The sequence below is a fragment of the Mya arenaria genome, chromosome 15 (genome assembly GCF_026914265.1).
Source record: "Mya arenaria isolate MELC-2E11 chromosome 15, ASM2691426v1".
Lineage (NCBI taxonomy): Eukaryota > Metazoa > Mollusca > Bivalvia > Myida > Myidae > Mya > Mya arenaria.
This window is the reverse complement of record NC_069136.1, coordinates 46,336,392-46,618,020: the sequence shown is the minus strand read 5'-3', so window position 1 is coordinate 46,618,020 and position 281,629 is coordinate 46,336,392. Positions and strand designations below refer to the sequence as shown.

General features: G+C 35.3%; 4 protein-coding genes, 2 long non-coding RNA genes and 1 pseudogene across 18 annotated transcripts; 3 read left to right on the top strand and 4 right to left on the bottom strand.

The window, feature by feature from the left end:
- Positions 1-48,217: 48,217 nt before the first annotated feature.
- Positions 48,218-56,486, top strand: LOC128219615 (protein toll-like). 2 transcript variants are annotated; one of them, XM_052927484.1, is made up of 4 exons: positions 48,218-48,302; positions 48,828-48,877; positions 52,612-52,761; positions 52,999-53,136. In XM_052927484.1, the coding sequence occupies exons 1-4, from the start codon at positions 48,221-48,223 to the stop codon at positions 53,014-53,016; spliced, it is 300 nt and encodes a 99-aa protein (XP_052783444.1). In that variant the 5' UTR covers positions 48,218-48,220; the 3' UTR covers positions 53,017-53,136. The 2 variants fall into 2 exon arrangements, with proteins under 2 accessions (XP_052783444.1, XP_052783443.1); XM_052927483.1 differs by lacking the exons at positions 48,218-48,302; positions 48,828-48,877 and having other exon boundaries at positions 52,625-52,761; positions 52,999-56,486.
- Positions 56,487-83,725: 27,239 nt separating this feature from the next.
- Positions 83,726-85,623, top strand: LOC128220414 (uncharacterized). Its single transcript, XR_008258776.1, has 3 exons — positions 83,726-84,032; positions 84,375-84,780; positions 85,024-85,623. It is a non-coding gene; the product is annotated as an uncharacterized LOC128220414 (long non-coding RNA).
- LOC128220415 (uncharacterized) lies at positions 84,874-86,536 on the bottom strand. Of its 2 annotated transcripts, none has more exons than XR_008258777.1 (3): positions 86,313-86,536; positions 85,749-85,901; positions 84,874-85,120 (listed from the first exon to the last, which is right to left on the bottom strand). It is a non-coding gene; the product is annotated as an uncharacterized LOC128220415 (long non-coding RNA). The 2 variants fall into 2 exon arrangements; XR_008258778.1 differs by lacking the exon at positions 86,313-86,536 and adding an exon at positions 86,101-86,192.
- A 3,410-nt stretch (positions 86,537-89,946) lies between these two features.
- Positions 89,947-100,945, bottom strand: LOC128220293 (thioredoxin reductase-like selenoprotein T; annotated as a pseudogene).
- A 4,158-nt stretch (positions 100,946-105,103) lies between these two features.
- Positions 105,104-107,296, bottom strand: LOC128219086 (uncharacterized). 2 transcript variants are annotated; one of them, XM_052926903.1, is made up of 3 exons: positions 107,092-107,296; positions 105,802-105,902; positions 105,104-105,545 (listed from the first exon to the last, which is right to left on the bottom strand). In XM_052926903.1, the coding sequence occupies exons 2-3, from the start codon at positions 105,834-105,836 to the stop codon at positions 105,131-105,133; spliced, it is 450 nt and encodes a 149-aa protein (XP_052782863.1). In that variant the 5' UTR covers positions 105,837-105,902; positions 107,092-107,296; the 3' UTR covers positions 105,104-105,130. The 2 variants fall into 2 exon arrangements, with proteins under 2 accessions (XP_052782863.1, XP_052782864.1); XM_052926904.1 differs by lacking the exon at positions 107,092-107,296 and adding an exon at positions 106,941-107,071.
- Positions 107,297-111,778: 4,482 nt separating this feature from the next.
- LOC128218988 (transcription initiation factor TFIID subunit 9B-like) lies at positions 111,779-124,633 on the top strand. Its single transcript, XM_052926781.1, has 6 exons — positions 111,779-111,924; positions 112,291-112,427; positions 112,758-112,889; positions 113,208-113,286; positions 122,073-122,156; positions 123,512-124,633. The coding sequence occupies exons 1-6, from the start codon at positions 111,804-111,806 to the stop codon at positions 123,682-123,684; spliced, it is 726 nt and encodes a 241-aa protein (XP_052782741.1). The 5' UTR covers positions 111,779-111,803; the 3' UTR covers positions 123,685-124,633.
- Positions 124,634-126,883: 2,250 nt separating this feature from the next.
- LOC128220448 (disks large homolog 2-like) lies at positions 126,884-271,377 on the bottom strand. 10 transcript variants are annotated; one of them, XM_052928842.1, is made up of 28 exons: positions 271,123-271,377; positions 268,412-268,543; positions 255,368-255,501; positions 253,756-253,926; positions 214,176-214,205; positions 207,231-207,278; positions 204,553-204,677; positions 183,422-183,524; positions 181,443-181,509; positions 177,646-177,782; positions 177,212-177,353; positions 174,556-174,697; positions 174,113-174,142; positions 172,526-172,570; positions 171,053-171,103; positions 147,003-147,159; positions 145,133-145,235; positions 143,912-144,014; positions 143,133-143,309; positions 140,556-140,628; positions 139,466-139,574; positions 135,467-135,490; positions 133,689-133,736; positions 133,224-133,325; positions 132,273-132,445; positions 131,801-131,910; positions 131,308-131,399; positions 126,884-130,712 (listed from the first exon to the last, which is right to left on the bottom strand). In XM_052928842.1, the coding sequence occupies exons 1-28, from the start codon at positions 271,139-271,141 to the stop codon at positions 130,606-130,608; spliced, it is 2,754 nt and encodes a 917-aa protein (XP_052784802.1). In that variant the 5' UTR covers positions 271,142-271,377; the 3' UTR covers positions 126,884-130,605. The 10 variants fall into 10 exon arrangements, with proteins under 10 accessions (XP_052784802.1, XP_052784805.1, XP_052784804.1 ...); XM_052928845.1 differs by lacking the exon at positions 171,053-171,103; XM_052928844.1 differs by lacking the exon at positions 172,526-172,570.
- Between the last annotated feature and the right edge of the window lie 10,252 nt (positions 271,378-281,629).

Below are 281,629 nucleotides of genomic sequence, written 5' to 3'. Positions count from 1 at the left end.
ATGATTTACTGATTAACTCAGTGATAGAAAACAGTGCGTTGTCAGGTTTGGTACTATGTCTGATACGTTATCAATATCTGCCGGAGTTCGCAAAGTTCAATCCTTGGACCCTTACTCTTTCTTGACTATATAAATGATATCGTCCGTGAAATAAATTCACCCATACGTCTTTTTGCAGATGATACTACCATGTTTATCATTGTCGATGACCCCTTGTCTGCTGCTCAGCAATTAAAAGGTGTCATGAAAAAGATTCATATGTGGGCAGAAAGGTGGCTTGTATCATTCAACCCGGCGACACCGAATCATTTCTTATCTCTAGAAAAACAAACAGACAGGCTCATCCACCCATCTTTATGGATAATGTTCAAATAGTGGAAATTACTTTTCTTAAACTTCTGGGAGTCACACTTTCCAATAACTGCTCATGGCATGAACATTTCAATCCGTAAAAACCAAGGCCTGGCAACGTATTTACCTCATGCGATCATTCAAATACGTCCATGATCGCAAATCTCTAGAAGTACAATATAAAACATTTATTCGGCCACTTTTAGAATATGCCGGTGTTGTTTGGGACAATCTGATGCAAGCTGATGAAGAAGACCTAGAGAAGGTTCAGCATGAGGCAGCGCGAAACAACTCCGGAGCAACACGACTCGTTTCCATTTCTAATCTTAATATTGAAACAGGACTTGAACCTCTGAAGGAGAAAAGAACATAAACTCACACTATTTTACAAGATGTTTCATCTTCTTACGCCAGCCTATCTCACTTCATTTATTCCGTACCGAGTTGGTGATAAAACCTCCTACAATCTTCGGAATTATGTTAACCTTCGTAATATTTCTTATAAAACTCAACTGTTACCGATTTCATTTCTACCAACAACAATATCGTCGTGGAATGCACTTCCGGAAACAGTTCGTTCATCTCCATCCTTGCCCTCGTTCAAGTTCAACCTTAACAAGAATAAACAAACAGTTCCTCAATTCTACTATGATGGTGAACGCAAACTGAGTGTCACACACGCACGGCTGCGGATGCACTGTAGTAATCTTAATGAACATTTGATCATTAAAAATTGTCATTACTTCCCTTCGATTAACAGCAAATCAAACGGGAAATAAATGTTCAAAAATGTAATTTGATATTCAAACAGATCTATTTTTGTATTAATTATAAAAAGGAACTAAACAATACTTACCGTTTATAAGGGAAATAGCAATCCTATATTTCAAAAGTTATAAAATCTAATTGCACGAAAACTTTCTCTCGTTTGGGCATTGTACAGTATTATTAGAAACGCAAAAAGAAAAGCTTCAATATGAATTCGGTGAAACATTACACATGTATTATATTTTCTAACTGTCGGACTTTGAAATACCGGCAACAGACACACAAGAAACAATAAATACACAAAAATAACTCATCCATTATCTGAAACACGTCAAATGTTTACAACGAAACGTATATAATTATATTGTAATCTTGTAATATGTATCCGCCTTGTGTGATCCCAGCAGGCAAACGAGTTTCAACTGCACCATGATATTGTTCTGAAAGTGATAAATCCTGAAAATGATTTAATCGAGAAATGTTTTGTTCAGTTGACCTTTTAGCAACCCCACTAATAAATATAGATATTGTCACATGGCTACCACTTGTATCCATGCGCAGTTTAACTATATTGTTTCGAGATTGTCAAAATAATAAGTAAAGACTAACTCTTCAATACTGATAAAAACAATGTCTTAAATGAAACAGCACGCAATGATAAAACCATTAGATTGCTGGAGAACTATTTTAACTTGTGGTTATAAAATGATTTAAATAATTTCTCCAGATGCTCCGGTTGTGAGTTATATATTAATTTGGGCATAAATGAAAAAGATACAAGAAATAGAACATTTGATGATTTCGATGAACGGTCGTTTCTTTTCACTCGTGAACATAGACCAATCCTTTCTACGGGAAATAAAATACTCTCTTACACTGAAATCAACAAATAACGCCTATATACTTTACACTGTTGGTAGTATTACGTTAATTTCGAGGACCAAAAAACAGAGCAAACTGTGTTGATGAATTACTACGCCTAAACGAATAGTCCATGTTTATTCATAATAATGAGAATTTTCACAGTCTACAAGACTACGAAATGAATTAAATAAGACTGAAAGATACACCGTTTATCCTGTTCATGATTTGTGCAATACGACGTCTCTACATAACAGAGTTTCGTCAAATGATATTTATTTTAAAATGGCATGTGTGTATTGCTTTTGTTTATTACTAATTATCTTCTAGGACCAATGGTTTGCTGGAAGCAATCCTACCAAGAAGCCAGTGTCTGTTGAGCAGGTCAGCGCCTTCTTATTGTACAGTTTTAATATATTAATTACAAGCTAATTATAAAAAAATACGAAATTACAAGTTACAAAATCCGGCACAAAACATGACAGCCTTCTGTCGGAGAACGTATATAAAAGTAGGCATTGTAAGAACGTAATCGTCCATCTACGATCATTCCAAATTATTATTATTATAATTAGTAGTAGTAGTAGTAGTAGTAGTAGTAGTAGTAGTAGTAGTAGTAGTAGTAGTAGTAGTAGTAGTAGTAGTAGTAGTAGTAGTAGGTAGTAGTAGTAGTAGTAGTAGTAGTAGTAGTTGTAGTAGTAGTAGTAAAGTATTATTATTATTTTTTTTATTATTATTATTATTATTATTATTATTATTATTATTATTATTATTATTATTATAGGTCGCTGCTCTGGTAGGGTTCTTGTGCAGCGAAGAGGCCGCAAGTATAACGGGATCAGCTCATAGTATTGACGGCGGATACACAGCTAGATAAAAAACGCCGGATACACAACTAGATAGAACACACCCGTTACAACGGATATAATATTGACCATATTCCCGTGTAGTAAAATATATTGATAAATAAACAGTATGTTATTTAAACCATATGTCTGTATTTATTATCATGTTATTGTATGTGGATACGAATGGTACATTAACGGACTGGTGCATGGTATTTTCCGAGGGTGTTTTTCCATCCATTAAAGTATACAACTTGAGGTAAATGAATTGGTTAACAAAGATATAATTTGTTTTCTAGTCCTTTGGGATATTTTAATTTGTCTTTGTAATTATTAAAAAAATGGAAACCGTCATCAAAGCCGGTGCTAGGGGTCTTAAACAGCGTTGAATTTTACAGTACTGTCAATAATCATTTTCTATAAACCGTTCTCATGTTTTCATACATTCTCATCCATTAAAGTCGAATTTCATTCTCGTTTTTTTGCAACATAAGATCAATTGCATGAAAATTACATAACAACAACTTGCAACAACTACGTTTAGTTTTGTCGAACACATGCAACCTTTAAGGACGCCATTATCATAATTTGGATATGCAAACAGGTAGCTTGGAGATGGCTTTGGCGTTGATGAATATCAGTGTATTCTTATACAGACTAACCTACTTGGAACAGCAGTAAGGTCTTCGTTCTGGTAAGGTACCTAGTCAGTGGAAACTGGCTCATGTATGCGCGATTTTTAAGTAGTCAGATCCAAAAGACGTCAGTAATTACCGACTAATATCCCTGTTGAATGCTATAAGTAAGGTTCTAGAAAGAATTTTGCATAAATACATGTTCAATTTCTTACGTCAATATTTATGCGAAAAGCTACAGAAACATGCTCAGTAGCAAAAGGTTTAAACATAAACCCGGTTTAATGGCACTGGATAAACGCCAAAGACATAGAACATAAAATCACAAACAAGAAACACGGAAGAACAGCACAAAACTTCACAAACAGCACAATGAATACATACTACATAAAAAACTAGCGACTTCCTTACACCATTTTAGTCAGGTTTTGTTCCTAAGGACTCCACTGTTAATCAGCTTATATCTATTAATCATTCATTCTGCCTCGCAATAGATGAGGGTAAAGAAGTATTCTGCGTCATCTCAAAAGCCTTTGTTCGAGTTTGGCATTAAGCCCTCATAATGAAACTTAGAGAAAGTGGTAATTCCGGTTCCCTCTTATTATGATTTACTGATTAACTCAGTCTTAGAAAACAGTGCGTTGTCAGGTTTGGTACTATGTCTGATACGTTATCAATATCTGCAAAGTTCAATCCTTGGACCCTTACTCTTTCTTGACTATATAAATGATATCGTCCGTGAAATAAATTCACCCATACGTCTTTTTGCAGATGATACTACCATGTTTATCATTGTCGATGACCCCTTGTCTGCTGCTCAGCAATTAAATGGTGTCATGAAAAAGATTCATATGTGGGCAGAAAGGTGGCTTGTATCATTCAACCCGGCGACACCGAATCATTTCTTATCTCTAGAAAAACAAACAGACAGGCTCATCCACCCATCTTTATGGATAATGTTCAAATAGTGGAAATTACTTTTCATAAACTTCTGGGAGTCACACTTTCCAATAACTGCTCATGGCATGAACATTTCAATCCGTAAAAACCAAGGCCTGGCAACGTATTTACCTCATGCGATCATTCAAATACGTCCATGATCGCAAATCTCTAGAAGTACAATATAAAACATTTATTCGGCCACTTTTAGAATATGCCGGTGTTGTTTGGGACAATCTGATGCAAGCTGATGAAGAAGACCTAGAGAAGGTTCAGCATGAGGCAGCGCGAAACAACTCCGGAGCAACACGACTCGTTTCCATTTCTAATCTTAATATTGAAACAGGACTTGAACCTCTGAAGGAGAAAAGAACATAAACTCACACTCTTTTACAAGATGTTTCATCTTCTTACGCCAGCCTATCTCACTTCATTTATTCCGTACCGAGTTGGTGATACAACCTCCTACAATCTTCGGAATTATGTTAACCTTCGTAATATTTCTTATAAAACTCAATTGTTACCGATTTCATTTCTACCAACAACAATATCGTCGTGGAATGCACTCCCGGAAACAGTTCGTTCATCTCCATCCTTGCCCTCGTTCAAGTTCAACCTTAACAAGAATAAACAAACAGTTCCTCAATTCTACTATGATGGTGAACGCAAACTGAGTGTCACACACGCACGGCTGCGGATGCACTGTAGTAATCTTAATGAACATTTGATCATTAAAAACATTACCAATAGCCAAAATTGCCAATGTGGTGAAATTGAGGACACCTACCATTTCTTTTTCACCTGTCCCTTATATCATGCACAAAGTGATCACCTATTCGACAAATTGCCTGCTGTAAGGCCTATGTCACTTCAAGTTATATTGTGTGGATCCAAAAACGCCACGGACAAGACAAACTCAACGATAACAAATCACGTTTAACACTACATCCGTCAGACTAAACGTTTTTAATTTCCTTAAGATAAATCAGAACAACCTTGACCTTACAACTGACCTGACCTATCCATGCCCCCTCCTCTTCCAGCTCTTTACATTACTCTCTTTCATACCCCGAGCGCTTTTTACCACATTCTACTTTATTTTTTGACGTTCACCTTTCGCATTATCCATCAAATTATAACGATTTCATAAATATACAAATAATTGCATCATTTACACCATGATTACAGGCAGCTCAAAAGAGTGACAGATACGAGGCATAGTATAAGCTACCATAGATTCCTTCTCAGTTCTGTCAAATCATTTTGTTCTGTGCAAATTTCATTTGTCTACCTTTCATGTATTATTACCTCCATCAACCATTTAATATTGAATTTGCTAATATATTGAACTGTGTATATCAATAAAATTTTGTTTAAACCAAAAAGTTGCTTTAAACAGCTTAATTTTGCAGACATAATTCTGCCATAAAGAGATATTTCACATGCAACTAAAGATGATTCAGATGTTACCTCTTCTGCATCCTCACTTACTCAGCACCTGGTGTTCAACAGTGTTAAGCGTCACAGCAAAGACTGGTCTGGAAAACATATCAGACATATCTAATAAATAATTGACCGTGAAACAACCCTGCATGCCTTGGCCTCTTTACACAACTGTTAACTTTTGAAATATCTTAATTGTTGGCCTTTTCCGCCAACGATTGCACTGTTGAAGGTCCTTAGTAGTATGTTTAATATCAGTTAAACGGATAAACGGATTGCTTTCGTCATAATAGTTTAGAAATCCCAGTTTAATTAAAATGTTTCGTGGAACAATTTGCTGTGTTGTTTATAATGACTTCATCGCACCCTAGTTATTTTTAATCCTACTTCGAACATACATATAAATGAACCTAATTAAAAAGGTGTGATGTGAATATTCCGGTGTCCAGTTAAAACGCTTCCTTGAATGAATAAATATAAAATAAGCGCATGACCTATCACCACAACGCCTAAACTTTGACCAAACATAGGACATGTACTAATAACATAAAAACATAACATGTCGGAAGGCAAAAATTTGCTTAAAATGAAGACTTAAATCAAAGGTAACTTTTCATTTACAATTTAAATAAAACAAAGGGCAGTTTATGCCGCTTATAGAGCCCTGCATCTGTATTATTTCCGAAATATGATGAGGTCATTAGTTTCATCAAACACTTCGACAAACCTGTTTCCAAAATAATGTTTTGACAGTGCTCCGTCAGACAGCCGTATTGTGAAAAGGTTTGTCGAAGTGTTTTATAGAAACTAAACTTGCAATCAAATTCTGGTAAAATACCGAAGGTAAGCGGCGTATACTGCGCTATGTTTCTTTTAAAATGGTTAAGAAATAATGAAGTTATCTTTGTTTAAAGTCTTTTTTCAAATCAAAATATTGCCTTCCGACGTAGCATTTATGAAGCAATTCATCACGTGGTAAACACACACTGTAGATACTATATATAGAAAAACGGTATTTTTATTAAGAATTGTTAGGTACCGCCTTGGAACGGTCAGTAAAATGTAAATTTACTGGGGGTTTAAACCAGTTTATGTGCACAAACCTCACTCTTATCGCAACAATCCTTAATAAAGATAAAACGCAAAAGGTAAGTCGTATCAAAGTATGAATTAACTTAGGCGCACTTTCTAGACTTAGATAAAGCGCCCTCCTTATCATCAACTACTGTATCAGTCCCTGGCTATTCTAGCAAAAGCAACACCACCTAACTTAGCAACAATAACGTCTATTTTTATGCATCATCAATCAGCACGCTCTTAATAAGTTAATATGCTCGTTAATTACGATTGTCCGTGTTTCATTCAGCCGATGATACATCATAGGTTATTGCACCAAGTTAAATCGACATCACGTCATTTCAACTAAGTTTGTTACAGTATTACCTATCTCATTTGTGCTTAAAACATTCATATATCATTTTGTCAATGTTTAATTCAAATCTGATTGTGCAAAAATCCACATGATTCGAATATAACATCGAGGATTAAAACGCTGTACTCATAAGCGCAAAGGAAATTGTTCATTGTTTGTAAAATAAATAATTATCAGCATTTTGTTCACAGTGCTGAAAATTCAGATCGGGAAGATGGCCTCTGAAAAACAAATCTCGTATGAGATAGCAAGGGTAAGATTGTCTGACTATTATTATTTATATCACTAAAATGTCTGTATCCAGGATTGACAAAGGCGACTTTGTGATTTTGTTATTAAATGCATGTCTTATAGAGTAGTATCAAGAATATACTGCATGAAAACACGTTAATCAAACAAGCTAAATATGTTATCAAAACAGATAGGGCGCTTTGGCTTATTGTTTACTTTGAAAGATATAGATCTGTGTAATACTATTTCGTTCATGCTTTTGAGTGAAATATCGCATTTTATCATGAAATAAGATAAAAACTTTATGAATTACTGTTACTATCAATTGTTATTACTTCCCTTCGATTAACGGCAAATTGATGTCCAAAAATTTGATATTCAAACATATTGTCTATTTGTGTATTAATGGTAAGAAGGAACTAAACAAAACTTACCGTTTATAAGTGAAATATCAATATTTCAAACGTTATAAAAAAGCTAATTGCACAAAAACATGCTCTCGTTTGGGTATTGTACATTATTATAAGAAACGCAAAAAGGAAAGCTTCAATCTGAATTCAGTGAAGAATTACACATGTATTATGTTTTCTAACTGTCTGACTTTGAAATACCCGGAACAGACGCACAAGAAACAATAAATACACAAAAATACCCCACCCATCATCAGAAATACGTCAACTGTCAACAGCGAAACGTATATAATTATATTACAATCTCGTAACATGTATCCGCCTTATGTGATCCCACCAGGCAAACGAGGACGTTTGAACATGGTTTTGTTCTGACAGTGATAAATCCTGAAAATGATTAAATCGAGAAATCTTTTGTACGGTTGACCTTTCAGCAACCCGACTTATAAAATAAAATATTGTCACATGGCTACCACTTGTATTCATGCGCAGTTTAACTTTATTTTTTCGAGATTGTCAAAATAATAAATAAAGACTTATTCTTCAATACTGATAAAAATAATGTCTTAGATAAAACAGTACGCAATGATAAAACCATGAAATTGCTGGAGAACTAATTTAACTGGTGATTGTAAAATGATTAAAATAATTTATATATTAATTTGAGCATAAATGAAAACAAATGCAAGGAATAGAACATTTGATGATTTCGATGAACGGTCATTTCTTTTCACTCGTGATCATATTCAACAAATACCGCGTATACTTTACAATGATGGTGTTATGACGTCAATTTCGAGGACCGAAAAACAAAGCAAACTGCCTTAAGGTATTAGCCATGTAATACAACTCGGGAAACATCGGGTAACATCGACATATATCGCCACTCGCCGTAACAGATCGCGACGAACATCGGGCGTATTCGGCCTGTACCGGATATTTTTAGAAACAGAAGGTATTTCCCGGCTATTCATAGGTCAATAATGGAATTTCTACATCGTAATATTTGGAAATATGGTGATGTTCTCTCATGATTATACGTTTAAAATAAATAAACACTAAAGATACACGTTGACAGTTGATTACGATACATCTAACAATTTGAGTCATTACAGTAAAACATGGATTATTAGTGAAATATACGCGTAAGAGAAGATTTTCTCTCAGAAAAACGAACTGTCAACAAACAGCATGGAACTGGGACATTCAGATATTCGTATCAAAGGGCTATGAATGTAAGTATCCTTGAGCAGTTTTGTACGTTGATGTGTTCAAAAACGTTTGTTTTTTTAATTTATTATTTATCTTTGGAATTCTTAAATCATTTTTATTAGCTAAATGTTTAGACATAGAGCATGTTCATATTTTACATGTACTTATGTACATGTTACATATTTTACATGTACTTATGTACATGTTACATATTTCTACATGTACTTATGTACATAACTTATGTTTATGATATGATATAAGTATGTAATCTTTAAATTGATTGTTTTATCTTAGAAAAATATTAGACTTAAAATTTTGTTTAAAAATGATGTGTTTTGGTACGTGACCTATTTCTAACATACCATAATACATGTACAAAATGCATATTTTCAAAATCAACCTGTGAAATAAAGTTGTATGTGGTTTGGGGCTTGAAGCCGCATCTGCTTGGACACTATTGACATTCATTGGCTTGGTGTAGGTCTCGTTAAAATCCCAGACTGTCGTGAATCATTATCATCCATATGCACAACAACTACACATTTGTGCCTACCAACCCTTACTCTTGGCTAAGACGGATATTAGTGCAGAATGTATAGTGCATTTGTATTTTACAGTGGTAGTTTCTACTGGTTGATAATCAGAAGTCTAATTTCTTTCAGGCAGGAAAATGACTAAATATTACTTAGTCAACAACTGGGTTATGAAGAATTCCAGCCTGCATTAAATACTATGTTGGATCCTTGAGAGCGGATTTGACAGCCATGTCTATCCACAAGGCAGTTGCATCTGATCGAGATGATGTGAGTATTTCATATAAAACATATTTGACTTGTTTTTGTTTTTATAAACACACTGTATTCAATAATCAAGTGGTGGTGGTGGTGGTGGTGGTGGTGGTCAAGTGTGTGGTGGTGGTGGTGGTGGTGGTGATGATAATGATGATGATGATGATGATGATGATGATGATGATGATGATGATGATGATGATGATGATGATGATGATGATGATGAATTTTATTGATAAATTTAATAATTTTCTTTATATATGCATGTATGTATCAGCTTGTTGTTGTTGTTTTTTTTCAAAATAATGTCGAAAAATATTAAACTTTTTAGTGAATTAGTGAGAAAGGCTTTAAAGTACAACTTTTTTCCTTTACAGCACTAAACATTCTTGATGGGTAAAGTACCTGATGGGGCATGAAAACCAAATCAGCATTGACTCAGCATTGAGCAGTTATCATATGTGCACACACTACAAGTACAAAGCATGGGAACAGACCAAACTTCAAATGTTGAAGAGTGAAGAATTAATTGTGAAAAATACTAAATGTTAGAATACCAATGACAAAATAAAACAGATAGACATCAAATTGTTTACATGTTATAATATTAAAAAACAACAACATTAGTTGAGAACTTTCACCCTGATATATTTGGAGGGGCGTTACAGCCCACTAAGTGTTCTTGTTTTTTATATATTTTAGTTTAAAAGTACACTCATTTGTTTTAAACTTTGTAATCTGAGTTAGTATCATAAGTAAAATTATTTTATTTGAAAGAGTACATTTTATTAATAAGTCCAATTAAGCTTTATCAATTTTTACAAGAAAAATGTTGATCTTTCAGCATTTTATTAGCTATAAAAATGTATGGTAACATGACATTATGTATATTTTCTTCAAAATTGGACGGTAAACTATCATAAATTGTCTTTTAAATTGTTTAATAGACATTATAGATAATATCTAAAATGATTTCAGCAGCTTGCCTTATATTTAACCATGTTTAATAAATTTTATAAAACTGCTATATATTTTCAACGTCGAAAAACTGCTCTTTTCCGAAGAATCACAAGATCAACCAAAATGAATTATTTCCATGTGTAGCAATAATGTGTTCGTTTGAACTTAAGTTTTCTGTTAACTGAAGTTTATTTTACCAGAAACTGTTGTGTTTATTTCATAATCTCTCATAATGGGAAAAAAATTCAAATATAGAAAAAATATTTACTTTTCGCTCTTTGTAGCCCTTGGAGTTTGGGGTTGGGTGTAATGATTTTTTTTAATTCACGGTAAAACATGTTCAAAATTTGGATTAAAGTCCCATAGTGTATCGTGATTATAACTATGTTGTCGGTTAAAGCTTTTATAAAAGTGTGTATTACGCGGCTAATACCTTAATGTATTACTACGCCTTAGCAAATAGTGCATATATATTAATAAGAATGAGAATGTTAAACAGTCTACAAGACTAAGAAATGAATAAAATGAGACTGAAAGACACAATGTTTATCATGTTTATGATCTGTGTTATACGACATCTCTACATAAAATAGTTTTATCAAATGATATTTATTATACAATGGCCTGTGTGCATTGCTTTTGTTTGTTACTAATTCTATTGAAGGACCAATGGTTTGCTAAAAGCCATCCTACCAAGAAGCCAGTATCTGTTCAGCAGGTAAGCGTCTTCTTATTGTACAGTTTTCATTTATTAATTAAAAGCCAATTCAAAATATTTCATGAAATTACAAGTTACAAATGATGATGATTATTATTATTATAATTGTAGGTCGCTGCTCTGGTAGGGTTCTTGTGCAGCGTAGAGGCGGCAAGTATAACGGGGTCAGCACATAGTATTGACGGCGGATACACAGCTAGATAGAAAACACCCGTTACACAGCTAGATAGAACACACCCGTTACACAGCAAGAAAGAACACAACAGATATAATATATACAAGATTACCCTGTAATAGTGTTATATTGAAAAATAAACAGTATGTTATTTAAAAGATATGTCTGTATTTATTATTATGTCATTGCATGTTGATACGAGTTGTGTATCTTGAAATGAACTGGTGCATGGTATCGTTTTCGGTGTTTTCTGTCCAACTCTTAACGTTTATATGTTTAGGTAATTGGTTACGAAGTTTTATAATTTGTATTCAAGCCCTTTTGGACGATTTAATATGTCTTTAAACATTGTTCAAAAACATTTTGTCAAAGTCCGTGGCTAGGGAGCTTGAAAAGTGTAGAGTTTCCAGTACTGTCAATGAACAGTTCAATGAAACCTTCTCCGGTTTTCATACATTCTCACTAATTAAAATCAGAATAACGATCTCGGTTTACTTTTTTCAACATAAGGTAAAATGCATTACAATTACTAAAACAACAGAGAACAACCTTGTTTTTAAAGTTGTGTCGCCAATCTGAAACATTTGAAGACCCCATTATCATATTTTGGATGTCTAAACGGGTAGCTTGGAAATGGCTCCGGCTTTATGGTAACAATATATTTATAATATAGACAAATGGTTACTTGGAACAGCAGTAGGATCTATCGCAGTGTCAATAAGGTTTGGAAGATTCAGTTAGTTGTAATTTGATGCATTGGTTTTTAAACCAGTAAATTACAAGTTTGTTCTTGAGTCAAGATACTGAAATTTTCGATATCCATTGTAGAGTTTCTAGCTTTCCTGGTTGTATTTTACAGCCCATGAAATGTCAACATAAAATAGGGATGTATGTGACATAGTCGGTAAGAGTGATTTGTTTAGCTGTATAGCATTCGACCATTCGCCGATAGGTCCTATTGAAAAAGGGAGATTATATGGGAATCATATATCATTAGGAATATTATTATCATTAGAGATTGTTATACCCATAAATGTTGATCAGATTAAAACATGAGACAGGATAGAGACACCATAAAATGAGAATCGGTGACGGGAGGATGCAGGGCCATCTCAAAACAAAAAATGGAATCCGAGATAAGAACAGAGAAAGTCAATAGGATAAATGTTCCTGTTTCTAGAAAATATGTCGGACAGTTGTTGTGCTCTTTTAGATGGCGGACACAGAGTTTCCGTACCCGAGACCTTCTATGATTATTATTTTATGTAGACTTAACAAGTCTTATTCCACCAATCAAATATAGCCATGTTGACCACTGATGGGTTGAAAGTTCATAACCAGCGGCATGCATGCGGCTAACGCACCGCCCCTAGTGTCATTTATCATATCACTTGCATAGAAATCGCTCCAATAACAAGGTACCGTGAAATTTTTAGTTTATTAGGATAGTTGACCACGTTATGTCTATCTACAGTCAGTCAAGGAAAAGCCCCAATAGTCCGCCAACAGCCGACCTCAACAATCACTCGCCCATGAAGTCCCATCACTCAGCATAATAATGGCTCCGGCAAACAATTAATCGACCAGAAAATCTACATGTGAGGTGAAAACCTTACCCCACCCGCAAATGCTTGAAACTGTGCAGCATTCAACGATAGTTAATTCCATCTCTGTGGTAAATGACAGAGTCTCCCTTACAACATAAATGAAATATGTCTTTGCCGGTGCAATTCTGAACATCCAACACTATCTCCATGAATTAAATCCATTTAACATGTGGCAATTGTTTGTAAACACTCGTGATCTTGAACTATGACTGTTTACTGTACTCTGTGATTTGTTACATCATCAGGTGATGTTTGGTGACTGATCTATATTTGTGCACTTTTAAAAGCTTTTTTATGTTTTGAATTGATATTGACGTATTAAAATGCAAAAACTGTGACTATAAGCATATTGGAAAAAAGGTTGAACAATTTTGAGAACTATTCCGGGGGCGATTCAAACATGACGATGTATACCTAGTATGCCGACGTCACCAGGAACAAACAGTTGTCCTCCTTATTTTTAAAGACACTTAACAATTTTAAGGTTATTTATAGGGTTTAAATTACAATGTAACAGGATAAATAGAATACCAGGTTAGTGCTTTGGATGGAGAAAGTTTATCTGGCTCGGCTGCGGAATTCCTCCGCCTTGCCAGATAAACTTCCTCCATCCACGACATTAACCTAGTATTCTCTACGTAATTGGGTGGGTATCAGTTAGGGGAAAACTTCAACTGTGTGTGTTTGAGCAAGATTTGACAGGTTGAGGTTCTAGAGTGGCATTTGATTACACCTGGCTAGACACTGTGGGAGACATTCTATAGCAAGACAATGATCGTAAACAAACCTCAAAACTTTAGTTTCAACATCAAAACATCTACAGTATTTAGTGGAAAAGGAACAGACCAGGTGTGAAATCAGTGATAATATTTGGGAGGTTAATCAGGAAAAAATCAACCAAATATCTTTGAAACGAAGAGGGAAATTGGTCAAATAATTGGGCACAATCAATCACGATTTGCTAATTTCTTATCCTTACCGCCTTTATGAGTGCATTGATTAGAATAATGGACCGACAACATGGTGATGGAAACATGCATATATTCGTAGCATTTAACTTTATAGTGTGAAATATTTGTATGGTTTGTTAAGTGACAACTCTATACCGATGAAAAGCTGAGAAATAAACAACGTATTGCATAAATATTTTAGCTCATTCTGAGTAAGTTAATTTTTTTTCAAGATAGAAATAAACATATCTGAGAAATTGAGAAATTTGCGAAAGAAACCTCATTATATACAAAATAATGTTATATGACGTATTGTATTGCTAACGAATACCAAAACTTAATGAACGCGTTTGCCTTAAAAAAGAACTATATCGAATCTACGCAACTTCAAATAAACGAATTGCATATGAAAGCAATACATATTGCAAGAACGCTTTCCTATACGTTATAAAAATAAAATATATCAAATAAGATATATTTACGAAAAATAAAGTGTATAATACAGCCTTAATATTCTTACCGTTGGATAGCTGTCCTCTTTTCGAATAGAATAATCTAGCAAATGATACATTTTGATATACGAAATATGTATTTACGTAAATTGAACGTTTAATCATAGTTTTGTTATTGATATGTGATCTACACAAATTACAGCTTTGTAGTATAGTCTCCAGTTTCTTTTATAAAAACGTTTTTATTACCCTTAAACCTGAAAGCAAAAAATGTCGCAAAAAAGATAGCCTTGTTTTATTATATGTTCAAATAATACAACGAAAACAACAGGGACCAGCCCAGTCGCCTTATTACCTTAACCAATATCCTGTTAAAACGCTCAATGACCAAGTTCAAAAAGATACACCTGACCTTTAGTTGTCACAAATCACAAATATCTACATAATTCACCGTTTCTTTGCCTAACCCTTTAGGACATTCCATCCTTACATCCATATTGACCCCTGATCATCTTCAATCTGTTCCTCCACAATAGCAAAATGCACTAGAGACAATATACCATTATTTTCCTTATCTCTAACATAACTGCTCTGGTTTTCCCGTTCGTAGTACCTCTTCAACATGTTCGCGTGGAACGTCTTGGTCTTTACATCGATCTTCACCTTGTAGTCAAGTCAGTTCTCCAAAAAGCATCAATACTGTATGGTCCCTTCCACTGTAAAATAAATTTGTTATGATTCACTGGTAGTAATATCAATACCTTGTCTAATCTCTTAAATGTCCGACGTTCGGTCTTCTTGTTGAAATGTCGTCGTTGATGCCCTTGGCATTCGAAAGATTCACCTAAGCAAGACGGCATGCCTCTTCGAGTCTCTCCTGCAAGTCAATGACATACTGATATGTTACCTTTACTTCTGCATCAGCCGCTTCACCAGACCACAACTCTTTTGAGATGGAAGTAGGTCCTCTAACCATGCGTCCGTACTGCATCAAGTCTGAAGTAAACTGGCCTCCTAAGTATGCTAGCATCTTTTACGGTACTTAAGTCGACTGTACATAATCAACCAATGCCTCAGCTTCACGCTCCGTCTCAATATTCGGCAAAGCAACTGCATCCGGGTATATTGTGGCATAGTCAACCAAGACAAGAATGTACTTGTTCTATGTGTCTGTAACTGGGTGGATGGGTCCAACTGAGTCAACAGCAACCCGCTTGAAAGGTGTATCGATCCGTGGCATTTCTCCTAGTGGCACCTTCGCAACTCGCCCTTTAGAAATGGTACGCTGACGCACATCACAAGACCGACACAATATAGAAGTATCTGCCATAACGCCTGGTCAATAAAACTCAATAATGACACGATCAGATGTTTTCTTAATTCCCAAGTGACCAGCCATTAATGACTCATGCGCTATCTGTAAAACGCCTTCTCTACATTCCTTAGAAACCACTAACTGACATACCTCCTCTCCTGTATGATATGTATACTTCCGGTACAGCAGTCCATTCTTGAAAGCAAACGTCACAGTACCACCATTCTTGCACGACTTCATTTGTCCTTCACGTGCCGTGTTGTGAACAAATAAGCACTGTTCACTATCTCATTTACCAAATCACTGAATAATGTTTTTCCAATATATCACAGATCTTGGATCATAATATAAAGCGAAATTAATACCTGGATGTGTTCATCAGGTTGTAAGCCAACCATTTTAAAACTACTTTACGTACGTAATTTGGTTACAAGTGCAACAATAATTATGCATATTGTATCAACGGTTGTTTGTTATTTTATGTTATATGTCTTTGGTGTTAACCCAGTGCCATTAAACCGAGTTTTTGTTTAAACTTTTTGCGACTGAACTTGTTTCTGTAGCTTTTCGCATAAATATTGATCTCATGAAGGAAGTAAACTCATTAACGAACAAAAAAGCGTCAAAACGGTAACTTCCCCTTGTCCATGTGCCCAGCGATACAATAAAAGGGTAGATTAAACTCGATGCCGACTGAATAAAATTACAAACGTAAAGTGTTGCTGAGCAAATATAAAAATAGCATCGTGTGAACACATATCAAAACAATAGTTATGTTAAGGATTAATTTAATCAGATAACAATTTTCTGTGAAGTGATATATAATTTATATTACAATTGTCACAAAAGTATAAAAATATAACACATTCTTTCATGCTTTTCAATGAAATATGGGGTTTTATCAGTGAAATAACAACAGTGAAAATATTATTTGATATTTTCACTGCAAAATAATGAGTGAACATATCAACTTTCAGAATTACTTTCAAAATCCATTGCAGTTACTTCCTCTTGATCAAAACAGAACACTTCACTTTTGAAACAGAACATGTCTGCAAATAAAATATTTACTGTTTAAAGAAATTTAGCCAGAGGTGTTGATGAGTTGTTGTCCCTCGTCAATCCTGATCGTTACATGGTGTCAACAAATGAATAACAAACTAAGAACAAATGTACATTAAACACATACAACTTCCACAGTAAGTAAAATTGTTTCTCTTTCTTAACGTTACATTGCTTTCTTTAAGTATACTTTCAGGCACGGCATCCCAGTTGGTGTATACGTAAACACCAGACGTACAGACTAACCTTCACCTTGTTACGTTGGGTAAATTTGTTCTTGCCTGGTCAGCGGTACACTTGTCGTATATCCGTAATGATGCACGGATCTGAAGGCAAGCGTTGTCTGTCTTAGAGCGATCTGTGTTTGATTGAACATCTAACTTAACTTAACAGTTTGTTTTCTTTTTATTATAACAATATTCTGTTTGTTTCATGAATTAAGTTTAATTTAAATTTATTTTTTGTAGGTTACATTCAACCCCGCAAAAGTTTGTTTTAAGTTGTTGAATTATTTGATTTATTGGATGCTTGTATAGTTTGATTTTTATTTAGTGCTTGGCGGTACTCCTATAGTTGTGCGGTGGTGCATAACACAAGAAATGCTATTCCTGAGTTGTGTCTTTATTTAAGGTAAGACTTTAAAGTGACTCTACCATAGCTGTATTTCAAGGTAGTTCACAATGTATAAATATAAATAGGTAGTTTGTTGAGACGCTTCATGGCGTAGGTCTGCATTGTTCATTGATTAACGCATTGGATGTTGTCGAAAGTTTTTTTAATGAACGGAGTATATTAATGTGTTTTCATGTTTATTGAAGTTTATACTTTGTGTTTTCAATTATAATTAATGATTTGAGATTACACTAGAAGTGATATACATACAGTGTACTTTGTGCATTTTTTGTATTGTGTTATTACTTTGAAAAGTAGCCATTTCTACATTAAAGGAGTTGACATAAATAGGAAAGGACTTGGGCTTCAACGACAAAGAGCTCCGAAAGTTCGTTACAGAAGAACAGACAATACAGAGGGATCAGCGACAAAAGGAAAGGGGCGAATTGTAAGAACGTCGATGTATGAGGTACAACCAGAAAGGGAACGACGAGAGTATGAGACAAAAATGCGGGAAGTCGAACATAAAAGGGCCATAGAACTTCAGCAAATACGTCAAAACTCCACAGGGAGGACAAAAAACACCAGGTATAACAACTGTAAAGTTAAAAGTTCCGAAGTTACCAAACGTTTATGATAAAATGACCATATGGACAGTTATTTATCACTTTTTGAGAGGTATGCTACATCTCAGGGGATTGATAGATCTCTGTGGTGTTTGCACTTTAGTACTTTATTGAATGGGAAAGCACTTGATGTGTACTCTCGACTTCCAAGTGATGAAGCAACTGATTACGAAGTGTTGAAGACTGCGTTGCTTAAGCGGTTTGAGATGCGGAAGATGGATTTCGCAAGAAGTTTAGAAGCTGTAAACCAGACCGAGGTGAGACGTTTGCACAGTTTATCAGAAGGTCCCTTAACTATTTTGAGAGATGAATGCAACTTGGTCATGTAGATAAAAGGCGTATTTGATTTCCTTGTGCGAGATTACCTATTAAGTGTAAACCAGAAGGAATTGTATTTGTTTTTGAAATCAATGTCTCTTACAGATAGTAGTATGATGTCGGTCCAGGCAGATTTTTGTGCAGAATCACGTGGTGGTAGTCACTGTGTGGTGGCCCGTGATACCCCGAGTGGACAGTAGTAGAGACCTGGTGCTGAGCATGAGAAACCACAAGCTTCGGGTAGTGGAATTCTGGGACATTTAGTATTTAATGTTCGTATTGTAATGGGAATCACCGTACTGGTGATTAAAGAAAGCGGATACCGGTAAGGCGCATTGCTGCAATGTGTGCTGAAACCGACGTCAAACAAAACGACTGGACGGGGCAGCAGTAGCAAAATGACGATGAGGTGAACTACACTAAGGTGATAAAGTCTAACACATTTTTGCAAACCCTTAGAGACGGTAGAGGACGGGGAAACCGTGGAGGTCGTGGTCGAGGTGGTAATAGTAGTATAGGTGTTAACCGAGGAAGAGGTCATGGAGGTGAGCATCACACAGCCGGTCTAGTTTACGACCAAATCGCTAGTCGTAAAAGCCAGGGTTTTATAGACCATTTCCCTACACAAATGAGCAAAGTTAACGGTATAGAAGTAACCGTACTTAGAGATACTGGTGCAAACTGTGTTATAGTTAGTTCGGATCACGTCTTAGAACACGGTATACTGGCAACCGGCGCCTGGTGAAGATTTTTGACGGTACTCAACGGCACTGTAAGGAAGCTGTGATAGATGTTGAGACACCTTACTTTATAGGCAAAGTATAAGCGAATGTGATGACCTATCCTTTATATCTCTTAGTTCTAGGAAACATCGATGGCGTCAAAGGATCAGCGGAAGTGCAGGACACTGTACAAGCAGTACAAACAAGGGCTCAGGCTAGACGGGAAGAGAAACGCTATCGTTAAATGTTCCTGATCCAATATTGAATATTTCACGAAATGAATTCCTAAAGCTTCAGAAAGAAAATAATTCGCTGAGGTCAGTTCACAACATGACACAACATGGCACGTGAAGAACAAATGAAGTCGTGCAAGAATGGTGGTACTGTGACGTTTGCTTTCAAGAATGGACTGCTGTACCGGAAGTATACATATCATACAGGAGAGGAGGTATGTCAGTTAGTGGTTTCTAAGGAATGTAGAGAAGGCGTTTTACAGATAGCGCATGAGTCATTAATGGCTGGTCACTTGGGAATTAAGAAAACATCTGATGGTGTCATTATTGAATTTTATTGACCAGGCGTTATGGCAGATACTTCTAGATTGTGTCGGTCTTGTGATGTGCGTCAGCGTACCATTTCTAAAGGGCGAGTTGCGAAGGTGCCACTAGGAGAAATGCCACGGATCGATACACCTTTCAAGCGGGTTGCTGTTGACTCAGTTGGACCCATCCACCCAGTTACAGACACATAGAACATGTACATTCTTGTCTTGTTTGACTATGCCACAATATACCCGGATGCAGTTGCTTTGCCGAATATTGAGACGGAGCGTGAAGCTGAGGCATTGGTTGATTATGTACAGTCGACTTGGGTACCGTAAAAGATGCTAGCATACTTAGGAGGCCAGTTTACTTCAGACTTGATGCAGTACGGACGCAAGGTTAGAGGACCTACTTCCATCTCAAAAGAGTTGTGGTCTGGTGAAGTGGCTGATGCAGAAGTAAAGGTAACATATCAGTATGTCATTGACTTGCAGGAGAGACTTGCTTAGGTGAATCTTTCGAATGCCAAGGGCATCAACGACGACATTTCAACAAGAAGACCGAACATCGGACATTTAAGAGATTAGACAAGGTATTGATATTACTACCAGTGAATCATAACAAATTTATTTTACAGTGGAAGGGACCATACAGTATTGATGTTTTTTTGGAGAACTGACTTGACTACAAGGTGAAGATCGATGTAAAGACCAAGACGTTCCACGCAAACATGTTGAAGAGGTTCTACGAACGGGAAAACCAGATCAGTTATGTTAGAGATAAGGAAGATAATGGTATATTGTCTCTAGTGCATTTTGCTATTGTGGAGGAACAGATTGAAGATGATCAGGGGTCAATATGGATGTAAGGATGGAATGTCAAAAAGGGTTAGGCAAAGAAACGGTGAATTATGTAGATATTTGTGATTTGTGACAACTAAAGGTCAGGTGTATCTTTTTGAACTTGGTCATTGAGCGTTTTAACAGGATATTGGTTAAGGTAATAAGACGACTGGGCTGGTCCCTGTTGTTTTCGTTGTATTATTTGAACATACAATAAAACAAGGCTATCTTTTTGCGACATTTTTTTCTTTTAGGTTTAAGGGTAATAAAAACGTTTTTATAAAAGAAACTGGAGACTATACTACAAAGCTGTAAATTGTGTTGATCACATATCAATAACAAAACTATGATTAAACGTTCAATTTACGTAAATACATAGTTCGTATATCAAAATGTATCATTTGCTAGATTATTCTATTCGAAAAGAGGACAGCTATCCAACGGTAAGAATATTAAGGCTATATTATACACTTTATTTTTCGTAAATATATCTTATTTGATATATTTTATTTTTATAACGTATAGGAAAGCGTTCTTGCAATATGTATTGCTTTCATATGCAATTCGTTTATTTGAAGTTGCGCAGATTCGATATAGTTCATTTTTTAAGGCAAATGCGTTCATTAAGTTTTGGTATTCGTTAGCAATACAATACGTCATATAACATTTATTTTGTATATAATGAGGTTTCTTTCGCAAATTTCTCAACGGCGGATTTGCAGATGATAACCGAACTTGTTTTGACCTGCGCCGATACCGGAGAGCAGCGCATACAGCGAAATATCATTGTATAACAACATTTAAGAAAGCATCAGTAATCTAGGCTATGAGATTTTTAAAGAGTAGTAATTTGAAGTAAAGAATGTTCTGACAGTTGGCACTCAGCAAAAGGACAATGAATATCGTCCTTGGTGAACTTTGGGTCCAGCGGTAATATAAAGAAACTGCGATAAGTAGAAATTGATATGGTAATAAACATGACGCAAAGAAACAACGTGAAATTATATTTTGCTACGAAAATAAAACTGATGAACATATTCTTGCCTTCGATACATCTCCTTCTGTATATGCAATTTGTTATTTTAAAGGCCTAGTTTAAATAAGTTTTGGCTTGACAATCCCCTGCTTTGCATCTCCTGCTCATTACACTGATGTCTCAGCAGGGGCCAATTTTCTGTTTATTTTTTATTGCCTCAGGCCCATTTAGGGTCCATTTTTATAATAAAACCCCCAAAACTGCACAGCAAGATATTCAGATCGGAGAGTTGATAAGACAAATAGGCAATTAGATTAAGATAAACACACAGAGGTTGTGTAAAATACATGTTTTTGTTTTGTTTTTTGTTGTTGTTTTGTCGTTGTTGTATTGTTGTTGGGTTTTTTCTTGGGCGGGGGTGGGGGCACTAAACTAAACTAGGCCTTTAAAGTGTTATATTACATTCCATGTTTCTCTTTAGCGGAATGACTGTTTACTTTATCCCGTATGTTCAGATATGTTTATTTCTTTCTTGAAAAAAACATAACTTACTCAGAATGAGCTAAAATATTTATGCAATACGTTGTTTATTTCTCAGCTTTTCATCGGTATAGAGTTGTCACTTAACAAACCATACAAATATTTCACACTATAAAGTTAAATGCTACGAATATATGCATGTTTCCATCACCATGTTGTCGGTCCATTATTCTAATCAATGCACTCATATAGGCGGTAAGGATAAGAAATTAGCAAATCGTGATTGATAGTGCCCAATTATTTGACCAATTTCCCTCTTCGTTTCAAAGATATTTGGTTGATTTTTTCCTGATTAACCTCCCAAATATTATCACTGATTTCACACCTGGTCTGTTCCTTTTCCACTTAATATTGTAGATGTTTTGATGTTGAAACTAAAGTTTTGAGGTTTGTTTACGATCATTGTCTTGCTATAGAATGTCTCCCACAGTGTCTAGCCAGGTGTAATCAAATGTCACTCTAGAACCTCAACCTGTCAAATCTTGCTCAAACACACACTGATACCCACCCAATTACGTAGAGAATACTAGGTTAATGTCGTGGATGGAGGAAGTTTATCTGGCAAGACGGAGGAATTCCGCAGCCGAGCCAGATAAACTTTCTCCATCCAAAGCACTAACCTGGTATTCTATTTATCCTGTTACATTGTAATTTAAACCCTATAAATAACCTTAAAATTGTTAAGTGTCTTAAAATAAAAAAAAATTAAATAAGGAGGACAACTTTTTGTTCCTGGTGACGTCGGCATACTAGGTATACATCGTCAAGTTTGAATCGCCCCCGGAATAGTTCTCAAAATTGTTCAACTTTTTTTCAATATGCTTATAGTCACAGTTTTTGCATTTTAATACGTCAATATCAATTCAAAACATAAAAAAGCTTTTAAAAGTGCACAAATATAGATCAGTCACCAAACATCACCTGATGATGTAACAAATCACAGAGTACAGTAAACAGTCATAGTTCAAGATCACGAGTGTTTACAAACAATTGCCACATGTTAAATGGATTTAATTCATGGAGATAGTGTTGGATGTTCAGAATTGCACCGGCAAAGACATATTTCATTTATGTTGTAAGGGAGACTCTGTCATTTACCACAGAGATGGAATTAACTATCGTTGAATGCTGCACAGTTTCAAGCATTTGCGGGTGGGGTAAGGTTTTCACCTCACATGTAGATTTTCTGGTCGATTAATTGTTTGCCGGAGCCATTATTATGCTGAGTGATGGGACTTCATGGGCGAGTGATTGTTGAGGTCGGCTGTTGGCGGACTATTGGGGCTTTTCCTTTGATATTTCAGAATAGAAAAAGTCCCTTTTCGCGGTCACATGATCAACTGACTGTAGATAGACATAACGTGGTCAACTATCCTAATAAACTAAACATTTCACGGTACCTTGTTATTGGACCGATTTCTATGCAAGTGATATGATAAATGACACTAGGGGCGGTGCGTTAGCCGCATGCATGCCGCTGGTTATGAACTTTCAACCCATCAGTGGTCAACATGGCTATATTTGATCGGTGGAATAAGACTTGTTAAGTCTACATAAAATAATAATCATAGAAGGTCTCGGGTACGGATACTCTGTGTCCGCCATCTAAAAGAGCACAACAACTGTCCGACATATTTTCTAGAAACAGGAACATTTATCCTATTGACTTTCTCTGTTCTTATCTCGGATTCCATTTTTTGTTTTGAGATGGCCCTGCATCCTCACGTCACCGATTCTCATTTTATGGTGTCTCTATCCTGTCTCATGTTTTAATCTGATCAACATTTATGGGTATAACAATCTCTAATGATAATAATATTCCTAATGATATATGATTCCCATATAATCTCCCTTTTTCAATAGGACCTATCGGCGAATGGTCGAATGCTATACAGCTAAACAAATCACTCTTACCGACTATGTCACATACCTCCCTGTTTTATGTTGACATTTCATGGCCTGTAAAATACAACCAGGAAAGCTAGAAACTCTACAATGGATATCGAAAATTTCAGTATCTTGACTCAAGAACAAACTTGTAATTTACTGGTTTAAAAACCAATGCATCAAATTACAACTAACTGAATCTTCCAAACCTTATTGACACTGCGATAGATCCTACTGCTGTTCCAAGTAACCATTTGTCTATATTATAAATATATTGTTACCATAAAGCCGGAGCCATTTCCAAGCTACCTGTTTAGACATCCAAAATATGATAATGGGGTCTTCAAATGTTTCAGATTGGCGACACAACTTTAAAAACAAGGTTGTTCTCTGTTGTTTTAGTAATTGTAATGCATTTTACCTTATGTTGAAAAAAGTAAACCGAGATCGTTATTCTGATTTTAATTAGTGAGAATGTATGAAAACCGGAGAAGGTTTCATTGAACTGTTCATTGACAGTACTGGAAACTCTACACTTTTCAAGCTCCCTAGCCACGGAATTTGACAAAATGTTTCATATTTAAACAATGTTTAAAGACATATTAAATCGTCCAAAAGGGCTTGAACACAAATTATAAAACTTCGTAACCAATTACCTAAACATATAAACTTTAAGAGTTGGACAGAAAACACCGAAAACGATACCATGCACCAGTTCATTTCAAGATACACAACTCGTGTCAACATGCAATGACATAATAATAAATACAGATATATCTTTTAAATAACATACTGTTTATTTTTCAATATAACACTACTACAGGGTAATCTTGTATATATTATATCTGTTGTGTTCTTTCTTGCTGTGTAACGGGTGTGTTCTATCTAGCTGTGTAACGAGTGTTTTCTATCTAGCTGTGTATTCGCCGTCAATACTATGTGCTGACCCCGTTATACTTGCCGCCTCTACGCTGCACAAGAACCCTACCAGAGCAGCGACCTACAATTATAATGATAATAATCATCATCATTTGTAACTTGTAATTTCATGAAATATTTTGAATTGGCTTTTAATTAATAAATGAAAACTGTACAATAAGAAGACGCTTACCTGCTGAACAGATACTGGCTTCTTGGTAGGATGGCTTTTAGCAAACCATTGGTCCTACAATAGAATTAGTAACAAACAAAAGCAATGCACACAGGCCATTGTATAATAAATATCATTTGATAAAACTATTTTATGTAGAGATGTCGTATAACACAAATCATAAACATGATAAACATTGTGTCTTTCAGTCTCATTTTATTCATTTCTTAGTCTTGTAGACTGTTTAACATTCTCATTCTTATTAATATATATGTACTATTTGCTAAGGCGTAGTAATACATTAAGGTATTAGCCGCGTAATACACACTTTTATAAAAGCTTTAACCGACAACATAGTTATAATCACGGTACACTATGGGACTTTAATCCAAATTTTGAACATGTTTACCGTGAATTAAAAAAAATCATTACACCCAACCCCAAACTCCAAGGGCTACAAAGAGCGAAAAGTAAATATTTTGTCTATATTTGATTTTTTTTCGCATTATGAGAGATTATGAAATAAACACAACAGTTTCTGGTAAAATAAACTTCAGTTAACAGAAAACTAAAGTTCAAACGAACACATTATTGATACACATGGAAAAAATTCATTTTGATTGATCTTGTGATTCTTCGGAAAAGAGCAGTTTTTCGACGATGAAAATATATAGCAGTTTTATAAAATTTATAAAAAATGGTTAAATATAAGGCAAGCTGCTGAAATCATTTAAGATATTATCTATAATGTCTATTGAACAATTTAAAAGACAATTTATGATAGTTTACCGTCCAATTTTGAAGAAAATATACATAATGTCATGTTACCATACATTTTTATAGCTAATAAAATGCTTTAAGATCAACCTTTTTCTTGTAAAAATTTATAAAGCTTAATTGGACTTATTAATAAAATGTACTCTTTCAAATAAAATAATTTTACTTATGATACTAACTCAGATTACAAAGTTTAAAACAAATGAGTGTACTTTTAAACTAAAATATATAAGAAACAAGAACACTTAGTGGGCTGTAACGCCCCTCCAAAAATATCAGAGTGAAAGTTCTCAACTAATGTTGTTGTTTTTATAATATTATAACATGTAAACAATTTGATGTCTATCTGTTTTATTTTGTCATTGGTATTCTAACATTTAGTGTTTTTCACAATTAATTCTTCACTCTTCAACATTTGAAGTTTGGTCTGTTCCCATGCTTTGTACTTGTAGTGTGTGCACATATGAAAACTGCTCAATGCTGAGTCAATGCTGATTTGGTTTTCATGCCCCATCAGGTACTTTACCCATCAAGAATGTTTAGTGCTGTAAAGGAAAAAAGTTGTACTTTAAAGCCTTTCTCACTAATTCACTAAACAGTTTAATATTTTTCGACATTATTTTGAAAAACAACAACAACAACAAGCTGATACATACATGCATATATAAAGAAAATTATTAAATTAATCAATAAAATTCATCATCATCATCATCATCATCATCATCATCATCATCATCATCATCATCATCATCATCATCATCATCATCATCATCATCACCACCACCACCACCACCACACACTTGACCACCACCACCACCACCACCACCACCACCACCACCACTTGATTATTGAATACAGTGTGTTTATAAAAACAAAAACAAGTCAAATATGTTTTATAGGAAATACTCACATCATCTCAATCAGATGCGACTGCCTTGTGGATACACATGGCTGTCAAATCCGCTCTCAAGGATCCAACATAGTATTTAATGCAGGCTGGAATTCTTCATAACCCAGCTGTTGACTAAGTAATATTTAGTCATTTTCCTGCCTGAAAGAAATAAGACTTCTGATTATTAACCAGCAGAAACTACCACTGTAAAATACAAATGCACTATACATTCTGCACTAATATCCGTCTTACCCAAGAGTAAGGGTTGGTAGGCACAAATGTGTAGTTGTTGTGCATATGGATGATAATGATTCACGACAGTCTGGAATTTTAACGAGACCTACACCAAGCCTTGAATGTCAATAGTGTCCAAGCAGATGCGGCTTCAAGCCCCAAACCACATACAACTTTATTTCACAGGTTAATTTTGAAAATATGCATTTTGTACATGTATTATGGTATGTTAGAAATAGGTCACGTACCAAAACACATCATTTTTAAACAAAATTTTAAGTCTAATATTTTTCTAAGATAAAACAATCAATTTAAAGATTACATACTCATATCATATCATAAACATAAGTTATGTACATAAGTACACATAGAAATATGTAACATGTAGATAAGTACATGTAAAATATGTAACATGTACATAAGTACATGTAAAATAGCGAAAAAAATGAAAATGTCGAAAACTGACATAAACTTGGCATCGATTTGTAAAAAGCATTAAAACTTACTAACTGAAGTACCACATATTTTACAATTTATTTAAGTTTAGCTGTTATTTCGTATTTTTCAATTAAAAATGATTACTGGGTATGTCTATCAGGTAGATATGTAATTATTGGCATATGCGTACACATTACAAACTTTGTGTATTTGGTGCACGTGCAATGAAGGGTACAACAACATTGACGAGAAATGTATTGCTAAAGGTGAGGACATGTACACACTTATCGATACCTTTATTTTAGAATAATGTGCAGATCAACAGCGAGCGTAACGAACATTGGCTAAAACCATTAACTGAACTAGTAAGCTTTGTCTTCATCAATAGTATGTGTCCGCGAATTGTTTTCTACTGCCAACGCTAGCTTTTGCAGATGAACCTACCCATGCAATCTTATTAATGAGCAATATCTTCTTTTTGGTGAATACCAATTATAAGTTGCAGGCAACTGTAGCTTGTTGGTAACTAGTAAGTAGTTTAATAAAGGTTTAACTGTTTAAAGTGACACTCTTATTCAAAATCAATACATACACATGTATAACAAACATCAATTTTGACTGATATACGTTTAACTACATACTAAATAATGCACTTATGGAAAATATTAATTACTGATAACAAGATTGTAACCGTTTATTTAATATCAGAAAGCGCAAAACCATTAAATGATTGGTGAATGCTAATATATTTACTGTTGTCTACTATAGTCTCATAAGGTAGAAATAACGTGTTTTATGCTCATTTCTTTCAAATTAAACTCGTTATCTTTCATAAGAACCATTGTTTTCGACATTTATTCATCCTTTTTGATAAACTAAAATAACTTTATTAATTTTGGTAATCTTATTTGGAAATAAGAGTGCATCTTTAAATAAATTACTTTATTCTACTTTTAACATAAACTGCTAGTTGCTTTATTCAAGACGTATTGTATACATGAGATCATGATTTGATGTTCAATGTAATTTGCAAAAAAATGTCAAATCAAAGGTGACCATCGTAATATGTCCGTGCTGATTACATTTCTTAAAATTGGATTATACAAAATCAATTGAAACGTAACTGCTATTGTGTACCAAATGCTCATTAACGAGATGATGAATGACTTCCATTGTAAAATGCAGAACAAAAATAGTTCTATGACCAGACATTCTTTATTCATAAACAAAAGCCCGAATAGTTGGTTATAAAATTCTTAAGGATAGAAAACGTAAACTTTGAAACTCACATCAACTTTAAGTAATCAATAAACAGGTCAGATTAGGTCTGATAATGGTTGTTAGCAGTACGCACAAACTTAAAATATGTCAATTTTCGGTACGCAAACTCCCAAAGTTCTAGTAGTTTAGTATGCTTTATAACGCAGATTTCAGATAGACATTTGGCAGGAGTACACACATCGCAAGAAGTAAACACCCTCAATGATACCATAAGCGTTTTCAGAATGCATTTATATTTGTTTTTAATTGAAGCTCTGATTGTTTGTCGCACAAAAATATACGTGTAGACTTATCAAGGATTTGTATTCGTTATCGTGAATGTAATGTCCATTGAAACCAATAATAGTGTTGAAAGTTCCAGAACTTACAAAAAGAAACTCATTCATGTATTATATGACATTTCATTGGTTTACTCAATAAGTAGCGTCAATTCAAATACATGTTTCAACTTATAGTGCTTACACTAGAAGGCAAAATTTGAAAATGCACTTATTATTCATCCAGGTACGATTTTGAAGTTGAACGTTCGAATAGCAGTTAAAACTGCCAGCGAGGGTTGATTTAGTTTTCACTAATCGTGCCACCGTAGCTACGCCCCAAATTAAGCAAGTATTGTATTTTGTTATTTTTATTTTGGTGGAATGTGTCTATTAATTTATGTTCATTTTGCCTTTATCATTGTGCCTTTCAACGAAATCGTGGTTAAATTCACAGGGCTTGTCCATTAAATTTCTACTGTTTTTGATTTTTTTTATCCAATTTCCAAAGGAAAAAGTTTATCTTTTTCTATTGAGTGAATGGCCACATCAGAACAATCAGCGAATGTACATGAGACTTTCTGGTTGAATGATTTAGAAACCGGTTAAGCATTCGCCTTCAATAGCTAACACATGAAAGGGTTTCAACAGGTTTAACTGTCGACTTTGACAGAAAATAGAAATGTATGGGTTTTAACCGGTCAAACAGTCATTTTTAAACTCAATATATTATAATAATACATACTTACTAGTTGATGGATACATCACCTGAATGTCTAGCATCACATGTTCATTGGACTCGTTAAATTCATGGAAATACTTACATTTCTTGCGATGATCGGTTAAATTCATTAAACTAGGTTAGGTTTTTTCTAAATATATAAGAAAATACAGGCGTATCCTCTCTGGTTATGACAATATATTTTCTGTATGAACATTTGTATGCCCTCATATCTTTATAACTGTTTCTACTTCCATCAATAATGGTGGGAGCTGAGTGTGAGGATTCCAGTGATTACACGGTGCACAGTGAGTTTAGATCAACAGGAGGCAGTGCTAGCATAGACAAGTACATGCATACTGCTGACAAAAAGACATGTATTGGTTATAGTAAGTAAAAACTATATTCATTAAAATTTTATGTTTAGCTAGTGAATAAAGCACAGCGTGACTTAATAATTTTTATACACTCATAAGTACAGGGGCAAGCTCAGTAGCCAAAGTAAATTATATAGACACTGTAAAGACAAATACAATTTAAGAAGAAAGATCGCCTAATTTCTTTTCATACTCAATGGTAAACTATGTTTGAGGTGCCTACTTACAGACACTATAACAGACGGATGATAAATTATACAATATATATTTCCTTTTCCAAAAAACTGCCACTAAACGTATTACATAGTTCGTGAATTCATATGATGCTTGGCTAAATTTGTTTTGATATAAACGTATCAGGATTGTAAAAGCCGAATCACCATGGATACTTAATGACAAATCAGGTGGTTTGACCTCGTTTTAATATGCTGAGATATACACACTTTACAACACATTGCGGGATTATACGGAAAATGTAGGATAAGTCGCAAGGTACAAGTCGCAATTACCCACCACACGCCTTTTAGGTTAGAGTGAGATTCTAACTTCTGCATAAGACACTACAAAAGAATTGAAACATAAAACTTTGCAAGCTTGCACATTGTTTATCGTTGACAAATAGCATTATACATTTATTAATCCTATTTCAGTTGGAGCTGTGTGTGATGACGTCAGTGAGTGTATTGATAATGCGTATATAGATGTCTTATATGTAAATGTGCCGGCGACTATGATGGGGACAAAATGTGCAAAAAGGAAGGTATAGACTATGTCAAGCATGTTATGTTACACTGTAATAACAAAGGTTTTTTTTCAAAAATAAAAATCATATTTTAAAGCCCTTTATTCAAAAAAATGATCAATTACGCTACAACAATTACAACATCCACCATTATAAAGAAACAACAACCACTACAACAAAACCACCACCACCATCAAAAACAACAACACAAACTTAAACAAGGTATAAAAAAATGTCAATACTTTTAAGTTTCTTAACACAATGCGCGAGTGAGTTTGAACCGGCAAGCCAATATTTCGACTTGTAAGTAAACATGTCTTAGATTAGTATTTTTCCGCCTTTTAAACAAAGTAACTGCTATACAACTCAACAGAACAATTCTATTTACGTTGGTTCATTTTTTATACTTCTTAATGTATTGTATCCTTCAATTCAGACTTGCTGCCTCTACCTCGCTGGGCAATTATTGTGATTGCTGTAGACGGAAGAATAGTTCTGATTTAATTAATAGTTCTGATTATCTGCTGTTGTTGTCGTCGTCGTGCTAATAAATAGGTCATCATAAGTTTGCACTGAAATTAGAACGATGGAAAGAAAATCAATTACACTCAATTGGAGACGGGGTACCAATACCAATATGCTTTTATTTTGATTATTGTAATATACGAATTGATATATCCCTTTACAAAAATATTATTTGTTTATATTATTGTATTCTTTGTGAGTATTGTATTAATCAATATACACAGCCGAAGTTTTAACTTTTAACAAATAACCGATAGATTGTGGGATACATTTCATACTAGGTTTGAGATACTTCATGATTGCAATGGCTTGATCGATAACAATTACGAAGACATGCGGTTTTTTAAAATGTATGGAATACATTTATCTGTGGGGTTGATGTTGTATTGTGATGAAGATCGCTGTCACAATATCAGCTGTTTGTGCCAAACCTGAACAATAAACATAGAGTATTAACACCCAAAATCAAAAGATATAATCAAACGTATATCAGAATGATAATGCAGCAGTATAAAGATTTAAAAAGGCGTTTGTGTTTTTCAATATTTTACTAATTCAAAATAGACCCGTTACCTCAACCACCAGTATTTGCTTACTTATATTTTGCGATAGAAGAAGAAAAATAAGGATACAAAATGAAGGTATATAATTCTTTTATCATTATTTGTAAATATAGGTTCAACTTTTAAGCATGTCAGAATTATAAGGTTGAACGGGTCATATATTCATAAATCATAATAATATATTTTAAGATTTATTTGCAAACGATGTAAAAGGCCATAGCCAATGTGGAAAAAATGATAAACACTACATGTATATCGTTTTCGTATGATTAGTTAATGCATATATATATATATATATATATATATATATATATATATATTGAACAATAAGCAAAACCCCGCTCTGGGTCTAGCTACATAAGGCGTATGTACATATTTTCAATACATTTAAAAAAGAGGCATGGTAGTAATACATGTTTTCAATACATATTATTTTCGTGTTTCAGTTCCTGCAGTGTATTGTATTTCTCTGTATATGGACAGCTGGTGAAGCAGGTAAGAAAAGATTTTAATAATAAATGATATGCCACTTTTTTGAGAATCACAATACTACAATTTAAACAAACACCTTTATTTAGAGATAAAGTGCTAAGGCATAACCGACACCAAACGTCAAAAATCAAACGCTGATCAAATATGTATCAACGTGTTTGCGAGTGTGTTGAGATAACCGCCATGGAACGGTCAGCAAAACGGACAACTTCCATCACAAAATTCACACCGACGAATCTCTGTAGATGTGTACGATGACTTTAAAATCATGTATACAATTTTGCTGGTAAATATATCATGTTATAAATGGTTTTAATTATTGCTGTAGTCGAGTGTCGTAACACACTGTAGTCTTATTATTTTAATGATATTATTTCGGTAAGCGGTTCTGTCCTAACCCTTCCGCTCAAAGATGCTTTTTTACTCCCAATAAAGATTTAACACAATTAATAACAGTGTCTTAGTATTGCAGAAAGGATGAATACAGGTCGAAAACATTGGTTCTTAAGAAGGATACAGAGTTTAATTTGAAATAAATGAGCATAAAACACGGCATTTTAACCGTATGAGACTTTAGTAGTTCACAGTGAATATTTTAGCATTCACCAATCATTTAATAATTTTGCGCTTACTGATATTAAATACATGGTTACAATCTTGTTATCATTATTTAATATTTTCAATAAATGCATAATTTAGTAAGTAGTTAAAGGTTTATCACTCAAAATTTATGTTTGTCATACATGAGTTTGTACTGATTTTGAAAAAGAGTGTCACTTTAAACCTTCACCCCTTAAAACCAACACACTACATTATGTATATGTCACATTTTATTGCTAAAACGTATCGTAAGAGGACGTTTACATCACTGAATATAAATCTGTATTTATCGTCATATGCGTACACTTTGTGGACTATGATGCGACATGTACCACCTCGAACGGTCAGTGTGTGACCCGCTGCACGTGCAATGAAGGATACACGGACATGGACGAGCAATGTTTTGCCAAAGGTGAGCACGCTTATTGATTCCATTTATTTTCGAAGCATGTGTATAACTATGGCGAGCGTAATGAACGTTGGCTTATATCATTTACTGAACTATAAAACTTTGTCTTCATCTTTAATATGTGTCCGTGATTTGTTTTCTACTGTCAAAGCTCGCTTTTGCAGATGAACCCATGAAATCTTAATAATGAGCAATATTGTCTTCGTGGTGAAGACCAATTGAACTTCAAAGCTTATTGATAAGTAGTATGGGTTTTAGTATAGGTGTTAATATTTAAATAAATACACTTGTTCTACCTTAAACATAAACTGATAGTTGTTTTATTTCAATTCACATTTTATACATGAGATCATTCTTTTCATAATGATCACTGTAATTTGCGAAGTATGTACTACCGATGAGGCTCACATAATAAGCTGATTAATACATTCCTTCTAAATGAACCATACACGATCAATAGAAACGTGACAGCTATGGTTTATTACCAAAAGCTAATTAACGAGTAGATGAATGACTCCCATTAAAAATGCAGAATAAAAATAATTCTATGAATTCAATTCAATTCTCAATTCAATAGTTTATTAGCACAAACATTCAAGTTCATCGCCTTTACTTCTGGCGGTTACATTTTATTTATATGCAGGGGAAAAGCATGATAATATGATATCACAGATTATTAACACTATAAAGATATTGATAATTCAAGTATAAAAAGTAATTATTAATGTGAAATTGCTCGAACAGAGGCGTACCTTAATCCTTTACTTAACAATATCTATAGATTGACAACCCTCGCTAGAAAGGTATGCGTTCAGGCATGTTTTGACAAAAGCGGGTATGTTAGTGATGAAAGGTGATCGTTGTAAGGCCACTGTTATTATGTGTTTTAGTTTACTGGTCAGACTTAAGAAGAAAACAACAACAACAAAAAACAATTGTTTCTAAAGCAAGCGATAACAGCAAACAAGAAAAATATAAACATTTATAAACATTTATAAACATTTATTTGTTTATGATACTTTCTCGTCTTGAAGTTGAAAGATGTACATATTTAGCAAGTTCAATTTGTGTACTCTTCTGCTCAACAGACAATAACAATTTAAATTTTTGCATTGTGGGCCAATCACAAACATATCTAGTTAAACATTCAGTCCGTATGTCTCTGTCAAAAGGACATACAAGAACAAAGTGAAACTCATCTTCAACAACATTCATTTGACAAAATATACATTTACATTCAGATTGTTTTATATTTCTTAAACTTAAAGTTTTTGAGCTGAGCATCTTAATCTGGTTAGCGAAATACGATGCTTGTTGTTTTTAATACAATTCTCGTAACCAAACCTATGCTTTACACTAAAATAAGTTTTTAATTTGGAAGACGTGTCTTATAGTGAAAACCAGTATTGGCAATACTGATCATGTAATCTTTGTATGACACTGTTTAATTGAAGCACTGAAATGTCATTACTGTTCCATAAATAACTAAAACCAAAATTATTAAGCAATTGCTTTACCTCTAATGGCCATGACCCACAAATATTATTATTCACTTGATCCCAATACACTTCATGCACCAAAGAACCGTGGTGTTTAGTTACAATTTTGTGCCAATATTTCAGAATTCGCTCTTTGCGTGCAATATCTAAGGAAAACTCCCAAACTCACCATAATCAGAAGCGTTTGTGGTTTGAATTATCACCTTAATATCCTGTTTTAAGGATTTCAAATATATTCTTTCTATATCAGGAGCTTTATAAGAACCCCATACTTCTGCTCCATAATTAAACATAGGCATGATCATGCTGTCAAATAGTTTATTTTTTTCATTTATCCCCAGTGACACAACGGCAAAACTCACGTGAGTTAAGTGAATAAATAGCCTTTACTGCCTGGTCGGCTAAAGCCTTTTGCGACTGATAAAATTTGCCATTTAAAGATAGACTCCTAGACATGTAAATTTTGATACACAAGTAAGCTTTATATTATCGTAAAATGTATCAATGTTTTCAAATCGAGCTCCCAATTTACAAAACATTGCTACAGTTGTCTTGGTATTAACAGTGATATTTCATTTTTTGCAATAATCATAAAGCTTGTTTAAGAGTATTTATAGGCCAGTAGCAGAGAATGAAAACAAAACAGTGTCATCTGCAAGCAATAAAAGGAATATCTGTAATTCGTTAAGTGACGCAGTATCAGCATCATCATAATATATATGGATAGACATATTATTTATAAACATAATGAACAGTAGTGTTGACAAGGTTTCCCCCTGTTTAACACCCATACAATTTTCAAATTAGTCCGAGACATTGCCATTTGAACGAACACATATTTTGACAGACTTATACATCGATTGTAACATTTTAACATTTTTTGAGGACACATTAATGTGCTTATATAGCTTAAACCATATGCCGTTCCAGTAAACTAGATCAAACGCCTTTTTTAAAGTCTACAAATGCGCAATAAAGCTTTCGTCGTTCATGTTGTTTAACTTTGTTAATAATTGATTGTAAAACAAAAATGCAATCAACTGCAATTTTATGTTGCCTAAACCCAAATTGATATCGCGTTAGTATATGGTGAACGGTCATTCTGAATTCATAGAAACGAGCCCTGCTAATACAATGCGTACAGCTTTGGTTATTATTTTATCAAGGATAGACAAAATAAATTTTGAAATTCATCTAAGCTCTGTGTACGCAGTATACAGGTTCATTTTAAGACCAGCTATGGACTGAATATGGTTATAAGCGGTACACAGGAGTTAAAAATTAGTAAATTTTTGGCACGCAGACTCCCAAATTACCAGTAGTCTAATATATATATATTTACACATCAACTGTCTTTCGGCAATTGCGCTTAATAATCGATGAACGCAACATCTTCGGATATGTTCGGTTCGCAATTCATAACAATATACATGGAAACTATTGATCTTGTTATTGTTTGTATAGTGTCAGCAGGTCCCGTAAAATATAAATAAACTTTTTAGAAAATGTTAATTTAACATATTTTAAATGTATTGTTGCCATAAGTGTAACAATTTTACGTTTAAAAGTGATTTCAAGTAGTTCATCTTTTCCCGCGTTATTGTGACGTCATCTAAAAATATGTTACCGGTTACAGTCGGGTCGTTCTATTTACAGAATGGTTAAGAAAGGATTACTGTAAGTTTTCTTAACGGAAATGAATTGTTTTTTTGGTAACAATTTTTTTTCTTGAATGAAATAATGAACTATTGGTGTGAATATAAGTTATGAATTGCGATGTTGATGTCATTATCGGGGATATGAACGCAATTGGGCTAGTCAAAGTACGCGTGGTGTCGGACTTTACACACTTTGACCAACACAATTGCGTTCTTACCTCGATAATGACATCAACCACGCAATCCATTCCTTAAATAATGCAAGGACTCTGGTGGACATTGAATGCGGAGTACACAAAACGCAAGTGGGAAAACAACCTGAATGATACCATGACCGTTAACCGATCTATTTTTAATTAAAACACAAAATATGTTTTTCGACTTATCATGATTTTTTAATGTTATGTTAAATATAATTCACATCTAGCACGTTTTGAACGTTGAAAACTACGTTCAATGTCCATGCATTAAAGCCAATAATGGTGTTGAAAGTTTAGCTCTGGTGGATTTAAAGTATGCTTGATTTTGCAGTTGGAAGAAGTTGTGCTACGAATACCGACTGTGTTCCTGATGCTTCATGCACTGGTTCTACAGGATCCCAAACGTGCCAGTGTCCAATTTCCCTGGTGCCCAGCTTTTATGATACTAAATGCAAATTTAAAGGTTAGACCAAAATGATGTTTGTATATAAATATAAGAACTTACAAAAACAACTAAATCATGTCTAAATATAAATCTGTGAAAATAAATGAAAGTCGTTAGTTGGTGAATAACTAGCGTCGATTCAAATACTTGTTTCAACTTATAGTGCTAAAATAATATAATGCTTAATTCTAATTAGCAATAATTATTCATCAGCTTACGGTCCTTTAAATTATAGTGGACTAAGATTTAACAGCTTTGTTTGTTCGTAACTGGTTTTGATACAAGTAGACACTTCACATGTGAAAATGTGCAGGTCCAATAGCATTTAACTTACAATGATCTTAATCAACTACAAACACAACAAGAGCCAAAATATAAAGTAGAGGCACCCTATCAATACACAAGATACCCAGCGAAGACAACATCTTATTCAAACAAGTTAAAGTTGCCGCTTAAATACCATTTAAAACGGCCGACGAGTTCTTTCTTAATATCATTGCAATTTTGTCTCTTGTTTGTTGTTAGTTTTGTCTTCATCATTGTCCCTTTTATCGGTCGTCGTTAAATTCACCTGTCTGTTTTAGCTTCGTTTTCCATTTGCCAAATAAACGAACTTATAAAAAGAGTTTAGATCTGTTTAACAGTCGCTTTTCACAGCGAACTTTCATGAGACTCTCTGGTGAAACGATTTAAAACTGTTAATTTGTCGCAAATGACAGCGAACAGACATGTGGATCTATTGTTGAAGGTTTCACAACGGTTAAGCAGTCGCTTTTGATAACAAATACTTAAAGGGTTTCAACCGGTGTGAGTGTCGCCTTTGACAGTAAACATTCATACATGGATTTCAGCCGTGGATAAATAGTCGTTTTTGTACTCAATTTATTAGACATAATTACCCGTACAGAGAGATATTACCTGACTCTCTAGCATCACATGTCCAGAGTACTCGTTTAATGCATACCAATACGTACATGTCTTGCAATGATGGTTTTAGTTTATGAGGCTAGATGTTTTCTATTTACAAGCTATATAATAGGAACAGATAGTTTTATCCTGTCCGGTTATAAACATAACACATAGATTTGCTATGCATACATTCATATCTTAATAACTGTTTTTACTCTCATAACAGTGGGAGCTGAGTGTAAAGATTCCAGTGATTGCATGATACACAGTGAATGCAGAACAGGAACCTGTGCCTGCATGGACAAATACGCGCCTTCTTCTGACAACAAGACATGCATTGGTTATAGTAATTGATTTTGTATGATTAGATTTATACAGATATATATATAAACCATTCCTTTTTAAAAATACTATCACTGAGTATTTTTAATTCAAACGATTCTAAATTTATTTTTGCATCAACGAAATCAGCTTGTAAAATATGGATTCTCATGAATATTAAACGGAAAATCAGGCGGTTTAGTGAGTTTAAACAGCTTCTTAACGAGAAACACACACACTTAACAACATAACATTCACTAGCAGCACATATGTAACACTTAATCATTAATAAATGTATACCTTAGGTAAGCCATTCGAGGAGTAACTTCGAAGCCCAAATTTGGTGGTCATGGCACCATAATTTTGTTTCATTTACGATCACGAAAGTTTTTAGACTAAAAATGAATTCACGCTTCGTTGCTGTTTAGTTGTGTCGATATCATTTAAACGATAGCCGCCAAGTGCAACATTTAAACCTGACATTATCGAATACCTTGCCTCTAATGATAAGGGTCGCGGGACTGTATGGAACCTATACCACTAGTCGCAATATACACAATGCGATTACCCAAGAGTCGCCCTTCTCTCACATTTAGGTCTTATAATAGGATAGAGTGAGAGTCTTACTTGAGCATAAGCCACTACAAAATGATTGAAAAAGTACCCTTTTGCTGGCTTGCACGTTGTTTATCGTCACCCATAATTGTCGACACATATCAACTGATGTATACTTTTTAAGTTGGAGCAGAGTGTGATGACATCAGTCAGTGCATTGAACATGCGGAATGTAGCGGTGGGAAATGTAAATGTACCAACGACTATGAAGGGGACAAAAATTGTCAAAAGAAAGGTATGGACTATGTCCAGCATGTTATTCAACACTTTGATATCAATTTTAATTCTTTAAGAGGATTTTATAAAACATAAATAACATTTTAAGCACTTTATTTGAAAGCATAATCAATAACACCACAATAATCACCACCATCACCATAAACAAAAAACACAACAACAACATGACAACCACCCCACCACAAAAACAACAGCAATTATTTAAACAACGAGGAGGAAAATGTCATTTTATGTTAAAGTTTCTTAACACAATGCAACAGAGAGTTTTGAACCGGTAAACCAACATTCTGACTTGCACACAGCATAAGATAACACGTTTTAGAATAGTCTCTTTCCGACATAGCTACTGCTATACAACTAGACAGAACAAATATTTTTAAATGGATTCATCTTTTATACTACTTTATGTTTTGTATCCTATATTTCAGACTCGCTGCCTCTACCTCTCTGGGCAATTATTCTGATTTCTGTTGGCGGAGGACTACTTGTTGGAATATTTGCTACGAGTTGCATCTGTCGTAAATGTTGTGCTTAGAATAAGGTCTTCATTAATTTGTAATGAATTTAGAACAATGCAAAGATTATCAAATTCACTGAATAGAAGATTGTGTCCAAATTGGACAAGTGCCGTAACATTCTTATTTTTAATATTTGTACATAATTCGTTAAACATCATGATACATAGCTCTATATACCTTTTATTTATTTTCAGAAGCAAAATTACAAAATTAAAAATAAGACGCTAATAATTATCACCAAAGCAACGTTATGTAAACGTTAGTGGGTCAACTTAATGTATAAATAATTGCAGAAGAACCTAGTTGTAATATTGAACACAATACAAATGTCAAATTTTCTCAAAATATTCCCCAGAGTTCTTCACACACTGCTCGTGTCTGTGCACACCAGTTAGTTTTAAAGCAGTTGTTGAAATTTTCTATCGATCTTCATGCGATACATTCCCGAACAACCACAGGCAGGTCTCTGACGTCGTCGAAACGTGAGCCTCTCAACTCGTTCTGGATGGTGGGAAAAAGTCAAAAGTCACATTGTGCTAGGTCCGGTGTCATAAAACCTAACCCACGTTTCATAAGCACTGAAAATGGATTCTAGAAATTTGCTACCATGGCTTCTGTATTTATTCAGAAAAGTGTTACTGTCAGCAACTCGTTGTTGCTCCTGCTGGACAGTGAGAACACGTGAACTCAAACAAGCAGAAACCGTTATCATGCCTAGCTGCGTTGTGATTGTATCATTAACAGATGTAGTCCCAAGTCCAACTTTTAATTCGACATCCCGAACAGGTAATCTCTGGTCAGCTCACAATAACGTCGCAATTTCATCTAATTTTCCTGATGCGCTGAGTTGGGACGTTTAACCTTTGGATCATCTACTGCGTCACGCATAGGGCCTACGTATTTTGGATCATAGATAATGTCTCTTGTCTGCTTCAACCTATCAAGACGCAAAATTTGACGGAATTTCGTTGTTTTGGATTCAGTATTCATGATTTCACTAAATGTCTATACGTGTTCTCCTTGCAGACCGGAAATGACGTCGTGGACGTCTAGTAGATTGCCAGAATAATGACAACTCAGTTACTTTAATATGCAGAGCTAATTAGGAACATAATTGTTAAACAAACTCGTAGTTCTAAAGTCAGTTTCGGTGTTGATGTATGAATGACCCGATCACGCTCACCCCGACGTTACAACAAAATAAATCGTCTAAAAGAAAAAAGTATGTGTATGCATAATTTGAATGAATAGAAGAAACGTGTTGGTACAAATACCCAAAAATCCATACGAAAATGTCAAGAAATAAACATATGATTGCATTTGTCCTGAAATTGTGTATCGTTTTATACTTTTAACATTATATTGATGTTTTACTAACAGATGGAAGTTTTTCTGTTTAAGTCTTTATGGCCTAATGGTAAAGGCGTTGGCGGTTGTCTATTTTGTCATGACTTTACCGGCGTGTGTTCGGACCCCACTACAACCAAAATATCTTTTCACACTTGTATTGTATTGGATTGTATTTTTTCCTGCAATTTCGATATCACAGAGTAAAATAATGACAAAATAAGAGTCGGATGCATCACCTGGAAAACTATTAAAAACAAAAAATGAGCGAGTCTCATTAACAAATGTAACAAATGTAATAAATGCTTGAAAATGTTATGAGTTTGATACATATTTGGGACGTAAAGAGTGTTGAGTTTAATCGTTTAATCGACGAAGATTGTAACTGGAAGTTCAAAGAGTAACTTTACATAAACATTAATTAAATATGAGTCGGATAAATACGCATGGTTGATATTGCATAATTGGTTTAAACCTAAATAAATAAGTGAAGCAAATCTTTTTTACATGCATTTCACGATGCAAACGTCGTTTGAAGGAGCAAGACATAAAATGTTTTTTGTTGTTTATACGTGTTGTGGTTTAATCTTAAGTAGGCATAATACATACATCCGTTGCAACATGTGTCATTGTTATGATGAGTTCAGCAAGTTATACGGAGATAGATTCTATCAGACTTTCAGTCATGATGAGTTCAGCAAATTATACGGAGATAGATTCTATCAGATTTTCAGTTATGATGAGTTGGGCAAATTATACGGAGAAAGATTCTATCAGATTTTCAATTATAAGGCGTTTGCATTTTTTTTCGAAAATTTCTAAGTACAAAATGAATATGTTTTTGTGTCAATATAGTCAACACTACCCTATTAACCATGTATTGCGGCTTAGAGGTGATTGCAGTTACTTTAATAAATATATTAGCATTTTATTTTAATTAATCCACTAGTGTTCACTAAGTATTTGAACGTCTTTCTTTTTTCTTTCGTAAAATTCCTTATGACAACAAACCATGTGTATGTTTTTGTCCTGAAAAAGAAGGTTAAAAAACATGATCTTTGAAACTCTTTAATTGTTGGCCTTCTCCACCAACTGCCCTGTGGAAGGTTCTTAAGTAGTACGTTTGCTATCAGTTGAACGGATAAACAGATTGCTTTTGTCAGAAAAGTTTTGAAAGCCGGCTTTTTTAATTGTTTTGTGGAACAATTTCCTGTGTTTTCTAAATTAAAATTATTCCATGGCTTAGCGTATTTTTATGCTATTTTTCAAATATACATGTAATTGAACCTAATTAAATATAACTGTGATGTGAATATTAGGGTATACAGTAAAACGCTTCTATAGATTAATGATATGAAATAAGCGCAAGACCTATCACCGCAACGCCTAAGCTTTGACGAAACATAGAACATGTATGCATTGGATAATTTAATCAAACTTAAATATTTATTTTCTTCTAAAATATTGATAAGTAAACCTCACTAAGTGTATATAGATTCCAATTATGGCTGATTGGCGTATAAAAAAGTAACAGCTGCTCTGTAAAGATATTAAAACACATTAAAACATTAAGTATTGCCATGAGTAAAGAAACTAATTTTATTGGTATTCCAAAAACGACTTCAATATTGTGACCCTTAAACAAATGATAACAAATGAAGATTTTAAGATTTAAGTAAAGTGAAAAACAGGTCAATTCGAGTACATGGTTATCCAAAATTGAGAGAAATCGCCCCTTTTCAGCGCACATTTAAATCCTTTGTTGAAAAAATCAGGTCAAATGTTTCTGTTGTTATTCAGATACCATATGGAGGCGCGTTAAAAGTACGTAATGTCGCGAATTTGTGCATATTTTGACGCGCTAGAAACCGGTGACCAAATAACATCCCAGGCATCTCGATGAGTGCATCTTGTAGGGTATAGCGTCCCCTAAATGGCAAAACTGGTCCCAGCCTGATCATGTACAGGGATGCTGAGATATCTTCGAGATAGCCGACCCCATTTAAGGCATTTTTGCGGCATTTTAGCGTATAAAATAGCCTTGTAGGCGAATGTAAACGGTGACGCAATGACGTCAGAGATGCGCCGACGGTGGTGTAACGTAGTAAATCGAGAGACCTAAATTTCGAGACCAGAACGGAACTCCTATAATTTTTGATTCCGGTGATATCTTCGAGATTAGCTCCCCCTTACGAGCAATATTCAGTATATCCTCAGCTAGTTGGTTAAGTTGTTGGAAGACAATATACACCAGCTCAACTCGTAAATAGAACGGTTAGCTTAGTGACATAATAGCGTTACGTTTAGTAAACATCCACACGTTAGTTCAGAGTGAATTTTAAACATTATTTACAGAGTGGACGGGTGCCATATTGTATGTTTTTATAATAAAATATATGCCATTGAATGACCATAGAACGAAAATTTAAGCCATCAAAGTCCAGAATTATGACTTTTAAAACATTACAAACTACACTTTCTCCGTTTAAATGCACTTGGATTATACAGCATCATTTCGTGCATAAAAGCAGTGAAAACTCGTTATTCTGAAAATACAAACAAGTCTTAAAAAAGTTTCGCAAATATGACTTATTTCATCCTTAAAAATTCTTATTTCCCTAATTATGGGAATTCCAAAGATTTCGATAAACATGATGTCTTTTCGTTAGGAAACGAAATTTATGTGAAGTGGATATAGGATGGAATTTCAAAGCTATAACTTTTATAAAGTTTACTTATAATTACATCGGATTAATTATGCCAATATATTATGCAGTTATGTGCACTGTTTGACTAATTCGCATTTCTGAATGGAACATGAATGATTATTTTCACAGTTCGATAGATTAATCATATTACATAAGTAACATCAGCTAGATGGCTATTTAATGTTTTGTTGTGGACATGGGCCGGTATCTATAAAACATCTTTAGTCATTTCTTAAGATAAAAGAAAAGAATAAGTGGTATTAGAATAATAGTATGTATAATAAAAAAAATGAATAAAAATAAAGTATTTCAGATATGATTAAGCTTTCAAATGACCAGTAAGATACGTTTTGTTAGTGAATACCGTCCCAGGTTTCCCAAGTACTCATTGCTTTTTATATGAACTACGTATTTAGAGTAAAACACAGTACAACTTTTTGGCTGGTACCAGAAGACAATGTTGAATATTGAGTGTCATCAGGATTGACCCCGCATCGGGGTTCATTGTTTATCCATGGTTGTCTTCTATGGTAAAATCTTCAAAGACATATTTCTGATACCAGTTGTGTTGTCTTGACACAATAAGCACCTACATGTCCTATCTCAATGACTTCTGCTTCATCTTTTGCTGCTGATTATAATGAGCTAGGCAAGTAATAGACGTAGATGATTTTTGTGTCATAACAAATGATTGGGCTGTGTTTGTGCAGTTAATATGTTTTTGAATGAACAAATCACTGTCCCAAAAATGATTTACTAGCAACCTAAGAGCCAATTAGTAACGAGTGTTAGTTATTTTAGTTGTTCTAGTTATTTCCCTTTATTACAAACAAACATATAGGTAAATTCCCTTTTGAATTCGCTTTTAAATTAATGAATAGTTGTTAAACTCCGTTAAAGCTCGGTAATCTTAATGTGGCGCTAAATCCAACGAGTAATGTAACACAATGACCCTCGCCAATATTAATTCATCTCTGTTTAGGTCATCATTCCTATCTTTAGCTACTAAGTGGTCAAAATGTCATAGCGATTATTTTCATTTGAGCTTCATTACCGTTACCGGCAGATGTCGATTAGATATTCTGAGAATAGATGGAACAGTCAATCGCTTTAGCATATGTTAAGAATTGCCCTTAAACTTGAATATTGATTATCAAAGGACCTGCCTTTTGTTAAACTCATACTTTTCTTCGTACCGTCGAAGATCAATCGACTTAAACCCTATGTCAACCGCTAATGGCTTATTAAAGTTCTGTCCAGAAAATAGTTTAATTACCTTCTTTTCTAAAGTTCTGTCAAAAGGGTTTGGTCTAGTTAAATTTTACGTCACTAACACAATTGATTGACAAGCTCCTTTTTGTGGCGATAGCCAGTAAAACACTTACTGATATTTGTCACGTCATGAGAAATGTATCACATGATATCGTTATACTATTAAGGGGTAGTTAGGAAACAGTTCTGAATGGTCAACTGTAATTGGGGTCAATTGGAAAATATAAAACACTTCTCCGGAGCTCGATAGGGGAAAACTAATGTTAGTTTAGAGTCAGAGTCTGGGTCTGGGTCTGTTTCTGGTTAGGAGTGTGAGTTATATTCTGCAAAGTAGTAAAAATCTGAGAGAATGTAATTGGGTTTAAATCTTCAGGTCTACGGGCCGAGTTTAGGCAGTCTGTCAGGTAAAGATTTAAGAGTCAGCTTTGCCCTCGTTTAATAAAACAAAATAATTGACAATTAATAAATAAATATTTGCTAACAATAAACTTCATGTTCTGTCATAGAACAACTGGATCAGTTAACTAAACTCATCGCTCCATGTCTTGTCGAATCGAGCCGGTGTGATATAAACTCTAAAATTGTGATGGGAGATCGATTATACATAATTCATTTAAACTGTCAAAACGGTTGACACTTTGGGATAATAGCTACTATTTCAAGGTATATAGTATGTATTACAACATTATATCAATCACTCTGGTTGCCACGATTTAACGCGAGGTTGTGGTTTTATGTTGTGAGCGGAAACGGAGTATCCGGAGATAACCCACTTGTCCGGCTTGGTGACCACAAACTACACTCACATACGCCCAGGCAGGGAATCGAGCCCGGTCGCCTAGGTTTGAAGCGGATGCGCTTACCACTGCGCTCACCGATAACCCAACATGTTTAAAATGATCGAAAAACTTTTCTTTTTGGATGCAAACTGAATTTCAACAAAACTCTGATAAAAGATTTGCTTGTCAAGTTTGCTCAACTTCGTTACATGTAGAAAATGTTGCATGTCTTACTACTGCCAAAGAGTGTACCTAAAATCTAAGTGTTATCTAATGCCTTTAAATTGTGAAGCTAAATCTTCCACTATTGAAGTGAGGTAGATTGTAAAAAAATAAATAACAAAAGAAAGAATCTATCTTAATCCCGTAAACCCGTTTTAAGGAAGTTAAGAAACCGGCCATTATAGTTTAGTGGCACAATTGTACTAAGACTTACGGTTTAGCATGAGTGTGTTACCTCAATCTGACTAAAGTGCATAACTATTGAATTGATTGAAAGGAATTGAATTGATCAATTAATTGTTCATGTTTGCAAAGGTTTTATTCTGTCTAATGGCTTTATTATTTTGATGCCAGTACACCTCGATTTACTGAACTCTTTATGTGTTGTATTACCTAGACATGGAATCCGACGTTTAAGAATATATATGAGCGACGGGAGAAACTGAAACGTAGTGTGTCTTTTAACAGAACAGAACATAATGTTTATTTCGACTGAAATATGTCCCTGTATTTCTATTATATTAATACACATTGGGCATTAACTCATTGGCATATTGTTGTTTAAAGCTAGGTGTTAACGAGGTCGGTCTAGAGGACTGTTTCATGGATCGCTGACCGTGCACCTTACATCCGCCTTTATGCCAACAGAGTGGGCAATAACGCTCATGAAGAAGAAATGTAGGCATAAAATGTATAACAAACTGGTTGCCATTGATCGTGTCAACCACAAAGTTATTGAGGTTTCTTTACGGCATTATTTACTGATGGTGATATTCCTTAAACTTATCCATGGGCAGAACAATTATATTTTGATGAAACAACATAAGGGCATATGTTTTACATGTAACCCCTAGGAATTGTGGCCATATATATGATCATATATAATGCACCAATCGCATCAAGATCTTCTTTTTATACTATATAATCTGCAACGATTTGATAAAGGAAATATCACTTATAATGTAACCAATAGTAAACAATAACTAAATTCTTATTTAAATAGAGCACATTCCATCGAGCTGTTTAGTTGCTACGACATTTATTGCTTTTGAGATTGGGTTCGTAATGTGAACACATCCTCACTGGTGGGCATCATAAGCACCCCTGGTATAGTTCATTACGGCTGTGTCAAACCGGGACTGATTTCCCTAGATAAGGCACACACACACAAACACACACGCGCGCGCGCGCGCAGGCATGCACTACATCTATACTAACACATTGTATTATAGAAAAGGTAGCATTTCCACCTCGAACGGTAAGCGACGGATGTACAATCCAAGCATACAGACAGGAGTGATTAATTTACGTGACAATCATCTTCTCTTTTGATTTTGGAAACATGGATGCATGGAACGTTGCAATCAACTTTTTTTAATCTCAAAAAAGGTACATTATGAAATGGTATGAATGCTGGATATTCAATAATCACTACACGTTTATTAATATCAACATGTATACAGTTTTCAGAAATGTGTAATTACATACGCATTTTCATAAAGGATCATTTATATCAAAATATTCTTTTTAATGGGTTAACGAAATAAATACACATTCGTTATGTTTTACCACAACGACGCAATGAGAAATTCGCTTGAAAGTTAATGATGTGATACTGTTAACACAGTGGATATATATGTACGTTCACATAATGGAATTTTAACAAGGAAAACATAATTAGCTTCAGATACAGTTTAGTCTAATTCATGTTATTGTAGCCGTCAATACAATTAACATTACGCGAATGGGAATTTGTCGGTGGTAGATAGTTCGAGTTGGTCAATGTATTCCATAGGATTATACAACCACGTGCTACTATTTATTGACAACTTATAATACTTTGATTTACATTATAATGGTTACGTGCCAATCCATGTTTAAAAAGGACCTTCCGTTGTACACAGACTGGTTTAAAGGACTAACAAGCCAGATGATTGCAAAGATACAAATAACATGTAAAATAGTTGCTTAGTAATAACCAGAAAACAAAGAAAACTAATTCAAGGGAGATAACCACAATATAAAACCAAAATATGATCTAGTTATAATATTGTCGACTGCAAAAACTGAGTCATCAATTAAAAATGTATCGTCTGTAAAATTTACACAAGTCCTTTTAACACTCATTCATCTTGCAAAGGATGTATGTTTAACTTTTTAAAAATATTTTTCCTCAAATATAAATAAAACAACAATTGAAACGTTTTAATGGCTGGACTTTTTCCACGCACGTATGGTCTCCTTGATTAAACTTGTAATCCTACAAGCTAGGCGAGAACAAAACACTCAATCATATGAACAATTTTATCACATGTGCGAATACATCGCTTTATAGTCAGTCAAGCATTTAACCTCTTCATATTTGAGATAATGACTAAACTACTGTCAATTTGTATCACGGGGAAATCCCCGAAATTATTGTCTGTTTATTTCTGTATCAAGTGAATTCCTTGGTGAAAGACGCTTTACAATTAATTTAGTAATTGCATATTATATTGTTCACGTAAATCATATACCGGACTGTTTAAAGGTAAGTTTTAATTTGAACACTACTATGAATGTTTTAATTAAAGGATAAAGATTTTAGTTTCATTTTATGGGCGTCTTAAATCAAGCATCGAGGTTTCTTAAATGTGCTTAAAGGTGTAGACAATATTGATACAACTGAAAGGCATTAAATTGAGGCTTTTAAATCATCAAAATGTATCCTACAAATTGTACGTACGTGACTTTAACATTTTGAAATATTCAATCTTCTTCAAAGTGTATTTAAAGATTATTTCAGCGGTGAAATATTTTGATTACTAAGACGTTGTGCTTTAGCTTTTCTTGGTTGTGATTATAATTACGCTTCGTATGCCAGTACTTGATACGTAGGTATGTTCGCACTCTAAATTAAGTAATTAGGTAGTGACAATTGTTATTTATATAATAAATTAAAGAAAAACAGTGGGATACTTCTTGTGTTCGTCTTCTATCTACATCTTCTTAATAAACTAGTTTCAATCACAAGTGAAGTACTGTTTTGATAACCTTTAGCATAGTCTAAACTAATTTATTTTACAACGATTGTGAAACAAGCTATAACAACAATATATGAATTATTCACGTTCGAACGGGAAATCGGAGTACCTACATTAAACCCACCCTCCCTGCTTGGTGACCACAAACCAAACTCACGCGCTCAGACCGGGAATCGAGCCCAAGAAGGACTCCCAAAATTTTGAACTAAAAGTAAGCCTCCTAACAAGGATATCGTTAAATGTTTTAACTTGATTTGACCCTGTAGTTCCGAATAAATTATTCATACAACTTCCAATAGAACCCGTGGCCGACCGACAGCACTTCAAAACCTCCTGGAGAAAAGGCTGTCAGTATCTCTATATTTTAAGGAAAAGTCTTAAATCATTTACAAATAAGTCTTTGAATTACGCCTCCCTCTAGCAGCGCGACAACGCTTCGAAGTTTCCTGAAAAGACTAATTTTTTTTAAATTATTAATAATATCATACTTGATAAACATCCATTTAAGAATATTTTACTACTTTAATGGTTATCAAAATACGGATGTAATCACCATATGGGTTGAGACTGGTCTTATATAGAAACCATATGTGTTTTTGTGTCAATAAGAGCACAAATAAAATCATACGCCTAATAAAAGGTATTTAAAGTATTATTTGAAATATGTTTTCGCATATACTAGGTTAGAAGTAACATGATCACCGTATTTGTTCCTGTTTTAAACGAAACGATGATTACACTTGTACAAACATCCGTAAACAAATAGACGGCAATTCAGGTTATCAGGTTATCTAAAGAATAAACAAATACTACGTGTTTGGCAATTACCACAGTCGTCGGTAAGATAATGAAGAGCAAGTTTCATCATTCTATAACCTACAACCATGTCTCTTAAACCTTGCATTTTTAGCTTGAATATTCTAAGAATAAGGAGGATTTACTACTCGCCCCGGCGTCCGGTTAAAGTTTAAGGCCAAGCTGGCATTTTCACTTATAACTTCAATACCCTTCATTAAATTTACTAAATAATTCATACACTTGTTCAGGACCAGCACACAATGAGGTTTCATAATTCCATATGATTATAAATACAAATAACGGCCACTGGTTTTGGACACATTGTGTCACGTTAAAGTCTTGGATTTTTTATAATAATCTCTATACCCTTCATTCAGTTGCCATAATAATTTACATAATTATTGACAACTTTCTAACAATTAGGCAACATAACTCCATATTAACCCCTAATACGAATTATGGCCCTTTTTTAAAACAATATAGCTTTTGACAGGCACATTTTCATATTTCTAACCAGGGTTTCACAAAGTGAAACCTTGTCATTGGAATAACGTGCGTCGTTGTTGGGACGGGCCGGTGGGAGGTCGGTGTCAAACTCACCTATGGTATCGAATAATTTTAGTTAGATTTGACATATAGTGACCAAACTTGGTATATAGGTTGAGTTAATAGAGAACGTACATTGGAGTGCGTTAGAGGCCCCTAAAGCAAGGTCAACGTCACAGTTACTATAAATAGAAAAATGGTTGGCACTGAATATCTTTAGTTAGGATTGACATATTACGACTAAACTTAATAAAAAAGGAGGAGTTTATGAAGACCTTTCATGGAATTGTGTTTGGGGGCCCGAGAGTCATGGTTAAATTAAAGGTAACTGTTGCTAGAGATAGAAAAATGGTTATTGCTGAATAAATTAAGTTAGGGTTGACATATTGTGTCAAACTTGGTATAATAGAAAAGTTAATGCCTTTTTATGGGATTGCATTCGGGGCCCTAAGGTCAAGGTCAGAGTTTTAAAAAACAGATAACCGTTTGATACTAAATAACTTCAGTAAGGGTTCATATATTGTGACCAAACATGGTATGTAGGAAGAGTTTATGAAAGAATGCCATGGGATTGCGTTTGGGGCCCTAGGGTGAAGCTCAAGGTTACTGTTTTTAAAGTAGAAAACAAATTGTTCAAACTGAATCTCACAACAAAGGGTAAAGTTCTTCTGTCAAACATTGAAAACCTGGTTTTGTCGCATTTCGGTGTTTCGTGTGTACTTTCTAATTTGACTCTTTTATTTCTTTTGACAGGCATATATTACATCATTATTTTATTCATTTGCAAGACAAAGCGGCGTAAAGGTTGAGTGCGCTGTTTTACGACAGCTCATGGTGGTGTATATATAACTATAAAAGCAGTTTTTAAATATCCTCTACCTTTTCAAAATATGTAGATTGATAAACATTGATTTAGAAAAAAAGGAGTAAGTTTCCACTTACGTTTACGTTCTTAAAAGGTATATTGGCGGGGGGGGGGGGGGAGGGGGTATTTGTACGCCTAACTTGCATTTAATAACGAGATGTACTGGGTTTTTTTTCATTTATGCTTTTGCAATATTGTAAGATACTATTCTATTATCTCATATTTGCTTCTTATGTATTTAGTTAATGAAATAAAAAAGCAAGAACTGACAACGCCCACACGGAAAACATTATATTATTTAGATAACGTTATGGTTAGCAGGTAAAGGTTAAGGCAATGAAGGTGGTGGGAACAGCACATTTGTTTACTTTCAATAAACGTAATCTTTATCAGATTGATAATGCCTTCGTCATAAACTGCATGTTTAAACCAGAAAGTTTTGCAATACTGCTCAGTATACTGTAGCACACGTATTTAGCCAAGATGTCGATTTAAATATTACATTATTAAAACAGCACACTTGACAAAAAGAGATTATTTCAATATTTATAAATACACTTGTTAATCGAACAAAAAGAGATGTAAGAGCAAAACATTCCGTACGGTGGGTAAAAAATTCATGTTTATAAATAAAGTATTTTACCACCCAGAAATGCTCATAAAAGCATCATACCCTTTGCTTATTTAAATAATTTCAGTTTAATGTGTTAATCATATAAAGATCCAAGATGAGTGTACTCAACAATTCACAACAGAATAATGACAGAAAAAGGAAGAGTTACACTTGGAATATACGCAAACCTAACAGATAATAAAGATATTCCCTATCATTTTCTTTGACTGAAAACAAATAAGAGATGTTTATTTATGGTTTTATCTAAATCTAAATTAGAACATCAAACACCAAACCCTCTCACGCTGACATAAGCATACGCAGGTATATTTCGAAAACACATGTATACTTTGGTTTATTTGTTTTCGAAATATTAGCAATACTGAACACACGTCTTAGTTTTATTTCACGTGTTTCAGATGCCTCCGAAGACGAAGTTTTTTCTCTTTATTTCACTGCTACTTCCGGCATCAATGGTAACGGAACCGCCGGATTGTCAGGTACAGCAGGACAAGGACCAAAATATTCCACCGCTGTTTGCTAGTGGGGGAACGCCACTTGAGATGGATGTGAGGTATTTTCGAAACAAAAATCAAATTTGACATTATAAATACCATTTTAAATTATAATTTTCATACCGTAAATTGAAACGTAATTTAATTCACTCATGTGTTCCTTAAAAAATATTGTTGTATTTTGCATAAAGTGGTATTGTTAGGTCAAACATGATTTGATTGAATTCAAACCTTTAACTAAGCATACATTCTACACATAGTCTATATAGACATCTACTTCTGTATTTTCAGAATCATAGTGGTACATAACACTCTGGAGGATCCATGCGTTGTCAACACTTCACAAATCGTAGCAAATCTTACGAGTGCGAATGAAATTGAAAATACAGCGATTCATCTGAAATGTACATTTCCAACGCCAGTCGTCATCCGACCTGATCCGCATCCAAAACCTTTACCAGAAAGAGAAGTGTATATGCTTCAAATAACAGGATGTGCTTTTGACAAATCCAGCATTTTCGCTCTCTTGTCTTTAGCAGAGTTTAAAACGTTTTCGTTCCTAGGTTCGCTAGTTACAGGAGGGGATTTAATCAGTTTAAAGGATGTTCGATGCGATAGTTTTCAAAGTATTGTTTCTTTTGCGTTTGTGAATTTTGGATCTACAAATGAGAGTATATGGTCATTATTTGATAAAAGGGATTCTTTTGAAAATATGGCGGAAATTTCTATTACCAACACACACTGGCTTGATTTACCAGAGAATCTATCGTCCATATTTCCCAATCTTCAAACGCTAGACTTGCCCAACAATGGTTTACAGGTTCCACATTCAAACTTTCCTTGGACTCAGGATACAGTGTATTTACCAAATAACCTGTCGAGGACCGGATATATGCACCAGCACTATGCTGATTCACAATCACTTAGCATACCCACTGATATATTCCGAAGATCTATGGACATGAAAAAGAATAATATTACCGATCTGAGTATGTTTGAATTTCATGGATTGATACATATGATCTCATTACAAAACAACAGTCTTCGTTCTCTTGGAGAAAACACCTTTTCAAAAATTTTAGGGATTCAAAACTTGGATCTCAGTGTTAACAATTTACATAGTTTACCTAAAGGAGTTTTTCTTGGGCTTTCAGAGCTGCGGTTCCTAGACTTAAGCTCAAACGATTTGTCGGTTATTCACAAGGATGATTTTACACCTTTGACGTCACTTCACCGCCTGAACTTAGCAAAAAACAAGATAGAGTTCATTGAAGATGGCTCATTTAGCAGTCTTCAAGAACTACTGATTTTAGACTTGTCGGCTAATAGTATACGAACATTATGTGAAAATTCATTCCCAATAAAATCTTTGAGTCTTGCAGAGATTTACGTAGATGAAAATCCGATCAAAATTTTACCATCTTTTATATTTTATGTACGTGGTCTCAAAATTGCCAGTTTTGAACGTACCCATATTGCTTTCGAGAATTTTACGGACTATTTACTTAACATGAACATGAACAGGGTTCTGATAAGTGTTGTCAAATCAGCAAGTACTCCTGATCATTCAGATATTTATCAACAATCAAATGACCCATGCTTGGTCAAAATTGGGCATAGCAATATCACAAACTTGGGCTTTCAAATTGACCAGGAAAACATTACTCTGAATACATCTTTGCAGCTCGTATTGCTTCATTTTAAACTAGAATTTACAGCTAATCCAATCAGATGTAATTGTCGCATTAACCCAATTATATCATTTGTGAATTTTCTCATAAAAAACAACAGTATAGGAAACGTACAAGAGTTATTTGGAAGTTGGATTTGTCAGTCACCTAAGGAATTGTATGGAAAAAATATTTTAGAAATAGAAATGGATCAGACATTGTGCGCTTTAAATGTATCAAATTGTCCAACTCCTTGTAAATGTTATGAAAGAACGTCGACTGGCAATATAATTGTGGACTGCATTGGTTTTAATTTGAATAATATTCCAGACAATATGCCAGTTGGAAGTCTAGAGCTGAGACTCAGTCATAACAACATAACACATGTTGCAAATACCGCTTACTTTGGAAGAGTGAAGATATTTGACATAAGTCATAATCACCTAAAGACCATTGATTCTAGTGTATTCCAAAATTTGAATAAGATAGAAACTCTGAACTTAAGATCTAACCATCTCATACGGCTACCACAAACGCTGGTCAGACTTGGCGCCAAGTCAATAATGCTTTCAGGCAACCCCTATGTGTGTGATTGCAATGTTGTCTGGATGAAGAATTGGATTACAAGTAACAAGGATATTGTTACAGATTGGGACATGGTTACGTGTAATACTTTACAAAATGACGGCAATATAATAGTGAAAGTCAGTAAAGCCAAGTTTGTTTGCAAAGAAAGTTCGTTAAATGAATTTGATGAAATCAAACACGCTGTGTTGCCTTCCATTGCAACATTTGTAACAGTGTGTCTAGTAATAATAGCAATTACATTGATTTATTCATTTCGAACTGAAATTAAAGTGTTGATGTTTATACACTGGGGACTACATCCACTTGATAACGACACTGGAAATAATGCTGAGGAAATAGATTGTATGGTTGTTCACAAGAGTTCCGACAGTGATTGGGTTCTCGAAAAAGTCGTTAAACCGTTAGAACATTGCAACAACAACTACACTGTCGTTGATTCGGACAGAGACTTCGTTGTTGGATATTCTTTCCAGCAAAACGTGAGCAACCTTGTTGTGCGCAGTAAAAGAATGATAATAATTGTAACCGGTAATTCGATGCCTGAAAACGTTGCCATGTCTTGGTCAATTGCTCAAGAGAAGATTAAAAGCACAAAATCTAGCTTTGGAATTATTGTAACACATAATATTCAGAAACATAACATAGAAGACAAAGATATGAAAGCGTATTTAAAGCATGGACGTTATGTAGACTCTAAGGAACTTCTTTTTACAAATAAACTTCTTTATTATATGCCTGGTAAATGTATGAATCAGGAATATCTCAACACCATCAATGCAAGTAAAGGTGAATCAGATTCGGGTATATCTTTCGGGGGGTCGATATTTAATTGTACGAGTACTGTATCACGCGCGATAAGTAATTCATCATCTTTGACCATTGAGTATACAGAAAGCGCTGAACTGGTCAGTACTTGTACAACGGATCTATTCATAACATACCACGACACAGATATGGACTTCGCAAGACACAGACTTTTATCGTTGTTTGAATCATATAACTATACTGTGTGCTTTCCAGACAGAGATTTTCTACCTGGGCCATCACGAGAGGAAAACATTCTCAATTCTATTGCATCGTCCGAACACACAGTTTTGGTTTTATCGTCTATGTACATAATAGATGAATGGTGTTTGTTCACCTTCAGAGCGGCATACGAAAAATCTCTTCGCGAAACATCTAACCATTTGATTATAGTGATCAGAAATGATGTTGATATAAGCAACGATATTCCGGACAACGAAATCCAACATTACATTAAAAGTTATGTTTGTCTTGAGGAAAATCATAAATGGTTCGAAAATAAGTTACTGCATTGTGTTGTGTATTCTCATTCTTTACAATCACGTGGTATATTGCCTATACAGAGTTTAGTAACAGAACTATAGGTGTAGGATGTATTTATTATTCATGACATAGTGTTATATAAATATGGTATTCTTGCATGGCAAAATTAATGTGATATATCCTGTCTTTGTTCTTATATTTTTCTTATACATGTTTAGCGGCCAGGGAAGGTTGCATATTTGGAGGAAATTTGCTGATAGTCCAGGTGTATGTACTTCGCAGCAGCTCGGCATATTAACAAACCCCTTAACTGAACTTGTAGTTTGTCCACATTTCGGATAATGACATTGCCAAGTCGATGCATTACCATTTGAAACGTGAGGGACCTTTAAACCCTTAATTAACATTCGCTTCATATACGAAATATATTTTTGTGAAAAGTTTAAAATGGATATACAATTAAATCCATGAAAGCTAATGGCTGCAGAAAACTTTGTAAATCGCACCTGATTTAATATCTCCTGATCAAAGCAACACTACTGTGAGGACAACAATAATCATTTCGTTTAATTGCATTATTTCCCATTTCTCATATACCACACTACAAACAGTAACACTTACTGGCAAAATGTGGATGAAATTGGATCACTCTTAAGCACAGAAAAAGTTACCATGTTTACAACTAAATGCTAAACTTTTAGTTTTGCGTTCCTATTGTTTAATTATTAAAGGTGGAAATATATGCAAGAGGTCATCAATTTGGTTAAATTAAATTGTAATTGTGCAAATGTTATATTCATCAAAGATGAGCTACTAGCAATACATAAACAGCGTATGGTTGATAATGTTTTTTACTGATTATAGGCAGGAGTTATAACTTGTTATGCATAATCAGTTGAAGGCGTTTATACTAATATAATATCAGTTTTGAAAAACATTTTAATATTTTCAAAAATCCATTTGAAATGCCGGGTTTTGGCCAAATTTGGGTGACATATCGAACAACAAGGTACGATATAAAGAGTATATAGAGTTATAGTGTTCGTTACATGTTCTATGTTATGCCCATGAACAAGCACCGTCTGTTCCAGCAAATTATCGGCAAGTGCCTTCATGAATTTACTTGTTTCAAACTACGCCTTTCACAGACCTAGCATGCAATTATCGCAATTATGTAATTATGCAATTCGACAGCTGTACCACACATTGGGAGCACAATAGACGCGAGAGGTGTTGCATCTTTTTCAGAATTCCATTTCAATGCACATAAACTTGAATAGCTAAAATGAAGATGACATTTCGTATTGTATGGTTTGCGTCCCTTTCTGTTGTCAATAACTCATTCAGACCTACCAGCATATCGGATAAAGTCGTGTACATACCGTGCTCATGTTCCAATAATGAGACTTGAACCTAACTAGTCCCAGATCAATATGGAAAAATGTCAAAGGAGCTCATGAACTATCTTGAAGGACTCTTATCTATTACCAAAAAGTATCACTGAGTTATACAAACTCTCAATGAGTACTCGGGATGCGTCCGATCATACTAAATAACACTCTAACTTGTCCTTTTAATTTTAATAGCAACATAATCTAGTACAAAGCCGTAGCACTCAAACCATACCGTACAAATATCTTTTTCGTGCATTGCCGTGGAATGTCAAAGAAGTTTCGACGATATTATATAGCAATGATACTAATGCTTTTACATCGCATGCAAACTTGCAACAGGGTCGTGTCTATGGGAAAAAACCATTAACTTGCCGTGTCAAAATAATTCTTCAATCCAACTCAGCGGTTATTACTAGCGAGTTGAAACTATCGACAAATGTCGTAACCGTGTGGAAGGGGTATCAATTACAAATACAATTAACGTATATTACACATGCTTGTGGAAATTTAAGTTTAATCACATTTGTATCACATATTTCCTTAATCTTAATTTACTTTCGACGTTTGAAGTAATATACTTTTATTGCTTTTCCCATAATAGTGTACATTGCATTCTATTGTTACCATTTCTCTTGACTTATTTTGCGATTTTGTTAAAAGACAGCAGTCATCGTTAAGACGTGTAGCCCTTTTCAATGCATCCACACGTAGAAATGTTCCTGGCAACTAGTGGTGATAAATGTTGGAGTTGCATCTAATAATGTCATAGAGAAAGCGACTGTTTCATAAAAGCATTACAATAACTACCTTATTTTTATTTGGTGATTTGACCTTTGATACTTTGATAAGATACACCTTTTGCGTGTTTTCTTCATTTAAGAATGTTGGGATAAGAGTGAGGTTTGTGCACTTAAACTGGTTTAAACCCCCAGTAAATTTACATTTTGCTGACCGTTCCAAGGCGGTACCTAACAATCCTTGATAAACATATCTAGTTTTTATATATAGTATGTATGCAATGTGCTGTTTGTGGAATTTTGTGCTGTTCTTCCATGTTTCTTGTTTGTGATTTTTTTTTATGTTATATGGCTTTTACTAAGTGCCATTAAACCGGGTTTATGTTTAAACATTTTGCTACTGAGCTTGTTTCTTTTTTTCTTGCATAAATATTTGAGAAAATAATTTCAAATGTATATGAAAAATACAAAGCAATACATAAATGGAGTGAATGTTGTTTATCAACAATGCAACAAAAATAACTATTAGAAACGACACTTGTTATTAAATGTGTGTATTGTTAAAATGTATCAACAGTAGTAGCAGCAACAAATAAAAGGCAAACACAAACAACCATCTAGATTGGAAATTTATTTAGAATTAGCAATTATTGACTGCGATAACAGTAATAGTTTATTAACACTTAACAAACATCAAAGTACCCGTATATCACTAGACCAGTCGAACTCCGTTGCCTCGAGTTCGCTAGGCTCGAATTCCTCGTTGGCTCTAGATGTCAATGATATATTTCTTTAAGCTGAAAGTTAACAATCCGGCTTGGCTTGGATTTTCAGATACTCGAGGAATTTAGGAGTTCGAGCCAACGGGGTTCGACTTTACTTAATAAAAATATGCATACCTTTTATACTTAACACGTGCACTAACATAAACATGTTGTTGTTTTTTGTACTTTTGGTATGTTCTCTTCGCACGGTTACCATACAAGTAAGTTTCATACACGTTAGGCTGCAATTTATACTTACTTTGTTATTTGCCTTACAGGATTTCGATAAGTGCCTACGATAGATTTTATCAGATCGATGCAATCAACAAGATGGCGGCCGTTCACTTCCAAATCCTCTTTTTACCCCGTCCAGAATTTTATTTTCAAAAAATGGAACAATTCCTTTTATATTTGCCACAGTATGCATTTTTTTCACCAATGTGTTGGGCCAATATAAAAGTTTCCGGTTGACGTGTGATACAAGATGACACCTAACAGCTACCTTCCTCCTGATGAGGTACTTTATGCCTCTTAAGTATAAGAAAGGTACACCTTATTATGTAAACTATTAATGTATCTGTGATGCTCAAATTCATATCACTAAAAAGAAATTTTTGCATACATGAAACAAAATTCGAAACATTTGCCATTATGTATTGGGAAGTGAAACATGACATTAAATGGTATTCGAAATATAAATGAAATTTTCTGATTAAGTGTATACATACAAGGTCCTATCATTCAGCATTTGCATCATACAACAGGACAAACTAACGCCTACATTAACAATAATTGAAGCATCAGGGGCAATCCGACCTTTAATCGTGATTAACGGCAGAAGGATCAGCTCCAAAATCTAAACCTCACACTTGGCCAAATTATTATCAACAGACGCGTACGATAAGACACTCATAATACACTTATCATAAATATGCAAGGGATGTGTGAAAAAGCCTTTGATAATATTGATCATGAATTCATGTTTAAAATTCTAGAATATTTTAATTTTGGTAACTCTTTCAATAAATGGATAAAATTATTTTATTACGATATACAGGCTTGTATAACTAACAACGGTCATTTATCAGATTTTTTTTACGATTGAACGCGGTGTAAGGCAAGGTTGTTCCCTATCCCCTTATTTATTTATAATACTATATATAGTATAGAATTGCTTTCCATAGCAATAAGAAACAATTCTAATATAAAGAGAATAATCAAAGATAATGAAGAATTCAAAAACACTTTATTCGCGGATGATGCAACTTTTTTGTTAATAGTACTGAAGCTTCTATTTACGCCCTTCTTAACACAATTAACGATTTTAGCAATAGCTCAGGTTTAAAATTGAATATGAATAAGTCTATAGTATTGAGGGCTGGTTCACAACGCTTCACTGATATGTTGTTGTTTTTTTTTGCAAAATGAAGTAATTTAAGTGGACATCGGATCAAGCGACAACGTTAGGCATTGTATTTACAAATGATAGAAACAAACGCATAGAATTAAACTACAAATGTAAAAACTATATTCAACATTGAATAGATGGAAAAACATGGTTTAACATTCATTGGTAAAATAACGGTTATTAAAACGTTTGCAGTTCCAAAAATTGTGTTTCTTGAAAACCCTCCAGAACAGATTATTAAATCCATTGTAAAACACCTTTACAGCTTTTTTATGGGATGGAAAGCCAGAACAGATAGCAAGAAACATTATAACACAGGATTATAAAAATGGTGGATTAAAAATGATCGATTTTATATCAACAATAAAAACAAGGTGGATTAAAAGAATATTTGACGATTCCATCAATTGTAGTTGTAAAGTACCGTATCTAAAGGAAATAAATAAACTTGGTGGTAAAATTTTACTTGAGGGAAAATTTTCACCGAAATATATCCTACCTGTTAAACAGAATAAATTTCTAAAATATATACTTACAAGTTGGGCAAGATTACATTTTACTGAGAAAATAGAACATATTCCAACGCAAATAATTTGGTATAATGAATATATCAACACACCTATTTTTACAAAGAATGGTATACAGATTTTGTCATATACATACCCCATTTATTTAATAACACGACAAAACAATTTTACACATTTAAAGAACTTAGAATAAAGTATATTATGCCAAACATAGATTTTCTAAAATATCATTCACTTATTTCAAGTAAACCAGATAAATACAAACATACGTTAAAAAGCAACTGTACAAACATGGGTCCAAAAGTCAAATTGATTGACAAAATAATAGGAATAAAAAACAAACAAATATGTATATGAGCATTATATGAAACAAACCATTAAAGGAGTGATGAATAACCTCAAAATAAATGGAATAATGTATTTGTAAACGACTGGAAATCGATATATTTAAATCCCATTTAATGTACTATAGACAAAAATAGGATAGTCCAATATACCCTTTGTAGTATGTGTAACATGAATATCGAAACAATAAAGCACTTGTTCTGGGGGACCCATCAAATTCAAGTTTTTTGGTCAAATATAAAAAACTAATCATTAAAAATAATATCCCAGAACTTATTGATTATGAAACAATATAATTTGGTGTACAGCCCAAAACAGATATTTCAGTAATAACTAATTTCATTATATAAGCAGTAAAATACTATATCTACAAGTGTAAGGTGAACCAATCTCAACTTAAATACGAATATCTTATTAAATTCGTTAAAGAAAGTAAAGAAATGGAAGCAACAATAGCCTTAACTAAAAACAAACATACATAATAGAAAATGGAATCGACTGGTTTTGGAATTACCACATAAAACCTTTTCTTTGCAAAACATACCCTCTGCTTCTATTATTAAAAATATATATACATGAATGTACATAGCAGCTCTACGTACAAAGCTGACAGCGATAGATTTTGTTCAGTATTCACAGATATATATACATGGACATTAGTAAGATGTTACTCGTTTATCAGTATTATGTGTATATAATATTTACTGATGTAAGAATATATACAAAAGTTAATAAAAAAATATGCAAGAGATGTGTATGACAAAATACATTATTCCGTATTCCAACTAGACAAATACGGTCTATATTTAACTTTACTGACATTAAATCCTAAGAAGCATCATTGCACCATTTTAAAATGACGTCATAAAACAAATCAGTGCGTCAATAAAATGCAATGTAGTATGTTATTAAGTGTTTTTACTGATTTAAGCCTGTCATGTATATAAGGCCTACAAAAAAAGACATTTGGTTCGGGTAACCTGACCCTACTTACGGAATAGGCGCCGACCCTACCGTTTTTATAGTCGATTTGAAAAAATAAAATAAAAAAGGCTTTTTTAATATGTAGTCTAAAACCTTAAATGCATATTCAGAAGATACTTTTAACACGTTTTCCAATGATGAAAATTACATTCTAATATAAAGCCTTATATTAAAAAAAACCCTACCTACCCTACCTATTTTTGAAAAGGATGTTACCCTAACCAAACAATTTATTTTTTAGGCCTTATAAACAAGGCGGAACATAACAATTCTTGATAAACATACCTAGTATTTTATATATAGTATGTATACACTGTGCTGTTTGTGGAGTTTTGTGTTGTTCTTCTATGTTTCTTGTTTGTGATTTTATGTTCTATGTCTTTGGCGTTTAGCCTGTTCCATTTAGCCGGGTTTATGTTTAAACGTTTTGCTACTGAGCTTGTTTCTATATGAACTACAGCCACAAACATATCAACATCACAAATAAAAACAACAAAAGCAAACTAACACCACATAAACGGATTTACACACCACAAACAAACCATACCCTCTTCAAAACTGCTTTACCTCATCAGAGCATGCATTAACTTGATTCTAATGAAGAATAACGCCAAAATCAACATATAAACTGATTAATTAATTTCAAGTACTCAACGACTGCTTAGCATCTTCACTTGTTAAAGAAGAAACCATGTTGAAGCAACAGTGCTAGCAATTAAGAGTAACGATGAAATCATTTTAAGACAACTGTCTGACATAGCTCGACATAACAAGATTTAAAGTCATGCCTTCATTTAATCTTATAATGAAAGTATAACTGAACAAACTAGGAGCAAAAACACAATGACAATATAAATAAAAACAATACACATTTAGAAATCTTATGTCTTCGAGACGGAAAAACGAAATGAATTACGAAATACGAACACTATTTCATAAATGAAGCAGATGTGTTAGCCAAAAAAGAGCAAATGGTCTTAAAAATAACTTTCAAACTTCAAGACTACCATTCGCACACTAGATTTCTCACCTCGAGCGTAAGCGGTTTTGAGAAATATTTCAATATCGGAAAAAAAGGTAAATAGAGTTAAGGTTAATTGAAACTAAAGAGGAAGATACTAAAAGCACTGCTTATGGAGACTTTAAGAAAAAATGACATACGCGTTATAAATGTAAGTCAATTAATGCCGTCGCAAGGAGTTGAGATAAACATGAATTATATCTGCTAGAAAATCTTTTTTTAATACTAAAAGCCATGAATAACATAAATTAGTACCAATATACCGTCTTCTTATTGGAGGAAGCATTTTGATTTTACAAAAACTTTTTTACAGTACATGTATTGCAATTGATAATCAGGAATTTAAGACTGCAATTGTATTTAAAGAGTTTGTCGTAATGCTTAATCAAATATTATAAAAAAAGGTTTTCCTCAATTTCCGATATCTAGATCATTGCTTTAACAATTAAGCAGTGATTAATTTATTACAGGAACAAAGTTCATCCACGTCCGAACATACTAGCGAATCTTACTAATTGCGACAATGAATACACCATAAGACGGGGACATTGGAACATCGCCAACTGAAGACTGACAATTTACAATTTTTAAAGTTAAAATCATCCCGCTTGATTTCAAGTTTGATGGTCAATTTCTCATCAATGCACTAAGAACATGTAGACGTGTTTTTGAATTCCTTAGACTTAAAGATGTTGAGCATGCATTCACTCTCATAACAATATAAAAATAAATATGCAAGTAGAGTTGCATAATTAGCACCCAAAGGGTACAAATTGTTTGCCGAATTTAATGAATGAATCATCAAGTAAACAACAAAGCACTTCACAAACGTTTTGATCATGTGTTAATAATATGAATCAAATTGAGCATTATTAAATTATGTTTCCTTTGCATTTACAGATAGTTAATGTAGTATTTTCTCGAACATTTTTTTTTTAAATTAGGTGCGTAAATTTTTGAATAAATAGATGTTGAGAAAAAGACGTATAGAGAGTTGAAAAATCTAAGACAAAATTGGCGTGGTTGCAACAAACCCTTTACTTTCAATACTACTAACACCATGTGAAGAGTCATTGATAGACCAGAACAGGTGTATTTCAGAGTTCTCATATACATTGTTAATACATTTAACATGCGTTTTAATCGCTGTCAAACAAGATGTAAAGCCAATCAGCTGAATGTTAAACAGACACGTAAAACAAAACATAAAACGTAATAAGCATACAAACACATTTCACAAATATCAAACTATTGTTTTGAGTAGATGTTTGGTATGAAGGCTTTGTAAGTCACAGCTCAACAGTAGGTTAGTATGTAAACGGCTTGAACAATATAAGATCATAACGCAACATAGCTTAGTTTACAGAGACATATTTTCAGTTACAAAATCAAATGGTGGTTTAAATAAGCATACCCAAATATAAAAAACTATGCATTGCTGAATTAATAAAGGTCATACAAACTATGAACTTACTTAAGACTAACCACAATAAAACGTTGAATCGGCTAACGTAACAACACTTAGATTTATCACAAAAAGTATTTTCTTTATCAAAAAAGTTACATAATTGCTGTTGCTGGTCCTTATTTGTTTGCTTGCATCAACCAAGTGGATTTGGAACCAAATTCGCTATAAGCCTTAAATAATCAATACTGACCTCCAAAAACCAAACGCTATCAATTAGGGTTTGAGACGTTTGAACACCGACACAAGAATCTTTTTTGCACTTTCCCTAAATGTTTGTCCACTAAGCACATATACGTAGAAATTAAGAGCCTGATTCAGAAACTGAACATAGATACATAGCATTACAACTGTCATCCGCTCCAGTCCGCCCATGTGTTCAAGGGACCCCGCATTCCGTAGCAAGTTTATCGCTCTGAAGGGAATATTTGTTATGATGAAGGTGATGTTGGCTCCAACGAGATTGCGTGTTATCGACACAAGCCTCGTTTGACGTCGCGTTGTATCATTCCCAGGCGCCGATTGTCGTAATCTGATTAGAATGATGATGCTTCCAACACTGAGAACCCAGAACGGAATGACAAAGTTGAAGACAAATTCCGTCCAGTGATAATAATGAACACCGTTTTGGAACTTTTCGAAAATCATAAAGCTCTTGAAATTTTTCCACATATTTCAAGTATATAAAAGTGAAAATGCGAATCGCGTTAAAGCCCGACAGTATCAAGCACACGATGATTTCTAAGGTAACCACGAGTTTAACAGTGCAAATCCCTTTCACTTTCAGCGGAAAGAGGACACTTATTATTCTTTCAATGGTAATAATGACAAGTGTCCACGTTGACATTGTTAGAGCGCACGTAATAAGCCATTCCTGCAATCTTTAATCCTCTTGCAGTGTTGAACAAAGACACATTTAAAAATATTGAAATTGAGAAACGCAATGGTCCGAATGTTATTATAAAAATGTCCATCACAGCTAATATCGAGAAGAGTATGCCGGTTGAGGAGGCTTGAGGACCACGGTTTGGCATTATCTTTATGATCAGTATGTTTCCAAAGTACGCTGAAATGACCATCGGAATGTACGCCGCGGCGGTTGTAGTGTATAGACGTTCAAACGTCCAATACCCGCCTTCAACATTCGAACTATTGTTTATTGATCCGGTTTCATTAGACATTTTATTTTTTACAGACAAAATGTTATTTCGACAACCGTCTTCAATAATCCTTAAAACGCAAAATACACTTGCACGACATATAACGTGCATATAGCTTCAACATCACCTAACCGGCAATCGCTTGATTTTATATACAACTTGATGGCCAATAAAGCGAGTTGATGAAATGCCCTAAACGGTTCTTAATGGAAAAATATGACATGGGGAAGCTAGATTAATGAATTATGCTCCTTAACATTCATCATAGGTGATATGTTTATAAATGGCTAACGTTTCTATTTAATAAATCATACTAAGGGTGACCCCCTTGGGCCTTGGTGATGAATTGAATACGAAAGATTTTGCCCGCAACGGAAACTGTTCTGTTTTGAATAGACTAGGATTTTAATAATATAAAACACCGAATTAATACCATGGGAATATTATATCCAGTTACCAAAATCAGTCAAGGTATGATTTATTCTGCTTTAGGTTTAATCGCCTACAGTCGAATATCGAAATGACTGCCTTTTCACGTTCTAGCTCAATATTAATGGTGATCTGACGTAATTTGGAAATTGAAATTAATTTCGAAAATGAAAAGTGATAATACTATTACTTTATTTCTTTATTTATGCGTTTTAAATTAATAAAAAACACGCAAATGATTATAAATCATTCAACATTATATTGCAGAGCCTTTCTTTGTGACAGCAACCCAATATAAATCATAACGGTTTGTCCGACTTTTGCATCGAACTCGTATAAAAGACTATCCAACCTAATCAGTGTATTTTCCGATACTCGTTTCCAAATAAGCGCGAGTACTTGCGGTAGTGTTGCGTACTGCTAGTACAAACACGCATGTGTGAACGTTATTTTTTATCCAGATCGACGAATTTGGGGACAAGGTAGATATAAACAAGTATACACATGAATAATTAAAACCTGTAAGGCCATCTCAAATATTCCCAATTCATATCGACGACTTCAGTTTCATCTTTTAAAGTGCGCCATATGCCTCATTCCTTTACATTGCATTATTGTCTCAATACATTTATAATCACGGTTAATTTTCTATGCGAATATGACTTTGCAGTGACTTAATTGTGCCTCTGACGGCGTTCGTAGCAACAACTTAAGCATATGATGATAATTTTACACACACAGTCCAAAATGCATGCTATATTGTCACTTTTACATTTTATACAGCCAACTAAATGATATATGACTATGAAAAATATGATATTACTTCCATTTATTAATGCCATGACATTTATATTACCTGGAGCGGTAGTGAAATTATATTTTATAATACAACAATGCAGAAAAATGCATACCGGTTGCGTTCATCCACGTGCATTATATTAGCGTTTAGGCGATCATATTATGACATATTTTACACGCACTGCGACTACCATTTTTGAAGGGAAAGCAGACTAGATTAAAATGAAATCTCACGATTTTAAACGTCTGGTACATATAATCTTCAAGCATATATATATATATATAGGATCAAAACTTATTTTGCAGCAAAAATCGGTTCATAATACAAGGAAAACAGTAAGGGATATTAATTAATTTATTCTCCAACATCAGAATGTTAACAAACCTTTCATGCATACTTCTAAAAAAAGGGAAGGCATATTTAAAAATATACAAAAGCGCTGCTACTTTGATTATTTGTGGTTTACCATTAAGAGAAATATTAAGCTTAGATTTATTGTAGAATGCCTGGTTTGATTATATGCAAAGGTGGTTTTATGTGTGTGTGTGTTTTAAAAACAATAGGAAAAATAGCTTTAGCACGCATAATTAAACAAGACACTTTCTACATTTTAGAATACCTGTTCTTTGTTTGAAGACTGAAGTACATGTTCTGAATACGACTTTACGGGATAAAGGTTTACCTTTGAATTAAACATAAAAAGGAATGAAGACACTAATAATTAAATGCCGACGTATTGTGTCAAACAAACGGAGTGGTTAGGTATTTATCAAAGACCATGTAACACATGAAATAAATGTTGTTCTCGAGTAATGCCCTTAGAAAATATACATGTAACACTAGCAGTTAAAGTAAGAGAATTATCAACAACACTGACAATATAAAACATGGCCGTGACCATATGAAACCTTGCTGTATAGTTTAGTCATACAATGTTAACTGCACAGATTATCCAAGTACCCAACGCTCTACGAAAGCCTTCAAGGCTTAGGCTAAAAAAACTTCCTTCTACGAGAGACACACAATATACAGAATAACACGGACACACCGCACATGCATCACTATACATTTCTTTAAGGGACTGCGTATGGTTTGTAAAATGCACTCTTTTTTATTACGGCGTAAAGTGAGGTAAATCATTAAAAGAGTAAAAAGAGGGTGCTGACAGCTAGAACCATTCAGCAAATGTTGAAATTTGCTCAAATATCGTCTTTGAATACCACAATTGTCAATGATTCAGCAGATCCTGGTTGCGTGATTGGTTGATAGACATTATCATGCGATGTTATTAATGTATTGCTAAAATGTCGAAATATCTATTGATAAAGTTTTTTTTTGGCCTATCGGTTAAGGCGTCGGCGGTTGTTTATTTTGTTTTTTACTTGACTGGCGTGTGTTCGCATCCAACTTAAACCGAAATATTTGTTCGTACTTTAATTTATTTTTTTCTGGAATTTCGATATCATAGAAAAAAATAATGATGCAAAACTGGGAAAACCAATTTTTGGTCAAAAACATGAGCAAGTCTCTTTAACAAATGTAATAAATGCTCGAAAATATTAACATGAGGATAACTTTACATGAACATGCATTTAATATTAGTTTAATTAATATGCATGGTTGATATTTATCTTTAAAGGCCTTCCACAATGCAAACATCGTTTGAAGGACCAAAACACATAATGTTTATTTTGTTTATTTTTTATTTAGTTTTCAGGTTTACTCTTTAGGAGGCATAATACATATATCTGTTGCAACATGTGTCAGTGTAATGAGGAGTTGCATAAACACGGTAAAAATCTTTAATCTGAACATACAAACAAGTCTGGTCATGTTTTCAAAAATATAACATATTTCATCCTTGAAAATATTCCTTTTCTTAATTTTGGGAATTTCAATAATTCGGTACACATATTGTTTTCTCGTTCGCAAACACTCTCTTCGTTTATTTATACTAGCCGTGAGAGTGTACACGGCAATGACCAGGACATTGAAAAGTCGTTTCGATAACTGTTTGTTTATACTCGCTAATGTCCATTAACTTTCTTAAGTTAATAGACATAAATGAATTTTGTTATTTCAATTATTTCTCTTTGTTACAAACAATTATATCAGTAAATTCCCTTATGTTGGAATTAGCTTCTAAATTAATGAATAGCTGTCCAACTCCGCCAAAGCTCGCTTGTATTAATGCGATGAGTCCGGCGCGTAAGCGTAGTACTTGGTCATGTGGCGGAATGGTTGTAAAGTCATAAAACAATCGGCAGTCAATCAAAGAGAGAAGGTTTGGTAATCGGAGTCATCAATAAACTATTTATATAACATGAAAGACGTTAAGCGGAGGTTCCCCGTGGCTTCAGCGCCCATACATATCGACCGCACATTTATTTTAATCCACACGGAACACTTTACGTATACCAATTAACGGCAAGGTAGCCGGACAGATACTTTCGTAAATTCATGTAACGTCATAGAGCCGCTGCATGCCAAAACACTCTCTTTTAACTAAACTCATCACATTATGTCCTGTCGGAGTCGGGCCGGTGTGATATGAAGTCTCAAACTGTGATGGGAACGTGATTATACATAATTTATCTAATCTTGATTCCTAAAAATGTCAGTTATGTGATAACAAAACGATATCACAAGGTTATTAAAAGGGGAAAACAAAATCTTTCAAATTGTTCGTATAAAAGTACGAATCCTCGTTATTTAATAATCAATAAAGAATTTATATAAAATAACATTTTACTTTTTGTTTAATACTTATGTGAAAAACTAAGCTGATGTGCTAATTTTAGTCTCTAGTTTGCTAGATTTCTAATAAGAAGCTTCCATTCGGCCTGTATACCGACGTTTTTGGTGCCATATCCGGAAGTAAGCCGTGTTGTTTTGCATTAATTTAAACTTTTAATATTCTTGATGAAGTAGTTTCTCTACAAGTAAAGTATAAATTTCTTTGCAATGTTTTTTAATTGTGTATATGCTTTCGATTTAAAGTAAAAGTTAGATGACATGAAGTAACATTTTTATGACTACGACTAATGAAAACATTTAAATAAAACAATGGAGATATGGCCTATTCGTGTTTAAAGACATAACGATTAAGGCCGCGTTAGTTAAAAAGCAATATTCTTTACACTGAACTCAGCTGATTTGATATAGCATATATACATGCTTTTGCAAATGAAACTTATATAAAGCCAAAATTGTAATGTTTTGTTTTACAGAAAACCAGACTTTTAGTATTATTGATAAAGCGAAAAATAATAATTAGTTTCTTAAGATGATTGCATAATAAACTTTGACAGAGTATCCAGATATTTTGTTGATTTTTCAAATAGTAAATTGACATGTGTTCCATTGTTTCAATGTGTAATCATGTGGTTTTAAATATTTGGCTCTAAAGTCTGAATGTTATTGGCGTAACACAAAAGGATTTTAATCATACTTTGACTGCAGTTGTAACATAATTACTTAGATCTTGGTATATTTGTGTATCGATCACTTTCAAAATGTGAATCATGTAAGAGTTTGTTTTATTTCAGATGCCGAGTTACCAGTGACATGTTTAAGCATAGTATACGTTTTATATATTATAGTGATTTCGTTTAAAGTGATCAATTAGATCCAGTACATGATCATATAGATTGTTCTGTATTTTGATTTGGGTACTCGACAAAGATCACCAGAAAGAGCTTCACGACAAGGAGAACGTCGCACACCTATTTCAGACATAATTTCGTGTGTATGATTTCTACATGAGGTCTTTTATGGTGATCTCATATATATCCACCAGGATGAATGGTAAGTAGAACAAGCGAGTTAAAAAAATCAATAATATTTCCGATGGCTTGATCTAAATTTTTGTAAACGGCAAAAAGATTATGAAGTGAGAAAGATGCTATGCTACTCTTTGCCAAGTTGCGGCGCCAGTTTCCATCATTTTAGAAGATATACACTGAAACATTTGAATAAATATACTGTGCTAATATTTGAGTTATATTTGTAAACTCCATATCCTGTAAAGCAATCAGACGCCCCGCGAGTATTACAGTATTTTTCAGCAATATTCGTTAACATTCAAAAATGATTGTAAAGTGTTTGTGTCAATTGCAAAATCTACCGCGACTTAGTGAATAAAAGAAAGACTATTTTCAGTTCATCAACGTCTATAATACAATTTTAGCAGTCGTTTTTGTTATCTAAAATGTTGTTTTAGAAAAAAAAGACACGATATGCTGCTAGCAGGGTCTCCCAGTTTGATGCCTATCTATGAGACAATTGGAGAAGACCTGTCATTTCTTTATTTAATGTATGATTTAACAAAATAATACATCGCCTGTAGGCCTTTAACAAATTGTGTGCGATATTGGTTTCGGGTGCCCCGTTTAAATTATTCAAATGATTATACATGGTATTTATTGCTACACCAGTTGTTTCATCATCCCTTTGTTTGGGGTCTGTTTTATATTTGTCCAAAAAACTTTGAATCTTCCTTGAAAGTGAACTCATACAGTCGCCCTCATTGGGCTTAAATTGGATTTTTCCTAATATGCGTTTAATGTTATAACATTTTCTGTTTTGATCAAGACATTTAAGTTTATTTTCATCGTTGTGCAAAAACTTATTTCTGGAGTTGTTAAATGTTTTGTGTGTCTCAAAGCATTCCATTTAACCAAATTTACTTTTTCGTATGTTTTATAAAACGCAAGGTTCCATTACTTCTAAAAGCCATACTTTTAAAAAACAAGACTGTTTACTATTTAGTAATCTACCACATTTGACCCGTTTGTATTTAAACATATAAATAAGCCACTATCAGTATATAATGTAATCTACCATTGCCTCTTAAAATGTTAGTTGATTTGCATTATTGTTTTTTTCGCTTGTCAAAGATATCTAACATATGGTCTTTATTTACTCATATATTATCGTAAACATTTAATTGCAAATGTTGGTCATCATCAAGAAATCTATCAAACACTGAATAATCCTACTGAAGTTCGGTTTTATAGGTCTACAGTTATGTTTTTTTTCCTGGCGATATTCTATGCCTATTTCTATTTCCTCAAAAATATCAATAGCTTTACTTAAACATTTAAAATCATGTAGTGGAATATATGTACATCATACAATAATATTATTATTGAAATGAAAACATGATCTACAATTATTTTTCTTAACAATTTCTTTATAAAACTAATTTTATCAATTGATTCAGATTTTAAGTTAACGGATATTCCAACAGAACAACGACTCTTTTTGGAAGTCGGTGACTTATTATCAAACAAAATTATGATCACAGTTACCATGTATATTTAAATTGAAATTATTATTAGCTGAAAACCACGTTTCAATGAAAAAGCGAATATCGTGTGTTTCAATAAGATCTATTGATATATCTACGGTCCGTTGATATTCTATGAACTAATGTCTGTCTAGAGGGTCTTCCTAACCCCCTTATTTAGGAGTAGTGTAAGCTTTGTGTGTGGTCTCTTTATTTTTGAATTTATGTTTATAACCAGTAAATCTCACTTCATATTCTTTCTGTTTTTTAGCTTGAAGAACTGGATAGAGTTTCTTTCGCGCGTCGTGCCATTCCTTGTGTAGTTAGATCCTGACACAGATGCCTCATTTGTTCAGAAACAGCCGTATGGCGGACATGTTCACGATCATTAAAGTAGTGAACATTTATATGTTATAATAGGGCGGTGTTTCCCAGACCTTTCGATATTGGCCAACCTGTGTGCCTTGTAATGCAACATGCTGGAGGCGTCGAGACCAAGGACGTTTTGGATTACGCATTTAACTGTTTTTCTATTTCGCGACTCTTCATTTTCAAAGGTGGCTGGGACTGGTCCCGGTTCCTGGGTGACCCTGCCCTCTGCTGCTTGTGTTTTTTAACAGTCTTTTTCGGGATGCCTTAGAAGATCAGGCTACAAAACTCAGCATCCAAAATCATGCTGTTTTTGTGTTCTTGGGCCTTTTCAAGTCAAATGTCATGTAATGATTTTCAAGAAGCTTTTAGAAGCTTAGCTTTATCCTTGGCAGAAGTGACAGAGGTAGTTTCTACAACAGCTACTCGTTTGTCGATTTAGTCCACTTGCTGTCCAAGTCATTAAGTTTTATGCTCGTATAAGAAAATATTTTCCGACAGTTTGAAAACGAGAAACATTCACGTTAGTGTTTTAATGTATTCGATGATACTAACACACCTAGGTGGTGTTTGAGCACTAGACAGGATGTTATTTTGACTAGCCGGGTTGAACGGATCAGAAAAGGACGGTGACTGACCACTACACTATACATATACTGACCACTGAGAGCCCGAACATTCATGTTAGTCTTGCTAGAAAGCGTTGGTGTATCAAAAATAGACAATATATATATATAGAAATATTCTAGAACAGGTCGCTGTTGAAAATGACCTTTTGCACGTTTTTTCTTCGAGCCTATGTCCGTGGGCTCTTACTGGCCGAATTATTCAAACCGGTTTTCGACTGTTCAGCATGGTCACTCGCGCGGCGCTGTGTACATGGATGGTGAATTGTCTTTTTTGCTTTTTCTTCGTATTTGAGTTTCTCTTTTGAGATTTTTGTTTCGTTGGCATGAAGTTAGTTGTTTTCAAACATAGACTATCCAAAATATTAATTCAAAACCCATTTGATTTTACATTTAATTCCAAAGAGATTAAAGAGACTCAAATCCATGCTGAGTGGATATAACTAACACAACACAGAACATCAATATATAGTCATTTGTAAATTTCTTGGCACGGTCAGAGGTAATCGATAACGAAATCACTTGGGTTTAGATTCTAAATTATACGATATATTTATTTAGCTTTTTTATTTGCGAGCCTGGTATTGCTTTGCAGGTTGGGGTCGTATTGTGAACACGTCCTCCGAGATGGGTATCGTTAGTGCCCCTGGTAAAGTCCCCTACGGCTGTGTTAAGCCTAGCCTCATTGCCCTAGCTAAAGTACGTACATACGCGCTAATTATTTTACTACATAAAGATATGCTTAGTTTGGGTTGCATTTGAAGTACATAGATATGCCTCATCAGTACTTATGGTTTAGTAATCTAATGTGTTCTTTGTAATAAATATAATAATTTAGTTCCATGGGCTTATCCGTTACACAACGATTATTCTAATGTGTATTCGCACATTTGTTTTATTGACAGATTAGTTTGCCGAAAACTCCAAACATTAGTTGAAATAATGGCCGTCGCTTATTTTATGCTTCATAAAATAATATAATAATAGCTTATATCAATAAACACAGGGCGCAGCGCTAGAAGGAGCGGCATACGGAGTAACGTGTAACGCCATCTGTCCTGGATTCATCGAGACAGATCGTACGTAATTGTTCAGCTATTCTTAGTTTTAAAAGCATGTTTATAGCAACAATGAAATGCTTGCATGGGAAGAATTGCTTTTGCAAATCATGTTGATTACACATATTCGTTAAGGGTATTGAGAACCTGACGTATTTGTAGCCTACGTATTTTTTTCGTTTCCATTACCTAAGTTCTATCAATAGTGGCCACTATTAAACCAAAGCGCACTTCCTAGGCTTCTTGATAAACATACCTAGTTTTTTTATAAATAGTATGTATGCACTGTGCTGTTTGTGGAGTTTTGTGCTGTTCTTCTATTTTTCTTGTTTGTGATTTTATGTTTTATGTCTTTGGCGTTTACCCAGTGCCATTAAACCGGGTTTATGTTTGAACGTTTTGCTACTGAGTTTGTTTCTGCAGCTTTTTGCATAAATATTTCGACACGAAAATGCGCCCTCCTGATCATGAAATACTGTATTAGTCCCTGGCTATTCTAGCCGAAGCAACGACGTTTAACTTAGCAATAAAATGTGTATTTGTATGCATTATGAATCATTACATTACATTACAACGGAAATAATATAGAACAGTTCCCTTTAGTAGAAAATATTGATAAATAAACAGTATGTTATTTAAAATATATGTTTTTATTAATTATCATGACATTGTATGTGGATACGAATGGTAAAAGTGTAAACGAACTGACGCATGGTATTTTCCGAGGGTGTTTGTTCGTCCATTATAGTATTTAACTATAGGTAAATGAATTGGTTAACGAGGTTATATTTTGTAATCTAGCCCTTTGGGATCATTGAATTTATTTTTGTAATTATTCAAAAATGGAAACTGTCATCAAAACCGGTGCTAATGGGCTTAAACAGTGTTAAATATTCCAGTACTATCATTAAACAATTTCTATAAAACCTTGTCATGTTTTGATTCATTCTCATTAATTCAAGTCGAAATTACAATCTCGTTGTGTTTGCAACATAATTTATTTTTTTCGAAAACATGCAACCAGATCGAGAACTGCTAAGCAGCACAAGGCCGTTAAGATAACTTTCGTTATGACTTTGTATTAATATGTTCGTGTATATGCTTATGGGTGTGTGCTTGTGCGCGCGCGTGCGTGCGTGCATGTAAGTGTGTTTGCGTTTATTCATCGGTTCTGTATAGTGTGACTTTTGAATTGCTATTCGTAAATATGGTTGGTATTATTTTACTTTGTACTGTGATGATAAGAAATATTACTGTGTCTCAAGCATTTAATGATTTTTGCCTATCAATTATATAGTTAATATGTTTTCGTGAAAAAGTTTAAAAATTATAATAGGGTTATACAAGAATAAATTAAATCAGTAGGGTACTTATTTAATAAAACAAGAAAGGATCTTTTTTCAAGAAGGACATTTGCAGATACAAAGTCACACGGTGCAAGATTCATCCTCGTATGCGACCGCGCACCCCGGTTTAGTGAGTGTAGGATGATATCCCCCCGGATGATTGCCCCCCAGACATTAGCCCCTAGGACCATATCCACCCGGATGATAGCCCTCCCAGACAATAGCCCCCCCCCCAGACAATAGCCCCCCCCCCCTGCATATATATAACTGACTTTACATATATACACTCTTTTAAATTTGCATATTCATAAAACTCATAAAACAAAACAAAAATGCCATTTAGTGGTCCTTTTCTGGTTCTCTATACAGACTTGTGAATCAAGTGTTCAGCGAAAAAAACCTATAGTTACAGTTCAAACAGTGCATTTGCAAATGTCCCTATTACCATCTAACCGAATTGTAGTGTTGAAGGGTACAATGAAGGGTGACCAATGTTGTGGGAATTAGTGTTACAAGTTCGATTTTGACTTGTAAAAATAGTCCTCACAATTTCGAGTCATTGAGCTTTGAGATTATCATACAAATTTGCTTAAATAAACTGGTTATAATATGCATTTTAATATTGGATGGGGGGGGGATATCGTCCGTTTTTCACTAAGACGGGGGGGGGGGGGGGCTATCTTCCGGGAGGGCTATGGTCCTAGGGCCTAATGTCTGGGGGGCAATCATCCGGGGGGATATTATCCGTACCTCCGGTTGAGTAGTGCAGCTTCACCGAGCCCGAGCCACACTGTCTTAGCGGCACGTGCATTTGACCAGCTTGTGGTATTAGCTGACATAACTGCGAGTCGCTGTTTAAGTGCAGACAAAGTTTTATCGTTCAAATGACTCAAGTCAAATTAAGATGTTAAAAGTTGGTTCTTTATTAATTCCCCTTTTACGTTTAATTGTCACGTCCGGCTATTGATATAATGTACCAATATTATTTAATAGAAGAAATACAAAGATCCTAGTTAATTCTCTAAGTGTTTCCATTACAAAGGGTCTTTTCCTGTATATGTCAAATTTGGGAGTAGTCGGTCCCTGCTAAAATTAAAATGAAATATGGAATCATTGTTGTGACTCGGAGACCAATGCATATCCCTGATTAGAAATAAGAGATGTCTAGTTGGTTTGGTTTTGGTTATTTTAAATGCAAAACAGGCATTGCCTTTTGAATGTGCTAGTTAACTATACATGTCAATATATGAGCATACTTTCTTAACATGCACTAGTTCACAAAGCCAAAAGTAACGCCGAATCAATGATATCCTCATTAACATTGTTATTATTTATGGCCTTTCTCAACCAAATGTTTGCATTGGTGGTCCGCTCATGAAAAAAAAAACCTGCCGTAATCAAAATTTTACCAAATAAGCTAAATCAGTAAAATCTTTTTTTTCTTACTCCTATTTGTATTCCTATAAACAGCTGAAATAAAAAACAATTATATACTATTGTATTATAGTAAATATATATTATTATTTTCATAGTAAAAACGCAGCAGCTAGCTGCCAGCAGCACAGCAGCTAGCTGCTGTTGCTGCTAGCAGCTTGCTGCTATGCTGCTGTGCTGCTAACTTCACTCACATAGTTAGTTAACGTTTGTGAAGTCTATTTAGAGCTGCACTCTCACAAATTGAACGTTTTTTTGTTTTGTTTTTTAAATTGTCTTGAAAAGACCAGATTTTTGCGTGAATATCTGCAAACCAATGATATAAGATTGCTGACAAAATATCAGATCGCAGATTTTCATATTTCTGTTCGGAAATTAATGTTTTATGGCTTAAACCGTTACTAACGGTACTAACGGTTTAAGAAACATGCATAAAACATCAATTTTTGAACTTAAATATAAAAATCTGCGATCTATTTTTTTGTCAGCAGTCTTATATAACTGGTTTCCATGGATTTTCGCAAAAAAAAAAAAAAACTTTCAATCTATGATGTTCAGCTTTAAGTGGTATACACACACTGTTGTAGGTGATATATTCTACTTACAGTTCGAGGGTTTAGCACTTGACTATTATCACGCCTGCTGTTTCTTTATCGAGTAATAAACGTATTGCAATAAGCCCGCTAGTTGTATTTAGAGCCGCTCATACTACTTAATCATGACGTATACTCTTCAATCGTAACAAATCGACCATCTCCGACAAGCTTCGAGATTATCAATAATGTTGGATACTGGCCGAGGTGTTCCGATTGGTATACATTTATCTACGTTCGGAACTCCTCGGCCAATTTTATCGAAAACAACCAAGGATGTATTTGGACGGTTTGCATACTCAAAAAGTGGTACGTTTAAGTTCGCTGCAAGTAGATCGCGGAGTAATTTTATTTAGCAGATAAACTTTATGACTTAACTCTTGGGAATCTTAATTATGTTTGCAATACTTCACTTCACTGGCAATTAGTTTAAACTTGGATCAATAAATACAATTCTAAAACACTACATTTAATTAATGATATAATTAAAAAAAACGACATACTTCAACTGATGTATTGGCATGATCCTAGGTTGTTTTCAATAAAAATGGCCGAGGAGTTCCGGATGCTCTTATTTACTGTTTAAACTTCCGTTTCCTGTTTTGCGCATGAAATTTTATTCAACAGCTAACATATGCTGGCGAATATTGTACGGCCGAAATTGACTCACTCAGCTGCAAGTTATAGTTAATCAGGATGCGTGTTAACATGTAATGAAGATTTAAGATGCTCAAGGTAAAAATGTTCTTCATATTTTTTCTTAAAACTTTATCTCATTTCCTGAACACTTAATCTTTTCATGACAAAAGGGCGGCCTATCCAGGACTCCACGGGAGAAAGTCATTCCGTTCCCTTGTCATTTTGTACCCTCTGTTTTTCAGGCGGTTCTTGTGTACCTTTCGGTCGGTCACTTGCTAATCTACCGTTGATTTCTTTGTATCCTACCAATAGATTAAAGGTTATTTCATATATTACATATGTGCAACTTAAATTAGCAAAAGAAAGAACTATTTGCTTATTGAACTTGCATAGGGCAAGCAATAACCATAATTTGATCGACGGTCGGGTACAAAGTGACTCAGTTTACGCAAACATTTGCAAGGTTTTTTTATATTTTATTTTAAGGTTTGTTTTAAAGTACGTGAAATAAAAAAAATATCTCAGACATGTGTCATGATGTGTTTCAAAATGTGTATGTCATCCATCTTAAGTTTTTACTTTTTCAGACGTGTTTTCAGCTTCTTGACACTCACAGTCTGAAAAACATACCAATGTACCTATTACCGTTAATTGCTACACTAAACATGGTTTTGTTCCAACCTATAGCTATCAAAACAACCACATTCTCGCATTACAACTTTAGACAATTTTTTTATACATATGCTATAAGTACTGATACAGAAATTCGTTGAAAAAATAAACAGCGACACGGTTTGGAATATCTTACCGTCGTTATTGTTATTGGTAGTAACAAATAAGTGAAGATCGATGAATTAAATATTACATGATAAAAATACGTTTAAATACCTAATTATATAAACATTACTTTAACCATTTTTTTTTTCACATTTTGTATTCACTTTTTATTCATTTAAAGGGGCTTTACACCGTGTGATGAAATAGCGAAAAAAATTTGTCGAAAACTGATATAAACTTGGTATCGATGTGTACAATGCATTGAAACTAACTAACTGAAGTACCACATAGTTTACCATTAATTTATTTTTCGCATTTTTTTCGTATTTTTCCATTAAAAAAGATTACTAGGTATGTAAACCAAGTAGAATTCATTCCTTATGCGTGATTGGCTAGTCGATGTTATCTCGTGATATTACCAAGTTTGTTAAATAGCTTAAATGTTCCAAGTGTAAAGGGAAAACCACAATACTGGACTGCAATTTTGGCGACACCGGTTCAAACCCGGTCTCCGACTTGATTTTGTTTACATTTTGGTATTTTTTTAACAACTATGATATCAAAGAGTAAAACATTTCATTAAATAATTGTCCTGAGATTCGATACAGAAAAAAACCTTTTTTTGGTGCCAATCAGGTGTATAGTCCCTTTAATATTGACAAATAAACTTAATTTCATTTGCATATGACTACGTTTTTTTTAAAGTACAGTATACAATTGATCAAACAGAAACTTCCGTTTCATAGACTGAAAGAGTCTGTTTTATTTGAAAAAATATAGCATTATAGACATTATAAGATAAAGGTTACGAAATGACTTTCTGTCAGCTACGAAATTATTGTCTGAAGGGTACGAAGTGACCGAAACCTTGATGGTACAAAATAGCTAGGGTACGAAGTGACCGAAACCTGGATGGTACAAAATAGCTAGGGTACGATGTTACCGAAACCTGGATGGTACAAAATAGCTAGGATACGAAGTGACCGAAACCTTGATGGTACAACATAGCTAGGGTACGAAGTGACCGAAACCTGGATGGTACAACATAGCTAGGGTACGAAGTGACCGAAACCTTGATGGTACAACATAGCTAGGGTACGAAGTGACCGAAACCTTGATGGTACAACATAGCTAGGGTACGAAGTGACCGAAACCTTGATGGTACAACATAGCTAGGGTACGAAGTGACCGAAACCTTGATGGTACAACATAGCTAGGAAACGAAATGACTGGTAACCGACACCAAAGACCCCTTATGAAAATATGGAACGCCAAATGTACATTAACTGAATTATTTGAAGTGCTCTTCAAATAGTTAGAGACATTTAATGTAAAGCCGCCATATTGGAATGAAATAATTTACTTATTTGATATGTATATAAATCTCACAATATCGTGATAGTTTTAGGGTTTAATTAAGGCACATGTGCGAGGTAATATATTTTTATTCTCAAATACTTACGTGTAGCTGGTTCTTGGAATTACATGTGTTATGTAGTTCGGCTTTTAAGGGGCAGGACACCAGCTGATACATTTGTAAGAAAATATTTGTTTTTCAAAAACATACTTAAAATTGACATCGTTGTGTACAACACAATGAATCTTACTAACTTATGTATCACATCGCTTATGACACAGGCGTCTTTTGCTTTTTTTTCACATTTTTCCAATTTGAAATCACATGATGGGTTGTCAACGTAAAGCCTAAAAATAGCGGGAAAATACATGAGGCAGGAACATGAATGTTGCGTTTATTATTTTAATCATGATGTAAAATGATTTCTTTCATGCTTTTCGATGAAATATGGGGTTTTACCAGTGAAATAACAACAGTGAAAATATCAATTTGATATTTTCACTGCAAAATAAGGAGTGAAAATATCAACTTTCAGAACTACTTTAAATTCCTTTGTTGTTACATGTACTTGCCTTGATCAAAACAGAACACTGGACCTCAATAAATTATGTCAAAAAATGTTTAAAAAAATATAAAAGAAATGTTTTATAAATTTAAACAAATAAATATATAATTGGAAATTAACAACTTACCGTTTATTACCGGTTATCCCGTTTATCAAACATTTTACTGATCTTTGAAGCTGAATGTTCGAACATTTGCTTTCATACCAAACAAATTACAGACAAAAACAACTGTTCGAACATAAATAAAATTTTATATCATCGTTCAAATGTATTTTGAACTGTTAACCATTGTAGTACGTAAAATGAGCTTCCTGGAGAATTCACACAACAATTTACAGATAGATCCGATATTTTTTACCCCACCCACACCTCAAAATGTGTCAACAAACTAGTGTGGCATTTACTCTTTTAATATCTGGAAAACAAACATTTTAAAGCGAAACAGACTGGTCTCTGACAGTAAGATGACTAAATATTAACTTACTATAAAAACACGCGTACATGCAGCCTTAAACTAAGAAAAATGGTTAAAATCCAATGAGTATCCACATTTGTTTTGCTAACACATTTGACCTTCCAAATTTTCATTCTTTAAATAGCGGCGTAGTAATTTGGTTATGATTCATCTCCATCTTAAAATAAAAAGTGTTTTCATTATTTTTGGAACATATGTGCACTAATAATACTTCATTGTTTACTGTTCATAAAGCTTTGCAATAAAAAACGAGCGAATATTAAGCTATAAGAATGAATAGCAGAGAACTATTTCTCAGCAAACCGAAAGTAGAAAAGTTGACAGCTATAATTATGCATGAGGGGCGCCCCACGGGTAGCGGCGTAAAGCCCACCCTTTTCAAAAAAGGGGGTAATTCAGAAATAAATAAAAAAAACAAATAAAACTCCGAAAATAAGCATAAAAAAACAGAAAATTTGTTTATTTCAGTGTAAGATCGTATTTGATTTCACTCGTGATCATAAAAAAACTACATTTTCACTCGTGGCTTCGCCACTCGTGAAAATATGTTTTTCTATGACACTCGTGAAATAAAATATGATCTTACACTGAAATAAACAAATATCCTCTATGTATTATCGACCTCCTACTAGCTCGCATTGACAAGTCTAGGCTTTTTAGTAGTAAAAGTGTATTTACCGATTTTGGGACCAATGAGTGTCAAGCCCCTTATAAATGGCATTGAAATTTGGTAAAGGTGCGCAATTTCTTAGTGACAGTGACTCTCTGAGTGAGTCCAAAATTGTTGAGTTTGGTCGAGATTTTACAAAGTGATGGTCTTTTGTACATTGTATGTTGGGTAAATACAGGGAATGCACAAGTGAGTCGGCTCCATTTTAGAATAATAAAGAGAATATACATTGCAAATATAGTTATTATGGTTAAAGCAACTGTGCACCAAATGATCAATTTGCAAGAAAAAAAGAAAATTGTCGAAAACTGTCAAAATCTTGGTATTAATGAGTACAATGCATTGAAACATACTAACTAAAGTACCACATAGTTTATTTAAGTTTAGCAGTTATTTCGAATTTTCCATTAACAAGACTACTGGGTATGTCTACCTAGAAGAATTTATTTATGTGTGATTGGCTAGTCGATGTTATCACGTGATATTACTGAGTTAGGTATATAGCTTAATTATGTCACCCGGTTAGAGTAAGCCGTCGTAGCTCAGTGGATACGACGCTGGACTGTAATTTTGGCGACACGGGTTCGAACCCCGTCCCGACACATTTTTTTTTGGTTCTTTTTTACAATAATGATATCAAAGCGTAACGCATTCTATTATTCCCTTTATGGACTATTTACACCCTCCCCCATGGTTATTTATAACTTTATCGAGACACATTTCTTTGAACAACCTATTTGCCAACCTTTCACCGAAAATGGTCATAAACAGTTTACTATAATTGCGCAAATACACGGAACAGCTTGAGACTAAACTTCCTTTCTGATTTTTATATACTTTCATAATCTTCATTACCATTGAATTATGGCAACTTAAGACAACTTCTTTTCAAAATTGGCTATTTTGTCTGGAAAATTTAGGTGCCAACTCAAAAATCTATGAAAATATCCTATTTTAAACTACACACACGACAACTCTATTTTACCCGAAGTTAATACAACAGGTTCGAAATTTATGTTTTATCGGTTCCTGTCTGTAAGATAAGTTTCATATCTTCATTGAACTTCGTTCCAATGGCATTAAATAGCTGGGAAGCATACTGGCACCGGATTTTCAAACTGAATCATTTTTTTAAAAATAAAAAAAATCTCATAATTCCGAATTCGGTATTATAATTTTTAGTTCGGAATTGACCTTACGACAGCGGCTTCTAAGCCACGCCCCCTGATATCAAGGGAGCGAACTCTGTCTATGTCCGTCAAACAAACGAGGAAGTAATGGCGTCTCGCGTCGTTTCGCTTTCCGATATTCCTGACAAATTATCATAAATGTGACATTACAATGCGAAAAAAATAGAAGTCAAAGGAATTTGTAACTGGCTGCTACATCGGAAGGCTCGATATATCTTTAGAAAATGACGATATCTAACATTGACGGGGTGAAATCTATCCAAGTCAGAGAAAATCGGATAGCCGCCATGTTGTCAACATTGACATCGATACAAAGGAAAAGCGTGTGTGTGACGCATACTGTAAATGCAAACAAGGGTAAGTTTAACTTTTAATAACACCGGTCCTTCTTACAGTATTGTTGAATTAAAGATTAAATCATCGCACAATATGAGGAAATCATAAATGGCCCGAATGGGGAACCCGGAAGTGACATTAAATAACAGTTACATGCCAGCTATACAGTATAACCTTGTATTCTATAGTATGAGCAGAAATGGTTTATTGGTGTTATGCATAAAAAGTTTCAGTTCTAAGCGATTTGAACACTCCCCTTATGAATAATAATGTAATAGTTGACAAGTGACAATCGTGGGTGATACCAATCTGTAACTTTTGCATTGCTCAAACATTCACATGCTTTGATTTTTGTTCTTACAGAAATTGTGGAACATGTTCACACACTCTGGCTGTAAAAGTAGACCTGGGAGGAAAATTGCCCCCGGTGTATGGCTCGAACTCACAACCACCAGAACACTAGCCCGGCGCTCTAACCAACTAAGCTGACCGGGCAGCTGGTTCTAACCCACACACACTACCCTCCCCCCATTTACCGGTTAAGGCTGGTGGAGGGTCTCCTGCTATTTACCGTTGACACCATTAAAGTATTCTGATTGATGGAGATAAGGAAGTCCCCTTATTATTGTCTTCAACAAGCCTACCGCAACAGGGGACCTAGCATAAGACCGGAAACCGCCCCCCCCACGCACACACACATGATATTTGCCAGTCCAGGCAATGTCAACCGCAAGAGAAAACCAGTGATGACAAGTTTTACAAATAATCGGTAGGACCTATTTTAAAGCTTTTTATAACATTTAGTTTTACTTTGCTGTACAAAAGTAATGGACTATTTGTCCAGAGAAAAACAACAACCACAAAACATTAGCTATTATCTTGTCAATATTTCATTATGATATACATGTAGGAAGCAAACATCAAAGGCAGTAGCATTTACAGCTAGTATTAAAATATTTAACAATACATGTAACTGATTTATTTTAATATTGGCATCTTTTATTTATTTCAGGAAAGTGTGGTCTTTTGAAGAGAGTTCTTGAAGTTGTTCAGCATGTTGTTTTGATGGATTCTTGGAAGGATGTACCTCTATGATGTTAGCTCCAGTTCTGGATTATAACACCAGTTGTTGAATATTTAATATCAGATTTATTAAATACATTGTTGTTTTGCAAACATTACTTTAACTTTGATATTTCTTTGATGTTTATGTATGATAATGTAGGTGAATGTCTCTTTATTGCAATGGCAAATATATTTTAAAATATATAGCATTAGCAGAAGTTATTTTCACTGTTAAAGCTGCACTTTCACAGATTGATCACTTTGACAACTTACACAGGATTTGATTGCATTTATCATATTTTGGCTCGGAGAAGTTTGCTTTGTGATTTATATATTAGGTCTTAATTTAAAGAATGCCAAAATAAGCCGATTCTGAGACAAAAAATGTCAAACTAGAATTCTGTGAGAGTGCAACTTTAAGAATACTATTAATCGAGTGTGCATGTGATCCGGACTCTGAACATTGGATGAACTATCATTAAATATTGTAGATTTACGTAAATTGCCCAAAATATAAGAATAACAATGAAAATATGTACATGTTTGACTTGTTCTTTATTCATAATAAGTCTAAGTCTTTACAGCACATGTTTGGCAGAATCAAGTTCTAATGAACATAATAATTGATTTAAATGTACAGTGAAATAAATTGTTTTATACAGAAAATAATACCTTAACGATTCAGACCGATCTGTTCTCGTATTTTTTTGGTGGCTCAAATATTTATCTGAGTTTTGGAGGAGGCCTAGCTGGTGTGAGCTGGTCAAATACAGTAGCTGCTTGAGGGTCAGGGTTTTCTTGATTGGATTTCCCGTCGACAAAGTGCTGATATGAAAATAAGAAATCTATGAAATGTGTCGGAATGACAGCTACAAAAGCCATTGTTTACATAGGATCCATACGAGTAGATGAGATTCGGAAGCATGCGATGGTTCGGACAAAAATTTAGTTGTACGATATTTCCTGATTTACTTTGAAAGCAAAGCAGTTTATAAAAACTACATAACGGTATCAACAAAAATACCTCTATCTTGAATGAAATCAATCGTGTCCATGTTTAACCTGATATTAAATGGCCATTAGGCTTAATGCCGATTTGACAACACAAGCCAAAGCATAAATGTACGATGTTTATAGTTTAAAAATAGTAACACTTATTTAGGTAATGCACGGACAATTTCAGTATTAAATAAATTTTGAGCGGATTGAAATAAGTAGTTTTGTTCAAAAAAATACTTTTGTACAGACGTATAGATGTTTCGCCTTTGAACGATCTTTCAAAAATTCCAAGTTCAGCTGTTGATGAGGTCTTCCACAGAGTCTGATACAGCACTTGTATTTTTCTAAATAACTCGCTGGTTTCGAATACGGAACGAATTGGAAGCCATCTTTAGTCGGCCTGGCTACCTTGTATCCGAATTACAAGTGCCATGACAACACCTTTTTACCATAATACTTAAAAAGGCGAGGAATTGCCAGCGCATATATATGACGGACTCTGGTCAGTTTGACGGACAAAATGGCGGATAGCAACACGGCTTATCAGCCCTGCATTCTGATTGGCTGATAGGACCTGTCAATCAAATCCTGTCGTAAGGTCAATTATAAGATTGTTTTTGATTTTTTTTTAAATGATGGAGTTTGAAAATCCGGTGCCAGTGGAGAAGCCGGACGCGTCTAGCAGGACAGAAGTAATAAAAGGGCATCTTCTGCGTGCGTTTAATAGTTACGACAATGAGGGTGTAATTCCTCCTAATTTGCCCAATATCAAATATTACAACTCTGGTGGAATGAACCCTAAGGCCATTGGACCGTATTCAATAAGCAACTAAGATTGATCTTAAATTTAAGATAAGAAAACTAAGTAAAGTGATTTGATTTGCCTGTATATTTAGCTGACCAATACGCTGAATGGAACCACTGAAGCGTGTCTTAGGATTAAGATAAAAACAATACATTCGGAACTCCTCGGACGTCTCCGTGGCCTAGTGGTTAAGGCTTCCCTGGTTATTAAGAACACGATGGTACACAATTTGCTTTTGAAGATCACGATAGTGGTATGGTTGGAGAAAGAGTTCTTCTGATTCGATTGTCAACCACGTCGCTGAGTAGACTTTGGGTAAAAAAATGAATATTAAATATGCAGTCAGTCTTAATATTTTAATATTCGGAACTCTTCGGCCATTTGCTATGGAAATCAACCTCGGATGCATATGTACGGTTTACAATGTCAGAAATCTTCACAATTTAACTACGCTGCAAGTAGATCGCGTAGTTATTTCCATTTACCAGTTAAACTTAATCACTTTTATCTTGGAAATCTTACTTTTGTTTGCAATAATACACTTCATTGGCAATCAATTTAAACTTAGATATACAAATACATGATAAACCACTACATTTAAGTTTTAATATTTTTCAAAATTTTACTAACTTCATCTACTGATGCGGCATACATCCGAGGTTGTTTTCGATTGAAAGTGACCGAGGAGTTCCGAATGAATATTTTAAACGTTAGCAGAGCACTTGATACAATGAATGTGTCATAGTACCATGATAGTCCATGATAAGATTAACGTTGTCGAGTATATAAAGTTTATAAAGATATTAGACAAATGTGCTTACCATGATATTATTGTCATTGACGAACCAAGAAAAAACTGTGTAATTTGTTAAATTCTGAAAATGCAGTATTGTTAAGGAAACTTGCTAAATTTGTTTATATTGCCACTGAAAAGCGCAAAAGTGCTTTTATTTCATATAATTATTGCCTATTATTATTTGAATAGCTATATTTATATTTGTTCTTGAATTTATGCTCTTCTCATACAACATTAATGTCAATACTGTTTTATATTGCCACCGTGATTGCATATATCTATGCATTTGGCTACGAACATGTTAATGTTTAAATATGCCTAATACAAGAATATGGAACGCCAAATCTGCTAATATTTGAGTTCTTCAAATAATTATGATTATGACCTACTTTAAAGGCTAAAAACCCCTGCTGCTCACAAAACCCTTTCAAAATCCTGCTCATGAAACAATTTTAAATGATTCTCAAACAGTATAGCCCAAACTAAGCACAAATATATATGAATGTTTTTATCGTGTGATTTTGATCATAATTGTCAAAACTTTTAAGAAAAAACGATATATCCTAATAATTTCAAGTTATGGCATATATATATACTAAATCCCCCGCCACGGAGTGGGGAGGGAAATATAGGAATGCACTTCAACCGTCTGTCGGTCTGTCCGTCCGTCCGTCCGTCCGGACGTACACATGTTGTCCTCATTGAGACGATGTACAGTGACCTTGACCCGGGTCTATACCTTAAAGGTCAAGGTCACACGAATAACACATGCTCGTGTCCGCGCTATAACTTACTTATGCATTGATGGATTATAAGTTGGTGCAAATGGATCTCATTCAGTGATCTACTTATTGGAAACTTTTGTTGTGGCATCATAAACATAACTCATTGATCTCATCAATTTCATTATGTATGTTTTTAGAAAAGCAAAATGTTCTAAAAAAACAACGCCGGGGGATTTAGACGTCCTTTTGACTGCCTTGTTATGCTTGTTACATGTCTTACGCCAGAATAAGCTCACAGTTTCATTTCCACCTATGATTTTATTATATATGAACATAACATTAAATACTCCATTATTGTATTTATATTTACTTCAAGTATTTCTTTTCAGAATTCTAGGTGATCAATGGGACAGTGCAACAGAAATAATTGATTAAAAGCCTTACGATGGATTTCAACCGACGGTTACAAGCTATTCTTTCCAATATTATGGAAGATATTGGGGTGATACGGTTAACTATTGAAAAACGACGAAGGACTTGGCATATGAAAGAAGCGATATTATCAGTCAAGGTTTCATTGGAATACTACAATGAAGATGACTTGAAATTTAGATTCAAGAAATTCCACCTTGGAAGCCAAAGTGAGGCAACGACTACTCTAGGTATGGGATCAGACATAGACATGCTCTATTGTACTAAGGGTGTAAAAGTAATCTGCAAAATGAGCGATTGGAAAGATGGCATTCTCAACTTTCTTGTTCTTAAAGATGAAAACACTCCACCACAACACTGTAATCTTTTAGGTATGAAATTAGAATGCCCACAACCTGAAAATCCCTTTTCGGATGCAATATTTGTGGACAAAGGAGGAAAACCTTTCCTGCTCAACATAATCAACACTATACATCTTAAAGAAATGTGCCTTCCTGACGAGCAACTCATAAAACATGGTCCATCAGTTTACTGGGACCCCGATTTTGATTTTGTAAAAGCGTTCCATTGCCCAACACTGCCAGAAGAATGTAAATACACCTTTGCTAGGCCGCGTCCTGGACATTGGCCAAGTGCAAGACTGCTTGACGAAGCAAAGACTGTTGGCGCGTTTGTTGTACCTCAAGACAGTGGTATAGCGAAACCCCAACAAATCCGCCAAATAAGGGACCGATTATGAATGATTACGTTCAGACTGTAAATGAAAGATCATTACTTGAATGGAGATTTTCAACTTCAAAAATTGAGAAAACCTGGTTAAAAATTATAAGTTGTCATAACGGTAAATCTGTGGGAGTGCAGCTTTAACATATCTCCATCAGTAATTGTTGTAGGTAGTGTAATCAATTCTGCACATTAAATACGCTGAATTTATCTCATTTTTAGGATACATGTTTCTGGGTAGTGATTGGTTCATGTTGTATTTCTGAAGAAGCTGATGACTTTGTAATATTGCATTGTATTTGTTTCAATAGTGCAAGATTGTGATAGTTGATAATATTACCAAGAGATGTTACAGGTGTTAAGTTGGTTTAACAACAAAACACATACAAAGACTGGTTAGGCATTTATTCAGAACAAATATATAAGATTGGATCACGCACTCATGCACGCATGCATGCACACACAAACATGTTCAAATGAAGTGGCATATAGTTCTTTAAAAGCTAAGTTCTAATATGTAAATAACACAATGTTTCATAACAAGCCAACACTTTCTTATCTAAAGGCAATGCCAGCATAGTTACTTATTTTTCGGTAAATATTTGAGTACTTAAATGCAACATCGTCCATTTTGATTTAATAAATTGGACCAATTATTCAAAACTTAAAAAAAATGTTCAAGTTAACAAAGTTGTTAACATCATCATTGTTAACTTTCAAATATTTACTGCTCTGGATGTTTAATGGTTACATTTGTAGTTAACTGTATTCCTAATAAGATTTAAATCAACTGTTTAGTTTTGTTCCAATATATGAGGGCATCATCAAAAATTTCACTTTTGAAAGTTAACAATGGTGACTTTATCACTCTAAATGAAAATTCTCAAAAATCATGTCCTGCTACAAACTATCTTTTTTGGAATTCTCCACCAATGTTCTTCAATTAACATTACAATACAACTTGTAAAAAAATACATATACATTTACAACAAACAAAAAATTAAAAACATGATTCCCAGTGGTAGGCAGATATTGTAAACAGGAGAAACAATTAACACATACTACCAACAATAACTTACAAATTAGACACCGTCTCACATACCCACGAAAAATACCTTCAAGTGTAATCAGAATTTGTCCCCCCACCCACTCCCGCTCAGAATGTATTATCCACCTGCATTAATGGCAGAGTCAGTGAAAATATATTAAAGTGACACTCTTATTCAAAATCATTGCATACACATGTATAATAAACATAAATTTTGAGTGATAAACCTTTAACTACTTACTAAATAATGCATTTATGGAGAATACTAATTTATTGATAACAAGATTGTAACCGTGTATTAAATAGCTTAAAACGCAAAATTATAAAATGATTGGTGAGTGCTAAAAGATTTACTGCAATCTACTATTGTCTCACAAGGAAGAAATACCGTGTATTTTTGCACCTTATTTTCAAATTAAATTTGGTGTCCTTTATAAAAAAACATTGTTTTCTACATTTATTCATCCATTTTTGGTATATTAAAACAATGATATTATTTGTGGTAAATCTGATTTGGGAGTAAGAGTGCATCTTTAAGATTTACAGTAAGGAAACAGTATGACATGTATGTCATGTATGAAGCCTAGCCACAATAATGCACATTTAGGAAACTTTGTTTCACATTTGGATATTCATTTTGTTCCTTAAACGCCACAAGTCGACTGATTCATACCAATGTAATATATTTTCTTCAACTGTAACTTCGCAAAACCTAACACTTCATCATAAATAGAAACACAAAAGTTACACATTAATTTTTTTAGCCAATACCTTTCTCTTATTACACTTAAGTGTTTCATGGAACACTAATTCAGATCGACTTCTGTCAGAAAGTATTACCATTTTAGCACTTTCTAGCAGGTGCCCTTTAACTTTCCGCTGAATATATTTAGCGCTGGGATCTGTCATTGTTGGCTGTTTGTGAAAACAACAAGTGGGATATGGACGCACAGAGTCGCCAAAAATCGTCAAAGACTCTGAAGCGGCTGTTTATATGGACTAGTTTGAAGCCTTGTGGTAGCAAGTGTCTCTTGTTTGGCTCAGATCCCTGTGCCTTCTTATTTAATTTTGAATAAATGTTAGGCTACTAGCTTGCCCTGGTTTATTCTTACAATTATACTTACTCTTCAAGTCTTAATAAATTTCTTAACATTTTAACCATTTTTCAGGATTGATATATACATGTATTACATGAACATTGAAATAAGCTGAAAATCGAAGATAAGCAATTGCTGTCATTTATGATAATTTCATCCTCCTAAAAAATACTTATGATTTAGTCTTCCACACTTGGAGCAAATGAAGGAATGTCTCATACACTGATATATCAATTACACACACATGGGCATACAAAAATAACTGGCAATAACAATAACAGAAGCATGATTGCACTTAAATGATATTTTTTGTGTAGCAAAAAACATAAAGTAATAGCTTGCAGACAATTCCATTTTAATTCAAGTACAATAAATTTACATCTATAAGAAGTCTATTCCTTTCAATAAAAAGAAAATAATTTGTTTTTATTGTCTTTTATTACACAGTTTTCTAGCGTTGAAGACATTAAAATTTAACCATTTTCACTTTGCGAAATTATCTTAATGCTAGATTAAATCAAGTACATGTATATACAATTATAATAATAATAATAACACTCAATTAACATTATAAATTTAAACATCGCTCCACAACGTTGTACAATGCCTGATTATACATCCTTTGTAATTCTTCATATACAGATTAAAAATCAACATTTAATTGTACAAAAACTGCACTGCTTGGATATATCTATATCTTTATAATACAATGAACATATATAATATAAACAATGAAAATGTCCGACGACCGTGCAGATGTTCAGCAACAGAGAATTAATGGGCAAGAAAAACAAAGTGGAACACCGACTATTTCTCCAGCACACAAGTGTTGCCATGGCAACTTTAAATGTGCACCTTCATTCTGTCAGTTTCCTCCATGTTTTCCACCCAGGAGAGTATTCAGGGGCTGTAACTCTGGCAAGTCATTGGGCACATAGTTTGAGGTAATGAATGACGATGAGGATGACTTGGGCTGCACCGGATGGGTTCACCTGCAATCAACAACAGTCTCATCATGTGTTATCAAACATCTTGGTATTAATTCCAAAAGCTAGGAATACCCTGAAACCCTTACCAATTAATGTATATTACTGTGTATGTATCGCACGATGTTTTGCAACGCTAAAATAGTAAATTTTTGACATGAACATTAGAATGTTTCAAAGGATAGTTCCTAATACTCAGAACAATAATCTTATCCTCTGGAACACATTATTCGATTCCAAAATCGGTGCAGGTACGATTTAAACAAGAGCTGTCACAGAGACAGCACGCTCAACTATTACGCCACTTTTCAGTGTAAAGATTGAAAAGCTTTGGCGAATCATGGATCACTGAAAAATTAGATTAGATTTCAATGCAATACATGATGTATTTGCCGAGATATTAACATGAATGTGGTTACATGCAAAATTTTAACCAGAATTTCTAAGTCCAATAATAAAGTGCCATTATTTTTTGCAAAATAAAGTTATCTAACTTGGTTATTCAAGTATGTTTGGTGGTTGAGTACCATTGTATATAGTCTCAATGCAATACATGAAGTAGTTGCTGAAATTTTAACCTATGTGTGCTAACATGCAAAACCTTAACCAGAATTTCTAAGTCGTATAATAAAGGGGCAAAAATGATATAATATGCAAGATAGAGTTATCTTTCCTGATTAATTAATAAGGTTGAATGGTTGGGAGCCTGTGTATAAAGTTTCAATGCAAAAAATGATGTATTTAAATTTCTATATCAAATAAAAAAGGGCCATGATTTGAATTTAATGCAAAATAGAGTTATCTTTCTTGGTTATTTAAGTATATTGAATGAATGGTTGAGTGCCAATGTATAAAGTCTCAATGCAAAACATCATGTAGTTGCTGAGCTATTAACCTGTGTGTGCTTGCATGCAAAACCTTAACCAGAATTTCTAAGTTGAATAATAAGGCCCATAATTTGCATTACATTCAAAAAAGTGTTATCCCACTTCATTAATTTAGTAGGTTAGATAGTTGGGAATACATATCTAAAGTTTCAATGCTATACATGATGTTTTTGCTGAGATATTAACTTAAATGTGGTTACATGCAAACCCTTAACCAGAATTTTAAGTCAAATACTACAGGGAAATTATTCTGCATTAAATGCAAACTAGAGTTATCTAACTTGGTTTATTAATTAAGTTGGATGATTGAGTACTATTGTGCAAAGTCTCAATTAATGCAATACATCAAGTAGTTGCTGAGATATTAACCTATGTGTGCTTACTGTACATGGAAAACTTTAACCAAACTTTTAAGTCGAATAATAAAGGGAAATTATTTTGCATTTAATGCAAATTAGAGTAATCTTACTTGGTTAATAAAGTAAGTTGGATGGCTGAGTACAATTGTGTGAAGTCCCAATGTAATACATCAAGTAGTTGCTGAGATATTAACCTATGTGTGCTTACAGGCAAAACTTTAACCAGATTTTCTAAGTCAAATAATAAAGGGTCATTATTTGCATGAAATACAAACTAGAGTTATCTAACTTGGTTAATGAGAAAGGTTGGATGGTTGAGTACCATTGTATAAAGTCTTAATGCAATACACCAAGTAGTTGCTGAGATATTAACCTATGTGTACTAACATGCAAAACCTTAACCAGAATTTCTAAGTCGAATAATAAAGGCCCATTATTTGCATTAAATTCAAATAAGTGTTATCTAACTTCATTAATTTAGTAGGTTAGATAGTCGGGAATACATATCTAAAGTTTCAATGCAATACATGATGTATTTACTGAGATATTGACCTAAAGGTGCTTGCATGCAAAACCTTAACCAAGGTGTGACGCCGACGCCGGCGCCAGGGTGAGTAGTATAGCTGTCCATATTCTTCGAATAGTCGAGCTAAAATTACACATTGCCAGCAAATCTACCAATCAAAATTTTCATTACAATTAAGTGTGTGTGTTAAAAAATGGCGTCATTAAAATTTTATTTCAGAGCAAAACTTGACTGGACAAAACAATATCTTTTTATTTCTTGTCAATGTGAAATTAGCAAAAAAGGCTTTGAAAAAGCAAGTGTTAAACAAAAATTGTCAGACCAGCAAATTTTCTTTTGGACCGTCAAAATATCTGAAGCTATGTGATTGACTGACACCTTATCTGAACTTTTGCGATGTCTGGTGTTAAATCTGTGCACCAAAATTTATAAAAATCTGTGGACTCGTCACAAGTTATCATCCTGACCCCATTTTTATGTTGAAAAGGGGCCATACCTCCGAAAAATTATATCATACATTTATTGTTATAATGTTGCGGTGTCAACATACTATGGACCAAGATACATGTGATTTATTCATGCTCCTATTTTAAACCAATGCCATATTAAGGCCTACACTTTTTGCACATGGATTCCTACTTCAAGGCAACGACACTTGCCAACACCTGTACAGAAGAACAGCTTTCACTTACCATTGTTAAGTAGTTTGGGACTGACCAAATCGCATGTGGTTTTCAATAATCTGAAACATTTCCGCTGCTGAAGGTATACGACCAGTTTCTAATTTTGACCAAACTGGTACATCTGAAATATTAAGCATAATAAATTATAATATCCACAATCAACAGCAAATATTGATCAGATTTAAGTCTACACAAAGTTCCTAATTTGAAAACAAGTTTTATCATTAAGTGCAAGAAACATTGATATTCTATCTACATATAAATTCAAAAGTACCATAGATGGTATATTCAAGCTTTAAATAATAAGATATTTTAATGACATAAAAGAAAAGATAATGTGTCTTTCGTTTTTTGTTTGACATTGTTGGTCGCTTAAAATTAGATAGAACCTTGTGCCTTAAAATAGACTCGAACTTAAAAACTTGACTAGTGGGCTTGTCCCTGTAGTTTTCATTGCATACTTATTGAATTAATTTAACTTGCTCAGAACTACCGCCCTGTACATTCTATAAAATGTCCTCTAACAATATCTGTCTACTACCTTAAAAATTTACAAACAGTTTTAAGCAGAGTAAAAGCTGCACTCTCACAGATTAACTGTTTTGATAACTTTTTTTTCTCTAGGAATGAGCCAATATCTGCGTAAATATCTGAAAACCAGTGATATTTGGTTGTTGACAACAGATCGTATCGCAGTTTTTCATATTTCTGTTTAAGAAGTATAGTTTTATAGCAAAAAGCATTACTAATGCCTTAAGAAAACTGATAAAACTTCAATTTTTTAACAGAAATATGAAAACCTGCGATCTGATTTTTTTGTCAGTGGTTGTCAAAATGTTCAAATTGTAACAGTGCAATTTTAAAACAAAATGTTCACAAACAATAAAATATTTTTTACTTGCTGATAATGTAAGCCTTACATAGATGTTAACTAGTGATTTCATGTCTTACCATTAAATGATATTTCAAAGGCGCCTGTGGAAATAAGCTGTCCTTCTATGGCATTACTTATGAAGAAAATCATCAAACATGCATAAACCTGGAAGAGATATTAAATACTTAAACAGCTGTATACCTTTAAAGTTAAAATCTACAAATTTTAATACTCAAAGTTAAAATCTACAAGCTATGATAATACTTAACTTAAGAATAATATTCAAGAACATAACTACAAACTATCTTGATCTTTATGAACCTGTAAACAAAGTTAAAATGTGCAAATGTGTAAGATTGATTTGTATTGTGTAATTAACAATGACATTATGTAATATACATTTTAAAGGCATCTTATAGTCAACTTCAAGATAGGGATTGACAATAATAGATTATCAAAAATAATCCATAGAGGCCATTTTGATCGATCATCAATTTCATAATTGAAAATGATTCATGTTAAAATGGAAACAAATTGCCAACACCTGTACTTAAGTTATTTAAAGGGACTCCCTTATGAATGCTCACAAGGTTTTTTAAGATTTGACCTTGTGACCTCCCATAGTACTTAACCCATGTGACCCTTTTAAATTAATCCAAGATTTTATCAAGGCAATATTTTATGAAAAATTGAGCAGATATATTTTCTCTGTATGTTCTCAAGATTTGTCTCTCATATTTGATCTAATGGCAGAAATTTCGACCTCATGTGACCCACTTTATAAATCTAACAAGATTACATCACGGAAAATTCTGAACACAGTTTTAACAAAGTCTGACCAATCAATACAAATGTTTGGTTTCAGACATGATTTTTTAAATATTTTACCTGGTTTATGACTTCATGTAACGAAACCCAGTTAATATTGCCTCTAGTTTGATCCAAGGATTTTTTTACTAATGTTTGACCTAGTTTATGCCCCAATGTGATCCACAAATACAAGCGGTCAGAATTTGATCAAGAAAAAAATTCTGACTAAGTTAAAACATAATCTAACCAATCCCTATCAAAATATGATTACAGACAGAAGCGAAGAAGTGCGACGGACAGCCTGCCAAAATTCAAGCTCTTGAAAATACATGAATGCAACACGTACATGAAATTATGATTAACATTTTTACTATCTTCATTTACCACCTGGTCTGAGTTTGTTTATCAAATGTTCAAAGCTGTTTTTTAAAACTCATGATTCCCAAATGTAAAGCATGATTTCTATTTTTTAATATCTTTAATGTAGGTCAACACATCAGAGAGGCTTCGATTAGAAGCTACACCAACAACCTGTGACATCATTACGCTGCGTACTTCATTTTGACTTTTCAGTGGTATTAACAATGAATAGATTTTCTTAGGAAATTACTCGTCGGAACAAGGCATTGCTAAGGCAAATGTTTGTTTTGATCTACTCATCATCTTGATCATTAAATTATTGAACACTACAAAATAATCTACCGGGTAACAAGTTTTTTAACAGGTATTCAGGATTTGTGTACAGATCAAATTTGAGTGCTCAACCAGTATAAGTGTTGCCCACACTTACTTTGTTTTGTACAGCCCAACTGAAAATGGATGGAGTCTCCATGCCGAGATGAGGGAAAGGATCCTGGCCCAGGACCACCATAGCAATCAGGGCCAGTTTTAAAACACTGAGTCCTGAAAAATATTTTGATTTGATAAAGTTTACAAAGCTAACAACACACGCTTTCAACAACAATGTAAGGTAACAAAGGTCAATTTCAGTATCTGACAATCAAACAATAAACAACATATTGAAATTGATACATGATCTGCAATAAGTTGAAATCAAAATACAAGATACCAAATAAATTAAAATATAAAACATCTTTAGAAATTAATAACATTACATGCCAGGATAAATGCTACAAATGAAAATGAGGGCAGGCAATTATATAAACAAACACTGGTGTTAGTATTCCTTTCTAGATTATTAGATAAGTTGATTTGTTCTTAATCTTGCATTTTAGGGCTCATCCTAGGCTGAAATTTTAGGAAGAACCGAACTTCTCGCTGTCTTTGTTGTGTTATGCATGAATTGTGTTTCTGTTGCTAGCCAGTTTGTACTCAGTTGCTTCATCATTGCTAGTTTGCTTGTATTTGCTTCGTTTTAGGTGTTGTTGTAAACACACCAACTTTATTAATATGCTTTGTTCAGTTGCCTGTATTATTTCTTGTAATGAATATGTTAACTGCTATTTAGTGCTGTATGAACTGTTGTTGAAGTTGCCAGCTAGTTTGCTTGTATTTGCTTCGTCTTAGGTGTTGTTGTAAACACACCAACACTATTAATATGCTTTGTTCAGTTGCTTGTATTTATTCGAGTTTGCTTGTCATAATGTTACTCATTCTGTACCACCATGCTGCTATGTTGACTATCATTAGTATTATGTTAGCTCTTTCTTAGTGATTCCTTCTGTGCCTGAATGTTTTACTTGCTACTCTTATTATTTGTTGTAACTAAAATAAACCTACAGTCAAAACTGGTTGAACGGTCACCTGCTTTAAATGGCCACCTGCCTTATCGGGCCACTCCAAATTCCCCCCGTACGTTTTTACTATATAAAGTACGTGCATTAAGTGGCCAACTGTCTAACGCGGCCACGGCCACTAACATTTGACCCCGTGAAGCCATAAAAACACTAATTAGCGGCCACTAATCCCTTGTCACTGACACTTCCGCAAGTAATTTTGCCAATACACAGCTTTATTTGATACTTAAATTGACGGAAAAGAACGACAGCCTCGGATATTTCCGTCGTCCAATGAAAATGCATATAACATCACACGATTACCATGCGTGTTTACTTATCGAGAAATCATGTTTATAACACGTCGGCGAATGTTTCGATCAGAATTGACACACTAAGTAAAGATATTTTAAAAATTGGTGTTAATAATTACGAAGTTAATTGTCAAATACCGACAAAGAACGCCTGTTAAAATAATTATAAATTTACAGTTTGCACTGTTATTTGATGGTGGGAAACGAGTTACGATGTGTATTCACTTCCGTTTTAATTTTCAAAGTGCACGGCTTTATACTTCTACGAACGCATATTTACATTGCATTGTTCGTGATATTCTTTTGAATTTTGATTATGGCTGACAATAAAACAAATCGGAAGTGTTTGACGCTAAAATAACCTGTCGCGTGAATTAAATTATTAGAAAATGGTCGTACTGCAAGAAGAACTGTGGACGGACTCAAATCAATTTCTTGCTTATGCTAACAATTCAAATCCAAACACTACAAGTCAGAGATAAATTGAGGAACTCATTAAACTTGTGTATTCATGGGTTTTGACTCACAGAGTGTCATGCTTGGCATGATTATGTCGGATCAATGTAAATGCACTTTATATTAGAGACAGAAGTGACGCAAACGAAAATGACGGAATACTTTAAACAATGAACATGTACATGTAGTTGTGTGGACTCATTTTAGGTGTTGTTGTTTTTTTGTTTATGCTATGTATTAATTTTTATCTATTGCATTCTATTTGTAAATTTGCAATAATGTTGTGTTTTTTCTACCTTTATATTTAGTATTCAATATTCTTTGATGGTACTGAATGTGGGGTGAGGTGGTGGTTAAGATACATAATCGGCCTCTGTTATAACAAAGCCAATGTGTCAGGAAAGTCCAACCTGGACTAAGTGGCCACCTGTAGTAAGCAGCCATTTTTACCTTTTCCCAAAGGTGGCCACTTAATACAGGTTTGACTGTATTTTCTTTTAATCAGATCATAATTTTATAAATATATTTATTAAATAATATTTTAACTACCTGATTATGTATGTAAATGTTATACTATCTAGTTTAACTACCAATCTCTTTCAGAATTGCAATGTGATAAGATATTGTGATATATATATATAGATAATAATAATGCACTAATAATATAACTATGTGCTAATATTATAACTATGTATGATGAAAAACTGCTCAATATGTAAATCGGTGCTAAAAGCTCTTTAGAGCGTATGTTGTCCTGTTACACAATCCAACTTTGTAATTTTTTTTTACTAGACTTGACTTTTAAAAGTCTTTGTTAAACATTAGTGGCAGAGGTCTCATTGAATTTGACTGCAGTTAATTGACACAGTAACTTGTCAGAACCAGATAGATAATCACTTGTGGCTTTGAGCATTAACTAATTTTGACATGTGTTTTTATATACTTGAATTGATTAAACAAACAATCAGCATATGGCTTTCGGCTCAGAATTGCATATCACTTTAACATCATCGAAAATTTTGGCGAATCAGACTTCATTTTGAAAAAGCGAAATCGCCCCAGTCTAGGCAACCTAGTTGGTTGCTTGAGTTGACTGGTGGGATGAGTCCTGCATTTGTGAAACATTCACAGTTTAAAATATGAAATAATGATAATCAGTATCTTCGTTACCTTGAGCAAGAAGTGACCTCATAGCGGGAGGAGGATAGTTATCTCCCTCAACCGCCACATGCGGAAACTTCTCGTGCAACACGCTTGTGTACTGCTCAAAGACCCGCTTATACCCTCAGGAGTAGCTGGAAATAAAATATGATGTCAATTCTAACTGGAGTCACTTGCCAGTATTATCTATTGAAAGAAATGTTTTTTGAAAGTAAATCAACATTTTATCACTATGTTTGGGTAAATAACTAACATTTATAAAACATGCGTAATTTGTAAACTAACCAGAACAAGAACTTGATCGTTGGTGTGGCAAATTGTGAAAATTTAGGTGCTTTGATATCTTTCCCAACATGAGAGCTTTGTTCTGTCATTGATAGATCTCTCCATGTCATGAAGAAAACAAACAAAAATAAGCCTGCCACCAGGGGCAGTCTTCCGATGTCGGCCATTTTAATTTGTTTGGACAAAATGTGGACGAAATTACTATAATAAAATACACCAGTTTTTATAATGCTAATGATTAAAAACATAAAAGTCCTCAAAAAGTTAGTAAAATAAATTTATCGATATTTTTTTTTCTATGCTCAAACATACGATAACCACTTAAAAATTAATAAATATTTTCGTGCAAGAATTCTAAATAGTGCAGCAGACAACAATATTCGTGTGTGTTATATCTGCCGGGACCCTGTTCTGGAGTTCCTTCCCCTTATACTTATAGCTATCGGAATATTAGTACGCAAGTAGCCTATGGAGGCATATAACTGCCGTAAGATAACCTATAAACGATCGCAAATTGTTCCGTGTTCATTATCTAGCTAACTGGTTAATATTCGCGTTACTTTTTTTTGTAAGATAAAATATGATAAGACTAAAAACAGGTTTGAAAGTGCCCAGAACTGCCACCTATTACCTCTTTTAGCTGAACAACATTAACAGGTTATCTAGTAATGGTTGGCGAATTTCACTTAATAAGTAAGATACTAACTGGTTAACGCAATAAGTTTCGTGTTACCACTTAGTTATAAATGCATTCCAGATTCAGGCGCTAACCGAGGTAAACTAGTTATGGTTTGCCAATTCCACTTAATAAGTAATTAACATACTAACTGGGTAACGTAATAAGATTTATGTTACCACTTACCTATAAATGCACTTTGGCTCAAAGGAGTAACTGGTTATCTAATTATGGCTTGCGAATTCCTCTTAAAAAGTAACATACTAAGTTAACGAAACAATTAACACTGCTGACAAAAGATCAGATCGCAGGTGTTCATATTTCCGTTCGAAAATTAATGTTTTATGGCTAAAAGCGTTATTAATGGTTTAAGAAAAATGCATAAAACATCGATTTTTTTAAACTTAAATATGAAAATCTGCGATCTGATTTTTGTCAGCAGTCTTATATCACTGGTTTCCATGCATTTTCGCATAATTTGGCTCGTTCCAAGACAAAAAAGTTTTCAAAACGTTCAATCTGTGAGAGTGCAGCTTTAACGGACCCAGTATGACATACATGTTTTCAATAACATGGGCTAAACGGACTAGGTTGACATAATTTACCGAATAATTGTGTTAACTCATTTTTTTTAAATGTTAACCAAGATAACATATTTCCATTAAATGTGTAACCCCAAGGAACCCCGGTTTAAATATGTAACCCCAAGGACCCTCGGTTTAAATATGTAACCCCAATGACCCTCGGTTTAAATGTGTAACCCCAAGGACCCTCGGTTTAAATGTGTAACCACAAGGACCCTCGTTTCAAATGTGTAACTCCTAGGACCCTCGATTTAAATGTGTAACCCCAAGGACCCTCGGTTTAAATGTGTAACCCCAAGGAACCCCGGTTTAAATGTGTAACCCCAAGGGCCATCGGTTTAAATGTGTAACCCCAAGGACCCTCGGTTTAAATGTGTAATCCCAAGGAACCCCGGTTTAAATGTGTAACCCCAATGACCCTCGGTTTAAATGTGTAACCCTAAGGACCTTCGGTTTAAATGTGTTACCCCAAATAACCCCGGTTTAAATGTGTAACCCCAAGGACCCTCGGTTTAAATGTGTAACCCCAAGGACCCCGGTTAAAATGTGTAATCAAGGACCCTCGGTTAAATATGTAACCCCAAGGAACCCCGGTTTAAATATGTAACCCCAAGGACCCTCGGTTTAAATGTGTAACCCCAAGGGCCCTCGGTTTAAATGTGTAACCCCAAGAACCATCGGTTTAAATGTGTAACCCCAAGGAACCCCGGTTTAAACAGTCAATGCCGCCCTTTTGGAGCTGTACAAGTCTCCAGGATGTGACAACACTCGGTCAACAATGACAGGAATGAAATGTTCATGAAAACGCGATGAAGAACTATGCGGTGTAAGTATTGATACGTATTTGGGGCAGTTAAGTTTGTATACAGACGTTCAATTATTCCGATGTACAAATTAGTTCCCTTCAGAGAAAAGCATGCTCGACTCTGTTGACTAGTCTTATATACATTATATTCCCCATCCACACGGAGAACTGGTTATGCCAATTTGCATATTACGAAGTACATCAACGTACTATGAACGCCATTCCGCCTACAGCGGAACGTTACCCTTACAAATGAACATTGAAAACTAGGAAAATGGTCTGCCTAAGCAAATCCTCCTGCATGTGATCTGCCTAAGCAAATTCTCCTGCACGTGGCCTGCCTAAGCGAATCATTCTGCATGTGGCCTGCCTAAGCAAATCCTCCTGCATGTGGCCTGCCTAAGCAAATCCTCCTGCATGTGGCCTGCCTAAGCAAATCCTCCCTCCTGCGTATGGCCTACCTAAGCGATTCCTCCTGCGTGTGGCCTGCCTAAGCGAATCCACCTATATGTGGCCTACCTAAGCGAATCCTCCTGTATGTGGCCTACCTAAGCGAATCCTCCTGCATATGGCCTACATAAGCGAATCCTCCTGCATATGACCTACCTAAGCGAATTCCCTGCATGTGGCATACCTAAGCTAATACATGTGTCATGCATAAGCGAATCCACCTGCATGTGACCGGCCTAAGAGAACCCTGTATGTGACCTGCCTAACCTTCTCTAAACGAGTCAACCTGCATGTGGCCGACCTGAGCGTATCCAACTGCCTTTCACCTGTCTTAGAGAATCATGCCATTTTTTCCCTCTCATTTTCCTCCATGATACAACGTTTCATCTTTTAATTCTAAAACACGTTTCCCATTGTTCCATCATGATCAAACTTTCCTTTTTTAAACAAAATACTTGTTTCCTTTCCTTGTCAAATTTATTATATTCAACACGTAAGTTATAGCTCATCTTGGATTAAAGGTTATAAACTTATAATTAAGGTTGGGATTTCACAATAGATATATTACTTTATAATGGGATAAAATAACTGTAACGTTGAATCGTTTTCATCTTTATATACATATATATATACACATGTACTTTTATACAATTATTTCCTGTTCACAAAAATTACGATCACAGAAAAGTAATATCTTTCACACCATATGCCACACATCCCATTTATATACAACATTGACACAATGAATACTTCACAATATTTATATGATTTATTTAAGAAATAATAGAAAACGCAACAAACATTCAACGTTAAATGCCATCCATGCTAGATTTAACATTGGAAGTAAAGATGAACATATTATATCAAGATCTTTATTTGCATACCAGAATCTGATTGATAGTTCAACACAACTTGACAACAATAATGTTGTCCCCTTCATTTCCAACAATAAGGCTGGATGTTCGTTCACTGAACCACACCGAACAAGGTTTACACACGCCATCTGCTCTACTGGCCACTCTGGTCAGCTTGTGTATCCCCTCCTGGTCTACCTGTACCACAGTGTTAGACCCAGACCCACACACAAACACATGGCCACTGGGGCTGACACATAGTCCAGTTGGATCTTGTAGGTCATGATCTTCTACTGTAGATACAACTTGACCAGATGTGTCAAGTGTTATTAATTTAGAAGCAATATAATTTGTTATATATATTTGCTCCCCAACAGAAGAGACAGCACAACTGTGCACTGTCATACCAAGCAAGTTCTCATATATCTTCTTAAGGAGTCCTCCAACCATAGTGTACAGGTACAGGCCATTCATGGAGCCCACATATAGCTGGCCATTGTGATGGGCAATAGAATAACAGTAATGGTCGGTGGAGAACTTTCTCTTTGCTTGTAGCTTCCCTTTGGTTACTGCCAGAAAGTGGACAGCATTTGATCTAATAGAGTAGCCACCTACAGCTACTGCTACTTCATTACCTGTGGTGTGACATGATTGTCGAGGATAAGAAGGCAGATCAAAGTGAGCAATTACGTCAAACTGCCTGTTCACAAGCTTCACTCTCTTGTTGTTATAATCAGCAATAACCACCTCTCCACTGGTCAACTCAGAAATACCTGCAATACGGCAGTTTTCCTTGTCATTTTTTATTCTAGCCGTAGAATGACTTGAAAGCTGAGCTTCATACACACGAGTGGAAAGAAGAACACTTTCAACATTGCCAAGGCTTTTCAGGTTTCCCAGAACTGGTAAAATACTTTAACCAGATTCTTCAGAACTTCATTTCTTCTTTCCTCGAATTCCTTGCACAAGGCTTTTAGCTTCACTCAATTTAGACTGGCATTTTCTGAATCCAATGTAAGAATTGGTCTCACTGTTTTTTTGCCAGTCATCTGCTGGAGCTTCTCGATCATGGTATTGAGTTCGTCATACATATAGGCATTGGTTTTTAAATCATCTTTAATAGACTTCTCTAAAGCTTTCATCATGCTATCCAACTGTTCAACTGCCCTCTTCTCCAGCGTGTCTAAGATCTGGTTTATTTCTTTACGGAAAGCCTTGATTTCAGCAAGGATGCTCTTGTAGGAGTCCTTCAGGCAAACTTGGTATTTCATCCTGTCAATCTTGATCTCATCCAGCCTGCCAATCATCTTGTCCATTGCTGCTGGCAGGTGTTTGAACTCTGCTGTTTTCATGAAGCCTCTAGCTAGGTCAGGCAGGTTACTGATACTGTCACAAAGCCTGGAATGCAATTATTATTATTATTATTATTATATTATTATTATTATTATTATTATAATCTAGATCTTGTTTATTTTTCCTTTACTTTTTTCTATTTATCATAGTCGCAAGGATAATGTAATCTATTTTGTTAACTTCAGAATTGTCTGAAACACCAAAAACACAAACTGTTGAAAACCAGCAATAAGGTGTCCATCTACATGTTTCATTTTAAGATTATAATGATACTGGCAATCACCCGTGGTTAAGCTCTTACCTGTGGTTAAGGGCCACACAGACACTACAGCACATCTCCAGGTGGTCATCACAGTGGACTTCCAACTCTTTGCCATGCTGGGCGCATCTGTCGGTTTATTCCTGAAACACCCACTTTCTAATTTTCATATTCCTGAAACCCCCACTTTTTAATTTTCAAATTCCTGTAACACCCACTTTTAATTTATGTAACCCATGGTTACGGCCTATAGTCTGTTTAATTAAGATTTATTAGGTTTCTTTGATCTTTTTTTAAAAATATATTAGTTATAGTTTAAAACTGATAATTGATACATTGAAAAAGACAAGATTAACAGTTTGCAAGCAGTTTTCTTAATTAAAACTGATAATTGATACACGATGATGATGTTATTAAAGAAATAAGATTAACAGTTTGCAATCAATAGTGTTAATTTATTGGTATTTAAGTTTACTGTTTATCTTTTTGAATACTTTGATGTTTCATATAAATTCAACTGAGCAATATCTAAACAAAGAAATATTTATTTGAGTATATTAAAGGCGATAATTAATGTATTAAAAACAAGATACAAGACCATTAAGTTTGAAGAAAAAAAGATGATATAAATGTATAAAAAAACTTGTCTTGTTTTATTAAATCATCCTAAGAAACAGACTATAGCTATAATTTGACCTAAGGCCATAGGAAGGTGTTAATTGGAAAAAGCAAAATTCCTGAAACACCCACTTTTCTTTTATCAAAATTTGAAAAGTGGGGGTTTCAGGAAGACACCCATCTGTCCATGGAGAAACCAGCCCACTTCTGAATGTCTCCACGTCCATACATAAGGTGCTTCTTGAAATAATCCCCATGCATCTTCACACACTTGTCACACAGATAGTGTTCACATTGCGGACAGAAGTGCTGGGCTTCAGTGTTAAGGTCATTTTCCTCACACTTGGAACAACTGTAATCGTGAATAATGATCAAATCTGATCCTTTGTCAAAAGAGGAACCTCCAGCGGCCATATTTTCTTCTTTTATTGCATGTACTGTTTATTTAAAGTTGAATCTGTGTTACATCAATCACTCCTATTGTAACTATTCCATGGTGAGGACAATTTCAATTATAATCCATCACTTTTAAAAAATAGCTTTAAGTATTAAAATTCACATACTTGTGGACCGCCATTGCTGCGACATGTTTAAAGCTGCACTCTCAAATATGGACAGTTTTAATTTTATTTATCAATTTTTGTGTCAGAATCAGCTGATTTGGGCACGAATGCCTTCAATCGAATCATATAAGATAACTCAAATAGAACTGACCCCAACTGCTTGGAAAGCTGCCAATTTTATTTCTCTTAAAGCGTTAGTAATGTTTTTAGCCACAACACATCAATTTTCGAACGTAAATATGAAAACCTTTTGTCAATAGTCTTATATCACTGTTTTCCAGACATTTAAGCAAAAGTTGGCTCGTCCAAAGACTAAAAACTTGTCAAACGGTCAATCTGTGAGTTTGCATATTGAACCTGCGTAACTGATACGTGGCAAGTTTCCCTTTGTATTTCACGACACCAGGAAGTAGAATTTTATGACATTTCTTATAACAAAAGTTTTGACCTCTTGAAGATGAGAAGCATCCACACAACAGAGATATTTGTTTAATTGTCCAAATATTTAACCCATTCAACTAAAACGTTATATGATACTTAAAATACTGTGACCGGTATTAGTAAAATGCTGCTTTTGTTGTTTTCATCCAAAAATATCAAAACAATCCATTTGATTATGCCCCATGATAAAATGTACGTGTAAAGTGGTGAAACTTCAATTATCACAAACGTGAAAAAATGGACACATGTTATATTTTGCAAACATTGTGTTTCCAACAACTTTCATTTATCAGGATAGTTGTACCAACATAGCGATTAGTTGCATCTGTGGGGCATAAGGTATTTTGAGGATACTTTGCAAACAAGCTAAAACTGTTGAGCTTGAATTGGTCATTTGTTCACAATCTCCATTACACGGAGTTTCAACCATTTACACATACTACCGCTTTAGGTGATTTTGGACTTAATCAAATTGCATGTTTTGTCAATGTTTATGCATTTTTAGTTCTGATTTATGTGTCAGGGTATACACAATATGACTTTAAGTTTTTTCCAAGAGTATCACTAAGGCCCCAAATCGCTCAACAGTGTCCTCAAACCACTGTGCACTGGCCTACTTTCAACAATTGAACCCTAACTTAAAAGGCTCATATTTGGAGTGCCTTTCCCCGCCCTGCCATGTCTAACTTTGTTTTGCCCTTCTCCCGCCCAATTCTACTTTTTTTGTACCAACCCACATGTATCTTAGCTTGCACACTGGTCCAGTTCTATTTGATCCACCCACCTCTTTTCTTGTCCGTAATTTACGGCTTTTTTCTCTCTGCACGTCGCCATGGCAGTCTGGGTTTTAGTAATAACTAAAAAAAAAACCTGCCTTCCATGACTCACCCCGCACACTTCCAAGACAAGTGTATGCACATTTTGCTTCCCTCCACACCTATACATTTAACATTCACACTATACTTTAATCATCTGCGATCCTTACCTCGTGCCTCGTCTTGCACTCTTTGCCTCGGAAATATCAACCCTGTCGATACCCTTTCCTGTCTCACGGTTAGTTTGTCGACATCCATTTACTTTAATATCAACGTCTCTTTATATTGCTATGTTCTGAACAAACCTTACAAATTCAGTCGGATTTTACCAGTTTTCACTGTCCAACCATATTAATTTACGGCCAAGACTGTCATTCTCTTGCCCATCCCAAAATAACCTACGTATGCTTTGTGTTTTTCTGTTTACCACCATATCTATCCCACTAAATTCAATGACTCACATCTTACAATTCTTCTGAGCTTCCATTTTATGCTGCACTCAGCCTATATCACTGTCCACACCACCCCAACACTCCCATGTCCCACGTGTGGCAAGTCGATCAGTCCTACGATTGTCTGACTTGTCGTACCATTTCCAACATTGTCTCCCCCAAACTGTCTATAAATGTCCTACGCATACCCTGCCTTACAATACCGCTGCACTGGTAATTTTCTGCCCCATCCCTCTATCGCCAAACCTGCTCTACGCTCACCATACATGTAACTCGGAAACATCATATGTATCTTTACCTTGCCCCTTTGCACACACAATTTGTTACGCTACCATAACCACGCCATAATCCGCAACGACTGTCCATATCACCCCATTTTCTTAGCTTTAATATTGCTCTTTCTAAACTGCACACGGTGTTTCCAATATTAAAATGTTTCCGTTCTTTCTTATCGACTATCATGCAATCCCTCCCACTCGTTCGCACAAGTATAACTCTACATGCTCATACATAACATATATATACTATACAGTACAACCATAACTGCATGACGTCAATAACCGCGAGAAAATATAACATGATTACATACAATTAAGCCTGGGCCATTAATTATACTCCCCGATAAAGGAAAATTATAATTGCTATTGAAGTACATATCTGACTTAAAATCTCTAATAAACAACAGTGAATGCAAAACACTTACTGAAGCGTTTTTTTGCGAAATTGACAAGCTGTTGAGCCGATTGTTTATAGACGGTTCAAAATATCACAAGAGCGGTATGACTAAAATACGAAAATAACCTATTTTCGCGAAAATAGCCTATTTTCACGAAAATAGCTTTTTTGACTAAAATACGAAAATAAGGTTATTTTTGATGAAAATGAAGTTATTTTCGCGAATATAAGATTTTGAAAAAAATATGAAATTAGAGTTAGTTTTGGCGAAAATAACATTTTTGACCAAACTATAGTAAGTTTTGGTCAAAAATAAAGTTATTTTCGTGAAAATAAGATTCTGATATAAATATGTAAATAGAGTTAGTTTTGGCGAAAATAACATTTTTGATCAAAATATAGTAAGTTTTGGTCAAAAATAAAGTCATTTTCGCGAAAATAAGATTTTGAAAGAAATATGAAAATAGAGTTAGTTTTGGCGAAAATAACATTTTTTACCAAAATATAGTAAGTTTTGGTCAGAAATAAAGTTATTTTCGCGAAAATAAGAATCTGATATAAATATGAAAATAGAGTTAGTTTTGGCGAAAATATATTAAGTTTTGGTAAAAAATAAAGTTATTTTTGCGAAAATAAGATTCTGATATAAATATGAAAATAGAGTTATTTTTGGCGAAAATAACATTTTTGACCAAAATATAATAAGTTTGGGTAAAAAATAAAGTTATTTTTGCGAAAAAAAAAAGATTTTGAAAGAAATCTGAAAATAGAGTTAGTTTTGGCGAAAATAACATTTTTTGACAATAATGTATTTAGTTATTACTAAAATCAAGTTATTTTTGCGAAAATCAGACTTTGATAAAAATCTGAAAGTAGGGTTAGTTTTGGTGAAAATAACATTTTTGACAATAATGTGGTTAGTTTTTGAATAATATAAAGTTCTTTTCGCGAAAATAAGATTTTTTTAAAAAATGGGAAAAATACCTTTTATTGTTGCCGTAAATGACCATTTTTAATCCAAAATATTAAAAAAAACTTTTAATTGGTCTACATAACACATGACATGTATTTTGACATGTTTCTGTTGATCACACCTTCTTCCGAAATGTGCAACATCAAAGCGAAAAAATTATACACACTTGTTTGTCATTGAGCGGATTAAGTTAATGACAATGACCCATAATTATAGACCGTTATTGCTAATGCAGCAGGTACACAATAAAACTAAAGGGAACAATCAAAGATATGTCCTACAACAATAGTAGTCTTAAATCGCTCATTGCTGATAGTATTGCTCATCCCGATTTTTATGGTAAAGTTTTAAAGAAAATTCGTAAAATTAAAATGTTTCCAGCAGGTAGTTGGGCAGATAGACTTAATGAATTACTTGGATTTTTATTAAACCGTGGATATAAAGGCAATTTTTTGAAGAGCACTTTCCTTCTTGTTTTGAAGATGAATACCTGAAACAAAATATTGGGTTGAATATAGCATCCTTTCATAACTAAACTTTCAGTGATTTGATTTTTATGAAGATTTTGCTAATTCATGTTATCTTTAAAACCGTATTTGGCGAACACGTATTGGCTGACTTCATTTTCTTCAAATCTTTTACATTTCGTAATCATTTAGAAGGAGAGTTTAGCAAATACAAGTCGCTTTTATTTTTAATAATGTTTTTCTTTATTTGTTCCCAGTTTTAGTACAATGATGCTTTTTATTCTTAATAAACATACCAATTATGGTATGTATGCACTGTGCTGTTTGTAGAGCTTTGTGCTGTTTCTTGTTTGTGATTTTGTATTCTATGTCTTTGGCGTTTGCCCAGTGCCACTAAACCGGGTTTGTGTTTAAACTTTTGCTACTGAGCTTGTTTCTATAGCTTATTGCATAGATATTAAAGGGGATACCGACATATATGCCTATGACAGGCTGAGCCTAAAATGTAATTTTCGTCAAAACTTTCGAGATTTTTACCAAAATCTTATTTTCGCGAAAATACCTTATTTTAGCCATAAACTAACTAAATATTTGTCAAAGATGTTATTTTCGCCAAAACTAACCCTATTTTCAGATTTATAACAAAACTTATTTTCGCGAAAATGACTTTATTTTATCCAAAAACTAACTACATTTTTTTCCAAAATGTTATTTTAGCCAAAACTTACCCTATTTTCAGAGTTTTACCAAAACTTATCCCCCCCCAAAAAAAAAAAAAATAAAATAAAATTATATATATATATATATTTTATCCAAAAACTAACTACATTTTTGTCAAAAATCTTACTTTCGCGAAAATAACTTCATGAATTTTCATAAAAAATAACCTTATTTTCGTATTTTAGTCAAAAAAGCTATTTTCGTCATACCCCACAAGAGCTTATTAAAAAAATAATTTCATGCGCTAAATAAGGGAGGTCACTGCGTAGGATCTACACAGCTTGCTTTCACTGAGAGTGTTGACCGCTGCCGTAGGCAAAATGGCAGCACCAACTAAAAGTTCGCCTAAAGATGCACAGGTTATGGCTGCGATACTGAAAGATATGGGTGTTACAGAATATGAACCGAGACTGATAAATCAAATGTTGGAATTTACTTACCGTATGCGACCTGTTCTCCTATTATTCTCTTATTGTTAAGTGTATATTTTTCGGATATATGTCAATAGTCGGATATTGTCAATAGTCGAATTGGTATCTTTTTTCAATTACTTTCGTACCGACGTAATGTTTAAAGATTTTCAGATTCTTGTAATTTTCCGTTATCATCAGTATTGAGAGTTCCTTCTAAAATATGTCAGTGCAATTTAACCTTTAAGCTGATGACGACTAAAGTGTGTTTTTTTAATTTTATATATTTATTGTTGTCAAAGCTGTCAAAGTATACAATGCCTGTGAAATATGATATGACATGTACAACACCTGTTTTGTTTATGTTTTTAGTAAATTGTTATTTTTCTCATACCAGGCTATGTGACAGATGTCCTGGATGATGCGAAAGTGTACAGCGGACATGCCAACAAGAAGGCAGTTGACACTGAGGATGTTCAGTTGGCAGTTCAGTGTCGCATGGACCACTCATTCACTACACCTCCTCCAAGAGATGTAAGAAGTTACCAGTTTTAAACAGTGATTCATTTTCAAATTTGTTTGAACTTTCATAATCATCGGTTGGTGGAATTACCGAAAACCTGGGAAAACCCGAAAACCCATAAATTTCATAAGACAATAGAGTATACTAGGTGGTTTGTACGCCCAGATTTCATACTTCATTGTGTTTGTATTTGTATACCTTGGACCCATTTAGGCAAGCTGACTGAACTTTTGACTTGCCCTTTGGCAATTTTACTTGCCCTGGGATTGGGTAAGTGGGTTTATTGTGAAGACTGCAAAACGTATTCACTATTTATCAAATACATAATCCTTGTATTTCAGCTATTGTTGGAGATAGCTCGCCACAAAAACAATCAGTCTCTTCCTCTCATCAAACCCTACTCGGGCCCTCGACTGCCGCCAGACAGATACTGCCTGTCTGCTCCCAATTATAAACTGGTCAGCAGGAAAAAGGTAACATGTTGTCACCATACAACTAAATAAAAATGATACACAGTAAGTTAATTGAGTGAACTGCTATAGGGTCTTGGCTCATATTTAGAATGATCCAGCTATGTATCTTTATATTTTACTTTTACAAATATTTCTCGTAGGTAAACAACTCCTTAGTAGTGAAGCATATTGACAGCTAACTCTTAGCTTTCATTAATAGATTACATTAAGTTATAAGAAAAACAATAAATGATTGTGTATTATCTCTTTACTTTTGCATGCTTTCCATTCTTTTCATTTATCTTGTAACAAGTTTTTAATCCTACTGAATGTTTTCAGCTTCATCGTATACAGATAGGCCTGCCTGTCAACCAGCTTCCTGGTGGGCACCGAATCTCTCTTACACCTGTACAACAGAGTAAGTGGCTTGTAGTCTTTTTGATATAAACACCATTATAGGTTAATTGAATGCATTGACAATGAAATGTTTTGTGTAAAATGCACTGAAGATATACTGATGTACAAACAAGGACTTTAGGATGCGTAACTGAAGTAAATAATTTTCATCTCATGTAGCAGTGTTTTGTTTTGTTCACTAATTTAGGAAAAGTGATAGGTTCTATCTGATTGGGAATAGGTCATTTTGACTAAAATTGGGAAATTCTTATTCAATGTTACTAAGTAATGAACAAGAATGCTTTAAAAAATAGACAGAAAAGAATGTGACCAAGGTCATTTCTTTCAAAATACACAACTCTTCCATATAAGAATAGTTTAGGGTCTAATTTTTTTTTATCAGAACGAAAATAGCATTGAGAATGGGTGACTAAAATTTTCAGCCCCAAATTTGTCAGAAAAGACAACCTGAAGTAGCAAGGTAAAATACAAATGATACACTATCCAAGCTTACAGGTAGCTACCAGTTATTATCCAAGCTTACAGGTAACAACCAGTCACTATCCAAGCTTACTGGTAGTTACCAGTTACTATCCAAGCTTACAGGTAACAACCAGTCACTATCCAAGCTTACAGGTAACAACCAGTTACTATCCAAGCTTACAGGTAGCTACCAGTTATTATCCAAGCTTACAGGTAACAACCAGTCACTATCCAAGCTTACTGGTAGTTACCAGTTACTATCCAAGCTTACAGGTAGTTACCAGTTACTATCCAAGCTTACAGGTAACAGTCACTATCCAAGCTTACAGGTAGTTACCAGTCACTATCCAAGCTTACAGGTAGCTACCAGTTACTATCCAAGCTTACAGGTAACAACCAGTCACTATCCAAGCTTACTGGTAGTTACCAGTCACTATCCAAGCTTACAGGTAGTTACCAGTTACTATCCAAGCTTACAGGTAGTTACCAGTTACTATCCAAGCTTACAGGTAACAACCAGTCACTATCCAAGCTTACAGGTAGTTACCAGTTACTATCCAAGCTTACAGGTAACAACCAGTTACTATCCAAGCTTACAGGTAGTTACCAGTCACTATCCAAGCTTACAGGTAGTTACCAGTTACTATCCAAGCTTACAGGTAGTTACCAGTTACTATCCAAGCTTACAGGTAGTTACCAGTTACTATCCAAGCTTACAGGTAGTTACCAGTTACTATCCAAGCTTACAGGTAGTTACCAGTTACTATCCAAGCTTACAGGTAGTTACCAGTTACTATCCAAGCTTACAGGTAACAACCAGTTACTATCCAAGCTTACAGGTAGTTACCAGTCACTATCCAAGCTTACAGGTAGTTACCAGTTACTATCCAAGCTTACAGGTAGTTACCAGTTACTATCCAAGCTTACAGGTAACAACCAGTTACTATCCAAGCTTACAGGTAGTTACCAGTTACTATCCAAGCTTACTGGTAACAACCAGTCACTATCCAAGCTTACAGGTAACAACCAGTTACTATCCAAGCTTACAGGTAGTTACCAGTCACTATCCAAGCTTACAGGTAGTTACCAGTTACTATCCAAGCTTACAGGTAACAACCAGTTACTATCCAAGCTTACAGGTAGTTACCAGTCACTATCCAAGCTTACAGGTAGTTACCAGTTACTATCCAAGCTTACAGGTAGTTACCAGTTACTATCCAAGCTTACAGGTAGTTACCAGTTACTATCCAAGCTTACTGGTAGTTACCAGTCACTATCCAAGCTTACAGGTAACAACCAGTTACTATCCAAGCTTACAGGTAGTTACCAGTTACTATCCAAGCTTACTGGTATTTACCAGTTACTATCCAAGCTTACAGGTAACAACCAGTTACTATCCAAGCTTACAGGTAGTTACCAGTCACTATCCAAGCTTACAGGTAGTTACCAGTTACTATCCAAGCTTACAGGTAGTTACCAGTCACTATCCAAGCTTACTGGTAGTTACCAGTCACTATCCAAGCTTACAGGTAGTTACCAGTTACTATCCAAGCTTACAGGTAGTTACCAGTTACTATCCAAGCTTACAGGTAGTTACCAGTTACTATCCAAGCTTACAGGTAACAACCAGTTACTATCCAAGCTTACAGGTAGTTACCAGTCACTATCCAAGCTTACAGGTAGTTACCAGTTACTATCCAAGCTTACAGGTAGTTACCAGTTACTATCCAAGCTTACAGGTAGTTACCAGTTACTATCCAAGCTTACAGGTAGTTACCAGTTACTATCCAAGCTTACAGGTAGTTACCAGTTACTATCCAAGCTTACAGGTAGTTACCAGTTACTATCCAAGCTTACAGGTAGTTACCAGTTACTATCCAAGCTTACAGGTAACAACCAGTCACTATCCAAGCTTACTGGTAGTTACCAGTTACTATCCAAGCTTACAGGTAGTTACCAGTTACTATCCAAGCTTACAGGTAGCTACCAGTTATTATCCAAGCTTACAGGTAACAACCAGTCACTATCCAAGCTTACTGGTAGTTACCAGTTACTATTCAAGCTTACAGGTAGTTACCAGTTACTATCCAAGCGTACAGGTAGTTACCAGTCACTATCCAAGCTTACAGGTAGTTACCAGTTACTATCCAAGCTTACAGGTAGTTACCAGTTACTATCCAAGCTTACAGGTAGTTACCAGTTACTATCCAAGCTTACAGGTAACAACCAGTTACTATCCAAGCTTACAGGTAGTTACCAGTTACTATCCAAGCTTACAGGTAGTTACCAGTTACTATCCAAGCTTACAGGTAACAACCAGTTACTATCCAAGCTTACAGGTAACAACCAGTTACTATCCAAGCTTACAGGTAGTTACCAGTTACTATCCAAGCTTACAGGTAGTTACCAGTTACTATCCAAGCTTACAGGTAACAACCAGTCACTATCCAAGCTTACAGGTAGTTATCAGTTACTATCCAAGCTTACAGGTAACAGTCACTATCCAAGCTTACAGGTAGTTACCAGTTACTATCCAAGCTTACAGGTAACAACCAGTTACTATCCAAGCTTACAGGTAACAACCAGTCACTATCCAAGCTTACAGGTAGTTACCAGTCACTATCCAAGCTTACAGGTAACAACCAGTTACTATCCAAGCTTACAGGTAGTTACCAGTTACTATCCAAGCTTACAGGTAGTTACCAGTTACTATCCAAGCTTACTGGTAGTTACCAGTTACTATCCAAGCTTACAGGTAGTTACCAGTTACTATCCAAGCTTACAGGTAGCTACCAGTTATTATCCAAGCTTACAGGTAACAACCAGTCACTATCCAAGCTTACTGGTAGTTACCAGTTACTATTCAAGCTTACAGGTAGTTACCAGTTACTATTCAAGCTTACAGGTAGTTACCAGTTACTATCCAAGCTTACAGGTAGTTACCAGTTACTATCCAAGCTTACAGGTAGTTACCAGTTATTATCCAAGCTTACAGGTAACAACCAGTCACTATCCAAGCTTACTGGTAGTTACCAGTTACTATCCAAGCTTACAGGTAACAACCAGTCACTATCCAAGCTTACAGGTAACAACCAGTTACTATCCAAGCTTACAGGTAGTTACCAGTTACTAACCAAGCTTACAGGTAGCTACCAGTTATTATCCAAGCTTACAGGTAACAACCAGTCACTATCCAAGCTTACTGGTAGTTACCAGTTACTATCCAAGCTTACAGGTAACAACCAGTCACTATCCAAGCTTACAGGTAACAACCAGTTACTATCCAAGCTTACAGGTAGTTACCAGTTACTATCCAAGCTTACAGGTAACAACCAGTCACTATCCAAGCTTACAGGTAGTTACCAGTTACTATCCAAGCTTACAGGTAACAACCAGTTACTATCCAAGCTTACAGGTAACAACCAGTTACTATCCAAGCTTACAGGTAACAACCAGTTACTATCCAAGCTTACAGGTAACAACCAGTTACTATCCAAGCTTACAGGTAACAACCAGTCACTATCCAAGCTTACAGGTAGTTACCAGTTACTATCCAAGCTTACAGGTAAACAACCAGTTACTATCCAAGCTTACAGGTTGCAACCAGTTACTATCCAAGCTTACAGGTAACAACCAGTTTCTATCCAAGCTTACAGGTAACAACCAGTTACTATCCAAGCTTACAGGTAACAACCAGTTACTATCCAAGCTTACAGGTAGTTACCAGTTACTATCCAAGCTTACAGGTAGTTACCAGTTACTATCCAAGCTTACAGGTAACAACCAGTCACTATCCAAGCTTACAGGTAGTAATCAGTTACTATCCAAGTTTACAGGTAACAACCAGTTACTATCCAAGCTTACAGGTAGCAACCAGTTACTATCCAAGCTTACAGGTAGTTACCAGTTACTATCCAAGCTTACAGGTAACAACCAGTTACTATCCAAGCTTACAGGTAGTTACCAGTCACTATCCAAGCTTACAGGTAGTTACCAGTTACTATCCAAGCTTACTGGTAGTTACCAGTTACTATCCAAGCTTACAGGTAGTTACCAGTTACTATCCAAGCTTACAGGTAACAACCAGTTACTATCCAAGCTTACAGGTAACAACCAGTTACTATCCAAGCTTACAGGTAGTTACCAGTCACTATCCAAGCTTACAGGTAGTTACCAGTTACTATCCAAGCTTACAGGTAACAACCAGTTACTATCCAAGCTTACAGGTAACAACCAGTTACTATCCAAGCTAACAGGTAGCAACCAGTTACTATCCAAGCTTACAGGTAGTTACCAGTTACTATCCAAGCTTACAGGTAGCAACCAGTTACTATCCAAGCTTACAGGTAGCAACCAGTTACTATCCAAGCTTACAGGTAACAACCAGTTACTATCCACTTACAGGTAAAACCAGTTACTATCCAAGCTTACAGGTAACAACCAGTTACTATCCAAGCTTACAGGTAACAACCAGTTACTATCCAAGCTTACAGGTAACAACCAGTTACTATCCAAGCTTACAGGTAACAACCAGTTACTATCCAAGCTTACAGGTAACAACCAGTTACTATCCAAGCTTACAGGTAACAACCAGTTACTATCCAAGCTTACAGGTAACAACCAGTTACTATCCAAGCTTACAGGTAACAACCAGTTACTATCCAAGCTTACAGGTAACAACCAGTTACTATCCAAGCTTACAGGTAACAACCAGTTACTATCAAAGCTTACAGGTAGCAACCAGTTACTATCCAAGCTTACAGGTAGCAACCAGTTACTATCCAAGCTTACAGGTAGCAACCAGTTACTATCCAAGCTTACAGGTAGCAACCAGTTACTATCCAAGCTCACAGGTAGCAACCAGTTACTATCCAAGCTCACAGGTAGCAACCAGTTACTATCCAAGCTCACAGGTAGCAACCAGTTACTATTCAAGCTTACAGGTAGCAACCAGTTACTATTCAAGCTTACAGGTAGCAACCAGTTACTATCCAAGCTTACAGGTAGCTACCAGTTACTATCCAAGCTTACAGGTAGCTACCAGTTTCTATCCAAAGTTACAGGTAGTTACCAGTTACTATTCAAGCTTACAGGTAGCTACCAGTTACTATTCAAGCTTACAGGTAGCTTCCAGTTACTATCCAAGCTTACAGGTAGTAATCAGTTACTATCCAAGTTTACAGGTAACAACCAGTTACTATCCAAGCTTACAGGTAGCAACCAGTTACTATCCAAGCTTACAGGTAGTTACCAGTTACTATCCAAGCTTACAGGTAACAACCAGTTACTATCCAAGCTTACAGGTAGTTACCAGTCACTATCCAAGCTTACAGGTAGTTACCAGTTACTATCCAAGCTTACTGGTAGTTACCAGTTACTATCCAAGCTTACAGGTAGTTACCAGTTACTATCCAAGCTTACAGGTAGCTACCAGTTATTATCCAAGCTTACAGGTAACAACCAGTCACTATCCAAGCTTACAGGTAGCAACCAGTCACTATCCAAGCTTACAGGTAGTTACCAGTCACTATTCAAGCTTACATGTAGTTACCAGTTACTATCCAAGCTTACAGGTAGTTACCAGTTACTATCCAAGCTTACAGGTAACAACCAGTTACTATCCAAGCTTACAGGTAACAACCAGTCACTATCCAAGCTTACAGGTAGTTACCAGTTACTATCCAAGCTTACAGGTAGTTACCAGTTACTATCCAAGCTTACAGGTAGTTACCAGTTACTATCCAAGCTTACAGGTAACAGTCACTATCCAAGCTTACAGGTAGTTACCAGTTACTATCCAAGCTTACAGGTAGTTACCAGTACTACCAAGCTACAGTAGGTTACTATCCAAGCTTACAGGTAACAACCAGTTACTATCCAAGCTTACAGGTAGCAACCAGTTACTATCCAAGCTTACAGGTAGCAACCAGTTACTATCCAAGCTTACAGGTAGCAACCAGTTACTATCCAAGCTTACAGGTAGCAACCAGTTACTATCCAAGCTTACAGGTAACAACCAGTTACTATCCAAGCTTACAGGTAACAACCAGTTACTATCCAAGCTTACAGGTAACAACCAGTTACTATCCAAGCTTACAGGTAACAACCAGTTACTATCCAAGCTTACAGGTAACAACCAGTTACTATCCAAGCTTACAGGTAACAACCAGTTACTATCCAAGCTTACAGGTAACAACCAGTTACTATCAAGCTTACAGGTAACAACCAGTTACTATCCAAGCTTACAGGTAGCAACCAGTTACTATCCAAGCTTACAGGTAGCAACCAGTTACTATCCAAGCTTACAGGTAGCAACCAGTTACTATCCAAGCTTACAGGTAGCAACCAGTTACTATCCAAGCTCACAGGTAGCAACCAGTTACTATCCAAGCTCACAGGTAGCAACCAGTTACTATCCAAGCTCACAGGTAGCAACCAGTTACTATTCAAGCTTACAGGTAGCAACCAGTTACTATTCAAGCTTACAGGTAGCAACCAGTTACTATCCAAGCTTACAGGTAGCTACCAGTTACTATCCAAGCTTACAGGTAGCTACCAGTTTCTATCCAAAGTTACAGGTAGTTACCAGTTACTATTCAAGCTTACAGGTAGCTACCAGTTACTATTCAAGCTTACAGGTAGCTTCCAGTTACTATCCAAGCTTACAGGTAATAACCAGTTACTATTCAAGCTTACAGGTAGTTACCAGTTTCTATCCAAAGTTACAGGTAGTTACCAGTTACTATACAAGCTTACAGGTAACAACCAGTCACTATCCAAGCTTACAGGTAGCAACCAGTTACTATTCAAGCTTACAGGTAATTACCAGTTTCTATCCAAAGTTACAGGTAGTTACCAGTTACTATCCAAGCTTACAGGTAGTTACCAGTCACTATCCAAGCTTACAGGTAACAACCAGTTACTATCCAAGCTTACAGGTAGCAACCAGTTACTATCCAAGCTTACAGGTAGCAACCAGTTACTATCCAAGCTTACAGGTAGTTACCAGTTACTATCCAAGCTTACAGGTAGTTACCAGTTACTATCCAAGCTTACAGGTAGTTACCAGTTACTATCCAAGCTTACAGGTAGCTACCAGTTATTATCCAAGCTTACAGGTAACAACCAGTCACTATCCAAGCTTACTGGTAACAACCAGTTACTATCCAAGCTTACAGGTAGTTACCAGTTACTATCCAAGCTTGCAGGTAGTTACCAGTTACTATCCAAGCTTACAGGTAGTTACCAGTTACTATCCAAGCTTACAGGTAGTTACCAGTTACTATCCAAGCTTACAGGTAGTTACCAGTTACTATCCAAGCTTACAGGTAGTTACCAGTCACTATCCAAGCTTACAGGTAGCTACCAGTTATTATCCAAGCTTACAGGTAGTTACCAGTCACTATCCAAGCTTACAGGTAACAACCAGTTACTATCCAAGCTTACAGGTAGTTACCAGTTACTATCCAAGCTTACAGGTAGCTACCAGTTATTATCCAAGCTTACAGGTAGTTACCAGTCACTATCCAAGCTTACAGGTAGTTACCAGTTACTATCCAAGCTTACAGGTAGTTACCAGTCACTATCCAAGCTTACAGGTAGTTACCAGTCACTATCCAAGCTTACAGGTAGTTACCAGTTACTATCCAAGCTTACAGGTAACAACCAGTTACTATCCAAGCTTACAGGTAGCAACCAGTTACTATCCAAGCTTACAGGTAGTTACCAGTTACTATCCAAGCTTACAGGTAGTTACCAGTTACTATCCAAGCTTACAGGTAACAACCAGTTACTATCCAAGCTTACAGGTAGCAACCAGTTACTATCCAAGCTTACAGGTAGTTACCAGTTACTATCCAAGCTTACAGGTAGTTACCAGTTACTATCCAAGCTTACAGGTAGTTACCAGTTACTATCCAAGCTTACAGGTAGTTACCAGTTACTATCCAAGCTTACAGGTAGCAACCAGTTACTATCCAAGCTTACAGGTAGTTACCAGTTACTATCCAAGCTTACAGGTAGTTACCAGTCACTATCCAAGCTTACAGGTAGTTACCAGTTACTATCCAAGCTTACAGGTAACAACCAGTCACTATCCAAGCTTACAGGTAGTTACCAGTCACTATCCAAGCTTACAGGTAGTTACCAGTTACGATCCAAGCTTACAGGTAGTTACCAGTTTTGATACATCACATTATAGCAGTCCGTAGTTTTTGTTTCTTTGAAGCATTGATAGCTAAAAAAAATGCTGATGCTAGTTTACAACTGCTGTGAATGTTATCTTAAAATAGTAATTCAGCATGTTGTATCGTTGGTGAATTACAGAGTTCCAAGTAGGGATGTCTGGCCAGCCGCTGTCCGTCATCAACCGTCCTTCCCACGTCAAACCCATTATCCATATGCAGCAAGGTTGGTTGTCTAAATTCTACTTGTTTTTGTTGTAAAAGTTCAGGATTTGTAATTCTTTAGCTTGTAGCTGAAGAAGGGGCTACTTCCGTCAATCTTGCATTGATGTCACTGCTGCATCATGGTTACAGTAGCTACACTTCACATATCTCACTGCAGTCATCGAAATTAGACTTTCGAATGAACAAGCCAGATTTCATATACTCTTGCATGGCAAATTTTTTAAAAAGCCCTGCTATATAAAATTAAGAATTTGAGCAAGCCTGGATGACATTTTGCCAGTGCAGGGCTTGTGCTAATTTCGACCACTGTCCCTGTCCCCCTTTTTACCTCTTAACACTTAATATATCTCACTGCCACCCTTTTTTACCCCTTAACACTTCATACATCTCACTGTCCCCCCTTTTTACCTCTCAATGCTTCTTATATCTCACTGCCCCCTTTTTACCTCTAAAAATTTCTTATAACTCACTACCCCCTTTTTACCTCTTAAAACTTCATATATCTTCATATATCTCACTGCCTCCCTTTTTACCTCTTAACATTTCATATATCTTAGTGCCCCCTTTTTCACCTCTTTACACTTCATATATCTCACTTCGCCCTTTTTACCACTTAAAACTTTATAAATCTTCATATAACTTACTGTCCCCTTTTTCACCTCTTAACATTTCATATATCTCACTGCCCCCTTTTTACCTCTTTATGCATCATATATCTCACTGCCCCCCTTTTTACCTCTACACACTTCATATATCTCACTGCCCCCCACTCCCCCCAACCCTTTTTACCTCTACACACTTCACATATCTAACTGCCTCCCTCTTTAACCTCTTAACATCTCACTGCCCCCCCCCCCTTTTACCTCTTAACATTTTGTATAACTCACTGCCCCCTTTTCACCCTTTTACACTACACATCTCTGCTGCCATCTTTTTTACTCTTCATCACTACATATATCTCCTTGCCCCCTTTTTACCCTACAACATTTCACATATCTCACTTTCCCCCATTTTACCCTACAAAAATACACATAAATCATTACACATATCTCAGTAATGAGGCATCTGAAGCCAATGGTATAAAACAAGGCTATCCATAGATTATATTACGACTTGTTTGCTTATAGAAGCAACTTAATTGGCCAGCAGTAGTTATTTGATGAATATTGACCAATCAATACATATTTTGGCTGAAAAAGAAAACAAAGAATTGACAAGACTTACAAGGCTCCTGATGGATTAACTGTTCCTTGAATTTTCTTGGAAATGTCAAAAGGTACAGACAGAATACAGAGTAAAACAAGAAGTGAGGTTTTGAAGTGGACTGTACTGTAATATACGTTATTTCTATTTCAGGCAGCAGTCTGGTACCTGGTAGTATATCAGGGGGCAGTCAACAAGTGCCCCTGTCCTCCATCATGCCTGCCGCTTCTGTAATGACCCCCATGACATCCGGAACACCCCTCGTACAGAGTTTCATGAACAACCCCCTTAAGAGGAAACATGAGGAGGATTATGACCTCACTTGAATGGATGGGTGTGTTACAATGAGTTATGATTTATCTAGGAATGTATTAGTGTCATCTGCAGTTGAATGGTTCATGGCTACATGTGATTATGTGACTGACTGTTTAGTACTTTTTCAATAAGATCACTGTAAGATATCTTTGGAAGATGTCCAAAATGTGAAGTGAAATATGGAATAAGAAGTACAGTACTGAATGCTTTAATATTACAGGATTCCATTGTGTTGCAAATTCAATAAATAATTTGTATGGAGATTAATTGTCTGTTTCATTGTAAAATAATTAATGATTAATATTTCATTGGAAAATCGCCCCAAATGGATCATTGTTTTTTCTTCCTAGCACTATGTTCAATTATGTTAACTTTTTGTAGCGAAATGGGCTAAAACAAGTTAAACAATGAATTCATCAGATATATTATCCACCATTATTTTTCAATAAACCACTGAAAAGCATGAAATTAATGAAAAATCTACTGTGTGTGTATGATTATTTTTAAAAGTCATCATGACACCCCGAATATGAAGCCATGTGGAAATGAACAAGGACGTCACAGTATTATAGCAATAAAACCTATATGGTGGTAAGTGATGGTTTAATGTGCTGGTATTAAAAATGAAGGTTTTGAAAGAATCATAGAGCTTGCTCTTCTCGGTGGTCACTGTCTGCAAAGTTAGTCTGAACAATCTGAGGTACTGACTAAGGCATGTTCATAATTACTGTTACTGACTATATGGATAGAAGTATCAGAATTAAACATTACTATCCATTTTTTTAGGACTGTAACGAATTTATTGGATGACACACTCAAGTTATGTGGCGAAATGTCTATGATCTATGTTTTTCTTTAAATTATTAATTTTAATGTTTTCATCATATTGTTTACACAAAGAAGTTATAAGCCCATTGCAATGTCGTGTGCATTTTCATGATCAATAAAGTTTGAATGAAACATGATAAACTTCTTGTTCCCTCTGGGTTTTGCCTCTTTGTTTGAGCAGCCAACTCTTGAATCACCATGGGTTAATGGAAAAAAACATGAGTAAGTAACAAAGAGTTGAGGACATTAAAGGTACATTTATATCCAATGGTTCAAGAGTTAGTGAAGGGACAAGGAGCAGAGGAGAGATGCTTAAGCTGTTCACAATCAAGCACTGTACAAGATATATGCAATGATACATTAGCAGAGATCGCCACCTACCTACCGTACACTTATTTACCATATTTTGATTAAGGTCTTGCTTGGAATGATCAAGGCTTGAACATTTGCTATGTTGTAATCTGTTAACGCAACTCATACCTGTGGTCGTGACCTGATCATTAAATTACCTGGTAATTTTAGTGACTTTGGCTTAAATACTTAAGGTCAACCTGACTTGCATCCTCAATATGGAAGACTGGATTAAGTGCATGTAAATATTTGGTCAAATTAATGATAAATCTACCATATTCTAAAGACTTCTGCAGCCAACCGTATAAAACTGCATAAATTATCATAAGTTAATCTCGGCTATTTTACACATACTAGAGGCCAAAAGGCCACATTTCTAGCCTATTGAAAGAGCTCTTGACACAGATATCATGCTCTTCCTTTAATTGCAACACAGAATAACATGGAGTTAAATAATAATCGGAACCAGACCAGTCCTATCAACAGTACTCATTTTGACATTTAAGCTTTAAGTGTGACCTTAATTTTAAAGGTACAGACCTAGGATTTATGCATGACATGCCACCTCGTCATGGTAAACCTTTATGACAAGTTATTTGTAAATCCTATAATGCATGGTCAAGATACATCATGGACAAGGATCCTTTCAACCTTTGACCTATAAGCATAACCTTGACCTTTGAAGAACAGACCTGGGTCTTGTGCCCAAGATGCCACTTTATCATGGTGAACCTTCATGGCAAGTTCAAGTTTGCATAGTCAAGATATAACCCGGACGAGAATCATTTAAACCTTTGACCTCTAACCTTGACCTTTGAGGTACAGACATGGGTCTTGTGTGCGACATTCATCTTGGTGAGCATTCAAGGCAAGTTTTTTGAAAATCCTATACCGCATGGTCAAGATACAGTCTGGAAATGGATCATTTCAACCTTTGCCCTCTAACCTTGACCTTTGAGGTACAGACATTGGTCTTGTGTGTGAAACTTCACCTAATCCTGGTGAACATTCAAGTCAAGTTTTTTGAAAATCCTATAACACATGGTCAAAATACAGCCCGGAAATGGATAATTTCAACCTTTGACCTCTAACCATGACCTTTGAGGTACAGACATGGTTCTTGTATGCGACACTTCCTCTAATCATGGTGAACATTCATGGCAAGTGTTTTGAAAATCCTGTAATGCATGGTCAAGATTAAGCTCAGACATGGATCATTTATACCTTTGGCCTATAACCTTTTGTGGTACGATATTGGTCTTGAGTGTGACATGCCACCTCATCATGGTGAACATTCATGACAACTTATTTTAAGATTTCTATAATGCATGGTCAAGATACAGCCCGGACAAGGACTATTTCAACCTTTAACCTTTAAGCATGACCTTGACCTTAGAGGTACAGACTTCGGGTTTGTGCCCGACATGCCACTTCATCATGGTGAAGGTTTATGGCAAGTTCTTTGAAAATCATACAATGCATACACCCTGGACAAGGATCATTTCAACCTTTGACCTCTGACCTTGACCTATGAGTAAGTGAACGTGGCAAGTTTTTTTAAAATCCTATAATGTATGGTCAACATAATTATAGCCCGCACATTGATCATTTTAACCTTTGACCTCTAATCATGACCTTTGAGGTACAGACCTGGGTCTTCTGTGTGACACTCCACCTCATCATGGTGAACATTCACGGCATGTTTTTTTTTTTAAATCATAATATGCATAATAAACTGATAGCCCTGATAAGGTTCGGTTCAGAACAGTCCTATCAACAGTACTCATTTTGACATTTAACCTCTAAGCGTGACCTTAAAGCATTCAGCATGACCTAACACTTCAGCATGACATAACACCTAAGCATGACTTTACTTCATACATAACATTTTATCACGACTTCAGGCTTCTGCATGATCTAACACTACAGCATGCTAAACACTCCTTAACACATTAGCAGCTTATCATTATTTCATAAAGCTGGTACAGTGTAACCATGTTCTGGATACAAAAACAAACCATTGCCATTGCAGATTATTAAAAAAGATTTATTCAGTTATCTATGCATGTTCTACAGGATCATAATGATACAAAATGTTAAATTAACAAATCAATAATGAAGAATAATGTGACAGAAACAAGCATTCATCATTTGACACGGTATGACATACACAATATCATGATGACACGGTATGACACGCACAATATCAAGATGACATGGTATGACAGACACGATATCATGATGACACACACAATATCATGATGACACAGTTTGACACCACACACAGTATCATGATGACACGGTATGATACACACATTATCATGATGACACGGTATGACACACACAGTATAATGATGACACAGTATGATACACGCACTATCATGATGACACGGTTTGACACATACAATATCATGATGACACAGTTTGACACCACACACAATATCATGATGACACGGTATGATACACACAGTATCATGATGACAAGGTATGACACACATACACAGTATCATGATGACACGGTATGACACACACAGTATCATGATGACACCACACACAGTATCATGATGACACGGTATGATACACACAGTATCATGATGACACTGTATGACATACACAGTATCATGATGACACGGTATGATACACACAATATCATGATGGCAAGGTATGTCATACACAGTGACACGGTATGACAGACACAGTATCATGATGACACGGTATGACAGACACAATATCATGATGACACGGTATGACAGACACGATATCATGATGACATGGTATGACAGACACAATATCATGATCACACACAATATCATGATGACACGGTATGACACACACAATATCATGATGACACGGTATGGCACACACAATATCAAGACCAAGTGCACTTCCTTCTACATCTCGAAGTGTTTGCACTAAAAACATTGAAGTAATTTTTTAGGAACATCTTTTACATGACAATGATGATCCGATCAGGTGTTCATACAAAACTTGATATATAAGGGTTTTGGATAAAGAAGCCTTGATTTTAAAGTAACTATTTGGCTGAAAAAATATAGCAAGCCCTGCTATATCAAACTTATATCCTAACTTAAACCAACCAGTGCAGGGGCTGCTGGCCTGTGTTAATTTCAACTACTGCATACTGAATAAAAGTAGTTCCACATTTGTGCAATCTTTTAATATCTGATTTCTTCCACAAGCATAACATGTTTAACTTGTCTTTCAAATCAATAGTATCCTGTGAAGTCAATTATGTGTATACATCTGGGCAAATGCAACATGTAAAAACAATCAAAATATTTAAGTGAATTTTCAACATTTGTACTTTTTTTTTTCAATTGTAAACAATTCAAGTTTTATACATTTCTCATCTTACCAGGAGTATAAATAAAATTAGATTTTTGTGATAAGTTCTGTAACAGCCATTAATAAATAAAGTTATACAGCCATAATCAAAATAATATTATGTGATAAATGATGTTGCCTTCATGAACAAATGTCATTATATATTTCTTATATAAAACTAGTGTAATAACTTTTGAAGTGATGTGCACGTGTCATAGTAATGTTTTTGATGTTTTATGTATTTAGCCCTGTAGTGTTAAATGATCATCAAATTAGTATTTATGATATAAATGGAATATCACATTCCTGGTCATTCAGTACGAAATTTATCAAACTTGTTTAATCATTTCCCTACTGAATAACCACTTACAAAGTTTAATCATTTCCCTACTGAATAACCACTTACAAAATACTTTCTATTTATCAAAAGATGACCCACAACTTTGGAGCAAAAGCAGCTGACATTAGATGCAACAAAAAAATCTTAGAATGATATTTGCAAACAAATCGAAACCATACATTATTTGTGTATAACATATCAATTATGGCACTGGAATTAGAAGTGCAGGGCCATGATTCATGCCTGGTAATTGTTTTACTAATTTTCAAATATTTTTGAGGAAAACTTATTTGGCTTTTTAATGAGATTGAACCTCGGGAATGAGAGTGGAAAGTGAATGGAAAAGGACGCAGTTTAAATTCACATTTCGGCAATAACAAAGCGTACAACATATTATAAAACTTGCTTTCTATTTATGATGAAAAAACATGTACAGCTCATGAATTGAACAGTGAATATGTGATGATAAAGCAAAATTAACATTGCACAAGTGTGTTTAAAGAAAATTCATAAAAATTACTAAATAACAATATGATAAAAAGTCATAATATGTACACCACAGTCTTTATATACACATGTATTTGATATGATGTGAACAATATATGAACCGCTTTCATCCTGTACATTTAAAATGTCGGCAAGCCAAAGTACAGCCATCAGAGGGATTAATACATAGCATACAGGAGAAATTGATACGATGCCTATGTCGGATAACAACCATCAATAATTAAATACTTTGTTCAAAAAAAGAAAATATTGAGTCCATGTGCATGTTTTTGTCTCGAGTTATGATCTCACTAATAAATCTCTCTATTGGTTTTACTGGTTTGAATATTTATATAAAGGTAATTTGGCGTCATGTCAATTGAATTTGTGTCATGAAAATTGTAAATGCCTTTAATAATAAGGCAAAACCAAGGAACCTTAGGGGTCCCACAAGAATAAACATAAATGCTTAAATTATTTTTATTTTTATTTGAAAACCTGTTATACCCTTCTGATAGTAAGAGTAAATACAAGTTAAACTCTCAAGGCATCATTTTTTACTGATAAGCCTTACACTTAGCAATTTCCAAAACAAGCTTCTCCCTCTGTCAAGAATTAAGCAGAGAGAACTCTGGAAATATGACAAAAATGGCCTTCATCCTCTACAGCACTTCGTTAACAATAAACACACTCCTACCTAGGCAGCTATAACGTAGGTCTAGAGCATATTGGTCGTACATTCTTTAGTATAGGGTTTTCTTATAAATGGATGCTGTTTATTGATACATATACATATAAATGACAAGGAATCGAAATAAAATGTGTTTTTATTTACATGTGATAAGATTATTCACAACACTTGGGTTTTATCAAATTTTGAAAACATTAAAGTCGTACAAGTATTACGATCCATATGGATCAATTTAAAAACCATAGATCAATTTTATACACAACCAACATATTTTGTTACAATTACACTTGTATAATAATTGTTTTCACTACATTTCTCATTTAAACCTTCCTTCAAATATACTTGCATCAAGGAAGACTTTAAAATTCTTCTTTAACATAAATGCAACCACATACAGATGTACAAAGTAATACGCAACCACTTCACAATTTAACGCCTAATTCCCTCTTTTTTCATACTTACCTCTTTTACTAGTATATTATTCTTTCTGCATAATCTAGACGGTTTGATTACACTACATTTTTCCACATGAGCTTATTTTTCTACATGTTCTCATTTCCATACATGTATTATTATTTCTCTTAAAATGAAAAATGAGCAGAACAACTTGGATAGAACAGACATAGTCTCCTATTGAAGAGGTACATATTTGAACACTTGGACGCATTCTTGGTTGATCAACTGCAGGAACACATCATTTTCATCCTACTGTAGTCTTTTTTCGTACAATCAGTCCCTTTTTATAACTCTGTTACTGACTTGACATGTACTTTCTGCTAAATACAGCATTCTTTCCATTCTGTTTCTAAAATTAGCAATTATGTTGCTACTATTTATAGATCACTAGATCACACTTCCTGTTTACTGGTTCCCATTTCTCAGAGAGAAAGTCTATAACTTGTCCTTAGCTGGGACCCAAATAGTGGGCCCTGATTGGTCCCTTATGACCTCCTTCACCTTTGCATAGATTTCATTCGCTGTATCACCCTGGACAACCGCTGTGAACAGAAAAAACGAACTGTTGACGACTGTTTGTGTTGTACAATGTTAAATGTCACACTTGGCTGATTGTTCAGAACTTGTTTTTCACCTTGTTTACTTTCAAATCGTCACATTTCTTGGAGGTTAAAGAATACACTTAAGATCTGCTGTATTTCTAACAAGATTTCGCACAGCTATTTTGGGTGCACTTGTTTATATTTAAATATGTGAGCACATCCTCAAATATTCCACATTTAGAAAAAACAATGATGTCGCTAATTGATTTATTAACTGTAACTAAGTTCTGAACAATCCGCGCAATATTGTTTACCTCCATTCAGCTTTCAAGTTTGTCAAATGTTTACACAGAACACAACCAGTGGGATACAGCAAAAAGCTATGGAAGCCAAAGCCATTTAGAATCAGGAAATAATTAACACAATTTGTGGGTTAAATGTCGGAATGTTTGAAAACCTTCCTTAGTCTAATGTCGCTTGGTACTTGAGGCATTCACCTCACAAAATTATTCAATGAAAATTATGTAAATAAATCTTGAGTTATTAAAAGAGCTCATTCTTTTCAATAAATATTTTAAGTGAGAAGTGATCGTACCTGTGAAATACTCTCCAAACTCCTGCTCCAGCTTGGCTGTACGATCATATGTGAGTCTCGCCTGCTCTTCAGTTATACGCTTGTTCATCTCCCTACAGGACGGAACACAATTTCATGTTTAATTCAATTGAATAAGTTGCATTTGCAGAAGATTTCACATATTAATAATTAACATGAAGCTGACTTTACTATATACAACGGTAATAAGATTCATACCTAGCATTTAACAGGAGCTGATCGCTTAATTTTTATTTTTTAAAGCATTTTTGTAATTGATTCTTTTGTTAAGGATATAGGCCATTTCAAGTAACTTTGGACAAACTGTGAGGGTGGAAACATCAATAAATATGTTGTTTAATGCACCAAATGATTTATGGCCTAGAGTCAGAAGTGTTCGATATCCGCTCTTGTAATAACTCTTTTCGTCTGAACTTTGAACATAAATCCCTTATTTGCATCTCAAATCGTGTCAGGTCTGATTCACAGTACGTACATGATGGAGTCGATGGTTTTAGGCTTCACCAGGATGGCGATGGGATAGAGGTTGGCCACCTGGAGGCGCTTGATCGCGTTACCACTCACATCTAGGATGCAGTGCTTACCCTGGCAAAAGGAACGTATAAAAATTTAGTAAGAAATGTTTTCCCATGCAACCCTAGCGATGAAAGAGTACGGGAGTAAGTAACATATACATATACCATAACATCCATTATAATTCATGGTTTCGAAATGAGTAAAAAGTTTTTGACATTTAGAAACATTGGTCGAAACATGAGTTTTCTCAAAATTGCAGTCTTTTAATAATTTAATTTTACTACCTCATTATTTTGAGTCCTTTTGAAATGAAATAATCATTTTTAAATAAAAACATGCACACCATTCTATGATTCAGTTTTTTACATCTCTTCTTCCTTTATTCGTGCAATCATTTCTACCGGTACTGTTACAATATCCATAGTCATTACCTTTTCTGCTACCTCTTTTACAGAAGCCACACTTGTACCATACAAATTTTCATTATATTGTCCCGCTTCTATAAATAGATGATTCTGAATGTCACGCTCCATTTGTTCCCGTGACGCCACAAAGTGATAATCCCGTCCATCTACCTCATGGTCTCGGTTTTCCCGGGTTGTATCTACAAATAGATAAATTTTAGGACCATGAATAGTAACATTGTACCACTAAGAAGTAACTAATAACACACTCTTGCGCACAGTGGTCAGAAATTGGCTCATGGTGAGCATTATTTGATAAGCATAAAGAGAGCTGAATTTTCTACCTTCTGTACCCTGTGCGTAGGAGTGAACATAAATTGGGTTGATTGTTCAGATATTGAACGTTGGTAACTTTTAAAGGTGAAATATTAAATAATGTGCTCATATATTTATTTAAAACATTAACATCTCTAACATTAATTCCCAAATCTTGTAAGGAACACTTCAAAGCATATATAAGTGTATCTGTGAAACTTCAATAGCAATACTGATTTGAAAGTTAACAGCCATGACATTACAACGTTGTCATCTTGAAGAAAGTTCTGAATGATCAACTTAACCTGTTAAATTTAAAGGCACACACATTACATCAGTTATATCAATAAATGTGTTTTATTGGGCATTTCATAAAAACAATGATTTGTCCACCAAACACCAACTCAGTGTTCCAAGAGTGGGCATCTACAAAAGAGAGGCCCGGGTGCCCATTACCCCCCGAATGTGCCCCAGTACAAGGGGACTCCTTGTGCCCATTACCCCCTGAATGTGCCCCAGTACAAGGGGAACCCTTGTGCCCATAACCCCCTGAATGTGCCTCGGTACAAGGGGGCCCCGTGTGTCCAGAACCCCTAATGTGCCCCGGTATAAGAGGGCCCAGAGTGCCCATCAACCCCCTAGATGTGCCCGGCATTTACTTACGAGGAACACAGCTGCCAAACTTTTCCGGAAACTCGGATATCAAGTCGTCATTGATGCGGTCCTTCAGGGGACCCAGGATGATCACAGGACGCGTGTACTTCACTGAAACATGAACAAAATATAGCAACATGTATTATTAATCTAAACTTAGGATAAAGGCAGAGAAACCAATACTGCATGTTATCCATTATGAAAGTTCTTAAATATAGGGCCAAATCTGGAGATCATTTAATTGAAGTGTGGACATCTACAATTATTGGTTGCCTCATTTACAGAACATTTCATATCATTTAAGTAAAACATGAACTTTAAAAAAAAAAAAAGAGTTTGAAATCATTAAGAGGATAGATCGATTTATAAGTACAAGGTACATAATCAACTTTGCTTCCATTATAGTGCATTCTGGGTAATTATTAACACTTCGTAACCCGATTGATCTGATTTATTCTGTTATTCTCTACTTACATTCCTGCTGCACGACAGCCTCATATGATAAGATAGGCTCGTCCCCTCCTGAAATGGTCCACACACATTATTGTATAGTTCACATACCAGTACATTACTGTATTGTAAGTTTTTTTGCAATGTTATATATTCCGAGAGCATGGAATTGACGTTCAGTAATTTTTATTGAGTGAGGTTTTTAAGAGTAAATCAATACTTAATGCTTTTATTCTTATTTGAGATTATCATAACATGCTCTCAAATGCAAAAGGTTCAAATATGACATGGATAAGAAGAACCCAATCTTTACATGGTTCAAATATCACATGGATAAGATGGAAACAGAACCGAATCTTTACATAATGCATGTATTTACTCCAGAAAGTTATTGAAGGGACAGAGTAATGACTTGAAAATCACATGCAATGATGGAATATGCAAAACAACAATGAATATAAACATTCAATGCAAGTCATTTGAACATAAACCTCATACTGTTAAATGTAGTGGCAAGAATTTACAATTTATAATAAATAAGCTATAAACAGCCAGAGAGCTTATAGATCAACCTTCTTATTTCATATGTGAAGATCAGACTTCTTATTTCAAATGTGAATATCAATCTTCTTATTTCATATGTGAAGGACTTCTTATTTCAAATGTGAAGATCAACATTATTGTTTTATATGTGCAGATCAGACTTCTTATTTCATATGTAAAGATCAGTCTTCTATTTCAAATGTAAAGATCAATCTTCTTATTTCATATGTGAAGATCAGACTTCTTATTACATATGTAAAGATCAATCTTCTTATTTCAAATGTGCATATCAGACTTCTTATTTCAAATGTGAAGATCAACCTTATTGTTTCATATGTGAAGATCAGACTTTTTATTTCATATGTGAATATCAGACTTCCTATTTCATAATATATGTGAAGTTTAACCCACTTATTTCATATGTGTAGATCAGCCGTCTTATTTCATATGTGAAGATCAGACTTCGTATTTCGTATGTAAAGTTTAACCTTCTTATTTGATATGTGAAGATCAGACTTCTTATTTCATACATGTATGTGAATAGCATACTTCTTATTTCATAAGTAAAGATTAACCTCCTTATTTCATGTGTGAAGATCAGCCTTCTCATTTTATATGTGAAGATCAGACTTCACATTTCATATGTGAAGATCATACTTCTTATTTCATATGTAAAGGTTAACCTTCTTATTTCATGTTTGAAGATCAGCCTTCTTATTTTATATGTGAAGATCAGACTTCTTATTTCATATGTGAAGATCATACTTCTTATTTCATGTGAACATCAGACTTTTTATTTTATATGTGAATATCAACCTTCTTATTTCATATGTGAACATCAACCTTCTTATTTCACATGTAAATATCATACTTCATATTTCATAATTATGTGAAGATCAGACTTCTTATTTCATAATTATGTGAAGATCAGACTTCTTATTTCATGTGAAGATCAGACTTCTCATTTCATGTGAATATAGGCCATTGTGGCAATCAATGTACATTGGTCAGTCTTATCAACAAGAATAAATAATTATAAAGTCAACCCCACTATGAAAGAGAAGGTTCTTGGCCCATATCATATAGACTTTCTCAAACAGACTTATCAAACTAGTCATTTGAAACCATCAGTATTATGTCTTAGAAATACTGTTTTGGAAAAGTGATAGTAAAAAAACATTCATCGATAAAATTGTTCCGTTGTTTAATATCAATTTTAAATAAAGATGGGTTAACATAAAAGGTATGATCACACTTACTGAAGCTATTTTCACTATCTGCACCTAAAACACAAGAAAATAACCCACATTTAAACAGCAGTCCACACAACACAACATGTCAATGTATCAACATAAAATAAAACATTTACCACATCCTACGGAAAATTAGGGCAGGTTCATTGTTTTTGGGAAATAATTGCTTTTTGTAACTTTAAATTAAACATTTTAAATACTTGTAAGATCTCAATTATTTTTTCCGAAATGTTTGGTGGGAAATTTACACAGTACATAAATATTCAAATAATATTGTTTTTGTGCGAGTTAAACATGGTAGAATGTCATTACAAACAGTTTGCTTAAAACTGAAATGAAGGCAATTTGTCTCGTATGCAAATTTTTGCCAGACAAAAACAATTGTTCTTGTCTGTTTGACATCAAATTAAAATCCCTCACTGGAAAGAAATGATTTCCCAAACCAAATATCCTCCATCAAATAGCATGCAAATATTTTTCTTTTAAAGTTAACAATTTCTTTTCTAAATTTTATTAAATTGAAATTGGATTTTACATACAACAGTTCAATCAATATTGTCTGGCAAAAAGTACTACTACATACATAAAACATAAAATATTACAGAAGTTCACTAAATAAATAAAAAATGAACAACATACAGGTGAGCTTAAGCATCGGGCCCCAATTTCTCGAAACTTCTTAATAAGCTTAACAGGCTTAAGTCACTTATTTTAATTTGCCAAAATACATACTGAAAATGGATTTTGATAAATGAAAAATGGTTTATTCTGATAATCATATAGATTATTCCTACATAATTTCTAAAAATTCTTGAAGAAGAAAATATAACACATTTTATAGAACAACAAAAATAGTGAGATTAGCTTAATCCTGTTATAAGGGACTTAAGAAGTTTTGAGAAATTGGGGCCGCTTGTTAAAGTTAATGTTACAGCAATAAGGAACAACATTTGATATATTATTACTATTATTTGTGGTTAATCTAACAAGAACAGGACATTGGCCACATATATTTAGTAAAGGTTGGTGTTGTTAAGCATATATCAAGTTGAACGTGGTTAGACCCAGTGCAGGCCAGTTGCCCACTTTAAGTGATTTTACAAATGCACAAACTTTAACTGCTTAGAGTTCAAAATGATATTTTATCTATCAGTTTGGCATAATAGTTAGAACAAATTATTATTGTGAAGTCTTAATGATTGAGAGCTCTTCTAAGAGATAAAGATCTTACACAATGTGTTATATCTGACTGAGATTAGGACGTGCTTTCAGAAGGCCAGGGGAACCAAATTATGATGTCATGTCTGTTCAGATGCAAAACTGCAATTCTTAACAATGAAGCAAAGTGTATATTATAGGCCGACAGGCGATCTCATTTCGACAGCAGTTATAGATTATAGTCTAACTGTTTCAATCATACCATATACCTTTAATTAAAAAAACACTGTCTGTTGATAAACGATAAAAAATAACTGACTAAAAATACTGCCAATAAAATATCTATCTATTGGATAAAATATAATTTCAAACACTAAAGAAATTTCCATTTGAACTGAAACCACTCCAAGTGAATGAAGCTGCTAATCATTTTATATTTCCCCCTGGCCAACAGATATTAAGCAGGTAGTTATTTTTTTAATATTTTCCGGTCAATAAAGCAACTATTAAATTAATATTTTCCCTCACCAATTAAAGATATCTATTTTTCCCCCTCACCAAATAAAGAATAACTACATATAAAATAATCTGTCTACACTTTTACTGACTACACAGAGACAGAAATTAAAAACCTGAGGTTAAATTAAATGCTGTGCGATTAAAACATAATTGTGTGTGAAAATTAGCTAGTAAATAAAAAAAAGCAATAAAGCGCTTGAATACACAGTAAATAATTACCTTCAACAGCTAGTATGAAATTTACACAATCAAAATTTAAGTAATTATTTCCATTTCAAGTTTTTAAACCACAAAAAGTTTTTAAACCACAAAATGACGAAAACGCCACCGAGGATACGCTATTGCCTGCCTGCTCTTTTCTTTTCAGTCAAACAAGTGGCAAAACTTCACATTATCAAAGCCAGAGTAATGGGTCTTGCTATACAGGCGTGAACTGTCTCAGGGAACATATGTACCAAGTTTCATTTAAGTAAATATTGCTTCATACATGCCATATCCCACAGTGGCGGGAAAAATCCCCCGGAATTCCAACCCATCCCCTGGTCCCCCGCCAGGGGATCTATATCCCCTGGAATTTATTTATTTATTTATTTTTTATTTAAAACTAGCTCAAGGTTGACAGTGGAAAGCATCCATTATACTATTGGTGTGAAATTCCATGAAGGACCGTGATGACTTAGTCCAAAAATTATTGTAATTAGGGTGTGTTTCTGTATTTATTCTTATATCATAAATGTAGATATTGCGCTAAATAGTGCTCCTTAAAAATCCCCTGGTGTAATATCAAAATCCTCTGGAATTTCGGACCAAAATCCCCTGGGAAGCCTCTCAGAAATATGGCATGTATGTTGCTTTCTTTTTCAGTTCTTGACAATGGTTAAAGTGTTTGTACTATGAGATTGGTTCTAACGACAAAAATGCTATCACAGTACCCAGATTTTGTTTTCAATAGACAACGTATATATATTAACTACAGTAACCTTGATGTTATATAAATCAAAAATTATTAAGACACATTATCAAGAAAATGAAATAAGCAGAAAGCGTTTGAATACACAGTAAACATATATTACCTTCCACGGCTATTATGAAATATACACAATCAAAATTAAAGTTGAGGTGAATACAAGAATGCAGTATTAATACTTGTGTGTTTTATTTGCAATTGAAATACTTAAAGAATGAAACTCTTTTAAGAACTTAAATTTATTTGGATCATAAAAAATGTTTAAACAGATAACTCTAAATCAGAAAAAACAAGTTCTACTGATTAACATTAATTCAAGTCTGGTAACAGGGGTGTACAACTTCGGAAATATTTCAAGAAAGAAGTTCAGATTTATTACACTATTACCAGATGATTTTACAGACTTCATCTCATGTTTATTAGTCTAAAAATGATTGTACCAACAATTAAAGATCTAGAATTCAATGCAAATCAGATATTTAGATATTTTTGTGGGTCCATCTTACCAACGTAAGTATCATACGATTGTTTTCCTAATTTATATTTTTCGTAGTTATACTACATATTTAAAAGCTTATGAAATTATTTTCTAGTTTATGCAAAGTTTGTTTGATTTTGCAATAAGAAAGTTAAATCTAAATGTGACATTCAATCAATAATGAACTGAACTTATTTATCTTGCAAGTTGCAATATTTGACTGTACGCACGCTCATAAGATGGCCCTATTGTTAGTTTTCTGGAAAAACATGGCTACTCTCATGCCAGTTAAATGCAAGTCATAGTCAGGGTAGAATAGGAGGAGAAGGAATCTCATCCACAAACAGGGTTATATTTCAATGGCTGGTGATCCCATTAAATGTTGGTATCATTTGCAAAAGGCAACTGCTTGCTGAATACAAACAATCAACAAGACACTATATAAGAAGTTATTACAGTTTTGAAAAGTTTTGAAGACAATACGTTTAACATATCATACATCCTTAGAATAGCTATCGATATCAGTAAACTGTACAAATATTGTTGGATTGAACCGGTTGCTTTGAAAAAAGAACTGTTGTCTGCCACCTCGGGGAACATTGAAAATACAGATAGAAAAAACAGCCTGTCTTCGTTAAAAAAAGTGAATCCTTTTGTACAAAATATGTTTGCTCCTTAAAACAAGTATGAAATTATCTATTTTACAACTTTTGTAAACCAAAACCTTTGTCCATTATATTTTTCCTTTTATATAATATTAAAATTCTTTTCAAGGAAATAGAACCTTTTTAAATGATACCAAATTCACATGGGGTCACCGAACATCCAAACTACCCCTTGTTTGTGAATCAGATTCCTTAGTTAAGGTAGGACGGCCACTTACGTTCATCACAGCTTATATCTTCACTTCCACTTTGGTCCTTACTCTTCATAAAGGGAAATCGACGGGAAAACGAAAAATTCTTCTTCTTCCCTCGGTCATTTAATTGTACCTGTGTTAACATAAAATTCAATACATTTTAGCACGAAGTAATACTATAAAACTGCGTACAGCATCATGTTGGAGCTGCACACTCACAGATTGAACGTTTTGACAACTTTTTTATTTTCTGTCTTGGAATGAGCCAATTTTTGCGAAATGCATGGAAACAGTTTTATAAGACTGCTTACAAAAAAATACCTGGTAGATCACAGATTTTTATATTAAAGTTCAAAAATTGATGTTTCATGCATTTTTCTTAAACGTTAGTAACGGTTCAACAGTTAGTAACAGTTGAAGCCATAAAACATTAATTTTCGAACGGAAATATGAAAATCTGCGATCTGATCTTTTGTCAGCAATCTTTTTTCATTGGTTTGCAGAAATTTACACAAAATTTTTCTCTTTCCAAGACAAAAAAAAAAAGTTGTAAAAACAGTATATCTGTGATATTGTAATATTTTAAATTATGAGAAGATTTTGGCATCATTTCAAATATATTACTCATATTATGAAGCATAAACTACCTTCAATGTATCATAGTCCATTGTATAAGTATCAGATCCCATGGAGGGTGATAGCATAGTAAACCAGAGAAAGTTAATGTCAACCAAGGCATAAGCTATCAATATGAGATTGAAGCAAAATAGGACCTTATTGCATCCAGGCCCTTGGGAAAGCAAGAAGTCTGATTTTGCTTCACACTCATATTGATAGTTAAACTGCAATATTTAAAAAAAATCCAAAATATCCCATATTAATTCTCGCGTTCTTTATGTAATATTTCATGATGTGCCGATATATTTCAAATAAGACAAGCACAGCTCGAACAGTTGACTCAAAGTGTGTGATAATTAATGCCAATCACAAAACTGTCCAAGTAACCCAGAGTGGGAAAGGTTTATAAAGTTAAACATGATGACGTTAACGACATTGTCAGCTTCAACAAAGTTCCAAACTATCTGCACGATGTTCTTTATTTTTCCACACTTACATTATTTTTATCTACATTGCTCTTCCCCGTGAACTTGACAGCTTTCGTTCTCGCCCGCTCCTTCCTTTCCACTCTGAAACAACAATACAGTATGTCATTACATTGGTCTACGTGAACTTGACAGCTGTTGTTTTCCCCATATATTTTTTTCCATTCTAAAACAACACCAGGTATATTATCGCATGATTTATGACATTTTTTGTGTCATGTAGAAATATAAGAGCATTTCTGAGAAATATTAAAGCAATCAAGTGCCATTATATTATTTAAAGCTGCACACAGATATACCATTTTTACAACTTTTTTTGTTTAGTCTTGGAAAGAGCAAATGTTTGGTGAATATCTGCAATCCAATGATATAAGATTGTTGACAAAAAATCAGATTGTAGATTTTCATATTTCCATTTGAAAATTTATTTTTAATGGCTAAAACAGTTACTAATGGTTTAAGTAAAATGCATAAAACATCAATTTTTTAACTTGAATAAAAAAATCCGCAATCTAATTTTTTGTCAGCAGTCTTGTATCACTGGTTTCCATGGATTTTCGCAAAAATTGGCTTGTTTCAAGACAAAAAATAAAGAAGTCATCAAAATGTTCAACCTGTGAGAGTTCAGCTTTAAAATTACATGAAAGCTTCATCAGAGGTCTTGTGTAAATATTATTTTGAGGTATGGCCATTGTTTTTTTTAAAAAAACAGACAATAAATATATTTGTAATACAAGTTATCTATAAAATCTTAATTGCAATTCACAAAATCAATGTCAAATATTAGAAACCCTTTAGGTGAAATACCATTACCTCAATCAGACAAATTAGGAGAATGTTGATCTAATAAATCCATTAACTCAGAGCAGTTTTACAAGAACATTAATCAGAATATTTCCAGTGTAAGTCATGTGATACGCCTGATCACATGACCAGTCAGTTGCTGAAGGGCCATGTGTTATGGTTGGAACTTTCTGACAGATGAATTAAATATGCTATCAGATGCGTAGCTGCCTATATGCGGGTATGAGGCTGATTCCACATGATTCTGACTAAAAAAATCCAAAAAATCAGCCAAAGTTGCAGTATGTGCACTTGACTACATCATCCTAAAACTGTTCGTTTTCCAGTACAAAATAAAGGACCTCGGAACGCCATGGCTTTCAAAATTTTCAGAGGGGGCATGCCCCTGAACCCCCCAAGCACAATTATGAATCCAAGTGAATAGTTGGCTAGCTACGCCCCTGGCTATGTAAATCAATTAATTACATGTGACTTTGACAACAGCCAGAGAGTAATACAGATCGTGCTGCTGTGTTTTCATTTCTACTTTCAATCACCCTCAAGCCATCCATGCTTGCAATAAAATAATCATTTGGATTTAATGTGTACTTTTAAATCTCTGATGGCATGTATCAATCAGTATTTGTAAGACAAATGAAGGATTTCAGTAGTCTTGCACTTTTATATTTCAAGTTATGACCGATTATAACAGCAACAGACCACATACTAAACAATTGGTTCCATTATGGAGTAGAGCATTGATTTTACTTTGATTACAGAGGAAATCATCTGCATCCATTTGTATAAAACTTCGATAAGACCATAAGTTGTCCACAGGTTATCTTAAAGGGACTAGACACCAGATGATACAATTGAAAAAAAAAGGAAATTGACATCATTGTGTAAAACACATTGAATCTTACATACTGATGCAGCACATCACTTACTACACATCTATGTTCGCAGTTTTAGCATATTTTTCCAATTGGAAATCCAACAGAAAAACATCGTTGATGAAATTGACCAATGGATACTTTTGGAAAGAGATTAACACTGCCGAAAATGACAGCAAGTTGTCTAAAACACTTATTCACAAGTTAGTGTAAAAAGATCACATGTCTTGCAAGGTGTTTGGAGAAAACATTCTGTGCTATTTTTTAGCGGGGAAACGCTCCGCAAAATTTTAAAACTAGAAAACCCAGCTGTAACAGCTTGTGTGGCAACACGATTTTTGCGTTTATTCTTTAAAATGATGTATTATCCACCACTTACTAGCTCTTATTGACAATTCTATCTTGTTTTGAGAAAAATACTGTATTTTCCCATTTTGGGACCATGGTGTCTAGTCATGTTAAGGCTAGTTCGCACATTTAAATAATTTGATTGGTTAATATCAATTGTTGGAAAAATATTGACCAATCAATAAATATTCTGGCTAACTTTCACCACACCAAAGACTTAACAAGTTTAATACAATTGGCTGTTGCTAGATATAAGTTTAACCTAAAACAATTCCCATGTTCAACCCTTGTTATGAGCTCCACATCTGCCCCTGTTATTGGCACTGTGGAACAATTCCCATGTTCAACCCTTGTTATGAGCTCCACATCTGCCCCTGTTATTGGCACTGTCGAACAATTCCCATGTTCAACCCTTGTTATTAGCTCCACATCTGCCCCTGTTATTGGCACTATCGAACAATTCCCATGTTTAACTCCTGTTACTACATGTAGTCCCATGTTCTCCCCCTGTTCTTAACCCCCTCCAACGATTTTCATGTTTTCCCCATTTTTAGTCCCACCCACCTTTTCTTGCTAGGAATGATACCAATGCCCTCCTCATCACCAGTGGGGAGAATTCTCTTGGCCTGCCACCACTCATCGTCGCTGGCGTTCACTACGTGGAGAATGTCACCATACAGGAATGCCAGGCCTTTACTGGGCAACCCGCTGTCTTTACTGGGGTCATAGTCAAACAACGCTCTGGAACAAACATACAGATTAATTTGAGGTGAAAGTTACACATTAAACAAAAACATGAGGAAAATATAAGAGAGGCCACACTTTTTCTGGGGGTCATAGTCAAACAAAGCTCTGAAATTATGGGTAAAAAGGTGAATAGCAGGCACAACATCCCCTGGAAGTAATAAAACAATGAAATTCATCTCATCTGCATGAAATGAGCTCCATTTCTATTCCTCAGAAGTTATGAAATGTTTTCTTCATGTTTTAATGAACAATAACATAATAACATTGAAAGAATTAATACCACATATTAAACAGCATATATATTTGAAAGAATTAATACCACATCATAAACAAAATATACGGGAAATCATGGCCTTGAATCTAGCACTCAATGGAGAAAATGAAAAAAATCCTAAGCCTTCTTTTTATTAATGAGTAATTTAATGAACAAAAAGACCCATAAGACACCCTTCAAATACCAGACAAGTATGCACTATTAGATCCCCAGATATACATGGCAGTGTCTATTTGCTTGTGGTTTATAAAAAATAATTGACATACAGGATATGTTTACCTGTGGTCTGGTTAACTGTGTATGTTTGCGCATGATATCCTACCTGACAAAGAGTGTTCGTTTTCTTGTGGTCTGAAGGCTGCCTGTACTTGTGTTCATCATCTGTTCTCGCAAGTCCTGGATCTTGGCCTCGAACCTGTTGTATTCTGAAACACAAGGAAATAATGTACATTACACTGTCAAGGAAGCAATGTACATTACACTGTCAAGTAAGCATTTAACATGATACTGTCAAGTAAGCAATGTAAACTGTTGTGTCAAGTCAAAGAAGAAAGTACTCAAAAACGTACCAGGGCTTATTTTAACCCCAGAGAGTGGACTGAAATAAGGTATCAGTCCTACCAAAATTTCCACCCATGAAGGGGACTTAAAAAGGGTACCAGTACTTGTTTCAACCCAAGCAATAGACTCAAAAAGGGTACCAGTACAGGTTTCCACCCAGGCAATGGACTCAAAAAGGGTACCAGTACTGGTCTCCACCCAGGCAATGGACTCAAAAAGGGTACCAGTACTGGTCTCCACCCAGGCAATGGACTCAAAAAGGGTACCAGTACTGGTCTCCACCCAGGCAATGGACTCAAAAAGGGTACCAGTACTGGTTTCAACCCAAGCAATGGACTCAAAAAGGGTACCAGGACTGGTTTCCACCCAAGCAATGGACTCAAAAAGGGTACCAGTACTGGTTCCCACCCAAGCAATGGACTCAAAAAGGGTACCAGTACTGGTTTCCACCCAAGCAATGGACTCAAAAAGGGAACCAGTACTGGTTTCCACCCAGGCAATGGACTCAAAAGATTATCAATACTGGTTTCCACCCAGGCAATAGACTCAAAAAGGGTACCAGTACTGGTTTCCACCCAAGCAATGGACTCAAAAAGGGAACCAGTACTGGTTTCCACCCAGGCAATGGACTCAAAAAGGTTATCAATACTGGTTTCCACCCAGGCAATGGATGCAAAAAGGGTACCAGTACTGGTTTCCACCCAGGCAATAGACTCAAAAAGTGAACCAGCACTGGTTTAGACCCAGGCAATGGATGCAAAAAGGGTACCAGTACCTAGGAAGTAGATTACAGTATGATACTAACCTATTGGCTCATAGCTGTTATCACAACCACTTAAATTAAATATTATTCACACACAAACACTTAAATTAAATATTATTCACACACAGTATTCCAAACGTTTACATGTACAGTAACAAGCCAGCATCATCACACTAAACATTCATAATTGGAAAGTCACTGGTTACTCCCCACACCCACCTTCAGGCCGGTATTGACAGACGAGTTCCACTGTGTCGCCCGCACCTTTCAGGACTTCTGCTGCCTCCTCATGTGTCGCTCGACGCAGGTCCGAATTGTTCACCTGAAGAAGTACGTGTAAATTATAGGCATAGCCTTAAGTCTCATCCCGATCAAAAAGTCATTGAAGAAGAGAAAACAACAGCACCTCATAGTGAACTAATCCGAAGACCTGTCTGTTCCTCTCAGTCCAAAAAGGGGCATATCTGGACAACTACTAAAGCCAATGTTATGGGTATTGCTCTACATATGCATATTGTCACATGAAACATGTGTATCAAGTTTCATTTAAACTTATTTTTAAATAAATGATTATTTTAGATTTGGCCAAGGTTAAAATGCTCGCATGTCGCCAACACCATGGCTTCACAATGCCTCAATTTCTTTTCTTCTTCAAAACACAGACGAACACATAAATGCTTGTTTAAAAAGGTTTGATAACCCCTTTATTGGTGGATTGAATGATTGATTGAAAACCTGGTCATGTTAATATTGTATTACATTTACTATTAATTAGGACAGAAAAGGTTTCCAAGCAATCATTAATTCCTGCCATCTGTTACTGTTCTAGACCAATGGCTATAAAGACGTATGGGCCTGTTGCTGTTCTAGACCAATGGCTATAAAGACGTATGGGCCTGTTGCTGTTCTAGAACAATGGCTATAAAGACGTATGGGCCTGTTACTGTTCTAGACCAATGGCTATAAAGACGTATGGGCCTGTTACTGTTCTAGACCAATGGCTATAAAGACGGATGGGCCTGTTACTGTTCTAGACCAATGGCTGTCAAGACGGATGGGCCTGAGAACATAAATGCATCTACTTTGAGACATTTGCATTTTTGCCAAGTTTACTGCCCGATCTGCTGACTTCCATACATGTCTTATCACCTAACTTCATGTCAATATAAGAAACTCACTTCAAACACTGCACATTATTCTAAAAACCTTTCTAAGTCACCTTAGCTTATCGCTCTTAAATCTTTATTCTTGGCTTACAAAAACAAGGACTTTCATTTGCTTAAAGAAGACCATTCTTACTGAGATCCGATCCCCACTTGTGATCCATTTCCTGAGATCCTGCAAGCCCCTGTCAAGGATTAACAGCACAAATAACCCCTCCCCATCCTTCCCAACCACATAATGTTAACATTATAATACATAACGAGAGTACCTTTTCTCACGACTGAGATTGGCAAGTTCCTGGCAAGGATGAACAACACGAATATCCCCTCTCCATCCTTCCCAACCACAATGTTAACATTATAATACAGAGCATGAGTTTCTGATCTCCCGACTGAGATCGGCAAGCCCCTGGCAAGGATGAACAACAAAAATATCCCCTCTTTATCCTTCCCTATCACAATGTTAACATTATAATACGGAGCGAGAGTACCTTTTCTCCCGACTGAGTTTGGCTAGCCCCTGGCAAGGATGAACAACACAAATATCCCCTCTCCATTCCTTCTCAACCACAATGTTAACATAATAATACAGAGCTAGAGTTTCTGATCTCCGGACTGATATCCAATCCATCCTTTCCGCTCACAATATTAAACCCCAACCCCGTAGAAACAACAGAACACCATGCATACTTAAGAGTATTCCGGTCGCCAATGTCTAATTTTGCCACTGGATCACCAGCCAGGATAAACAACATGAAAAATTTCACACCATTCTTCTTACCCAGTTTTAAACTCCAGCAATCAAATGCCCTTTCTTATCTCTCCACTGAGATCGGCGAGCCCGCCGACTAGTATGTGAACAACATGAATATCCTTGCCATCCTCCACCCACAATGTTAACCCAACCCCATACAAACAATACATACCGAGAGTATCTGGTCACCCCGTCTAATCTCCCCGCAGAGATCGGCTGGCCCGCCAGCCAGGATGAACGAGACAAATATGCCTTCGCCATCCTCTCCACCCACGATGTTGAACCCGAGCCCTGTGTAGCCCTTCTTCAATATCACCTTACGGGGCTCTCTGAAATGGTAGGAACAGCTGAATGATACATTTGATATATATATAATGCAAATGCCATCAAAAATATTTTAATAATATCAATAATTTCTTTTATGCCTCTGGGAGAAAAATCATGTTATTTTCACTGCAATTATTTTAGCTGCCCATTCAATCCTGAACAAAAACCACTTCTTGGTGATCACTCTGTGAATTAAATTTTAGTTCTTTCAATGAAATTTAACTAATATCACCTAAAAAACATATTTCTATATTGATTTTGCCTAAACACAGGCGAACAGTTAACATTTAATATTTCCTGTTTTCTAATAAACATTTAAAAACACCAGTATCAACTCATTAAAATGAATCTATTATAATCAGGAAGAGAAAGATGTTTGTTAAATAGGAAGAGAAGCAATTATTTGTTTATAATATCAAGTATACTCTAAAGCAAATCAATATTACCAACCTTGTTATTAAACATGACATAGACACATAAAAATCCATTTTTCCTAAAACTCCCATGCTGTTAAGTAAGAGCTTAAAAGTATGTAAGACACTTTCTTTCTTACGAAAGATTAAGAAAGAATATAAGCAGAGATGGATTAAAGACTACTGGAGAACAATAAACAAGTGTGCACAATGTCAATAGTAACCAAACACCATATCATTGTGCGACAATATGAGACATCAACGATGATGATGAAGAGAAATATTTCGAGGTTACGGTTTTTACGATCATTATTGAGCATTTTATTAATATCAGATCCACTATTTGGTATAAATGTGTTCGTTGAAGGTGTAATTAGTGTTAAATGGTACGCTGTGACCTTAAAGAGGTGTATATCAAGCAGGAAAATCAGTATACAAATTATACAAACTTTCAATTTATTTATCATTCAATCAATTCCCTTTTCAGTTGTGAACAGGGGAACTTTTGTTGTAACATCTGTCAAAAGGGTTCATTATGGTGTCACATACTTTCTGTTACATTTTTCGGCAAAAAAACTATGCTAGAAATGCAAGTGAGTCATAAATATACAGACCTCACAACTTTACATCAATGAGCATGAACAAGACATTCCATTTGAACAAGACAAGCTATTTGATTGGTTAATTTGCATAAGATTAGCAGCCATTAATGTCTTGATGTGTGACATCCATAGCCCATCTGTGCAATACCAGTATTACCAAATACAGATACAAAATGCTATAAACGGTTGTAGTAATCAAGTTAATGCAATCTTTAATCTAAGCCTATTAAATATTTAAAGATGAATAGACAAAATTATCCTCTTTAACTGCACTTTTTAATCTTAATTCTAAGCTGTTAGGGTTAAAATGTGGTAAATAATAAATTTTGTTCTAAATCTAGCAGTCAAATCTAGCAGTAATTTTCAAAGGATCATTTTCAGCACTTTTCAAGCAAATACATTTGTATATGACGCCCATCCATTCATAAATGTAAAATATTCATAATTATTGTTTAACCAATTAAATGAAGTAAATCCAATGAACTAATGTAAAAGCCCTAGAAAACCAATGTTCTTAGACTCAAATTGAATCTAATTTGTTACATGAACAAGGGTGGACGACATGATCCCTGGTGATGTAAGCATCGATAAAATTAATTACACTGTTGGAACGATCCTATAACATGGAATCACTAATAAGGCTTAAAAATTATACACCTACACATGACATTCAGCTTGCAATGACCTTCAGAGAATCACAAACTGATCCGAAGGAAACAGGACAATCAGAGGTGTCTGGAAATGTCTTCCGCTGCTATTCCAAGTACTTTTAGTAAACACGACCAAATGAAATAGTTTGCCCTTTTGGAGTGCATGTCTTTGTCATCTTAGTTTTTACTTGCTAATCAGAACAAGGAAACAATATGATATTTGATTGCATTCAGGGATGGTGATTGACCTGGAAGCAGAAAGGGTTAAACCATTCCAGAGACTGGTCTAGGGGCCGCTCGAAGCCTCAGATGGGACAAAGCACCCTGCCCAGAACCTAATTCATTTTTTAGAAGCTCTTTTGAGCGTTCTCCTAGCTTCAAATTTGAAACAAACTGGAGTGCCATTACTAACGAGCAATAAAGGGAGTTTGGATGATCTATTTGGTGATGATAAGGTGTTGTTTTGCCTCATTTCAACTATATAAAGCACTTTGCAGTGGTCTAAATTTCCGAATTAGTCGAACATGATGGCCATGGTAAACAATCTTAAAAGTTACCCCACTTTTACTGGAAATGTTTTAAGGAAGGAGCTGTACATGTATTAATAATAAAATTTGTACTTCCACTATTTCAATACCAGTTTATTCCCTATAAAGTAATCTTCAGGCAGAAATAGAAATTTAATCTGAAATCATTTATTTTTCTGCTATACAAACCAAATTAAAAACCCTCTGACAATCTACATAATATTCCAGATATATTTTCAAGAAGTGTTAAACCTCAGCAGATCTCTATTTCTAGCTGTCCCCAAGGGATGCTGGCAGATGACACAACTTCTGATTGTATCTGCTGCTGGACATCATAAGGAGTGTTGCTTCCTAACACTGTCAACCACCAGAATTCTTATGTTTTTCAGCAGAAAATGGTTGATCAAGGGTTGGTCAGAAAGTAACAGACTAAGTCCCTGTAAGTTCTTTACTGTTCTTTCAGTATTCTAAAACTCGCACAGTATTCTGAAACTCGCTCAGTATTCTGACACTCGCTTAGTATTCTGACAATCACTCAGTATTCTGCCACTTGCTCAGTATTCTCACACTTGCTCAGTATTCTAAAACTCTTTTCGTATTCTGCCACTTGCTCAGTCTTCTGACACTTGCTCAGTATTCTGCTCAGTATTCTGACACTTGCTCAGTATTCTGACAATTGCTTAGTCTTCTGACACTTGCTCATTCTTCTGACACTTGCTCAGTCTTCTGACAATTGCTCAGTATTCTGACACTCGCTCAGTATTCTGACACTTCCTTAGCATTCGAACACTTGCTCAGTATTCTGACACTCGCTCAGTATTCTGACACCCACTCAGTTTCCTGAAACTTGCTCAGTCATGATTCTACTTAATTTCTTGACATTTCCAACAAAAATTGCCAAGATGGCCCATAATTTTTCAATCACCTGACTCTCAGCAGTAATGCGCAAACTTTGAAGAGGCAAGCAATTCATCAAAACTGCAAGATCATTACCATAGATCATTACCGACACCAGGAAGGCGTTGATTGTCACAAATTGTTCCCGACCAATGAGGGGATACTGCCAATACGGGATATAATTGCCTTTCTTTGCCGATTCCATATTAATGACAAGCATACACAGCATGTGTGGGCTGAAAAAAAATGCTGTTTTTCCTGCAATGTATTTTTTATGCTGTAACAAAGCAACAAACACTAATTATTGAATCTGTTTGTGTCTCTCGTTCACACTAAATTCCAATATTACTGCATTAATGACGTTAGTTTGGTATTAATTAAACTATCTGTGTTGGTAAACAGATAGAAACTCAAAATATTTTGCAATAAAACAGCTTAGCATCTTTTTAATTAGGTAAATATGACTGCAATTTCAAGACAATTAGGATGTATTAGGCATGAAAGAAGTATCGTATAACCCAGTTTAATTATCCAATTTTGTCAATAAATGCAATTCTGAATTACCTAAATAAACAAATAAATCTCTATTTTTCACAAATTCAGTAGAACAGTGCAACAATTCTTTGGTCTGTAAATTACAGCATACTGTGAGAGGTGTTACATACCCTGAATAAAAGACACATAATTTCATCCCCCAGGCATTTTACCACTTATGGTAGATCAATATATAGAAAAGGACATCTTGGGTCAGTCTGTTGTCAAGACTTTGTGGTAATCTGTGGTCACTTAAATCAGTCAGTTCTTAGAGGACTGCCTGTCCTCCCCTTAGTAACATGTGTATGGCTCTGAGTGTCCAATCTGTCAAGCTAACAGTAAGACATTTGACTGTCAATCCAGGGGTTCCACGTTCAACCCCCACATTAGCACGTACAGATGTAACCATGGGTCCTGTTGGACAGTGACTTGTGCATGTAAAAATTATTTAATTTCTTTTAAACAAATTGTTGTCTTAGGGGCATGAAAGACATAAAAGTTTAGAAAACATAACATAATAATTACATTTATGTGATTTTATTAATAATTCTTGCCTAAAGGGGTAACTTGGCCACACCAGCGCGGTATATGCTCAAACGGAAATGTTGAAGCCAAAAATACTGTGGAAACTGAAGTGAATATGATCTAGATCATGTTCCACAGCGCTGACATTTTGTAAAGAATGAATGGCTGCCCTATTTGTGATCACCCTGCTGTTCTGTGTTGGTGCTCCATTGGCTGGCGACTACATAATTAACAATACATCCTCCCATAAAGTCTCATGACCAGTCTATGGGCAGAGCACGCGCCATCAGTCACTAATACATTTTCCTTATTTATCCTTCCAGACCTGGTCACAGACAAAGCTATTGACAAGCGATAGTTTTAAGGTTAATATATGTAAATGTGAAAGTAAATGTTTACCTATAGATACAAGAAAAACCAGCAGCTTTGTATCATAAGGAGAAAAAAACATAAGTCAGATACAGTTCAAGTATGTATTAACTTATTTAGTAAATACATCAAAGCATATTTTGTCACATTTGAACCATAATTAAACAACCACTGTGTGTGCCCAAAACTATGACAAAATGTAAGAAAACAAACCTCATATATGCAATGCCAGTATTTACTACTATTATAATAAATGTCCGTGGCATATTGGGTAGCAGCCCGTAACTCTGGCATATTGGGTAGCAGCCCGTAACTCTGCAATATTGGGAAGTAGTCCGTAACTCTGCAATATTGGGAAGTAGTCCGTAACTCTGCTATATTGGGTAGCAGCCTGTAACTCTGGCATATTGGGTAGCAGCCCGTAACTCTGCCATAATGGGTAGCAGCCGTAACTCAGCCATATTGGGTAGCAGGTGTAACTCTGCCATATTTACAGGTAGCAGCCGTAACTCAGCCGTATAGGGTAGCAGCCCCTAACTCTGCCATAATGGGTAGCAGCCGTAACTCAGCCATATTGGGTAGCAGGTGTAACTCTGCCATATTTACAGGTAGCAGCCGTAACTCAGCCGTATAGGGTAGCAGCCCATAACTCTGCCATAATGGGTAGCAGCCGTAACTCAGCCATATTGGGTAGCAGCTGTAACTCTGCCATATTTACAGGTAGCAGCCGTAACTCAGCAGTATAGGGTAGCAGCCCATAACTCTGCCATAATAGGTAGCAGCCGTAACTCAGCCATATTGGGTAGCAGCTGTAACTCTGCCATATTTACAGGTAGCAGCCGTAACTCAGCCGTATAGGGTAGCAGCCCATAACTCTGCCATAATGGGTAGCAGCCGTAACTCAGCCATATTGGGTAGCAGCTGTAACTCTGCCATATTTACAGGTAGCAGCCGTAACTCAGCCGTATAGGGTAGCAGCCTGTAACTCTGTTATATTGGGTAGCAGCCTGTAACTCTGTTATATTGGGTAGCAGCCTGTAACTCTGTTATATTGGGTAGCAGCCTGTAACTCTGTTATATTGGGTAGCAGCCTGTAACTCTGTTATATTGGGTAGCAGCCTGTAACTCTGTTATATTGGGTAGCAGCCTGTAACTCTGTTATATTGGGTAGCAGCCTGTAACTCTGTTATATTGGGTAGCAGCCTGTAACTCTGTTATATTGGGTAGCAGCCCGTAACTCTGTTATATTGGGTAGCAGCCTGTAACTCTGTTATATTGGGTAGCAGCCTGTAACTCTGTTATATTGGGTAGCAGCCTGTAACTCTGTTATATTGGGTAGCAGCCTGTAACTCTGTTATATTGGGTAGCAGCCTGTAACTCTGTTATATTGGGTAGCAGCCTGTAACTCTTGTTATATTGGGAAGCAGCCTGTAACTCTGTTATATTGGGTAGCAGCCTGTAACTCTGTTATATTGGGTAGCAGCCTGTAACTCTGTTATATTGGGTAGCAGCCCGTAACTCTGTTATATTGGGTAGCAGCCCGTAACTCTGTTATATTGGGTAGCAGCCCGTAACTCTTGTTATATTGGGTAGCAGCCCGTAACTCTTGTTATATTGGGTAGCAGCCTGTAACTCTGTTATATTGGGTAGCAGCCCGTAACTCTGTTATATTGGGTAGCAGCCCGTAACTCTTGTTATATTGGGTAGCAGCCTGTAACTCTTGTTATATTGGGTAGCAGCCTGTAACTCTTGTTATATTGGGTAGCAGCCTGTAACTCTGTTATATTGGGTAGCAGCCCGTAACTCTGTTATATTGGGTAGCAGCCTGTAACTCTGTTATATTGGGTAGCAGCCTGTAACTCTTGTTATATTGGGTAGCAGCCCGTAACTCTTGTCATATTGGGTAGCAGCCTGTAACTCTCGTTATATTGGGTAGCAGCCCGTAACTCTTGTTATATTGGGTAGCAGCCCGTAACTCTTGTTATATTGGGTAGCAGCCCGTAACTCTTGTTATATTGGGTAGCAGCCAGTAACTCTTGTTATATTGGGTAGCAGCCTGTAACTCTTGTTATATTGGGTAGCAGCCTGTAACTCTGTTATATTGGGTAGCAGCCCGTAACTCTGTTATATTGGGTAGCAGCCTGTAACTCTGTTATATTGGGTAGCAGCCTGTAACTCTTGTTATATTGGGTAGCAGCCTGTAACTCTTGTTATATTGGGTAGCAGCCAGTAACTCTTGTTATATTGGGTAGCAGCCCGTAACTCTTGTTATATTGGGTAGCAGCCAGTAACTCTTGTTATATTGGGTAGCAGCCTGTAACTCTTGTTATATTGGGTAGCAGCCTGTAACTCTGTTATATTGGGTAGCAGCCCGTAACTCTGTTATATTGGGTAGCAGCCTGTAACTCTGTTATATTGGGTAGCAGCCTGTAACTCTTGTTATATTGGGTAGCAGCCTGTAACTCTTGTTATATTGGGTAGCAGCCTGTAACTCTTGTTATATTGGGTAGCAGCCTGTAACTCTTGTTATATTGGGTAGCAGCCTGTAACTCTGTTATATTGGGTAGCAGCCTGTAACTCTGTTATATTGGGTAGCAGCCAGTAACTCTGTTATATTGGGTAGCAGCCTGTAACTCTGTTATATTGGGTAGCAGCCTGTAACTCTGTTATATTGGGTAGCAGCCTGTAACTCTGTTATATTGGGTAGCAGCCCGTAACTCTGTTATATTGGGTAGCAGCCTGTAACTCTGTTATATTGGGTAGCAGCCCGTAACTCTGTTATATTGGGTAGCAGCCTGTAACTCTGTTATATTGGGTAGCAGCCTGTAACTCTGTTATATTGGGTAGCAGCCTGTAACTCTGTTATATTGGGTAGCAGCCTGTAACTCTGTTATATTGGGTAGCAGCCTGTAACTCTGTTATATTGGGTAGCAGCCCGTAACTCTGTTATATTGGGTAGCAGCCCGTAACTCTGTTATATTGGGTAGCAGCCTGTAACTATGTTATATTGGGTAGCAGCCTGTAACTCTGTTATATTGGGTAGCAGCCTGTAACTCTGGCATGAATAATAGTTTGGCTATATCTCTTTCCACGGAAACAACAGCAGACAAATATTCTGACAATCTCAGTCTCAATAACCTTTACCAACATTTGAAACTAAATCCTTTTCACTTCAGTTCAAATTTCTTTTAATTTCTTAAAATGAAGTTTAATTCCTCAATTCATAATATATTATCATAAATAATTTATGAAAAACCAATACGAAAAATAACATAAAATTGGACAGAATCAGACAGATTTGAATAAATCACCACATAAAGGCTTCCTTAAACTGTGCACTGGAATAAATTAACATGTCATTTGAGTATCGGCTATGTAGAGACAGACGGAAAGATAATAGTAAGATCATGCACTGCACATGATAAAGCCCTAACATTCAGATCAACATACAAAAAAAAAACTGTCTACCAAAATATTTTATGTGAAAATTAAAGGGCAAAATTTTCTCATTGTCGAAGTTAAGCAGGAAACCTGTAAAAAAGATGCAAGCACAAATAAACTATTCTTAGTCAACTAAGAAACGTCACTTGAAAATGATTTTCACCAGAGATATGGGCCTCAATACTGTGTATTGTCACTTGAAACATGAGCACCAAGTTTCATGCAAATACTACAATCTTTTTGGAGTCATGTTCAGAAATAAAGATTTTGCACTAATAAAAGTTTTTTTGGGGGGATAAAAAGAGAATGGTTCAAGCTCAGCATTTGAACATGATAACTGTTATATCACATGAGATTTTAATACGTGGATACTGAGAAAATACTATGAGCTTTAATGGAAAATGAAGCTTTCTTGTATATCAACGAACAGCTTAATGTTTTACCCAGGATAAAATGTCAGTACGATAATCAAATGAGAATTTCCAAGATTCCAAGGAAAATTAAGCAATTTAAATTGTTAAAAGAAAGTAAAAGGTAATACCGTAAGACAATGCATGCAGTAATTCCTCCAATCATTGACTCCAAGCCCCAAGGGAGGGCCGAAGATTGAGGCAGAAGCTGTGAATCTTATTATTAATTCTTCAAAGCATCCTAGTAAGCTTACAATTTCTTGCTTTAAAATCGAGGGGGCAAAAATTTCCTGATACATAAAATGTCAGGTCATACAAACTCATTTCTACACTTGGAAACTTTATTGCACAGTGATCTGGACTAATTAAATGCCTCTCCTCACAAAGCATGCGATAGTGACCTTTTCAGACTATTTTATGGACTGAACATTTCTTGCTTTCGTAACATGAAAAACAATCCATATTTGTCAGCATCATTAATTGTTTGAAAGCTTAATTTGCAAGTGCATGATTGCATGGATGGCCTCCTTTCTGTCCACAGTCTGCAGCAATATGAATTATCCGATATCGATATTTCCTGATGAAAGCGGTTAAATGCAGGTATCGAGGGGACTATTGCCAGATCAATTCCATGCCCAAAGAGATGTTTGAGGCCTGAGACGGCTTCCCTTACTTAGCTTATGTCCATAATTATAAAAACAGACATAGACACAGAAGGAAGAAGCAGCAAGGGAGTCCCTGAGTAAAACGCTACCTTAAGTCTTCTTTTTTTCTTCGTTTGATTTGGTCCAACAAGTGGAATAACTCAACAATTATCGAAACAGTCTTGTTACTGGCCCTACTTCATGTGGATATTGTATTAACAATCGAAACCCATTTGCTCCTTATCCTAGGTGCCGGCCAAAATACTTTGAGCCTCACGAATATCGAGCCAAGCGGACATGCTTGGACAAGGAAAAAAAATAAAATTGGTCCTTTACATCAAGTTCAAGCCAATGAGGAAATCAAGCCAAGTAATATCAAGCCAATGAATTTCGACTACTGGTTTTGAGGTATGGCCAGCGTAAAATAATTTGCATGTAATGTCCAAGCTAATCTCTTGTTACCATAAAAAAACACTCATTTTTATTGAAGTGCCACACTCACATAACAGTTCAAGTACAGCTAGAGCACCAGAAGGGGATACCAACAGCTTATCATGTTTTCTTCGTTGGCCAAGGCACATAACTCCACAATACTTTTTGCCAGAGTGATGGGCCATATGTGCATTACCAGAGTGATTGGCTGTATATTATGTATTACCATGGTAACAAGATTCAGGTGGATACCATTTTTTTTATAGTAACAGAATATTAAGTCTCAAATTTCTCCCTGTTTTGAGCTGGCATGTTTTTCAAGAATAAAGTTTTATGCATTTAAGTTTGCTCAGAACATCACACTTTGTTTTCTCACTTTAATCAGACTGAAAAATGTTCCTGAAGAATGCATTTGGGTCAGGTATTGCATGATCAAATTAAACAGGAATATCAAGGTACGTGACAAACTGATAGTTCTCCATAAAAAACAATTTCAGACTTCTGCTGAAAACTTCTCAAAGCTTAAGTTAGCAGCAAATTATATTGTTTTCCCAAGAGTGTTGTGAGATGTCAAGAATTGACTGAATTGATTTTCGCCATCAAGTTTCAAAAACTTAAATCTTAAGTTTAAAAATATAAAATAGAGCTTAATGGTACAGCTGGTCTATGAGTCTGAAGTGCTCAAAGGATTCCACTGCCCTTAAAGATGCTCACTTCAGATGTTAAAACAATATAATTAAAACAATTAAAACATTGCCAAATAGGTAATGACATGAGACCATATGTATGGACTTCCATATTTATGTACAAAAGATGCAAATTTGTTTTAAGAAACCTAAGCCAGCAAATTGACATTTAAATAAGATACCGTAAATTTTCTAAAAAAGGTTCAAAAGCATGTCTTTTTAAGAAGCATAAAAAAGGGCTTTCCTCCTGAACAGTACCGTATAATGCCACTAAAATGGGTGCTTCATATCGGAACAAATTGCATCTTTTTTGGGTCTAGAGTTAAGGTTAGTGTTTGTTCTTATTGCAGAGACAGAAAATAAATACAATTAGATCCACACACATCTTTTAGGGCATGCACGTTTAATAGGACATTTATGTTATATGCAATCACTCATGCAGAAAGCAGAGAGGTATATTAATTTAGAAAGAAAAGGAAGGGAAATATGGTCTCAAATGTCATAAATACTGGAGTTGACCTAGCTGTGACTTTGCTCCCATATATCTTAAGCTATCTAGACATTTACAGCTAGTATCTTAATAAAAGTTGAAGGTAGTCAGTCATTGACTTTAAGCAACTGAGTACTATTATCTTTCCTACTTGATTTAAAGATAAATCTGTTTAACTTTACAAAATTCATGACAAACATGTTTTAGATTAAAGATTGTATAGAGGTCCTTACCTGTATAAGTGACCTTGAAAAAATGTCCCGCCCAAAACAATATTTAACCTGTCATAACATTACCAGGTTTGTATAAAATACATGATAACTGTTATTATCTTGACAAGTTTATGACAAGGATAGAAGATCTTGAATATTTGTTTGTTTAATATCCATAATTAAGTTACTGTAGCAAAATATGTAAGGTTAAAGCAAATCTTATGGCTTGTTTGCCCATATTTGGGAACTTCTACTTTAAGGTATAAGTAATAAATTAAGTTACCTTGTGACCCTAGGATCATAAAAGTATGGCTCCTTTTTGTCCGTAAATCCTTGTTTATATCCATACATCCTTTCATGTACACTTCAAGACTAAATCCAAACTTACAACATCATAAAACCACCATTAGCATATCACTACCAAATTCCTGAGACTAACTCCTACTTAAGAATATCACAGATATAGCTTCAACGGATTTAAGACAAGCTTTTGACTTTCTTAACCACTACATGTTTCTGAATTTGTCCCTAATTCCAAATTATAAAGGTGGCATGAATGGTTTAAGGCACTGTTTATACCCCTAAACGTTAAGCCTAAAACTTTCAGTTGAAGAGTGAACTAAACAAACATATTGATTAGTGTTAACCTTAGCACAAGGCTGTATAATAGTTCAATGTTTATTCCACATTAACATGTGTACCTGTTGGATGTTAACTTTAACACTGTCTTAATATATAACATTACATCATATGACACAAACACAACCTCCGTCCATTGACAAGCAAGCTTTTAATATCTGCATAAAGCTATCTATACCATAACTGGTTAAGTAAACCGTAGGTTTTTATCTTAAGAGGTAAATTTGAATTCTGATTTCATGCACTGGTAATCATAAACTAAAGCTCTGGTTAAACTCCAACGAACACGACACACATAACTCCCACAAGTATTGGACGAAACAATAGCCACAGATATCTCCTAATCCGATTGTAAATTAGCCAAATATGGTTCACACAGTACCTAATGTGCAGTACACAATTCTTGTTCAAGACTCGTATCGTAAACCTCGTAAACGTGCGAGAGACTGTCAATACATGTCTCGTGTGTAGCGCAGTAGAAAACCTCATTCAACCATTATTGATTCCCGTTTCGCAAGACTTTATCAAACTGCATTTAATACCAGTCTATACTTCGCAAGTCAACAGAAGTTAGCTGTTAAAAATAGCGAGAGGAAATTGCAAAAGTGATTCCTGTCATCTTGTTCATTTATAATAATTGGGTGACAATTGCTAGTTATTGGATAAACAAAAACTGGGATAACTTGTGGTATATTTATAGCTAAATGTGTCATTGCATTGTGATATTGGAGTGAACACACTAATGGCCGATAACGAAATAGAGAATAGCTCATTTATTATTTAAAGATAATGCACATAAATTGTGAAACAGTGCAATATTAATTTTACATTATGTAGTGGAATATTAATACAACAAGTGTCTTTTCCTAAGTTCTTTGTAAAGGAATTTTGAAGCAGATGTGTGCATGCATATCTATTTTAATACTTTTCTTTTCTCCAAATGTAAGAATAAGGCATAATTGTACCACTCTGAGCAGACTTTTGTTTGGTCTATTTCTGCACATGATTGAATGACATTTATTTCATTCATTAGTAAAGCACTGCCATACCAGTGGGCATAAAGCTGAAGTCAGGGATGCTTTGCTTATATATAGTCACTGGCACGTCACAAAAGAACCTTTCATAGTTCCCTGTGGCTTAAAATCTCTGCCTATGAATTATTTTCTGGGGGCAGGGCTTCACCTTAGCTTGGTAACTTTCTAACCTTCTAAAGCTGCAATCTCATAGATGGACTGTTTTGACAATTTTTATTTATTTTTTTTCATAAAAAGAGTCAATTTTTGCGCAAATGTTTGAGAACCAGTGATATAAGACTGCTGACAAAGGATCAGATTGCAGTTTATCATATTTACATTCGCAAACTAATGTTTTATGCCAAAAAACATTTTTTTAAGCATTAAAAACACTTTCAACCACAAAACTTCAATTTTCAAACGTTAATAAAAAAAAACTGTGATCTGATATAAATTAAATTAGTCCTGAGTAAGCAGGCCTTTGACACATTTAAGAGCTGCACCAGGGAAAAGAGTTATAACTGTATTTAACAAAATATTTTTAAACTTGTACCAATAATGGGTACCAGACAGGACAGACTTTCAAACCCCTAATTTAAGGTTGGGATTTATAAATAGAATGTTCCCACCGCATAATACGCTACAAAATTCCAAGTGAATGACAAAATCACGAAATTTGCTTAAAATGGCTCTTAAAAGTCTAGATGATATTTTCATTTCCACAAACAAAATCACGAGTGGACACGTAGGAGTTCTCCTTCTGATTTCTTGACTTGCTAATGAGTCACATTCTTTCCGGAGATTTCGCAGCAGTCTCCATCAATGTCCTCAATAGGTGGCAGCCAACACATTATCATTACCAGATGAAGCACTCAACACATTATAGTTATTAAAAGCATTTTCTTTTCCCACTAGTGCCCCTAAAATAGCCGTCTGAGAGTGCATAAAGTCTTCACAAATGTATAAGCGTGGGCTTGGGAATAATTATTGTGCTCCTGGACAGGAAAATGCGTGACAATTGTCAATTTCGATTTACGCCAATGATGAGTCAAAGATGTACATGCAAGCATCAGTAAACTGGAGTAGTTAAGTAGTCTCATTAAAATAAAAACCCAGGCTCCAATTTCTCGAATTATCATAAGTCCCTAATATCAGGATCAAGCTTAGCATGCTACTTTTGATTTTGATTTGGTATAAATTGTGTATTCTCTTTTTAAAGAGTTTTGAGGAATTAACATTTAAGACAAATAAGATGAACTACTTACTGTTTCATAAAATCATATTCATGTAAATATTGCTAAGAGAAATAAGATAGTTACCTAAGAAACGCTTAAGCATTTTTCATGAAATTGGGGACAGGTTTTCAAAATTTCTTAAAGATGCACTCTTACTCCCAAATAAGATTTACTGGTACCACAATTAATACAATTGTTCTAATATACCAAAAAGGATGAATAAATGTTAAAAACAATGTTTTTTCATGTAGGATACAGAGTTTAATTTGAAAGAAAGGTGCAGAAAACAGGGTATTTCTACCATATGAGACAAAAATAGATTGCAGCAAATCTTTTAGCATTCACCAATCATTTAATATTTTGCTATTAAATACACAGCTACAATCTGGTTATCAGTAATTAATATTTTGCATAAATGCATTATTAAGTTAGTAGTTAAAGGGTTTTCAGTCAAAATTTATGTTTGTTATGCATGTGAATGTACTGATTTTGAATACCATATAATACTATGTATAGGACACACTTTTTTACCCCAGAAAGTTGCCTGCGTCTTATCTTATGTATTAGGTTTTAATTTTTTTATATATTAGTTTGCTATGAAATTCAATATGGCATGGTTTATATTGACCTTTGCCATTTTCACGATCCCATAAAATAAATCGTCAAAACAAATGTGGCAGATACTGGACTTAGCGAATTACGTTAAATACAATACCAAAATACAAAGATAATTACCGAAGTACAAAAAATAGATATCGAAACACGCCTAATGTTCACACAAATTAATTGTTTTTGATTTAATATATGTTATAAATGCCTCACCAAACTAAATTTTTCGGCTCCCATTCTAACATTTTTCCGCTGCGTCCTTTCTTTTGTATGAAGAGTTTTTACCCATTTTCTCACCATTTTTTTTTTTTTTTGCTGCATTCTATCTTTGCAAGCCGCCTATACATAGAATAATACAGTAAGAGTGCTAACTTAAAGTAATTTAACTCAATTACTTTTATCTCAACTCAATTTTTTGTACCACTTTAAGCAGCCCAGCATGGCTCACGATTTAAAATGTTTTTTTCTGTTAGAATCATTATAATTCTCTTATAGATTACATTGATATGGACTCTGGCCAAAATGTTCTAAAAAAGATGTTTTAGAGCAAGAAAGTAACTCAACAAAAGCCGTCTTAAGACAGCGTGCTCGACTACGCCGCTTTGACTTAGAAGTGAATACAATAACAATGTAATATTACCAAGTTTGGTCTCTTTATGTCAAACCTAACTAAATTTATTCAATACATAAGGTGACTTTGATGTTGCCCTCCCACCAGCCCGCCCGAACAATAATGCAAGTCATTCAAATAACTTGATTTCCCATTATGAAAATGTGGTTAAGAATATACAAATATGCCTTTCAAAAAAAAAAAAAATTCAAAAAAAAATTCAAGGGCCATAATTTATATTTAGGGTTAAAATGGAGTTATGTTTCTTGTTGTAAGATGGTCGTAAATTATTTTGAATTTTATTAAGTGCATTGAATGAAAGGTATAGAAGTTTTTTTATTAAAATCCCAACTTGCCCTTAACTTTTACTTGCCTAAAACTTTAACCTAAGTCAATCAGGGGCCATAACTTGTATTAAGGATATGGAGTTATGTAACCTCATTGGGTGATGGTCCTGAACAATTGTGTGAAGTATTTAGTCAATTGAACAAAGGGTATAGAAGTTATTAATAATATCCCAACCTGCCCTAAAACTTTAACCTAAGTTCCATAGTCAATCAGGGGCCATTATCTGTGTAAAGAATAATATGGAGTTATCTAACCTCATCATGTCATGGCCCTGAACTACTGTGTGAAGTATTAAGTCAATTGAATGAAGGGTATTGGACTTATAAGTGAAAATCCCAACTTGCCCTAATACTTTAACCAGACGCTGACGCCGACGCTGGGGCAAGTAGTATAGCCCACCTATTCTTCGAATAGTCAAGCTAAAAAAGTGTCCCCAAGTGTTTTAATATATACGGCCTTATAAAGGAAGTACTGGTTACAATAAAATATTTATATGACTATATCCCAGCAGAGCTATTGAAAAAGTGTCTTCTTACTGTTGTAAGCGGACCGTGCACAAAATTTTGAGTAATCTCACTACCAATATATTGTATTTAGAAAGGCCATGATAATAATTTAATGTATAGCTTTTGGAAAAATATTTCTATTTATTTATTTATAAGTCTGTATTCATTTATTTATGAATGCATTTACTTGCTCACTAATACATGCAATACACTTATTGTCGTATAAGTCAGGTACAGTTACATTTCTTCTATCTAAAAGTGTCCTCTTACAGACGTAAGAAACTCGTACTGTATCTTTTACTTATTTCCTTTCCTTTTACAATATATCCCAGACTTAATGTATTCAGGGGGGCCTGTAAGTCATTTGTATTTGACAACCGTATGAATAATTATCCTATAATTTTTTGGTCAAAGTTTTGGAAAGATCATTATTACACCTTATGAGCATAATTATCATCCTTATAGTATAATGTTTCTAATATGTCCTGGTAAAAGTCTCTGATATTGGTACGGGCCAAGCTACATGTAGTTTTGCCTGATATGTCCTGGTAAAAACCTCTGACATTGGTACTGGCCAAGCTACATGTAGTTTTGCCTGATATGTCCTGGTAAAAACCTCTGACATTGGTACTGGCCAAGCTACATGTAGTTTTGTCAGATATGTCCTGGTAAAAACCTCTGACATTGGTACTGGCCAAGCTACATGTAGTTTTGTCAGATATGTCCTGGTAAAAACCTCTGACATTGGTACTGGCCAAGCTACATGTAGTTTTGTCAGATATGTCCTGGTAAAAACCTCTGACATTGGTACTGGCCAAGCTACATGTAGTTTTGCCTGATATGTCCTGGTAAAAACCTCTGACATTGGTACTGGCCAAGCTACATGTAGTTTTGTCAGATATGTCCTGCTATAAACTCTGACATTGGTACTGGCCAAGCTACATGTAGTTTTGTCCAATACATCTTAGTTAAAACCTCTGACATTGGTACTGGCCATTAGCTACATGTAGTTTTGTCATATATGTCCTGCTATAAACTCTGACATTGGTACTGGCCAAGCTACATGTAGTTTTGTCCAATACATCTTAGTTTAAACCTCTGACATCGGTACTGGCCATTAGCTACATGTAGTTTTGTCAGATATGTCTTGCTATAAACTCTGACATCAGAACTGGCCAAGCTACATGCAGTTTTTTTCAGATATGTCCTGCTATAAACTCTGACATTGGTACTGGCCAAGCTACATGTAGTTTTGTCAGATATGTCCTGCTATAAACTCTGACATTGGTACTGGCCAAGCTACATGTAGTTTTGTCAGATATGTCCTGCTATAAACTCTGACATCGGTACTGGCCAAGCTACATGTAGTTTTGTCAGATATGTCCTGCTATAAACTCTGCCATTGCTACTGGCCAAGCTACATGTAGTTTTGTCCTACATGTAGTTATGTCCGAAATGTCTTGGTAAAAAATTCTGACATTGGTACTGGCCAAGCTACATGTAGTTTTGTCAGATATGTCCTGTAATAAACTCTGACATTGGAACTGGCCAAGCTACATGTAGTTTTGTCAGATATGTCCTGCTATAAACTCTGACATTGGTACTGGCCAAGCTACATGTAGTTTTGTCAGATATGTCCTGCTAGTTTTTTCAGATATGTCCTGCTATAAACTCTGACATCAGTACTGGCCAAGCTACATGTAGTTTTGTCAGATATGTCCTGTTATAAACTCTGATATTGGTACTGGCCAAGCTACATGTAGTTTTGTCAGATATGTCCTGCTATAAACTCTGACATCGGTACTGGCCAAGCTACATGTAGTTTTGTCAGATACGTCCTGCTATAAACTCTGACATTGGTACTGGCCAAGCTACATGTAGTTTTGTCCTAAATGTAGTTATGTCCGAAATGTCTTGGTAAAAACTTCTGACATTGGTAATGGCCAAGCTACATGTAGTTTTGTCAGATATGTCCTGCTATAAACTCTGACATTGGTACTGGCCAAGCTACATGTAGTTTTGTCAGATATGTGCTGCTATAAACTCTGACATTGCTACTGGCCAAGCTACATGTAGTTTTGTCAGATATGTCCAGCTATAAACTCTGATATTGGTACTGGCCAAGCTACATGTAGTTTTGTCAGATATGTCCAGCTATAAACTCTGACATTGGTACTGGCCAAGCTACATGTAGTTTTGTCAGATATGTCCAGCTATAAACTCTGACATCGGTACTGGCCAAGCTACATGTAGTTCTGTCCTACATGTAGTTATGTCCGAAATGTCTTGGTAAAAACCTCTGACATTGGTACTGGCAAAGCTACATGTAGTTTTGTCCGAAATGTCTTGGTAAAAACCTTTGACATCCGTATGGGCCAAGCTACATGAATTTTTGTCTAATATGTCTTGGTAAAAGTCTCAGACATTGGTACGGGTCAAGCTACATGTTAGCACTATTAAGTCAAGGTCTGGTAGGCCATTGAAAACTCTCCTATAAATGCACAAGAACAGAGCATGCATAAGCTATGATGCTCCCCGACCCCTTTACCAAAACTTGCCTACATATTTATTTTTGGTTTAGTTCCAACCATGACATATTAATTCTTCAAAACCATTAGCAATAAAGTAGCAATATTGTCAAGGCCATTAGCAAAGTTACCTCCGTCGAAATTTCCTGATGCTTTATTGAGTCATTGTAATTGCTTCATTTAGCATATCAGGTCCCTGTCATTACAAGCCAATATCTCCTGTGTATAATTTCTGCAGTTGACATACGCTAAATAAATGCACTTTCAGCAAACCAACCTTAAGCCCCACCTATAAATGTTTCTACGTAATAATTACCTTGGTGCAAGAACTCTTGTTCCGAAGCCGTAGTGCTAAAACCCGGTTTCAAGTACCCGCCATCGTCCTGTACCCCAATGTGTACACACCAGTCTCAAAAATAGTCAGTAAGACCGGTGTGTACACAATGCCTGTACCCGGTATTACTTTTCCCTACCGGAATATCTTGTATTATTTCTATATGAAGTTATTGAGTTATTGCACTAAGATAACAGTCTTGAGGGTAGTGTGTGAAGACAGCGTCTTTTCTGCATTTGACATACGCTCAATAAATGCATTACTCGCTGTGGAACCTTTTGAAGCCCTGACTTACAATAGTTCAATGAAAACTACAGGGACAAACCCAGTGTAGTTGAAAATTCACAAGCAAGAAACGCAGCAATGTGACGAAACCGGGGTTTTCAAAGTTTGACAAGAAGAACTTCAGCTTGTGTTGTGAGAAATAATATGTTAGCTGATTTGTTGCATTTTGTTAACTTAAGCACATAAAAGGTTTTCATACCAAGTATGGTGACAAAAAGTCAACTGTAACTGTAGATATTAATTTTCAACTATTTTTCTATTTTAAGCATTTCTGACATTACCCCATGGGGCCCAAAACACAATCCCATTAAAGGTCTCCATAAATTCTTCGTACATACCAAGTTTTTTCATAATATGTCAACCCCAACAAAAGTTATTCAGTACCAACTGTTTTTTCTATTTTGAGTAACAGTGACCTTGACCCTAGGGGCCCCATCCCAATCCAATGAATTAGGCCCACACGATAATGAACAAGAAAGGTATGAACACCATATACATAAATACAAACAGAACACACACCCATCATAATATCTTTACTGATAAATGATTGGATTACCACCTTGAGAATGTTCAGGGAAACACATTTTTAGTTCACTGGAATACCGAGTCTACTGAAACACAAGTTCACTGGAACACAGAGTCTACTGAAACACAAGTTTACTGGAACACAGAGTCTTCTGAAACACAAGTTCACTGGAACACCGAGTCTACTGAAACACAAGCTCACTGGAACACCGAGTCTTCTAAAACACAAGTTCACTGGAACACCGAGTCTTGTAACTGGAACACAAGCTCACTGGAACACCGAGTCTTGTAACTGGAACACAAGCTCACTGGAACACAGAGTCTACTGAAACACAAGCTCACTGGAACACAGAGTCTACTGAAACACAAGTTTACTGGAACACAGAGTCTTCTGAAACACAAGTTCACTGGAACACCGAGTCTACTGAAACACAAGTTCACTGGAACACTGAGTCTACTGAAACACAAGTTCACTGGAACACTGAGTCTACTGAAACACAAGTTTACTGGAACACAGAGTCTTCTGAAACACAAGTTCACTGGAACACCGAGTCTACTGAAACGCAAGCTCACTGGAACACAGAGTCTACTGAAACACAAGTTTACTGGAACACCGAGTCTTCTGAAACACAAGTTCACTGGAACACAGAGTCTACTGAAACACAAGTTCACTGGAACACCGAGTCTACTGAAACACAAGTTCACTGGAACTCCGAGTCTACTGAAACACAAGTTCACTGGAACACCGAGTCTACTGAAACACAAGTTCACTGGAACACCGAGTCTACTGAAACACAAGTTCACTGGAACACCGAGTCTTCTGAAACACAAGCTCACTGGAACACCGAGTCTACTGAAACACAAGCTCACTGGAACACCGAGTCTTCTGAAACACAATCTCACTGGAACACCGAGTCTACTGAAACACAAGCTCACTGGAACACCGAGTCTTGTTACTGGAACACATGTCTACTAGGGCCTTAAAGAATTAAGTATAGCCATAACCTCTCACTTGACCCATTATATATCAATAATTATAAAATTAATAAATTACAAGACTTCCTATAATTGTGTATTTCACTTTTTGTGGTGAATGTTCGTCATGTTCTCGACCTCAAATAGTTTTAGTGTTGTTGTTTTTTCAATAAACATTCCATGGATGTAACTGCTTTATAGATATATATGTCAGTCTGTATCCATGTTTAGTTTGTCTTTTGTTAGAAGGAGGCTTTGAACAGTGCATTTAAAAATATACAAGAGAATGGTAATTGTTAAGCTACAAATTAAATCTGAGTTAAAACATGGTATTCCCTTAATTCAACTTACAACCTAACTTTCTGATTCAATGTCAAAGTGCATTAATTTAGTAAATTTTGTGCATGAAATTGAAAACCACCAAAATTAGCATTTTCCGCGAAAAATAATTATTGAAGTAAACTGGTCCATGAAATTTACCCTGATTAAGATTTAACTGAATACATGAGTGAAACAAACATGGTCAACTTGTTAATACTTAATATTAGGATAATATTCATGAAGTACAGTACTGTGGAATAGGCACAATTATTGGGGTGAATCCAAAAAGGTTCTAAGTGACATTAAATAAAGAAGAACATAGAACCTTTTCGCTTTCACCCTTCAAAATTATTTTTTTATTATTTTTATTATTATTTATAGTAAACTAGAAATTTAAAAACTGAAATGACATGCAGCTACTTCTGTACAGTAATTAGATCTGCATTTATTTTTAAACAAAACTGATTCTATTCTGAGAACATAGCTATTAGTAATAATTCAAAATGTTCTGAAGAAAATAATACAAACTTATCAAAGTGAGGCTGACTTATGATACTTATGCTTGGCAATAGACTACCGTAAATGACTGGGTATAAGACGATAGGGGGTATTAGACGCAGGGAAAAAAATCTGTGAAAAATCCGAGGAAAAAACTTTTAATCTATGTTTTTGGTTAAAAGACGCATAGAAAAAATGTCAAAATCGTCCGGCATTTTCTAGATAGATTTCTAATAACACAAATAGTGCGCGTTGTCCATCCCATAATTCTTCTTTTTGCTGAAAATGTCAAATTTTCAAAGCATATTGGACCAACAATATTTCCATCCCAAGGAGATTTAGAATGTGAAAATAAAACTTCCAAATATGGCTAGAAAACGACACAGACAGATTTCATGTGTACATAGCATATAGCTGTTTATATAAGGTTGAAAGAACTGAATCAACTTACTACATGGTGACAATCATTACAATCACTGTTACTTTATGGAGAGACACATGATATTCTTATCTAACAATGGTATTATTTTGAATGGAACACGGATGCAACATGAAATTGCTCTTTTGATAAGAAGAAAATTGTGACCAAAGTTTCATCAACATCTTTCAATGTAAGTAATATAGAGTGGTCACAAATGTTTAGGGTGTGGCGGGGCAAAACAATGTGCCCCTTCTAAACTTGTCAAAGAGAACTTTCACTGTTACAAAGAATTTTCACACAAAACTGCAATATTTTTTTACTTAAATAAAAGTCACACAATTTCATGTAGGAGGACCTCTACTCCGCCAACATTCCATTTAAAGCAGATATTTATAGTGTCCAGTGGTTAAGGAAGAATTTCAAGTTGTGGCCTAAGTTACACCGATATCGTTGATCTTTCTTTGCTTAAAGTTTCTTTGCTTAAGCAAAGAAAGGCCCTCCCCATCGCATCCTCCCACTTTATAGTGGGCAAATTTCAGCAATGCATCTCCATCCCCACAATGCATCATCACCTTCTGCGAACACAAAAAATAATTTTCCATTTATCCATCCGGAAATAATGGTTAAAAGCAAGCCGATATCTAAAACCTGATGCTAGTGAGAGTTGTTTTTTTTCATCTAAAAGCATCCATATCCCAAGTGAAAGCATGCATTAATGTCTCCTGAAAAAATATGACCGTCTTGAAAAGAATAGTTCCAATTTTGGACAAGCAATAAACTTGAAAGCCATTTCTCCATTTATGAGATCAATAAGATTTTCAAGGCAATTAATCCCCCGAACACGAGTCCAATCACCCAATCATCAGAGTAGCAACGTGGAATAATTTCCGGGGAACTGGGAATAACATCGGACTCTCACCTCTGTATTGTAATACCCATTGCAACTTAGATAACATAGACTTAATGCAATCAGAAGAGCTCATGAATTTTCATTATGCCATTACATTAGTAAATTGATATCTGGGCTGGTTCCATGCATGTTTAACCTTGCTGGTATTAGTTTTACTGTCAACAAGGGGGATACATTTGTCTGCTAGCTATTTCAAGCAACAATTATGATCTATGTTGAGCATTGATTACACTTTCCATTTAAGGGCATATATCTTTTTACCCAATATTTTTAAACATCCTTTGATCTTACTTACAAACAATCAGTGTTCACATATTGGTGTATTGTTCACTAGCGGGTTTCAGGGCGGGCGAACTTGGCGGGTGTGGTTTTGGGCATTTCAAAGACCTTCAAAAATGCATCTCATGAGCAACATATTTTGGCATTCATAAGGCCTTCTAAGACACTCCCCCACCCCCCCACAGCCCCCTAAAACAACCTCATCAGATTTGCATCAATCTCAAAGTGCCCCTGGTACCTCTAAATTCTCAATGTTAGAGCACATGAGAGTCAGTATTGACAGTTAAAGTATGGGTTATTTAATGCTATGTCAGATTGCATTAAAGATGCACTCATACTCCCAAAAATATTTACCACAACTAAAACAATTGTTTATATAAATGTCGAAAACAATGGTTCTTATGAAGATTACCGAGTTTAATTTGAAAACATTTACAGCTATTAAATACACGGTTATAATAATGTTAATAGTAATTTATATTTTCCATAAGTGCATTATTTAGTAAGTATTTGAGGGTGTATCACTCAAAAATTATGTTTGTTTTACATGTGTATGTATTGATTTTGAATAAGAGTGTCACTTTAAGATCTGAAAAAGCAGAAATATGATCAAGCCAATGTAATTCAACCTTAAGCTGTTAATAAAAAGCACTACCAGTATATTTCTACAGCAAAAAACCTTTGTTCCAACCAAGCGCATTATAAGGTCCTTTAAAAGCCAGAGCTGCTCTGAATAATATTATGGTGGATAGACCATGTTGAAATCCTAAGCTATCATTGTAATTTCACTGGATAATTTAAAATCAATCATCATCAGTTTAAATTCAGTTCTGTTGCATGTCAATAATTATCAATATTTATAGAGAAGTTCTTTATGTTACTTTTATCGTCAAGAGGACAAATGATTCGCTATGTGTCAATTTTCATCTGCCATACAACAAAACAAACAATTCAGTCCCAGTTAACAGGCAGTCTTCCTATAACATGGTCTATTCACATCTATCTGTTTTAGAAAAATTGAACCTACGTTGGAAAATCATCATCATCATCTTCATGGATATTATTTGGTAACTCTTGGCTGAAAAACAAAATGAAAGCTCCAGTGGTTAGCTCCCTTTTATAAAAATAAAGAATGGTAACTCTTTCAACTATTGAATAATTTGCCTAAGGGAGTGACATCCCTCTCACCAAGACAAGAATGTTAACTCATAATAAGATAATTATATGACTGAGGGAGTAGCCTCCCTTCTAACATAAAAAGAATAGTAACTCTTTCAACGAGCTAACAATATGAATGAAGGAGTAGCCTCCCTTATGGCATTCAACAGAAAGCTAACTACATGTACGCCATTTCTCATAGACCTCCATATACACACTTTACACTTCATGCTTGCTTTGTTTTCATCTAACATTTGCTAGATGTTCCATTATTCAGATTGAAATAGAATTAAACCCACTTCTTTAATTTATTATTTTCATACAATGCACAATCATGTAACTGCATAATTTGTTTTTACCTTCAGAAACTTGATAATGTGGCTCATCATTTGATCACGTGTTATAGGTGATAATGTTAAACTGCAACGCCTTGTGTGACCAATATAATTTTTGCATTATTTGAAAGGGTATTGACTGCTGAATATGCAAAATAACATGACTGAAAAAACAACCTTATAGATAAGGTTATTGCAGTTTGTATTTTTGTTCTTAATTTCAACTAACTACAAGGCAATGAATAACCAATTTCACAATACTTTGGGGCCGTTAATGTTCGTCTTTAAAAATTGGTTCCGTACATGTTTTCCATTTTCTTTCTTAGCTTATAAACACCTATCAAATAATATCCAAATTTGGTGTCACAAGGCATCAAACATTCCCATGGTTGTACATGAAACCCTGAGCATATGTGCTGTACACTCTTGCGCACTGTGGTCAAAAATTGGCTCAGGGGGAACAATATTTGATAAGCCTATCGAGAGCTGATTTGGGAGCTGATTTTTCTACCGTCTATACCCTGTGCATAGGACGGTGTAGAACAAATCATATCTCTTTACCAAGCACACAAGTAAATCTTCAGTATTTTCAAATGAATGCAGCTGAACTTGAATTTTACATATATGTAAACTGGTCCATTAAATTTAATGAATCATTATGGCATTTAGTGACAAGTTTACCCATTGAATTACAATGAATTACAATGTATATGTTATTCAATTTATATTATAAATAATAATTTGTTGATATGTTAGTGCTAAATGCATAATACATCCCTTTATTATATCAGAATTAAGAACAAATTCATTCATATCACATAAAAAGTGATTACACTTGTTATACATGTGAATATTTAATGATGTTATTGATGATATTATCAAAATTTCAACCTATATTCACTGACTATGACTTAAATAAACAGACTTCTACTCTAAGACAACACACTAGCAAACACTTGTTAGTAAGCAACTATAAACATGGTGGGTGGGGTAAACAATTAACCTACTTGGGCATATCTTTCCGTATTTCATCAGGCCTTAGAAGTTCTTGTCTGAAAACAGCGAGATCAAAATATAGTAGAACATACGCAATTTACCTGTCGATGTGGCTATTGCAATTGTGTAGAATGTGTACAGTGGTTGAAAGTACAAGCCCCCAATGCCCGGAATTCGGCCTTGGTCAAATTTTGGTTTCTTGTTGAAACATATTGATGCTAAGAACATGAAAAAGAATACTGGCTTGTTCATTCAAAAGACTCATTTTGACGACTGTTTGTACGCTAATTTGTTTTCCACTAACAAAAATTTAAAACTGTAAGCATTGGGCAAATTGGGGCGATTAGAATAACTGCTCCTTTTTTCTGTCCTTAATACCAGCTTGCTCTTTAAACAAAAAAGCATTCATGTCTTTCATATTTCTGATATTCTCAGATAGCGTTTTCATTGCAGGAGACCAACATTCAGTTGTATGATACCATTTTCTTACTGTTTTTTTGAAACAGTCAATATTTTATTCAAATGATGTATATCTATTTGATTTTTTTTATTAAAACCTTACATAGATGTGTTGTATTCCCTTAAAAGCTGTGTAACCTTCGGTAAATTGGCTTTGATTACTTTAGATGCACTATGAGTCCCGTCAAGCAGAAATAAGTCTTATGGTATGGTTTTTTGACAATATATAAAATTTGTTTTAGACAAAAAAAGAAATATTAATTACCAAAGACTTAATTCTTAAATACATATTACATTACGGGTACCACGATTCACTTTTCAGTCACAAGAAACTATGATGCTTACATCATATTCACAATACAACCAATCTCTGCTTGTCGTGTTCCATACTGATCATGCATATGTTATAGTATTTAATATGCTTCAAAATGCATAAGAGAGACAAAGGTTTATACAACATCCATGCAAAATGCCTCAATTGAAAAAAACACACACAAACAAATAAATGGAGTCAGTTATAACCAAACCTGAAGATAATTTCCAATTTTATTTACTTTACATGGCCAATATATCAATATATGAAAATATACGAGAATAATAATGTACAAATACAAAAGCTTTGTTTTGAAAAAAGACACAAGAAATTTATTATATGACATTTTTTTATCATTGACCATGGAAAGCAAGTTTTAAAAATTTCTAATCTATATCTTTACTGCATTTTGCAAGAACGTAAGTTAGTAATTTATAATGGCAAAATACGCAAACAATAATTTCATAATTATTCCTGCAGTAAAGTCATATAATAAAATCTCTTGTAAAATGGCAAGGTGTTCAAACATCATTGAGCGTAGTCGTTATGCAAAAGATTTATGATATTAAATAAAGTAAACTATGTAAATAAACTACAAAAATATTTTATAAAAACATGTCTATAAACAAAAGTCCTATTGCAAAAATGCATAAAATGTATGCGATATGTCTTTTGAATGAATTACATTTTAACATCAAATAATTCAACATGAAACTTTAAATCTTAAAATCTTAATAATGTTAGCAAGATGGCGCTACATAATGAGATTACACCAAGACGCATTCCTCAGGCGATAACAAGCGCATAAAGTTACGATGCAAAGTACCTTTTCACTAACGCTTTTGAATACAAATATCTAAAATATAATAAAAAATCATTTTTTGGAAAAAATACAAAATGATATTTATATAATCATATTTTTTTAATTGATATGTGGATTGTTATAAACATAATATAAATATACACGCAATTTCAAGTCTGAATTAGTCTGTAGTAATACATTAAAGATAAACAATGGAAAAATGTAAAAGTGAATTATAATTATCTTTTATTTTGTTACATGGTAGATACAGAAATGTAAACATACAAAATCAATGATAAACCACAATATAAACAGAAACATGCATAACATAGAAATGAAATAAGCAGAAATGTTAACAAAATCTTCTGTAACCACAATATTTTAAAATCCACCAATGGAATGCCTCGATTCAAGTGTCCACATGAGCATGCACCAATGGGGAGGGTTTTTACAAAGGTCAGTGTTACCTGGTAGGATCTTCATCATGGTGAGGTGGTGGTCTGGAGGAAGGTGACTGGTGATTGGTCAGTTCCCTTACAGGGGTGTACGACTTGACGGGGGTTGCTTCCAATGTGCGACCTTCGCTACGAGGCTTGTATATCACCTCACCTGCAATAAAAAGCCATATATATTTATATCACACCTCCAACACAAATGAAGCAACTCCATTGGTCCAGGACGGGTCATGTGGTGACCCCATATTATTCCATATTGGGCCACCAAATTTATATCGTACCAAAATGGCGTCTCTTTTCTGATTCCGATGAATATTTTGAAACATTTACATAGGTTGTGGATGTCATATATACGTTACAAGGTTAGTAGGTGACCCAATATGGTTTCTCCCTGGCACCATATATCCCATATCGGGTCACCTACCAACCCCCTAACTTATAATGTTACTCTTAAAACAATAACACGGTAAGCGATTGGCAACGCTCTTTTGTTTTTTTCTAACATGTGCATATTGCTATGTAGTGAACATGCATATTAAGTTTCATGTTATTGTCATAAATATTCTATTCAAGCGTAAGTTTACATTTACAACAAAGTGGCACTACTGACAACAGCACAGTGGCTATGTTAATATCCAGGGACACACTCAGCAACTATTAAAACCAGAGTTATGGGCCTTGCTTAACATGCGAATAATCTCCCTGGCATCAATTAATGAGTTAAGTTCAGTTAAGTTTCAGTTATCAAACCTTCGCTCACAAATTTACAAACAACAAGGCTATCACAACTAAAAATACAAACCAGATGAGCTAAAAGAACAGTTTGAACACTTATTTACAAACAAGACAGCTGTATTGTTCTCTCTTGTGAACTCTCCATACACAAACTCTGCAATCACCATAACATGAGCTTGATGCCATACTATACCAAGCACCACTGCTTTACATAAGGTGTTGGTAGTTTGAAATTACCCCCATGATAAGTGGATGATTATAGAGTTTATAAGGTCTGCCAGCACCTATTGGCTCCATTGTGACTACAACCAATCCCACATTTAGTGTTATAGAATTCTGAAACTTAAAGGAGGGAGAAAAAAGTCTAATTTTTTTTTATCTAAAGTCAAAAAGTGGTTATATAACAACATTAAAGATATATTAAATTTTGCCTCACATAACACAACATAGAGAAGAAATATAGAGGGGTCAGCCACGGTAAAATGGCGGCCAGTCAGGCTCATACTAGTCACCTTGGTTCTGTTACAACATTGCAGACAGATTGTTCTCCAAGGGAGACTCAGAGCCTATAATGAGGACCCTCCCCTCATACTTGTATGAAGATGTTATATCCATTCATAGGCCATACCTGGCAGAGAGGGGAGACTCAGAGCCTATAATGAGGACCCTCCGCTCATACTTGTATGAAGATGTTATATCCATTCATAGGCCATACCTGGCAGAGAGGGGAGACTCAGAGCCTATAATGAGGACCCTCCGCTCATACTTGTATAAAGATGTTATATCCATTCATAGGCCATATCTGGCAGAATGGGGAGACTCAGAGCCTATAATGAGGACCCTCCCCTCATACTTGTATGAAGATATTATCTCCATTCATAGGCCATACCTGGCAGAGAGGGGAGACTCAGAGCCTATAATGAGGACCTTCCACTCATACTTGTATGAAGATGTTATATCCATTCATAGGCCATACCTGGCAGAGAGGGGAGACTCAGAGCCTATAATGAGGACCCTCCCCTCATACTTGTATGAAGATGTTATATCCATTCATAGGCCATACCTGGCAGAGAGGGGAGACTCAGAGCCTATAATGAGGACCCTCCGCTCATACTTGTATAAAGACGTTATATCCATTCATAGGCCATATCTGGCAGAGAGGGGAGACTCAGAGCCTATAATGAGGACCCTCCCCTCATACTTGTATGAAGATGTTATATCCATTCATAGGCCATACCTGGCAGAGAGGGGAGACTCAGAGTCTATAATGAGGACCCTCCACTCATACTTGTATGAAGATGTTATATCCATTCATAGGCCATACCTGGCAGAGAGGGGAGACTCAGAGTCTATAATGAGGACCTTCCGCTCATACTTGTATGAAGATGTTATATCCATTCATAGGCCATATCTGGCAGAGAGGGGAGACTCAGAGCCTATAATGAGGACCCTCCCCTCATACTTGTATGAAGATGTTATATTCATTCATAGGCCATACCTGGCAGAGAGGGGAGACTCAGAGCCTATAATGAGGACCCTCCCCTCATACTTGTATGAAGATGTTATATCCATTCATAGGCCATATCTGGCAGAGAGGGGAGACTCAGAGCCTATAATGAGGACCCTCCCCTCATACTTGTATGAAGATGTTATGTCCATTCATAGGCCATACCTGGCAGAGAGGGGAGACTCAGAGCCTATAATGAGGACCCTCCGCTCATACTTGTATGAAGATGTTATATCCATTCATAGGCCATATCTGGCAGAGAGGGGAGACTCAGAGCCTATAATGAGGACCCTCCCCTCATACTTGTATGAAGATGTTATATCCATTCATAGGCCATACCTGACAGAGAGGGGAGACTCAGAGTCTATAATGAGGACCTTCCGCTCATACTTGTATGAAGATGTTATATTTATTCATAGCCCATACCTGGCGGGGATGGGGGCTCCTCCTCAGGAGGGGCTGGTATGAACGAGGGCTTGGCCACAGTCAGTGTCACATGTTCTGACGTCGCCTTGAGAGCAGCCACCGCCTCATCATGGGTCACGTTCTCCAAGTTGGCGTCATTCACCTGCAAGGATGTGTTGGTTTTAATATCAATAAATAGGAGGAATTTCAATAAAATATGCCTAGAAAAAAAATCCTGTCTCTAGTGGCCTATGATCCCTGGGCTCTGCGCTGTCTGGGGGAATCAATGGGTTCCACCAAAACTCTTGCGTATATAAGACTATCAAAATAAAAATTCCAATCTGGCAAAATGAGCGCTGTTTCATACACAGAAACCCCTTTAATATCAAGGCATGTCACTTTTACTAATAGTTTTATGGACTTAAGCTCTGTGGTAAACTGGTTGAAAGTTTTACCGCCACGAGTCTGTCCCCAACGGCAAGTCGTCCATCTTGTTCTGCAGCCCCGCCCTCTATCACCTTAGTAACGAATATCCCATCATCCCCTGGAATGTGCTGGTTCCCGATTCCGCCCGCTATGCTGAAACCTAAGCCTGAAACAAAGCAAGCATTTAAAATGATTTCATTTAATAACAGATATCATATGTTTTGCATGGGAACTAATTACTACATAAGCTCCGAAGCCCAGTATTTTCAGCAAAGATTAGAGACAAAAGTGGTGTATTAATGCCTATGGCTAACCATATCAAACATAGCAATGGCGACATAACGTCTGCCATGACAATCAAGGGAACCAATGAACAGTCAAATCCATTATGTTTAAAAGACAATAAAAGATTCAGAGCATTCAGCTTTCTTCTGAAACAGACAGCTGCACACATTCTTCATGTCAAGCCTTGTGAAACACAATCCTGATATTACAGAAATGACAAGTTTGCTTGAGCCATTACGATAGATACATAATTAATGACCGGAATAAAGATGAACTATTCCCTGAAGGTCCAGAAGATTCTATGCTATCTGATTGTTGTTGAATAAAACACTATTACACTCCCTAGGCTACATGCCCATGGTAAAATGTGAGCTATTATAATGTTGGGCACTTTCAGCAGAGTCTTGGGGAAATCATATTTGAATAATTCATTTTCAATAAAGAAATGCTTTAGAAAGGTGTAGATAAAGCTATTAGCCTACCAGAGCAGAACTTAAATAAATCAAGTAATGAAAAGAAACTAGGTTTCTAATGGTTTTAGCATACTTCATCCCTTTATTAACGTGTAGTTAAGTTACAGAACCAGTCTGTTAGAGTATATAACTTTATGCTAGGGCAAATCTGACCCTAGGGGTTATGTTCAGAAACAAACACAGAAAACATTTTCAACATCCATTTACCTGTTGAAATACCTGACACAGAGTTCATACAGTCATGCCAGTCTACAGACTGGCAAAAAATCAAGGAGTTTTTAAGTATATTTCAAGGACCTTTATTCGATTTTCAAGATAAAACTGGTGGTACTGTTAGGCAGTACTTTATGTGGGATTTCAGGGCAGAATCACACATTGAGCTGATGTCAATAACTTTTAAGTAATGTTTACACATTGCATGTTTACACATTACTTTGTGGGGTTTTTTCATAGTCAGCCAGCCAAGGATAAGCAAAAAGCCACTTTTTGTTGAAATCGCCTTTTTACCTTCACAGCAAAAGCAAATGGAAATGGAAATAGCTAGACTGAACTGGTGCCCATGTTAAATGTACTACTGGACTCTAAGACCGTTCTATCACACCCAAACAGACTCGAAAAACGAAGTTTTACTGAAGCCACACTATGAACAACCTTTTTTTGTTTGGATGGATTTTTTTATTACAGACACTTTAATTAGAGCGAAAATAGGAAATTTTTAAGTACTTTTTCTAAAATATAATTACTTTTCAAGCAAATTTCAAGGCAAAATAAAAGTAGTGACAAGGAGTTTTCAATCAGTTGACCAGTTGAGTTTATGGAGACCAATCAGTTGACCAGTTGAGTTTATGGAGACCAATCAGTTGACCAGTTGACTTCGAATTTTTCAAAATACTGAAAACAGGGTGTTTACATAGGAAAATGCCATTTTTACAATACATTATATAGGATAAATATTTTCCAAAATACTGAATGCAGTATCAATACTGAAAACTTTCACCCATGCTTTATGGAAACCAATCAGTTGACCAGTTGAGTTTATGGAGACCAATCAGTTGACCAGTTGAGTTTATGGAGACCAATCAGTTGACCAGTTGAGTTTATGGAGACCAATCGGTTGACCAGTTGAGTTTATGGAGACCAATCAGTTGACCAGTTGAGTTTATGGAGACCAATCGGTTGACCAGTTGAGTCTATGGAGACCAATCAGTTGACCAGTTGAGTATACAGAGACCAATCAGTTGACCAGTTGAGTTTATGGAGACCAATCAGTTGACCAGTTGACCAATATCAGGGATGGATTATCCAATGGATTAACTGGAAAACCTCTGTCAAATGATCCCACAAATCGAATTGGTTCATTTTGCAACAAGTCAATATAGTCCTCTTGGTATAAGCGACCTTCACATGATCAAATTAGAGACTTAGTTATAGGATAAAAGACTTAGTTCCAAATTCCCCAGCCAAACAACAGCAGAATACTTTAATCATGAAAGCAGAAAATAAGAAATGTTTTGACATTGCGAGCTAACAACTTGAAAATGCCCATTTGTATGACAGAAAGGATTTGTCACTAGATTAGGCACGAGCATCTAAATGGAAAACAATTGTCTATAATAAGCATTCCTTTCTCAATCTAAGCTTTATAATATACAGCAGGGTGCACCACATGGCAGAAAAGACATAAATATATGATGCTGTCTACAAAATAAGTACTGTGTAAGGGCATAAAACAGAATTTTAGCCAAGAGAAGTGATTTCAAAACACCAGTATAACAACATGTAGAATTGAGATAGAAAAAAATATTAAAAATGTTTAAAACAGCTACGCAACTTTGGGTTTTTTAACTTGGAAGAAAATTGTCTTCATCAAAGCTGATTTAAAGCATACAATGTTTGTACCACAAAAACATAAAAATATGCTCGAAAAATGCCCACAACTATGAATTGTAATCAATACATTTTATGAAAAGTAGTGATAAAAAAATCAATTTTCAAGTTATTGAATTGCACTCAGATGCCTTATAAAAAAAGTACCACACAATATATGAAAATATGACATTTCCCTCCAACAGACTCATTTTCGCTGACAGTATCACATACAATCATCGTTCAGGAATTAAAGTGCTGCAAAAAAAGAAGCTCAGCTGATGCCGTAATGGAAGTTTTAATTGCTGCAGATAAAATGGGCATATAAATCATTTTGTTATTAAAATTTGAGAAATTTTGGTAATGAACAGGAAAAAAATGAAATTTTAACACATGAGGGTGCGTTTGCTTGATTAACACTAGAATATCCCTTATTTTCATGCGCAGAATTTGGTTAAAAAATTGCTTCTAATATTTTCATCACCAAATATAATTTTCTTATAAATTTATTTTAAGTGAGCAACATCAGTGTGTGTATACCACGTGATAAATTATGTCATAAATGCTACGCCGGAAGGCAACATTTTGCTTAATTAAAATAAAGATTTAAATCAAAGATAACTTTTCTCTTACTACACCATTTTAAATAATACAAAGGGCAGTCTATGGTGCTTAAAGAGCCCCGCCTTCATGTTATTACAGAAGTCTGATAAGGTGATTAGTTTCATCAAACACTTTGACAAACCTGTTCCCAAATAATGTTTTGACAGTATTCCGTCAGACGGCCGTATTGTGAAAAGGTTTGTCAAAGTGTTTTAAGAAACAAAACTCTCAGTCAAACTCTGGTAGAAGACTGAAGGCAAGGCTCTTTGTTTCATTTAAAATGGTGAAGAAATAGTGAAGTTATCTTTACCTAAAGTCTTAATCTGAAGCAAAATATTGCCCTCTGATGTATCATTTATGATGCAATTTATCACGTGGTATACACACACTGAACATAACAGGACTAAGAAATCCAAGTCTTTAATTCTTAATTCTTATTTCATTTTATTCTTAAAATATATAGTGAAATATTTTGAAGGGTGAAAGTGAAAAGTTCTAAGGGAGAATAAATATAGTGGCAGATAGAGGGTTTTGCTTTTACGGATCAAAATGGAAAATCATTCCTATAAACAACAGTCAAAGAGTGGGGATATTTTTACCTTTGTTTCCCTTGGACAAGTCAATGGTGACAATGTTCTCAATGGGAGCTTTCAACCGCTTCACATACTGAAAGAGAGAGTAAAGATAAAATTATTCAAACCCATCATATAATATATGTAACACACGTGGTAGAGATGTGTCGTTTTCAAATCAAATATATCATACATATACAGCAGGGTAATCTTCCTTGACTGTATCATGGTCCTTAAAAATATTTCACACCATTGGTGCGGCAATTCTATTTTTAGCCAGAGGAAACGATGATGCCATATTTCCTGATTACATCAAATGTAATACAATACCTACTTCTGCTTGTTAGCTCACCTCTGTTTTTCTTATTTGGTCAAGGGGCATAACTCACCAAATATTCCAGCAAGAGTTATCCCCTTCAATTGTTCTGATAGCAAAACAGATGCATATCCTTAGTCGGACAACAACAGCTTTCCATAACAAGAGAGGAGGACAGATTCCATTGCTCGACTGTTGTTTTCAGTTGAACAAGGGGCATAACTTGACAATAAGTAAAGCCAGAGTTATGGGCCTTGCTATACATTTTGCGTTGTCTTCGGCAACATGAGAACCAAGTTTCATTGAAATATCTTGATTGGTTTATGAGTAATGGCCAAGGTTTAAGTTCTTGCTAAATGATGTCACCAACACCATAGCAGCCGAGACCAAGGCTATGACAATACCTCCATTTCTTTCTTAGAAAAACAATTACGCCAAAAAAGAGAAAAGATAATGAGTCATTTCTAGATCTGTGATACTAAGAAACCATGGAAACTAAGTATTAACCACTGTTTTCACAGCAGTTCATAAATGTCACCATTTCTATGAATCAATAACAATTGGTTTACATTCGGAGAACAAAACCATTACAGGGTTAACCTGTTTCCTTAATGACAAAACATCTGAATCAGGAAATTGCAATCCCAGAGTAACTTTTTTCACTTCGTATATAAATCTGATTTTAACTTTTATAAAGTTCATTGGAGTCCCCTTAATTGTATTTTTCCCCAGAAATTTCTCAAGAAATACTGAATTGGAGTTAATTTAAAAGTAAATGAGAGAATGTAACTTTAAAAGGCAAGCTTTTAGACCAGTCATGTTTTATGTGATATAAAGAAGACTTCAATTGTTCTGGGCATAACCTTATTACAAAACAACAACACTTTTTAAGTGATACCAAAACCCTTTGAGAATTCTTCAATTTCTATATTTCTGATTGGCCTCCGTGTTTTAGCACCAATGTAACCCACAAAGGTCAAACAGTGAATAATCTTAGTAAAAAAACCCAAGAAGATATATGGGGACTTTACAAGGTCGTAACACTTTAATAAAAAAAGATACAATCAAATTGGAATTGCTTGCTTCGTTACAGCTCGACAGAAAATAGGCCAGATGAAAATGACCATCTTTTCCTTCAATGCAGGCTCTACAGAAATACATCTGAAAAACTAGGAAAAAACTAGGAATTTTTCATGCAGAAAACCAGGAAAAAACTAGGAAAAATTAGGAATACTGAGACAAAAACTAGGAGGTATTATCAGATAAAGTATTACCTTACTACCTCTTTACTGTCCAATTACCTTACATATATAGTTCAGCTGACTGTAAATTCCGTCTTGCGTCACTTCAGCATAGCCCAACCTTAAATCACCACAGGTGAAGGCCAGACTATGTATCAGTGACACGAAACCATTACTCCCAGTAGCATAAGCAAGTCAGCTGAACATTCTACATTGTTTTCTACAAGAAAATCTTCAAAACACAATGAGAACACAAATCTGAATCTTTCAAACACAATGCTGCAAAAGAAAAACTAAGAATACTAGGAGCATTTTAGAAAAACTAGGAAAACAAGGAATGACTGGAGAGCCTGTCAATGCGAAACAGTACAAACATGTTTCTCAAAAGTCCGTGCAATACAATCATAACTGAATTATTCAGCAGTAACGCGTCAAACAAAATATCATACCAGTACAACCCTGGTCCCTGCCCGTTTCAGCGCGTCAACGGCATCTGAATGTGTGACGTTCACAACGTTGTCATTGTTCACTTTGACGATCACGTCGTTCATCCTGCAATACAAAATATGAGATATTTCATCATACCAAAACCACCTACATAAGTATGAACTGATGACGGTGATCTGCATCTTTACTAAAGGGCTGGTCACACACTACTGATGTACCTAGCCGTGGCTTAATGGGAGCACACAATTAACAACTGCAAGAAAATCGGCAGAATTCAGTCGAGAAAGGACATGAAAATTCACATTTGGCCGTAGCAATACCGATGTAGTACCAGCGTTGTGATACCATTGTCTAACTGATGTAAGGACTGATGTGCCGCAATTGTTTTACCGATGTGCCACTGTTGACCTCAGCAATAGCAGACTGATAAGGGAGAACTGCTGCTTTAGTTCCATTGCTGGCTCCAGTAGCACATCAGTAGACATTTTTTAGCATGTTTAAACATTTATACCATCGCCGGCCATTGCTCTATATGACAGACTCTTTTAAACAATTGACCAGGCGCCAAAATAAAAAAGAATTTTACCTATAGTGATGAAACTACATTGCATTAACATTTTATTTCTAGTGAAAATACATAGCGTTCTTTCATATTAAATATTTTTAGATACAAAAAACCTTTTACAATCAGTCTCTAGGCTTTTACAGAACAACATTGGCTGAAACTTTCAGTGAAACATGGCTGAAATACTGCTTGCATGAACTCGAAGCTGAAATACTGCTTGAAATTGACAGTTAAAATATTTTCTTCGTATGTTATCTTTTATATTTTCTCAAAGTCTGGGGTTTGTTTTAATGATTGAAATGAATATCTTAGTGCCATAGTTTCATTACTTTGCTACGCATTTGTATGAATTGAACTGTAGCAAACATTGAAAACAACGAAAGTTGAGAACACATGTTTTGTTAGGTACTTCAATTGTGATGTTGATAGAGATTTAAAAGTATTGAATTTACGACTAAAATCCTTTCTTAAAACAGCTAGGCCCCAAAAGCATAGTCATACGAATATAAATTATGTAATTATTAAGGATATTTAAAATCATCAGATAGGGGGCCACTTTACAGCCCTCTGAGATTTGTAATTTGGTTGAATACATCTTTATGAAACTTGGCGGACCTTGAAGTAATTCAACAGGTATTGATTCATGAAGTGACACTAACAGCATAACAACGAAGACACATGAGAATATACTTACTTGTACATATGAACTTCATAGAATACTGACATTCTGGATTTTGTCATTGTCATTATTCCCGACAATCCATGTGATTTATATCCACACCGAGTTTAAAGCATTTCTCCACAATCTTGTGTAAACATATATGTTATAGTCTTCATTAATCAAGTTATTCTCCTTCCACCATGGAAACCCATCTTGTGTGAGTTTTTTTTTAAATGATCAATACAAATTATTTACATTATTACGATACTTTTGGCATAAAAGTCTGTTCACAATCATGAACTTCATAATTTGGCATCAATTTATATTAGATGATGTTCACTTTTATCCAACCAATTGGCATTCACTATTTCACTGCGCCATATCTCCTATCCATGTTGTCTATTATAATCAGTGAGGTACAATAAACTGATCTGAAATCACATCTTCCCTGAGACAAAATGGATCACTTTTGATGAATGGTCTAACAGCTAAATACAGATGAACTCATAAAGGGGCAAATTTTATGAGTTTAAACTGGCAAACATTCAATTATCTATAGAATTAATACAAGATGTATTATCTTGATTCCTTAAAAGCAAGAACTAGAACCAGCGTTTCTCCGTTTATATACTAAGTCTGATGGCCACGGATAGCATAACTTGTGTAAAAAGATCCCTCTTTGAAAGTATGGATGATTTCGAAGCCAATATTAGCAGTCTCTGACACGTGTTGATAATACCTATAAATAATTCCACCAACAAAATCACCATTTTTTTCTTCATAACAAGTCATTTATATCAATCGATAGCAAAATGTGCTCACTAACAATTTCATAATCACTTCAGTCTCATCAGAACTTCTGGTTCTCATCATCCACTCTTTATTATACAATGACAAAACAGCCACCATTAGGCAAATCAAAAAATTTCAGAACCACTTCCAAACCTAACTAACCCTCTAAAAATTATAATAGATAATGTCTATTACATGACATGCACCAGATATAAACGTCTCCGGTTACAATTATAGCAGTAATTTTAAAAGCTGCACTCTCACAGATAAACAGTTCTTACAACTTGATTATTTTTTGTCTTGGAAATAGCAATTTTTTGCATAAATATCTGCAAACCAATGATAAAAGATTGCTGACAAAAGATCAGATCGCAGATTTTCATATTTCCGTTCGAAAATTACTGTTTCATGGCTTAAACCGTTACCAACAGTTTAAGAAAAATGCATAAATCATCAATTTTTTAACATAAATATAAAATTCTGCGATTTAAGATTTTGTCAGCAGTCTTGTTTAACTGGTTTCCATGCAATTTCGCAGAAATTGGCTCGTTCCAAGACAAAAAATAAAAAAAAGTTGTCAAAAAGTTCAATCTGTGAGAGTGCTTGCTGAGCTTTAAAAGATTATGGCCCCTGTTATTGCGCATGCATTGTGCCATATTGTGGGATATCTTGCCTACTTCGGTTACCTATGAAATCTTCATAATCAGGCATTGGTGGTGTTAGTAGTTTATACTCTGGGTGCTGGCGTGAGCACATTGAAGGGTCCCAGAGTGCCAGTTCAACCACCGCACACCTATCCTCAGCAGAACCAGTACTAGGTGCCTTCACCTCTGCAAGGAACTGATAACTTCTGTACATGCCAGGGGCAGTGGTACAGTGCGAATAGTCGTAGAAAGGATTTCATAACTAATCACAACAGAAGTAACCTGGTCCGCCCGGGAATCGAGCCCGGGAATCGAGCCCGGGTTGTCCGATTCACAGTCCAACGCTCTACCGATTGAGCTAACCGGGCGGACAATTAGGTATTAGCATGCAAGATATCTTATATTTCTTGATATTTTTTCTCACCTTAAATTAATATTTTAAACACTATACCTTCCAGCAAGATTGTAGCATCTTATTTGGCAGCAAGTTTAAACAATGAATTTTCTATAAACATGCTAGAGTTTTTACGTTCGACAAGGGACATAACTCTACTATTATCGAAGTTATTGGCGTTGCTTTTAATCTGCTTATTGTGTCTGGCAATAAGTTCGGCGAGTTCATTTGCTGCCAAAGACAAAAAGCCAGACAAAAACACAAAGGCAGCACTTAAATACATCTGCCAAAGATAAAAACGCCTACAATTCGAAGGCAGCACAGTAATACTTCTGCCTAGGACAAAAATGCCGACTAGAACACAAAGGCAGCAGACAATACCTAAGTCTGCTATAGACAAAAACGCAGTCAACACAAAAGCAGCACAACAATACCTTAGTCTAGACAAAAACGCCGATAACAACACAAGGCAGCACAACAATACCTAAGTCTGCTAAAGACAAAAACGCCGACAACAACACTAAGCTTCACATCAATACCTCAACTTTTTTCTTACATAAAATATCAAATTGACTGCAGAACACATGTCTTGTAATGCAGACACGAAAACAAAAATGCCCCACATAAAACATATTAAAAACAAAAAAAATTACCAAACATTTCTCATGATTTATAGTAATTTGAGGAAGCATTTTAAAGATTGAAGTCCCATTGCCATCAAAATTGACATGACAGAATTGATTTCACTTTATTGTTAAAACCCCCTGAGAATTCAAAGACCGTACACATCTTGATTCATTTTAAAAGTCACATGAACAGTGACGTCCCTACTCCATTCTGTTTTTAAAATGAACATCAATCACATTTGCACTTAAAGACGTTTTTTACGCAAATCCAATTTAATTTTTTTCCAAAAAAAAAATCTCACTAATTTCACTCAAAGCTCAACCACATAATACAAGAAATCCTAAAAAATAGAATCTTCAGAAATGGAAATCCAGTTGAAACTTAAATGAACAGAGGACACTTGAGGCATTTAGATAAGGCCTAAAAAAAAATACATTTGGTTCGGGTTACCCGACCCAACCTACGAAATAGGCGCGGACCCTATCATATTTATAGTCAGTTTGAAAAAAAAAATGAAAAATAAAATAAAATAATAATATCTATTTTTTTTGGCTTTTCAATATGTAGTTTAAAATCTTGAATGCTTTATGCAGAAGATTACTTCAACACCATTCTCCAATGATGAAAATGACATTCTTATATAAAGCCCAATAAAAAAAAAAGCCTAATTTTTTTTTAGGCCTAAGATAATATGGTCATGTAACACAAACAATGCCCAGAAGAGAAAAAGAAATCAGGAAACTCTGAGACTCTGAATGACCATACAAAGCATAGCTATAAACAACATAAACAAGAATAAGTGTCAGACCAGCGCGGCATCACAGAGTTTATAACAGGGCTACTGCACTATAACGTGGTGCTTTACCCATCATCATAAATCAACATTAACTATAAGCTGCACCCACCATAGTTATCCTCCAAATGGATGGCAAAACAAAGCATGAACAGGAAGAACATATAAAATATCTGGACCTGTTTTAAGAATTACATATATATATATAGAGATAATACAGTAAAAGGGTTAACTAGCCAATCTCAAAGGTTTAGGTACAATTTGAACAAGAGATGTTTGTCAAACATTATGCCCCCTGAGCGCCAAGTTGCCAGAAATATTTGGACAATTGAATGAAATATGCATGGACTGAAATGACAGCTGATTTGTCATTGGATGCATATGAGGCAGGTCATCTACTTATGATAACTTAAGAAGGCAAATAAATGCCCAACTAAAATAGTAACATAAAAGAAAATCATTTCTATACAAACATTTATACATCAATCCCAATCATCTGTGCATGCATTAAAAAAATATGGACAATCAGAAAACCTTTTTTCAGCTTACAGTCACACTGACCTTGACCTTTGACCCACTGACCTCAAAATCAATAGGGTTCATCTGCTGGTCATGACCAATAAGCCTACCTAGTATGAGGTCCCTGGGTCAAAGCGTTCTCAAGTTATTGATCGGAAACCGTTTTTCATGTTAAGGTCACACTGACCTTGACCTTTGACCCACTGACCTCAAAATCAATAGGGTTCATCTGCTGGTCATGACCAATACACCTACCAAGTATGAGGTCCCTGGGTCAAAGCGTTCTCAAGTTATTGATCGGAAACCGTTTTTCATGTAAAGGTCACACTGACCTTGACCTTTGACCCACTGACCTCAAAATCAATAGGGTTCATCTGCTGGTCATGACCAATAAGCCTACCTAGTATGAGGTCCCTGGGTCAAAGCGTTCTCAAGTTATTGATCGGAAACCGTTTTTCATGTTAAGGTCACACTGACCTTGACCTTTGACCCACTGACCTCAAAATCAATAGGGTTCATCTGCTGGTCATGACCAATACACCTACCAAGTATGAGGTCCCTGGGTCAAAGCGTTCTCAAGTTATTGATCGGAAACCGTTTTTCATGTAAAGGTCACACTGACCTTGACCTTTGACCCACTGACCTCAAAATCAATAGGGTTCATCTGCTGGTCATGACCAATAAGCCTACCTAGTATGAGGTCCCTGGGTCAAAGCGTTCTCAAGTTATTGATCGGAAACCGTTTTTCATGTTAAGGTCACACTGACCTTGACCTTTGACCCACTGACCTCAAAATCAATAGGGTTCATCTGCTGGTCATGACCAATACACCTACCAAGTATGAGGTTCCTGGGTCAAAGCGTTCTCAAGTTATTGATCGGAAACCGTTTTTCATGTAAAGGTCACACTGACCTTGACCTTTGACCCACTGACCTCAAAATCAATAGGGTTCATCTGCTGGTGATGACCAATACACATACCAAGTATGAGGTCCCTCGGTCAAAGCGTTCTCAAGTTATTGATCGGAAACCATTTGGTATTCCTACCGACCGACAGACAGACCGACCGACCGACATGTGCAAAACAATATACCCCACTTTTTTCAAAAGGGGGCATAAATATCCCAGCCATGTCACATACCTACAGCCTCACCACCTCTGTTAACAAGAAAAACAAGAGCACTCCTGAGGAATAGACAACACTCGCCTGTTAATATTTTGTGCCATTTTTTTTTCAGTCTGAAAAAGGAATATTTCAAAAACTGTTTGCCAGAGTTATGACCCTTGCTACACAGTTATATACTGTCCCTGGCTACATGTGTTCCAACTTTCATTCAAATAACTAAAACAGTTTTTTACTAATTATGACCAACGTTTAATAACATGCAAACCGACTGAACAAAGGCTATCACAATACCTTAATTTGTTTTCTTTCAAAAACTGCATCCATTTCCACCTTTAGTGGTTTAACGAAAAAAATTAATAGATGCGTGGATGAAGCAAATGCCAAAATGGGCCATAATAGCTTCGTAACAGCAATGAATAATGTACAGGCATAACATAACCTGGACCATTTGTAGAAAAGCCTTCTTTATGACCACTAGTGTTTACGATACAGTACAAGTGCCTGTCTATATAGAAGCGATCATTCCCCCCACGGGATTCCCGTGCCTACCGCCCAATGTGAGAAGGCTAGAGCGTGAAAGCTAGTCCAAGAGTGAAGACAAATTGTCAATAAAGTATTAAATATCACTCCATCAAATTGATAACCAGTCGAGACAGTCAGACTGTTCAGAGCACTAACTTGATTGTCACATTGTCATAACAACAGAGAGGTGCAGACAGGCAGTTCCTATGAAAGGTGATAGACAATATGCCTACAATGACAGCCACAATATGGCTCCTAACAGTGAAGTTGTGATTGCTTTCCTGGGAAAATAATATACAATTGTTGTCTATGACCGATAAAATAGGTTCCTAATAAATAATTGCTTTGACGTATCCTGTGTTCAAGTCGGCCAACGAAAATTCTTATTGAAAGAACAAATAACTAGTCAAGAAATCTTTGGATTTTTTTACAAAAAAAGGAAATTATTATATTTTTGGCACCATCAATATCATATCATGTATAGATGAGGTTACAAAAGGGTCTCTTGTTTTATATAACACTCTCAAAAACATCTGAAACATGGAACAACATAACATTTCAAGTGCCCTTTTAAAATCAACTGTTAAGAATCAGTCCAGAGTACTGTTAGAAAATCCCTCCCCCTTTCCCTTCCTCCTCCCATATAAGGGTTTCAGATAAGGAGGTGCTGCACCCTCAACTGTTTTGGTAGAAGCCTTCTCCTCTCATTGAGAACAGCATCTGTACCCTTCTGCCTTCAAAGAATTAAATGCTAAAAAATTTCTTTGGTTTTTATTAAAACTTATACTGATTATAAACATATACCAATTTTAAATATAAATTTGGCATCTGAAACCTTATTTCACTTTAAATAAACACAATTCCTAACATTTTCTGTTAAATTCATAATGATTGTCCAAGTTCATAGCTTTTCTCCCCTAAGCACCCTGTCTTTATTCTGCAGCGCCTGGCTCTTTTTAAAACATAACTAAAACACTACACATGATTTTGATTTTCCACTTTTTTTGCAATATGCCATGCAATATAATGTTCCATTACCTAAAGGACATTGAAAAGGACACAAAAATCTTGGAACAAAATATTCGCCAGTTCTGAAAGCTTTGCCACTCTGTCACACAAAGGCTCTTCCGGAATACCTCATAAACGTCAAAATAATGGAGATATTGTCGCTTTATCATGTGCAGAAACACCAGAAGAACATCACCATAAAGCTTAATTTCAACTCAGTTACATGTCTCACCAGACACATTATAATGTTCATAAATGCCCCTGAGACCGAATAGTATTTAATAATTAGGTGAAACATTGATCACAGGGAGACATATAAACCACCACCACTTCATGGACCAAAACAAACCTTCAACTTTTGTGAAGCTTATACCAATGTCTTTTATGCTGAATGAGATGAACGCTGGAGTCTGTTTCCTGGGTAGATAGCTTGTGGTATCCATTTGAACATTTCAGGCAATAGAAAGTTCTTTGGTTTGGGATCAAACTCAATTTCTCTTTAGTGAGAGGCGGCCAACCAGACCTCACTTACACCCCTCAACTTTACCTTGTATGTTGAAATGCTGTAGAAGTACCAGTAGCAGACATCAAACAAGAACTAGTGAGAATCAGAGAGACCATGAAACAAGGAAGAACTAGAAATACATGCTGTTGAAGAACCAGTAGCAGACATCAAACAAGAACTAGTGAGAATCAGAGAGACCATGAAACAAGGAAGAACTAGAAATACATGCTGTGGAAGTACCAGTAGCAGACATCAAACACAAGAACTAGTGAGAATCAGAAAGACCATGAAACAAGGAAGAACTAGAAATACATGCTGTGGAAGTACCAGTAGCAGACATCAAACACAAGAACTAGTGAGAATCAGAAAGACCATGAAACAAGGAAGAACTAGAAATACATGCTGTGGAAGTACCAGTAGCAGACATCAAACACAAGAACTAGTGAGAATCAGAGAGACCATGAAACAAGGAAGAACTAGAAATACATGCTGTGGAAGTACCAGTAGCAGACATCAAACAAGAACTAGTGAGAATCAGAGAGACCATGAAACAAGGAAGAACTAGAAATACATGCTGTGGAAGTACCAGTAGCAGACATCAAACACAAGAACTAGTGAGAATCAGAAAGACCATGAAACAAGGAAGAACTAGAAATACATGCTGTGGAAGTACCAGTAGCAGACATCAAACACAAGAACTAGTGAGAATCAGAAAGACCATGAAACAAGGAAGAACTAGAAATACATGCTGTGGAAGTACCAGTAGCAGACATCAAACACAAGAACTAGTGAGAATCAGAGAGACCATGAAACAAGGAAGAACTAGAAATACATGCTGTGGAAGTACCAGTAGCAGACATCAAACAAGAACTAGTGAGAATCAGAGAGACCATGAAACAAGGAAGAACTAGAAATACATGCTGTGGAAGTACCAGTAGCAGACATCAAACACAAGAACTGGTGAGAATCAGTGAGATACCATGGAACAAGTCGGGTTCCTTTCATCCTTTAAAGACATGGACTGCATCACAGTAATGATTAAACTCATTGCATGAAAAGAAGATGATATTTCCTATTGGTCTTAACCCAAATTAAGTTTATGCAATTTTGAGCCAATTTAGGGTTCCTAGCTGGGAAAAACATGCACAATTAAAACAAACACAATTCTTGTATTGACAAAACTTCAAGTTACATTGGAATCATAGCATGAATTACTAAACATGACCAGAGAGCTAAGGGTCGAAAGTTTTTATCAATGTCACTTTTATCAGACATTCAAAATATGGAACTGGCACACAAATATTCCAACTTTTTATCCCATGTCTGAAAGCCTAGTGTCAATCATTCTTGGGCCAGAAATATATGTCTTATTTATTGGAAGCTATATATGAGTGTGAAGTACAATGTAGACTTGATCCATATCTACAAAAGATTGCATTCAAGTACCGTAAATGACTGGGTATTAAACGCCCTTTTTTCCCTCAGATTTCAATGCAAAAAAAATGCCTGCGTATAATACCCAGTAACAATTTTTTTAACTTTTTTTCTGAGGTCGATTTCAAGAGTTTGTTCAGATTTATGTAGAAAGGGATGTTACTCGCGTCATATTGATCGAGTATATACAAGTTAAAACAGCAGTTGAAGATCGGGATACAGTATATCGTAAGACGTTTATAATTTAAACAAAACCATTTTTCGATTAAAGTTTTTCAATATTATTTTGATAATAAATTGAATTAAACTTGCATATAAAAAAGCAAAGTTGGGCACTGTCAAAATATTTTTTTGTCAGTTGTATGAGAAGGTGTGAATAACTCGACTGCCTTTTACCTGTTTAACATACCAATACTACAAACTGTTGCAATAATGGTCTTGTTTTTTCGCACTTTGTCACATTCTTTATTCTTTTCTTATGCTCTTCCATGCAATTGCAATACAAAACAACATGGAGTTAGACAATACTGACAGGATAATATCAACCTTTGATCTCTAACCTTGCCCTTGACCTCTGAGGTCACTTTGACACTGAGTGTTACCTTGACCTTTGAGGTACAGACCTTAGTCTCGAGCCAAGCATGTCATCCATCATAGTGAATATTCATGCCAAGTTTTTTTTGGAAAATCCTATATAATGCATGGTCAAGATACAGCCCGGACAAGAATCATTTTAACCTTGACCTCATACCTTGACCTTTGAGGTACAGACCTTGGTTTTGTGTGCAATATGCTATGACTACCTCATCATAGTGAACCTTCATGGCATGTGTTTTGAAAATCCTACAATGGCTGGTCAAGATACAGCCTGGACAAATTCAGTCCAGATAAGAATATGAATTGTAGTGCTATCATATATTAGGATTGAAGTACATCTTATTTAGATAGCTTTTATCCAAGGAATGTTCTTGATATTTCAATTGTTACTTCGCCCTTACATGTCAACCAAGAATGTCCACCCATTTTACTGCTTCAAATTATCTGACCAACAAAATTTCTACACTCGGAAAAGTAATCCCTGAACTCGCCTAATTATTCATTTCAGCATAGAAATCCAAGCCTTGGCCTTTGAGTTTCTATTAGCTGAAATTTAGCCCCATTCCCACTTGGGTTAAAGGAAGACAAATGATAATTATATAACACTGATTTCCCAGATGAAGAAAAAACAAACTTGTTCATCAGGAAAAAGATGTCTCGAAATAACTAAACAAACAGGTTCTATATTTTCAGCTTTTTTGTATTTTGCTTCCTAATGTAATCAAATTCAATTGTTCCAAACAGTTTTAAAATGTTCAATGGTATTCACCTTTTGCCAACATAAAAGTGAGCATGTATTCTCTAGTTTATAATTTTTGTTTACACCTTTTAAATAAATATATTTCTCAAGATTACAGATCTAAGGAAAGACAGGACATATTTCACCATGATCACCAGCTGAAAGTACTCTTTGCAGAACATCAGCCAGAAGTGTTGTTTTTAAAAAAAAAAACATCAGCCAACATCAAACAAAGATATTGATTGCTAAACATCAGTTTTTGCACACATTAGCCAAAACATCCAAAAACATCAGACAAAAGTAGTTTTTGCAAAATATCAGACAAAAGTAGTTTTTGCACACGTCAGCCAAAAGTAGTTTTTTGTAAAACATCAGCCAAAAGTAGTTTTTGCAAAACATCAGCTAAAAGTAGTTTTTGCAAAACATCAGCCGAAAGCAGTTTTTGAAACGCCAAAAGTAGTTTTTGCAAAACATCAGCCAAAAGTATTTTTTGCACACATTAGCCAAAAGTAGTTTTTAAAAGCCAACCATCAAAGTTATTATTTGCAAATAATCAGCCATAAGTAGTTTTTGCAAAACATCAGACAAAAGAAGTTTTTGCAAAACATCAGACAAAAGTAGTTTTTGCGAAAATTTAGGAAAACACAAAACAATAGCCCAAAGTTATTTGTGATGAACATTCAACAAGACTAACCACACAATATAGTAATGCCATAAACTTAACAGAATAAGACTACAATGATCAAGAGTCAAGATGTTTGGGGACTTTCATCCAGAAATCGCCCCCTATAAGATGCCATTCAATGCCATATTTAATTAAAGCTCGAAGCTATATCCCTATACCCAATAGGCCTTAGATTTTTCCTAATATTGTAATTATTTCTGAACAATTTCCTCCGCATTGTTAACACTTCTGGCCAAATAGTCAATTATTTCTGATGAAATCTAAACCTTTTGCTCTACTCCGAATGCTGAAAGGAATGACTAGCCAGCATGTACATATTTGGTTTTTAGCAGAAGGAATTCTAAACAATTAGCTCCACAAGTAATGTGACAATAAAGAACATTTTGATCACCGCAAATTACAGTCATGAGTCACTTAAAGAAAGTAAGTAACAACTGTTTCAAATTTTACAGAAAATATTTAAAATGTACTTACTACGGAAAAGACTAATTAAATGATTATAGCTCCCCCCAAAATTATACCATAATTGTATTAGAATAATGTGGTCAAACTTAAGCTGTCACAGTTCCTCTCACTGATCTTACTATATAAAGTTTGTAGCTATGGTGTCAATAATTGGGTAAAATTTCTAATAAAATCCTTCAGTAACATTAACTTATAGTCTCCATTATATATTAAATCCAAGAACTAAACGTTACACAATGGAAACACAACATCACCTAATCAGAAACAAATATACATCAATTCAAAAGCAGTGCCACTCAGTCACTGAAGCAAATACAATTAGCTTCAAGATCTTGACATGAAATAATGATCAAAGGGAAGCTCCAAAGCTACTTCTAGAAGAAAATACGAAAGACATAAAAGAATAAAAACAGATTTTCAACAATTACGTGTTTGTATAACATTTTATGTTTTATTGTAAATATGAACAGCTCCATAAAAATCAAATTACATCCAAAAACTGACAAGAACTTTTTGTGAACAAAAAAAATTACAGAAATCAATCTCCTAAAAAAGAGTAGAGAAATCCACCATCTAAGACAGAAATGAGCTTCTCGTGATGACAAAAAGTGTCATCGATAACCTTCTTGAAATGATACCGCTTTTACAGCTGTCTATGTTAGTCTTGTAATTAAGCATTAGCCAATAAAACAAAGTTTACAGCCATGTTAGAGACACATTTAATGTCCTCGTTCTTAAAAGAAAAAGTACAGCATTATTGCCTATAATGAAAAGACACAATCTGATATCATATGATCATGTACAAATACAATTAGTTTAATGTTTTCATCAAGGGTTTAAATCATTACACATGAACTCCACCAAAAAAGCATTGAGTCACAAAGACTTTAACATCTCTCCCCCTCCTGAAGATGCTTGAATTGCATATATTCCAATGGGAACACTTTAAGCCTCATTTAACTGCTTTAAACAAATCAAGAGTCATTATAATTCTACTGAAATTCTACTAAAAGTCAAATCAATACCAGCATATTTTATTCAAATCACCTCTTGCAGTGGATTATGACATGTGCATATTATTAAACGGCCTTTTCCTCTAAAGGCATTAAAATTGGAACTTGTAGTTCCCTTGCCTGGCAATTGGCATCAAAGGGTAGAACTGGGAAATGCAGAGTACTCATTGTTATACCCAGAAAAAGGGCCTCCCATGTATTAACATTAAAGAAGAGGTCTATCTAAACAGAGGTAGAGTATTGCACCTTGGTGAGATCTCCTTGTATCTCAACTTAATTGTCAGATACCTAAAGTGACAGAAAATTGCCATACTTCAAAATCATTCCACTTATGGCATTAAATATGCACTTTAAGTCCTGGTGACACAGGTGGGCTAAAGCCATAATGCAGCAAATAGTGCGGAAGACCTATATAAACTCTACAAAACAAATAAAGTATTTAGAAATCCCATGTAATTACAATTCTTATAGACACCTTAAGACATTACAAATCAATTAGTAAACAGATTTAGAAATAACTCTTGTACATTATAACAATGAAATATTAATGGTAAAAATCACTTATCATTCTTCTCAGTACTGTCTAATGGGGTGGATACTATATAGGAGACAGTTTTATTTAAAAAAATTTTTTAACAATTTCAGATTATCAACCCTTACTGTCAATAATGAACATTAGTTTAAACTTTATTTAATTTTACAACAATTGTGAAACAAGCTATAACAACTTATATTAATCACTCTCGTTGGCATGATGTTGCGCGAGAATGTGGTCTTGTGTTGTGAGGGAAACCGGAGAACCCGGAGAAAACCCACTTGTCCGGCTTTGTGACCACCAACCAAACTCACATGCGCCCAGGCCGGGAATCGAACCCGGGTCGCCTTGGTGAGAAGCGAGTGTGCAAACCACTGCGCTAACCGGACAACCTAATAATGAACATTGACTGAACAAGACACCACCAAACAAAATTTTACCAATGTTCCAAGGAAACAAATGGATACATCTGCAAAACTGCCAACAGAAACTATATGGCAATGTCTTCGATTTCATTAATCCAATAAATAAATGAAATCACAGAAAACAAATCTTATTAACAACTGCTGTGAAAACACTAAAACTTCCCAACCAGGCTGGTTGAAACCTGAAAAGCCAACCACAAAGACAAATAGTGCCTTTTAACTATGAAACACTTCCTTTTACAATCCAATCAATCCAAGACCAGTTCATTCATGTGTGACCTTATCCATCCAATCATTCCAAAACACAGCGCCACTTAATACATCAACCTAATCCTGCCATATGTTTACCAAGACGTTTCCCCATCAGAAAAAAGCTATTGCCATCATCAGCCGAGGAAAGACGGATGTAATTTCTCACCACATACAAGTTTACAGCGAGGACTAGAGAGGGCTAAGGAGGAAACACTTTTATTACAGCTTTTAGGGAAGACCAATAAAATACAGCAAAGATAACAATTCTCATCTAAGCCCTTATTTATGAAATATTCCATCAAAATCTCTCCAAATTTTCCTCTCAGCTCCACTTTTCATGCAGTTATATATTAAATTTGCCAATTAGATGTTTTCTTCAGAGCTCTTAAAATCCCAAAATAGTTGCTACTGAAAAATTATAACAAAACATTTATATTTTGTAAAAAATGCAAAACAAATAATCTAGCAAACTGCAATGCATGTTTAAAGTAAAAAGAGTCTTACGTACATTCAGATTTCATTTCCATTAGATGACAAAAGGGCTGTGGACATACTTGGTCTGATTATCATACTGGTTTAATTTTTTATCAGCAACATGAGTTGTTATTGCTCGCAAGAGTACCATGAGAAATTGCCAGCTTTCCGCTGCTTTCTTAGTTGGTCAAGGGCTACAACTCAATAAGTATTTTAACCAGAGTTATGGGACTTCTCATTTGCTAGTTGTCATGTTTGCCAAGTTTAATTTAAGCGCTTCCAACATCTTTCTTCCAAGTTATTGCCAACACGATTTGCACGACATATTTACTTATTGTTTATTTATTGTTTTGTACCAAGAATACCTTGATCATAGCATATTCTTGGACCACACACAATGTTAAAATGCAAAAATCAAACAATAAATATACAACAATATTTTTTCATCATTTTTACACTTACCGTTGGTAGATGCCCCAAAAAGAGCGGGAAGCTGGAGCATACCTCCATCTTACACACATGTTACACACACATTACACACATAAATCCAATTACACAGATATCACATGAGTTTTCAAATTATTTCACAAAATGTTCACATACAATACAAATACTGTGTGAGTCAGCATCCAGTTGACGTTATACGCAACATGACTTTTTGTGCAAGTACTTTCTTCAATAAACACCTCCAATTAACACCACACTTTTCAAGATAAACTTCAAGCAAATGTTTAATCCACAAACATCCATAAATTCTGAAACTGCAATAAAATACATACAAGTTGACAACACCGCACAACAATACTTAATGTCAAATGCACTTTGTACCACAAATGACCAGAATTAATTATTTAAGCTCCGCAAACACTATGCACAAAGAAATTCCCAAATGCTGGAAACAATTAACCTACGGACCATTATATCGGAACAACTATACTAACTATCTTGTTTCTCTGACTGAAATATGACCTTCACAAGTCATTATTGACATGCTTCATACATAGAAAACCTAACATTCTCCAGAACTGCCCACTTTCTCTCAATAAACACAACCCAACTGTTTGAGCTTTAAGACCTTTTTGATTCCAAGAAAACATTTGTGTCCACAGTTATATGACAAATATATATGACAAATATGACAGTTATAGCTAGTGATGTTCCAATGATCAATTTTAATCGAAAATCGATTGTATGGGCCTGAAAATGGTGACAATAAATTAAATTAGGTCATAATCGATCGATAATGCAACCAGTAAGTACTTTTCCTTCTTTCCTCTAGTTATTTTTGTTGGATAATTTGGCCAACTTTCATCATTGAGTTTATTTATTAATTGGGAAGTGCTTAGTTGTTATTGTGAACAATATGGTCAAAAGCAGCAACAACAATAAATAACTTCAAACATACACATAACATAAGCATACTCAAGGATAACGAGTTATTGTACAATAGAAAAGACTACAATTAATGTTATTTCAAAAACTGAATGTACTATCAATAATCGGTTACATCAGTGGAACCGATTATTTAAGGAACGAATTGCGGGGTTGATGTCATTATCGGGGTATGAACGCAATTGGGTTGGTCAATGTGTGTGGAGTCCGAAGGACTCCACGCGTACTTTGACCAACCCAGTTTGCACAATATTGAAACGAAATAGTAACCAGCCTATGGTATAAGTGTTCTTACACGGTACCACATTCTCCGATTTTCGAAATATGTCCGCTAAATGAAATTATCAAATAAATTATAAATCATACTCACGTTTGTTTATGTAAATATAGGGCACAGCTCCACCACGGAAGTGTCGACAGCTCTTTTTCTTTGCACCACCGTAAAGTGGTGGAGCTGGCGTTTAGAGGCCGTGCAACTCTTACATTTAAATCTTGGTGATTTGAAATGAGATTTTTTCCTTTTTTCGTTTTCAATACAGTAACTTTTGTTAATTTTTTCTGTTGGATGCACCCATCACTTTGACAATTCAAGGACCACAACTCCAGGGTAACAATGGCAATTGGCAATTCAACACAGTGGAAATATTAAGTATGCCTATAAGCATTATTGCAAAGTTTTGAAAAGATTTAAAATGAAATGCCTAAGTAAGGAAGCAGAAATGAAAATGTTGTGATACGGTTGCGGACAACAACAGACAACGTGATGGAAGGGACAAAAAATCACATTTTACTGCAAAGTCGTATTTTTAGTTGTTGCTGTGGGTTTATTAACAACATCATCATCATTACAGTTATTACAATACCACAGTTCCTTTATAAGAACAAATACAGCAGCCCAACTACCATAAAATAGGATACATTCATGAAAATGATCCCAGCGGGACATATCAACATGTTCATAAACTATACTTGGTCAATACCCCCATTCAATAAACTTATACCAGCCAAATCCTTCATCAGGAGCTCATACAAAATTCATAATAATATACAAATAGTTCTTACAAGCTACAATGTTTACGGAGAATATGGTACTTTGGTTGTTAAAAATTCCAATGACTTTCTGAAATACGATCACACTGATGAATGGATGAATGTATTACACTAACATATTATTCATCCTTTTTTGTTAAATTATAACTTCAGGGCCCAATTTCTCAAAACTTCTTAAGTCCCTTAAAACAGGATTAAGCTAAGCTTACTATTTTTGTCTTTCAATAATTTGCATAATATTTACTTCTTTAAGAGTTTTAATACTTAAGATGGGAGCTATCTTCACTTTATTCACAATTGACCATTTTTCATTATCAAAATCCAATTTAAGGACGTACTTCGGCTTATTGAAATAAGCTACTTAAGCCTGGTAAACTTAATAACTTTAGAGAAATCAGTTCCTGAAATAATATTTACAACACAAATTAGACTGGGTAATGATTACCATACATTATAAAACCATAATATTCTATGTTCTTAAAAATACTTGAAATATATTTTCATTATATACTACAAAACAAACCCATAGGGTATAAAGCCTTGCTAATGATAAGTCCGGTTGTCCGGTTTGTGCACTCGCTACTCACCAATGCATCTTGGGCTCGATTTCAAGCCTGGGTGCATGCGAGTTTGGTTTGTGGTCACCAAGCCCGACAAGTGGGTTTTCTCCGGGTACTCCAGTTTCCCCCACAACACTCTTGCGCAACAACGTGCCAACGAGAGTGATTAATATGATTTTGTTTTAACTTGTTTCACAATTGTTGTAAAATAAATAAGTTTAAACTAATGATAATACATGGATGTTTTTCTGCAAATTTATTAACCAACAGTCATTTAAAAAGTATTGTTATATCAAATTAATTTTAATCAGCTTGATAATCTCGAAAGTGGAATTTTCGATACTTGAAACTACAGTACAGTTATTCCAAGTTGTTGCCTTATCTTATCGCATACTTCGAACTAGGCCAAAATATTGACAATACAATCACTAATGTAATCTCTCAATACTGGTTTATAAAAGCTCCAATCTAATTCAGTCCAATTAAGTGCCAATTTCTGTGGCATAGAAAGTGTTTTTGCCCTTTATTGAATTGTGTATGACGTATTATTACATCAGGATATTTTACAACATTCATTCTCCTCTTTAATATGGGTCACGGCATATGGTTTCAGGCAAGCCCGTTTTGGACAAGAACCGTTGTCAGCCATCTCTCAAGCACAATACCATCGCTCCAAACTCAATTGTTATCCCTTTTATGGTCCATTTTGCCGCATTTTCTGGCTATTGAAGTCTAATTATGACAATATTTACTCAATAAAAGCTCTTTGCATCAAAAGCACACCATAAGCAGAAGCCGTAATCATATTTCTCCATGTTCTAGGAAATAATTCTAACCACTCATAAGAAGAAGCAGGGCAACTCTTGAAAAAACTTCAAAGATACTTAGGTAATGGTTTTCTCCACTTAGACAAAACCACAGTCTTCACAAAAAGAACCAGACAGCCGTAAACTCATTGTGTCAAGTTATACAGTGTAGACAAAAAATTGGTCAATTACATAGACTTTAAAAGAGAATTAAGTTCAATTCCATAAACTAGAAAATTGTTTTGTCAATTGTTAATAGACATAAATATACAGGAACAACAGACAAGAAGGGATTCAGACCCAAAGAAGATTTAATGGAATTAGGCCTCTGTTGAAAATGTAGGAGGGATTCAGGCCCAAGACAGAGTAAATAGACTTAGGCTCCTGTTGAAATGTAGGAGTGGGCCTCAGGCAGAGTTGATGGACTTAAGCCCCTGTTGAAAATGTAGGAGGGGTTCAGGCCCAAAGCAGAGTTAATGGACTTAGGCCCCTGTTGAAATTGTAGGAGGGATTCAGGCCTGAATCAGAGTTAATGGATTTAGGCCCCTGTTGAAAATGTAGGAGGGATTCAGGTCAGAAGCAGAGTTAATGGACTTAGGCCCCTGTTGAAAATGTAGGAGGGATTCAGGCCAGAAGCAGAGTTGATGGACTTAGGCCCCTGTTGAAATGTAGGAGTGGGCCTCAAGCAGAGTTGATGGACTTAGGCCCCTGTTGAAATGTAGGAGTGGGCCTCAAGCAGAGTTAATGGACTTAGGCCCCTGTTGAAATGTAGGAGTGGGCCTCAAGAAGAGTTAATGGACTTAGGCCCCTGTTGAAATGTAGGAGTGGGCCTCAAGCAGAGTTGATGGACTTAGGCCCCTGTTGAAATGTAGGAGTGGGCCTCAAGCAGAGTTAATGGATTTAGGCCCCTGTTGAAATGTAGGAGTGGGCCTCAAGCAGAGTTGATGGACTTAAGCCCCTGTTGAAAATGTAGGAGGGGTTCAGGCCCAAAGCAGAGTTAATGGACTTAGGCTCCTGTTGAAATTGTAGGAGGGATTCAGGCCTGAATCAGAGTTAATGGATTTAGGCCCCTGTTGAAAATGTAGGAGGGATTCAGGCCAGAAGCAGAGTTAATGGACTTAGGCCCCTGTTGAAAATGTAGGAGGGATTCAGGCCGGAAGCAGAGTTAATGGACTTAGGCCCCTGTTGAAAATGTAAGAGGGATTCAGGCCAGAAGCAGAGTTAATGGACTAAGGCCCCTGTTGAAAATGTAGGAGGGATTCAGGCCGGAAGCAGAGTTAATGGACTTAGGCCCCTGTTGAAAATGTAGGAGGGATTAAGGCCGGAAGCAGAATTAATGGACTTAGGCCCCTGTTGAAAATGTAGGAGGGCTTCAGGCCAGAAGCAGGGTTAATGGACTTAGGCCCCTGTTGAAAATGTAGGAGGGATTCAGGCCAGAAGCAGAGTTAATGGACTTAGGCTCATGTTGAAAATGTAGGAGGGATTCAGGCTGATGGACTTAGGCCCCTGTTGAAAATGTAGGAGGGCTTCAGGCCAGAAGCAGGGTAAATGGACTTAGGCCCCTGTTGAAAATGTAGGAGGGATTCCGGCTGATGGACTTAGGCCCCTGTTGAAAATGTAGGAGGGATTCAGGCTGATGGACTTAGGCCCCTGTTGAAAATGTAAGAGGGATTCAGGCCAGAAGCAGGGTTAATGGACTTAGGCCCCTGTTGAAAATGTAGGAGGGATTCAGGCCAGAAGCAGAGTTAATGGATTTAGGCCCCTGTTGAAAATGTTACGAGGGATTCAGGCCAGAAGCAGGTTAATGGACTTAGGCCCCTATTGAAAATGTAGGAGGGATTCAGGCCAGAAGCAGAGTTAATGGACTTAGGCCTCTGTTGAAAATGTAAGAGGGATTCAGGCCAGAATTTGTATTTTATTTTTACAAATAATATAATGTATGATACTCTGAATAATGAAAGCTCTCAATCCTGCTTTCAGGGTTAATCCTGAATGTTATCATCTGTGACACAAGTGTGTCTTTATTTACAGCTACTGTTTGCTATGTCTACAAACAGGAGCTTTTATAGGCAAAATCTGAATACACTTTTATACAGCATTTACATCACAGTCTGGGGAGGAGATTTCCAGCCACCATATCTATTTATACCCAGTAGTTAAACAAGCTATAATTGATATCAACACAAGTTAACGAATACTTCATGAATTTCAAAAAACATGAAATCCTTCATAAATTGCCTGATGTAAGCAGAATTTCAGCCACATTTCAAACCGTAACCCTCAAGCCTGGCAAATACTTTTTTAGTATATTAATACAGACATTTAATGCATTTTTGTGCTACAGGATGACAATTTACAACAGTAATCTCAATCTTTACATGCAGTTATCTCTATCAGCCATCAGCTTCAGCAGACATTCGGTAATGAAATTTGTGATGTTGATGCCTATAAGATCTAGTAATACGCTGAATATGCTTAGATACTTGGGTGACAATTCACTTCTTCCCTTAATGCATTTTTGAGCCATAATGACAGTTACACAAACATTTACCTCAACCTCCCATCAGCTGCAGCGGCACCTCCGGGTATGATCTTGGTGATGTAGATGCTTGGGTCATCCTCGATGTGCGGGTTGTCACCACCTCCAGCTATACTGAAGCCCAAGCCCGTGGTACCCTGTGATGGAGAAGAGTAAACACATAAAACCAGGAAATCAATACGGCTCATGCCAATCACACTGTGTCTATCCCATCATAAGTCATCACATTATTATCTCACATAAAACACTGATATAAAACACTGTCATCAATCAAGCATTTGTTTAGTCCCTGAAGGAATTATCATTAAAATCAGGGCTTCTAAAAACCGGCAATTTGCCGGTCTGGACCGATTTTGACCAAGCCAGACCGATTTCAGTTTCAAAAAGTGTAAAAAAAATCGTTTTTTTTATAATTTCGGCCCGAAACGACGGCCAGTAAAAGTTGCAGGAATTGTAATACACAAATATTCATGGGTCATTCACACATTCAAAACTACCCTCAATAGGTCATAAAAGTGTCTTAGTTATCATGTGACTAAAGCGACCAGCTGCTTTTTCCACTACATTGATCACACTATAGCATATCTGTTAGTTAGCAGATGCTTGCAATCGGTCCAATCATGTGTATTGGTAGGTCGCAGAAGACACAATTAAACAAACTATGTATTAATTGTGTGCTTGCAGCTATCCTGATTGAGTGTTAAAATCGGTCCATATTTTCACATGACAATATGAATATGCTATGTCGTCGTCGATCAGTATATGATATATCCGTTTGTTGATTACCAAACTGTTAAATTTAAATTCCATATGTCATTGTTAATCCGAACCCAGTCATATATTGGATATCAACAGTTACAAGCTCGATTAACTACATAGTCTGGATGCTGAGTGCGCCTCTTACCGTAATTCACCTAAGAGTTCGGACACCTTAAATTAATTATTTTTTTCGCTGTCCGAATACATAGAAAATTACCATTTTTACATTTTATTTACATGTTTGTTTAACCTGCCCTTTTTCTTCATGTTTGCATTGTACCACTTATTAATTTATCCGTAGTAATCAATGGTCATAAACTTATTTATTACGCATTTATAAGTGTAAATCCTTCATCAAGATAATTAAAACACCATTTTATACATGCATTGAACTGAATAAACACATTCTATCGGCTTCAGATCAAAGAGTCACACTGTGTGACGTCACATAACTTACAGTTATACCCACGAGGATCTCGTGGAATGCATGGACATTGCCATGCAGGATTAATGTATAACTAACTGTACGATTATTGATTTTTACGGTCTATTAGTGAGGTACAAGTTTGACAGTTTATTGGCAGATCGTTTTACAAACATGTCATCTCTATGTTTTCTTAATTCCTTGATTGCCCTTGTTGTTTCTTTAATCCTCCAATAAATATATCACACTTCCTTTTCAACAGGCAATAAATCGTTTAGGATGGGTAGTAACTAATTAACTTATCACAGTGATGTATACAGTTAAGTAATCTAACCAGGCATTTTAAAGATAAAAATCAATAATCTTCGTCTGTGAAACTCAGTAACTGTGAAAGTTATGATTGATGTCCTTTGGGTGTCCGAAAATTAGGTACGTAAAATAAATTATTTTGGAAAATAATTATGGGTGTCCGAATATTTAGAGTGTCGGAACTCTTAGGTGAATTACGGTACGTCATTTTAATTCGCAGTAATGAAAAAATCGTTGTCGATATCACACATAATGCTTGAAGCCCCGATTATAAATCTAGATATATATTATTGTTCAAGAGTATCCGTTGAATGTTTACCCACTGTAGATGCATTAAGCAAATAAAACATAATACTGTTTCACTATTTGTCGTCTGACCGCTTCCCGACAGCCACAGTTATTTATGATCGCAGTCGTTCTTATTAGAATGCCGCAGAACTCGATGAGAATCTCATTTGAATTAAGCTTGTATCAATGACTATCTGAATCGGCTATGCGGCTCTAGAACGCTCTTTGGAATTGCGATATCGCGAAAAATATTGACAGAAAAGACGTCGCGAAAATGTGTGACATTTCTAAATAATCGGACTTTTGAACAGGCCTTTCTTTTTTATTTGGGGGGGGGGGGGGGGGTCGCCGGATCTAGACCGGTTGTGGCCGGATCCGGACCGACTGAGGTTCCAAAATTTTAGAAGCCCTGATTAAAATGTTTGACTGTCATAAGATCACCTATATGACTTATTCATAGTACCATTTCCAAATCTGTTTCGTTTTACCTCGCTTTACTTATTTTCTACTTCAACAATTGTGCTTAATTACAAAAATGGTGACTCAATGTATGATGACGATTGCTTAATCTGTTTGTCCAGACTTTTATGGCTATATGTGTATACCACAGTCATCATATCCTTCTACAATGATAATTGTTTCATCTGTTTGTCCACTCTTTTACAGCCATGTGTGTACATCATAGAAATCATATCCTACTACAATGTTGATTGTTTTATCTGTTTGTCCACACTTTTACAGCCATGTATGTACATCATAGTAATCATATTCTACTACAATGTTGATTGTTTTATCTGTTTGTCCACACTTTTACAGCCATGTGTGTACAACATAGTTATAATGATTGTTTAAACGGTTTGTCCATATTTTATACGTCCATATGTGTACATCACAGCCATATTTAACATACCCTCTCCAGTGGAATCTCTTCATATTCCCATTCACCATCTCCGTTCATCTGTAACAGAGAAACATTGACTCAAAACAGCATTTAACAAGGGTCACGTTTTTTAACAGTGGGCTCCGCTCATGGGGGCACATGCCCGGTTGTACAAAAGTCACTCCTGTAAAACAATAATAACATAAATATCACAATATTTAGAAAATATGATTAAGAATAAGACGTTCATTGAACAACATGCAACAAATCAGCGACCATCGTCAAAAACTATGGATATTAAGTGTCATAGATTATAATAGAACCTGTGACTTGTAGGGTGAGAGAAAGCAGCTTAACTTCTAAGTTTACCTCTAAATCCACTGCTTCATTCAATTTCTTGTCTCAAGTTAAGAATATAACATATAATGCCACTTGTTTATCCTTATGCAAGAGATCCAAACAGAACTTGGATTCAATGTTATTGATATTCTGTAAGACACAATTATTAAGCTATATGAAGAACGAACGTTTTATGCTTTTACACACAATTCTATTAATGAAGACCATGATTTCTTATGAGAAACACATCAACAAATACAAAACTTATCAAAACAACAGGTACACAAAACTCCTCTTAAAAACCAAAAACACTTGAAAAGTTATTCCACCGACAATCCAGTTTTCATCTTGGAGAACATACATAGGGAGGCAGAACAGAGGGATATAGTGTACGGTACATAGAGTGAGTCAGCTGAAGCTGCTATGTGGGCTGATGTAGTATTATTACATTTCCAGTTGTGGAAAATCAGTTCCACCCTGTTCTTTACTACAGAACATTTCCTATCAGATCTCTTGAAGATATGATTTAAGGCATACAAAGTACAATTATGTGAGTTTTAGATAAATGGTGACCCTGCATTATTTCTGTTTCATTTGAAAGTTTTTGATATCAGTAGAGAAAGAACAAATGAAGAAAAAATATTACAAACATGTTTTTTTGCTTAGAAATATTGTGAAAAATCAGTTGAAAAAAAAACACGAAAATACAATCTGCAATAACTTTACCTATATTTCTATGTTTTTCAGTCATGTAATCCACATATTTAAGTAATTAGCATGCATAACCGATTAAAAATGTACCAATCACCAGTCACCCCTAAGTTAACATAATTACAAATGACTGGATGAAATGTGACAAGTGTATTTGTACATCAGATTTCTTATAATGAGCTTTTCAGTTTTAGTCAAAATGTGAATGGTATCAAGTAAAAGTTTTTCTTTTAAAGTTTCTATTCAATACATTGACATCTGGCCATTAGCTTACTTCAAAGATGTCCAAACTGAAGGGCTACACCAAAAACATTCCAAGAGGCATTAACAAAGAAGGATTAAAAGCCTTTTTTGCTTTCATTTCCCAAAATATATGTTTATGAAGTGAAAAGCGGATCGAGAGGCACATTTGTATGCATGAACGTTCACGTGTTGTGCCCAGTTGTTGAAAGGGCAGTAACTCAAGGCAAGGTTCTTAAGTGAGAGTTGTTGGACTTTGTACAACTGTGGACCAGTCTAAAGGGCAGTAACTCAAGGTGTGGTTCCTAAGTGAGAGTTGCGGTACTTTGTACAACTGTGTACCAGTCTAAAGGGCCATAACTCAAGGTGTGGTTCCTATGTGGGAGTTGTTGGACTTTGTACAACTCTGTACCAGTCTAAAGGGTAGTATCTCAAGGCGTGGTTCGTAGGTGAGAGTTGTTGGACTTTGTACAACTGTGTACCAGTCTAAAGGGCAGTTACTCAAGGTGTGGTTCTTAAGTGAGAGTTGATGGACTTTGTACAACTGTGTAGCAGTCTAAAGGGCCATAACTCAAAGTGTGGTTCCTATGTGAGAGTTGTTGGACTTTGTACAACTCTGTACCAGTCCAAAGGGTAGTATCTCAAGGCGTGGTTCGTAGGTGAGAGTTGTTGGACTTTGTACAACTGTGTACCAGTCTAAAGGGCAGTAACTCAAGGTGTGGTTCCTAAGTGAGAGTTGCGGGACTTTGTACAACTGTGTACCAGTCTAAAGGGCCATAACTCAAAGTGTGGTTCCTAAGTGGGAGTTGTTGGACTTTGTACAACTGTGTACCAGTCCAAAAGGTAGTATCTCAAGGCGTGGTTCTTAAGTGAGAGTTGTTGGACTTTGTACAACTGTGTACCAGTCTAAAGGGCAGTTACTCAAGGCGTGGTTCTTAAGTGAGAGTTGATGGACTTTGTACAACTGTGTACCAGTCCAAAGGGCAGTAACTGAAGGTGTGGTTCCTAAGTGAGACTTGTTGGACTTTGTACAACTGTGTACTAGTCTCAAGGGCAGACGCAAGGTGTGGTTCCTAAGTGAGAGTTGTTGGACTTTGTACAACTGTGTACCAGTCTAAAGGGCAGTACTCATGGCGTGGATCTTAAGTCAGAGTTGCTGGACTTTGTACAACTGTGCACCAGTCTAAAGGGCAGTAACTCAAGGCGTGGTTCTGAAATGAGAGTTGTTGGACTTTGTACAACTGTGTACCAGTCTAAAGGACAGTACATAAGGCAAGGTTCCTTTAGACAGAGCTGTTGGACTTTGAACAGCTGTGTACCAGTCTTTTAACTGCCATAGCTCATGTTATTTACAGAACTATCTTGAACAGTTCCCCCATATTTTCAAAACATTAGATAGGCTGAGCTTCAAGGCTGTGTTTGGAATCTGCAAACTTAACAACCACAACAATCAACACATATGTATATGTTTATGGGCAAATAACACTCAAATAACTAATCAAATCCTTAGACCATGGGTTCTAAAAACCGGCAATTTGCCGGTCTGGACCGATTTTGACCAAGCCAGACTGATTTCGGTTTCAAAAAGTGTAAAAAAACATTGGTCCGAATTTTTTTTTTTTTAATAATTTCGGTCCGAACGACGGCCAGTAAAAGTTGCAGAAATTGTAATACACAAATATTCATGGGTCATTCACACATTCAAAACTACCCCCAATAGGTCATAAAAGTGTCTTAGTTACCATGTGACTAAAGCGACCAGCTGCTTTTTCCGCTACACTGACTACTCTATAGCATATCTGTTAATTAGCAGACGCTTGCAATCGGTCCAATCTCGTGTATTGGTAGGTCGCAGAAGACACAATTAAACAAACTATGTGTTAATTGTGTGTGCTTGCAGCTATCCTGATTGAGAGTTAAAATCGGTCCATATTTTCACATGGATATATGAATATGCTATGTCGTTGTCGATCAGTACATGATATATCCATTTGTTGATTACCAAACTGTTAATTTAAATTCCATATGTCATTGTTAATCCGAACCCAGTCATATATTGGATATCAACAGTGACATGCTTGATTAACTACATAGTCTGGATGCTGAGTGCGCCTCTTACGTCATTTTAATTCGCAGTAATGAAAAAATCGTTGTCGATATCAAACTTAATGCTTGAAGCCCCGATTATAAATCTAGACATATATTATTGTTCAAAAGTATCCGTTGAATGTTTACCCACTGTAGATGCATTAAGCAAATAAAACATAATACTGTTTCACTATTTGTCGTCTGACCGCTTCCCGACAGCCACAGTTATTTACGATCAAAGTCCTTCTTATTAGAATGCAGCAGAACTCAATGAGAATCTCATTTGAATTAAGCTTGTATCAATGACTATCTGAATCGGCTATGCGGCTCTAGAACGCTCTTTGGAATTGCGATATCGCGAAAAATATTGACAGAAAAGACGTCGCGAAAATGTGTGACATTTCTAAATAATCGGACTTTTGAACAGGCCTTTCTTCTTTATTTAGGGGGGGAGGGGGGAGGGGTCGCCGGATCTAGACCGTTTGCGGCCGGGTCCGGACCGATTGAGGTTCCAAAATTTTAGAAGCGCTGCCTTAGACGTATGCAACATCAGGTCTGAGTGACTTTTAAACTAACAAATAAATGCATAGTCTACTTTACTACATGTAAGTTGATCAACAATTACCTTGAACTGATATCCCCTTAATTGCTTAACTCCACAGAAAATTGTTTGTATAATATCATTATTGAATTTTCATTACAGTTTTTCCAACTTCCATGTCAAGTTAACACAAATCACATAGTATATATTTCATAATGCACTTCACATATTCTCCAAAATTTTGACACACAAATGCACATTTTAATAAAAATAGATAAAAAATCCCCACATAAATCAGTTATATTTATTTCTATGATATTCCAACTTCACAAATCCCAACACCTATATACTCTGCATGGTTTCCAAAACTACTTGTACCCCAAAATTCTTATTACACAAGCATCATCATGCTCCATGTAAATATAGTAACTTCTCAATGGACCAAATGCAAGCCAGGAATGCGTATAGAACAACAAGTATACAGCCAGATAGGGCTTATAAGTTAGGGAAAAATCATAAAGCAAACCATATGTTTTTTGTAAACAAGCAAAATGCAGCAAGATTTTAATGATTCTTAGCATTTGATAAAGAATGAGGCTTTTCAGAATTTTCCCCTGGAAATCTGTTTACCAAACGGACTAATTCAAATAATAAATAACTATGCATACTATGAAGTGGCATCTTTGTGCATTGTCGATGTGTGAAAGTGTAAAAAGAAACAACCTCTGTCTTACAGAACATTCAAATAATGCAAACTGTGAAAGGTTGTTCAATTAAATATGAATGTGTTCTTGTGAACATGGTAGCCATATTGTTTTATTGCAAGCTACTAATGCGAACACTTGTGCCAAGTTATTTTAAAATCCCTAAAGGAGCAGTAAAGTCAATGCAAATTTGTATTCATACATCAACTTTTCCTTGAGGTTGCAGAATTTTTCACCATGCAAAAAATAAATCAGAGTTACTGCCCCTGCCCAACATTTTCACTGTGGGAGGCTAAGATTATTTAGGCCATAATAACCCATAAGACTTTCAGCTGCTAAATTTAACTATTAATTACTCTCTCAAGCACCTCTATAATTTAAAGGTGGATGCTATTTTTGCCCCAAGGTGACTAAGATAAAGCTCTTCTGAAAATCATCTGACAGATCCCACCTGGCAACTTTCATACCTATAATTTGTAGAGGTTTTCATATATTTTTCTGATGTCTCTCGTTGGATTTATTTCTCCCATAAAGCATTTTTTTTGTATTTTGTTATAAAGACTGTTGTTTTAATGTTGCTGTTGTTATTTCTGCTGCAGCTGTTACTGCAGTTTTTTTTCAGAATAATATAATTCCTTATACAAAACACACCACTAAAGGGGTGAGACTGACCAATTAACCAAATGTATTACAAACTCATTCAAGTTTCAAATAAATAGAGGATATTTTTTATTTCAGTGTATGATCATATTCAATTTCACAAGTGTCATAGAAAAACATAATATGCAAGAGCTGTGATATTATATAATAATATTTAAACTTGCGCAACCTTTTTTAAAAGTTCAAATTGGTTTTTTTGGCAACATTTTCTTAAATTGTTTTTTTTTGGCAACATTTTCTGGTTCACAAGTGATGTTTAGTTTTCATCAAAGGGAAGTAACTACAATGGACTTTAAAAGTTGATATTTTTACTCCTTATTTTGAAGTGAAAACATCAAATTGTTATTTCAATGATTAAAATCCATATTTCATCGAAAAGCATGGAAGAAATATCCAAACTAACCCAAAAAAATCACCTGAATTTTTTAAGCTGCACTCTCACAGATATACCATTTTTACATCTTTTTTTATTTTTTGTCTTGGAAACAGCAATTTCTTTTTTTCTATGGCCTCGAACTCAAGTGGCTGTACACTTGAAATATTCTAAAAATAAAACTGGAGATTTAGCTGATGCTCTTCACCATAATCATTACAGAAATCTTGTGTGGTACTTTAGTATATCCTGTAATTACTTTGGGGGATAAATAGAGGAAAATATATGTATTTTTATTTTATAAAAAGATATACCTTGACATTATACTGCTGCACTCTCAGAGATTTGCCGTTTTTACAACTTTTTTATTTTTTTGTCTTGGAATGAGCAAATTGTTGCGTAATTATCTGCATTTAAACCAGTGATAACAGACTTTTGACAAAAGATCAGATCGCAGATATTCATATTTCCGTTCAAAAATTAATGTATTATGGTTTAAACCGTTACTACGGTTTAAGAAAAATGATTAAAACATCAATTTTTGAACATAAATATAATAATCTGCGATCTAATTTTTTGTCAGCAGTCTTATATAACTGGTTTCCATGCATTTTCGCAAAAATTGGCTCGTCCCAAGGCAAAAAATAAAAAAATTGTCAAAACGTTCAATCTGTGAGAGTGCAGCTTTAAACCTATGATAAAGAAAGAAAGGCGTGAAAAGCCTAACACAAAAAGGTTCCGAGTGAAAAGACTAACAATTTGTCTAAAATGGTTTTCCAAGCTGTGTACTCCGAGAAATATACCTCCATATTGTACAACAAATACTAAATAACCTATAAGTATGTTAATTATGATGATGAAAGTCCAGTTCTTTTCATTACATACCTTAATCTGGTATAAAATAACCTGTGTGGATTCTGAGCCAAATACTGTTTTATAACTAACTGACAAAGAAGTGCATTGCAGAAATGTAGTATACGAAAGATTTTAAAACAAAATCTGTATATCCAATAATTTTAATTCTGTTTATAAGAAGTGTGAATTTTGTGATGACATCCAGAGAGAATCGCCTATAACGAATATTACCAATAAAGCAATTATTGTATCAAGTAAATCTGTTTTCAAATGTGCAGGCTGAAATTGTTATAGCACACATGTGAAATACAGAAAAATATGTGATGGTTATATTAAGCCAGAAGCATGGTATTGAACGGGAAACAAGGTATTGAATGTGATAAAAACAGGTATGAATCCCACAAAATATAATAATAATGTGACCAAACCTCGCTTTCCAAACAACTAACTAATGCAGTACTTACATAGCCGTCTTCTTCATCAGACCCCTGTGGCTGAAAATAGAAAGAAAAAATATATCATAAATTGAAATACAAAAATTATTCATCATATATGCATTGCTCCTGACAATTCTGTCTCTATCTCTATTGTGAAAAACTGACGTTCAAATTGCATGAAACGCAATGTGTTCTTCCATCATCATTTATTTGATTTCTGCACTCTGATTGGGCATCATATTTAATTTTAGTTACGTTTCAATTAATCAATTAATCGCTATTTTTTTTCACAGTTACCAAACGAAGAGAACGAATGACTTAATCCTAAGGTTCGCTTAAAATCGTTAATTAACTGAAATAATTCACAGAATATACGAAGCATGTGATACAGTACATAATTGTACTAAGATTTATTTTACATGGAAATATGAGACATTATCGAGACAGAGAGTGAATGTTGGAAGTGTGTATGAGGGGAGAAAATGTGAGTTAAGTATTGGTAAAGGACAAAAATTGGGGGGGGGGAGGAATGGTCTAGTGGTTAACTCAATTATCTGCCTCTCACCCAAGAGGTTGTAGGTTTGAGCTGTAGTAGGGGTGTGTTCAGTTTGCCTCTTAAAACAGACTCTATGCAGTACTGGTTTCTGGCCAGGGAGATGGATCGAGACTGATTCTTATATCAGCTAATTTTTGTCTTCACAATCATGCAAAAATAAATCAACTAATGTATGTACAGCGCTGAGCATTAATTCTTTGAGCTCATTATGGCAAAATTTAAAACAGACTCTCAAAAGATCTATCATAAAAGCCATTAACATTCAATAACTAAGGCTTTAACCAAGGCGACGAAACATTGTTAATGATATATAAGGTTTACATACAATGACATGGTGGGGATGTATTCTATTATATCCAAACACAACCCCCATTTCTGGTTCTCTCTTCATGGCTGCATACAACTATATCTCATCACACACATCATGGCTACACACAACTATTATCTCTTCACTCATCATTGCCACACAACTATATATCTTTTTCAACAGCTACACAAATTTTATTAATGTCCATAATTTGTTTAATGAACCATAGTTTTAGAACATTACACTGATTTTTCAGATCGAATTTCATCTCCTAGTATCCAGTGAATGAAAATATTGCAACAAATTAGTCTGCCCATCATTTCAATAAAAGAATGTAATAAATGCCAGACAAAATATGTTGTTTTCCAACGCAATGCACAGGAATGAAACACAATGCACACTGGCAATCATATATAAGTTAACCAGACATCAATCACTTGAAAATCATATATCTAACATAGCAGACATTTGCCTGTGAAAAAAAAGAATTTTCACCAAAAAAACAAAGTCCAAACCAGAAATATAAGAACAATCTGTATTAGGTCAAATGATCCATAATTCAATATTTCCTGCCATTTAAAGCAAATAAATATTCAAGAAACTAATCCTAGCATTATTCACGACCACAAATTTGTATAATATGGAAAAAATACAGGGAACACTTTATTGCCATATTGTGCTGTAAAATGGTGCATTTCCTGAAGTGTCATAGCAACTTGGGGGGCATGGCCATTTTTCAAACCATTTTCGATCATATACGACCAATAAAACAAATTTCCCCAAGCCATTTCTTTCCATGCTTGCTCTTAAATGGATTGTGAAGAAATTCATGAATAATTGAAACTAGACAAAAGCTTATAAACATGCATTACAACAGGCAAACGCATTAACTTGTGTGAACAGGACAGTTTTGGCTTCTTACAAGGGAAGCAACTGCTAATTGTTCTAACAGTGGTAATGAAGGAGTTATCTACAAAAGTTGTTACTCTGCCAACCAGTTTATAGAATAAAGCATCTATAGTACATATTACGTGGACCTGTACATATATGGCACTCTTACTATCAAATAAGCAGTACCACAATTATCACAATTGTTATAATTTAAAGAAAAAGGATGAATAAATGTAAAAAAAAAAAAAGAAAAAAAAGAAAAAAAAAAGAGTACTAATGCGTGATACCGTAATTTATTTGAAAGAGGAGCAAAAATTAAGGTATTTCTACTTAAACAACAATAGTAAACACAATTAATTTTTTAGAACCTACCAGTTATTTAATATTTGTGAGTTTTCAGCTATTAAATGTTACAATCTTGTTATTGGTAATTATTATTTCCATAAATGCATATGTTCGTTATGCAAGTGTATATTTTGATTTTGAATATGTGTATCACAAAAGTATAATAATTTTTGGGAATTAGAAAACTAGAGAGTCGCAAACAGACGCATTAAATGCTCTTTCTATACATTATATGTACATATATTGTCACTGGTAATATGCATAGAGTTTGATTTAAATAGTTTAAACTGTTTGAAAAATGGCCAATGGTTGCAAATTTTAACACTGTTGCCGCCAGCCTAAAATAGGCATTGAATATCTTGTTGTTAGGCCTAAAAAAAAAATATGTCTGTTTCGGGTAACCCAACCCTACCTATAAAAATGAGCCGACCCTAACTATTTTTTTCCGTTTCTGAGCAAAAAAATATTCGTTAGCGAATAAAGAGTTACGAAGGGCGGATAAATGCGAATTGGACGATCAGAATTATTGTTTATATGATAAAACAAAGTCAGGCAATGACAGTAATGTAGGAAAGACTTCTGTGTGCAAGGAAACACTCTGAACTTACGACAGATTTTGAAAAAAATAAAATAAAAATAAAAAAAAATCCCTACCTACCCTACCTAAACATTTTGGGAAGGTTACCCTAAACAAACAATTTTTTTTTTTGGCCTTATGACTAAAAAAATATAATTAGCTTATCCCTCGAACTATAGCTGTTTCATGTTGGTAACCAACGGTTCAAAAGAGACTATTTTAACACCAAAGGACCAATCAATCGGTTCAAAAGAGACTATTTTAACACCAAAGGACCAATCAATCCAAAAACTACAGCCAACCAACATAAAACAGGCTAATGTGTCTTCATTATTACTGAAATCTTGACAAAAGACATATGGCCACCCATAAACCCTGGCTAGTTCAGTAATAAGACCCCAAAAGGCTTGTAAAAAATCACTGACCAGTTCTGGGCTCCAGTTAATTGTGTCATATGCCATTTTGCCAGCGAATTCTCGATACATTGGTGTGAAGGTGTAAAACACTCCTCTGGCTATTTCCCCAGGAAGATGAAACATGATGATTTTTTAAAACCGCAGTCCAATTACTGGCAAGTTTGCCTTACTATATAGGTGAAAAAAATGGTGTTGCTCTCCGCTATTAAATGCAAGCAATATGGTACTTTAGATGGAATCATTTATCTAGAGTTACTTTATTAATGGACCTGGGTGAGCAATGATTTTAACTGCATGATTTTATAGAGACAAAATTGTTTAATAGGGAGCTTGCTGACACTGTGCATTTTTTGGCAAAATATTAAGTAATTCTTTGGATCAATGTTAACTTTTATGGACTGTTGTGTCAACATCACTTTACATATTGAATTGATTTGAATATTAACACTTCATTAATATTGTTACAAGAAAAATAATATCACTTTCTGAAAAGGTGTCGAGCAAAAGGGAGATAACTCTTATTTCTACTGAGAACTGCCCAACAGCCAGGATATCAGCAGAGTTATTCCTCATATTTAAGCAGTATTACTGCGAGAGGAAGTGGAAGAGGCCTGCCTGCCTGGCCAGTGCACAGGAGGCGAGTGGAGTCGGAGCTTCTAAAAACGTTAAAATAGCGTCAATCACCAAATATAATGAATTTAATATAGTTATTATAATTTCAAACAAAAAACAAAACAAAGCAAAGCTAGGGAGTTTAAAGTAACTTCAAATGGATAAAAAAAAATTATGATTGTGAATTTTGAAACAATTTTTTTGAAAGAAGCAATTTGGCCCTATTTTCCGACAAAACAACATCACTTAAAAAGGTGCTTTGTTGAGACAATATTTAATTGAATCTGCTGCAAAAAGAGGATTTCTCTTCCATTTTACAGGAAATAAAAGTCGCCTTATTCTTATAATGTTCTAGTTGACATTTTTAAACTGTCAAGAAACTTGGTCATAAACTTTCTATTTCCAATGCAGATTAGAGTTGATGATAGAACATTATTTTTCTGGAAATTGTGAAAACAAAATAGTTTTAAGACCGCTGATACCGCTGAGAGATCATAAGAGCTTTTTTATGAGTACCATGAGAGAACATATTAACAAGTAAGCAACAAGATAACGAAGCAATAAGATAATGATAAAAACAAATATTTTCTAACCTGTGAAGGAATGTCCAGTACATTTCCCATACTATTCTGTAGTTTGTCACTTTTTGTGTGCCAAGCATGTAAATCTCAACATCAGAAATTACAGTCCGAAACATTGCAACAACTTCGGGCCTACCTAATGCTTTTAGGAATCACCACTGGCAGACATGTTTATCGTGACAAATAAGAGACTCCTTTGTTAAGGTAGAGAAGTCCTAGAAAAGAACAATGATACAAGTAATTAAATTCCATCTATAAAATGTTATTTTTATATGGAATTTCAGGCAAGCTTTTATGTTACAAATCCAAGAGGGAACTTGGAACTCGCATGATTCTAAGTTATTCATTACAGCACAAAAATGGCACTGCAACAGACATTTGAGAGAAACATGATCATTATAAATGAACTGCACTTTAAAGCTGCACACTCACAGATTGAAAGTTTTGACAACTTTTTTATTGTTTGTCTTGCAACAAGACAATTTTTGCGAAAATGCATGTAAACCAGTTATATAAGACTGCTGACATAACTTAGATCGCAGATTTTTATATTTAAGTTAAAAAATTAATGTTTAATGCATTTTTCTTATACCGTTAGTAACCGTTTACGCCATAAAACATTAATTTTTGAACGGTAATATGAAAATCTTCGATCTGATCTTTTGTCTTCAATTTTTTATCATTGGTTTGCAGATATTTACGCAAAAATTTGCTCTTTCCAAGACAAAATTAAAAAAGTTGTAAAAACAGTATAACTGCGAGAGTGCAGCTTTAAACAAAGAACTGCAGAGTGATTGATACTACTGTTTGCAAGATTGTCACGTCTTTAATGCATCGAATGATTGTGGCTTTAAGTCTCCCCAATCTGACAAGTGAATTTTATATCAATTGCAACATCTATAAGCCTGTCCATTGACTTGGCACATCAGGAAAAACTGACTGCAGTAACCAATGATATGGCATAAACTTTGACTAATCAACACAGACACTGCCAAGCCTGTCAAAGTTGACAGGTAAAAATTTGTAACGTCCGACAACTTTTTCAAAGTAATCGCCCTATACGATCCTATTCACTTTTTGGATGAAAAATGGCCTTTTTCCAAATTTATTTAATATTTAATGAATTTGTGTTTATTTAAAGTAGAAACATGGCACTCTGCGATGACAATTGATATCGATCTTGGCAACACCGTGTTATCAGTCAACCGCTATGATGTCAATTACTCTGCCCATACATCCGGCAGTTTACGCTAATGATAGCTTCAAAAATCAACAATACAAAAATATCAAAAACATATCAATTTCCTTTAAATTGTTTTGTTTCTTGGTAAGAAATAAAGCAAAGGTATTATTATGATTTTTGAAGTTAAATAAACAAGAGATGTTTGTCAAACATTATGCCCCCTGAGCGCCAAGTTGCCAGAAATATTTGGACAATTGAATGAAATATGCATGGACTGAAATGACAGCTGATTTGTCATTGGATGCATATGAGGCAGGTCATCTACTGGTCATACCTAATCTTCATGTCAAGTTTGATGACCATAGGTCCGGGAATTGTTGAGTTATCACTCGGACAAGCTTTGGTCTTCCAACAGACCGACCGACATGTGCAAAGCAATTATATAACCCCTCTGCTTCGAAGGGGGGCATAATTAAACTAGATGTTCACTGAAAACTGATACTTCAACTCATGCATTTAGTGACATATAAATTTCTACTGTCTACTATATAAGAAAATAAAATATGGACAATCAGAAAACCTTTTTTCAGCTTACAGTCACACTGACCTTGACCTTTGACCCACTGACCTCAAAATCAATAGGGTTCATCTGCTGGTCATGACCAATAAGCCTACCTAGTATGAGGTCCCTGGGTCAAAGCGTTCTCAAGTTATTGATCGGAAACCGTTTTTCATGTTAAGGTCACACTGACCTTGACCTTTGACCTCAAAATCAATAGGGTTCATCTGCTGGTCATGACCAATACACCTACCAAGTATGAGGTTCCTGGGTCAAAGCGTTCTCAAGTTATTGATCGGAAACCGTTTTTCATGTAAAGGTCACACTGACCTTGACCTTTGACCCACTGACCTCAAAATCAATAGGGTTCATCTGCTGGTCATGACCAATAAGCCTACCTAGTATGAGGTCCCTGGGTCAAAGCGTTCTCAAGTTATTGATCGGAAACCGTTTTTCATGTTAAGGTCACACTGACTTTGACCTTTGACCCACTGACCTCAAAATCAATAGGGTTCATCTGCTGGTCATGACCAATACACCTACCAAGTATGAGGTTCCTGGGTCAAAGCGTTCTCAAGTTATTGATCGGAAACCGTTTTTCATGTAAAGGTCACACTGACCTTGACCTTTGACCCACTGACCTCAAAATCAATAGGGTTCATCTGCTGGTGATGACCAATACACATACCAAGTATGAGGTCCCTCGGTCAAAGCGTTCTCAAGTTATTGATCGGAAACCATTTGGTATTCCGACCGACCGACCGACCGACCGACAGACAGACCGACCGACCGACCGACCGACCGACCGACCGACCGACCGACCGACATGTGCAAAACAATATACCCCACTTTTTTCAAAAGGGGGCATAAAAATAAGATACATGCTTTGTAGTATAAATATGTTCGTTGTTTACTTCCTGTCAACTTTTGAGTGAAAGTAGAACGCAGTCAATTTCAGTGTCCACAAAAGGAGGAATTCAGGCCTACAATAGGATATTAATTTCAAAATGCATAGACACCATATACATAAAATGTTTCTTATATTTTGTAAAGAGAAAGTGAAAGTAAGATGTCGGACAGTCTTTTCTTTTCATTTTATTGCTGATGGATTTTGACAATAATTGTTTTATGTCCCCTTCACAAAGACGGATTTTTCTTATGACTCCTAACGGATCACACAAATTCACAGATCCATACGATTTGGCCACTTTTAAAAAGAGATGTGTTAAGAGTTATTATAGCTATTAATGGTTTATCATTGATTATTAATTATTACAATACACATTTACGGCAAAATTCCACATTTGTTATGATTTGTCAAGGATAACTACGAGCAACTCAACGGCATTGCAGGGGCTTTTTATCAATTGTATTTAACGGAATGTGCCACATATCAAAGCATATGAAAGCTTTTTTTCGCAAATTTGATCTGTTTACGTGTTGATACAAACAGTTACGAGTTAGTCTTTAAACAAATTGTAAAAAACCATAACAAATTGTATAAATTAATTGCTATGAGTCATTTTTGGATTCTTGAGAGCAGTTAAAGGATAGTTACATGTTATTGCGTTGAGAATAATAACGGATTGTTAAGAGTTATTTGCGGAAAAATCATTCTGTGGACAATCATAAGAAATATTTACATGTCAAAAAAAATGGAACTCCTCTCACAGATCCTTGTTGTGAGTTCTTGACGGAAGCCGGCAAGTTATTTACAGATGCTTACATTTGACTACGAGTTGGCAATCTGTAAGGATTTGTAAGAAAAATTTGTGTATGTGAACAAATAATATATTGTCTCAGAATTCCTATTTAACATCATGAGAGTCAAAAGGATCACTGAAATATGATTTTCTTAGTTTTTGCTCTGGGAATGAGAGTAAGTCTTGTTAATTGTTTTATAGATCATCTTTTGTTTTGCTCCAGATGTAATTAATCTTAATAAAACACATCAATATTGTGAACTTCTTAAAAGTGTTGAAAACCATAGGAGTATAAACATATACTTGGCACCTAACACGCACGTTTGTTGGACACTCAGAGCTACAATATAAATATGTCACTGAATGACAGAATGTTCTAAAAATATATGAAAGGTTTAAAAATACTGTGAAAAAACAACAACAACAACAAGACACAGCCAACAAACAATTTGACCAGTTGAATTGTTACTTACTCTGGTATTGTACAAATGAATTGATTTTGTATATTAAAACGGTTAAAGTATCACAAGAATGTTACGCCCTTGGAGATGTCACTTTTTTCTAATTTTTGTAATTTAAGAAATTAAGGTCCTACTATTTCAAAAGGACTAGGACGACATGACTGGTAAACTCTAAAAGTACTAGGAGGACATGACTGGTAAACTCTAAAAGTACTAGGAGGACATGACTGGTAAACTCTAAAAGTACTAGGAGGACATGACTGGTAAACTCTAAAAGTACTAGGAGGACATAACTGGTAAACTCTAAAAGTACTAGGAGGACATGGCTGGTAAACTCTAAGAGGACTTTGATGAAATGGCTGGTAAACTCTAAAAGTACTAGGCTGACATGACTGGTAAAGTCTAAAAGTACTAGGCTGACATGGCTGGTAAACTCTAAAAGTACTAGGCTGACATGGCTGGTAAACTCTAAGAGGACTTTGACGAAATGGCTGGTTATAAAAGCAGCCCGATATATTCTGCCAATACAGATATTTTCCACTGGATAATGATCAGATGATATCTGATTAGGTTACAGTCTGAACATATAGTTTGTGTTATTTAAGCAATTCAAGGGCTATTAATCTGAAGTTACTTTGTCAACATCGCTGGTAGTTGGACCTGGTCGAGATATTCTAACCATACACATATTGTTTGATGATACAATTGTTCATACGCAAGAAATAGAAATATCATCCGTCAATTGCAGTTGCTCCCCTTTTTTGACCATTATACAGCCATTCAAAATGACATGTTAAGACTTGAATGATTTTTTTCTTAATATTCCAACATTGTATATTAAATGGAAACAGTTAAAAATTAAAGATGCACTTTTACTCCCAAATAAGATTTACCACAATTAATACAATTGTTTCAATATACCAGAAAGGATGAATAAATGTTGAAAACAAGGGTTCTTATGAAGGATTCCAAGTTTAATTTGAAAGAATTGTGCAGAAAACAGTATTTCTACCTTATGAGACTATAGAAGATCACAGTAAATCTTTTAGCATTCACCAATCATTTTATTTTTTTTTGGTTTTCAGTTATTACATACACTGTTACAATCTTGTTATAAGTAATTAATATTTTCCATAAATACATTGTTTAGAAAGTTGTTCAAGATTTGTCACTCAAAATTGAGGTTTGTTATGCATGTGTATGTATTTATTTTGAATAAGAGTGTCACTTTAAGGAAAACACATGTTAAAATGTGTGTCAAATGTACACAAACAGTACAATTCAAGGGCAAAAACCAGGGGAGATAATAATATAACTGAACTGTTAATTTGAGTTGTCCTTCTTTACCAATCAAGTAAAGAAGAGTTCAAGAAACTGTACATACCAAGTACAACACTATGGCAATAGAGGGAAGTCCTCTCTCAAGCTTTACAGACAAACTATCAAAATAGTAATGACAGATGTCCTTATTTATTGTGTCTATACATCATAAAGGCTTATAGATCACCAGGGAAAATCAAGAAACCAGGCTGCTAGTCCGAGGGAATTAAGCTTCAAGTTCCAAGAAACATCTAAAACTGGAACACAATTACCCATCAGAACCTTTGGCTATTTTAAGTTAAAGTCATAGTTTGCATTTTTTTAAATCATAGGCACAAGACTATAAAATTTGGGGGAGAGGGGAGGTTGTGATTTTTTTTCAATTAAAAATGTCTTTATAATACAGAATTCTGTCATCTAGAAATTTAATATGGCCACTTTAAATGTCCAAGGATTCTCTTAAGATATTTATTTTAATCAAAAACATGAATATTTCTTATTTTAACCAATTATTCTATTTACCAAAATAGAAGCAAATACAAACTTCAAATATTTTTTCTAGAAACGTCATTGTATGAAATCCGGCTGGAAATGGCCACATTTCCTCGCAATTATTGAATTAGCCTCCCCGTTCCATTATTTCTATTTCCTGGTACTGTGTTTTGAGCTCTGGGATTAGAGTTAATTCACTTTTCTGATTGACCTTATAATTATGTCTCAACAGATTCTGGACAGCCTTATTTCACAACAGTCATAACTTAATATAACAAGAGCTGTCACAGAGACAGCGCGCTCGACTATTCCGCCGCTTTTCAATGAAAGGATTGAAAAGATTTGGCGAAACATGCATGGATTACTGTTAGATTAGATTTCAATGCAATACATGGTGTGCTGAGATATAACCATAAATGTGGTTCCATGCAAAATATTAACGAGAATTTCTAAGTCTAATAATAAAGGGCCATTATTTGCAAGATACAGTTATCTAACTTGGTTATTCAATTAAGTTGGGTGGTTGAATACCATTGTATAAAGTCTCAATGCAATACATCAAATAGTTGCTGAGATATTATCCTATGTGTGCTAACATGCAAGACCTTAACCAGAATTTCTAAGTTGCATAATAAAGGGGCAAAAATTATATATTATAAAGGATAGAGTTATCTTACTTGATTAAATAAGAAGGTTAAATAGATGGGAGCCTGTGTGTAAAGTTTCAATGCAATACATGATGTATTCGCTGAGGTATTGACTTAAAAGTGGTTTCATGCAAAACCTCAACCAGAATTTCTATGTCGAATAAAAAAGGGGCCATTATTTTAATTTAATGCAAACTGGAGTTATCTTACTTGGTTATTTAAGTAGATGGTTGAGTACCATTGTATAAAGTCTCAATGCAATCCATCAAGTAATTGCTGAGATATTAACCTATGTGTGCTTACATGCAAAACCTTAACCAGAATTTCTAGGTCAAATAATAAAGGCCCATAATTTGCATTATATTCAAAAAAGTGTTATCTGGGAATACATATCTAATGTTTCAATGCAATACATGATATATTTGCTGAGATATTGACTTAAATGTGGTTACATGCAAAACCTAAACCAGAATTTCTAAGTCGAATAATAAAGGGCAATTATTTTGCATTAAATGCAAACTGGAGTTATCTTACTTGGTTAATTAAGTAGGTTGGATGGTTGACTACCATTGTATAAAGTCTCAATGCAATACCTCAAGCAGTTGCTGAGATATTAACCTATGTGTGCTTACACGCAAAACCTTAACCAGAATTTCTAAGTCGAATAATAAAGGGCAATTATTTGCATTAAATGCAAACTAGAGTTATCCAACTTGGTTAATTTAGTAGGTTGGATGGTTGAGTACCATTGTATCAAGTATCAATGCAATACCTCAAGTAGTTGCCAAGATATTAACCTATGTGTGCTTACTCGCAAAACCTTAACCAGAATTTCTAAGTCGAATAATAAAGGCCTATTATTTGCATTATATTCAAATAATTGTTATCTTACTTCATTAATTTAGTATGTAAGATAGTTGGGAATACATATCCAAAGTTTCAATGCAATAACTGATGTATTTACTGAGAAAATGACTTAAAGGTGCTTTCATGCAAAACCTTAACCAAGGTGTGAAGCCGACGCCGACGCCGACGCCAGGGTGAGTAGTATCAGGGATGATAACAGAGCCAAGTTGCCAATCCTGAAAATGTCTGCGTGTAGTTCAGGGGGCCGCTCAAGGCCCCCGATGGGTCCAGGGCAAAGCCCTGGTGGGGGGAAAGGGGGGCGAAGCCCCCCGAAGCTTTCCGTATTTCAGGGATTCTAATACCCTTTTTTGCCTTAGAATAGTGTTCAAGGAGTACATCTTTCGGTTTGGTAGATAAAATTATGTTCAACACGAGACATCCACAATCAGAACAATTATCAGGAATCTTAGCAGTAAAGTTTAACACAGTTGTCTTTAAACAAAGTTAAATTTACTCTTTTTTTTACCTGAAGTCACAGGCATTAGACATGTACCTGACATTTTAGTTCAGTTGTCCATTTCCCATAAAACTCAACTGGCTATGATCAAATGCCTGTGTATGAACAGTCTACACTGTGGGATGTTTGATTTTTAATAATGAACAACGTATCAATTATCATGCTTGCAAATGTTTATTGTAAAAGTGTTATTTATTCAATTTTTATGTATCATAAGAGTATTTATTCCATTTTCTGCAATTTGATGAGAATATAATGTTATTAATTATTATATATATTATTACAAGTACTATCCAAACGGGACTTAAATGCTTTGGCAACGTAGCCGTTGTGGACATGGTGGACTTTTGACGTATTCTGGTCCCCAAGCCAGATTTTTCCCCTCATGGTGTTACATGAGTCCAGTAGCACATAAACTAGATTGTCCCACAGCAGTTCAAGTCTCTCAAACAGGCTTTCAAATTCTATAAAAAATGATTCAGAATCAGCCCTTGTGATTTTTAAGGAGGCCAAATGTCTCAACACTTTTTCTTTCTCTATGCCAGAAAAATAGCTGCAACAGTTTTCTCATGTCTTAGTTGAAACAAAACCGAGATCCATTAACTCCTCCACATGTTCATCATTGAAATGGCTAGCCACTCCGTAAGTCATCTTGTAAGATGCTGTACACCTTTGAATTTTAATTCGCTGAGAGCTTTTGTATCTTTGGCAAGTGTCTTAAGTAAGACACACTACAGTTGTGCCAGGGAGCATGTTCAGCCATAAATCCAAGTATCATGGCCTCTGGATTGAATTGTCAGTCATTGACAGGAACAACTGGATGCACTGGCTGAGGTGTCTGTTCATCCCTGACTTTTGTCATACAGGTAAACATACCTCGAAATACAAATAACAACAATAGAATTTAAATCTCACTCAAACTGGGTCCTCGATAAGTTTTGTTGAACTGTCTCAAATAGAAAATAAAATGACTGCCTCTACGTTATATATATTACTATTACAAAATATTTATTCTTTTTTTTTTAATTTGAACCAAACCAATTTTCATTTGAACCTCCCATTACGGTCAACAATGCTTCAAACATTATGAGAATAATAAAGAAACGGTTAACAGCGTAAACTTCAATCGGCCAAATAAAATTTGTAAAATAAAAATCGATTATTATGACAGAATCCGAATCGGGATGTCCGAAATAATGCTACGTGCGCAAAATTCATTCTCAGTTTGATCAATTTCTATTAACTTAAAAAGAAACGTTTCGGGAATTTCTCTTAAAAATAAATGGCAAATATACCCTTAAAATCGACGAATCGATGTTTTTAGAAGTTGGTGGTGGTCGATTTTTTTTCCAATTTTCCAATACCCGTTTATTCGTCTTCGTCGTCTGTCATATCCGGATACGACCATCCGGATACTGTCTTCTAGTCCCATCGGTAATTTCCGTAATCACCGGATGCTATCTTAACCAATCATATAGCTCGATTGCCAAGACGTAATTAGGTTCGTTAATTTCCGGCTATACACTTCCGGAAAACTCACCTTTCGTTCCCACATTGTTCGAACTGAGCTCGAATCGCTCCCTGTACCCCTCCCCCCTAGAAAAAAACTCAACGGATTTACATTAATCTCAAAATCGATCCGTGAGGCCTTAAATCCGGAATTCCGGATTAATCCGGAATTTTATCATCCCTGTAGTATAGCTCTCCTTAGTCTTCGAATAGTCGAGCTAAAAACCAAAGGAGTAGTGTTTGCCAAGCTCTTCTGCCAATACAAGTTCGGTCAATTCTGGCGACATACATGGCCATAAGTGAAGGAAAATTGCAAGTTAAAGAGCAGGTAAACTATACCTTAATTACTGATTTCTTGGACAAGTTTTCTGACTAGGTCATGGGACATCATAAGCTCAACATAGCTACAGACTATATGCTACTCTATTCTATTGTCATTTGTTTCATGCAGAGCTTTTAAAATCAGACAATTTGCCAGTTCTTACTAATTAATTTTGACAACACCAGACTGATTTCAGAAACACAATGGCTAAAATTCCATCTTTTTTTATAATTTCATTAATGGCTAATTCAGTAGAAAACGTTACCTTGTTTGTCCTTCACACATACTTAAATACCCCAATAAAAAAGTTAAGATAACTAAAAGACTGAGGCGACCAGTGCTAATCCATTTCGATGATCAATCGTTATCTGTTCATTGGCGGTCCAAACACGTGGTATATCACAGGGAACAAATTATGTCATAAAACAAACTGCTTATGCCGACATTATGCTGGATGTATATAAACAAGAGGGCCATGATGGCCCTAAAACACTCACCTAAGCAAAGGGCCACAACTCTATGATAAAGCATTAATAAAAAAGTTGCAATTTAAACATATTTTTACTGATGACAATGCCATGTTTTATATTTGTCAAGGGTCAAGTAATGAAGCTACCTGTAAAGTTTAATTTAATTTGGCCTGGTAGTTTCAGAGATTTTTTTTTAAAGCAAAACAGTAAGTCGGCCATTTTGTTGTTGTTGTTGTTGATCAATCTCAATGCCTTGTCGTAATTTTGTAGAGGGTCATGCAATGAAATTCCTGTAAAGTTTCAGTGAATTTGGCCTGGTAGTTTCGGAGGAGATATTTTTTAAAGCAAAACAGGAAGTCAGCCATTTGTTGTTGTTGTTATTGATCAATCGTGACCCCTTGTTGTATTTTTGTAGAGGGTCACCCAAGGAAGCTTCCTGTAAAGTTTCATTGAATTTGAACAAGTAGTTTCAGAGGAGATGTTTTTTAAAGCTGAACAGGAAGTCGGCCATTGTGTTGTTGTTGTTGATCAATGGTGACCCCTTGTTGTATTTTTGTAGAGGGTCACCCAAAACAGCTTCCTGTGAAGTTTCATTGAATTTGGCAGCGTAGTTTCAGAGGAGATATTTTTTAAGCAATTGTTGACGGACAGACGGACTGATGGACGATCACCGGACAAATACAGATCACAATAGCTCACCTTGAGCACTTTGTGCTCTGATGAGCTAAAAACCGTTGCAAATGTTTAAAAACAGGTTTTAAATCAAATTTGAGATTAACACACTTTGCCAACAATTCTTGATTTATTGATCAAATTTTGCTGACTTCATATATAATTCTTTTTTTTTAACATTGTTCCCCTTTCAATTCAATACTGAAAATTTAATGGCTCAACCCATATATATAATTGCAATGTTTAAAAAAATATTATAAGCGTTATTTGCATGCAACATACTCAACATTTTTTTTGCGAGTGTAACCAAGAAATTTGGTATACTTGAATTTCACAATAGTTTTATTTGGTAACACAGAGTAAACTTCTTGAAATTTTTTAACACAGAAGACCATGTTTTGGGGCAAAAATTTGCTTTTTTGAGAGTCCCTTTCAGGCCCCTCTTCCCTGACTTCAAATCTGTAGCAAGCTGGAGAGTCAAAACATCAAATAGAGTAACAACCAAACGCAATTTGGAGTAATTAGATCCGCAGAAATCCACGGACAATTCACAGCCCGGAAAATGTCAAATTTCCATAATTCAGCCACTTTAAACCAAGAATTGGCAGTTTGTTCTATTAAAAATTTGTCCTGTCTGGAAGAATGATTGACAGGTCCAATTCGGTTTAGCGACCGCCCCATATGATTGAAACTCTGCACAGCAATTTCAAATCTGCTCTTTCAGATTGTTTAAATTGACCAGTCACCAGTTGTAAATAAAACAGTTAATCAGTTGACCAATTATAGGATTATATTCTGTAAATGTATGAAACAGGGTTCCATTATCCAAATGATCATGATCATGATATGAAATAATGTTCTGAACTGTACCTTTCAACAGCAAAGGTAGGGATACCAACACTATCTACAGGTGTCAACCTCTCAGTCAAGGGAATGTCAGTTGGTTCAAGTACCAGTATAGAGGTCTAAAGTTAAGGTGTCCGCTTCGATCTCACCCAAGAGATTGTCAGTTGGTTCAAGCATTAGTAGTGAAAGGTCTACAGTTATAGGCGTCCGCCTCGATCTCACCCAAGGAAATGTCACTTGGTTCAAGCACCAGTAGAGAGTGGTCTACAGTTATAGGTGTCTGCCTCGATCTCAACCAAGGAAATGTCACTTGGTTCAAGCACCAGTGTAGAGTGGTCTACAGGTATAGGTGTCCGCCTCTCACCCAAAGAGATTGTCAGTTGGTTCAAGCATTAGTAGTGAAAGGTCTACAGTTATAGGCGTCCGCCTCAATCTCACCAAAGAGATTGTCAGTTGGTTCAAGCATTAGTAGTGAAAGGTCTACAGTTATAGGCGTCTGCCTCAATCTCAACAAAGAGATTGTCACTTGGTTCAAGCACCAGTAGAGAGTGGTCTACAGTTATAGGTGTCTGCCTCGATCTCAACCAAGGAAATGTCACTTGGTTCAAGCACCAGTGTAGAGTGGTCTACAGGTATAGGTGTCCGCCTCTCACCCAAAGAGATTGTCAGTTGGTTCAAGCATTAGTAGTGAAAGGTCTACAGTTATAGGCGTCCGCCTCAATCTCACCAAAGAGATTGTCAGTTGGTTCAAGCATTAGTAGTGAAAGGTCTACAGTTATAGGCGTCCGCCTCAATCTCACCAAAGAGATTGTCACTTGGTTCAAGCACCAGTAGAGAGTGGTCTACAGTTATAGGCATCTGCCTCAATCTCACCAAAGAGATTGTCAGTTGGTTCAAGCACCAGTAGAGAGTGGTCTACAGTTATAGGCGTCCGCCGCAATCTCACCAAAAAGATTGTCAGTTGGTTCAAGCACCAGTAGAGAGTGGTCTACAGTTATAGGTGTCTGCCTCGATCTCACCAAAGAGATTGTCAGTTGGTTCAAGCATTAGTAGAGAGTGGTCTACAGTTATAGGTGTCCGCCTCAATCTCACCAAAAAGATTGTCAGTTGGTTCAAGCACCAGTAAAGAGTGGTCTACAGTTATAGGCGTCCGCCTCAATCTCACCAAAAAGATTGTCAGTTGGTTCAAGCATTAGTAGAGAGTGGTCTACAGTTATAGGCGTCCGCCTCAATCTCACCAAAGAGATTGTCAGTTGGTTCAAGCATTAGTAGAGAGTGGTCTACAGTTATAGGCGTCCGCCTCAATCTCACCAAAAAGATTGTCAGTTGGTTCAAGCATTAGTAGAGAGTGGTCTACAGTTATAGGCGTCCGCCTCAATCTCACCAAAGAGATTGTCAGTTGGTTCAAGCATTAGTAGAGAGTGGTCTACAGTTATAGGCGTCCGCCTCGATCTCACCAAAGAGATTGTCAGTTGGTTCAAGCATTAGTAGTGAAAGGTCTACAGTTATAGGCGTCCGCCTCAATCTCACCAAAAAGATTGTCACTTGGTTCAAGCACCAGTAGAGAGTGGTCTACAGTTATAGGCGTCCGCCTCAATCTCACCAAAAAGATTATCAGTTGGTTCAAGCATTAGTAGAGAGTGGTCTACAGTTATAGGCGTCCGCCTCAATCTCACCAAAGAGATTGTCAGTTGGTTCAAGCATTAGTAGTGAAAGGTCTACAGTTATAGGCGTCCGCCTCAATCTCACCAAAGAGATTGTCAGTTGGTTCAAGCACCAGTAGAGAGTGGTCTACAGTTATAGGCGTCTGCCTCAATCTCACCAAAAAGATTGTCAGTTGGTTCAAGCACCAGTAGAGAGTGGTCTACAGTTATAGGCGTCCGCCTCAATCTCACCAAAAAGATTGTCAGTTGGTTCAAGCACCAGTAGAGAGTGGTCTACAGTTATAGGTGTCTGCCTCGATCTCACCCAAGGAAATGTCACTTGGTTCAAGCACCAGTGTAGAGAGGTCTACAGGTATAGGTGTCCGCCTCTCACCGAAAGAGATTGTCAGTTGGTTCAAGCATTAGTAGTGAAAGGTCTACAGTTATAGGCGTCCGCCTCAATCTCACCAAAGAGATTGTCAGTTGGTTCAAGCATTAGTAGTGAAAGGTCTACAGTTATAGGCGTCCGCCTCAATCTCACCAAAGAGATTGTCAGTTGGTTCAAGCATTAGTAGTGAAAGGTCTACAGTTATAGGCGTCCGCCTCAATCTCACCAAAGAGATTGTCAGTTGGTTCAAGCATTAGTAGTGAAAGGTCTACAGTTATAGGCGTCCGCCTCAATCTCACCAAAGAGATTGTCAGTTGGTTCAAGCACCAGTAGAGAGTGGTCTACAGTTATAGGCGTCTGCCTCAATCTCACCAAAAAGATTGTCAGTTGGTTCAAGCACCAGTAGAGAGTGGTCTACAGTTATAGGCGTCCGCCTCAATCTCACCAAAAAGATTGTCAGTTGGTTCAAGCACCAGTAGAGAGTGGTCTACAGTTATAGGTGTCTGCCTCGATCTCACCCAAGGAAATGTCACTTGGTTCAAGCACCAGTGTAGAGTGGTCTACAGGTATAGGTGTCCGCCTCGATCTCACCCAAAGAGATTGTCAGTTGGTTCAAGCATTAGTAGAGAGTGGTCTACAGTTATAGGCGTCTGCCTCAATCTCACCAAAGAGATTGTCAGTTGGTTCAAGCATTAGTAGAGAGTGGTCTACAGTTATAGGCGTCCGCCTCAATCTCACCAAAGAGATTGTCAGTTGGTTCAAGCATTAGTAGAGAGTGGTCTACAGTTATAGGCGTCCGCCGCAATCTCACCAAAAAGATTGTCAGTTGGTTCAAGCATTAGTAGAGAGTGGTCTACAGTTATAGGCATCCGCCTCAATCTCACCAAAGAGATTGTCAGTTGGTTCAAGCACCAGTGTAGAGAGGTCTACAGGTATAGGTGTCCGCCTCTCACCCAAAGAGATTGTCAGTTGGTTCAAGCATTAGTAGTGAAAGGTCTTCAGTTATAGGCGTCCGCCTCAATCTCACCAAAAAGATTGTCAGTTGGTTCAAGCACCAGTAGAGAGTGGTCTACAGTTATAGGCGTCTGCCTCGATCTCAACCAAGGAAATGTCACTTGGTTCAAGCTCAGAGTAGCAGTCACTGTATTATATTGTTGTGTTTAAATACAAAATGTTCATACAAAGAAGCCCATTCCGGCTACTGACTTGTAATTATTTACCTGAGCCCCATAGTTTGGGCTAGCGGGTAATGTCGGAGCCTTGTGTCATTGTCAACATGTTTACCAAGTTTGGAACCCCACCATAGACCATTTGACAAAAACAACAACTGCGACATCAATGTTGCCACCAGTAGACAGTATCACCACAACACCTCAATAATTACGCTTTAATAATAAGTCATCATTTAATCTATTAATCAAGATAACAAAAAAAAATTACATCAAATTTAATATCAACATGACCCTTTGAACAATATTCATGTACCTACCTTTCCAGGGTCAAGGTCATAGGTTACCATATCCACATATTTCTTGAAGCTTACACTGCGGCGCCTCCTTTTGTGTTTACTGCGGTAAGTCAACCATGAAAACATCACTTTCACACGCAGGTAAACTCCTTGGTATAAAACCATTGCTTATCGACAATCAAAAGATCAAAACCCCACACCCAAAACTGTCAAAGCATCATGTTTAAAGGCCCTAAACCAAGTCAAAATATTATACTTAAACCATTAAACCACACAATTTTCCAATTAGCAGTTTCCATGATTAAAGCACTATAGCTATTCGCTGCAAAATTCTTCACAACCATTAAAAACAACCGATCGCAAAAAAAATCTGGAGACTATCGGAATTCATATAAGGTTCTCATAATGGTTCCATACTTTTTTGATGTCCCCATATTCTCATGATCAAAGCCATCTGCTTACAATAAATCATCCAGACAAATTGCCACACAGCACACTTTAATCGGATTCATTATTCATAGCCGCTTGTGCAATAGGAAAACATAACACACATAATATTTTTTGGACACTATCCCTGATTCGGATACATTAATAATATCCATATCCACTGGAAAACATAAAACACACAAACTTTTTTCAACACTATTCACATGGAGTTTTGTAGACCAGGTTACTCCAGCACGATGAGGGATCCATATTTCTGCAATTATTGGCCACATTAAGCATGGCTTTCATTGCCTTTCCCAACAATCAGCCGTGATTTGTGACCATAACTTTGTTCCCTAACAACTTCACTGTGATTTCTACACCTGCTCACAAAATGGGAAATCCACAAACAAACGCAGAGGCTTATGATGTAGGAAATGATGTAGTCGGGCTACATGATATATCTGATTCTTATAAACTCGAATTCCTTTGACAGAACAAACTTAAATTTTGATTCTGGATAGCTACAAACTGGTATGAAAGAAAAAGTCCTTTTACCATGTGTGGGTAAAATACAACTAATGCACACTATTTCGACCTTAACATGAACAATATGCTTTTCCAAGAATTATAAAGATCAAAATTTTCACTGTATTTGCCTTCTCAAAATCATTATCATAATTCACTGTGTCACACTCAGTGTTTGGCTTAGTACACTCTTGCAGAAAAATCCTAGCAAGATGCTGACACGTCTAATACTATTAGATCTTTTAATAACATCTTTTCAAACCGAAAACTCAATAGCACACACATTGAGACGATTTCCCTGGGGATATGCCAATACTTAGCATTAAACTTCAGCACATGACAGTGTTTGTCTACAGTTTAAAATTCACCATTTATCGACAATGTTTGACAACGTTTTCCATGAGTTGTTACAATTCCATTCTATATTCTGCAATTCTAAAATTAATAGAATTGAATATTTCTCAATAGCATGTGTGATTTCCATGATACAATAAAATATTAAACACTGAATGAATATATCGCTTTTCAATAATCCTGTATGATTATGATGATCAGAGAATATTGTGAGCATACATTCCAGTTCCTCATTATTCGTTAGCTTTCCAATTATTTCCAGAATAGGATCGTTCCATAATCCGACATTACAAACCATAAATACATCTTCTCTAATTTTTATATTATTCACTGAAAAACTTCACTAATTGCAAAAATAGTATTTCCTAAATTAACCGAACTTGTTTTCAGATTTCTTCGTGCAAAAATGAAATGTTTCGTTCCAACAAAATTGTAGAACCTATTTCACTCAAATATTGATTATTCAGAATAAATCATCCTGACAGGAAACTGACAAACTTTCAAAACTTTCACCAGATAAAACACAAATCTCCAAAGCACATTTTCTTTTGTCACGAAATCTGTCTTCCCTGAAATGGCATGTTGAAAACTACTACAATCATGCTATCCTCATGGTTAAAAAACATCTTTGTCAAATGCCTAAACGTTGCCATTCATTTCGACAACTTCATTAACTCTGGTGAAAATTTTAGATACAATTAAATTCCCTAAATGAAAATAAACATTCTCAGACAATTATCTTCTTCCAAACACATTTGTCATTTAATTTTCTGCTGGTTATCTTAACTGTCAAGCTTCAATGTTTGTGGCGAAGAGACTGCAAACCAAAACATAGGCATAATTGGCAATGGGTAAAATGGTTCAGGGACATTCTCTTAGACTGTAGGACAACAATACATCATGCTTCTCAAGAACACCAATAAACCAATTTACTGGGACGCCAATAGACCAAATCTGGGTCTCCAAAAGACCAAATCTAGGTCACCAATGGACCAATACTGGGTCACCAATAGGCAAATACGGGATCACAAATAAACCAATACTGGGTCATTAAAAGGCAAATACTGGGTCACCAATAGACCAATACTGGGTCACTAATAGGCAAATACTGGGTCACCAATAGACCAATACTAGGCCACCAATAGACCAATACTTGTTCACTAATAGGCAAATACTGGGTCACCAATAGGCAATTACTAGGTCACCAATAGACCAATAATATGACACAAATAGACCAATAGGCAAATACTGGGTCACCAATAGACCAATACTTGGTCACCAATAGGCAAATACTGGGTCACAAATAGGCAATTACTAGGTCACCAATAGACCAATACATGGGTGAAAGTTGGAAATCTTGAGAATCCTGAAAATTTAGCTGGGGGCCCCAGTTGGTCCAGGGAAAAGCCCTGGTAGCTCCTGGGAATTAGTGGTTTTGAGTGCTTGTACAGCGCTTTTCCAGGATTATATGATTGCCAAAGAAACTGACTTATTATCATGCAGAAAATGCATGATTTTCTGTAAACAGCTCTTGTTCATGTCTTTAGTGTTGTACGCTGGGGGTAGATACTTCATTTTCAATATTTTTTGCAACGACCTTTTATCACAAGAATATTGTTGTTGTTTTTTGAAAGAATCACCTAACCGCCAAAAGACCAGCTATTTCATTGGACTACAGCGTACAGCGAGCCAATCAGAATTGTCATATTATATCGTAATTCACCGCTACCTAGGCGTTTAAAAAGCGTCTGCAATGTCTTGATGATCACGAACATTCCCGATTGGCTTTCCCATTCGAAAATTATTGGCGGAAACAGTCAAACCCAGCTAGCCATAGCCAAACGTGCTCCGGGCTATCTTTGTAAAAACCCATAAGCGAGCACCTTGCAATGACGAATCATTACTAATAATAAATCGCAAAACAGATCGAGTCACTGGAATTTACTTTTGTTTTCGTTTCAACAATTTGAAAGTCGAAGTCAGGGTTGAGGTAGGCCTATACCCCCTACCCCCCTCTGAAATTTCAACGGATTTACATGATTTGGAAAAGTGACCCCTGAGGACATCCAAAATCCGAAACTTCTGGAGCAGTCCGGAAAACTTTCACCCATGCCATTACTATGACACAAATAGGCAAACAAGAGCACCGCGAAACGGAGCATTATACGCCCGAAGAAGATTCGGCTTGAGGTCTTTAATAAACATTTAGATTATGCTAGTATACTGCTTACTAAGTTTAAAAGTAGCAGGACTTGGAAAGTGCTCACAACACATCCTTTTAATGGAGCAATTATTTGTATAAAGTTATCTAAAAATTGCTTTATTGGTTACAAAGTTGTGGCTAGGACACGTTTTCTAAAAATTCCTTTATTAGTAGTAACACAAAGTTGTGGCCTGGACACGGAATTGCTAACGCCCCCCAGTGAAATTAGCCTTTGAGGTACGGACCTGGAAAGCATGCTTGACAAATCCTTTTAATGTAGAGATGATTTGTATAAAGTTATTTGAAAATTGCTTTAGTAGTAACCCAGTTATGGCCTGGACATGGAATTGCTAAGTTCCCCCCCCCCCTTGGTGATTCTAGTGTTTGAGGTATGGACCTGGAAATTCCTTTTAATGTAATGATGCTTTGTATAAAGTTATTTGAAAATGACTTTATTAGTGACCAAGTTGTGGCCCGGACACGGATTTGCTAACGCAACCCCATGGTGATTCTAGTCTTTGAGGTATGGACCTGGAAATTGCGCGCGACACATCCTTTTAATGTAGTGATGATTTGTATAAAGTTATTTGAAAATCGCTTTATTAGTTACCAAGTTACGGCCCAGACACGGAATTGCTAACGGACGGACAGACAGACAGACAGACGGACAATTGATGGAGGCCATAACATAATACAACCCTTCGGGCGTATAAAAATGGGTCACCAATAGGCAAATACTCGGTTACTGGGCCTTACTTTATATGTTGGTTTTGTCTCTGGCGACATGTATAACAAGTTTTATTTGAATATCTTTAACAGGGTTTTAGTAAGGCAAATGTTAAATGGATTGCACAATGCCGCAGACGCCAAATAGGGCCATGATAATACTGTTACTTGTCCCTTTTAAAAACAGACCAGCTAAAAAAAAAAAATAGCAATCAGTACCAAGGGAACCGGCCTTATCTTCAGTTTGATAAACCACTTTTTAATTAGGAATTTTCCAATGTTTTAAGCCATCATCAGCCTTACATTCAAGAGGGAATTCTGTGCAATCACCAGCTATAAACACAATTAATCTCATCACCATTACACAATCACCACTTGAATCTTTATTGTTCAATATTCATTACTAAAATCAAGAAGTTTCTTTCCTCATACATCATACTCTTCCACTTAATCATATTTTGTTTCTGATTTGGTTTTGTATCATTAATATAACTCATCACTTGTAACGTACTTTTCAAGCCTCATTAAAATGGGAAAAGATCACATATATTTTGTATTTTATTTTTATCTTCTTTTTTGGGGGGAAGGGAGGGGGGTTAGGCCCCTTTGTGTAAGTCATACGGGGAAAAGCACCCTTTCATCGTCTGGTTTGCAGCATTTCAAGATATTTAACATTGAATTTAAACATTGTACTAAAAAAGGAGAAAAAATGAGTAACAAAATTATGGCTGAGCCTCAACATAAAAAGTGCTGCTATGAAATCCTATTGGGTGGCGTTGAATTCCCAGAATGACCTCGACCTTTTTGTGACCGTGGTGATTGAGGTGATGTTTGATTTGAATTAATTATTAGCAACAAATTCTTTGCAAGTTTCAATGCAATATATGAAATAGTTGCTGAGATATTGACTTATGTGTGCTTGAATAATAAAGGGCAATACTTTGCATTATATCCAACATAAGAGTTATCATACTTGATTGTATAAAGTTTCAATACAATACATAAAGAAGTTGCTGAGATATTGATTTATATGTGCTTATACACTTGCAAAACTCTATCCAGAATGTCTAAGTCAATTAATAAAGGGACAACAATTTGCATTATATGCAAAAAGAGTTATCTTACTTAATTGTGTAGTATAACACTGCATAAAATCAAGTAATTGCTGTTTTATTGACTTACATTGTGCTTACATGCAAAACCTTAAGCAGAAATTATAAGGTGAATATTAAAAGGCAATACTTTGCATAATATGCTAAAAAGATTTATCTTACTTGATTATTTAAGTTGGTTTGATAGTTGGGAACACATATCTAAAGTTTTAATGCAAATTTACATGATGTATTTGCTGAGATAACAACTTAAAGGGGCTGTACTCTGTATGATGAAATAGCGGAAAAAAAGGAAAATTGTCGAAAACTAACAAACTTGGTATCGATGTGTATAATGCATTGAAACTTACTATCTGAAGTACCACATAGTTTACAATTATTTTTATTTCACAGTTTTTTTCGTATTTTTCCATTAAAAAAAGATTACTAGTTATGTAGTAGAATTAATTCCTTACGCGTGATTGGCTTGTTGATGTTATCACATGATATTACCAAGTTAGGTATATAGATTAAATATTCCAACCATTTAGGGTAAGCCTTCGTAGCACCCTGGATACAACACTGGACTGCAATTTTGGCGACACTAGTTCGAACCCGATTTCTGACTCAATTTTTTTTTTACATTTTGGTACTTTCTTTACAATTATGATATCAAAGAGTAAAACATTTTATTAAATAATTGTCCTGAGATTCATTACAGAAAAAAACTTTTTTTGGTGCCAATCTGGTGTACATTCCCTTTAAAGGTGCTTACATGCAAAACTTTAACCAGATATGATGCTGACCCTAGGGTGTGTATTATAGCTCTCCATATTCTTTGAACAGCTAAAAATTGATTATTGTTTCCAATCATATAAATTAGAGCACAGAGCCCACACACACAATTTCTATTGCAGAAAACTTGCAATGAAATTATGTATCTGTCCAAAGCCAACCTAATTTCCTTTAATATCATGTTAGCTTCATTCCAATTTATGGCTTAACATGACTGCACTATTACAATGTCCAATAAAAAGTAAGATGTTTATGAGAGAAGCCATCATACGTTGTCATTTAAGCCGGTATAAGGCTTCCACTGGGTAAGGACTCCACATGCAAATCACACAATATTCCTAAAAGCATTTTACGTTCATGCGGATTCAGTTTTCAGTATTTATGTCCGTTAATGCATCGTTAAAGCTTGGGACTTGCATGCAAATACGGCTCTGAGTGTGCTTTGCTTTGAGGGATGCTTAAAATAATCATTGGCCAATAATAATAATGGGAAAATGAATGTTCAATATCAACAATCACCACAAAAAGTTTGAATATGATCTTGTCTTAATTCATGAAGATTTGCTAATGTTTACAATAAAAATCAGTTAAACAAAGCACAATGCAATTTAGCACTGATGATGAGTTCCTAAACCCTCAAATCTAGAACACTCGCGCCCAACATTTCAAACCGGACCTTAGTTGGTTCAAGACGGCTCACCACAGTTCAAGTTCAATTTGGCATCTCAAATTTTGTAGTTCTGACAAGCAATACTTAAACATTCATTGATGCTGGTTGTTTAATATTCCTGGAAATTAATTTGTTCAGAAGGCAATTGTGGATTTGGGGCGGAGCGAACATCAAAGACAAATGCCAACAAGTTGAAGGCTATGACAACACTTCAAATTTGTTTTCTTTGAGAATATAAATGTGCCTGTCAAAAGCAATAAAAAAGCAAAAAAGTCAATCAAGGGTCATAATTGGAAGAAAGGGTTAATATGAAGCTTTGTAAGCTTTAAACTGATGGCTACTGTGTCAAGTATGAAGGTTATTGAATGAACAATATTTGAGATCCTAGTTAAAACCCAAACATGCCCAAAAACAAACTTTTTAAGTCGATCAAGGGCCATAATTTGTATTTGGGATAATATGGAGTATTGTTACCTATTTGAGTGATGGCCATAAACAACTGTGTGAGGTGTTAATTCAGTTAAATGAAGGGTATAGAAGTTATTAGTAAAAATCCCCAATTGCCATTTAACTTAAATCTAACACAATGTGCCCTATAATGTTTACCTAAGTTAAGTCAAACAGGGGCCATAATTTGTATAATGGATAATATGGAGTGATGTAACCTCCATTTGTGATGGCCCTGAACAATTGTGTGAAGTATTAGGTGAATTGAATGAAGGGTATTGGAATTGTGAAAAGTGAAAATGTCGACTTGCCCTCAAAACTTAAACCGTATGCTGACGCCAAGGCAAATAGTATAAGGTCCTTATTCTTCGAAAAGTCATGCTAAAAATGAAAGCAAGCAATAGTTATAGGCATTATGATTATTTTTACCAATGCCTGAAACCAACCTCGATTTGTCTCATGCTTCCATCTATTATTTCGGTATTAATTATAAATGACTGGGACTTTCCCACAGACTATAATTTAGCCCCATTCATGACAGCACCAATATTTCCTCCATTCCAAGAAGATCTTACCCGTAGCAGATTTATAGACAAACTGACCCTGAATCCTCCGAAATCACAATTCTTCAAACCAATGGTGTCTTTTTTTTCTCTTGTGATCCCATAAAAATCCCACATGAATTCCCAAGGGCCATGAGATGGTGACATTCTATTTTTGATGTTTTTGTTGTGGGTGAGACTGAAGTAATGGTGCTTTTATTCCTGATATTGATATTTAGTGTTGTATAGATCCATTAGAACAAACCATTTGTAATGGACAGAATTTTGTTGGCAATAGACAGACATGAATTAAGAAATAAAAGCTCTATTTAACTACAAATCTGTAGTATTTCCTTCAGCCCACACTAGCATACTGTAACTAGTGTTAACCATTCATCCCACACTAACATACTGTAACTAGTGTTAACCATTCATCCCACACTAACATACTGTAATTAGTGTTAACATTCAACCCACACTAACATACTGTAACTAGTGTTTACATTCAGCCCACGCTAACATACTGTAGCTAGTGTTTACATTCAGCCCACGCTAACATACTGTAACTAGTGTCTACATTCATCCAACACTAACATACTGTAACTAGTGTTAACCATTCATCCCACACTAACATACTGTAATTAGTGTTAACATTCAACCCACACTAACATACTGTAGCTAGTGTCTACATTCAGCCCACGCTAACATACTGTAACTAGTGTCTACATTCAACCCACACTAACATACTGTAGCTAGTGTCTACATTCAGCCCACGCTAACATACTGTAACTAGTGTCTACATTCAGCCCACGCTAACGTACTGTAACTAGTGTCTACATTTAACCCACACTAACATACTGTAGCTAGTGTCTACATTCAGCCCACGCTAACACACTGTAACTAGTGTTTTCATTCAGCCCACACTAACATACTGTAGCTAGTGATTTACATTCAGCCCACACTAACATACTGTAGCTAGTGTCTACATTCAGCCCACACTAACATACTGTAACTAGTGTTAACATTCAACTCGCACTAAAATACTGTAACTAGTGTTAACATTCATCCCACACTAACATACTGTAACTAGTGTCTACATTCAGCCCACGCTAACATACTGTAGCTAGTGATTTACATTCAGCCCACACTAACATACTGTAACTATAGTGTTAACATTCAACCCACACTAACATACTGTAGCTTGTGTCTACATTCAGCCCACGTTAACATACTGTAACTAGTGTCTACATTCAACCCGCACTAACATACTGTAACAAATGTTAACATTCATCCCACACTAACATACTGTAACTAGTGTTAACATTCAGTCCACACTAACATACTGTAACTAGTGTTTACAGTCAGCCCACACTAACATACTGTAACTAGTGTCTACATTCAGCCCACGCTAACATACTGTAACTAGTGTCTACATTCATCCCACACTAACATACTGTAACTAGTGTTAACATTCAACCCACACTAACATACTGTAACTAGTGTCTACATTCAGCCCACGCTAACATACTGTTACTAGTGTTAACCATTCAGCCCACACTAACATACTGTAACTAGTGTCTACATTCAGCCCACGCTTACATACTGTAACTAGTGTCTACATTCATCCCACACTAACATACTGTAACTAGTGTTAACATTCAACCCACGCTAACATACTGTAACTAGTGTCTACATTCAGCCCATGTTAACATACTGTAACTAGTGTTAACCATTCAGCCCACACTAACATACTGTAACTAGTGTCTACAGTCCACGCTAACATACTGTAACTAGTGTCTACATTCATCCCACACTAACATACTGTAACTAGTGTTAACATTCAACCCACACTAACATACTGTAACTAGTGTCTACATTCAGCCCACGCTAACATACTGTAACTAGTGTTTACATTCAGCCCACACTAACATACTGTAACTAGTGTCTACATTCAGCCCACGCTAACATACTGTAACTAGTGTCTACATTCATCCCACACTAACATACTGTAACTAGTGTTAACATTCAACCCACGCTTACATACTGTAACTAGTGTCTACATTCAGCCCATGCTAACATACTGTAACTAGTGTTAACACTTCAGCCCACACTAACATACTGTAACTAGTGTCTACATTCAGCCCATGCTAACATACTGTAACTAGTGTTAACCATTCAGCCCACACTAACATACTGTAACTTGTGTCTACATTCAGCCTATGCTAACATACTGTAACTAGTGTTAACCACTCAGCCCACGCTTACATACTGTAACTAGTGTCTACATTCAGCCCACGCTAACATACTGTAACTAGTGTTAACCATTCAGCCAACGCTTACATACTGTTACAAGTGTTTACATTCAACCCACACTAACATACTGTAACTAAACATACTGTAACTAGTGTCAACATTCAACCCACACTAACAAACTGTAGCTAGTGTTTACATTCAGCCCACACTAACATACTGTAACTAGTGTTTACCATTCAGCCCACACTAACATACTGTAACTAGTGTTAACATTCAGCCCACACTAACATACTGTAACTAGTGTTTACCATTCAGCCCACACTAACATACTGTAATTAGTGTTTACCATTCAGCCCACACTAACATACTGTAACTAGTGTTTACATTCAGCCCACACTAACATACTGTAACTAGTGTTAACATTCAACCTACGCTTACATACTGTAACTAGTGTCTACATTCAGCCCATGCTAACATACTGTTACTAGTGTTAACCATTCAGCCCACACTAACATACTGTAACTAGTGTTTACATTCAGCCCACACTAACATACTGTAACTAGTGTTTACCATTCAGCCCACACTAACATACTGTAACTCGTGTTTACCATTCAGCCCACACTAACATACTGTAACTAGTGTTAACATTCAGCTGACGCTAACATTCATCTGGTTTTTAACTGTTATCAGAACCTTCAACCTTTTATTTAAGACTTTCAGAAATAAAAACACTTACTTCTAATTATGCAGAGAGTTGTATTATGATAGAAAGCATATTCAAAAGCACAAGATCTTGTAATCTGGTTACTGCATAATTCAATTGACAATATCTGCAAAAGTAAATCTGCAGCATAGATTCTCGATATAATTTCGCATACAAACAAAAATTACATCCCAGAATGTCAGAATTATGTGTAATTAGAATACAGATGATGAAGGTATTACCACAATATTTCCCCGAAAAATGGGGAATAACCAATCTTGGCTTGGGGATAACAGAGGATATTGTTGTGCTCGCTTTACCCAAATATAGCTAACAGAGAATCAGACCATTTAGGGAATTATCATTACTAAATGTCTAGTAGGAGATTTTTACATTCCACTAATGGTTTAACAGAAATCTGGGGAAAATGTATATGATACATTAACATATGTACATAAATCAGCTCCGAGGTATGACTTATCGATAGATAGTCTAGCTAATGCGGATAGTCTAGCAAAAGGACCTTATTTCAAATCAATAAGCACCTTTCTGTTAAGATAGAACCAAAATAGAATAATAAAACAAAGTGTTGCAATATGAGAGAAGTTATGAAACCAGCATGTATGTTGCATGAAGCTACACATACTTGTAAAACCTGTATGTATGTTGACTAGTGCATGAAGCTACACACACTTGTAAAACCTGTATGTATGTTGCCTAGTGCATGAAGCTACACACACTTGTAAAACCCGTATGTATGTTGCCTAGTGCATGAAGCTACACATACTTGTAAAACCCGTATGTATGTTGCCTAGTGCATGTAGCTACACATACTTGTAAAACCCGTATGTATGTTGCCTAGTGCATGTAGCTACACATACTTGTAAAACCCGTATGTATGTTGCCTAGTGCATGAAGCTACACATACTTGTAAAACCCGTATGTATGTTGCCTAGTGCATGAAGCTACACACACTTGTAAAACCCGTATGTATGTTGCCTAGTGCATGTAGCTACACACACTTGTAAAACCCGTATGTATGTTGCCTAGTGCATGAAGCTACACATACTTGTAAAACCCATATGTATGTTGCCTAGTGCATGTAGCTACACATACTTGTAAAACCCGTATGTATGTTGCCTAGTGCATGAAGCTACACATACTTGTAAAACCCGTATGTATGTTGCCTAGTGCATGAAGCTACACACACTTGTAAAACCCGTATGTATGTTGACTAGTGCATGTAGCTACACATACTTGTAAAACCTGTATGTATGTTGACTAGTGCATGTAGCTACACATACTTGTAAAACCCGTATGTATGTTGACTAGTGCATGAAGCTACACACACTTGTAAAACCCGTATGTATGTTGACTAGTGCATGAAGCTACACACACTTGTAAAACACGTATGTATGTTGACTAGTGCATGTAGCTACACATACTTGTAAAACCCGTATGTATGTTGACTACTGCATGAAGCTACACACACTTGTAAAACCCGTATGTATGTTGACTACTGCATGAAGCTACACACACTTGTAAAACCCGTATGTATGTTGACTACTGCATGTAGCTACACACACTTGTAAAACCCGTATGTATGTTGACTAGTGCATGAAGCTACACATACTTGTAAAACCTGTATGTATGTTGCCTAGTGCATGTAGCTACACATACTTGTAAAACCTGTATGTATGTTGACTAGTGCATGAAGCTACACATACTTGTAAAACCCGTATGTATGTTGACTACTGCATGTAGCTACACACACTTGTAAAACCCGTATGTATGTTGCCTAGTGCATGAAGCTACACATACTTGTAAAACCCGTATGTATGTTGCCTAGTGCATGAAGCTACACACACTTGTAAAACCTGTATGTATGTTGACTACTGCATGTAGCTACACATACTTGTAAAACCTGTATGTATGTTGACTACTGCATGTAGCTACACACACTTGTAAAACCTGTATGTATGTTGACTAGTGCATGTAGCTACACATACTTGTAAAACCCGTATGTATGTTGACTAGTGCATGAAGCTACACATACTTGTAAAACCTGTATGTATGTTGCCTAGTGCATGAAGCTACACATACTTGTAAAACCTGTATGTATGTTGCCTAGTGCATGTAGCTACACATACTTGTAAAACCTGTATGTATGTTGCCTAGTGCATGTAGCTACACATACTTGTAAAACCTGTATGTATGTTGACTAGTGCATGAAGCTACACACACTTGTAAAACCTGTATGTATGTTGCCTAGTGCATGAAGCTACACACACTTGTAAAACCTGTATGTATGTTGCCTAGTGCATGAAGCTACACATACTTGTAAAACCTGTATGTATGTTGCCTAGTGCATGAAGCTACACACACTTGTAAAACCCGTATGTATGTTGCCTAGTGCATGAAGCTACACACACTTGTAAAACCTGTATGTATGTTGCCTAGTGCATGAAGCTACACACACTTGTAAAACCTGTATGTATGTTGACTAGTGCATGAAGCTACACACACTTGTAAAACCTGTATGTATGTTGACTAGTGCATGAAGCTACACACACTTGTAAAACCCGTATGTATGTTGACTAGTGCATGAAGCTACACATACTTGTAAAACCCGTATGTATGTTGACTAGTGCATGAAGCTACACATACTTGTAAAACCCGTATGCATGTTGACTAGTGCATGAAGCTACACATACTTGTAAAACCCGTATGTATGTTGACTAGTGCATGAAGCTACACATACTTGTAAAACCCGTATGTATGTTGACTAGTGCATGAAGCTACACATACTTGTAAAACCCGTATGCATGTTGACTAGTGCATGTAGCTACACACACTTGTAAAACCCGTATGTATGTTGACTACTGCATGAAGCTACACATATTTGTGGAGGTTGCAGGTTGGTGTAAAAGTTGCGAAATTTTGCTATTCATCACCATAGCTAAAAATTTAATAACTGCACATACAAAAAGAAACAGATAGGTTTAGGGTTAGGGTCAGTTGCATTAAGCTAAATGGAAATCACTGACAGTTGTATAAATCATTTTCCTCATGCTATTGTTTCTGTCATTCTAACATGTACACTGTTCACATACCTTGGTGACCTACAGTAGCACACAAAAAGTAGCCCACATGTACAACCTTCACATACCTACGGGACTTAGCACATAAAAAGTAGCCCACATGTACAACCTTCACACACCTGCGTGACCTAGCACACAAAAAGTAGCCCACGTGTACAACCTTCACACACCTGCGTGACGTAGCACACAAAAAGTAGCCCACAAGTACAACCTTCACATACCTGCGTGACGTAGCACACAAAAAGTAGCACACATGTACAACCTTCACATACCTGTGTGACATAGCACACAAAAAGTAGCCCACATGTACAACCTTCACATACCTGCGTGACATAGCACAAAAAAAAACAAGCCTGCATGTACATGTACACACACCCTGGTAGATGTAGCACACAAAAAGTAGCCCACATGTACACACACCCTGGGTGACGTAGCACACAAAAAGTAGCCCACATGTACATGTACACACACCCTGGGTGACATAGCACACAAAAAGTAGCCCACATGTACACACACCCTGGGTGACGTAGCACACAAAAAGTAGCCCACATGTACATGTATGCATACCCCGGGTGACATAGCACACAAAAAGTAGCCCACATGTACACACACCCTGGGTGACGTAGCACACAAAAAGTAGCCCACATGTACATGTATGCATACCACGGGTGACATAGCACACAAAAAGTAGCCCACATGTACATGTACACACACCCTGGGTGATGTAGCACACAAAAAGTAGCCCACATGTACATATACCCCGGGTGACGTAGCACACAAAAAGTAGCCCACATGTACATGTATGCACACCCCGGGTGACTAAGCACACAAAAAGTATCCCACATGTACATGTATATATGCATACCCCGGGTGACGTAGCACACAAAAAGTAGCCCACATGTACATGTATGCATACCCCGGGTGACGTAGCACACAAAAAGTAGCCCACATGTACATGTATGCATACCCCGGGTGACGTAGCACACAAAAAGTAGCCCACATGTACATGTATGCATACCCCGGGTGACGTAGCACACAAAAAGTAGCCCACATGTACATGTATGCATACCCCGGGTGACGTAGCACACAAAAAGTAGCCCACATGTACATTTATGCATACCCCGGGTGACGTAGCACACAAAAAGTAGCCCACATGTACATGTATGCATACCCCGGGTGATGTAGCACACAAACAGCAGCCCACATGTACATGTAGTGTTGCACAACATATGTTTTTTTTTATTATTGATGGAATTTTTCAAATGACAAAGTTAATTGATAGAAAGTCGTCAGAAGAAAGTCATACTTCCTGACATTCTTCCCTTAGCAGCCATTTTCATTTATATAAAAGGTAAAAACATGCACATGGTAGCTATTAAGTGTAGTTGATTAATTGATCTGTCAATTAATATTACTAATGAAAGTGATCAATTTCAACTCCTTATAAATAATCAATCTGCTAAAAACATGTCAAATGTACAAAAGCAAATGAGCACGAATGTCACTACTCAATCTTTCTTATTTGTCAACTCCCAGGTAATCATGCAGGGCCAATATTCAATATACTTCTTATCCTTAAATATGTGATTTGTCAATTATTTCTATTATCCAATCAAAACACACAGAGTCAAATTTAAGTTAAATCTAATTTGGTAATTGAGAACTGGGGTCATATTTAATATAATTCTTATCCTTGTCCTTCGACATGCTTTACTGAATCCATTCACTCCATTGGCCAGTTATATTTACAGTCCAATCAAAAGACTTGGATTCTAATCTTAAAATTAATTTAAATCTAAGGTGTTTACATGCTGATATAGCCTCTTTCCCAGATCATTGGTAAGCTCAAAATGCTGCCCAGTTCTTCAATAAATGCGGCTTGATTCCTCAGAGAAGTTAAGTCCCATCATAGATGAAAATTGATGACAACTTTATGAACATTTATTTGCTGCTCACATCGGGCTTGAAACTTAACGTCAACATGATTTCTCAATGTTTCTGATCTTGTCACAATTCATTTCCTTGTCGGGAGCTGAATTAAGTAGCTAGAACATTCAAGTTCTACAAATCTTACAACCACAGGACATTTAACTGTCTTTCCATTCTACAGAGAAAATCGCGGCTTCCAGAGACAATGAAGGATTTCCAGCGATGATATTGGACAATACAATACAACAATTTTGTGTCTCAGACTCTACAATGTTCTTCCTGGAGGGAATTTACGCAGGAAAATGGCAAAATATTGGAGAAAAATGGAGTAGAGGTATTACAAGACGTCCCAAGGGGGGCAATTGGTGAGATGACCGAAACCTGCCCGATATTGGTGTACAGATGGCTCCTAAATGGCCCTCCCACTCTGAGCGTTGCCAGGCCGATATGTACATACATGAGTAGGTTTGTGCAAAACTTTGTGCTGCTCCCAGGGATACTTATTGTTCCAGTCTCTGAGACAATGTACAGACTATTTAAACAGTCGTTAATTTCGAACCCTGTTATTGGTGTACTATTTTGCAAAGATAACTACAACATCCCTCCTACACAAGCACACTGTAATAGCCGGTTCACTCAGGTCCCCATATTTAGTTTGAGATGAATGCAATTGGGATTTAAAACTTGTCTCCGTGGTAACTACTATATTGGCATATTTGTTTCGATACTAAATTTGGTTCAACATTCATGAAGCGTTTTTCCATCAATGAAAATTGATTACACACACTTGCTATTTGTTCACTGTAAATGTTTGATAATATGATTTTTTTTAAACTTTACTACTTCAGGATTGAATAATAAAAACTGGCCAATTAAAACTGACATACATGTACAGTAAGGAATGATAAATTTGGATGTAAGAGGTATGAATCTTTCCAGGTAAATGAGTTAAATTTCCTCTGAATAGGAGAGACAAACATTCAAGATGCACTCTGAATCCCAAATAAGATTGACCACAATTAATATTATTATTTTAATATTCCAAAAAGCATGAATAAATGTCGAAAACAATGGTTCTTATTAAGGATACCGAGTTTAAATTTGAAAGAAATGAGGATAATTAAAACACGGTATATCTACCTTAAGGGACTATAGAAGACCACAGTAAATCTTTTACCATTCACCAATCATTTAATATTTTTGTGCTTTCTGCTATTAAATGCATGGTTATAATCTTATTATCAGTAATTAATCTTTTCCATAAATGCATTATTAAGTAAGAAGTTCAAGGTTTATCCGTCAAAATTGATTTTGTTATGCATGTGTATGTACTGATTTTGAATAGGAGTGTCGCTTTAAGCAAACCATTCAAAAACTGTAAACACATCAATAACAACTAAAGAGAACATTAGAAATTCATAATAATTATATCTTAGTATCTTGAAGACAAACTGTATTGGTACTAGCTTTTATGCCTTACCAACACTCCCAACTACTTGACTGCGGGTCGCTATGAATAATGTTCAGGCCAAATAATGGCAGCTAAATGAGCAACTGTCCCGGACAAACTGGCCAGTCCCATAAAACACTCAGGGGCCCCGGTTAAGGCTTCAATAACCCAGGAGTGGCCAGTAATTAGGTGATCTTTTGTCTGCCATCTAGGCACATTACGCCTTCCCATAGGTCTTCTGTCTTTAACACACAACAGAAAATGTCTACATCTTTGTTTACGATCTTCTGACGAGTGTTCTGCAACAATCATATCGAGGGACTAAATGTGAAAGTGTATCAGTAGACTGGATGTCATAATGTGTCGGTACATTTTTGATATTTAGTTTATTGGACAAGTTTACGTTTCTAAAGCATGTTCTATTAAAGGCTTATCACTTTTCAGTGTTTTTTTCACATTTAGCAAATGTAGCAATATAGTGACAGTCTTAAATATGTAGATAGGCTTGTTGTATAAAAGGTTTGAAAACAAGTTGCTACTATTTTTCCCCTTATAGCCTAAACAACGCTATTTTTCACCCATCAAAGGGCTCCGCAACCATTCCCTTAAAAGTGGAAGACACTAAAGTTTTGATATTGGTTGTGGTCTTTCAAAATGTTGCCTCTGAAGAATCGTGACAATATACCATGTCTCTTTTCTTCCGAAGCACAGCACAATTGGTAAGAAACAACCAAATGCGTATCATAACTCCTAAATCTAACAAAAAACATTTGTGTACCCATTCTCTTTAGTCTGGAATTTATATTTTATTCTCATTCAATGTCCTCATTCGGGTTTATGTCTCATACTTTGTTCCCTGAATGCTACATTCTAAAATTTAAGAGCAGTCTGCCAGTAGCTAAATCAAGATTTTTTTTGCTTTTGTTTGTGGTTGGCCGATTATAGGCGATTGTAAGTCGAGTAGTTGTTGTTGCTTGCTAAAAGTCAACAATCGGCAATGACTTGTTTCCAGTATCGATTAATCCAAAAATTGGTCCCGTGTAATCTGCAGCTCATTCTGCGTTGTATATATTTCAGTTTATTTTATATTCTCTTTCCACTCAAATATGTTTTGCCTAGTCGAACAAGGGAAATCACTCTTATTGAATAAAAAAAAAAGCATGGACCTCAAAATAGCAATTGTACAAGCGGATAATAACCAAATCAATGAAGTTATATAAGATTACCCTGGAAAATGAGAGAATGATAGCTCAGCTGTAGTTGTAATATCTATTACCGGTACCTACGAATATTAGTGTTCGACAATTTGTCAGTAATTTCATTTCCTTGAGATTATATTCTATTACTTCTAGTCCTTATTACTTATAGCGATTATTTCTGAGAGTGTAAATGCACATATGATTTTATGAATTTGTAATCATATTATTCAATTCAGGGACTGACATTGAGTTTTCACGATGCATTGACTGTTCAGTTTTGTGACTAAACATAACGCTCACACTACGTTTATCTAATGTTTGTTTTTTATTGATTTGTTGACAATTTGGCCTGTATGTGCTTGACAGTTTGTTGGAAAAAAAATACAAAGTTACAAACTACATAAATATATCACTTCTTCATTTAATCAAATTTAAGCAATGCAATAAGTGTGATTTTATATTCGCTAGATGCAAAATGGTACAAAATGTATTCTTTAAAATTTTCTGATAATTATTGATTAATCTGATAAGCAAGTCAGTCTGTCTGTCTGTCCGATTAATCAATAAAAAAAATCAAGCCACCAGAGACAGTCATTTCGCCATTTTTCAAAGAATGGTTGCCATTTAAATTGAATTTTCAGTCAAAATATGCAACCAGTCTAAATCTTTTAGGTTAATTATCTGAGGGATAAGGATGATTTCCATTATGCAGGTACATATCACTATTCATCCAGAAAGATATTAATCGCATTAAACAGAGGAGTATCAATATGCTCTGAAATTAAAAATAAGGCGTAAATGGAAAACACAAATGTTATGAGATACCCGCATTAAGAAGGGTGCTGAAAGCAGGCAAGCAAGATGCCAAATTAGGCACCAGTCTGCAGGTCTTGCATAGTTTTAGTGTTTCTTTTTTTTTCAAAGCACTAGTGCACTAGCACTAGCTGAAAGAATTCGAAGTTGTTCATCCAAAAGTCATATTTCAATCACACGCAAACACAACAAAGTCATATAACCAAACAAAACAAACCAACAGTTTATTCGCTAGATGGCCATCAGCCCATGCAAACACCACACAATTCATACAATAATGTAAGTACAAATTTTGTGCCAACAACTTTCAAATAACTATGTTCTTGTAAAGGCATAAGTATATACAAGGAATTTAATAATGTCACAACATTCTTTTAACAACTTTCTTAAGAAAATATAGTTCTCCGCACCAGAACAGCAAGTTCACTAAGTGTCAGTTTCACTTTGCTCAGACTCAGCTTAACAAGAATAAGAGCATTACTACAGTGCAGAATAAGGCAAGTTAAGCAATGAAATTTCTTCTGGCACATTTGGAAAATGTCCACTTGGGGAATAACCTTAACACATGTCATTCTTGTTTCTGGGAATATTTCAATGATCAATTAACAGAAAAAGCCTTTCAAAGAATTTCTTAAAATTATTTAGGCAAACAGATGCCAAATATGACAGCAATTTATGAATTAAAAGTTCAAGTTCATATTATGGAGACTGCGGATGATAAAGTTAATTTCACTACTTCGAAGACCCAAAACAATCCACGGGAAGATGAGAAGGCAATTTTGGACTCTAGTTGTTGTTTTTCTTATTGTTCATCCATATTGAGGCTGGACAAGTAAGGTGGGTGGGGAAATGTAATTGGGCACATTGTCCATAAACAAGTAAGGCAGGTGGGGTGGTGCTATTGGGCACATCGGTTCATGGGCAAGCATGGTGTGTAAGGAAAGTAACCCTGCATCGAGTTTGAGCCAGGGGTAAGAAGCTTCAATTTTTGAAAAATAAAAAGTAAATGAATTGTTACAAAATTTATCACTAATTAAGCCACTTACCGGAGGTGGAAGATCCTCTGGTTCAGTGTAGGTAGGGGGTTGGGGAGGGGGAACAGAGGGTGGGGAAATGTTGTTAGCCTGGGGGTACTGTGGTTTCTCCACTACGACCTCCTCCTGGGTGAGCTCGGGTGGTGGGGGAGGGAGGTCCTCCTCATTGACAGAGATGGGCTTCTGAAAATCACAACAGAGTTAGGAATTAATTAGTATTGCGGCATGCATGGGGCAAGCTTTTGAATGCAGGGCTTTAAACAGAGACATGTTACTTTAAAAAGTTAAAGTGTTATTACAGAGTACCTCTTTTTGTTGTATTTTTTTATTCATTATTTATTAAGAACTGTGTATTAAGTTATTACGAAATTCAACTAAGACAAACTTGTTTTTCTTTTCTGTTTTATTTTCCATTTATAACCAGGATTATGTACCAAACCGACCTATATCAGAATATATCAATAGTGTAGAGTTTAGAAAAAAAAAAAAATCAAATCATAATATGTTCACTCAAATAAATTTGTTTTATTTAGGAAATTAGTAAAAAGAAATCCACAAATCAATCAAAACGCAAAACAAAAGTATAGGGTCGGGAGGAAATAATAGGGTCGGTCTGGTAAGTGGATGTCGCCTTATGTAAATTTGAATCAATTTTCTACCTTTTTTAACTTTCTTAAAGGACATAAACAAATTCAGACATTCAAGAAACTCAGGAAATTCAATGTCATTAAAGACATGATTAAGCTTATCTGAATATTTTGCAAATAAACTTCGGCAATCAGCTGCTTCAGAATGTCTTTCTTGCACAACAAACCAAGCTTTATCTGAATGAGACATCAAGGCAATGATTAAATGCAATAATAAAACACAAAATTTAGTATTTAGTTTTCACTTCTTTTGCTAATTTTTCCAAATTAAAAGTTATTATTTAAAATATTGACAATGCCGCAAATTTAAACGCTAAGAAATTGGTGAAACTGTTTTTCTAATAGCTAGCTACAAAACAATTTATGGAAAATATTAAAATCTTGCTAGAAAGTTGTTGAAGTAAAAAACCTTCAGCAAAACATAAAAATTGAAACAAATATTGTCCTTTCATGAGAGCAACTATTAATTTGTTCAGCATTTAAGAGCTTTGGTTTGCCCAAGTAATTCTTCCATTACTGGTGGCCGTTATATTTTTAATGCGAAAATGGATGGTGAACACAGCAAGCACATATAATCAAGGGCATTAACTCCACATTTATCAAATCAGAGTTACAGATATAGACATATACACATATATATATATATATATATATATATATATATATATATATATATATATATATATATATATATATATATATATATATATATATATACTGTAATTCTGCAAATTAATGTGTTGCCTGTCCGAAGCGCCCCAAATTTTTCTAGTAAAGGTCAGAGTGACCTTGACATCTAATGATCATAAACAACCACACAGCATTTTAAGTTTTTGATTGGAAACGAAAGTAAGAAGACGACACAGCAGACGACTATGACAAAAAAATTTACTGGTAATTGCATGACAATGAAAATGTGCTCAGGCCAAGGCTTTGACAATACGTCAACATTTTAATTCAAATCCTAACCCCCATACCTCTGCCTTAAGTGTGGACGTGTGTATGGGCTGATCCTTCTCCCATCGGTTCACCATTTGTAGAGTCTCCAATGTCTTCTGGCTCACATCCTTACTATCGTCCAGGAGCGTGCACTCGTAAAACTCCTGGATGTCTGAAATACATATAAAAATAAAGTAAAATAAGTTTAAGCGCAATCAGTCAAGTCAAAACATGTTTGGGAAAGTCAGTTAATCGACTGACTAATTAGCTCAGCTTGTGACACGCCTGTATATTAGTATAAATAATAATCTAAATAGATTCCAATCCCATGCTCCCAGCCACGTGCCTGTCACATGAAACATTTTTATTCAATCTTGCGTTTATTGAATTTTCTAATGGATAAAATACTGAGTTAGAATAATGGTGCATTTTAACCGTATGAATAAATTTTATTATTTATGATTTGGCTGACATGTACATGTGTATTCCCTAATTTCACGTAATAAAAACTAAAATGCTTTTTCTTCAAATTGTTATTTGCTCAGCTTTCCATGTTTTTAAAAAAGCGTGGCTGGGATTCAAACTTACGACATATGTGTACAAAATATCAGTAGTTCTGCCTGCTCATTACATTGCTACAGATAAATACAATTCTAGTCACTTTTGAAATGATTATTAAAGACAAAACCATCGCCAAACTTGTCAGGAAAGACAAGAAAATGCAAGAAATACTCATGGAAACTGACATCCTTGACCATAACAACTGTGTAATTGTCAGTGATTTTATTTGGAATTATTTTCACCACCTGTGCCTTGCAAATTGGGAAAAAAACATGGATTTTGGGAAAAATACAAAATCAGGCCAAAACAGCTAAAATGATGGCAAACATACATTTGTCAACTTTTTTATGCACACATTATGCTGTCAAGATTTTGTTTATTTTTTCAAGAAATTCATTGTTTTTTTATTCATTCATGTAATCTGCATTTATCAAATTGGGAAAAAAATGATAAATTTTGGGGGAAAATGGACATACTTTCTGAGTTTCACAATGGGAAACAGCCTTTAGAAGGTCAAGGCAATAAATTGCACCAAAAAAAATCACTAACTGTATACATGCCTATAGAGGTCAGGATAAGATGAACCGTCAATACAGTAACGCTCTAAAACCATAACACAAAGTCTTGAACATATAGCATGAGAGGCCTTAAGGATATACAAGGACGTCCCATTTAAGAAAAGTCTTTATCCTACAAACCAAGAGACACCTTTTGTCTCCCCCGTCTCAAAGATCTGTCATGGAATAATTACATCTCAATCCGTATTGTCAGCTTACAATCTCTTCATGGCTATCCAGCTAGAAGAGTATGTATATATTCTACTGAAAGTGAATCAAAAATTTATGGGGTGGGGAGGGAGATTTAGGGATACAACCTCTATTGTATTTGTTAGATCTGCTGATTGTAGTCTACTTGAAGAGGTATCGTAGTTGAACTGACACCTAACCAGAACTATTTTTCAAGGGCAAGTCAACAAAATTCAGACAAAGTTATTTCCTAAATAGTATTTGATGGTGACAACTGGGACACATGCCGGAAATACGACGACAAATGTCCAACATAAGGGGACGCTAAGTCTAGCCCAAATACAGGACAAATGCCTAAGATATCAGAAGCCCAATGTACACGCACATGCCAAAGATAGGGGAACACTTGCCCAAGATACAGAGACATATGCCAAGCTTCAGGAGCACTTGCCCAAGATACAGGGACACATGTAAAATATATGGGGATACTTGCCAGGACACATGCCCAATACATAGGGTAACACTTGACCAAGATACAGGGACACATGCCAGACACATGCCCAATATATGAGGACACTTGCCCAAGATACAGGGACACATGCCGGACACATGCCCAATATATGAGGACACTTGCCCAAGATACAGGGACACATGCCAGGACACATGCCCAATATATCAGGACACTTGCCCAAGATACAGGGACACATGCCAGACACATGCCCAATATATGAGGACACTTGCCCAAGATACAGGGACACATGCCAGACACATGCCCAATATATGAGGACACTTGCCCAAGATACAGGGACACATGCCAGACACATGCCCAATATATGAGGACACTTGCCCAAGATACAGGGACACATGCCAGACACATGCCCAATATATGAGGACACTTGCCCAAGATACAGGGACACATGCCAGACACAAGCCCAATATATGAGGACACTTGCCCAAGATACAGGGACACATGCCAGACACAAGCCCAATATATGAGGACACTTGCCCAAGATACAGGGACACATGCCAGACACATGCCCAATATATGAGGACACTTGCCCAAGATACAGGGACACTTGCCAGGACACATGCCCAATATATCAGGACACTTGCCCAAGATACAGGGACACATGCCAGACACATGCCCAATATATCAGGACACTTGCCCAAGATACAGGGACACATGCCAGACACATGCCCAATATATGAGGACACTTGCCCAAGATACAGGGACACATGCCAGACACATGCCCAATATATGAGGACACTTGCCCAAGATACAGGGACACTTGCCAGGACACATGCCCAATATATGAGGACACTTGCCCAAGATACAGGGACACATGCCAGACACAAGCCCAATATATGAGGACACTTGCCCAAGATACAGGGACACATGCCAGACACAAGCCCAATATATGAGGACACTTGCCCAAGATACAGGGACACATGCCAGACACATGCCCAATATATGAGGACACTTGCCCAAGATACAGGGACACATGCCAGACACATGCCCAATATATGAGGACACTTGCCCAAGATACAGGGACACATGCCAGACACATGCCCAATATATCAGGACACTTGCCCAAGATACAGGGACACATGCCAGACACATGCCCAATATATGAGGACACTTGCCCAAGATACAGGGACACATGCCAGACACATGCCCAATATATGAGGACACTTGCCCAAGATACAGGGACACTTGCCAGGACACATGCCCAATATATGAGGACACTTGCCCAAGATACAGGGACACATGCCAGACACATGCCCAATATATGAGGACACTTGCCCAAGATACAGGGACACATGCCAGACACATGCCCAATATATGAGAACACTTGCCCAAAATATAGGAACACATGCCCAAGATACAGGGACACATGCCAGACACATGCCCAATATATGAGAACACTTGCCCAAAATATAGGAACACATGCCCAAGATACAGGGACACATGCCAGACACATGCCCAATATATGAGAACACTTGCCCAAAATATAGGAACACATGCCCAAGATACAGGGACACATGCCCCATATTTAAAGTAACACTTACATGCCCATGTATGGGGACATGCACAAGGTACATGAACTATATTTTACATCAAATCCAACCGGCATCAGGTAGTGTTCAAAGAAAATTCAATGCATGCATTTCAATCCTTGTTTACAAACCTTTGGCTATCTCAGAAAACAAATATAAACTGCCATACAATGATGAAAGTGTCAATAAACACCAGATAAGCTAACCCATATTTGATAAGGATAACAGGACTGTTTTATTGATGCATTTGGTACAAATGAGTACATGAAAATTGACTCATCTTTTCAAGTGGTATTAACATCTGTGTTTTGTAAAATGAAACTTGGACATTAACCACAGATCATCAGACATTCAAACCAAATGAACTGAACCATTTATAATAGATTGTCAAATTTATGTAATACTTAGTAGATCTGAAACTACAAAACAATCAAAATTCACCAAACTGTGTACTATACCAGCTATTAGACAACCTATATGGTTGAATAGTTCATCCATCTTCCAGTTTTCATAAAAAAAATCCAAATATATAAATTAAATTACAAATACAATTTTAGCAAAAACATTCCATGTGCTGCTTTTTTAATACAAATGTGTGGTATAACATCAAACTGGTGATACGTCAAACACAACCTACCATAATTCAATGGAACAATAAATAATTCAAGCAAAAGCATGATTCTGTTGCTCATTAATTAATCAACTAAAAACAATGACTGAATGATGGATGTGCAGCAAATACAAAGAAGCGCAAATGCAGAACTGTTAATGACATTATTGCACTGATACAGGGCCACTGACTGGGTTGCCTAGGACTTATGATGCTAGCACGAACCTTTAACCCTAAATCTAGCCATATTCACAGTTTTTGGTTAATTAAAACTTTCACAACCGTATTTTGGGCCTGAATGGAAATTCACAAGCCAATTTTTGTGTGAAAATTTGTCTTTAATTTCACTGGTAATGAATTAATAACAGGTCCCAATTTCTCCAAACATCTTAAGTCCTTTATAAGCTCATTATTTTTGTCTTTCAATAATTTGCGAAAATATTTACTTCTTTAAGAGTTTGTTTATGCTTTAATGGGTATTATCATTATGATAATCACAATAAACAATTTTCATTAATCAAATTCCAATATAAGAATGTACTTGGCCTTATTGAAATAAGCTACTATAGCCTTTTAAGCTTAAGAAGTTTCGAGAAATTGGGGCCGGGTGTATTCATTGTCATACTTTAATAAATTTGTAAAAATATAACACTAGTATTTACAGTCATCAAAATTAGACTTTTGGATGAACAAGCCCGAATTCTTATACTATTGCTTGGAATCAAATTTTTTAATTTGAGCAAGCCCGGAAAACATTTTACCAGAGCAGGGCTTGCGGGCTTGTGCTAATTTCGGCCACTGTATTTTTATTCTCTTGAATATGAAATGTTCCACTTGTCAAACACATCTTCATCAAGCACGTTTTTGACCAAAACTGCAAAGCAGCCAATTGTATTCCTTAGACCCTGCATGAGTGGAATATTGATAAAAAGTAACAGTTTGATATGGGAACCAGCTGGTACCCGGATGCAGATGATGAGGCCAAGTTTTCAGGAACAAACACATTGATGAAAGTGGTTTTATGTCAAAGAATGTCCATAAAGTATAACAGTAAAGTGAAAGTAGGATTAGAATTATTTTTTACAAGCACTTTGCAATTTTAGTTCTAAAGAAATCACCTAGTTTTTTGCAGTCAGACATACATGTAGTGTCAATTTCAACCACTGATATACAATTATAAATTACAACAAAAAACATTGGCTTCAATCAAGAATAATCACCAGATAAACATTTGGTAAGACTGGAGAATTAAGTAATAGATGACGTGAATTAAAATCTTAATGGTTAAGAATGGGCAGAGCGAGCATAGCAAATGAGCCCTTTCTCATTCATTAAGACTTAATTCAGGTCATCTATCTGACTTAGAATGCAACCTAATTGGCTGAAACATTGTCAACACATGTCAGCTGACGCAAGGATTGTGTATCGGATAAGTGGCAGTGGGCAGACCTTTAAACACCCGCGAAAGTTGAAATTCTTAATGAAAAGCCTAGTACTTAATGAATGCCAATCAGCAATTTCATATTGCTGTAAATGTAGGTTACAAGTATTCTACATATTGCTGTAAATGTAGGTTACAAGTATTCTACATATTGCTGTAAATGTAGGTTACAAGTATTCTACATATTGCTGTAAATGTAGGTTACAAGTATTCTACATATTGCTGTAAATGTAGGTTACAAGTATTCTACAGACTAAAAACTAGACAATGAGACCATAAAGCCAATGACCCAAGATAGAGAAAAGTTACAAGTTGCTCAAGTAGCAGAAGTCACATCATATTTGTATTCATGTATGCATCATGTCCAGATAATTTGCAGACAGGGACAAGAAATGGATTGGGACCATATAATGTAATTACCTGTAGTGCAGCACATTGTAAATACAAAATACACCAGGGACTATTACTGTCCCTTGAAAAATTGACCATAGAATGAAAGCTGGCATCTTTGCTCAGAAATTGTGCTCTAAATGGGGCTGTAGTCATGACAATCGGATGTTTTATTAGTCCAATTACAAAAATGGTTGCACAACCTACAGAATAGGCGCCGACCCTACTGTTTTTATAGTCAGTTTGATTTTTTTTTTATTGCTTTTCAATATGTAGTTTAAAACCTTAAATGCTTATACAGAAGATTACTTCAACACCTGATTCTCCAATGATGAAAATGATATATATGAAGCCTTATAAAAATGAGCCTACCTACCCTACCTATTTTTGAAAAGAATGTAACGCTAACCAAACAATTATTTTTTTAGGCCTAGTTTAAATTGAAAAATATTTATTAATATTACAGTGTGTTTTTCCCCAATTTAGAAATGGGTATGTGCCGTTCTAATTTCCAAAAAGTGTCATTTTGACTTAACTTAGAAATTCCAATTTTGTCGTTATGAACAAAAATGTTTTAAAAAAACAGAAAAGATAAAAGAATGTGATAAAAGATGCACTCTTAAAGGTTTATCTCTCAAAATTTATGTTTCTTCATACATGAGTATGTATTGATTTTAAAAACAGTATCACTTAAATTTGTTTCTTAAAGGGACTGTACACCAAACTGGCACCAAAAAAAGTTTTTTTCTGTAACGAATCTAAGGACAATTATCTAATAGAATGTGTTACGCTTTGATATCATAATTGTAAAAAAAGAGTACCAAAATGTAAAAAAAATTGTGTCAGAGACCGGGTTCGAACCAGTGTCGCCAAAATTGCAGTCCAGTATCCACTGAGCTACGACGGCTTACTCTAGTTAGGTGACATAATTAAGCTATACCCCTACCTCGGTAATATCATGTGATAACACTGACTAGCCAATCACGCATATGGAATGAATTCTACCTGGTAGACATACCAGGGCTTTTTCTGCCCATTTTGGGAAAAAGAACCTAAACATTATGGGAAATTTTACGTCGTGAAAATGCGGAAATTGGGAAATTTTACAGTGAAAAGAAAAAGCTGTCTAGTCTCCTGTGAATTAGGGAATGATTTCATATTAGTTTATTTTCCCTTTAAAAGACCCACAATGGCTGAAATATAAATCCTTGGGGTGTAAATATCTATTGCAATAAATCATGACAGATAACATTTCATATCTCTGAATGTGATGAAAATCAATGATTTCTGAGTTTAATTACCAAAAATTTTCACATCACATAATTTATTAGGATGTTTACAAATGAACCAGTACAGGTAAAAAGAATTTCTAAAAAAAAAATTATGATTGGGATTTTTTTCTGAAGATTGGGAAAAAATATCTTATAATTTGCTTTGGGAATGGGTCCAATAGTCGGACCCGTGGGTACTATAGAAAAAGCCATGCATACCCAGTAATCTTTTTAATGGAAAAATACGAAATAACTGTTAAACTTAAATAAATTGTAAACTATGTGATACTTCAGTTAGTAAGTTTCAATGCATTGGACACATCGATGCCAAGTTTATGTCAGTTTTCGACAATTTTCTTGTTTTTTCGCTATTTTATCATACAGAGTACAGCCCCTTTAAAGATTACATCAACTCTTCTATACAAAGATGTATTATAAAACTATTTATAATCAGTCATTTAAATTAGACTTTTGGATGTACAAGCCTGAATTTTTTTACTTATGCTTAGCATCAAATTTTTGAACAAGCTTTCAGAATTTTAGCAAGCCCGGAAGATATTTTACCAGTGCAGGGCATGTGGGCTTGCGTTAATAATTTCGAGCACTGTATAACTGAAGTCAATGAATCTTGAAAAAAAAACTATGCATACTTGATAAACAAAGTAGTCAATTAAGCTGACAATGTACAAATGTTTACAGATGAAAGCCTCCACTACTTGACATTCTAGCCATAGTTTTGTTGACATTCAATATTTCATCATTTGTAAACATGACCTTGAGACAAAAAAGTAGGTTATCTTCATGTAAATACAAACACAATTTGTCATAGTTTGCTTTACCCTAGTCAGTCATTACCTTAAAAAAAGATGTGACTGTGCATCTTAATTACTAATACAAGTATGTGAATATTATAAACTGTATGGACTGTGGTATTAAGCCAAAAACAAATGATTTGGTTAGGGTTACATCCTTTTTAAATACAGGTAGGTAGGCTTTTTAAAAAAAATAAAAAAAATATTAGGTTTTTATTAGATGTTATTTATATAAATGAAGAATGGTGTTAAAGTAATCTTTTGTATAAAGCTTTAAAGGTTTTAAACTAGCTAACTTAGCTACATATTGAAACACACCAAAAAAAATAAATTATTTATTTTTTTACCAGCTGATAAAAAGGGTAGGGTCAGCGCTTATATCATAGGTAGGGTCGGGTAACCTGAACCAAATTCATGTGGGTTTTTTTAGGCCTTACTGAGAGTGAGAAACCTAAAAAATATTCCCGTTGCAATATTTCTATTTCCCTATTTCATATGTCTTACACATTTTCACATGTATGTTACACATTTAAACTTATTTCTTCTCCTGCCAAATAAAGCTTAAAAAATGGAATACAAATTTGTGCTGCAAAAACTGTTTATACCCCTTGTATGAGAAAGGCCTTCTAAATCTCTGAAGTGTTGAGAAAGGCCTTCTAAATCTTTGAAGTGTTAAGTATTATTTAAAAAAGGGGAGTTTCTTTACTTCCAAGGTTCAATTTGAAAAATTTGACCATTCTTGGTTAAATATTGAATATATTTCAGATATTAATACATAAATAATGAGCATTGAAACTGACAAACATCAGAAAAAATATCATATGGGGAATTCAAATATACCAAATATAATAGACAATATATTATTAACCGGTCATTTTTTAACCTGATCCATAATCAATCATAATAAATGTCTCACTACAGTTGCAAACAATTTTAAAGTGATTCAGATAGAAAAGTTGTTTCAAACGTTTTCCTAAATGCAGGGTTGTTTTTTAATATGAATGATCATCAATTCATACATCAAATATGTTATAATTATTTAAGAAATTTGGTTTAACGCTATATTTTGCTTACTAAAAATGGATGAAAAAATAATATGTAAATATTCGAACAGTTTCCATCGATAAAACGAGGTTCAGTTCAAGATTGTATTCAAATTGGTTAAAGGGCAATTATATTGAATGACCTTTTATTCTTTAAATTGATTATTACAAGGAAAAATAATAACTCTTTGCCAGCTGAAAGTTTTATAAACACTAAAAAAAAATTATTTTTTTTCGCTTACTCCATTTTTTTTGGACAAAAATCCAAGGTCAATAAAAGATTAATCTTGTGTGGCCATGGAGAATAATATACTTCCCAACTTTCTTAAATACAGGCCCTTCTTACCAGAAGACATACTGTAACTCTCTTGACCATTCTTGGGGTGGAGATGAAGTAAGTTAATTTGATCAATACTACATTCAGCCCTATCCAAATTTCCGATCAGTTACGCATTCCAACAAATTGCCCAGGACTCTCTAAATCATTTTCGGGGAATTAATCTCCTGGAATTCCCCCCTTTCCTGCCTTAAATGCTAGATTTGTTTGAATTAAAACACAAAGAAATACATAACAATGTAGCAGATAAGTACATAATTGTTTTTAATCAAGTTTGTATATATTTAAAGACTTTATTCAAGGGAATTTATCCAGAAACCAATTCAATACCTCAAGTCATGAATTCTGTACTAAAAATTCCAACATGAAATATTCATAATACATCTAAATAACTGTATAGGGAATGTTCGAAAAATGAAAAATAGACTGTCATAAAAGGAATTCTGTGAATCAATGTAGCTGGCAAGAGTAAACAACGCTTTGATCAATTCTCCCGATTTTCCCCGCTTATACCAACAGCAAATGTTCATTACTAAGCATATCACAATTCAATATTTCCCCTAAGGATGACCTAAATAATAGCTTTCATATGTAAGAACATTTTGCAAGTTACCAAAAACAACAGGCGTGTTAATGGCCATGATGGGGCTCCTGAACTGCCCTTTAAAATCCCTCAAAACAACCTACCCCACTCGAAACTTTTAAGTTTAAAGATGACAACAATGATTCAAAAGAAAAATACTCAGCAGGGCTCTCGCGAGGGGGCGACTTGGGCGAAGTGGTCGCCTTAAATTCCCAGACTTCGCCCATTTGTATCATCAAAGCGACATTGACTTCGCCGAAAAAATAGCACATTGTAAATCTGTCAATCAGCAGTCTTTGGCCACTGTCACATTAGTCAAAACACCGCAATTAGCCATTCATAAAATTAGGTAATCTCCTAATCCGATAATTGGGCCGTGTCATCCAATTACCCAAACATCGCCAGTAGGCGGAGCTATTGATGGTCAACCAATCAGAATGTACATTGAGAAGTCCCTGATCAAATGAAATAAGTTTGTTTTAATCAGATTGAAAAGGCGACATAATTATGAAAAATCTTGTTAAGCATTAAAGAAGTTAAAAAGTAATTGATATATGTATTGAACAAACAATGCCAGACATTTTAAACATTGTTGCTTTTGAAGCAGACGGTCATAACCATCTCGGGCCATCGGCAAGGTGGCGCTAAGAAAATCAATAACATGACGTATCAACAAATATTTGATTGGTTTTAGTGAAATGTTCATGATGAAATGAAAAAAAATGATATGTAAACACAAAAATATCTTCTTTTTTTTGCTTTATGTAGTGTTTACTTACAGTATTTTTCTCCTGTTGATGACTTTAAAATCGGCGAGATCGCCATTTTGTCAGAACATTTTTCCGAGTTATATTTTTCAACCTCCCATTTTTTATTGGTTAAAATTTCATCAAGAACAGTGATTTAAATGTCATTTGGTTCTTAAATGTCAGCATATTGAAAATTATTTAGCCAGAGACAAGCATATAACAGCATAGCTGAATGTGACATTCGTACCCATCCCGAACGTACCAAAATAAGATTCGTCCCCCCTACTATATTGACAGTTTATTTATAAGGTCATTTTGATTGTTTCAAATCCTTAGCTGTCTTGGTGTTTGATTCATTTTAGATGCTATTTGGAGATAAACTATGTGACATTGACAAATACACTTTTGCTGAGCCAAAAATGATACATTATTTGTGAACATTTTATATAGTTATAGCAATTAATTTGAATGTGAATGTAAACTTAAGTGTGTGGTATGGCATAGTTTTTGTATCAGGTCTTACGAAAAGTATCACTTCTCCCTAAAGTCTCCCCACTTCTCCCTAAATTGACTGAAGGGAGAAGTCACTTCTCCCAAAAATTTCAGCCTAGTGAGAGCCCTGTACTGTTGAATTTTGTTAATTTATTTTTGTTTTTAGTTTAATAAACTTGATCATGTAAATGTGTGCACTATATAACAATTACCATATTTGACAACAAACAAATTAAATTATCCCTATTCAGTATTTCCAATGACAAATTGTGCCAGTCGTTCTGGACCTAGCATTATAAAACAGTGCAAATGGAAAAGATAACAAGATTTATGAAATTCTTCATAAGTCCAAAAATAAATCTCACAAAGGAAACAAGCTATTGATCTTGAAAAATGATAAAACTGTCAACCTGTCACAAAGCTCAAGATGTTCCTGCCTTCATCATGTCTGAAAGCTTAGCAAAAAGACTTATTTGGGCATTTTCCTCTAAATGTTTGTAACAAAATTTGATATCTAGTTTCCCCTTCCTGGAAATAAAAACAAGCACTGCCAAAAACAATCCATTTACTCATATGAATAACCTTCTTCCAGAAGCGACACACAATTTCGAAAGAAAACATTGAATATGTAGATGAAGATGTGATTTCAAAATAAGACAGTTCAGTTACAGTGCAGCCGAGACCCACTTCTTTGAATACACATGCTTTTTGTATTAATTTTCAGAATTAAAATGTAAAAGAGGCAAAGTATGGATGAGGCAGAGTTTGAACAAGCCAAAGTGTGGACTGATTATGACGATGATGCAGAATATCACTTTTGAAATCAATTTTTTACCTCTAATTAGCAGGAATCAATTTTAAGGGGAACATGGATAGGGTCTATGTACCAGGCAAACATCTCCCTACTTTGAGCTGTCTAGGAAGAAGACATTCTTTATTTTAGTTAAAGTGTTATAAAAGGTTGTTGCACCCTTTCCCTTTTCGGTAGCATTGAAACGAGCAAGTGTACCATTCTGCCTTTATAGAATGAAATATTAAATATTCCTTTTTTGTTTGATTAAAACTAATAATGCGATTATCGGATTATCAAATAAATACAAACTTAATTATTTGTAAGTTGAAACCTAATATTTCTACAATAAATCACAATTCCCGAACATTTAAAAAAAAATCAACATATTCAGTCTGATACAATGTGCCCGCTTTTCCTCTTATTTTGCACCCTGACCCTCATGTGCAGCATCCATCTGGCTAAAACCCTATTAATATAAAAGCTCTCTTGTTTTAGAAGTCTAGCTTGATTACTAATAAGTACTTGAAACTTGACTTTCGGACAAAGAAGCCCACATTATGTTATAACACAACTTTACCAGCCATGTTAGTTACATAATGCATTACATAGTTTCCAATTCAGAATATTCTTCCTTCTGCCTTTTTAGAATTGACTGCTTAAGATAATAAAATATTTCCTTTTTTTGTTTAAAAGCTTATTATATGTATTAAATATGTATAACTAATATATCTGGCAGATGAAATGTAAAACTTGAATAATTAACCACATTTTAACAACTTTTGTGAAATTTAAACATTTCAATTTTTTCACCGCCCGATACAATGTCCTTTCAACTTTAAGCATAGTGTCATTTTTCTGCAACACCTTGCCCTTTTTAAAACCTGACTTAAATCTGAATTTTTAAACTTTCTTTGATGAAAGCCCTGTTTACCTTGATTAAACTTACATATTTGTTTTAAATCAAGTGTAAGTTTATTAATGGACTCTGATATTAGTGCTGGATGCTTGTCTGTCTGAGTTTAATGACTGAGTCTAATTTTGACACGTAAATTGTTAATGACCACAAAAAGTTATAATGTGATAGCAGTGGCTATATTTTTTTTTTATAAATTCTGACCTCAATTTTACAAAGTATTGCATGAATATGACAGTAACAATTATCATTTTTAATAGTTTGCCATCATTAAGAAACTTACCAAGCAGGGCCTGGAATAGCCTGCTTTTAAATATTCTGATGACTCTCTCAATGGCATTTTTCAGTGGCTTGTCTTGGGCACGGGTGAGGCGTGTGTGATAGTCCTCAAGGAGCTCCAAGGCTCGATGAGCATCTGAAAAAACAACAATATGAAAACATAGGTAAGGGAGTCACTACTGATATATATGTTAAAGGTTTATTTAACAATTAAGAATTCGATCACATCATGTTAAGAGTCCTTTAATTTAATAATAATATACCAAACCCAGCTATAAATAATCCATTGATTGATAGACAGTCCTACATGTGTACCTTTAGATATGAACAAAAAGTACTGAACAACATCACTTTCAACCAGCTTAATCTATTCCAAATTTGATGTGGACATCTGGCAAATCCATTAAAATTGCTATAACTTATTGCAAAAATATATTATCTCAAATCAAACCACGAAACATAAATAACGTGCTTGAGACAACTAATATCCTGAAGCTGAGTGCAGGGATAATTCTATGTAAGATTTTCAATGAGAGAATTGCTCCCATTTGTCCAAAATTGGTGAGAGAATTTTAATTTCAGTGAGATTTTTATAATACATGGATAACGCAGTAAAAAATTAATGCAGTAACAGTAACTTTATTCATAAATATCAATATGGTATATTTACAAATTTACAATATATAGATATGATATATACATTTGTTTGACTAGAAGAAAACACTTGTTAACAGTTCCGACATCATGAACATTCATACTCATCATACTTGAGCAAAAAATAGGATTTAGCCATTTTAGCTGATAGGTGCATTGACTTTTTTGGGGGGGGAGATGAAGGCTTTCCATTTTTGTTTTCATCTGAAGCTGGTATTTTGTTTTGGTCCAGAGACTTTTTCAAGGAATGCAAACAACGTTTTCTGATTTGGCGCTTCTGATATTGTAGACGCCTTTAAAATGCAGTGGTAACCTATGTAAACAAAATTATTCCGGGTCGCAAAAACGCTTGAAAACAAGTGCGTGGACGATATTGATTAAAACATTCGATAACACAAATGCGTTCAATGTAGAGGAGGCAATTCGTCCATAATTCAATTAATATAAACAAAAAGCCATCAGCGATTAAGATGCTTTATTTTGTAAAACAACAAAAAGGAAAAGACACAAAATACACAAACTGCGATCAAGCGCGAGAATATCTCGCATTTATGTGATTTGGATGCGATTTGAGCGATTTTCATGCGAGAAATCGCGGAAATCGCTTACTAGGATTATCCCTGTGAGTGCCATATGTGAGAGCCACTGGTACCACTTCATTTTTTGTCTTAGGTTTGCACCTTATTATTTGTCTTTATGCACCAGTCAATTGTAACCCAGGCCCACCAGGTCTGGGGAAAAGTGGGGACTTTGACTTTTGGCCAGCCAACCCCGGCTAAAATCCCCTCCTTGCAGAGACGAACAGATGGTAAAATCTCCGCCAAATGCCCCTGCACCCTAGGTAAGGCCCATTCCCCTATATTTAAAGCTAAGACAAAACCACCGCATCCACCCGGCATAGTCTAAAATAATAGACTTGTTATACGGGATTCTTCCAATCCCTAACGTCTAAACGGGAATGTGCAAAAAATGGGGGTGTTTTAAAAATATTGAAATTGTTTTAAGTGAAGTATTTTATGGTTGAAATTGATCATAAATAGTTATATTCATATTTTACCATGTAAGTGAAATGTTATTTTGCACTAAACAAGCATTTAATGCATTAAAACAAGTTGTTTACCTTTCCAATAAAACGAAAGTTGACTAACACAGACAACAATTATGCGAAGGGGAACAACTCGATACAATCGTAATAACTCGGCCTCCTCCGACAAAGCTTCAAGATAGACCTCGTTATACAATCGTAACAACTCGGACATGGCCGAAATGTTCCGAGCGATTTAAAACTGTGCCCTGAAGCCTTGCAGGTGCCCTTCATGCATATATCGTTATGTTTTGACAGAATGAAATGAAGAAAAGCCGTCAAACTCATAATTATAAGTTGGATATTTATTTTTTGTGTATAGAACTAATATAAAATAACATTATCTGGTAATATTTCTTGTTTTTATGATATTTTATAGACTCTATATGCTTTAACCCGAAATCCTGATCGGAACAACTACCCACTTTTGATACTAAACAATTTGTACGTGAAGGATTTGCCATATCAAAAATCTGTCAACGTACAATTATTTGGACTACCACCCGGCACTGCGGGGCCACCTGAAAGGTAAAAACAAGGCCCATTTCCCCAGCTATCTCAGTACCTGGAGGGCCGTGGATACAATTGACTGGTGCATTAGTATAAGCATTCAGGAATTAAACCTGAGACCTCCCGCTCCAGATGCTCTACTGAGCTATTGGCGGTTGGATTATACATCAAGTTTGCTATCAATCTTTTAGGTCAATTTTTATCAAAGGCATAAAAACATGTATATTTTAAATTCATCTATGTTAATAAATATCATTTTCAATGCATAAATCATGATATTTCGAAAATCAAACATCTTGACAGCTTTGGAATGAAACAGATTGAGTACGAAACAGTACTTCAAACAAAAACAACGTCGTTCTTTGACCAAATAGCATTCAATTACAGCTTTTTTTAGTGTAATAAAGTATGTATAAATACAGTTGAGCTTATGGGCAAATAGTGTTTACAATAAACCATGATCCTACCTTGTTTTCGTACAGGCATTCTTCAAATTTCAGAAATAATTCCGCTTTTTCAGTTTTTGACATGCACACCCACTTAGGGATTTAAAGCACAAATCGCTTGACCTTGCCTTGGTCAATTACTGGAACAATATTTCCTTTCCAAAATTTAAAATACGACCGTATGCAACAAAGAATAAAACAGGGAAATGTCTCTTAATTGAAATAAATGGTCACCGAAATATCCGATCGCCGAAAATCATTTCAATATGGCGAGACTTACATCATGTCACGTGACAAATTAAGGTTACATTCAACTTGACATGTGAAGTGGATGACGTTCACTCTAGTAAAATCATTAGAGACCTCACATATTTCCTCAAACGTATTTTTCGTTTTAAATATGTCTTTAAATATCTTTATCACATATAGACAGTTCCTGATGATAGGTCTTTGCAATTAGAACGTTTTATGTTTGTTTAAGTAAATGGTTCCCTAGGCGACGCAACCCATCATTGCCATTGCGTTGGAATCAATTCGTTTTAAACAAATAAGCTATTCCAACAGAAACGCACACAGACAGGGTTATGTTGGGGACGGGGGAAAGCAAAGCCCATTCCGCACAGTTTCGCAAGATCGGGTTAAACTGCATGGTCCCGAAATGATCTCTGAATGTGGTACCAGTAGAATGTAATAAAATAAAATAATTAAGATTGTTATTATCACAGATTATTTTTAGATCTGAGTTTTAATTAAACATTTTAAATATAAAATGCACAAATAAATAATCAGGTATACGTAAAAATCTAAGATTATGTGTATTTCGACTAGTTATGTGCACATTTTATAGGTTGAATTTCTTTAACAACCCCAAAATTGAACTAGCATTCTTGCAGCTTGACGCGCAAATGACTAGGTCCTTAATGGAAGAAAGCTATATAGTACGGTACATCTATATACATATATATATGGATATCTATTCGAACAAAAATACATACATGGTACTATCATATGTATAGAAAAAATCATCGTGCAACTTTTCTTCTCATAGGGCAATTTTCAAATATATGCCATGGTCAATAATATGTATAGACTACGATTGCGTATTTGGAGGTTTTTATGGAAATTAAACTTTCATATGTAAATCAAAGAATAGTATTTTCTTGTTGTTGTTTTTTTTCTACATACATTACTAGTTCAACCGGCTTGCTGTCTCCTTTATAACGTTATAAATGTACAATATATTAAAACGTTCAAGTCTAGCGCATACTCCAATTTCTGAATACAAGAACTAGCAATACCATTATTTTTTATTGTTTATGGTAAGTTATCAGGCAAAGACTTCTGCTCATTGGCAACTGGAGGAGCATTGTCACCTGCACGCACAGCTCTTGTTCTTGGTGATTCTTGCATGATATTAAAAGTAAAAAATAAGGTGTAATTTAAAGCTGCATTCTCACAGACCACAGACTTATAAACCAGAGAAGAAGGTCCCTGTACTGTAACGCGCTACAACTGAATGAATTGTAAAACGCAAATAGCATGATTTTTTTTTACTTTACTGAGATTGGACTGTGAATAATTGTTAACATGCATATACCATTTATTGTACCTTTGAATTTCACAGCGAGTAAATTACACCAAAACTACATTTCAATTGAAATCCGTTCCTGACTTTAGACTCATATGATTTACAAAAAGTATTAATTCAGTATACACCATCAGCAAGCAATTGTATCCAATCCAAAACTATCTACCCACATCAGTTTTTTGTCGTTTTTGTTGTTATTTTTGTAATCAATATCCATGTATATTACGTATACCAAGCCGGACCGGCCTCTACTTATCCGGGCTGGCCTTTTTGTCTTTTCTCGTTTGTGTAACGTTTTAGATGTCACTATTCTTTGTTACACAACCATCATTTCGACTCTTAATTAAGGTACAAACTCTAAATTATGTAATAATTCGATGACATGAATAAAAAGCTTAATGCTTATAAACGGGCGGAGTGAGCGAAGCTTAGAAAAAAATAAGCTGAAGCATGCACACTACATGTATTATGTAAACGGACTAAAAAAATGTTACGCAGGATTTTTATAGAAACTATTTCAATACAAGAGAGAAAAGTAATAATATACGCCCAAAATGCACCATTTCGGACTAGTAAATGTTCTAAATGTGATAATTTTCTTGTGGGAGAACCCATAAACCACCCTGCAGACACTTTAAGCCAAATCAATCTCGGTCCTGAGGGATGAGCGTAAACAAAAGCTTACGCCCTATCACGTCATATCCTGGATCCGCCTCTGAAATACTATGAGTATGTTATGTACGCACATGGGGATGGCGGTTATACACTTTAAACACCTTACGTAAATAATCATCTTCATCAGCTTTTAATTCCTCTCCAGCATTATCATGAGTACCAAGACTATTGCTTATTGTCGGTTTTCAGTGGCATATGGTCCTTAATTAACTGATGACGTTTTTGGCCTTCAGCGCTGTTTCTTGACTCTCTTGTCCTCGATTAACCTTCTTAGAGTTGCTATCTAGATTTGCCTCCACCGTTACGTTCAATGGAGTGCAACATTGTGGTTTAAAGGAATTAAAGCATGCTTCATCTGTACTTTGTCTCTGTTTGATATCCGCCAGAAGTTGTGCTTGTCTTTATCGAAATACTCGTTGACATCCTTTCTGTACTTCTTTAACGCAAAGACATCTTATTCGCTTAGTTCGGCTATCAGTTTGTTACTGCTCTAAACATCAGCAACAAAGCCATCAATGCCATAATAATTGCACATTGCTTCATTTTTTCCCATACCTATGGCCATCTTCAGTCATTCAACATATCAGAGATGACATCAACATGGCAATCTCGATGGTTGTAATCTATGCATCCATGGTTCCGAAACAGATAGGCAAACCACGCATAACAATGCATGGTGTAAATGGCCCCCTTTTGTATTCCTTCCAAAGTCATATCAATTTTAGTGCAAATCATACTCGACAGCGCTACCACTACTCAATAGCTCCATCACTTGAGTAACAGCACCACCACTTTTATTAAAACATACAGATTTCCCTTTTAAGAAGGACTGACGATAATACCGTAAATCTGAGATATGTCTGTGTTATCAGTGTTGGATCGTACATGTGACTTTATGTTGTCATAATCCAGGCTTGAAACCATTCTTAAATTGAACAAATAATCGACATACACAGCAGTTTCAATATATCAAAAATGACAACGACTGAAAAGCACAACTCTCCGTCGTAGCATGCGAGTTTTCAATCTTCTGCTGTCAAATTCTTGGCATAAAACCAACCCCCATTCATCGTTGGGATTAAACCTCAAAGCCCACTTTCCTGGAAACATCTTAAAGTGACACTCCTATTCAAAATCAATACATACACCTGTATAATAAATATAAATGTTGACTGATAAACCTTTAACTACTTACTAAATAATGCATTTTGTTATTTTTTTATGACTGATAACAAGATAGTAACAGTGTATTTAATAGCTGAACACGTAAAACTATTATATGATTGGTGAGTGCTAATGTTCCAAGTTTCCAAGTTGATTCTGTATAACTCATGTCACAAAACATGACAAAACGAGTATTGGACTATTATTATACCACTATGTAAATAACGAGATTATTAGTCTCAACATTTTAAAGACATTATCGATAAAGATCAATAAATTCAATCAGTGCTAATGAATTATCGTTACAAAATATACACTTTCTATCGTTGTATGCTACATTATTCCAGCTTCAAATTTCCAATGGCAATTTGTATTTGTTTTGTTCTAAGTTCTATCTTATATCGTAACAGTTTGTAAGGTGAAAGTACAAGATAATTTACAAATTCAAACTTTTCTTTATACAATCTTTAATTTATACATTTTCTATAAGTATTTGTAGTAGAAAACCATTCACTAATAAAGAGATCGGACAACTTTTGATACACAATTTTCTTTAACCACGATCTGTTTAAAAAGTCATGACTCTGACAAAAGATAATAAGCCCGCATTTAATCAATATTTCCTTAATATGGCGTATCCACTGCAAATGGGACTGTTGTGGATTTTCACGAAACATAGATCTACTTTGAAAAATATTATACAAAGATACAGTAATTTTAGGTAACGGCGTGGTAATTAATTTTGACCAAAAGTAAATCAAACGGGTATTAATGCAAATATTTAGAGGTTTCGCCATACACAATACAATTTGGTGTACTACTCTTAACACCTAAAACATATTTCAAATACTTAAGTTGCACTTTCTCAAAAATATTAATATTACCCTAGCCCCAACATTCACATCCATATAACAAAATAGGTTTGACAACTTTGTTAAATAAATCAATTTTTGCAATTCAATAGAAAGACAATGATATCCGTAGCTTTCTTCAACAAAACAAACATAGCTTAGTTGCTTGCTTTGCAATACATATATATTCTTTGCTTTGAAAAACAAACTACTTCTATCGATCAATACACCTAAATATTAACATTTGTTTACTTTTCTAGTTTATCATCGCATAGAAAGAATTCGTGTTCAACACGTCTTCCCTTCGAAAAAAGAAGCACTTTTGTTTTAGTGGTGTTAATAGTAAGTTGTCATCTATTACAATAATTTTCATATATATATATAGAGAGAGCATTGTGCAGATGATGTATATGATTCTGCCAATATGACTGTATCATCTGCAAAGAGCAATACAAATAACTTAAAATGATGTATACACAATTGTATCATTAACAATATTACTATTTGAAAGGAAGGTATGTAAATCGTTCACAAACATAGAACATAACAACGGAGAAAGGCTCTCTCCCTGCCTTACACCTATAATACAATGGAAATATTTCGACTGTACACCATTAACACTTACACAACTTTAAGTATTTTTATACATATTTTTAACAATTTGTAGAAATCTTCCTGCTGTACACATTTTATCTAATTTAAGCCATCTATTTGTGGTATCAAATGCTCCTTTAAGATCTATAAATGCACAAATACACAACACCATAAAATATATCACCTCTGCCTAAAAAAATGTCCGACAAAACAAACCATAACACTACGTCACTATCTGAATCAATTATAGAAATATAAGGTACTAATTCATTCTTAATGCCTAAGCATATTCCACCGGATTTTCTTGTAGCAATAGTTTTCCTGTGTTTAAAATGCAATGTAAAATTTTCGATATCTACTGTGTCTAAAGAATCAGTTTTTGTTTCTTGGAACCCAGTTATGTCAAAACCATTAATATATGTGCAAGAATCTTGAATAATTTGTTTCGAAATAAGTCCACAAATATTAAGAGACAAAAATGTAATTATCCGTTCGTGACCTAAATCTTCACTTTCTGACCGAGATGAATTGTCATTAACACTCTTCCCCGGCCTGTCCTAAACACCTTCACCGGTCGTCTGCAAGTTTTTCTCTGCACGTTTTCCTCGCGGTTCGCCATGTCTGACGGATCAGGCCCGACGGGTGTAGTAGTGTCGTCTCGGGGTCGTTTCAGTATAGTCCTGTCAAGCGGGTCTGGTGGTGAACGCTGCGCTGGTCTGTTACGTACCACTATTTGTTCGAGGTCCATGTTAGTTAGAACTTTGAATCTGTTCGGAGTAGAACAGTCTAATCGCACTGGCTGGCTATCGAATGGTTGTCTGTTACTAATGCGTGGCCGTTCGTGAACAAACGACCTACCGGGTGGCTGATATTGTTGAAGTCTCGGATATCTCGGTTTGGGGAATATGAGAGCTAATCTAACAGGGTCGTAAATTTTGTTGCTAACATACAGTTTATCGCGTACCAGCTTGCATTTATCAGATACCAACAGGTCCGTTTTATATATACGCATTAAGTCGTACAGTTCACGTCTGCATTCTTCCATTTCTCGGAGAAACTGTTCATTTATGTAAAAGCCAGACTTTTTCATATTCAATCGAAATGCCGGCTTCGCGTACAGATTAACTATCACTTAACCTCTCGAACTTTGCTATGATCGGCCTTGGTTTTCCAAGTAAAGAGGGGCCTCCAGAGCGATGCATTCGATCAAACCGATTTTGTTTTTTTCAACATTTACCATACTGTCTTTGTTAACGCCAACTGAATTGGAACATTTTTGTGCATGCGGTTGCAGTCGTCGATAAAATCGCTGATCGACTGACGAAAGATTTCCATCTCTGTCACTTTTGAGGTTATATATAGATTTTCATCGCGGACTTGGGCAACTGTTGGTCTTCATGACAATAGCTCGTTTTGGATGGGGTCCAACTATGATTCTATGGATTGTAGACGGCCGTCCAACTTTTCCACCAATCCAACCAGTGTCGATGAATAAGAACCGGCCATAGGGGGTCTTTTTCCATATACTAGTATTGGTGGTAACTCGGGGGATTAAACCCATGGTGCCCTGGGTTCGGTGTGCTGTACGCCAAGTCCTGGGTTCTTTGGGAAAACACCGGTCCTGCTCCTGATCCAGGTTTGTAAGCAATATCTTGTCGATAACCAATATTGTCATTCGAATAGTTACTGGTTTCGAAGGGCACAGTTGCGCAGGCAATAGTACGGGCGAGGGAGGCGAAAAAAGAGTCGAAAAGGCGACACTTGGAGGGTTTACATTTTGAAGTTAAACCCCTATATTTGATATATTATTATTCATATTTGAGTATCATGGGACTTTACAGTCTTAAATGAGGCATTAGATATCTGTAGATGCACCCCTCCCACCTTTTGTCTGTCTTGTTTTTTTTTTGTCCTTTGTCTTTCCCTTGTTTTCCCTGCTTTGTTTGATTATCTGACATGATTTGTCCATTTGATGAAGTGTCCAGTAATAGTTTATCACTTTTTAACACAAACTTTTAATAAAAAAAAACATATTCGGAAGTAAATTTGAATTTTGAATCTTAAACAAAATTTTCCGACCGACATGTTTTAGCCTCGTTCTGACAGAAAAGATATACTGTGATCTACTCTCGTCACACAAGGTAGAACTAACCGTGTTTTCTGCTCCTTATATATTTCAAATTAAACTCGCTATTCTTCATAAGAACCATTGTTTTTTGAAATTTATTCAGCCTTTTCGGTATATTAAAACATTTGAATTAATTGTGGTAAATCTTATTTGAGAGTAAGAGTGCATCTCTAAACACTTTCGAGAAATTAGGACCAGTACGAATGCAGATGAAATTTTGCGCTTGTTAAATTTGGAGACAGTACATTTGCAACACAATCACATACATTTTGTATAATAAATATGTTATTTTGTAACATGATTATCGGACTTTAATTGCGCAAGTAACCTTCTGTATCTGCAACTTTCTTTGTCAATGGATTAGCTTCTTAAATTTTACTTATTATCTCTCCAACTAGATTTATACTGCCATATATAGTCTGTCATATGTTAAACATATTTAATATTTCATTATTTCATTTTCTCTAACTATCGGTATACCAATTTACACAGTATATACGTGTTTTGCTGGAATTAATTCATTTATTTATAGTATTGTTTACAGAAAATAGAAAAGAGGTTTCATACAAGCCTATGGCTTTCTCCTCAATTCTATATATTATATGTGTATGTTGTAAATATTTATTTGTTATAAAAAATAAATACTGTTTAAACCAAATTTGGAGATGAGTCAAACCTTCGAGTGATATTGTCAACTTAATAACTTTTCATATATCAAACCGAAGTGACAAACATTATTTGTTTGGACAAATGTTTGAAAACGTATAAAAAAATGTTTTAGCATTTAAGTGAATATTATGAATCGAAAAATTAGTGGCGCTTATTATTAAGAAAAAGTATTGGCAGGCTTGAAGTGGAGCGCCTAATTGGAACGACTAATCGATGGTTTGCTGTCATATTTTAATATATTGCAATAATAATGCTTTAATAAGATCCATAAATAGGTAAAAAACATATTCGATGTGTTTTTCTTTTTATCCAACGTACCGTTAGGCATATTTAAAGATATAAACGTGTTAACCGAATTTTTGGTTTCAAAGAATGGTGGAAATCGGGAACCAGGTATTAGATTTTAGAAAAAAAGTATTTCTTAATCCTTGGTCTTAACACCGTAACGTTTAAATTTGTACTTTTGAAATAAGGTTATTTCAAAGCAATATCAAATTGCTAATCGCGGAATAGTTTGCTTAGTTATTTCTATAACTCAATGACAATGCTGTTAGAAATACATGTTTTTGTTGTCGTAATACTGCTGTCTAAAACGCAACCTTGTTTTATCACTAAACAACACACTTTCAATGTGGATGACATTTTGGCCTGGTAATAAAACAATTGAAATGGTCTTGTTAGTGTTAAGATTCGTATTCAGTTCTGGGAGTAATCATTAACAGTGTTTTTGTGTTTAACTTTTTTCCTGAGACAATAACGCCACCATGGCTGTCATGCATGCAAGACAAGCCTTTGGGAGATTTTCTTGAAAAAACAACAACAAATCAACAACAACAAACAACAACAACTCAATCGTAAAGGCGGTAAAGTAAATTTTAATCGAAACATATTGATATTTCAGCGGTATGAGCGAACACTTCTCGATTAAACAAAATTGTTTCAACCATCATATTATTATATCATTATTTGATCACGGGTCATGTTGACCTTTTTCAAATGTCAGTATTGTGTGGTATATTTCTTCTTCTTTTCTTCTACACGGTAATATTTATTGGGCGTCTTCATGACAATTAAACATTCGCCCGGCATGCCCCTTTCTACCGAGCATGTTTTCGCCATTAAAACACTAACCAGGAATCGACGTTCGTCAAAAATCTTGGACGGTGACATTGTCTTTTCGTAAGTGTTATATGAGAATCAAATCGAGTATTTAGGAGATTCGAGAGTTAGTGTTTGTTTTGAAGCCCCTCCATCATTTAAATAATAGTTCCCATATGACATTCACCTTTTTTTTCCATAAACAATGGAACAATGAGCCATTCACCTAGCTATACATAACCCAATACAATTGGCTGCTTAGACCACGTGATTTGGTTTTGGTTCACTTATAACGGCACAGTTACCAGAAAACCCCGGCCCAGCCATATTCGCGCCAAAACCATTACGGCTTCTTTATTTAATGCCTCGCATAAAACCTCATTTGTTTCTAATGATATTGTCATTAATTTCAGTTACCAGTGTATTGAATGGTTAGTATTTCAAGCAAAAATAACTAATTTCAAGCACGTCTTTTACACTTTCAATGTACACCACTGTAACGGACCGATGGTTGGCTTGCCAGTTTTATTTTTCCCTCGGGATTAAATCAGATACTTACAAAAAAAGTCATCAAAGGGTAATGCCGAAATATGATAATAAGTGAACGATGTAAGACCTTTTTACTTGACTTGGTTAATTTCTGCAGTGTTATCGGCAGTGTTATCCAAATGGGTCATTATTATATTCAAATAATTCAAAATCCTTAGCATATACCTCTAATATCAATGAAATATCATCCTTAGAAACAGTCGAAAAGAAACCTTTGTAATGCTCTTTCTGCAATTGTTTTCGTTCGGCAGAAGATGACTTTGCACGCGCCTCACGCGCCAATTTCACAAACATGGCGGCAGTGATATTTGTAGACTGTTCTTCGGATACAGGCATTGGGTCAGACCCGATAATGCCCCGTATCTGGAGTTTTAACCACGCTCTTTTCAAAGCTTCATAAAATGTTATGCATTTGAGATAAGCCTTCTTAAAAGACTCCCCAAACGGTTGTTGGGCGCTGTCTAAAATGGCGTCGTCCGCAGCTAGAATAGATCCATTGCGTCGAAATATGTCCAACGTTGCGTTTGAAAGATCCATACGTCTGAGTAGTTCTTTAACATCGGTTGAAAAGGATTCCAGTCTTCCAACGAAAGTGTAATTCACGTCACACGGCTTTGTTAAAGCTGTTTGTTGTATAAAATGTCCATCTGGAACAAGTCCAGCCACGCCACGGTGAGACCGTAACGTCAAAATCACGTACTTTATGTACTCGTTAAATTCTAGATCATGGCCACAACGAAGACTCTTCTCATTCGGATCTTTACGTACATTTTTAATCGCATGGGCTCCAATTCTTTTCCAGAAAACAGGATTAGGGGCCATAACTTTGTCAACGTAGCCTGACAGTAAACGGTGAAATGGATTTCGCACAAATACCATTCGAAACGTGTGAGGATCATTGGAAATTATTTTATTTTGTCTATAAGGACGATTATAAGGTATGTCATAAGGGTTTATCAAGTTTCTGTATTCTGGTAGATGTTTCATCATAAACAGGCGCTTCAACAGTGTTGTTCCAACCTTCCAGATGATACTGACGTCCGTCTGTCCGTACTCAAAGACCCCGAATACGCTCACATTAGGCCGGAAGTGCATAGGAAGTCGGGATCTCGCCAGGTCGCTTGACTGGTAGCAACGAACCGAGACGCGCTGAGCAAGGTCGAAGCCGGAAGTTTTAGCAGGAAATGTTTGAAGCTGTTTTGTACCCAGTAT

Excerpts from the sequence above, each read along its gene's own strand:
- LOC128219086 (XM_052926903.1), bottom strand. The coding sequence starts at position 105,836 with ATGTGCTGTAGTGTCTGTGTGGCCCTTAACCACAG. Across the intron at positions 105,546-105,801 it reads TGTGTGGCCCTTAACCACAG|GCTTTGTGACAGTATCAGTA; the intron begins GTAAGAGCTTAA and ends ATTGCATTCCAG.
- LOC128219615 (XM_052927483.1), top strand. The coding sequence starts at position 53,183 with ATGCTTCAAATAACAGGATGTGCTTTTGACAAATCCAGCATTTTCGCT.
- LOC128220448 (XM_052928842.1), bottom strand. Across the intron at positions 253,927-255,367 it reads CGTCCACACTTAAGGCAGAG|AAGCCCATCTCTGTCAATGA; the intron begins GTATGGGGGTTA and ends TGTGATTTTCAG. Across the intron at positions 139,575-140,555 it reads GCAATGTAGATAAAAATAAT|GTACAATTAAATGACCGAGG; the intron begins GTAAGTGTGGAA and ends ATGTTAACACAG.
- LOC128218988 (XM_052926781.1), top strand. The coding sequence starts at position 111,804 with ATGGCAGCACCAACTAAAAGTTCGCCTAAAGATGCACAGGTTATGGCT. Across the intron at positions 112,890-113,207 it reads AACTGGTCAGCAGGAAAAAG|CTTCATCGTATACAGATAGG; the intron begins GTAACATGTTGT and ends GAATGTTTTCAG. Across the intron at positions 113,287-122,072 it reads TCTTACACCTGTACAACAGA|AGTTCCAAGTAGGGATGTCT; the intron begins GTAAGTGGCTTG and ends GGTGAATTACAG.